This window comes from Mytilus californianus, unplaced genomic scaffold, assembly GCF_021869535.1.
Source record: "Mytilus californianus isolate M0D057914Y unplaced genomic scaffold, xbMytCali1.0.p SCAF_3, whole genome shotgun sequence".
In the NCBI taxonomy this organism is placed as follows: Eukaryota; Metazoa; Mollusca; class Bivalvia; order Mytilida; family Mytilidae; genus Mytilus; species Mytilus californianus.
Window position 1 is genome coordinate 76491548 of NW_026262679.1, and position 274246 is coordinate 76765793.

At 31.6% G+C, this 274246-nt stretch overlaps 2 protein-coding genes and 4 long non-coding RNA genes across 56 annotated transcripts; 3 read left to right on the forward strand and 3 right to left on the reverse strand.

Moving 5' to 3' along the window:
- Positions 1-1831: 1831 nt before the first annotated feature.
- On the reverse strand, positions 1832-2857 carry LOC127733278 (uncharacterized). Its single transcript, XR_007997061.1, has 2 exons — positions 2233-2857; positions 1832-1911 (listed from the first exon to the last, which is right to left on the reverse strand). It is a non-coding gene; the product is annotated as an uncharacterized LOC127733278 (long non-coding RNA).
- Positions 2858-25577: 22720 nt separating this feature from the next.
- Positions 25578-219047, forward strand: LOC127733268 (uncharacterized). Of its 50 annotated transcripts, none has more exons than XR_007996957.1 (32): positions 25578-25770; positions 32821-33025; positions 33727-33931; positions 40954-41105; positions 41882-41948; positions 42501-42865; positions 43583-43666; positions 44195-44567; positions 45227-45310; positions 46271-46357; positions 46883-47255; positions 47925-48011; positions 48537-48910; positions 49580-49666; positions 50192-50581; positions 51848-52229; positions 121342-121425; positions 122386-122469; positions 122992-123092; positions 128490-128758; positions 201523-201674; positions 202450-202516; positions 203070-203434; positions 204152-204235; positions 204618-204990; positions 205665-205748; positions 206718-206801; positions 207329-207701; positions 208378-208461; positions 209704-209787; positions 213028-213397; positions 218731-219047. It is a non-coding gene; the product is annotated as an uncharacterized LOC127733268 (long non-coding RNA). The 50 variants fall into 50 exon arrangements; XR_007996953.1 differs by lacking the exon at positions 25578-25770 and adding an exon at positions 26451-26677; XR_007996951.1 differs by lacking the exon at positions 25578-25770 and adding an exon at positions 27358-27584.
- LOC127733281 (uncharacterized) lies at positions 118648-123363 on the reverse strand. 2 transcript variants are annotated; one of them, XR_007997065.1, is made up of 2 exons: positions 123225-123363; positions 118648-118871 (listed from the first exon to the last, which is right to left on the reverse strand). It is a non-coding gene; the product is annotated as an uncharacterized LOC127733281 (long non-coding RNA). The 2 variants fall into 2 exon arrangements; XR_007997064.1 differs by lacking the exon at positions 118648-118871 and adding an exon at positions 120300-120523.
- On the forward strand, positions 154264-161321 carry LOC127733264 (uncharacterized). The gene is made up of 3 exons (XM_052242611.1): positions 154264-155478; positions 157000-157203; positions 161124-161321. The coding sequence occupies exons 1-3, from the start codon at positions 155227-155229 to the stop codon at positions 161319-161321; spliced, it is 654 nt and encodes a 217-aa protein (XP_052098571.1). The 5' UTR covers positions 154264-155226.
- On the reverse strand, positions 158284-160336 carry LOC127733274 (uncharacterized). The gene is made up of 3 exons (XR_007997057.1): positions 160306-160336; positions 158978-160138; positions 158284-158812 (listed from the first exon to the last, which is right to left on the reverse strand). It is a non-coding gene; the product is annotated as an uncharacterized LOC127733274 (long non-coding RNA).
- Positions 161345-162972, forward strand: LOC127733267 (uncharacterized). Its single transcript, XM_052242616.1, has 3 exons — positions 161345-161609; positions 162022-162116; positions 162819-162972. Exons 1-3 carry the CDS (start codon positions 161345-161347, stop codon positions 162957-162959), a joined length of 501 nt encoding a protein of 166 aa, XP_052098576.1. The 3' UTR covers positions 162960-162972.
- Positions 219048-274246: the final 55199 nt, after the last annotated feature.

A 274246-nucleotide genomic window follows, 5' to 3' on the forward strand; every position in this document is an offset into this window, starting at 1 on the left:
TGTTGCAAATATAAACCTTCTAGACTATAAACTAAAACCAGTTACACAGAAACTTTTTAATTATTTTAAAGTCACGTTTATGTGAATTACATGTAACAATATTGCCACCTTTAAATTTTCTCTTATCTTGTTCACCCGTTTTATCAGGTTCGCGTCCGTTAGGTGTCAGTTTTATGCGGTACTTTTCCGTTGGATGTACGTTCAACATCCGTTCTGTCCAGTATGTTTCAGTTTCTCGTACGTTACATATCCTGCATGTGTCTATTAGCCATTAGTTACTCGTCCACTTTATATGGTCAGTACACCAACGGACTCCCAATGGATACACATTTTGTCAACGGAAAACCTTTTTTTCATCCGTTCGGAGTCCCTTCGAGCTATCCGTTAAGGTGTGACCACAGCTTAACATTCAGTTTGGCTTTGTCTGATTGTAGTACATTTGTACATGTAAAATTGACGTGGGATTCATTCATATAATAAAATATTCGCCAAAGCTCTTAATTAATTAGGCAACCATAAGGCCTTCAAAAATCAGAAAACCCCATACTTTATCTATAGTCGGCTTTAACAGAGCCCAACACGTTTTTATTGTGATACAGTTTATATTGATAAGATTAATACAATAAAATGCTCCGCAGGGCGCAGCTTGATACGACCGCAGAGGTCGAACCCTGAACAGTTTGGGCAAGTATGGACACAACATTCAAGCTTGATACAGCTTTGCATTTGGATTGTGATTAAATATTTGACACAGCATAGGTTTCTGACACAGAATGAATGTGGTCTAAGAACTTAAAAATTTTAAATTGGACATTCACCTATTATGGTCCAATATCCAAAATCTAAATACATGGTTAGATTCAGCATATCAAAGAACCCCAAGAATTCAATTTTTGATGAAATCAAACAAAGTTTAATTTTGGACCCTTTTGACCTCAATGTGGACAAAGTTGATAACGGGGCCCAAAAATCAAAAATCTAAATACATGGTTAGATTCAGCATATCAAAGAACCCCATATATTCAATTTTTGTTGAAATCAAACAAAGTTTAATTTTGGACCCCGACTTGGACAAACTTGAAAACTGGGCCCATAATAAAAAATCTAAATACATGTTTAGATTCAGAATATCAAAGAACCCTAAGAATTCAATTTTTGTTAAAATCAAACTAAGTTTAATTTTGGACCCTTTGGACCTTAATGTAGACCAATTTGAAAACGGAACCAAAAATTAAGAATCTAAATACACGGTTAGATTCAGCATATCAAAGAACCCCAATAATTCAATTTTTGATGAAATCAAACAAAGTTTAATTTTGGACCCTTTGGACCTCAATGTGGACAAATTTAAAAACGGGACCCAAAATCCAAAAACTTAATACACGGTTTGATTCAGCATATTAAAGAACCCCAAGAAGTAAAGAATAAAACCCCATTGAAATTGGTCAAGAAATAAGCAATTTATACGAAGTATCTTCTTTTGCACAATACTGTGCAATTAAATATTTCTTGCTATTGCACAATACTGTACAATTGACAATTTCTTGCTATTGCGCAATATTGTGCTATTGGATATTTCTTGCTATTGCGCAATACTGTGCAATTGAAGATTTCTTGCTATTGCGCAATACTGTGCAATTGAAGATTTCTTGCTATTGTGCAATACTGTGCAATTGAAAATTTCTTGCTATTGCACAATACTTATTATATAATAATTTACACATCCTGTTTGGTGTGTATCTCCTACCATATCATTATTATTTGCTTTTAAATATAATCAGAAATAACCAACTTAAAATGGAAAATTTAAAAAGAAAAAAAAGGAAACCCCCCCCCCCCCCAATTTTTTGAACCCCCTTATGATTCATCACCCCCAAACTCAATCACAGCCTTCCCTTTGTGGTATGGTACCTTGCAGTACAATTTCAGAGAGATCCATACACTTGAACACAAGTTATTGTCTTGAAACTAGAAAAATGTGTTTTTTTGCCCCTTTTTGGCCCCAAATTCCTTAACGTTTAGGGCGATTACCCCCAAACTCAAACCCAGCTTTCCCTTTGCGATATGAAACCTTGTAGTACAATTTCAGAAAGATCCATACACTTACACACAAGTTATTGTCCTGAAACTAGAAAAATGCTTGTTTTTTGCCCCTTTTTGGCCCCTAATTCCTAACACATTGAGGCAATTACCCCCATCATCAATCCCAGCCTTCCCTTTGTGGTATGGTACCTTGCAGTACAATTTCAGAGAGATCCATACACTTGAACACAAGTTATTGTCTGGAAACTAGAAAAATGCTTATTTTTGGCCCCTTTTTGGCCCCCAATTCCTAAATGATTTGGCAATTACCCCCAAACTCAATTCCAGCTTTCCCTTTGTGATATGGAACCTTGTAGTACAATTTCAGAAAGATCCATACACTTACACACAAGTTATTGTCATGAAACTAGAAAAATGCTTGTTTTTTTGCCCCTCTTTTGGCCCCTAATTCCTAAAATTTTGAGGCAATTACCCCCAAAATCAATCCCAGCATTCCTTTTGTGATATGGAACCTTGTGGTAAAATATCAGAGAGATCCATACACTAACACACAAGTTATGTCTGGAAGTTACAAAAATGCTTATTTTTGGCCCCTTTTTGGCCCCTAATTCCTTTACTGTTGGTACCATAACCCCCAAAATCAATCCCAACCTTCCTTTTGTGGTATTGAACCTTGTGGTAAAATTTCATAGAGCTCCATTCACTTAAACTAAAGTTAGAGTGCGAAAACCAATGTGTCTTCGGACGACGCCGACGACGACGCCGATGTCATACCAATATACGACCACAAAAATTTTTTTGCGGTCGTATAAAAACCTTTCAAGACATCATAATTATTTGCATTTGTTCTGTTGATTGGTAGTGATATAAAGACACAAATGAGATCAAATCTATATAGTTCAGCTCAACTGTTTTATGGTAAATCAGTTGTAGTAGGTTGTTTGAAGCTAGCAGCATATGCAACTTTGTACATCTTTTTCAGGTCTGCAATCAATATAAAAATCAGAATGTTTGGTATGATTACCAATGAGACAACTATCTACTGAAATTCAAATGACAAATACAGCCTTCAAAAGAGGAAAACCCTTGTTGGCTGTCAACAGTCCCTACTGGAAAAGTAAACAACAATTCAAATGAGAAAATCAATGGCCTGATTTATAATTAATTTAAACAACAGGTTGGGATCCCCCCTCCAATGAGGAATATCCCTTAATTTGCTGTTCGAAAAATGAAAAAAAGAAAATGTAGCTTTTTTAACTAAGAGAGGTGCGCGGTGTAGAGGACGGGGGATTCATTAAATTCGAAACAACTTTTTTAAAGGATGGATCAACTTATTTTCAATATTGACAAGGCCAAAATTAAAATTAAGTTTGTTTCCCCACGCCCCGACCGACTCAGAAAATAGCCGCCGACTCAAAAAAAATTTTTGAGTTCTGAGTTGAAATTTTATTTTTAAATATCTCGGGTATCTTTTACTGAGTTTATTATTAAATAGTCCATTCATATTTTTCAAAAATATATTCCTTTAGGATAAGGGGGACTGGCCAAATTCTTTGCAGTTTTTAAATTTTTCTAATAATTTAAAACTGAAAAATCATGTTAATATAAAGAAAATTAAGGGGGTAGACATTCTAACACTTACATTAAAGTTGCTACAAATGATTATATGTGCCAGACATACACATGATCGATTTGTTTTGCTCTGTTGGGTATTAAAAAAAAATTATCAAGATATAAAAAAAAAACAAAAAAAAACACCTACCTACCTACCCACCAGGCACCTACAACAATGTGGGTAGGGGTGTGGGGAAACATACATTTTTTTAATTGTGGCCCAATAAATAATTCAGATTGAAGTCCAGCTGGGAACAGTATCTCTGTAATATATAGATTCCAAATTGTGGACAAAACCAACATCAAATGTTGATAATGTTCTATGATAGGATATCAAATTAAAAGACAGTCAGTAAATTCAATGCAGAGACGAATTAATTGTCGAAGGTGATAAAATCAAATGTGTCTTTCCTGCGTACATGTCATGTGTAAAATGGGATATACCATTTACAGGGCTGTACTGTCCTTCATATTTAGGCCAATTTCACACAGCAAAATATAAGGAACATGTTTACATTATATAATGTTTCTTTATTAAGGAAGTTTATCAATAAATGAAGTTGTTTTTCGCACAAAAAACTCTTAGTACATGTAACATACCTTAAAAGTACATGTATGTTACTCAATGAGACTCGGAATACTGTATATGTACGTTTTTACGCGAGTACTTATTTTCGCGATTTTGTTGTTGTTGATGAATTCGCGTGTATTTAATTTCGCGATATTTCCAAAAATATCAGAACATAAATTACAAACTTAAAATTTATAAAATTTTCATTAATTAGGTCTCCATTTATTTAACAATATGAAACAAAATAAACAAAGATTATTCAATCATAAAGTCAGTCCTGTGTTTTGATAGATGTCCAATAACCTGATTAAATCGTTAATTACTTAATATAGCTGTCAAATTTAGCTTGGGATATTATTTTCCACCTATTGTCCTTTTATTCTAAATTAAATTTCTGTAAAAATAACTGGTGTTGTTTTAACAGTTTCACGGTTCAAAGGGGTTATCTGAAACCAACAAGGTGAACATGCATATACAGTTGTAAATTCCAGCGATATTTATTCAATGGTTTTTATATGGAAGAAATCTGCATTCGAGTTCGCGTGTATTTATTTTCGCCAAAAATATACCTACCGCGAAATTCGTGAAAATAAATACACCGCGAAAATTAGTACATATACAGTATAAACAACCCCTAAAATATATGGTCAGATCATGTTTACTTATGTCATATGTTTTTCGTACTATGCATGCTTTTTCAATGGAAATCGTGACGCCATAATGCATTCTTAATATAACAAAAACTCATAAGACGAGGATAATGTATATAAAATCCTCTTTAGCCATTTTTATAAAGCCTTTAAAGGTGAAAGACATATAGAATTCACGAAATTTACACAGATTCTGTTGATTTTATCAGTTGAATGGTCAGAAATGAGATTAAATATACATACATTGTCATTAAAGTTGTCATTTGTACCGAAGACGTTGAAGGAAGAAGATCAGGGAAGCAGGAGAGGGAAGAGTTAAAAGCAGGATTAGTTAAATAGTGAAGTGTTTGAAACCTGCGGACAGGATATAGAAAGGCTGAAACAGTTGGTTCGGTACAAATATCCAAACAGGGCTGGTGCTTATGTTTTACGTTACACATCTCTCACTATTGCATTAAGTGTTTGCTGTTAACCCTTTCCTCCATAATGACGCCTCTGTATAGTACCTCAGTTGAAACACTTTGACTACGAAATGTCTGTATCAGACTTAATAAAATTTGTATCCAATATAAAAAGGATATTCATAAAAACATCTGACTTGAATTTCATTGATGAAATATTTGTTTTCGCAATGCATTAATACTTTAAACGTGCTGATTTTTTTTATAAATAGCCGTCGCCATTTTTTCGAAGTTCTTGTTGACAACCAAGTTTCAGAACACTGACATTGTCACGTTAACTACATTTATTGTTGGTTATTAATACCAACTGGTTATAAAATACCTAATAATCAATGTTTACGATACAGTTTGCGTTAAAAATTATTTTCCGTAAGAAAAACTTTATTTTGAAACTCCGAGTGTTCACTGCCGCTTTTCTCGCTTTGGAGTCGTACATTATTGCAACAAAAGCATTTTTTTTTTTAAAACTTACGTTGAAATATCAGAAATTTAATGAACAACGCGGAGATATGCAGTCGAGTCCATACAATTCTTTTCTGACCCATTGAGTGAACAAATATAGCAACTTGTAAAATGTAAACATGTGTTTGGGGAATCCCATTATACGACTTCCGGCGAGTCATTAAGTGGGCGGGAACATACAAATTTTAATGACCACAAAAAAATCTTTCAACGTACAATCTTTCAATGTTTTTGCTTATAGAAAGTGACATTTAAGTTTCAATCATAATTATTTTAAGTTCTTCAATTAAATTAACGAGAATAGCGAATTATGCAACAATATTCAGCATCCGTAAGTTGTGATTCTAAGCCCCGCCCACCAATAGAATTTACCGTTTTTACAGTGATGTTTACACAAACAAAAGATGATGAATATTTTTTCCGCGATGTTTATTTCAACAATTATGAAGGCATATGGTTCCGTGAACCACTTTGTTTTAGTAGTAACAATTTGACTAACAAATTAGAGCCTTAACTTTGCGGTTCACTTCCCATTTATAAAATATGTCAGACTAAAAGAACAGACATACGTGCATTTTTCTCTTCACGATTTTCGCCGTATTTCGGGTTTCAGAGAATCAAAATTCGAGATAGAAGTAAAAATGTAGTTAATCATTTGATTAAAAGCTACCTTAAATTTAAGCAACCAACTGATCAGCACATCTTATTATTAATGTTTAGTAGAGGAACAACAGGAATATCAAATAATATTAGTATCCTAAACTTTGATGAAAGAACATGTCATGTTCATACATTGTATGTTGCAAATTTTTTTCAAGTTGATTTTTGAGGAACTTGTTTTCTACTTCCACTGGCTGTTAATGACTAATACTTTGTTAGTCTGGGAGAAAAAAAAAACCTATTAATAGTTATAATTAATTGGCTTTAAACTAGCTTTCAGTAACTGTGTACTCTTAGATCAATACTCACTCACTCACTTGTTTTGTTTTTTTTAATTTTTTTTATATGTACTTCTTGCCAATCTAATGAGGCAAGTCAGCCATTAAAGAGCATGTGTTTGGATGGATGCTTAGCACTCCTATCTACATCGATTCAAGCCATTCAAAGCAGACTTTTACATTTTATTCCTATTTTGATGCCCCTGCCGTAGCGGTGGGGGCATTAAGTTTTACCCTTGTCCGTCTGTACGTACGTACGTACATCCCAAAATTGGTTTCCGTTCTCTAACTTGAGTTTGCCTCAACCAAATGTTATGAAACTTATACACAATGCTTATTACCACAAAACACAGATCAAGTTTGAATTTGGGTAGTGTCACTTTAACCATTATTAAGTTATGCTATACACAATATTCATTACCACAAAACTAAGATCAAGTACAAATTTTTTGTTTCCGTTTTCTAACTTTATGTTGCCTCAACCAAATGTTATGAAACTGATACACAATGCTTATTACTACATGATACAGATTAAGTACGAAATTTGGTGGCGACACTTTTACCATTCTAGTGTTGTGTCCCTTTATTATCATAAAAATTGCTGAATTTTTTAGTTTGTCTCAACTAAATGTTATAAAACTTATACACAACCGTTCTAGAGTTATGCGTGTTTACAAATAGAAAAATTGCTGAATTTTAGTTTCTGTTCTCCACTTAAGTTAGCCTCAACCAAATTTATGAGACTTACACACAATGCTTATTACCACAAAACTCAGATCAAGTTCAAATTTGGGTAGCGTCACTTTTACCGTTCTTCAGTTATGTCCCTTTATAACTATATGATATGCAAGCGGGGGCATCATCTGTGTCCACATGTGGACACTATCCACAGTTATTGTCTATTTGAATCACTGCCCAAGTTTGTGTTGCACAGTCTTAAGTTTTCTATATAGTGTTTTGTATACTGTTGTCTTTTTTCTTTTTCGTTGTTTACCATTGTGTTGTCAGTTTATTTCAACTTATGCGTTTGAATGTCCCTTTTTGCCTCTCTTTGGGGAGTAATGTGCACTCATAATCATAATTAACACAACCACATTATGTATGTCAGAGCTCCAGATAAGCTGCGTATTTGCGTGATCACGCAATACAAATAATTAAAAAACCAATGCAATTGCCCATTGCAGGGTTCAATAACCCAATTAATTCAAAGGAAAACCCAATTATATGCCAAAACCATGAGTTCTTAACGCTTTTATTCGCTATCGTTTGCGTTATTTACCCTTATCTGATTACAGTCGTCGCGTAATTCTATTTTTATAAAATTTATAATTGGAAATGTCCTTTCGTTCTTAAAATAGAGCCCTGCATCAAGTAGCTGTAATGGGTCCCTGTTGGAATTTTCCGTTGCTCAAAAGGTACACGTGTTTATGAAAACATTTCGATCTTCTCAGCGTTTATCCAATTAGCGTGTGACATGCTGTCATATTTTTTCGAATTGCTCGTGATTTATCATAACATACAATGAATTAAAACGAAAGTAAATGTCCGATAAAAATATTGAATAGAAGCATGTTTTCGGCTTCTTTTTGATAGCTGAGGGAAAGTTATGATGATAACAAAACTCAGCTAGTGATTTTAGGAAGCGTCCATTGAACGCACGGGCGTGTTTGCGTACCTTAACGAGAACATTGCTATAGAACGATAAACACGGGGTTTCGTCAAAAACTGACGAAATCAGTTGGAAAAAGTGAAAGGCCAAATCAATTATGACATGATATGTAGTTGGAAAGCATCGGTAACCAAAATTTCTGATAAGGGACAACTTAACCCAGATTTATGTAAATTGAATTAAACAAAAACAGTTTATTATATATTATTTTTTTCATTTTAGTTGATGAATGAATACACATATCCGTTTTTTACGTCAAATTATGCAGCTTGACGCTTTCTTTGTTTTGGTCCAATTGTTCTGGATGCTTAAGATAGTTGTCTTATTGGCAAGTGCAGTATAACATTGTCATTTATTTGCTTGATGTTGCAGAATTATTTGTAAATTTAAGTTGAATGTGGTCTCCATCATTAAACCACCCTATAAATCTCAAAGCTTTGGGGTATATCTTAAATCTGGGAACTACTTTTTATTTTTAAAGGACTGGCAAAACTTTCTTACAGCACCTAAATTTCACATATATTACATAAAAATCTAAACACTTATCCACACCTACCCCAACTATAAACTGTAGGGTGATCATATGGGATCTAGAAAGGCAATAAGTTACTGTCCAACTAGTGACACCAGCTGCAGTTTACATAAGTTTTGAGAAAATACAAAACTGACAGAACGTTTAAAACGGGACACAAATTAAACGTACAATTGCTCGTCAGTGAATAAACCAAATAAAACAGCTAAGCACATATACAAAGAAAGAAACACATTTAAGATGGAAACACATCTGGGGTTGATATAATGTGATTATAACATGCCTAAATATTCAATATTGTGTTGATGAAAAAACCCAATACATTAAGGAGCTTGGTGGTAAAAAACCCAATTTGATATTTGCTTGAGGGGTGAATTGGAATTGATAATGCAATTAAAAAACTTTATCACCCAATTACATAAAAAAATGGTGGGTAAAAACCCCAATTTGTGAATTCTTATCTGGAGCTCTGGTATGTTTCTGTCCAAAGTCAGAAGCCTATTATTCCGTGGTTGTTGTTGGTTGCTGTCTATCATCTTTTTGTTTACCCTTTTAGCATAAATCAGGCCATTGGTTTTCTAGTGTGGATTGCTTCACATTTTGTCATAACATGCATAACACATAAACTATGAATGGTCATTGTCTTACATCCACATCATTTGGACTGTTGAAAAGTTGTCACATTGGCAATCTTACCACATTTCCTTATTTCATTATTGTATGCAAAACAGTCTACAGAAAGATCTTTAGAAGACTAGCATTGAGAAGAGGTAAACAAATAAGGATTTATAAGGACCTCCTTCTGAATATGCATGAAATATTTGCCACTGCACGTGAAACAAACAACCAATCAATGTAATGGCTATCTATTGTAGATTTTGAAAGATATGCATATATGTATGATTCGTGTTTTACAAATGAATGGAACCTTTCCTTCATCTTTTTTCTTTCAAATCTTCTGTGTATCTAGAAGAAGGAATGATGCAAAGAAAATACCTAACCCTGGGGAAGAGGTTAGCTGAATTCTTTCAAGTTAATGTATTGTTATTTCTGGAGGGGAAGGGGTTTGCCTTTATAGGAAAAAACCTAAATTGAAATAATGTTTTTATTTTTTATAAATTCAAATTGTGATGAAACGCACAGCAGGATATCAACATAGGAAAAAGTTTAATACCCTTCTAGATTTCAGGATTGATGTTACATTTTCAAGGGGACTTTACAAAGAGAAACAGGCATATGCATAATCAGCATGCTGTTAACAATGACAGTGTCAGTGTTCCATTGAACACAACTAAAACCAGATGCAAAATGGTGTACAAAAATGTAATAAAAAGAAACTATACCACATGCTATTATTTTCATATTGCCTTTTCAAACTGTGATATTTATCACTACTAGTATACAAAAAGGTCTTTGTTAAACAACTTCGCAAACATCATAGATTTTCTTTTAGAAACAAGATATCTGATAACTTATAATGCATTTTCTAATTTGTTGGCCTAAGCACCTACTTTTTAGTCTGATTCTTGGGCCTTATTTGGATGCTAGGAGCACACATATGTTAAATCTTTTTCAAGAGCATTGTTGTGATAAAAAGTTTCCATTTGTTATCATCCAAAATATCTAACTGTCAACTGATCATTTTTTACTTATTATAGAGGATTTCAGTTGGTTGCTATGAACAGAAACTGTTGCTAGGGAAAAATAATGTACAATATTATTTTCCATAATATATTCCAATATATGAGTCATCTTGATTAACCTGTAAAAACCTTATTTTTAAATATTTTCACCAATTTTTTTTTTAAATTCAAATTTTAATCACAATTTTCTTTGGTTGCTACGGAAATACTTCTGTTGCTATGAGGAAAAAAATAGACAAATTTTAAAGAAAATAAAGTTTCCATTCAGATTATTTATGTACATTCAATTCGCTCATTGTTTTCTTAGAAACAAATTGATATTACAAGATTTAACCCAAAATTTAACCATTTTAATTTTATATTTGGATAAATCTGTTACCATGGCAACAATATTAAAAATTTTTTTTTTAGTAAATTTTGAAGATCTGACTTAAATGTATAACTGACAAAAAATTTCAAATGTCTAACTGGTCTATTAGAGGTACAGTCAATATTTCATTAAAGTAAGCATATTTTCAGCATTTTAATGAAAAATCCTATGCAAATCAAGTATGTAAAAAAAAAATTTCCATGGAGGAAAGGGTTAAACCATACCTTTGTGCTAAGCTGTTGTTCCGACAGTAATATAGACATTTATTTAAATAAAGTTTCATACCACTTCAAATAGTTTCCAAACATTTGTTTTAATAGGTTCCATACATTAAGGTTTCAGCCCAGTTTCATACATTTAGGTTTCAGCCTATTTCCAAACATTTGGTTTGAACGAATATCAGACTGAAAGGGTTTTAAACAGTTTTGATTTACCAGGTTCGGGTTAAGTTGATAGGTGTTGAAATTCAACTAATACAGTATTTAATTGACTTTAGAAATTTTGCATTGCTCTTCAAATCCCAGGAAACTGGTACGCATCATAAACATATTAAAACGCCCTGTCCGGTTGCACGTTACACTTGTCTCATGGGTTTATGTTCTATTAAGAATGCAGTGACGTGATATTTTCCACTGAAAAAGCATGCATAGCATAGCATGTAGTATGAATTCATATGACAAGAGACAGATTAAGGCCTTTCCCCAACGACCTGTCCAGTTCCACATTACACTCCTCTCTGGGGTTTAAGTACTATCAAGAATGCAGTGACGTGATATTTTCTACTGAATCAAAGAGCTGATTGCTCTGAGGTGGAAGAAGATGCATAAAAGGTAACTTGAGTTACCATAAGAGCAGCCCCACCAAACCAGTCTGCTTTGTCCCATTAATGCTTTTGACGTATTTTTTTCTTCAAAAATAGTTAGAATCATAACTCAACCAAAACTCACTATACTTAACATAAAAATCTGCAAATCCTGTTGATTCAAATTAATTTTTCTATATTAACTAGATTCCATACATTCGTCTCGGAAAGGTCAACTTGATGCAATGCAAATTCGCCAAGCAATTATAACATTAATTGATTTGGTTTCACTTAAAAGTTTTCTGTCAAAGGTAGATAGTTGACCTTTATAGCTTGCTGTTCAGTGTGAGCCAAGGCTCCGTGTTGAAGACCGTACTTTGACCTATAATGGTTTACTTTTATAAATTTTGACTTGGATGGAGAGTTGTCTCATTGGCACTCATACCACATCTTCTTAAATCTACTTATAAAAAACTGGCTACCAAGATTTTAGTCAAGTTTGCTTAAACTAGGGTTTTCATTATAAACAGATATTGAAAAATTCTAAATATATCCAATGCAGATATGTGTCATGCCAAGAATTGGGTTTTGGGCACTTATCAGCATTTCAACTGGTTCCGTACTCAAGCCTCAATAATGGGTGTACCTAAATGACGAATAACGGTAAAGAGCTGGACTATTTAGTTGTTACGATCCCGTTTTTGGTCACTTATAAAACTTTGAATCGTAAGGGAATAAAGACAATCATTGGGGACATTTTGACAATGGCCGACGTTGCATCTTTTGATGTGCAACACACCAGCAGATTCATGTGTGCGCTTGACTCTTTATTATTGCCATAAAATACTAAAATATTCTAACTTTTGTATTAAAAAACACATGTTGTCTAAAACTGGAATATGATTGATTGCATTAAAGATCTAAACGTAGACGGAACAACCCAATCCGTGTATTTTTTCAAGCATCCGTACTCTCCACAAAGATACTTGACTTTAACACAAGATGGATTGTATGAATATATGCAATTCTGTTTATCAATATTTTTAAACTTTCGTACGCACAAATTGTCAATTAAATTTCCCATTTGTGCACATGAGCAGATATGTAACCAACATGGTTTAGATTAACCCGAATAATCCAGGTGTTTTATTCCGATAATTCCAATCATTAATCTACTAAAGACAATTATTACAACAATCAGAGAATTATTATCATGACCTATTAATACTCCAAGACAACCCATCAACTTTTAATTATTTTTTTTCATGTGTTTTCATGAATTTCGAGAATTTATACCATATAAATATCTGAATAAGTTCATTAAAATTGAATACCCTTAATATTAATATTTTTTAATAAATGAAAGGATGTATAAAACGTCATTAATAAAAGTAAGTAGAAGGAACTTAAGGCGAAAGTACTCTATGGGCGAAAGTACTTAGGAAGAACAAACCAAGGGCGAACATTTAAAAAGGGCGAACCGACCCGATACCAAATTCAAGCATGCATACTACAATAATCTACATTAAAAACATCCGGTTACAAGTAAACAAATAACGTTCATGTAAGATGAGATGAAATCTAATAATTTACATAAATAAAAGGGTATATATTTTTACATTAAAATATGAGAAACTATAACACTTACGATAGTGATTGTTTTTCAAGCCTAACTTATTAATTAAATGATGCAGATGCTTAATCATGTGTAAAAATCGGTGTTACGAAATGGCACGGAAGTTGTAATGAAATTGTAATACACAGAAAGGGATACGGCATACAACCTGGTAACGGTTCAATGATTTTACAGCCGGCAGTAAAGGCTTTCAGAAGACGAAGTCTTCTTCCACCAAAAAGCATGCATAGCCTAATTGCCGCCATAGCATAGCAAAGCATGTAGTACGAATTCATATCACCAGAGACAGATGAAGGCCTTTCCCTCCCCCCCTTTTCCCGTTCATGAATGTAACATATACATATATCTTTAATAAAATATATGACCAGAGACAGATGAAGGCCTTTCCCTTCCTCCCGTTCATAAATGTAACATATACATATATCCAAAATAAAAATAGGGCGAACGGACTATCAGGGCGAATGAACCTAGGGCGAGCATGTAATCTGGGCGAACGGACCTATGGGAGCATGTTATCCCGGCGAACAAACCCCCCCCCCTTTTCTGGGAATTTTTTTGTTGTAATATGCTGTTCATCTTATTCGGTTCTGACTAGACTAGCAGGGTCGGATACAGCTATTTTTAAAAAGAGGAACCTTACCCAGGATAAAGGGTCAGTTCCAACTAAATATCCTCATTCAAATGCATTGATAGTCAATAAAAAAGGGGGGTTTCAATCTCCGGAATCCCCTGTCCCCTGGATCCGCCACTGACTAGAGTCTTAATGTGTACAAACCTGACGTCAAATTATGTACTATAGAAGAAATAAATAATATCACATTACATCCAAATGTCAGTTACTGTTACTTCACATTACTTCAATCTTCAATCTTTGTCGTGATGACAGGGTAATCTCTCTTGTAAATTATCCTCTATTGTAAAATTTTAATCACTAATGTAGTTTCTCTTTTGTACTTATTACAATAATCCCCAAATTCAATTATATTACGATGTCAATGGAAGAAGTTCCCGCGCAAATGTCATGTGTTAAACGGAATACACTAAAAAAGAATTTTAGGTGTATGTTAGCATTCGCATTCCGATCAATTTACACAGTTCAATAAAATATATATATTAACTATATTTATATTGGATTTGAATTTAGATACTTTATCAGAGAAATGATTTGTTTCTCGCAGACAACGCCAAATAATATACATTAACTCGTCATTGAATCTGAACACCCTAAAACAAAATGGTATATGCAATCGACCAAACAGATTTTCCTAATATCGATAAAGGTGAAATACGTTGAATAAGAATTGTGCATACTGAAATAAGATCAGAGATAAAGCCCTATGTAAAGTGAAAACCAAATAAAAAACATATATAAAATCATTGTTTATGAAATTTTCTTGCATAATAACATTAAAAACGATTACATGTATCCTGTCAACCCCTGAAAAAATTAATACTGTCTCCTTGACTACTTCCGCGCGCCATGGTATGGTAAAATGATATATTGCTCTTTGGTCGGGTGTTTGTCTCTTTGACACATGCCTCATTTCCATTTTCAATTTTAATGTTATGTCAATATTTTACCTGTTCAACATAAAAAAAATCCCTGTGTCCATACCCCATTTAATTGTTACTAACTATCTATTTGATTTTTTTTCATTGTTGAAGACCGTACGGTTGCCTATAATTCCTTACAACCACTTCATTTGAACTTTGGTGGATAGTCGTCTCAATGGCAATCATACCACATCTCCTTTTTAACTGGATAAGCAGGAGGATTTTATCCGGGTTGAATATTAATTTTCCTCCTTTGCTACTCATTTTTTCACGCGATTTTTTTCCATTTTTGTAGACAATTGTTTTCCTCATTTTGTGTTGCAGAATTTTTATTTTCAACTCTTCCCAGGCCAAGTTATTTTTTTTAATCCCTCCCAAACACGAAACGAAGTTGTAGTCCCCTTTCTTCTAAATTAAAATCTCATGAAGGCAAGACATGCATATCCCTGTCATGTCTGTTTCAACAGATTCAGCAATATTACTTTCAATACCGTAGAAAAAAGAAAGGATCATACTAGTATAAGTGATCTATAAAGGTTATGAAAATTCTTAAAGATGTCCTTTATAGATTGTTTATATTGTATAAATTTTGATAAGTTATAACTTCCAATCAACAAATTAAGAAAATATGGTTTTAATAAAATATGTTAAAAGTGATACAACGCTATTTAAGATTTCATTATTTTCATATATTTGAAGTTTAAATGTTTATTTTTAAGGTAGTTCTATAAAACCAAATCTATAGGTCTTACTAGTATTGAATTGAATCATATCATTTGACACAATATAAAAGTTAAATTTAGAAATCCATGTATTCAACATTTTATTCGTGAAAAGTACTACAAAAAGAGAACTCGGGCAAAATCAATCCCCCCACACTACCTCTCCATCAACTCATTTTAATTCAAGCCAAACAGCATTAACGACGATCTTAAGTTATTTTTCTACCAATTTGAAAAAAAAATCTGTAATAGAATAGAAAGTAATTGGGGTTTCCATCAATAACACAAAATCAGTAAAAAATGTATATACACAGCAAAACACACAAAAAGCAATGGAAATGTGCTTTCATTGCTCATGTTGCTGTACTTCATCTCAAAGCCACAGCGAAACCTTCAACACGGAAAAATAATTCTCACCTCACAGCAATTTTAAGGCGGCCCTTAGCAACTGCAAATTGACGATCACGACACAACTGTGAATTGAAGAACAAAGCCATGGTCTTATATCAAGAAAAGAAATCTTTAAAAGAAATCAAACATTTACTGTCATGATTTACCCAAACAATCACATTAAACAATACAAACATCAAGACCACCACGGGGCACATCGATATATATGTTAGACAACTTGGGGGGAAATAATGAACGTGTATGGCAAATGATTCGTAAAGACTTTGTAAGATGTAACACCAACTCGAACCCGGTCAAAAATATTTAAAATAAAATTTTTCCTACCGACAATATAAAATTTCATTTCAAACTATGTAGAATATAAAGCTGCACTCGCACCAGCCGTGAAGTGGAACGGGATTAATGTAAGTTGTATAATAACTTGACTCCCAATCCACTATAAATAAATATGTTTAAACTAATATATATATTGGTAATTTGAAGTATCAATTGAAAGGCGAAGGACTGTCGATCCTTGTAGAACACCTTTTGACTGATAATTTAAAAAAAAATATGAATGAAATAAAAAAAAGGAGGACATTTATTGCGTATTGCCTGTTTCTCAAGGAAGAAGTGAATATATTATAGCACAAATACGAGAAGTTATCTCAAGAATAAATACTACATAATTTAAAAAAAACAACTAAAAACATACACCTCAAGGCGCTAGGATGAAATTTGAAAAAAAGCAGGACAGGAGGTTTTAGTAAAAAAAAAGACAGGATGAGACAAAAAACAAAAGACAGGAAATAAAAAAATCAAGATAAACTAATAAAAAATAGGCAGGACCGAGTAGAGTGAAAAATAAAAAAGCAGGACAGAGATAACAACTTTTAAATGCAGGACAAATTTTTCCATCCTATCCCCCATATAAATCAAATGGTAGCTCCCTTAAATAAAAAAAAGTTATTTTTCGATAACTTATATAAACTAGAAAATTAGTTCGAAACGCAATGTATTAATTATTTCCCCCTAAAACGCAATGGAAACACAGTATTTTGTTCACTTTCATATAAATAATGAATTGTTTATATTTTATTTATTCAATAAATTTTAAAATCAAAATAATAAAATTGAGAATGGAAATGGGGAATATGTCAAAGAGACAACAACCCGACCAAAGAGCAGACAACAGCCGAAGGCCACCAATGGGTCTTCAATGCAACGAGAAAATCCCGCACCCGGAGGTGGTCCTCAGCTGGCCCCTAAATAAAATTGTGTGCTAGTTCAGTGAAAATGGACGTCACACTAAATTCCAAAACATATAAATGAACTAAAATTAAAAAACATACTAGACTAACAAAGGCCGGAGGCTCCCGACTTGGGACAGGCGCAAAAATGCGGCGGGGTTAAACATGTTTTGTGAGATCTCAACCCTCCCCCTATACCTCTAGTCAATGTAAAATAAAGAAACACATAGCAATACGCACAGTAAAACTCAGTTTAAAAGAAGTCCGAGTCCGATGTCAGAATAGGTAACAAAAGAAACTAAGCAAAATGACAATGATACATAAATGAACAAAGGACTACTAGCAGTTACTGACATGCCAGCTCCAGACCTCAATTAAACCAGAGACATATTGTATTATATGTCTCTGATTAAACTCATTAAAAGATTATGTCTTCATCATACGAAAATCAAGTACAATCCCTCCCGTTAGGGGTTTAGTATCATACCATCATAAAATATATGAGAAGAACATAACCCGTGTCATGCCAACAACTGGTTTTAGAATAAATGTGTTTATTTCCGATGCAAAGACCCTATGAGTGAATCAATATTAAAACCAAAATATGCAATCCTTAATGACTTGACAACAGTATCGTAACTATATCCTTTCCGAATAAGTCTGTTTAAAGGTTTGGTTAGCTTTTGAGGTGAATGCCGACATTTTTGTGCTTTGTAAAGAATATTACCATAAAATATTGGATGTGAAATACCTGAACGTATAAGATGTCTGCATGTTGATTTATATTTACGAATGATGTCCTTGTACCGATGATAAAATTTAGTAAATGTTTTGACTAGTTTGTGATATCGAAAACCCTGGTGTAATAATTTTTCAGTAACACAGAGATTTCTTTCGTTGAAATCAAATACGTTGTTACATACACGAGCGAATCGAACAAGTTGAGATACAATGTATTTAAGGGGAAAAAACATAAAAGATCATTGGTAGGTGTTGTATTTTCGAGATATTTTGTAACGGTTTATTTCTTCCTGTGTGATATTTTATCCTGGGGATAATTTGTCACAGAATTTTTTTCTGTGAAATTACTTCCGGTTTTGTTTCATATGTTTCGTGATATTTGTCTTTTAAAAGAATGATATTTACTTTAATATTTCAGGATATTATTTTCAATTATAATCTGCGAAATTATTTCCCATTATTATACATTTATTTGGTTTTTTATTTACTAATTTGGCTTATATTCAAATACACTATTATATTAGTACATAGTATTTGCAAAGATTAAGTTTTTTTTATTAACTATTCAATATTTTAACTTCCCAGATAGAATTTCACGGCAATGGAAAATAAATAACAACAACTTCTGTAACATTTTTTCCCCCAGATGATATTTCATCCGGATAGAATTTTGCTTTACAAAACAAGTTGCCGTACAATAAACAAACACTGTTTTGGTCATATTCTTTTGAAAACATCTTTTTAATAGCGAATTTCAGTAAATATGAAGTCATATTATCATAATCTAATTATGTGTCTGTAAATAAACAGCTGCGCCATGAGCGCATGATACGCCCGTCGTCTTGTGTGTGAATTTTTATGCAATAAGCATAAATAGTTTCTGACATACGGCGTGACATGCGAAACCCCCCCTTTTTTTTACAAAAAAACTCAATATCTCTAAAATAAAATTTTGAATCAAAACCAAAAAGTATACAGATCTTTAGATTAATATAACTAAGAAGTGTGTAAAATTTTAAGCAATAATCATAAATCGTTTTTGAGATACGGCGCGACATGTGAAAACCCCCCCTTTAAAAAAAAAAAATCAATATCTCAAAAATAAAATTTTGAATCAAAACCAAAAAGTATACAGATCTTTAGATTAATATAACTAAGAAGTGTGTAAAATTTTAAGCAATAATCATAAATCGTTTTTGAGATACGGCGCGACATGTGAAAAACCCCTCCCCCTTTTTTTTACAAAATACTCAATAACTCAAAAATAAAATTTTGAATCATCACCAAAAAGTATACAGATCTTAAGGTTAATATAACTAAGAAGTATGTAAAGTTTTAAGCAATAATCATAAACTGTTTTTGAGATACGGCGCGACATGTGAAAAACCCCTCCCCCTTTTTTAACAAAATACTCAATATCTCTAAAATAAAATTTTGAATCATCACCAAAAAGTATACAGATCTTAAGATTAATATAACTAAGAAGTGTGTAAAGTTTTAAGCAATAATCATAAATTGTTTTTGAGATACGGCGCGACATGTGAAAAAAAACACACATGTTTTAGTTACTAAGTCCCGTTGCTCAAAAAAGTTTTAATCTTATTTTCACCAAAAAGTATCATGACAGATCGTTTGACTATCATAAGAAACAACTATGTTAAGTTTCATGAAATTTGGATAAGTCATTCTCAAGTTACGGTGCGACATGTTTACGCCGGACAGACAGACGGACAGACAGACGGACGGACGCCGGACATTTGTATACCATAATACGTCCCGTCAAAAATTTGACGGGCGTATAAAAAATGAAAAACAGTTGAGTATCGTGCAAACGGGGTGACGAAGGGCGATTGACCTCGAAATTTTCTGGTACTAAGTGCACCGTTTTGGAGTATTACACAACATTTTGTATTTGTTTGCTACTTGTTGGTATAAAAAATTAAAACTTTATATATCAGAAGCAATACCCTCATCAAACTGCTAGAAATGGTCTTTATTAAAGGAATTCTAGACTTGTTTATTTATTTTTTTCCTTTCTCTCCGCTTCGTTAGTACAAAAAAATGTACCCAATTTCCGGTGGCGATGATACACAGTGACATATATATATATATAACATATATATATACACAAGTCTAAATTGAAAACAACCTTCAAACCTATGATTGCGTTGGATAAAAACCGCAATTTTTATACGTGTGCATGCAAAACAAATTTCTTGTTAGAGGGGTCTAAATACAGCACAAAACAACATTTTCCAAAAGACCAAAAAAGTGAAAAAGTATATTTTAACAAAACGCATTTGACTAACAGGTCGAACAACAAATGTTCTTAAACCCTGCTGACTGCCATTGACGATTGCCAAATAAACGGATCACCGATGTAATAAATGGATCTTAGTTATAAATTCAATACTAAACAGAAAACAATAAACTTGCGGAAAAGATGGTATACCGCAAACAAAAGGTGCAAAGGTTTTTGTACACCATATCCGGATTTCGACAATTAATGTCTCTTCAGTGATGTTAGGAATCGAAACGGTATTTGGAAAGCCATACAATTTACCTCAATTTAGGATAGACTCTTGAATTTTGAGGAGTCAAAATAGGATGAACGGATCATATAAACCCGAAGGCAAATATAATACAAGCTCAAACGAAAAAATATAAACAAGTCTAAATTGAAAACAACGTTCAAACCTATGATTGCGTTGGATAAAAACCGCAATTTTATACGTGTGCATGCAAAACAAATTTCTTGTTAGAGGGGTCTAAATACAGCACAAAACAACATTTTCCAAAAGACCAAAAAAGTGAAAAAGTATATTTTAACAAAACGCATTTGACTAACAGGTCGAACAACAAATGTTCTTAAACCCTGCTGACTGCCATTGGCGATTGCCAAATAAACGGATCACCGATGTAATAAAGGGCCGAAAATTGTAATATTAGTGTTCGAAATATATCTTGTTACATCCGTTTTTGTATCATATTTACCTTTTTTTATATTTACCGTATGAAGAACTGCATTAGGCTATCAGAGCCGGCTGATAGATACTTGCCTCGAATTTTGTACCATCAAACATGTATCAATTTACAGTAGGGTACATGTTTGATAGTAGAAAAAGCGGGCAAGTGTATGTGGTCAACGCTTCATTAAGATTACAAAATAACACACATTTTCAATATCACTTCAATAAGGCCCAAAGAGTGGAACCTAGTCACTATCTGTGAATGCTAGTTCGACCATTCTTGTGCCACTTAGATCCCATGGTTTGACTACTTTCTTGAAATTGAATAATTATCTTATTTTTCTAATCTTATAAATGCATAACACCCGAATCAATAACGATACAAATTTAATACTCTCGAGCCACCTTTGCTATGTTTGATTGTGCGGCCGTCTTTTTTTTCGCAAGCCAGGAGTACTCCCACAATACCCCATGAAAATTCATAGTATCAAGGAATCAAATTGTCAGTCTGCCAATTGCACGGTCTTCAAGTGTCCTGTCCATTTAGCATTCGAATGAAATGATCACATAACCTGCTCTCCATTACATAGCTGAAATAAAGCCCACTTCGCGTTAAACCAAACAAATCCTGAATCCATCTGAAATACATTTTTGTTTTCGAACAGCAGCCAAGTTTGTTGCAAAACATTTGAAAATACCTCAAATCTTCATTTTATTGTAAGAGAAATGCATACAAATTGTGGGTGTTTAGATACTCCTGCGTGAGCTGTGAATGCTTCTTTAATAATATTGACCTGGCAAGTTGAAGAAATGAATTCAAATTATTTAAATTTTGATTTACTTTGATAATGTGGAAAATCAAAGTGATCTAAAATCACTAATGGAAAGATTGGAAGAATTGTGTGTATAATTTCAATCATATTTTATAATTCCATAACAGTAGTGGTGGACAACAAAAACTTGCTATGATTTTATTAAAGAAATCCCTATTTAGTATTCGTTAGTTTCAATTAAACATACTGTTAATGTATCAATACACTTAAGTAAAAAGACAAAACTAAGCCAGTAATTAAAAGTAATGACTATTGTTTTTGATTGATTGATTGATTGTTGGTTGCTTAACGTCCAGTGGCAAATATTTCATGCATATTCAGGACGAGAACAAATTAACAATAAATACAATAGGTAGGTTCTGTAATAGACGCGTCCGGGATTAAGGTCTAAATTTCTTTCCAGTTCACTTGTGCTAATGTACACAGACATGAACACAATTGAGAACTATATGTCAGAGTGTATAGATTTAGTAGTTAATCTGTCCACTTTCTGTTTGGAGGCCGGTGTCTGAAGAAAAATCCATTACCATTTTCGCGGGAAATAAATAATTGCAGAACCAAATGTCGGTTTACTGGCGATGTTAATTACATGCAGACAGAGAGTTCAATACCTAACATAGTTGAAATAAAAGTACAGAAGCTACACAACAACATTAATTACTATTCGAAGTCTGCATTACTTAATTCTTGATATGAAAATGCAAGGATGTGTTCTACCCCTGCATGCCTAGCTTTCTCCATTTTCTTTTCTTTTCGTCTTCTTCTTGTTTGTTTTTTTGCCATAATCTGCCTCGTCAGTAGTTACGGCCCTGCGAATTCGGCAACATTTAATATTTTGCGACAAACAAATGGAAGTTTTTAACGACCTTGACTGGCTATACAGCTGGCGACAAAACACCTCTGATCATAGATTTAACGGTTCATCGGTTCATTAGACCACACTGCCATTACAATCTCTGTTTTAATTGGTTACTATGTTTTGGCGGTTTTTTCTATTGTTCTAATTTTTCAACTCATACCATGATGGAATTCATTTGGAAGGTCAGTTTTATTCTTTCTTTATTAATAAAATGGTCTAGTAATAATTCATAAGTGTTACTTATACACAGAATCAACGTTTATTTTAGCAGAGACATGTAGACATATATATATATATATATGTCTCATATTTTAGTAACTATCGAAAAGGAGAGTTAATCCATTATAAAATGACAATCAGAAGAAAAGAAGATTTTACGGTCATATTTCATAACTCCGTAATCTTATTTAGATTTGTTATACTATGATATTTAGTCTGGTTTATATATGACTTGTGTTTACCAATTGATTGACTGAACGTTTCGGATCGAGTAGACCGATTAGACCTACAGTATAACATGAGACTTCGTAGGTTCTAACTTCATATCGTTTGCATTCAGCGTTTTTTTATCGGTTATTTTGTGTAAATCGATTGGAAATAACACGGCATAGAAATAAATAGAAATAAGAATAGTTCTATAAATGATCAAATGGGTTAAATTTGAATTTTTATCATAAACAGATATTTTTTTTTGTAAACTGATGAATTGAGCCCTTTTCAACTGATTTTTATAGCTTGTTCCTATGTTGTACTGTACAACACTATCCCAGGTTAGAGGGAGGGTTGGCACCTTCAAACTAGCTTAACCCTGCCATATTCTGTTTGTGTCTGTCCTACGTCAGGAGCCTATAATTCAGTAGCAGTTGGTTTTTGCTGTATATCATTTTGTTTTTTCTTTCATGGTTTTGTACTTAAAATCGGGCTGTTTTCTCATTTGAATTGTTTTGCATTGCATTTGTCATTTTGGGGCCTTTCATATCTGACTATCTGGGAACAAACCCTCTATATGGTGTTTATACCTGTATAGAGGAATAACCCTTCTAAAGAAGGATAATTATCCCTCTATAGAGGAATATAATTGTTTGTATAAAAAAAAAGATGTGGTATGATTGCCAATGAGACAACTCGCCACAAGAGTCCAAATGACACAGAAATTAACAACTATAGGTCACTGTTAGGCCTTCAACAATGAGCATAGCCCATACTGCATAGTCAGCTATAAAAGGCCCCGAAATTGACAAATGTAAAACAATTCAAACAAGAATGGATTTAGTGTAAAGACGCCATAAACAGTCGGAGGAAAACATGACCTTGTGCAATGCCAAGATACAGGATTATTATTATTATTATTAGATGGATTAAAAGCAAAACATGGCAAATGTGCATTTTCTACTTATTGTGGCAGTAACCTGCAACATTTGATGATCAGGTAAATTCCACTCAGTTATGCCTCAATGAACAGATTTTTACATATATGTAAGAGAATGATAATCCCTTTCTTCATGATTAAGTACAAGTGTTATTGAGTACTTATCATGAAGTAAGGGATAATCATTCTCTTGTCAGTGTAAATTAAATGTTTATAATTGATGCATAACTTCATTTTCAGCATTTCATTTATGGGTTAGTTTTAGTGATGTAAGGACTGTCTTATAATTTGGGAGATATTTTTAAAATGCATTATAGACATTAGGTGACACAACAGTAAAAAGAAAAGGTATGAATTGTATATGTTTCGAATGTAAATCATGAAATATTTTAGTGAGGAATTATCCTTTTTTTATTTACAGTTTAAATCAATAAATACATTTGAGTTACAACTAATTTTATTTCACAGCCAATATTTTGGTCCAGCTTTATAAATCAAAAAACTATTTCATTATGTCAGGGAAATGATCTAATAAAATGCATTTAAAAGTTTAAATATATTCAAAACCTAAATCAATTTCCTGGTTTTTTTTATTTCTTTTATCAGAATATTGGAAATAACTATTCTTCCCAACCTCCGGTTCAGAAAGATAAAAATTTAGGTTATTTTTTATTTTAAAACGTTTTTCTTTTTTTTGCATTGCTTTGATATTGTTTTTAGTAATTTGAAGTTTATTAATATTTTCATAATGCCATTAAACATACAAATTTTACAAGATGATGATGTAGGTATTTTGTCGTTACAATTGTACTTAAACTGTTAATAGTTGTAAGGTAATAAAATCAGTTTTCCCTGGAGAAACAGCTTGAAAATTTATTACAAATTAGTCCAAAATTTCTTTTCAAATTTATACTCTAATGAAAAAAGTATACTTGTACTCCAATTTAGGATTTGAATTAAAACAAGCATCACATTAATTTCTGAATTAATTATAACAGCAAATAGTCTCTTAACATTGACAATTTGGAAACCCTTTCTCTAATAGTCTCACCTGTACGAAAGTAAAGTTTCCAATTGTCAATTTGGATATCTACATATTTAGTCGATTTTTTTTTTAAAGTAATTTGGAAAATATGACTTGATTTAGATTGTTTGAAATTCATTTGAATTTTAATCATTTCTGTTCAAAATGTATACATCAGATTGTTTTGGTTAGCCATCAACTTCTGATAATTTGACAGGCACATTAATTTCGGAAATAATGATTATATCATTAAACCGTCTTCATTACTGATTGAAATATAGATTTAAAATGAAAATAAGTTAATGATATACAGTCAAAAAGAGCAATTGACCAATGATGATGGCTGCCATTAATGCCAGTTTTTCTTTATAGATATTTTGAAAGAAAAACAAATTAAAGTAGCAAATTTTTTAAGTTTTATATTTGGTTCAATATTTTTGAACTTATTTTGTTTTTGTTTCAGATACCAGCCCCAGGATATTTACGTTAGGACAGGTAACATATGCATCGGAAAGTAAGTATATTTTTTTTTATTTATTAATAGTTGTCTAATAGATATTAAAATAATTTGAATATGTATTACAGATAGACGGGAGCCAACAGAGAAGAAGAAGACAGTACAGTCCTAGACATGGAGATGATTAAATTGTAGATGCCAAGATGATGATGTAGGTATTTTGTTGTTACAATTGTACTTAAACTGTTAATAGTTGTAAGGTAATAAAATCAGTTTTCCCTGGAGAAACAGCTTGAAAATTTATTACAAATTAGTCCAAAATTTCTTTTCAAATTTATACTCTAATGAAAAAAGTAAACTTGTACTCCAATTTAGGATTTGAATTAAAACATGCATCACATTAATTTCTGAATTAATTATAACAGCAAATAGTCTCTTAACATTGACAATTTGGAAACCCTTTCTCTAATAGTCTACCTGTACGAATGTAAAGATTCCGATTGTCAATTTGGATATCTACATATTTAGTCGATTTTTTTTTTAAAGTAATTTGGAAAATATGACTTGGTTTAGATTGTTTGAAATTCAGTTGAATTTTAATCATTTCTGTTCAAAATGTATACATCAGATTGTTTTGGTTAGCCACCAACTTCTGATAATTTGACACGCACATTAATTTCGGAAATAATGATTATATCATTAAACCGTCTTCATTACTGATTGAAATATAGATTTAAAATGAAAATAAGTTAATGATATACAGTCAAAAAGAGCAATTGACCAATGATGATGGCTGCCATTAATGCCAGTTTTTCTTTATAGATATTTTGAAAGAAAAACAAATTAAAGTAGCAAATTTTTTAAGTTTTATATTTGGTTCAATATTTTTGAACTTATTTTGTTTTTGTTTCAGATACCAGCCCCAGGATATTTACGTCAGGACAGGTAACATATGCATCGGAAAGTAAGTATATTTTTTTTTATTTATTAATAGTTGTCTAATAGATATTAAAATAATTTGAATATGTATTACAGATAGACGGGAGCCAACAGAGAAGAAGAAGACAGTACAGTCCTAGACATGGAGATGATTAAATTGTAGATGCCAAGATGATGATGTAGGTATTTTGTTGTTACAATTGTACTTAAACTGTTAATAGTTGTACGGTAATAAAATCAGTTTTCCCTGGAGAAACAGCTTGAAAATTTATTACAAATTAGTCCAAAATTTCTTTTCAAATTTATACTCTAATGAAAAAAGTATACTTGTACTCCAATTTAGGATTTGAATTAAAACATGCATCACATCAATTTCTGAATTAATTATAACAGCAAATAGTCTCTTAACATTGACAATTTGGAAACCCTTTCTCTAATAGTCTCACCTGTACGAAAGTAAAGTTTCCGATTGTCAATTTGGATATCTACATATTTAGTCGATTTTTTTTTAAAGTAATTTGGAAAATATGACTTGATTTAGATTGTTTGAAATTCAGTTGAATTTTAATCATTTCTGTTCAAAATGTATACATCAGATTGTTTTGGTTAGCCACCAACTTCTGATAATTTGACACGCACATTAATTTCGGAAATAATGATTATATCATTAAACCGTCTTCATTACTGATTGAAATATAGATTTAAAATGAAAATAAGTTAATGATATACAGTCAAAAAGAGCAATTGACCAATGATGATGGCTGCCATTAATGCCAGTTTTTCTTTATAGATATTTTGAAAGAAAAACAAATTAAAGTAGCAAATTTTTTAAGTTTTATATTTGGTTCAATATTTTTGAACTTATTTTGTTTTTGTTTCAGATACCAGCCCCAGGATATTTACGTCAGGACAGGTAACATATGCATCGGAAAGTAAGTATATTTTTTTTTATTTATTAATAGTTGTCTAATAGATATTAAAATAATTTGAATATGTATTACAGATAGACGGGAGCCAACAGAGAAGAAGAAGACAGTACAGTCCTAGACATGGAGATGATTAAATTGTAGATGCCAAGATGATGATGTAGGTATTTTGTTGTTACAATTGTACTTAAACTGTTAATAGTTGTACGGTAATAAAATCAGTTTTCCCTGGAGAAACAGCTTGAAAATTTATTACAAATTAGTCCAAAATTTCTTTTCAAATTTATACTCTAATGAAAAAAGTATACTTGTACTCCAATTTAGGATTTGAATTAAAACATGCATCACATCAATTTCTGAATTAATTATAACAGCAAATAGTCTCTTAACATTGACAATTTGGAAACCCTTTCTCTAATAGTCTCACCTGTACGAAAGTAAAGTTTCCGATTGTCAATTTGGATATCTACATATTTAGTCGATTTTTTTTTAAAGTAATTTGGAAAATATGACTTGATTTAGATTGTTTGAAATTCAGTTGAATTTTAATCATTTCTGTTCAAAATGTATACATCAGATTGTTTTGGTTAGCCACCAACTTCTGATAATTTGACACGCACATTAATTTCGGAAATAATGATTATATCATTAAACCGTCTTCATTACTGATTGAAATATAGATTTAAAATGAAAATAAGTTAATGATATACAGTCAAAAAGAGCAATTGACCAATGATGATGGCTGCCATTAATGCCAGTTTTTCTTTATAGATATTTTGAAAGAAAAACAAATTAAAGTAGCAAATTTTTTAAGTTTTATATTTGGTTCAATATTTTTGAACTTATTTTGTTTTTGTTTCAGATACCAGCCCCAGGATATTTACGTCAGGACAGGTAACATATGCATCGGAAAGTAAGTATATTTTTTTTTATTTATTAATAGTTGTCTAATAGATATTAAAATAATTTGAATATGTATTACAGATAGACGGGAGCCAACAGAGAAGAAGAAGACAGTACAGTCCTAGACATGGAGATGATTAAATTGTAGATGCCAAGATGATGATGTAGGTATTTTGTTGTTACAATTGTACTTAAACTGTTAATAGTTGTACGGTAATAAAATCAGTTTTCCCTGGAGAAACAGCTTGAAAATTTATTACAAATTAGTCCAAAATTTCTTTTCAAATTTATACTCTAATGAAAAAAGTATACTTGTACTCCAATTTAGGATTTGAATTAAAACATGCATCACATCAATTTCTGAATTAATTATAACAGCAAATAGTCTCTTAACATTGACAATTTGGAAACCCTTTCTCTAATAGTCTCACCTGTACGAAAGTAAAGTTTCCGATTGTCAATTTGGATATCTACATATTTAGTCGATTTTTTTTTAAAGTAATTTGGAAAATATGACTTGATTTAGATTGTTTGAAATTCAGTTGAATTTTAATCATTTCTGTTCAAAATGTATACATCAGATTGTTTTGGTTAGCCACCAACTTCTGATAATTTGACACGCACATTAATTTCGGAAATAATGATTATATCATTAAACCGTCTTCATTACTGATTGAAATATAGATTTAAAATGAAAATAAGTTAATGATATACAGTCAAAAAGAGCAATTGACCAATGATGATGGCTGCCATTAATGCCAGTTTTTCTTTATAGATATTTTGAAAGAAAAACAAATTAAAGTAGCAAATTTTTTAAGTTTTATATTTGGTTCAATATTTTTGAACTTATTTTGTTTTTGTTTCAGATACCAGCCCCAGGATATTTACGTCAGGACAGGTAACATATGCATCGGAAAGTAAGTATATTTTTTTTTATTTATTAATAGTTGTCTAATAGATATTAAAATAATTTGAATATGTATTACAGATAGACGGGAGCCAACAGAGAAGAAGAAGACAGTACAGTCCTAGACATGGAGATGATTAAATTGTAGATGCCAAGATGATGATGTAGGTATTTTGTTGTTACAATTGTACTTAAACTGTTAATAGTTGTACGGTAATAAAATCAGTTTTCCCTGGAGAAACAGCTTGAAAATTTATTACAAATTAGTCCAAAATTTCTTTTCAAATTTATACTCTAATGAAAAAAGTATACTTGTACTCCAATTTAGGATTTGAATTAAAACATGCATCACATCAATTTCTGAATTAATTATAACAGCAAATAGTCTCTTAACATTGACAATTTGGAAACCCTTTCTCTAATAGTCTCACCTGTACGAAAGTAAAGTTTCCGATTGTCAATTTGGATATCTACATATTTAGTCGATTTTTTTTTAAAGTAATTAGGAAAATATGACTTGATTTAGATTGTTTGAAATTCAGTTGAATTTTAATCATTTCTGTTCAAAATGTATACATCAGATTGTTTTGGTTAGCCACCAACTTCTGATAATTTGACACGCACATTAATTTCGGAAATAATGATTATATCATTAAACTGTCTTCATTACTGATTGAAATATAGATTTAAAATGAAAATAAGTTAATGATATACAGTCAAAAAGAGCAATTGTCCAATGATGATGGCTGCCATTAATGCCAGTTTTTCTTTATAGATATTTTGAAAGAAAAACAAATTAAAGTAGCAAATTTTTTAAGTTTTATATTTGGTTCAATATTTTTGAACTTATTTTGTTTTTGTTTCAGATACCAGCCCCAGGATATTTACGTCAGGACAGGTAACATATGCATCGGAAAGTAAGTATATTTTTTTTTATTTATTAATAGTTGTCTAATAGATATTAAAATAATTTGAATATGTATTACAGATAGACGGGAGCCAACAGAGAAGAAGAAGACAGTACAGTCCTAGACATGGAGATGATTAAATTGTAGATGCCAAGATGATGATGTAGGTATTTTGTTGTTACAATTGTACTTAAACTGTTAATAGTTGTAAGGTAATAAAATCAGTTTTCCCTGGAGAAACAGCTTGAAAATTTATTACAAATTAGTCCAAAATTTCTTTTCAAATTTATACTCTAATGAAAAAAGTATACTTGTACTCCAATTTAGGATTTGAATTAAAACATGCATCACATTAATTTCTGAATTAATTATAACAGCAAATAGTCTCTTAACATTGACAATTTGGAAACCCTTTCTCTAATAGTCTCACCTGTACGAAAGTAAAGTTTCCGATTGTCAATTTGGATATCTACATATTTAGTCGATTTTTTTTTAAAGTAATTTGGAAAATATGACTTGATTTAGATTGTTTGAAATTCAGTTGAATTTTAATCATTTCTGTTCAAAATGTATACATCAGATTGTTTTGGTTAGCCACCAACTTCTGATAATTTGACACGCACATTAATTTCGGAAATAATGATTATATCATTAAACCGTCTTCATTACTGATTGAAATATAGATTTAAAATGAAAATAAGTTAATGATATACAGTCAAAAAGAGCAATTGACCAATGATGATGCCTGCCATTAATGCCAGTTTTTCTTTATAGTTATTTTGAAAGAAAAACAAATTAAAGTAACAAATTTTTTAAGTTTTATATTTGGTTCAATATTTTTGAACTTATTTTGTTTTTGTTTCAGATACCAGCCCCAGGATATTTACGTCAGGACAGGTAACATATGCATCGGAAAGTAAGTATATTTTTTTTTATTTATTAATAGTTGTCTAATAGATATTAAAATAATTTGAATATGTATTACAGATAGACGGGAGCCAACAGAGAAGAAGAAGACAGTACAGTCCTAGACATGGAGATGATTAAATTGTAGATGCCAAGATGATGATGTAGGTATTTTGTTGTTACAATTGTACTTAAACTGTTAATAGTTGTAAGGTAATAAAATCAGTTTTCCCTGGAGAAATAGCTTGAAAATTTATTACAAATTAGTCCAAAATTTCTTTTCAAATTTATACTCTAATGAAAAAAGTATACTTTTACTCCAATTTAGGATTTGAATTAAAACATGCATCACATTAATTTCTGAATTAATTATAACAGCAAATAGTCTCTTAACATTGACAATTTGGAAACCCTTTCTCTAATAGTCTACCTGTACGAAAGTAAAGTTTCCGATTGTCAATTTGGATATCTACATATTTAGTCGATTTTTTTTTAAAGTAATTTGGAAAATATGACTTGATTTAGATTGTTTGAAATTCAGTTGAATTTTAATCATTTCTGTTCAAAATGTATACATCAGATTGTTTTGGTTAGCCACCAACTTCTGATAATTTGACACGCACATTAATTTCGGAAATAATGATTATATCATTAAACCGTCTTTATTACTGATTGAAATATAGATTTAAAATGAAAATAAGTTAATGATATACAGTCAAAAAGAGCAATTGACCAATGATGATGGCTGCCATTAATGCCAGTTTTTATTTATAGATATTTTGAAAGAAAAACAAATTAAAGTAGCAAATTTTTTAAGTTTTATATTTGGTTCAATATTTTTGAACTTATTTTGTTTTTGTTTCAGATACCAGCCCCAGGATATTTACGTCAGGACAGGTAACATATGCATCGGAAAGTAAGTATATTTTTTTTTATTTATTAATAGTTGTCTAATAGATATTAAAATAATTTGAATATGTATTACAGATAGACGGGAGCCAACAGAGAAGAAGAAGACAGTACAGTCCTAGACATGGAGATGATTAAATTGTAGATGCCAAGATGATGATGTAGGTATTTTGTTGTTACAATTGTACTTAAACTGTTAATAGTTGTAAGGTAATAAAATCAGTTTTCCCTGGAGAAACAGCTTGAAAATTTATTACAAATTAGTCCAAAATTTCTTTTCAAATTTATACTCTAATGAAAAAAGTATACTTGTACTCCAATTTAGGATTTGAATTAAAACATGCATCACATTAATTTCTGAATTAATTATAACAGCAAATAGTCTCTTAACATTGACAATTTGGAAACCCTTTCTCTAATAGTCTCACCTGTACGAAAGTAAAGTTTCCGATTGTCAATTTGGATATCTACATATTTAGTCGATTTTTTTTTAAAGTAATTTGGAAAATATGACTTGATTTAGATTGTTTGAAATTCAGTTGAATTTTAATCATTTCTGTTCAAAATGTATACATCAGATTGTTTTGGTTAGCCACCAACTTCTGATAATTTGACACGCACATTAATTTCGGAAATAATGATTATATCATTAAACCGTCTTCATTACTGATTGAAATATAGATTTAAAATGAAAATAAGTTAATGATATACATTCAAAAAGAGCAATTGACCAATGATGATGGCTGCCATTAATGCCAGTTTTTCTTTTTAGATATTTTGAAAGAAAAACAAATTAAAGTAGCGATTTTTTTAAGTTTTATATTTGGTTCAATATTTTTGAACTTATTTTGTTTTTGTTTCAGATACCAGCCCCAGGATATTTACGTCAGGACAGGTAACATATGCATCGGAAAGTAAGTATATTTTTTTTTATTTATTAATAGTTGTCTAATAGATATTAAAATAATTTGAATATGTATTACAGATAGATGGGAGCCAACAGAGAAGAAGAAGACAGTACAGTCATAGACATGGAGATGATTAAATTGTAGATGCCAAGATGATGATGTAGGTATTTTGTTGTTACAATTGTACTTAAACTGTTAATAGTTGTAAGGTAATAAAATCAGTTTTCCCTGGAGAAATAGCTTGAAAATTTATTACAAATTAGTCCAAAATTTCTTTTCAAATTTATACTCTAATGAAAAAAGTATACTTTTACTCCAATTTAGGATTTGAATTAAAACATGCATCACATTAATTTCTGAATTAATTATAACAGCAAATAGTCTCTTAACATTGACAATTTGGAAACCCTTTCTCTAATAGTCTACCTGTACGAAAGTAAAGTTTCCGATTGTCAATTTGGATATCTACATATTTAGTCGATTTTTTTTTAAAGTAATTTGGAAAATATGACTTGATTTAGATTGTTTGAAATTCAGTTGAATTTTAATCATTTCTGTTCAAAATGTATACATCAGATTGTTTTGGTTAGCCACCAACTTCTGATAATTTGACACGCACATTAATTTCGGAAATAATGATTATATCATTAAACCGTCTTTATTACTGATTGAAATATAGATTTAAAATGAAAATAAGTTAATGATATACAGTCAAAAAGAGCAATTGACCAATGATGATGGCTGCCATTAATGCCAGTTTTTATTTATAGATATTTTGAAAGAAAAACAAATTAAAGTAGCAAATTTTTTAAGTTTTATATTTGGTTCAATATTTTTGAACTTATTTTGTTTTTGTTTCAGATACCAGCCCCAGGATATTTACGTCAGGACAGGTAACATATGCATCGGAAAGTAAGTATATTTTTTTTTATTTATTAATAGTTGTCTAATAGATATTAAAATAATTTGAATATGTATTACAGATAGACGGGAGCCAACAGAGAAGAAGAAGACAGTACAGTCCTAGACATGGAGATGATTAAATTGTAGATGCCAAGATGATGATGTAGGTATTTTGTTGTTACAATTGTACTTAAACTGTTAATAGTTGTAAGGTAATAAAATCAGTTTTCCCTGGAGAAACAGCTTGAAAATTTATTACAAATTAGTCCAAAATTTCTTTTCAAATTTATACTCTAATGAAAAAAGTATACTTGTACTCCAATTTAGGATTTGAATTAAAACATGCATCACATTAATTTCTGAATTAATTATAACAGCAAATAGTCTCTTAACATTGACAATTTGGAAACCCTTTCTCTAATAGTCTCACCTGTACGAAAGTAAAGTTTCCGATTGTCAATTTGGATATCTACATATTTAGTCGATTTTTTTTTAAAGTAATTTGGAAAATATGACTTGATTTAGATTGTTTGAAATTCAGTTGAATTTTAATCATTTCTGTTCAAAATGTATACATCAGATTGTTTTGGTTAGCCACCAACTTCTGATAATTTGACACGCACATTAATTTCGGAAATAATGATTATATCATTAAACCGTCTTCATTACTGATTGAAATATAGATTTAAAATGAAAATAAGTTAATGATATACAGTCAAAAAGAGCAATTGACCAATGATGATGCCTGCCGTTAATGCCAGTTTTTCTTTATAGATATTTTGAAAGAAAAACAAATTAAAGTAACAAATTTTTTAAGTTTTATATTTGGTTCAATATTTTTGAACTTATTTTGTTTTTGTTTCAGATACCAGCCCCAGGATATTTACGTCAGGACAGGTAACATATGCATCGGAAAGTAAGTATATTTTTTTTTATTTATTAATAGTTGTCTAATAGATATTAAAATAATTTGAATATGTATTACAGATAGACGGGAGCCAACAGAGAAGAAGAAGACAGTACAGTCCTAGACATGGAGATGATTAAATTGTAGATGCCAAGATGATGATGTAGGTATTTTGTTGTTACAATTGTACTTAAACTGTTAATAGTTGTAAGGTAATAAAATCAGTTTTCCCTGGAGAAATAGCTTGAAAATTTATTACAAATTAGTCCAAAATTTCTTTTCAAATTTATACTCTAATGAAAAAAGTATACTTTTACTCCAATTTAGGATTTGAATTAAAACATGCATCACATTAATTTCTGAATTAATTATAACAGCAAATAGTCTCTTAACATTGACAATTTGGAAACCCTTTCTCTAATAGTCTACCTGTACGAAAGTAAAGTTTCCGATTGTCAATTTGGATATCTACATATTTAGTCGATTTTTTTTTAAAGTAATTTGGAAAATATGACTTGATTTAGATTGTTTGAAATTCAGTTGAATTTTAATCATTTCTGTTCAAAATGTATACATCAGATTGTTTTGGTTAGCCACCAACTTCTGATAATTTGACACGCACATTAATTTCGGAAATAATGATTATATCATTAAACCGTCTTTATTACTGATTGAAATATAGATTTAAAATGAAAATAAGTTAATGATATACAGTCAAAAAGAGCAATTGACCAATGATGATGGCTGCCATTAATGCCAGTTTTTATTTATAGATATTTTGAAAGAAAAACAAATTAAAGTAGCAAATTTTTTAAGTTTTATATTTGGTTCAATATTTTTGAACTTATTTTGTTTTTGTTTCAGATACCAGCCCCAGGATATTTACGTCAGGACAGGTAACATATGCATCGGAAAGTAAGTATATTTTTTTTTATTTATTAATAGTTGTCTAATAGATATTAAAATAATTTGAATATGTATTACAGATAGACGGGAGCCAACAGAGAAGAAGAAGACAGTACAGTCCTAGACATGGAGATGATTAAATTGTAGATGCCAAGATGATGATGTAGGTATTTTGTTGTTACAATTGTACTTAAACTGTTAATAGTTGTAAGGTAATAAAATCAGTTTTCCCTGGAGAAACAGCTTGAAAATTTATTACAAATTAGTCCAAAATTTCTTTTCAAATTTATACTCTAATGAAAAAAGTATACTTGTACTCCAATTTAGGATTTGAATTAAAACATGCATCACATTAATTTCTGAATTAATTATAACAGCAAATAGTCTCTTAACATTGACAATTTGGAAACCCTTTCTCTAATAGTCTCACCTGTACGAAAGTAAAGTTTCCGATTGTCAATTTGGATATCTACATATTTAGTCGATTTTTTTTTAAAGTAATTTGGAAAATATGACTTGATTTAGATTGTTTGAAATTCAGTTGAATTTTAATCATTTCTGTTCAAAATGTATACATCAGATTGTTTTGGTTAGCCACCAACTTCTGATAATTTGACACGCACATTAATTTCGGAAATAATGATTATATCATTAAACCGTCTTCATTACTGATTGAAATATAGATTTAAAATGAAAATAAGTTAATGATATACAGTCAAAAAGAGCAATTGACCAATGATGATGCCTGCCGTTAATGCCAGTTTTTCTTTATAGATATTTTGAAAGAAAAACAAATTAAAGTAACAAATTTTTTAAGTTTTATATTTGGTTCAATATTTTTGAACTTATTTTGTTTTTGTTTCAGATACCAGCCCCAGGATATTTACGTCAGGACAGGTAACATATGCATCGGAAAGTAAGTATATTTTTTTTTATTTATTAATAGTTGTCTAATAGATATTAAAATAATTTGAATATGTATTACAGATAGACGGGAGCCAACAGAGAAGAAGAAGACAGTACAGTCCTAGACATGGAGATGATTAAATTGTAGATGCCAAGATGATGATGTAGGTATTTTGTTGTTACAATTGTACTTAAACTGTTAATAGTTGTAAGGTAATAAAATCAGTTTTCCCTGGAGAAACAGCTTAAAAATTTATTACAAATTAGTCCAAAATTTCTTTTCAAATTTATACTCTAATGAAAAAAGTATACTTGTACTCCAATTTAGGATTTGAATTAAAACATGCATCACATTAATTTCTGAATTAATTATAACAGCAAATAGTCTCTTAACATTGACAATTTGGAAACCCTTTCTCTAATAGTCTCACCTGTACGAAAGTAAAGTTTCTGATTGTCAATTTGGATATCTACATATTTAGTGGATTTTTTTTTAAAGTAATTTGGAAAATATGACTTGATTTAGATTGTTTGAAATTCAGTTGAATTTTAATCATTTCTGTTCAAAATGTATACATCAGATTGTTTTGGTTAGCCACCAACTTCTGATAATTTGACACGCACATTAATTTGGGAAATAATGATTATATCATTAAACCGTCTTCATTACTGATTGAAATATAGATTTAAAATGAAAATAAGTTAATGATATACAGTCAAAAAGAGCAATTGACCAATGATGATGCCTGCCATTAATGCCAGTTTTTCTTTATAGATATTTTGAAAGAAAAACAAATTAAAGTAGCAAATTTTTTAAGTTTTATATTTGGTTCAATATTTTTGAACTTATTTTGTTTTTGTTTCAGATACCAGCCCCAGGATATTTACGTCAGGACAGGTAACATATGCATCGGAAAGTAAGTATATTTTTTTTTATTTATTAATAGTTGTCTAATAGATATTAAAATAATTTGAATATGTATTACAGATAGACGGGAGCCAACAGAGAAGAAGAAGACAGTACAGTCCTAGACATGGAGATGATTAAATTGTAGATGCCAAGATGATGATGTAGGTATTTTGTTGTTACAATTGTACTTAAACTGTTAATAGTTGTACGGTAATAAAATCAGTTTTCCCTGGAGAAACAGCTTGAAAATTTATTACAAATTAGTCCAAAATTTCTTTTCAAATTTATACTCTAATGAAAAAAGTATACTTGTACTCCAATTTAGGATTTGAATTAAAACATGCATCACATCAATTTCTGAATTAATTATAACAGCAAATAGTCTCTTAACATTGACAATTTGGAAACCCTTTCTCTAATAGTCTCACCTGTACGAAAGTAAAGTTTCCGATTGTCAATTTGGATATCTACATATTTAGTCGATTTTTTTTTAAAGTAATTAGGAAAATATGACTTGATTTAGATTGTTTGAAATTCAGTTGAATTTTAATCATTTCTGTTCAAAATGTATACATCAGATTGTTTTGGTTAGCCACCAACTTCTGATAATTTGACACGCACATTAATTTCGGAAATAATGATTATATCATTAAACCGTCTTCATTACTGATTGAAATATAGATTTAAAATGAAAATAAGTTAATGATATACAGTCAAAAAGAGCAATTGACCAATGATGATGGCTGCCATTAATGCCAGTTTTTCTTTATAGATATTTTGAAAGAAAAACAAATTAAAGTAGCAAATTTTTTAAGTTTTATATTTGGTTCAATATTTTTGAACTTATTTTGTTTTTGTTTCAGATACCAGCCCCAGGATATTTACGTCAGGACAGGTAACATATGCATCGGAAAGTAAGTATATTTTTTTTTATTTATTAATAGTTGTCTAATAGATATTAAAATAATTTGAATATGTATTACAGATAGACGGGAGCCAACAGAGAAGAAGAAGACAGTACAGTCCTAGACATGGAGATGATTAAATTGTAGATGCCAAGATGATGATGTAGGTATTTTGTTGTTACAATTGTACTTAAACTGTTAATAGTTGTAAGGTAATAAAATCAGTTTTCCCTGGAGAAACAGCTTGAAAATTTATTACACATTAGTCCAAAATTTCTTTTCAAATTTATACTCTAATGAAAAAAGTATACTTGTACTCCAATTTAGGATTTGAATTAAAACATGCATCACATTAATTTCTGAATTAATTATAACAGCAAATAGTCTCTTAACATTGACAATTTGGAAACCCTTTCTCTAATAGTCTCACCTGTACGAAAGTAAAGTTTCCGATTGTCAATTTGGATATCTACATATTTAGTCGATTTTTTTTTAAAGTAATTTGGAAAATATGACTTGATTTAGATTGTTTGAAATTCAGTTGAATTTTAATCATTTCTGTTCAAAATGTTTACATCAGATTGTTTTGGTTAGCCACCAACTTCTGATAATTTGACACGCACATTAATTTCGGAAATAATGATTATATCATTAAACCGTCTTCATTACTGATTGAAATATAGATTTAAAATGAAAATAAGTTAATGATATACATTCAAAAAGAGCAATTGACCAATGATGATGGCTGCCATTAATGCCAGTTTTTCTTTTTAGATATTTTGAAAGAAAAACAAATTAAAGTAGCAATTTTTTTAAGTTTTATATTTGGTTCAATATTTTTGAACTTATTTTGTTTTTGTTTCAGATACCAGCCCCAGGATATTTACGTCAGGACAGGTAACATATGCATCGGAAAGTAAGTATATATTTTTTTTTTTATTAATAGTTGTCTAATAGATATTAAAATAATTTGAATATGTATTACAGATAGACGGGAGCCAACAGAGAAGAAGAAGACAGTACAGTCCTAGACATGGAGATGATTAAATTGTAGATGCCAAGATGATGATGTAGGTATTTTGTTGTTACAATTGTACTTAAACTGTTAATAGTTGTACGGTAATAAAATCAGTTTTCCCTGGAGAAACAGCTTGAAAATTTATTACAAATTAGTCCAAAATTTCTTTTCAAATTTATACTCTAATGAAAAAAGTATACTTGTACTCCAATTTAGGATTTGAATTAAAACATGCATCACATTAATTTCTGAATTAATTATAACAGCAAATAGTCTCTTAACATTGACAATTTGGAAACCTTTTCTCTAATAGTCTCACCTGTACGAAAGTAAAGTTTCCGATTGTCAATTTGGATATCTACATATTTAGTCGATTTTTTTTTAAAGTAATTTGGAAAATATGACTTGATATAGATTGTTTGAAATTCAGTTGAATTTTAATCATTTCTGTTCAAAATGTATACATCAGATTGTTTTGGTTAGCCACCAACTTCTGATAATTTGACACGCACATTAATTTCGGAAATAATGATTATATCATTAAACCGTCTTCATTACTGATTGAAATATAGATTTAAAATGAAAATAAGTTAATGATATACAGTCAAAAAGAGCAATTGACCAATGATGATGGCTGCCATTAATGCCAGTTTTTCTTTATAGATATTTTGAAAGAAAAACAAATTAAAGTAGCAAATTTTTTAAGTTTTATATTTGGTTAAATATTTTTGAACTTATTTTGTTTTTGTTTCAGATACCAGCCCCAGGATATTTACGTCAGGACAGGTAACATATGCATCGGAAAGTAAGTATATTTTTTTTTATTTATTAATAGTTGTCTAATAGATATTAAAATAATTTGAATATGTATAACAGATAGACGGGAGCCAACAGAGAAGAAGAAGACAGTACAGTCCTAGACATAGAGATGATTAAATTGTAGATGCCAAAATGATGATGTAGGTATTTTGTCGTTACAATTGTACTTAAACTGTTAATAGTTGTATGGTAATAAAATCAGTTTTCCCTGGAGAAACAGCTTGAAAATTTATTACAAATTAGTCCAAAATTTCTTTTCAAATTTATACTCTAATGAAAAAAGTATACTTGTACTCCAATTAAGGATTTGAATTAAAACATGCATCACATTAATTTCTGAATTAATTATAACAGCAAATAGTCTCTTAACATTGACAATTTGGACACCCTTTCTCTAATAGTCTCACCTGTATGAAAGTAAAGTTTCCGATTGTCAATTTGGATATCTACATATTTAGTCGATTTTTTTTAAAGTAATTTGGAAAATATGACTTGATTTAGATTGTTTGAAATTCAGTTGAATTTCAGTCATTTCTGTTCAAAATGTATACATCAGATTGTGTTGGTTAGCCACCAACTTCTGATAATTTGACACGCACATTAATTTCGGAAATAATGATTATATCATTAAACCGTCTTCATTACTGATTGAAATATAGATTTAAAGTGAAACAAGTTAATGAAATATAGTCAAAAAGTACAATTGATCAATGATGATAGCTGCCAAAAATAAAAGTAAAAACTAAAGAAGCAAATTTTTCAAAAGTTTTATATTTGGTTTAATATTTTTGAACTTATTTTGTTTTTGTAACAGATTCCAGGAGCAGGTAATTTACATCATACCAGGCTGTCCCGTGGACGTGTTTATATTACAGACGGATGAAGCCCAGAGGAACATTACAGACGGATGGAGCCCAGAGGAACATACAGTCCTAGACCTGAAGTTGCCAGATAATGATGATGAAGGTATTTAGTTTTTACAATTGTAAAATCGATGCTGAATTCTCATCTAGGGGAATAAAACGTTTATATTTATGAACTTGTGCTTTTTTTTTATACAGAATGAACATAATATCATTTTTTATTTTTCTAAGAATAAAATACAAGAAATATTTTTTTCTATATATTTCAATTTTGTTTTGATGCAGGCATCATCCACAATGTCTTTGGCCACACTCATTGCTGTATATAAAATCAGAGTAGGGAAATTATCAATTTTTATTTAACTTGGAAATCACAGTCCTTCATTGCAACCGATGTAATATATGGACTTTTTTTCGCAGTTTTCAACTAAGATAATTTTAAGGTTAAAATATTTCAGTTATCAATTACTTTGTCAAATCTTCATAGAATTTTATGAAAATACGACAACAAACATTTATTTTCCACATTCAAAGTACCAAGAAAGTTATTTTATCAGTTTGATATTTGGTTTCCAGTAACATGAATAAAATAATATATCATTTGAAAAGTAAATTCTGAGACAGATTTCACCTTCAGGGGGAGGCTAGTACAACAAACAGCAAGAATGTGTCATTCAATGGGAGATAGCTCATAGATTATTGAGAAAAAAATTTATGTTGAAACAAAATCAAAACATGTTTTGTTTTTCCAGCTTTTTTAGATATTAAACTGGTATTGATGCTATGCTAAATATTAAGTCAGAAAACTATTTTTTTTTAGCTGACAATTTAACACTTTCGTAAAATATATAATTTGTGTCAATTTTAATTCCTTTTTAGGTTATTACAGCAACTGTTTTCATGGATGGGGAGTAAAACTGGGTGGTCTAATACTTTTCATAAATTAGTAGGTATATAATTCCTCTGTTGAAAACAAATTTTATTTTCATCTTAAAATAAAAATTGATAGGAATATAATGTGCATTAGGCTTGAAAGTTTTAAGAGATTGGTCAGAATTTCTTTTTGTCTACTTTGCACCACAGGGGATATATGGTTATGGTCTTTGTCCAAGTGTCGTAAACACACTAATACTAATGGATGGTTGCTCTTTTTTTTTTTTTAACTTTTTGTCAGATATTCAGAATCCTCTGGTTTTATCCATGAAGTGCCATTACAATTTTGCCCACTAACCCCTACTTATCTTTTCATAATTTTATAACATATAGTTTAAAAAGCCATGTTTGAAAATCTTATAAAATCCTTGTTATTTTTTGATAGTTCTAATTTGCTATAGAATAAATAAATGGAGAATGTGTCCATGAGACAATAATTCCTTATCCAGATAATCAACATGAAACATAAAAATATATAAAACAAAAACTCTATTTGATCTACAAATCATTGAGTCTTATCATTAGTCTTCTTTAATGTTATAAATAAATAAATCGTTTTTTCCAGACAAAATAACAACACGACTGGTGGATTCAATTCTAGGAACCAGTGAAGGAATTAAAAGTGAAGACTTGCGACGGAAAATCCAGGAAACAGGTCTTTTACTGAACAGTATGAGAGAGCCAAGATGATTGTTGGATTTAAACTACTTGGAAAATACCACAAAATGAAGACAAAAAATGCACTGCATCAACAAACAAATCAACTACTGGAATGTCAGGGCATCAGTACCTAGTTCTGATTCTAAAAACAATTGTTCAAAATAAATGGAGAATGTGATAAAGGTGATGACCCTGCTTGCATATAACATTATAAAGGGACAAACAGTAAAATTGATGCCATTTAAATTCAAAGCTGAACAGTGTTTTGTGGTAACTAGCATTGTGTATCAGTTTTAAAACATTTGGTTGAGGTAAAGTTAAAAATGGTAACCATTTTTGGGATGTACAAACAGGTGGACAACACTTAATGCCCCCTCAGCTTCGGTGCTGGCATAAAAAATGAACTATATGTTAACAACAATCAGAAACAAAAATTCTTTTTAAATCACATACTATTGCCTTCATTTTGATTCTAATTTTCAAATCATACCTCGATTAAAATATGACCAATTGCCATGTCAATTGCTGTTAGAATAACAAGGCAAAATAAAAAAATATATATGTTATGGTTCCAGTTACCAGACCCATCCTAGAACTTTTTTTAATTCTGTAAAATAAATTTTGAACAATCCCATTTTATGGAATGTGAATTTCAATAATTAAATTCAAAGACTTCTGTCATATGAATTTCCAATAAAATTATCCACTAAGGCTTAAAATGCAACAAATTCTTAACAGAATGCAACAAAATTAACTAAAAAACATAACATGTCTGTGTATTTTAAAACTGAAAAATATAGAAAATGGAAAACTTGCTGTAGGGGCGTGTACAATACCAGAATCGGACTCTGTGAACACATTTTTTTTCCCTGGATTTTGATAATCCCAAAAAACAATGCCAACCTACGGACCGTATCTTTTTTTGAGAATGTAACTGGAACCACGCATATATTTTTATTTTGCCTAAGTTTTTTTTTTATTATGCAGATGAAGATTTGGATCATTTTGGCTTGAAAGATTGTCAGGAACATGAAAAAACTGAATCCATTATGAACATATGTACACAAACAGGTAGATATATATCTGTATATAGTATTTAAACAAAACATGCTTCAACAGTGTGCAAAATTACTGTTCCATTAATGTATTATGTATTTTAAGGAAAGATGGGGGTACTTTTAACCACAATCTGAAAGCACTAAATTTTACTAATTCTAAATGTTAACTAGTATGTATGATTTTTGCAAGAAAGTGCATGCAAGCCCAATTACATCCTAGTTGAGTGCCTATGCGTGCCCTGTATTAAAGTACATGTACACAAATATATGCACAGCTGAATGTAAATTGGGTTTAAATGAAGCATTGCTCCAAAAAATTTGTTTGTTAAATTGGTCTGGAGTTTCCAGGCTACTTTCTGAGAATGCACTAGCTAAACTAGCCTTTTGGTCATAAAATACCCTAATATAATTGATTCCCTATGCAGATAATCAACATTAAACAATAAAATATAAAAAAAAAACTCTCTGTTTGATCTACAAATCATTGAGTCTGATCATTAGTCTTCTTTAATGTTATAAATCAATAAATCGTTTTTTCCAGACAAAATAACAACAACACTGGTTGATACAATTCTAGGAACTGGTGAAGAAGTTAAGTTTTACAAAATACAGAAGACTTGCAACGGAAAATCCAGGAAACAGGTCATTTACTGAACAGTATGAGAGAGCCAAGATGATTGTTGGATTTAAACTGCTTGAAAAATACAACCAAATGAAGACAAAAAATGCATCAACAAACAAATCAACTAATGGAACGTTTGGGCATCAGTACCTAGTTCTGACTCGTAAAGCAATTGTTCAAAACAAATGGAGAATGTGAAACAGATGATGACCCTGCTTGCATATATTAACATTATAAAGGGACAAACAGTTAATTGATGCAATTTAAATTCAAAGCTGAACAGTGTTTTGTGGTAATTAGCATTTTATATAAGTTTCAAAACATTTTGTCGAGGCAACTTAAAGTTAAAAACGATAACCACTTTTGGGACGTACATACATACAGATGGACAACACTTCATGCCCCCTCAGCTTCGGTGCTGGCATAAAAAATGAACTATATGATTGCCTGCATTTTGACACTAATTTTCAAAACCTACCTCAATTAAAATATGACCAATTGCCATGATTACAGTTAGAGTTAAGGCAAAATAAAAATATATGTGTGGTTCCAGTTAGAACTTTTTTTTGAATTCTGTAAAATAGATTTTGAACGATCCCATTTTATTGAATGTGAATTTCAACAATTGAATTCACAAGCTTCTGTCATATGAATTTCCCATAAAAGTATCTACTAACGCTAAAAATGCAACAAATTCATAACAGAATGCAACAAAATTAACTAAAAATGTAACATGTCTGTTAATTTTACAACTAAACATATAAAAAATAGCAAACTTGTGGTAGGGGCGTGTATAATACCAGAATCAGACTCAGTGAAAGAACGATATTTTTTCCGGATTTTGACAATCCAAAAAAACAAATGCAGATATACTGACCCTGTCTTTTTTCGAGAATTTACTGGAATCACACATACATTTTTATTTGGCTGATGTTTTTTTTTAATATGCAGATGAAAATATGAATCCTTTTGGCTTGAAAGGTTGTCAGGAACATGAAGAAACTGAATCCATTATAAACATATGTACATAAACAGGTAGATATATATTTGTATATAGTATTCAAACAAAACATGCTTCAACAGTGTGCAAAATTACTGTTCCAGTAATGTGTTATGTATTTAAAGGAAAGATGGGGGTACTTTTAACCACAGTCTGAAAGCACTAATTTCTACTAATTCTAAATGTTTATGTATGATTTTTCAAGAGATTGCAAGAAAGTACATGCAAACAGTAAAATTGATGCCGTTTAAATTCAAAGCTGAACAGTGTTTTGTGGTAATTAGCATTGTGTATAAGTTTTAAAACATTTGGTTGAGGCAAAGTTAAAAATAGTTACCACTTTTGGGATGTACATACAGATGGACAACACTTAATGCCCCCTCAGCTTCGGTGCTGGCATAAAAAATGAACAATATGTTAACAACAATCAGAAACAAAAATTCTTTTTAAATCACATACTATTGCCTTCATTTTGATTCTAATTTTCAAAACCTACCTCGATTAAAATATGACCAATTGCCATGTCGATTGCTGTTAGAATAACAAGGCAAAATAAAAAAATATATATGTGTGGTTCCAGTTACCAGACCCACCCTAGAACTTTTTTTTTTAATTCTGTAAAATAAATTTTTAACAATCCCATTTTATGGAATGTGAATTTCAATAATTAAATTCACAGACTTCTGTCATATGAATTTCCAATAAAATTATCCACTAAGGCTTAAAATGCAACAAATTCTAAACAGAATGCAATAAAATTAACTAAAAAACGTAACATGTCTGTTTATTTTAAAACCGAAAAATATAGAAAATGGAAAACTTGCTGTAGGGGCGTGTACAATACCAGAATCGGACTCTGTGAACACATGAATTTTTTTCTGGATTTTGATAATCCCAAAAAAACAATGCCAACCTATGGACCGTATCTTTTTTTGAGAATGTAACTGGAACCACGCATATATTTTTATTTGGCCTAAGTTTTTTTTATTATGCAGATGAAGATTTGGATCCTTTTGGCTTGAAAGATCATTGTCAGGAACATGAAGAAACTGAATCCATTATGAACATATGTACACAAATAGGTAGATATATATCTGTATATAGTATTTAAACAAAACATGCTTCAACAGTGTGCAAAATTACTGTTCCATTAATGTATTATGTATTTCAAGGAAAGATGGGGGTACTTTTAACCACAATCTGAAAGCACTAAATTTTACTAATTCTAAATGTTAACTAGTATGTATGATTTTTGCAAGAAAGTGCATGCAAGCCCAATTACATCCTAGTTGAGTGCCTATGCGTGCCCTGTATTAAAGTACATGTACACAAATATATGCACAGCTGAATGTAAATTGGGTTTAAATGAAGCATTGCTCCAAAAAATTTGTTTGTTAAATTGGTCTGGAGTTTCCAGGCTACTTTCTGAGAATGCACTAGCTAAACTAGCCTTTTGGTCATAATATCCCAATATAATTGATTCCCTATGCAGATAATCAACATTAAACAATAAAATATAAAAAAAAACACTCTGTTTGATCTACAAATCATTGAGTCTGATCATTAGTCTTCTTTAATGTTATAAATCAATAAATCGTTTTTTCCAGACAAAATAGCAACAACACTGGTTGATACAATTCTAGGTACTGGTGAAGAAGTTAAGTTTTACAAAATACAGAAGACTTGCAACGGAAAATCCCGGAATGAGGTCTTTTACTGAACAGTATGAGAGAGTCAAGATGATTGTTGGATTTAAACTGCTTGAAAAGTACAACCAAATGAAGACAAAAAATGCATCAACAAACAAATCAACTAATGGAACGTTGGGGCATCAGTACCTAGTTCTGATTCTAAAAGCAATTGTTCAAAATAAATGGAGAATGTGACACAGATGATGACCCTGCTTGCATATATTAACATTATAAAGGGACAAACAGTAAATTGATGCAGTTTAAATTCAAAGCTGAACAGTGTTTTGTGGTAATTAGCATTTTATGTAAGTTTCAAAACATTTTGTCGAGGCAACTTAAAGTTAAAAACGATAACCACTTTTGGGACGTACATACAGATGGACAACACTTCATGCCCCCTCAGCTTCGGTGCTGGCATAAAAAATGAACTATATGATTGCCTGCATTTTGATACTAATTTTCAAAACCTACCTCGATTAAAATATGACCAATTGCCATAATTACTGTTAGAGTGGCAGAATAAAAATATATGTGTGGTTCCAGTTACCAGACCTACCCTAGAACTTTTTTTTGAATTCTGTAAAATAGATTTTGAACGATCCCATTTTATTGAATGTGAATTTCAACAATTGAATTCACAGGCTTCTGTCATATGAATTTCCAATAAAATTATTCACTAAGGCTTAAAATGCAACAAATTCTAAACAGAATGCAATAAAATTAACTAAAAAACGTAACATGTCTGTTTATTTTAAAACCGAAAAATATAGAAAATGGAAAACTTGCTGTAGGGGCGTGTACAATACCAGAATCGGACTCTGTGAACACATGAATTTTTTTCTGGATTTTGATAATCCCAAAAAAACAATGCCAACCTATGGACCGTATCTTTTTTTGAGAATGTAACTGGAACCACGCATATATTTTTATTTGGCCTAAGTTTTTTTTTATTATGCAGATGAAGATTTGGATCCTTTTGGCTTGAAAGATCATTGTCAGGAACATGAAGAAACTGAATCCATTATGAACATATGTACTGAAATAGGTAGATATATATCTGTATATAGTATTTAAACAAAACATGCTTCAACAGTGTGCAAAATTACTGTTCCATTAATGTATTATGTATTTCAAGGAAAGATGGGGGTACTTTTAACCACAATCTGAAAGCACTAAATTTTACTAATTCTAAATGTTAACTAGTATGTATGATTTTTGCAAGAAAGTGCATGCAAGCCCAATTACATCCTAGTTGAGTGCCTATGCGTGCCCTGTATTAAAGTACATGTACACAAATATATGCACAGCTGAATGTAAATTGGGTTTAAATGAAGCATTGCTCCAAAAAATTTGTTTGTTAAATTGGTCTGGAGTTTCCAGGCTACTTTCTGAGAATGCACTAGCTAAACTAGCCTTTTGGTCATAATATCCCAATATAATTGATTCCCTATGCAGATAATCAACATTAAACAATAAAATATAAAAAAAAACTCTCTGTTTGATCTACAAGTCATTGAGTCTGATCATTAGTCTTCTTTAATGTTATAAATCAATAAATCGTTTTTTCCAGACAAAATAGCAACAACACTGGTTGATACAATTCTAGGTACTGGTGAAGAAGTTAAGTTTTACAAAATACAGAAGACTTGCAACGGAAAATCCCGGAATGAGGTCTTTTACTGAACAGTATGAGAGAGTCAAGATGATTGTTGGATTTAAACTGCTTGAAAAGTACAACCAAAATGAAGACAAAAAATGCATCAACAAACAAATCAACTAATGGAACGTTGGGGCATCAGTACCTAGTTCTGATTCTAAAAGCAATTGTTCAAAATAAATGGAGAATGTGACACAGATGATGACCCTGCTTGCATATATTAACATTATAAAGGGACAAACAGTAAATTGATGCAGTTTAAATTCAAAGCTGAACAGTGTTTTGTGGTAATTAGCATTTTATGTAAGTTTCAAAACATTTTGTCGAGGCAACTTAAAGTTAAAAACGATAACCACTTTTGGGACGTACATACAGATGGACAACACTTCATGCCCCCTCAGCTTCGGTGCTGGCATAAAAAATGAACTATATGATTGCCTGCATTTTGATACTAATTTTCAAAACCTACCTCGATTAAAATATGACCAATTGCCATAATTACTGTTAGAGTGGCAGAATAAAAATATATGTGTGGTTCCAGTTACCAGACCTACCCTAGAACTTTTTTTTGAATTCTGTAAAATAGATTTTGAACGATCCCATTTTATTGAATGTGAATTTCAACAATTGAATTCACAGGCTTCTGTCATATGAATTTCCAATAAAATTATCCACTAAGGCTTAAAATGCAACAAATTCTAAACAGAATGCAATAAAATTAACTAAAAAACGTAACATGTCTGTTTATTTTAAAACCGAAAAATATAGAAAATGGAAAACTTGCTGTAGGGGCGTGTACAATACCAGAATCGGACTCTGTGAACACATGAATTTTTTTCTGGATTTTGATAATCCCAAAAAAACAATGCCAACCTATGGACCGTATCTTTTTTTGAGAATGTAACTGGAACCACGCATATATTTTTATTTGGCCTAAGTTTTTTTTTATTATGCAGATGAAGATTTGGATCCTTTTGGCTTGAAAGATCATTGTCAGGAACATGAAGAAACTGAATCCATTATGAACATATGTACTGAAATAGGTAGATATATATCTGTATATAGTATTTAAACAAAACATGCTTCAACAGTGTGCAAAATTACTGTTCCATTAATGTATTATGTATTTCAAGGAAAGATGGGGGTACTTTTAACCACAATCTGAAAGCACTAAATTTTACTAATTCTAAATGTTAACTAGTATGTATGATTTTTGCAAGAAAGTGCATGCAAGCCCAATTACATCCTAGTTGAGTGCCTATGCGTGCCCTGTATTAAAGTACATGTACACAAATATATGCACAGCTGAATGTAAATTGGGTTTAAATGAAGCATTGCTCCAAAAAATTTGTTTGTTAAATTGGTCTGGAGTTTCCAGGCTACTTTCTGAGAATGCACTAGCTAAACTAGCCTTTTGGTCATAATATCCCAATATAATTGATTCCCTATGCAGATAATCAACATTAAACAATAAAATATAAAAAAAAACTCTCTGTTTGATCTACAAGTCATTGAGTCTGATCATTAGTCTTCTTTAATGTTATAAATCAATAAATCGTTTTTTCCAGACAAAATAGCAACAACACTGGTTGATACAATTCTAGGTACTGGTGAAGAAGTTAAGTTTTACAAAATACAGAAGACTTGCAACGGAAAATCCCGGAATGAGGTCTTTTACTGAACAGTATGAGAGAGTCAAGATGATTGTTGGATTTAAACTGCTTGAAAAGTACAACCAAAATGAAGACAAAAAATGCATCAACAAACAAATCAACTAATGGAACGTTGGGGCATCAGTACCTAGTTCTGATTCTAAAAGCAATTGTTCAAAATAAATGGAGAATGTGACACAGATGATGACCCTGCTTGCATATATTAACATTATAAAGGGACAAACAGTAAATTGATGCAGTTTAAATTCAAAGCTGAACAGTGTTTTGTGGTAATTAGCATTTTATGTAAGTTTCAAAACATTTTGTCGAGGCAACTTAAAGTTAAAAACGATAACCACTTTTGGGACGTACATACAGATGGACAACACTTCATGCCCCCTCAGCTTCGGTGCTGGCATAAAAAATGAACTATATGATTGCCTGCATTTTGATACTAATTTTCAAAACCTACCTCGATTAAAATATGACCAATTGCCATAATTACTGTTAGAGTGGCAGAATAAAAATATATGTGTGGTTCCAGTTACCAGACCTACCCTAGAACTTTTTTTTGAATTCTGTAAAATAGATTTTGAACGATCCCATTTTATTGAATGTGAATTTCAACAATTGAATTCACAGGCTTCTGTCATATGAATTTCCCATAAAAGTATCTACTAATGCTAAAAATGCAACAAATTCATAACAGAATGCAACTAAATTAACTAAAAATGTAACATGTCTGTTTATTTTACAACTAAACATATAGAAAATGGCAAACTTGTGGTAGGGGCGTGTATAATACCAGAATCAGACTCAGTGAAAGAACGATATTTTTTCCGGATTTTGACAATCAAAAAAAAAAAATGCAGATATACTGACCCTGTCTTTTTTCGAGAATATGTAACTGGAATTAACATACATTTTTATTTGGCTGATGTTTTTTTTTAATATGCAGACGAAAATATGAATCCTTTTGGCTTGAAAGGTTGTCAGGAACATGAAGAAACTGAATCCATTATAAACATATGTACATAAACAGGTAGATATATATTTGTATATAGTATTCAAACAAAACATGCTTCAACAGTGTGCAAAATTATTGTTCCAATAATGTGTTGTGTATTTAAAGGAAAGATTGGGGCACTTTTAACCACGGTCTGAAAGCACTAATTTCTACTAATTCTAAATGTTTATGTATGATTTTTCAAGAGATTGCAAGAAAGTACATGCAAGTCCAATTACATCCTAGTCTAGTGCCTATGTGTGCCCTGTATTAAAGTACATGCAGTCACAAATATATGCACAGCTGAATGTGAATTGGGTTTAAATGAAGCATTCTCCAAAACATTTTTTTGTTAAATTGGTCTGGAGTCTCCAGGCTACTATCTGAGAATGCACTAGCTAAACTAGCTTTTTTTGTCATAATATCCCAATATAAATGATTCCCTATGCAGATAATCAACATTAAACAATAAAATATTAAAAAAAAAACCCTCTGTTTGATCTACAAATCATTAGTCTTATCAGAGTCTTCTTTAATGTTATAAATCAATAAATCGTTTTTTCCAGACAAAATAACTACACTGGTTGATACAATTCTAGGAACAGGTGGAGAAGTTAAAAGTTTTACAAAATACAGAAGACTTGCAATGGAAAATCCAGGAAACAGGTCTTTTACTGAACAGTATGAGAGAGCCAAGATGATTGTTGGATTTAAAATGCTTGGAAAATACAACCAAATGAAAACAAAAATGCACTGCATCAACAAACAAATCAACTATTGGAACATTGGGGCATCAGTACATAGTTCTGATTCTAAAAACAATTGTTCAAAATAAATGGAGAATGTGTCCATGGGACACAGATGATGCCCTTGCTTGCATATAACATTATAAAGGGACAAACAGTAAAATTGACGCCATTTCAATTCAAAGCTGAACAGTGTTTTGTGGTAATTAGCATTGTGTATAAGTTTCAAAACATTTGGTTGAGGCAAAGTTAAAAATGGTAACCACTTTTGGGATGTACATATAGATGGACAACACTTAATGCCCCCTGAGCTTCGGTGCTGGCATAAAAAATTAACTATATGTTAACAACAATCAGAAACAAAAATTATAAAAAGTAGAAGTAGAAGTAGAAGTCTTGGATGAAATTAATATTAAATTCACAAGAGTTTTAAAAAAATGACAGATTTATCTTATTTTGATGAAAACCTCATATCCCCTTGTTAGTCTATTGACATGCAATCAGAACTCTTTTGTAAGGGAAAATTTAAAAGTTCCAACATTTGAGACCAAAGTGGTGGTATTGGGATTGGCATGCTAATAATAATTAGGGATGTGTTATTGGTGCAACCACTTACAGTTTAAAATACATTGCAGGTTTCAGGGGCAAAAGGAAAAAGTATTTTGCTAAGTCAGAATAATGCATGTGTATTTTAAGGGAATTTTTTAATAAATTGAGATCTACATGCAATATAACTATCTTACTGAGGATGTTGTTGAACTATTCACCTTACACATTATGTTGATCCTATTATGGATAAATAGTTCCAACTGGATGTCAAGCAGCCAATTAAACAATCATTACCATATAATAAAAACAACTATATCAAATTAAAAGATAATTAATATTTTTCTAGGGCATTCAGTTTTGTAATAGATACACATATTTTAATTGTATTCAACACATTTCATTTAAATTTACCTCACTAACATAATTCCTCTTGCTTAACTGCATCTGCTATGCTTCCTTAATATATACACATGCATGAATTTAATTTTCAATGAAAATTCACGCAGAGCGGCAGTCAAAGCTTATTTGACGAAAATAATCAAAATTACACTAAACCAAAGCGAACCAGAGAGTTGTGTATGGTACAGACTGTACTACAGGCACAAATACATCAAATTATATGAATAAGAGCATGTTTATCTTCCTTTTTCTTTGAAGTAACCAGTTTTACATGTACATAAAATTCTAAATCACACAAACAAAAAAAATATTATACCGCTCGCTCCACTTGTAGAGCACCCACCTCAACAAAACTCATTTTCAAGAAATAAATACAATCAAAAAAATTTCGCTCGCTCTCCCCATATTTTTTGGAGCTTTTGTCCGAAGAACTAAAAATCAAATTGGTGTGGCCTAAAGATTTGGATCTTTTTGGCTTGAAAGATTGTCAGGAACATGAAGAAACTGAATCCATTATAAACATATGTACACAAACAGGTAGATATATATCTGTATGCATACCTGCCAACTGTCACTTTTTGTGGGGGATTTCCCGCATGACAGTTCCCAAATGGAAATTTTGAAAGAGCAATTTTGTCGACAATTTAAAACAAAACAATCAATTTTACCATGGTTATAGGATAGTAAAAGTATGAAGAAGCAAAAAAAACAACATTAAAATACATTTGAAGGACCCATTGAAGGTTTTGTTGGACTATTAAGACCCATCTCACACAGAAAACCCCCATGGGCATTTTGAAATGTTGGCAGGTATGCTGTATGTAGTATTTAAACAAAACATGCCTCAACAGTGTGCAAAATTACTGTTCCATTAATGTATTATGTATTTTAAGGAAAGATGGTGGTACTTTCAACCACAATCTGAAAGCACTAAATTCTACTAATTCTAAATGTTTACTGTGGATTCATTTATTTTCGTGGGTAACAATTTTCATGGATTAAGGAAAACTTGCATGTTCGTGGATATTTAATTTTGTTGTTTTTTGTCGCAAAGCGAGACATAGCGATCCTACATTCCGTCAGCAGCGGCGTCCACAAATATTCACTCTTTGGTTAAGGTTTTTCAAATTTTAATAACTTTCTTAAACTATCCTACATTTCAACCAAACTAGGACAGAAGCTTTTTTATGATCATCAGATAGTATCCAGAAGTAAATTTTGTAAAAAAAAAATCCTGTTTATCCGTATTTTACTTATAAATGGACTTAGTTTTTCTGCCAGTTAACATTACATTCACTCTGGTTAAAGCTTTTTTGAAATTTTAATAACTTTCTTAAACTATCCTAGATTTGTACCAAACTTGGACAGAAGCTTGTTTATGATCAAAAGCTAGTATCTAGAAGGAAATTTTGTAAAAATTTTATTTCCTGTTTTTCCGTATATTACTTATAAATGGACTTAGTTTTATTCCAGTTAACCTTACGTACAGTCTGCAGTTAAAGTTTTTAAAACATTTATTAGATTCATAAATCTTCTTGGATTTTTACCAAACTTGAACAGAACTTCTTACAATCAAAAGATAGTATCTAGAGGAAAATTTTTAATAATTTTTTCCCCATTTTTGTTGAGCCTGCGACTAACAGCAAAAGTAGGCGAGACACTGGGTTCCGCGGAGCCCTTACGAATTTGCCATTCTTCGAACATTTCATTTCGTGGTAAACCTTTAACCAAGAAAGGTTAACCACGAAATCCACAAAAATTGCTATCCAACTATTAATAATGAATCCACAGTATGTATGATTTTTCAAGAGATTGCAAGAAAGTGCATGCAAGCCCAATTACATTCAAGTTGTGTGCCCATGTGTGCCCTGTATTAAAGTACATGTACACAAATATATGCACAGCTGAATGTGAATTGGGTTTAAATGAAGCATTGCTCCAAAAACTTTTTTGTTAAATTGGTCTGGAGTTTCCAGGCTACTATCTGAGAATGCACTAGCTAAACTAGCCTTTTGGTCATAATATCCCAATATAATTTAAATGATTCCCTATGTAGATAATCAACTTTAAACGTTAAAATAAAATATATAAAAAAAAACCTCTGATCTACAAATCATTGATGAGTCTTATCATTAGTCTTCTTTAATGTTATAAATCAATAAATCTTTTTTTCCAGACAAAATAACATCAACACTGGTTGATACAATTCTAGGAACCGGCGAAGAAGTTAAAAGTTTTACAAAATACAGAAGACTTGCAACAGAAAATCCAGGAAACAGGTCTTTTACTGAACAGTATGAGAGAGCCAAGATGATTGTTGGATTTAAACTGCTTGGAAAATACAACCAAATGAAGACAAAAAATGCATCAACAAACAAAACAACTAATGGAACTTGGGGCATCAGTACCTAGTTCTGATTCTAAAAACATTGTTCAAAATCTTCTACAAGGTTTAGAAGACTGTACATACATGTATATATTTATATTTATATTTATATAAGAAAGGGAAAAAAAAATAAAAAAATAATGCATGTGCTTGAAACTTGTGTACATACATGTAATGAATAGAAAAAAGGAAAGAAAATGAAAATGAAAACAAAATGAAAGAAAAAAAAAATGAAAAGAAAGAAAAAAATAGAAAAGAAAGAAAAAGACAGAAAAAAAGAAAAGAAAATAGATTTAAACAAAATGAAAAAAAAAGAGAAAAAAAAAGAAAGGAAAAGAAAAAAAAAAGAAAGAAAAAAATATTTGAGGAGGGAGGTGGGTAATGCAGCCAAGTAATACTGTATTCGCCAATTTTCATGCACCATAACACCCACAATTGTGATAGTACTCTTAGATTTGCCTAAAAAATTTGTGATTCAATAATATAACCTCATCATTCAGAAAATCTATTTTAAAAATTATCTTTACAATCATCATCTAGAGCAGACCAATATTTACATCTTTTATCATTTTCATTGATATAAGATACCCCATTTTTAATTTCTAAATAAAACCAAGGTGCTTATTATTATGAATACAGTACAACTTGCCAGTCACAAGCCTGGAATAAAGAGCCACATTAAAATATCAAGAATTAAGTTAGTTTAAACAGGACTGTTCACAACTTGTTTTGCCATTATATGCTTGTCACTCATAGTTTTTTCATTTCTTTTCAATTAGGTCAATATATTCTATAGCATGTTTAGTTACATGTACCTACCCTTTTTCATAGTTTCGATATACAAACCCTTAATTAATTGCCTTCACAGTGTTTCCCATATACAAATGTACTCCAGGTAAACAAAATATTCTGGAACAAATTGTACATTCTAGTTGTACAGTATGTGTCATACTAGTAAAAAAGAGGGGATACAAATTTTAAACTTTTAACATATATTTAAATCATGAATTTATTGTGGCTTTTAATGCAGAGTGAACCACCATATAGTTTTAATTTAAGATTTATTGTGGCTTTTAATGCAGAGTGAACCATCATATAGATTTTATGATATTGTAGAACCAACTTGTAAAATTCAGAACTACACCGATTAATACATACGTAAAATTATGTATTGTACTAGGAATACACAAATCATATGATAACTCAATATAATTTATATGTAGTTTTTATTCTAGTCAAGACCATGCTCATTACAATAAAAATTGTTTACAAATATCTTTAGTTCAGAGATAGTTTCTTTTCAGAGTCACAGTGTCTAATATTTTTTGTTCAACATACATGATCACATACAAAAGTCATGGAAATAACGTCAGAAATCTAAGAAATGTTTGAATAAATCAATGTTGTCTGCATGAAAATATAAATATCAACATATTACGTTTCGTTTTCATCAGAGAGTCCTTGAAGATAATCTGCTGATCCTCACTATAGATTACATGTACATGTATTTTCTATTGAAAAACAATAAAATAGTCAGTCCTTTGAATATGGTGGAGGGCAAAACCTTCTCACCACCACTTATTGAGAACTCTGCTGGACTATATTTCCTTAATACGCCTGTGTAAAATAAACTAAAGGGGTGCATTGAAAAATGTCACGCATTTGATAAAAGAAAAAAGGTGCCAATGTTAAATGTATGAAAAATCTACAGAATCATTTCTTGCCAAATTTAAATGGCTTACATCTTGAAAATCAGGACATTTTTTTCGCCATCGAGCATGTTCGCCATTGAATGACCTCCCGATTGAATTCTTCTAAATTACATGCCAGGTCAGTCTCATATGTCTGTTTGTCTCATACAATGTTGCGATTTGTTTGTTGGTTATATTTCCTACAACACGAGAAAGCAGATATTGCACAAAGAAGCGATTTTCTGAAGAGATCATTTTTTTGCTTGAATTACAAACTATCTGATAAGGACCAAATTAACGGCAAATCTATCCTTGTTTTAATAAATGCCTCCCCCTTCAGAGATGCAAATTATGACACCCTGAGCGACACATTACATTTCAATAGAAAATTTACTTTAAAACCAATAAATTTTGACTAAGAAGCTGGCATTTGGTTAAATTCTATGATAGGAATTAGTTTCTTTATAAATCATATGGGAAAAAATTGCCAAAAGTAGTTTTATATCCTGAATCATGCATATGAAGTCTCAAAATCTGCAACACAGAAAACTAGTGGTACCGGCATTGTCATCATAATACTCAAAATAGTATCTATATACAGAAGAATACAGCACTGGCATATAGGGAGCTAGGTGTCTGGGAATTATTGGAATCTGGAATAGTTCTGAATTCTGCAAAATTGATAAGGAATGTATGATGAAAACTAACCCTATTAAGGACGGTTGGCCATGCATACATGGCTGAGTGGGCTTAGTTAGTTCATATTGAAATATCAGTGATAGTAAAATGAACCTTATGTATAACTTACAACAAAATTATTTTTATTTACCTGTGTACGTTATTTTATTTGGTGGCATTTTGTCCAAGGTTACCGTTGTCTTTCTGATATTGTTTTACATCTAACCCCCTTGATATGTCTTTTGATTGAGTTAAGCCATTGCAATTGACATTTTATAGTGTGTTTCTATGTTGTGATGTTACACTATTGTTTCAGGTATGGTGAAGGTTGGCGCCTAATAAAACATTTAAACCCGCTGCATTTGTTTGCACCTGTCCTAAGTCAGGAACCTGATGTTCAGTGGTTGTCGTTGTTGATGTGGTTCATAAGTGTTTCTAGTTTCTCAGTTTTTATATGATTAGAACATTGGTTTTCCTGTTTGAATGGTTTTACACTAGTCATTTTTGGGGCCCTTTATAGTTGTTCAGTGTGAGCCAAGGCTACATGTTGAAGGCCATACTTTGACCTATAATGGTTTACTTTTACAATTGTGACTTGGATGGAGAGTTGTCTCATTGGCACTCATACCACATCTTATATCTACTTATGGTTAGTTTTCATCATACATTTCTTATCAATTTTCCAGAATTCAAATTTATTTCAGATTCCAATAATTCCTTGTTTGCAGTTTAAAATGTATGACAATGAATCACATTAATCAGAGACATATATACTGTCTCTGCTTTAATAAGAATAATAAAAGAGTTAATCTTAAATTGTAAATATTTGTGAATATTTATATAATACAATCTGGAATCCATCGAGCATAACAGGCTGTCAGCAAAGTAAGATTATGTTTGTGTTGTGTTATATTTGTAGTTAATGCACAAAATCATCTTTTGTCTTTCTCATTCCCTAGTAAGGTCCTACACTAGAGTTTAGCTGGCATTGACAAAAGGACTCAGGTTCCTAAAAGTGGGTTTTTACCTGGTCAGCCACGAATCATTGGAATGTAGTTATTTAGTTTTTCAAAATGAAATACAAAAGGTTAAGATGAGATTATTTTTATAGTATGAGTTATTGAATTGATATTGTATAGTGTATTATATATACTGTATAGTGTATATAAATAATATAAAGGTGTAATACCACCATTGATTTTCCCATATTAGTCTTTCAAAAAATTGTGCAGAATTTATCTGTTTCAAATAAAGAATTACTTGGGCATGAGTAAAGTTTTATCCTTTCCAATACTATAAAAAATATTTCACATAACATTTCATGGCATACAAAAAAATAACCAACACTGGAAGTTAATTAATTAAATTTTCACTTTTTTAACCTGTGTACAAGCTTTAGTAACCATGTAACCTCAAGTTTCCAAAATATTCTATAGAAACCCCAAATAAAAAAATAATGGTGCTTTGAAATACCCAAGATATATGTTTATGACCCAGAAATGTTTTACTGCAATGAAATGTAGGATCAATTACCTACAACTGTCAAATTCAAGGGAATATTTTTTTTCAACCTATTTTCACATGCAACCGGATGTGACGTACTATGATTTGGTGGTACTACACCTAAAGAAGACTTTTTTGTTAAATAAACTGAATGTGACTTTTTTCTTTTGTAATACTGGTTATTTCAAGCATTCCTGTCAAGTTCTGTCATAATCAGTTCAATAGTTTGAGAAAAATCTAGTATAATGTAAGACGACATCTACAGCTTTCTTCGAAAAATCCAAACCAAGCCGCATCATGATAGAATATAGTGTGGACCATTAAATGATCAAATATTTATCTCATCTGCCTACAAACAGTTGAAAATGATAAAAAAGATGACTTTAGGATGATAAATATTACTAATGGACCTCTTTGTCTTCCTTATAAGGTCTCTTTTGGTCGATTCATACCTCTCATTTCCTCAAAATTTCTACTTTTTAGGCCAATAAATAAAAATTTTGGTAACTTTCACTCATTTATGATAGAAATGTTATAATAAATGATTAATTGAAGTATTCAAGCTGAATGAACTATCCGTATAAAAGTTTACTGTCTCCAAGGAGGTTTCAATAAGTCCTTACATAAAACTTAAATTTACACCGCGTTCCAGAGAGGGACATAAAAAGCTCCTCTTTTGGTGAATAATTTGTTGTTACTGCTTTAAAAATAATTTCATTTACTTAAAACTATATATTTATAAAAGTATTTCTTAGGAAAAATTTTCTAGTATAGCAGAATACAAGAAATAAGGAGAAAAAGCTCCCCAAAACTCTAAGTATGGCTTGTTCTGTCAACTAATATTCATGGTAAAGTCCTATTTCAAGGAAATTTTCTTATAAAATGTGTTTTGGAGAATCAATCCACTCAAGTTTCCAAAATATTCTATAGAAACCCCAAATAAAAAAATAATGGTGCTTTGAAATACCCAAGATATATGTTTATGACCCAGAAATGTTTAAGGGAATATTTTTTTCAACCTATTTTTGTATGCAACCGGATGTGACTTGCTATGATTTGGTGGTATTACACCTAAAGATATACACTATACACTATACAATATCAATTCAATTTCTTTATATTATTTTTTTGTCTTATTAACCTGGCAGTTCACAAAGTGCAGTACTCAAGCTAGTCAACAAACAAGAATGTGTCCATGATACATGGATGCTCCACTCATTTTCTATGTTCAGTGGACCGTCACATGAAATTGGGGTCAAAACTCTTATTTGGCATTTATAATTAGAAAGTTCATACCATAGGGAATATGTGTACTAAATTTCAAGTTGATTGGACTTCAACTTCATCAAAAACTACCTTGACCAAAAACTTTAACCTGAAGCGGGACGGACGGACGAACGAACAAACGAAGGGATGCATAGACTGAAAAACGTAATGCCCCTCTACTATCGTAGGTGGGGCATAAAAATAAGTTTGTGCTGTGTTTTTCATCAAGTAGTTAGGTTTTTTGTAAGACACTTTATATTAACATAGGACATATATCCTAAATTTTATCCTGTGACAAAATTCCCGAAACTTGAAACCCGATTAAATATATTGCTTAGTTTGTATCCGAATTTATTTTTGTTTATGTGCGAGAGGTTTCCTACGTCAGTTTTCTAATTTTTTACCTCGCATGTCCCAAAGGTTCAAGTGAGCTTTTCTCCTCACTTGGCATTTGTCACCGTCCATTATCTTTTACACAAATATTCACCTCTGAAACTTCTAGGCCAAATTTGATTAATCACTATGGTGTCTAGTTTACAAAATGTGTCCGATGACCCCAACTGCCAACCAACATGGGCAACATGGGTTTAATACAGAACATAAGGATAAAGGAGAATTTGTCTATTATCTTGAAAACCACTATAGATAGAGAAAATGACAGCAATTTTTTTCCATTATGCCTATTAGCCTGAAAACTATAATAGATAGAAAATTTATAAACCAAAAATGATTAGCAAGACCAGATCCTTAAATAAGTTTACATGGTTTAACCTGTTTCTCAGGTACTATAAGCAAGAGGGTCACTATATTTGGTGTAAAGTGTACATGTCTGTCTGGCAGATTTCATCTGACCTTGACCTCGTCATGAATCTATGAAAAGACCACATCAAAAGATCAATGTAACAATAAAAACGTAATTCCCCCTTCGTATTCTGAACTTTGGTGATTATAAGCATTGTGTATAAGTTTCATAACATTTGGTTGAGAAAACTAAAGTTTAATAAGAGAACTGAAACGAAAAATTCAGCAATTTTTATGTTATAAAGGGGCATAACTCAAGAATGGTAAAAATGATGCCACCATTCAGTATGCATTGTCTTGGTGGACCAAATTCTTGATGATTTTTATCATTGGTTATTTTCAGGTCCAGGTCAGTACTGTGACATTGGCTAAATGAAATTTACTAGCACACGTTCATGAATTTGATATGGTTTATCAAATGCCTGCATGTTGTTATGAATGATCACATGAAATTGTAACAAATTGCCAATGGAAGCAGTCACATGTCAAACTGTACATTATAATAGAATCGTCAAACAAAAATAAAAACTCTTGAGCAGACCAGTGTCCAAAGCCCGCCCACCCCCCCCTTTTTTGGAATTTGAATTTTTGCCGGTTTTTCCAACCCATAAAAAAAATTAAAGGCAAAAAGTAGACAAATTATAAAACTCATATTTCATAAGATACAAATTAATTTTGACAAAAAGCCGGTTTTCATGCAAAAATTGTGGTTATTGTTTTTTCTTCAAAGAAAAAAAAATAAAAAATAGCAGAAATTGAAAATGCTGGTTTAAAGACAGGAAGACTGTGGAATCTAACCTCCAAAAATTCTGACAACCAATAAACATTGTTCTTACAAATGAATTGCATAAGAATTACCGTATAAGAATTGAAGTTATAAAAAAAAACTCCATAAAAATACAATAATGAGAGAAGGTTCTCAGGTACTTAGGAAGGGAAAGCCGGTCATGCTCCACTTGTACTAACCTTTGTAGTGTTCTAAAAAAAAGCAGTGTTAGTAAAATTTCTACTCTGTTTAAGACAACAATATGTCTCGGGTCATTTTTGGGCAGAAAAAAAAACTATGTATTGAGCTAGAACACTACTATTTTAGCATTTGTCAATATTTGCCTAGGTTATGATAATATGTTGTGTTTTTTTTTTGAAGGTACAAATGCCATTTATTAAGAAGAAATCTTCTGTGCCATGCTGTTAATTACACTTATATTACAAAGACAAATTAGATGGAGGATATAATGAAACAGCAGAAACAGAATATTTTCCAAAAGCAAATGTAATAGCTGATGATATTTCAGATGATGAATTTTTCTTTGCTTGTCCTGAGTGAAATTGCATAAAGGTTTACACAAAAACCTCACGTCTTAGAAAAATATCATATATGCATAGGCAAGGGTGTATATGCCAACAAAGAAAATAGTAACTACATATTGAAACTTCTCTAGGCTGGGACATGTGTCATGAGCACAAAGGTTTCTCTACAATTAGTTTTGACAACAAATTTGAATATTGCAGAATGATGGTCTTTTACAGTTTCTATTAGCCATTGAAACGTTGTTGTATTAGTCAATTTAGTGTTTTACTTTCCTGTATAAATTCCCTTGATACATGTATTTTGAATAAATATAAAATGAAAATGATTGAAACATGTTATTTTATGTACATAAGAATCTGACAGTTAAAGTCTAAATGAAGTTAAAAATTGCTAAGGGGTCATTTTGAACTTGCTGTGAGCTTTTTGTACATGTTGAAAGCATCACTGTGACTTTTAGAGGAAGAACAGCAATAATAGCTCTGTTAATTTGCTGGGATTTTATCAAGTAAATATCATGAATATATACAACATATCCCTCCTTTTTAATTGAGATATATATATTAATTGGTGATTTGATAAATTTTCTGTACATGTCTTATTCCATTGGAAAGATTCATACACATATCCACAGTAGTGACTCAACCATATCCCCTATGTGTTCTTCTTTTAATAAATTAATTAACAGGCCAGTAGGGCTAGCTTGACCTGTAATTATTGGCTGTGCTGAATCCATTTGATCCTTTTATAAAGAGACTTATTATACCCATGCTATTGATAGCTGGGGGATATATAATATTCATAATGTTGGTCGGTCTGTCCGTCCATCTGTTTGTAATATATCTTCAATCCTTAAGTCCTCTCAAAGAACAGAATAGATATAAATCCAACTAACTAATGATATGTCTTGTGAGGGTTGTGAAGTTGTGCACCATATGTTTTTTTCCCATTGAGGGTATATGGGGGAAACTTTGGATAATCAATATTGGTGTAGTGTAACTACCTGCAGTCCGCAACTCCTCCGCAACCACTAAAGGGTTTAATGTGAAAGTTGTATGAGATACTAATTAAATATTTTAGTTTTATTAAACTAGTAAGTCATATATATATATATATATTCTAAATAAGGGAGCTACCATTTGATTTTTATGGGGGGGGGGGGGGGGGGGGGGCCTAGGCTGAAAAAATTTTGTGCTGCATTTTTTTTTTGTTGTAATCTGTGCTGCATTTTTATTTTTCACTCTATTTGGTCCTGACTTTTTTTTTAGCAAGTGTCTCATCCTGCCTTTTTTTTTTTACTCAAAACTCCTGTCCTGCCTATTTTTTTCAAATTTGATCCTAGCCCCCCCGCCCCCATACAAACATTAAAATCAAATGGTAGCTGCCTAAGAGAAGTATCATTAATATATATAACACCTGCTAAACCACAATTCCTTCCAAACTAATAAATTTACATTGAGTACTAAGATCATTTGCAGAAAATTGGATTTTTTATATTTTGTAGATATATGATTAGGGTTTAAGAAAAAACAAATGGCATTAAAATATTTTTGCCAATTTAGAAAATATAGACTTTTAAAAATTAGCAAATTTCACCATTTTAACCGTTTCATAAAACTTTGGATATTTGGCGGGTGCCACATGTGGAGCAGGATCTGCTTACCCTTCCGGAGCACCTGAGATCACCCCCAGTTTTTGGTGGGGTTCTTGTTGCTTAGTCTTTAGTTTTCTATGTTGTGTCATCTGTACTATTATTTGTCTGATTGTCTTTTTATTTTTGGCCATGACGTCAGTTTGTTTTCGATCTATGAGTTTGACTGTCCCTCTGGTATCTTTCGTCCCTCTTTTGGACCAGAATTGAGCAAATATAGGGAAAAACATTAACCTCAGGTATTAACATATTTGGCAGTTAAAATACAGTTTTACAACATATTTAATTATTACCAATAAAACAGTTACATGCTGCTAAACACTGGTAATTTCAGCTTAAAACTGCTGATATTGGCTAATTTTCATCTTTTTTTGGACCATAAATGGCTATTTATAGATGGAGCTCCATATAGAGAGTAACATAATAACATTGAATATTTTTTTTAAATATTTTGCACAGAAAGTAGTTGCTATGAAGGTATCATGTATGCAAAATTTCAGGTGAATATGACAACATTGCATTTGGAACCTTTTGCATTGTTTTCTGGCAGATTAGCTCTTAAATACACTCATTAAGTAGAAACAAGATAAAAAAAAGATAAGTAATTTTTTTCCTAAAAATACATGGTTCAATGTTTTCTGCAAAGACGTACTATGGACAGGTTGGGAACAAACCCTCTATATGGTGTTCATACCTGTATAGAGGAATAACCCTTCTCAAGATGGATACAATTATCCCTATATAGAGGGATATATTTGTTTATATTAAAAAGAAGATGTAGTATGATTGCCAATGGACAACTATTGGTCACTGTAGAGCCTTCAACAATGAGCACAGCCCATACCGCATATTCAGCTATAAAAGGTCCCAAAATGACAAATGTAAAACAATTTAAACAAGAAAACTAATGGCCTAATTTATGTACAAAATAATGAACAAAAAACAAATATGTAACACATAAACAAACAACAACCACTGAATTACAGGCTCCTGACCTGGGACAGACACATACATTCAGAATGTGGTGGGGTAAAACATGTCAGCAGGATCCCAACCCTCCCCCTAACCTGGGACAGTGGTGTAACAGTACAACATAAGAAAGAACTATAAAAATCAGTTGAAAGAGGCTTAACTCATCAGATGGATAAAAAAAAGCTTGATCCACAGATACTTTATTAGCACAGTAAATGTATTTGGTGTATTTTTCATACTTTAAGTTGTTTTTGTTTTATCGCTTCCAATTACAACATATAACTGGGTATCAGTTTACACTAAATTTTCTTTGACATTTTTAGGCCGTCCATTTCAAACGGGTTATTTTCAGGGTTTTTTTTCAGTGTTTTTAATTTTGTTTTAAATAACAAGTACAAAAAGCAATATACTAGCCATTTTTTTTTTTTGACGTCCTGCGCAGATGGAAAATAAATTAGATCTAATACGCACAAAAATTGAACATTTACACACAGCAGATTTGTTGATTGAATTTTTGGTGTTTAATGCCACATTTAGTCCAATTGGCAATGATACCGCATTTTCCAAAGAGACACCAATATTGTGCGCATCATCTTTATGTTATCTACAAAATATTATCAAAATTATAAACACTACTGTATAGTCACGGTGTAAGGTAGCAATACACAGTTAGAAGTTTAGTTCCGCATATTGGCCATGGTGAATTTTTTAAATATGAAAGTTTTTGTACAATAAAATTTATTTTAAACAAGAAATGATTGTAACAGGATGCTGTTACGAAGTCTCCCAAACGAAGCTCCCATAATTCGTAATTCCCAGGGTCGCCTGACATTGGGCAAAGTCCAGTGAAAATTGGTTTGGTCCAGTAAAGTTATATGCATTAGTGATGCCTGGGGACTAACCCTGTATATCATTCAATTCATCTTGGCATGACAAACCAGAATATATATGGTTTAGGGGTGGGGATCTCGACCATTTACAAGATACAAGAACATTGGGGGTGGGGGGAACCCCTGGGGACTGACCCTATCCGTCATTCAAATGTTCGAGACATGACGAATAGGAATATATATTGTTTAGGGGTTGGGATCTCGACCATTTACAAGATATTAGAACTTTCTCAAATGGCAGGGGGTCAGGATGACCCCTGGGGACTAACCCTGTATATCATTCAAACCATCTTCGCATGACAAACCAGAATATATATGGTTTAGGGGTGGGGACCTTGACCATTTACAAGATATTAGAACATTCTTAAATGGTAGGGGGTGGGGGTGACCCCTGGGGACTAACCCTGTATTTCATTTGATGTGCTTTATCATGACAAACCAGAATATATATGGTTTAGGGGTGGGGATCTCGACCATTTACACGATATTAGAACTTTCTCGAATGGCAAGGGGTCAGGATGACCCCTGGGGACTAACCCTGTATATCATTCAAACCATCTTCGCATGACAAACCAGAATATATAGGGTTTAGGGGTGGGGATCTCGACCATTTACAAGATACTAGAACATTGGGGGTGGGGGAAACCCCTAGGGACTGACACTATACGTCATTCAAATGTTCGAGACATGTCGAACAGGAATATATATGGTTTAGGGGTGGGGATCTCGACCATTTACAAGATATTAGAACACTGGGGGTGGGGGAACCCCTGGGGACTGACCGCATACGTCATTCAAATGTTTGAGACATGACGAATAGGAATATATATGGTTTAGGGGTGGGGATCTCGACCATTTACAAGATATTAGAACTTTCTCAAATGGCAGGGGGTCGGGATGACCCCTGGGGACTAACCCTGTATATCATTTAAACCATCCTCGCATGACAAACCAGAATATATATGGTTTAGGGGTAGAGATCTCGACCATTTACAAGATATTAGAACTTTCTTAAATGGCAGGGGGTGGGGGTGACCCCTGGGGACTAACCCTGTATTTCACTTGATGTGCTTTATCATGACAAACCAGAATATATATGGTTTAGGGGTGGGGATCTCGACCATTTACAAGATATTAGAACTTTTTTAAATGGCATGGGGTGGGGGTGACCCCTGGGGACAAACCCTGTATTTCATTTGATGTGCTTTATCATGACAAACCAGAATATATATGGTTTAGGGGTGGGGATTCCGACCATTTACAAGATATTAGAACTTTCTCAAATGGCAGGGGGTCGGGATGACCCCTGGGGACTAACCCTGTATATCATTCAAACCATCTTAGCATGACAAACCAAAATATATATGGTTTAGGGGTTAGGAACTTGACCACTTACAAGGTATTAGAACTTTCTTAAATGGCAGGGGGTGGGGGTGACCCCTGGGGACTAACCCTGTATTTCATTTAATGGGCTTTATCATTTAGAACATTTTCAATTAAAAAGATTGTGTCTATCACAAACGATTTTCAATTTATAATCATTTGAAAATTTTAAAAAATAAAATCCCATAGGGTTCTATAGTAAAACCCTCCTTTCTTTTTGCCCCTCAAAGTAGCCCTTTATAAACCCCATTGCACAAACAAAACCCTGATTGCACCACTAGACATGTTAGTCTAACATATTGTGAAACCCCAAGTTAATCTGACAAGCGGTTTTGGAGAACGGGTGCGGACAAGTTCAAGTTTAAAAGCGGCGGAAGAAGAAGAAGAAGAAGAAGAAGAAGAATAATAATAATAATAATAATAATAATAATAAGAACTGAGCAAAAACAATAAGTCTTCCCAAACTTCGTTTGGAAGACTTAATTAAAGCTTTCCAAGTGGGTTTATATGAACATCAATATTGTTTTTGAATGTTTTATAGGCCATTTTTCTGTTTGACACTCCGCATTTTCACATCTGTACCGCCCATAGATCCAGAAATTATTGTAGTGTTTTTCAACCTCAAACTTTTCAATTCAATCTATGGAAAAATGAGCAGAAATGCATATGATTTTCTTTTTTGGGCCTCTTGATAGATAAATGTCTATGGTTTCAGGAAAGGTATCACTTCAATGGATTGAAATTCTCCTTTGAACCAAATTTTGGGGACTTTTGGGACATTTTTACCCCCCTTTATGCAATATTTTGTATCAAATAAATGCAGATTGTTTCCATGGTTACACCAAATTCACCATTATAACTATTGGAAATCAAATCTATGGAAGATGCTGATTCCATATATATGCACATGCATAACACAAACATAAAGCCTTATTTGTTAGAAAGCAAGGGAAAGAGGGTGGTTAAAAATTATGAGTGTCAATTTTAAGTTTTTCTACTAACTGTGTATTACTACCTAAAGTTCAAATAATTATGACGTCTTGCAAGGCTATTTTATTTTTTGGCTGTGACGCCGTCAAACCAAAATTAACTTGCCTTGCAAGGCGTTATAATTATTTGGACTACCAGGTATCCAGTTTCATAATTTATTGTTTCTTCGAATGATAATGAAAGTTATTTCGTTTACATCAAAAATTGCGTTGTCTAGTGACACACTTTGCAGCCAAACATATCCAAATTTTAATCTGATCCACAATTATCAACTTTCTCAACAAAAGTTTCCTTTTTATACAAAATATAAAACCATGAATATGGGAAAGGGGCGTGGGGGGTGGGGGCTAGGGTTCAATTTGAAACAAAAGGTAGGACAGGACTTGGCAAAAAAAAAGGCAGGATGACAATTTAAAAATTAATTTATGTAAAATAATTCAGAATAAACTAATAAAAATAAAGGGATAATGGAATAGAGTGAAAAATAAAAAAGGCATGACACAGATTACAACTAAAAAAATGCTAGACCAAATTTTTCATCCTAGCCCCCCCCCCCCCCCCCCCCCACCCCCTAAAAATCAAATGGTAGCTTCCTTACTCTGGTTGACATTGTTTTGGATATTCACCGACACAATGGGCCATAACTGTTTTGTTATACCGAACAAACAATTAAGTTTAAAATATTGATTTACGGGAGAGACTCAGAAAAAAGATTCTCAAAACAATAACGTTAGAACATTATTTTGTGTCTAAGAATTTCTGGTACAACAAAGGTAGACTCTTCCTTTAAAATATTGATGGCCCTGAAAAGGACCGGTGACAAGAGATATCCTCTGAACCATATGATTTTCCAAGTCTTGTTTTTAATCTTGTTTTCCTTGTCATTCAATGGGCTTCTTATCTGCTGGCCGTTTGCCATTTTGTTTACAGGCGTCAATGACGTCATTTTTTATGGGAGATAACTCGTGCAAAAACCAAAGGGCCGAAAATATTATTCACCGAAGAATAATAGGGTTGTTCAATCAGGGTTTGAAATTAGCAGGGGCCCACTTGCCAACGGCCCCTAAAATGTGGTGTGGGCTACTTAAATTTCTGCTTTTCTTGTATAGGACTATATATGTGGACTACAAAATTTAAGCTGTGGGCTACCATGCCAAAATTTTAACTTCAATCCCTGTCAATGGAGGCTTCAACATGTCGGGTTATTCACCGCTCCTGCAATTTTTTTGAAAAGTAAACTATAACACGTAATTCTGTATTAGCAAATCCAATATTTACTATATATATAAAAAAAAAACCATAACTCAGAAATGTAAAATGTAAAATTTATAAAATTCTAAAGGGAGCTTACATCAATAGATGTAAATAATTCACCAAAGTTCCATAAGAACTGCTGAAAGCATTTTTGAGTTTTTTGTGAAAAACTGGAAGATCCCTCTTTTTTTATGAATAAAACATTAATTCGGAAACGTAAAATCTAAAATTTATAACAATCAAAAGGGAGCTCATGTCAATAGATATAAACAATTCACCACAATTTCTTGCATGTTGGTGAAAGCATTCTTGAGTTATTGTCAGAAAACTGGAAAATCCCCCTTTTTTTGATGAATAAAACACCATAACTTGGAACGTAAAATCTAAATTTTAAAAAAAATGAAAGGGAGCTCACGTCAATAGATATAAACAATTCACCAAAGTTTTGTGCAAATTGGTTAAAGGGTTTTTGAGTTAATGTCCGACATGTTGACGACAGACAGACGGACGGACGGACAACGGTATACCATAATACGTCCCGTAAACGGGCGTATAAAAACTACTGGCAGCAAGATGGTTAACAATCTTATCCACAATTATCAACAAAAGTTTCCTTTTTATACAAAATATAAGACCACGAATATTGTATCGATATCAGATCTATTCACCTTTTTTTCTGAAAATCGACATGTATAAACCGTTGGTTTTTCCGTTTGAATAGTTTTACACTAGTATTTTTTTAGGGCCCTTATAACACAGGGGTTTGTTACAATAGTAAACCCGGCAAATTGTAACAAACCCCTGTGCTTATAGCTTGCTGTTCGGTGTGAGCCAATGCTCCGTGTTGAAGGCCGTACCTTGACCTATATGTTGACCTATAATGGTTTACTTTTATAAATTGTAACTTGGATGGAGAGTTGTCTCATCGGCACCCATACCACATCTTCCTATATCTATGTAACGCTTACTTTGATTCAGGAAACGCTTACGTCGGGTTAGCAATTTTGGATATGTACCGACTCGATGTATCAAATTAAAACGTTCTCTCTCTATATATAGAATTAAAACTATGTAAATAGATGATGGCCCTGAAAAGGAACGTTTGAACCATATGATTTTCCAAGCCTTGTTCAATTTTGTTTTATTTACCTTGTCACTTGGTGGGCTTCTTACCTGTTACCTGTTATCCATTATACCATCAAAACAAATTCTCGTTTTCAAGTCAAAAAATCATTATGTTGCTTCCATTTAGAATGAAAAGCACAAGCATTTGTATATTATAACTAGTAGGTTAGCATGGTATCTTATTGAAAAAGATATGTCGTTGCTACATGCAAAATTGTTTTCATTATCCAAAATTAAAATTTGTTTGATTCTTTTTGAGAAAGTTTGAAGTGCATCACTTGGAAGAAAGGAAGAAAACACAGAAACAAGACCAGAATGAATTCAAAGACAAAAGTCAGATCAGTTCTTGTTTTGAATTGACGTTGTAAATAACAAAAGACACGAAAAATAATGAAAACGACAATTATAATAATGTTCTTTGCTGAATAGGCCAACGAGAAGAATCAATGGAAAGATGGACTACATAGTGCCAACAAACAATGCTGCATCACAGGAAAGACAACATATTACCAATAAACAATGCTGCATCACAGGAAAGACAACATATTACCAACAAACAATGCTGCATCACAGGAAGGACAACATATTACCAACAAATAATGCTGCATCACAGGAAAGACAACATATTACCAACAAACAAAGCTGCATCACAGGAAAGACAACATATTACCAACAAACAATGCTGCATCACAGGAAACACAATATATCACCAACAAACAATGCTGCATCACAGGAAAGACAACATAAATTTATCAAATAAACAGAATCATTTATTAACTCATGAAAAAACAATCTTTTACATTTATTTTTATGCAATTTCTAATATTGAATCAAGATTAATAACAGTATGTTATTATAACAGTACAAAACTTCAAGTATGAAGTCTTTAATAATATGATAAGTAGTATAAGGTGCAAGATATATATTCTTGTTGCAGCTCTTCTATAAAAGCATGCAAAGCAAACCTTTGATCAACTTGCTTGCTATGTTTGCTTGGATGTTTGCAAACAATAGGTAGGCGGAGTTTCAGTCTGTTTTGTATATACTGGGATTTGATTAGACAATACAAATTGACATGCAATGAAGTTAATGTTTATTGTCCAATCAAATTCCAGTATATAGTAAACAGACTGAAACAGACTACCTACCTTTTGTTTACAAACATCCAAACAAACATAGCAAGCAAGTTGATCAAAGGTTTACATTGCATGCTTTTATAGAAGAGCTGTAAGGATGGAACACTCTAGGGCATATGATATGGCTCTAACACCTAAATTTTAGAAAGTTACAATCTTGTTAGTTTGAAAATCTATTTAAATTTAACGGATTTTTAAACAGACTTTTCACAAATCTGTTGATACATAACATTTAATTTTGAAATTAAATTGCAACTAACTGTCAAAAAGTCATTTTACTTTGTTATTTATCAAAAACTATCAATAATCCTTTAAAAAACTTATTTTTAAGACATGAACTTGACTCAAGTTTTAGCATTTAGTTTTGCCATCTTGGTAAATTGAATAAAGATCAAATGAAATATTAATATGCAATGTTTGAAAAATCAGAAATAAGTAATAGTTAAGTTTAGTAAATTGACTTCCAATAGACTCCTTCAACACTTTATACTGTAGTTTAGTGGCTTGCATTTCTAATATTTCATCAACTATTTTATATTTTAGTTTACTACCAAACAGAATTCATTTGAAACATACATGTTACTGTATATTAACAATGATAATTTGAATCCCATGGGATTTTATTTTGTCCCATGGGATTTCATTTGTCCCATGGGATTTTATGTCCCATGGGATTTCTTTGGTCCCATGGGACTGAAAAATATCACATGGGTTTTATTCAAAATCCCATCGGATAATGCAGATTCCCATGGGATTATGCTTAAACCCATGGGATTATAAAATCCCAGTTTTATTTAAATTCATATTGCAAAAGAACTTTGTAGTCTAGAGCTTTAAAACTTGGTATTTAGTAAATCCCATGTCGTTCCGCACATTTTGGTTATTTACATGACACTGCAGGTCCAAGAAAGTGCGGCGCCGGATTTGCAAATGAGTGTTTTGCAAATTTAAAGTGTTCAGTGTTACAAGTTCACCCTTGGGTGTCTGGAATATTAAGACAAGTTGCTTTCTTTAAAAAAGGAAATGCATTAGTGAACCTAAATGCCTGTTTGGTACAATTATAAGATTAGATAAATTGTTATATCAGATGCATGGTTTTACCTAATTTTTTATACAAGATGTAGAAAAACTGATATGGATTCTTAATGAAATTTCTGTTCAATATTGGGCATATTTTTTGTTAGAGAAATCATTTCTCCCATCCCTCTCTCTTTCAATAGATTATAACATTACAACATGCTAAATAGGAGGCAACCACTGTATATTCCATTCTGAGATGCTGTTTTGAAAACTATAGATAGCTTCCTGACTAAAGTTCACATGTAAATCACAAAAACAGTCTTTGTTTTAAGAAGTTTAAAGAAATGAATCATGATTATTTATTTTTGTAGCAAGTTTGAAAATAGTTCAAAATCCTAAACTATATTCTTAATTGTTAATTTCGTACTAAAACCGTTCTGGAAAACCAATTACACTGATTTGTATGGTTTGGTCATTGACTATCAAATTCAAGATATGCTTGATCTCAATTTACTTATATCCAAGGCAACAAACTTCAATCAGACTTTTAGAGTAGAAACAATTTGAAACATCAACTTTATACTTAAATTAGTTTGTTCAAACAAATTTCACTTTTTCATTTCGTAACTTGTCCTTTAGTAAATTAGCTAAAATGAAATGAAGTAGTTGATTTGTTGTTTTTATACGACAGACAGAGGAAAGAAGGAATAACAGTGCCAATTCAGTATTGCTCATGTCCAGTACGCAATTTAAAAATCCTGTTTTTGCAATCGCATGTCCGTTGAATACGGGTATTGATTCTAAGAAAAATAATTTGTAGAGCTATTTTCCTAATTGTTAATGAATACAAACGTTTTTGTATCGACTAATTTGTAAAGATATCGTCATATTGTTTTGCCAAAAACTCTCTAGGCCTCTTAGTTGTTATGGATGAGGATCGATAAATACCCAGTTTAGGGGAGGGTTGAGCGCACACAAACATGTTTAACCCCGCCACATTCTTTTTGTGCCTGTCCCAAGTCAGGAGCCTGCAGTTCAGTTGTTGTCGTTGGTTCATGTCTGTCATATATTTTTTGGTAAATTGTTTTGTTATAAGTTAGGCCGTTAGTTTTCTCAATTGAATTGTTTCATATTTTTCATATCGGGGCCTTTTATAGCCGACTATACGGTATGGGTTTTTCTCATTGTTGAAGGCCGTACGGTTGCCTATAATTGCTTACATCCACTTCTTTTTAACTTTGGTGGCCGATGATAGTTGTCTCCTTTGCAATTATACCACATCTCCTTATTTTTATATAATAATATCTTTATTGTCATATAAACATATATATCCTCTAAATTCGCTTTTAAATACAGATTTCCCCAACTCCTTGAAAACAAATTGACGGAATTCCCAGAAACTTGCACTGATACTAACTTTTTCAGGTTGGACATGAAGTTGTGCACCTGCACCTGCTACTTTTACTTTTAGTCTTATATTTTGTGTATGTGTTGGGTGGGGGAGTCAAATACCACAAAGAATATCACTCAGTGTGTCTGAAAATCGTTCATATTAATAGAATTATTTTAAGGACTCAAACGCAGTCATTAATGGACTGTTTCGATAATTAATGTATTTAACACACCTCAAAGATGCCTTGAAAATTTTGTTGCAATTTCCAGGATTAATTTGCATTTTTTTTTATAAGATTACGTATTTTTTTTATATATATAAAAAGAGAAAGATGTGTTATGATTGCCAATGAGACAGTTCTCCACCAGAGACCAAATGACGAAGAACTGAAGTAAACAACTATATGTCACAGTACGGCCTTCATAAATGAGCAAAATCCATACCCTATAGTTAGCTATATAAGGCCGCGAAATGACAAATGTAAAGTAAGGTCGTTAAAAACTTCCATTTGTTGTGATGTAAAGTAATTCATACGAGAAAACTAACTGCCTAATGTCATCGAATTGTCGTTTGTTATTGCTTTTGTTTCTTGATAAAAATATAGAGCCTTTTAAATTACTATAAATAAAAGTTCATTATAGTATCTCTGACTGTATCTGTCATCACCCAATCTCTATAAAATACATTTGTTTTGTTTTTTGTTTTTTGGTTTTTTTTTGTTATCTCTGACCCAAGATACAAGATACAAAATATTTGGTGCCCAAAATTTGAGCTATACAATCAAATGAATTACAAAATAAAGCACAGTAAATGATTAGAGTGGTTACAGTATATTTAAACAAAAACATGCATACACATTTAAACAAAGTAAACATTCTTTATGTACCTGTCCCAAGTAAGAAGCCTGTAGATCAGTGGTTGTCGTTGGTTCATGTCTGTCATATTTGTATTTCGTAAATTGTTTTGTTATACATTTGGCCGTTAGTTTTCTCAATTGAATTGTTGCATATTTAATGTCGGGGCCTTTTATAGCTGACCATACGGTATGGGTTTTTCTCATTGTTGAAGGCCGTACGGTTGTCTATAATTGTTTACATCCACTTCATTTGAACTTTGGTGGATATTTGTCTCAATGGTAATCATACCACATCTCCTTATTTTTATAACATAATGAAAAACAATATCATAGAAACAAAACACTAAGTCATTGGTTTGGAGAAATAACGTTTCTGAATCAATTGATAGACATATGCCTTTGGGAGACAACTCCTGGTCGACTTTTTAATTTTCCTACTTTTCAGACTACATTGATATTTTCTAGATGTTTAATTCTTTCGTTCTTCAAAAAGGGAGTGCAATAATTAAGTTAAGATTGATGTAACAAACAAATCTTCAGATGAAAGAATCCAAACAAATTTCATTTCATCAGATAACGTTGAAAATTTTTTGAATTTAGAATTTAAATTAGATAGATGTTGAGATCTTGCATCTTTTAGAACAGGACATTTTAAAAGAAAATGTAGTTCATCTTCAACTACATTCTAACATAGCTTACACTTTTTGTCATCGGCTTTTATACCAATATACCTCCATCTTTCAATTTCAATGGCATGACAGCTAGTTCTAAATCTTGTAATTCTTTTTTTTTTCTTTTTTCTTTTAATTAATTGTTAAATATGGTTCAAACATGAAAATATTTAAAAAATTTCTTTAAGTTCTTAATTCATTGCCTGACTGTATATTGGTACTCTTCCCATAATTGCTTTCTTAACTGGCGACCCTGTATTATTATGTCACCACTACTGTTGCATATGCATGATATCAGACCTCACACCCAAACATTTAATCTTTCACAATCGTCATCATACCGCCAAAAATATTTTTATAACTTAAAAAGTTTCGTTGGGGCATCTTATATCTGCATTTTACACATCTCAACGATTCTAAGTTCAGTTTGTTTTTCTTAAATCTTTAATTTAATTTGTACTTTGATAACGACAAAGGAAAGCTTGTTCCGATATTTTACCAATTAAAGAAATGGACTTATAATAATAATTCCATTTTTGCTATTTTAAATGAAAAAGGAACACTGTTAGAAACTCCTTGCTTGTTTGCATCTATGCTGGTCCCCAAATTTTTTTCATCATATTTTATTCCGAAAATCATGAAATATGAATAACTAAATGATTGATGTTCAAGAATGTTTGATTAGGGCTTTCGCCAAAGAAGTCACCACCATCAACGCTCTATATCACTACAATGCGGATCTGTCCTCGGTTTCGAGGCTGCAAAGGCTTGGGTTGGAGAGGTCTTCCTGACTATAGCGGGGCATACCACATGGCACTCCCTCTCCATTGTAAGCTACATGGTATTGCCCTAAGTCAGTACACCATACCAGTACAGGAGACAACTTCAAACTTTCGAGGACTTTCAATCATTTGGTTATTCATACTAATAGCAAAACTAGGAACCCATGCGGTCGGTAGATAAAGGAGCCATTATCCGACCTGGGGCGAGTGCCAGTGGCGATAGACTCCTTTGATATGAATAATCATTGGTTGTTCTTTTCACGTAAATTATGTGATATATGCTTCGACAATATTGAGGTCTTTAATTCTTGCTTTAGTTTCCTCAAGATATGGTCATAATCTCAATTCAAATTTCAAATGGAGTTTGCAACCATAATAACCCATTTAAATACATCATGACACACATAATCATGGCTAAAATTAATATTCCTTAAAAGTAACTTCTAAAAATAAATTGACAGCTAATCATCTCAAGACAATACAACATTTCTTTATACATAAGGTAAAAGCAGTGTAAGGGAGGTAATCAAAACGTTGTGTTTGGATTACCTCCTTTACACTGCTTTTAAATTGTCTTAAGTAATTGTCCATTAACCAAGAAACCCTTGTTTTTCCCACTTTGTTGCCCCTAATTCCTAAACGGTTTGAACCATAACCCCCAAAGCAAATCCTAACCATCCCTTTGTGGTATGGAAACGTGTGGTATAATTTCAGAGAGATCCATACACCCTTCCACAAGTTATTGTCTGGAAACTAGAAAAATGCTTATTTGGGCCCCCAATTCCTAAACTGTTAGGACCATAATCCCCAAAATCAATCCCAACCTTCCTTTTGTGGTTAAAAACCTTGTGTTTAAATTTCATAGATTTCTTTTTAATTATACTAAAGTTATTGTCCGGAAACCAACTGTCTTCGGACGACACTGACGACGACGACGACGACTATGTGATATCAATATACGACCGTAAAATTTGCCTGACATACACTAGATATATAAAAGTTAAATGCATTTTGTGTTTCAGAAAGATAAAGATAAAAATGGATTTTGAAAGGCATTTTTGTTTCGTTCCTTCAGAAGATGTAAAAATAAACTAAGTTGAGATACAACCTCTCGGGTAACAACTGTATTGTATTGTACTGATTGTCCTTGAATGACATGGACAATTATGGTGTGCCATTTGGTTCAAAAGGTATTTTTATCGGTTAATTGCTATTTATATACCGGTTAACCGGTTTTTACCGGTCAATCGCTATTTTATCGGTAAACCACTATTTTATCGGTTAATCGTTATTTGAATATCGGTTAACCGCTATGTTTATCGGTCAATATAAAAAAGAAGATGTGGTATGATTGCCAATGAGACAACTCTCCACAAGAGACCAAATGACACAGAAATTAACAACTATAGGTCACCGTAAGGCCTTCAACAATGAGCAAAGCCCATTCCGCACAGTCAGCTATAAATGGCCCCGAAATGACAATGTAAAACAATTCAAACGAGAAAACTAACGGCCTAATTTATGTACAAAAAATGAACGAAAACAAATATGTAACACTTAAACAAACGACAACCACTGAATTACAGGCTCCTGACTTAGGACAGGCACATACATACAGAATGTGGTGGGATTAACATGTTAGCGGGATCCCAACCCTCCCCTTAACCTGGGACAGTGGTGTAACAGTACACGTTAGAACGAACTATAATAAAATGCTCCGCTGGGTCGCAGCTTGATACGACCGCAGAGGTCGAACCCTGAACAGTTGGGGCAAGTATGGACACAACATTCAAGCTTGATACAGCACTGAATTTGGATTGTAATTAAATATTTGACACAGCATAGGTTTCTGACACAGAATGAATGTGGTCTAAGAACTTAAAAATTTTTAATTTACCTATTCAAACCATATCATTATTATTTGCTTTTATATATAAATCAGAAATAACCAATTTAAAATGGAAAATTTTTAAGAAAAAAAAAAGGAAAAAAATCCCCCCCCCAAAAAAAAATTTTTTTGAACCCCCTTATGATTCATCACCCCCAAACTTAATCCCAGCCTTCCCTTTGTGGTATGGTACCTTGCGGTACAATTTCAGAGAGATTCATACACTTGAACACAAGTTATTGTCTGGAAACTAGAAAATGCTTGTTTTTAGGCCCCTTTTTGGCCCCAAATTCCTAAACATTTAGGGCAATTACCCCAAAACTCAAACCCAGCTTTCCCTTTGTGATATGGAACCTTGTAGTACAATTTCATAAAGATCCATACACCTACACACAAGTTATTGTCCTGAAACTAGAAAAATGCTTGTTTTTTGCCCCTTTTTGGCCCCTAATTCCTAAAATTTTGAGGCAATTACCCCCAAAATCAATCCCAGCCTTCCCTTTGTGGTATAGTACCTTGCAGTACAATCTCAGAGAGATCCATACACTTGAACACAAGTTATTGTCTGGAAACTAGAAAAATGCTTATTTTTGGCCCCTTTTTCCTAAACGTTTAGGGCAATTACCCCCAAACTCAATTCCAGCTTTCCCTTTGTGATATGGAACCTTGCAGTACAATTTCATAAAGATTCATACACTTACACACAAGTTATTATCATGAAACTAGAAAAATGCTTGTTTTTTGCCCCTTTTTTGGCCCCTAATTCCTAAAATTTTGAGGCAATTACCCCCAAAATCAATCCCAGCCTTCCCTTTGTGATATGAAACCTTGTGGTACAATGTCAGAGAGATCCATACACTAACACACAAGTTATGTCTGGAAGTTACAAAAATGCTTATTTTTGGCTCCTTTTTGGCCCCTTATTCCTCAACTATTGGTACCATAACCCCCAAAATCAATCCTAACCTTCCTTTTGTGGTATTGAACCTTATGGTAAAATTTCATAGAGATCCATTCACTTAAACTAAAGTTCGAGTGCGAAAACCAATGTGTCTTCGGACGACGACGACGCCGTACGACGACGACGACGACGACGACGACGCCAACGTCATACCAATATACGACCAAAAAAATTTTAATTTTTGCGGTCGAATAAAAATCAGTTGAAAGAGACTTAACTCATCAGATGGATAAAAATACAAATACTACAATTACAAGTGGACGTGGCACGGTACTTGTACATCCAAACAACAAAAAGACACTAAGTACAGATCTGAGAGTACTCGCAGTTACTGACATCTAGTTCAAAGCAACTAACAACTAATAAAAAAATCATGCATCTAAGACTAAATTATCAATCCGTACACATCCAACATCCAATGGATTTAGTGTAAAGACGTCATAAACAGTCAGAGAAAAAACATGACCTTGTGCAATGCCAAGATACAGGTATCGACAGAATGTAGATCCATGAATGTGTATATGTTTATAACAATAATATTTAGTTTGCTTTTAATTTACTGATAACAAAATCAATATCAGTACCAATAAAAACAATATTTAATGATCTAATTACAATCGCTATTTTGATATGTTAATCACTTCTTATTTATCGACTATGCGCAAAACAACTTGTTATTTGAAATGAGTAAGTTCGCCAATGAGACAACTATATACCCACCAGAGTTCAAATGAAGTAGATGTAAACAATGATAGGCAACTGTACGGCCTTCAACAATGAGAAAAACCCATACCTTATAGTCGGCTATTAAAGACCCCGACATGAAAAACGTGAAAAAATTCAAACGAGAAAACCAACGGCCTTATTTATAACAAAACAAAAACCAAAAACAAATATGATAGACACGAAAAAACAACAACCACTGAACTACAGGCTCCTGACTTGGGTCAGGCACATACAAAATGGATGTAGTTTTGGATTGCGTACTCCTTCCATATTTGATGATAGGCATCTGTACGGCCTTCAACAATGAGAAAAACCCATACCTTATAGTCGGCTATTAAAGACCCCGACATGAAAAACGTGAAACAATTCAAAGGAGAAAACCAACGGCCTTATTTATAACAAAACAAAAACCATAAAACAAATATGATAGACATGAAAAAACAACAACCACTGAACTACAGGCTCTTGACTTGGGTCAGGTACATATATAATGTGTGTGGGCAATCAACCCTCCACAACCTGGGACGGCACGACACAAGAACAAACTGCAAAATCAGTAGCAATTGGCTTTACTCAACAGATCGGTACGAGGCACAAAAACAACTAACATAAAAACAATAGAAACAAATCACCGATAAATAAAGAGTACTCGCAGTTACTGAAAGCTATTTCAAAGCCAATTACAAATAACTCAATCGTGTTCTCCCTGACTAAAGTGTCAATCAGTACACATCCAACGGATTTAGTGTAAAGAAACAGTCCGAGTTCAACGCATGACCTTGTGCAATGCCAAAATATAAGTAAACAGTATCGACAGGATGTAGGATAATGAGTTCTCATAGTTGTATATTTATAGCAATATATATTTAGTTACTAGGTTTTAATTTTTCAAAAACAAAATCAATGTTAGTACCAATAAAATCAATATTTAAGGATCCTACTACTATGTTAAATTGATAACATTTGAGAAAATATTAATGCAAAGTATCAATTAGTTAACATGGATAGTAGCTTAATTTCCGGGCTTTATAAACAACATCACCGTTAAACATAGGATGTGATTTTCCGTTTGTGATAAGAAGTCTACAGGCACAGCCAAACTTCCTAACCAAATCGTTGTATCTTTGAATGAATTTGGTGAAGTTTTTTTTTAATTATTAGTGGTAACGAAATCCCTAACTTAATAATTATCAATTATACATAACCTACGTTATTTGAAATCTAAAATGCGACAACAGCCGGCATATAGCGAACAATTTGTGGAAAATACACACCGTAAGAAGGGTCAAAAGGAACATCAACGTCCACAAAAGGAAAATTTACAATTTAGAACAAAAAATCGTCTCTTTTTTATAGAGTTTCCCGTGTGAAACTGAAAAATGCAAATCTAGAAAAAGACCATCATTGATGTCTGTATTAGATTTATTTTAAGCAAGTTCCTTTTGGTAAATTTCCGTCGAAAATGCGAAAAAAGTCTTGATTATTTGTAGGAAAAATATAACCAAGGTAACGGTAAGTGATTTTAAATTTATCAATTAAATATAATTTAGAAGTCTGCTATTAAATGTGTGCAATTGGTGTCTTAAGGAATACCTACAACCTATCGAAAAAACTTGATTGCCGAAGCGTACATAAATGTAATCCAGAACAAAATTTAAAGCATTAATCCCCTCATCACAGTTACAGTAAATATACCTAGAAAATTTACCTTTTTCATTACAGAAGAAGGATTTATATGAGTTTTCAAAGGCTCATTCAATTAAATGAGAGAACTACTGTTTAATAAAATTGTGTGGTAATGTAGTGTTCAGAGTAGAAAAATCATAAATGTCAATTGAATTGAACGGACCATCAGTATCCAAAACATACAAAGATTTTTTTTGACACACCAAAAATAGTTAATTCCATTTTTTTTCGTATGCTTTGTTACACAAAATTGATAATAGTTCATTAACAAAAGTAAGGGAACTATTTAACAGCACAGAAAGATTAGTCGTAGAACACTTGCTATAAGTATTTTTTTAATTTTAGTTCATTTATATGTTTTGGAGTTTAGTGTGACGTCCATTTTCACTAAACTAGCACACAATTTTATTTAGGGGCAAGCTGAGGACCACATTTGGGTGCGGGATTTTTTCGCTGCATTGAAGACCCATTGGTAGCCTTCGGCTGTTGTCTGCTCTTTGGTCGGGTTGTTGTCTCTTTGACATATTCCCCATTTCCATTCTCATTTTCACTTTTATATTGATGTTCCTGATGATGGCCAACCCGGGTAAAACGCTTCGGACACCCCGTATTGTGCTATTTTACAAACTAGTCTATACCAATTGGTCGTTGCCGCTGCTTATGAAATGTAAATCATGAGGTTGTCATACGACCAAGTAGTCAATAACATTAGTTATAACATTCATTTTTTTCGTCGATCAATATTGAAATGATTAAGAAAATAAAAATCAAATTTCCTTAGACAAAGTTAACCTTATACAAATACTAGTAAGTAGAGATGTGATATGATTGCCAATGCCTATTCATAGGAAACTGAAGAAATTTGATGTGATCAACAATAGATCATCGTACGGGCTTTAAAAAATATCGTGAAGTAAGCTATAAATGGTCCAGACATGACATAGTGGAAACAGTTCAACGGAGGAAACTTACAGCTTCATTCATGCTGGATCAATAAACGAAAAACAAATATGACAGGCAGCAACCAACGACAACCACTGAGTTAGAGGCCCCTGACTTGGGACATGCACGCACAATGTGGCGGGATTAATAAAATTGAGAATGGAAATGGGGAATGTGTCAAAGAGACAACAACCCGACCATAGAACAGACAACAGCAGAAGGTCACCAACAGGTCTTCAATGCAGCGAGAAATTCCCGCACCCGGAGGCGTCCTTCAGCTGGCCCCTAAACAAATATATATACTAGTTCAGTGATAATGAACGCCATACTAAACTCCAAATTGTACACAAGAAACTAAAATTAAAAATGATACAAGACTAACAAAGGCTAGAGGCTCCCGACTTGGGACAGGCGCAAAAAATGCGGCGGGGTTAAACATGTTTATACATGTTTGCGAGCGCTTAACCTTCTGCTTAACCTGGAATTATGGTTTAACAGCACAAGTACAAAATGTTAAAACTGTAAAAATCAATTGGACTCGTCTGATTGGTAAAAAGTACAAAACACAGACACAAAGATGTTTTGGCTATCCTTTTAATATCTTTTTTTTTGGGTATTTTGAATGATTTGTGTATATATATCCTTAACTTTCAAATATCTATTCTGAGCGTTGTTTGTGAAAATTGCATAAGGTGTTATGTTTAATAGTGAGACCTGGTAGCAATAGTATTAATAAGAGGAAGAAGTTTTGAAAATATATGCAAAAGGGGCGAACAATGGACGGAATAACATATTTGACACATATGCCAAATGATTTTCTTTTTTGTGACAGGTGATCTCAAACAAAATCTTTAAAGTCTCATTTCAACAACAATCCATAACACACAAATGTCCGCCACCCATACGACATTATTTAAAATACCATTAGACATTATCCTCAAACTGCTGCGCATTCGTTGTCGCCTTCCTATGTGTAGATTTCATTGTACCGAAGACCTGAGTAAAGGATTTTCCTATTAAAATATATGCCCAAGTATAAGCGATAAATTACATCCCTGTACTATTTCGTTATGTGCTATTTTTTAGTGAAATACGTTTAATGTTGCTGTAATCTAATCCAACGTCAAAATAAAACCTCATAAAATACTTTATCCTGCAATCAGCCAACTATTGTACAAATAACAGGTACACAAATAATATTTTTTGCTTTATTTGTACTTGTACAAATAAAGTCTCCTGTTGCCCCTCTTCCATGTTGAGCAAGCGGTAATGTGGATATTTCTTTTTGCGTACCAGTTCATTTTGGGGTCCTCTTCGCGGTCCGCGTTTAAACTATGTCGATTTCTTTGAAAAATTTGACACAATGATTTAGATTTCAACAACTAAAGTTTCAAGTGTTGGGTGTAAATTTCAGGATAAAAACAATATATGTACATTGTCGGAAAATATAAAATTTATTTGTACTCGCTGCGAAACAGGAGAAAAGCTCGGCGAGCCTCGCTTTTTGTCCTGTTTCTAAAGCTCATACAAATTTTATATTTTCCGACATATATTGTATATCCATTCTGACTGAACAGTATACATAAGAGCGGCATAGCTCGTGAAAATTTTATGAATTTGAGCGCACAATGTGTTATATAGTGCGCACAATATAGCTATATCAAGCGCACATGATATTAAATAGATCGCACAAAATAATTATTTGTGCGCACTATTTGTGCGTACCATATATTTTCATTGAGCGCAAAAAATAATAATTTATACGCAACATATAATCATATTGAACACACAAAATGTATATTGAGCGTACAATATATTTTTTTCTCAATACCGTACTTTGATATGATTGGTCTGCCAGGTGAAATTACATTTTAGTTCTTTAATCCAGCCTGTTGTATTTGTTTAATCTTCTCCCTTTCAAGACGGCGATTTTTTTTGAAGAATATAAACTCTACCTTTATTCAAGTAGCTGGAAATGATCAATTTGATAAATTAATTAATTCTGTCATTAGTAAGTGATATCCCGAGGGAGGAAGTTGTCCTGAAGTTACATCATGACCTTCCCTTTTCTTTGTGTTCATTCTTATGCAGCTGATTGAGTGACGGTCAACATTTTTCAGTTTTATTATACTTTTAAGAAAACCCTGAGTGTATTAGATAATATTGTTTTTATTTCATGATTTTTTTTTTCAAATATAAAAACTGACAAATGCATGTAGAAATAGATCTGTCTGTCTGTCTGTCCGTCCGAAAGACCTTGGATAGGAAAATTTTGTGAAAGTTTTCTTGGCTTCTATAAAGGGGAATGGTTTAATACATTTATTATTTGGTAATCAGCTTGACGATGTTGAGTTAAAGGAGCCTCGTTAAAGCGAGTAAGCAATTTGTACATCCACTGTGCAGCCACTTCCTGTTTGCCGATAATTTGAAATTTGACAACACTAATATATCATAGTCATACAAGGAACATTTTCATCAAACTTTCCATGGCTCCTATTGAAGGGAATGATTTTATATTTGGTCTACAACTTGATAGTGTTGCGTTGTAGCGAGTTAACAAATTTTACATCTGGCAACTTACTATTTGTGGATAGTAGGAAATTTTACAACACTCAGTGTACAAAGAACGTTTTCTTGTCTTCAATGAAAGGGAATGATCAGTTATATGCTTGAGTATACATGCAACGTCAATCAATTACATGCAGCGACGCAGGTCCAAACCCGGTACATATTGTCTTGATATTAATCAGAATTTCACCAGCTACTTTATGTGTTTCTAAGCTTATTTATTTTTGTTGTCTTACTTACCAGTCTGGGTTTTTTTGCGCCCTTGAAACTTTGTTATGAGTAAAATGATTTATTGTTAATTTGTGTATTAACATAATTTTGTGGGAAAAATTTGGTTGATTATATAGGGAATCACTGAAGCATGACTGGAGCATGGAGCGGCCCCCCCCTAAGGTCAGTCAGTGGGCCCCCCTTACAAAAAGTTCTGGATCCGCCACTGAATTGGGCAAAAAATGCATATTCAGAACAATACATATTAATAGGGTATGAATAAGACTTTCACTCCAAGTCGGACTTTAAAAGTGCTAGCTCACCCTCCCCAAACCTGGCATAAAACATCGATTATTGTATAAGGGAACTTTACGAATATTCATAATACTTTTTTTCTCGATAAAACAATATATACTTTTTAACTAAATAACTCTCTCCATTACTTTATACCACCACAACTTGTAACATGTATCGGTCATAAATCGGAAGGGGATGCTGATTCCTCCCTCTTTTTAAATTTCAATAACATTTGCAACAAGAAATGATTGTAACAGGATGCTGTTACGAAGTCTCCCAAACGAAGCTCCCATAATTCGTAATTCCGAGGGTCGCCTGACATTGGACAAAGTCCAGTGAAAATTGGTTTGGTCCAGTAAAGTTATATGCATTAGTGATGCCTGGGGACTAATCCTGTATATCATTCAAATCATCTTGGCATGACAAACCAGAATATATATGGTTTAGGGGTGGGGATCTCGACCATTTACAAGATACTAGAACATTAGGGGTGGGGGGAACCCCTAGGGACTGACCCTATACGTCATCCAAATGTTCAAGACATGACAAACAGGAATATATATGGTTTAGGGGTGGGGATCTCGACCATTTACAAGATATTAGAACATTGGGGGTGGGGGGAACCCCTGGGGACTGGCCGTATACATCATTCAAATGTTCGAGACATGATGAACAGGAATATATATGGTTTAGGGGTGGGGATCTCGACCATTTACAAGATATTACAACTTTCTCAAATGGCAGGGGGTCGGGATGACCCCTGGGGACTAACCCTGTATATCATTCAAACCATCTTGTTATGACAAACCAGAATATATATGTTTAGGGGTGGGAATCTTGACCACTTACAAGATATTAGAACTTTCTCAAATGGCAGGGGGTCAGGGTGACCCCTGGGGACTAACCCTGTATATCATTTGATGTGCTTTATCATGACAAACCAGAATATATATGGTTTAGGGGTGGGGATCTTGACCATTTACTAGATATTAGAACTTTCTTAAATGGCAGGGAGTGGGGGTGACCCCTGGGGACTAACCCTCTATATCATTCAAACCATCTTCGCATGACAAACCAGAATATATATGGTATAGGGGTGGGGATCTTGACCATTTACAAGATATTAGAACTTTCTTTAATGTCAGGGGGTGGGGGTGACCCCTGGGGACTAACCCTGTATTTCATTTGATGTGCTTTATCATGACAAACCAGAATATATATGGTTTAGGGGTGGGGATCTCGACCATTTACAAGATATTAGAACTTTCTCAAATGGCAGGGGGTCGGGATGACCCCTGGGGACTAACCCTGTATATCATTCAAACCATCTTAGCATGACAAACCAGAATATATATGGTTTAGGGGTGGGGATCTCGACCATTTACAAGATATTAGAACTTTCTTAAATGGCAGGGGGTGGGGGTGACCCCTGGGGACTAACCCTGTATTTCATTTAATGTGCTTTATCATTTAGAACATTTTCAATTAAAAAGATTGTATCTATCACAAACGGTTTTCAATTTATAATCATTTGAAAAATTTAAAAAATAAAATCCCATAGGGTTCTATGGTAAAACCCTCCTTTCTTTTTGCCCCTCAAAGTACCCCTTTATAAACCCCATTGCACAAACAAAACCCTGATTGCACCACTAGACATGTTAGTCTAACATATTGTGAAACCCTTAGTTAATCTGACAAGCGGTTTTGGAGAACGGGTGCGGACAAGTTCAAAGGAGTAGGGCCACGAAGGGTTAAAAACGGCCCTGTCTCAGAAATTGGCAAAATTACTGCAGAAGGATCACTAACTAGTGTAGTTCATAAAATGATAACCATTAGACTTGTAACTGTGTTTGTATAATTTTCCAGGGCGTCAGAAAAGACCAAGGTACAATGGTATTTTAGCCATTTTCGCGTAACGTTAAAATTGCTTTCATTAACGTTCTAGTAACTTTATAATCATTTTACCACAAGAATTTTTTTACAAAATATTTCTTAAATCTCGTACATTTACCTTGGTTTTTTAAACAATATTAACAGAAACTTACTAATATTAAAGTTTAAGCTGCACATAAGCACTTCAATTAAATTTTGTAAAAGCTATGAGATTTTTATCCAGTTTCATTTTTTTTTACACCATAGTTTAAAAATCTGAGATTTTATTCTATGCATACATGTAGCATTACACTGATTTTAGACGTAATTTCAACTAAATGTTTAATATGATTTCATTACTACTAATGGATGCTCAATAGTTTTTACATTTATTCCTTTTTACAAATTCTTATTTTCACTTGGACTCAAAAATGTTTTTAAACGATTAAATGTATCTCAAATATTGTGACACTTATCTTATTCAACTATATGTCGAATAATAATTTGATTCTTTTATGTTGACAATGCACATTTTCGTAGTATTTTTCAAAAGTAAATATCAAAATTCACTCTTTACAAAGAACCGGCAAAAAAAACCAAAACAAATGCACTACAGTGCCGGCGCAGGCAAAATATCCGTTGCTATCGAAATATGCTATTTTGCTTGTTTTAATTTATAAGATATTTTAATCAAAGACGACAAAATAGCATATTTTTTATTTTGCCGTAGTCGGCAAAATAGCCGGTGCCTAGTTTAAAAAACTCAAAAATTTGACAGGATACTCATTCTCAGTTGTCCATTGTGGACGATTTCATTTAGCGATTAAGCTATTATATTCAATTGAATCTATCCGACTTTTGCAAGTTTCTATCAATTACGTTTTAAAAGAACAAATACTTTTATTATTTTATGATTCGTGTTCTCGTTGAAGGGGCATTCGCTACGAGATATAGAAAAAAAAGTTTTCCGGTATTCCACATACAACTATATATCATTCTTATCTAAAAAAAAAAGTTCTAGTGTACTTTGTTATTATTTTTATTATCATTCGGTCAAATTAAAAAGATTCATGCCTCAAGTTATCATTGCAAAGGAGACATCTTTCAACCAGGTATCAAATGACGTGCATGGATTCATTTAAAAACTAATAGAAATCCCTGAATATCAGTGTTTTTATTTGGCGTTGATTGTACATGTAATGATATAAGCTGCGTCCATTCAAGTAATGTATTATCCATAACTATAATTGATGTACAAGATGAATTACTTTCGTCTATATTCTTGTTTTCTTTAAATTGAAATGAAATGTGAACTATTTCTCCTGGATATATTATACTAACCTGTAAAAATGTTTTAAGAGTTTTCAAAAAGTTTGATTAGTTGCAAAAAAGTACGATATAAACAAGTAGGTTTCAAAAAGATGAGCAAGAGGAATACTGAGATAAACGTCAATGACAGTAACCTTACAATGATAAAATTAATATTCTATTCTTCACCTACACTCTGCTCACGTCACTTTCGTCTATGGCATGTGGGATAAATGCTGCAACTTCAAGAGAAGCTCCAAATTATGTCTTGTATACCATAGACACCAGAGTACAGAGGCAATGTGCGCAAATTAACATGTTCTCGTCCGGAATATGCATCTAACTTGCCGCTGGACGTTAAACAGTCATTTATCATCATGAGACAAACAACTCATGTAGTAAATTAGTGTGTTTCTTTGATATTCAATATTCTTTTTTTTTCTCTTTTTCCCAAATGGTGAGATAATAGACGCGTAAATATCTGCTCAAAATATTTTTAAATCTTTTATCATTTATTTAATTATGTTTAAACCCATTATTGTACTGTAACTTTAGAGGAGATATGATTGATAGTTGTTTGACGAAAGACGTCCAATTTCGTCAAATTGCGCGTGTTGTCATTGAAAACAAGAGAAAAGTCTCCAAAAGGAGAGGGGGGGGGGGGAGGGGGGGTGCAATAAAGAATTACAAGACCAATAAAATTATACAACACCATGAACATATAGAGGCGACAAAAAGAAAAACAGTCATTACAAAATATAAAAACAGGTAACTACAGATTGAATACGAACCTTGGGCTACCACAAAAACCGAAAAAATCAGAAATAGAAAGATATCTCATAGATAATTTATTCATAGTAAGCAGCCATTTTTGTTAGCCGCTTGTAGTATAGTCTCACCCAAATTTAAAAAGAGACCACCAAAAAGGGACCAAATAAACAATTTCTCCTTGTATGCATTCTGACCAATTATGCACGCTATCCCGTGTGAATATCAGATATTTGTTTAAAATTACCCAAGCTATATCATTGTTTCGGATAGTTTTGTTTCATCTTTATTTCAGTTTTCATTAATTTGCAAACAAATATTTGATCTGGTTGAATGTCAGGGACAGTATACACCATGCCCTCTCATGATCTCTCATGGCGTCGTAATTTTGATTTTAATTAAGAAAAATATTGAAAAGCTTATTCAACCACTGCAATATGATATAAAAATTCTAACAAGGTTTCTTCTTATATCCTACGACTTTCAATGTATGCTATTGTTCATAGTTATGTAATTCATTTACACCATTCGTACTAATTATTTAAAATGTTAACTTGGCATGCCATACTTGATAGAAAATGCGGACGTGAAAGAAAGCACTTCATCAAAGCGTCAACATGAGATGACATTCCACGGAGGTTACATTTTGACGATTTCGTCTTTATAAAACAAAATACGTGTACCTAAAAGAAAATGTTTAATAAATAATTTAATTTTAATGTTGACACTCATCACGATCTGCTGGATGTAGAATTTTACGGAGAAAAACTACGACTCTAATTTAAAACTGTCATATTTTTGTTTGCAAAGCATTTACCGGGATAATTATTACAAAATAACGCGGAAATGAACTTTTAAATAATTTGCAAATTCACAATTTTTATTTACACCAATTTGTCTTGTTTTTTTTTTTTTTAACAAAAACAGTTATGAGGACGTATTCAACCACGCTAAATATTGTTACAAACTAAGTCAAAGTGTCAAACAATCAAAATAAGAGTAAAATTACTTTGGTCGAGGCCTGTGGCCAATGCGAAATTTAACCAGGAAGTGTGAAATTCTTTAAGAATTTGGACATTTTGAGCGTTCCGGTCTGATTCCGGATATTACCTCACATTAATGACGTCACAAAAATATGATTTTATAATATAATAACAAATAATGATATACGTAGATATGTTTTAGCTATAAAGGATCAACCTGGTAACAAGACATTTCGGCACCCAGACAAATCGGCACCCAAGTCTGAAGACATTTCGGCATCCATTTTGGACAGTTCGGGATCCGGACATTTCGGGACCAAGACAATTCGGCACCTCATTTTTTTAAATATATATATTAGGAAAAATAAAAGAATTGTTACCGTAATATTATAATCCGTTGATAAAATATGCAATAACAAAATTTGAAATCATCATTTAATTAAATCCTAAATGATTGTGTATGAATAGTAAAACATCATTTAATTAAATCATAATTGATTGTTAGATATGACGGTGTTTGAATAAACATCATTTAATTAAATCATAATTAATTGTAGTTATGCATTAATCAGTATTTTATGTATAAATCTGATAATTTCTCAATAGAGACAAATGAGAGATCAAAAGTGTTTAGCTTGTGTTTCAGCTTGTGTTCTCGTTTGATCCTTACATCTGTAAAGACAACACAATACCTGAAAACTATATTTTATTGTTTTAATATTAAAACCCATAAACATAAAAGCGCGTGCAAGCCATAATGAGTAAAAACCCAGAAACATATGTAACACTCCCAAACGTCTCACGTCTTTAAGCGCCAATACATGTATGTCCTAAATAAAATCAATAACGTTTACGGCAATTCTATGATGGGGAAACAGTTGATGAGGTAGTAATTTATTAGCATTAGTTTGTTCAATGCCGGTTGTTAATGATTATCATAATTGCAAATTTAATATGTAACATATGAATTAACTTTTGACTGAATTTGCTTATTGTCCAGTTGCAAGTATTTCATGCTCATTAAGAGCGAACATACATATAATTCTAGTGCAGTATAATTAATCGTTTACTTTGTAAATTATGTGTTGCTAATAAACTTCGATGATGCCTTTTATATTAATCCGAAGGCGGGCTTTCAGCAGAAATGACTTCCCTTTTTTTCAACAGTTCTGATATTTTAAAAGCTCTTCAAATCAAAAACTGGTTTTCCGGGTTTCTAATAAATTTTAGGTTTCGAGCATCACAAAAGACACACGAACAAGAGAAATAACATCCAGTGATAAATATTTCATGCATTATTTGAACGAAATCATGTTAACAATAAATACTGTATATAGGTTCTATTATCATACCGGGAATTTAGGATTGGGCCTAAATTTTTACGGTTATTCGGGATTAACACTAGTTGGGATTATAATCTAAAAAAAAATAAGAGCGTGTGAAGACCGATTTTTTTATGACTTCAGTTAGAAACTACTGCAATCTCCGTTATGTAATAGAGGCCGTTTTAAATAAAAGTTGCGGAAATTTAAAAAAAATGTTGCCTTCCAAAATACAACTGATGGCACCATGAAAGAGTGAATTGCTACATTCTCCCTACACGAGGTATCTGATTTAATATCTACAATTAACTGAGCATGGCTGCTTACATTTACATTGTTGAAGGCCGTACGGTTTATAATTGCTTACATCCACTTTATTTGAACTTTGGTGGATAGTTGTCTCATTGGCAATCATACCTCATCTCCTGATTTTTATAAGGATAAAAATGATAAGCATGTTAAGATTTATCTGCCACGGAATTTTTCAAACCAATTGGACAACCCTATTTGCAGTTATTGCATCTGGAATTATAAATTTTACGAAATATCTCTGTTTTTTTTTGTTGTTTTTTTTTTTATTATTATCTTAAATGCTGATAAAGAGAAATTTTGAACAGCAAAAATGGCCAGCAAGTTGAGATCTACAACTAAGTTAACTAAATTAACTGACCGAAATTGTAAATTTATCCCTTATAGGAGTTATTGGCTTGAAAGGCATTTTTTTTTTAATTGAATTTTCAAGTTTTTTTTAAGAAAGTATAATAGATGAAGGGAAACTTTAAGTGACAAAAATGTTCAACAAAATTAGATCTACGAATAAGTTGACAAGACAGCTATCCAAATGACTAAGCTGCAATACAGTCTTCACAAATAAAAAAAAACCAAAAAGAATAAGATACTTCTTCGAAGATACCATATACACTATTGACAATAATGTCATAAATAGTGCAGGAATTAAATTGGTAATTTGTAAAAACAGTCAAACATAATCGCTTTATTAACACTAAACTTGTAAATTGAGTTCATACCCACATACATATATCATTGCCAGGTAACTTTAATGTTTGGTTCACTATATTTTGATCAAGGATAAAATAATTGATTTTATCTTTATAAGGTGCCGATTTGTCTATGTTAGATGCCGATTTGTCTAGGTGCCGAAGTGTCTTTCTCGGGTGCCGATTTGTCCGGATGCCGATTTGTCTGGGTACCGAACTGTCTAGAATTCGATCCACCTTATTTCTCTTTTATTTTTTGTCACCTCACAGGGCCAATATCGGCACTTCGTGGCCATACTCCTTTAAAAGCGGCGGAAGAAGAAGAAGAAGAATAATAAGAAGAACTGAGCAAAACCAATAAGTCTTAATAATACAATTAAAAGGAAAATAACATTGTTCAAGTGATTTATCAAAAAATATTGAATTAAAGCATTGAGTTTTTGAATAACATCAACAGTTTCATTCGATTATATCGAAAATGTATCATAGATTTGATGTCCGGGAGAAATATGTAATTAAGATTGGCATCAATAAGTATAATGTATTCAAGCTGAAGCCCCACCTATCTATTGATTGCAGATGTCAATCCTAATTACATTGCTTGAGCAAACATTTATACAAAAGTCAAATAATGAAAGCAAGCCAACCAAACCTTTAAATTACAAGCAATTAGGAAAATAGCTCTAATCCATGCAATCCAATACATTTTGTCATATATTAAAAGTGCAAAAAAAAATATATAAATAGCGATTAACAGATAAAAAAGCGGTTAACCGATAAAAATAGCGGATACCGACATATAATTAGCGATTAACCAATAAAAATAGCGGTTAACCGACATATAAATAGCGGTTAACCGACATATAAATAGCGGTTAACCGATAAAAATACCGTTTGACCAAATGGTACACCATAGACAATAGATAGACAATAGATATCTACACAACTATAGGTGAGTTAAAGGGTGTAACAGAGTGGACAGTATCAAATGCAATTCAGGTGTTTGTTCATTTTTACATCAACAGCAGGAACGAAAAAAAAATGCCAATCAAAATCCAAAAAAGATTTTATCTTTCTGAAACACAAAATGCATTTAACTTTTATATATCTAGTGGATGCCAGGCCTTAAAACTTTTCCAACTACACACGTTAGTCTGTACTCAGAGTAGTTTTTGAGGTGTAAATATAGCCATTTTTGTCCATTTGTTATAATGAGCCTTAAAGACGTCTGAATTCAAGCTTAAATATGAAAATTCTATCATTTGCCACAAAACGTCACTTTTCAGATAGTTTTTGGATGTGACCGCATTTGTGTTCAGTCTCAACCTTTATATATATGTTACGTATCATCATCAAATACAACATAATATATTACATTTAAATCTTAAGATTGAACACAAGTGCGGTCACTTCCATTTTAGACACACAAAAAAACGTCCAAAATAAGCACAAATGCTAAAATTGTGAAGATTTCAGTAATTTTGAATGAATTAATTATGCTAGTACCTGATGCATGTGTATTGTTTGGTTAAAACAACCCTTATTTGTTAAACACAATTATTCTTCTTTCCAAAAATAATAGCTTAAAGTTTACATTTTACTTTTAGTCCTGTGCGTTACTATTTACAGGAAACTAATATACTTAGGAAGGCTCTCAAATAAGTATCATCAATATATTCATATGAATATATCCTTTAGATAAATCAATTATGTATTTGTAACCCATGTGTACATGATGTATTTCTAAGGTAGTCTCTCAAGTTCAATTATGTTTTCCATTACAAAACAAGCACAATTAAAGAAACAAAAAACTCACCCGAATCTAAGCTTTTTTTTTAGAATTGTGATAAGCAAGCATTGCACACTTCACCTTTGTGGCAGTCCATAGAACTTAATCAAATTGACTTTTTTTCTACCTGTGTTGTACATCAGTAAATCAATCTAAACACATGTACGTAACTGACCACGCAATGCACGCAATCAATTTCAACAAGCCTAAAAAAAATCATGCTATACACTCGCGCTGGTCTATTGAAGATAAGTAGTAAACTCCGAAACTGAATAATTTGACAGTATATGTTAAAAAAATTACAATATAACTTTTAGAGTCTCACAAACCGACAGTTACGGTCATATTATAAATCTGGGACTACTATAACACATGTGTTATAGTAGTCATAATAAGAATTAATTAAGAAATTAAAATGAACACGCAAAAAACAACAACACATGAAGCTCATATATTATAGAATAGAAACATTTTCTACAGCATTTTCTACGACGGTGTCACTAAAATTTGTCTTAATAATTAAACATTATATGCTAAAAACAAAAGAAAAAGTAAGAATAAATGAAAATACAATATTACTTTCAGAGTCTCACCATAGGTACTTGGGGAAAGGACAATTTTTTCCAAGTTTATTATCCACAGCGGTCTCTCTCAATGCTCTTCAACTTCGTACTTTATTTGGCTTTTTTAACTTTTTTTTATTCGAGCGTCACTGGTGAGTCTTTTGTCGTGACGAAACGCCTGATGATAAGCAATTTTTGAGTGAATAAAGTTAGCTTAATAGAGCTATGTCTTTGCCCCTAAATTTAAATAATAACTTCTTTTTGATTGCAACTTAATGTTTATATTTTTTTGAAACAGAAGAATTTACCTAATAAAAATTATCGTAGTTTCTCAGTAAACTTTAGATCAATGGTTAAAGAGACTTGAAACTTAAAGTCCTTTTTCATCTCCCAAAATTAACCTGCGAATGGTTGTTTTGTGTGCATGTCTGTTACTCTGTGTTCAAACATTGCTAAGTATACATTATTGATTTTGATTAAACTATAATATATGACATTGAAGATGCATGGATGACAAAGGGTAATTTTCACATCAATAAACTTAATATGATGTTTTTATTCTTTTGTCTAATTAAGATGGAGACTATTAATTTTTTAGGCAAATTCTTATTTATTTCATTGAAAAAATATATTACCTCACAGTATTCAAATATACTAATACCTTCTCTGATAAATGTAACCTATTAAAGTTATGGATTAATTACAGATAACTGTTGCACAGATTTTGCAAGAAAAACAGACACCACTTGGATTCTTTACTTATACAGATTTTCATTTTGGTCTTTTCTCAAAAATACATTATGTTATAATCCTTACTTAATCATCTTTCAAACAAGATTTACAGATCATTTGTTTAATGCAATGTAAATCAAAAGATATATATAGGTAAAGGAAAAACAATCTAACATCTGTATATGATTTTATTAAAGAAATCCCTATTTAGTATTTGTTAGTTTCAATTAAACATGAAGACAGAGACTGACCTATATAGATCAAATTATATCAGATACTAATGAGGTCAAAGTTTGTGTATTGAGTGGTCTGCCATGTTATGTATAAACTCAAGTTACGTCATTTTGTCCATTATGATTGGCATTCAGGAGGAGGAGTCTATATAGAATTCCAATTATTGTCACATCCTTTGTGTTTAATTGTACCTTGATCATGACAGTTGTCAATCATACTGTTAATGTATCAATACACTTAAGTAAAAAGACAAAACTAAGCCAGTAATTGAAAAAAGTAATGACTATTGTTTTTGAAGAAATACTCTAAATTAAGATGTAACAAAATTTCTTTCCAGTTCACTTGTGCAAATGTACACAGACATGAACACAATTGAGAACTATATGTCAGAGTGTATAGATTTATTAGCTAATCTGTCAACTTTCTGTTTGGAGGCCGGTGCCTGAAGAAAGAATTGGAACAAGTTCAAATCTTTCCAAAAATCCATTATCATTTTCGCGGGAAATAAATAATTGCAGAACCAAATTTCGGTTTACTGGCGATGTTAATTACATGCAGACAGAGAGTTCAATACCAAACATAGTTGAAATAAAAGTACAGAAGCTACACAACAACATTAATTACTATTCGAAGTCTGCATTACTTAATTCTTGATATGAAAATGCAAGGATGTATTCTACCTCTGCATGCCTAGCTTTCTCCATTTTCTTTTCTTTTCGTCTTCTTCTTGTTTATTTTTTTTTTGCCATAATCTGCCTCATCAGTAGTTACGGCCCTACGAATCCGGCAGCATTTAATAATTTGCGACAAAACACCTCTGATCGTAGATTTAACGGTTCATCGGTTCATTAGACCACACTGCCATTACAATCTCTGTTTTAATTGGTTACTATGTTTTGGCGGTTTTTCTATTGTTCTAATTTTTCAACTCATACCATGATGGAATTCATTTGGAAGGTAAGTTTTATTCTTTCTTTATTAATAAAATGGTCTAGTAATAATTCATAAGTGTTACTTATACACAGAATCAACGTTTATTTTAGCGGAGACATGTAGACACATATATATATGTCTCATATTTTAGTAACTATCGAAAAGGAGAGTTAATCCATTATAAAATGACAATCAGAAAAGAAGATTTTACGGTCATATTTCATAACTCAGTAATCTTATTTAGATTTGTTATACTATGATATTTAGTCTGGTTTATATATGACTTGTATTTACCAATTGATTGACTGAACGTTTCGGATCGAGTAGACCGATTAGACCTATAACATGAGACTTCGTAGGTTCTAACTTCATATCGTTTGCATTCAGCGTTTTTTTATCGGTTATTTTTGTTTACTATCAATGTTCGTGGTTCAGCATGGATAGTAAAAAAATATCCGATAAAAAACGTTGAATGCGAACGATATGAACCTACGAAGTCTTATATTATAATATAGGACTAGTAGACCGGTATGAATGCTATTTTGTGTTAATCGATTGGAAATAACACGGCATAGAAATAAATAGAAATAAGAATAGTTCTATAAATGATCAAATGGGTTAAATTTGAATTTTTATCATAAACAGATATTTTTTTTTTGTAAACTGATGAATTGAGCCCTTTTCAACTGATTTTTATAGCTTGTTCCTATGTTGTACTGTACAGCACTATCCCAGGTTAGAGGGAGGGTTGGCACCTTCAAACTAGCTTAACCCTGCCATATTCTGTTTGTGTCTGTCCTACGTCAGGAGCCTATAATTCAGTAGCAGTTGGTTTTTGCTGTATATCATTTTGTTTTTTCTTTCATGGTTTTTTACTTGGGCTGTTTTCTCATTTGAATTGTTTTGCATTGCATTTGTCATTTTGGGGCCTTTCATATCTGACTATGCGGTATGGGTTTTGCTCATTGTTGAAGGCCTTACAGCAACCTATAGTTGTTAACTTCTATGTCATTTGGTCTCTGGTGGAAAGGTTGGGAACAAACCCTCTATATGGTGTTTATACCTGTATAGAGGAATAACCCTTCTAAAGAAGGATAATTATCCCTCTATAGAGGGATATAATTGTTTGTATAAAAAAGAAGATGTGGTATGATTGCCAATGAGACAACTCTCCACAAGAGACCAAATGACACAGAAATTAATAACTATAGGTCACTGTTAGGCCTTCAACAATGAGCATAGCCCATACTGCATAGTCAGCTATAAAAGGCCCCGAAATTGACAAATGTAAAACAATTCAAACAAGAAACTAATGGCCTTATTTATATATACAAAATAATGAACGAAAAAAACAAATATGTAACACAGCAACAAACGATAACCACTGAATTACAGGCTCCAGTCTTGAGACAGGCACATACAGAATGTGGTGGGGGTAAACTAGTTTGAAGGAGCCAACCCTCTCCTAACCTGGGACAGTGGTGTAACAGTACAACATAAGAACAAACAATAAAAATCAGTTGAAAAAGGCTTAACTCATCAGATGGATACAAATAGAAAAACATCTAACAAAAACACAGAGTTGACGTGGACGGGTACTTATACATCCCAACAACAAAAAGACATTTAGTACAGATCTGAGAGTACTTGCAGTTACTGACAGCTAGTTCAAAGCCAATAACAACTAATAAAAAAAACAATGCATCTAAGACTAAATTATCAATCAGTTCACATCCAACATCTAATGGATTTAGTGTAAAGACGCCATAAACAGTCAGAGGAAAACATGACCATGTGCAATGCCAAGATACAGGATTATTATTATTATTATTAGATGGATTTAAAGCAAAACATGGCAAATGTGCATTTTCTACTTATTGTGGCAGTAACCTGCAACATTTGATGCACCAATTGTTGTACTTAATGTAATATGCACATGTCTAGCTTACTGCTAAACTGACTGAATATACAATCTATTGTCCATGTTAATTGAAAGCTGTGATGATCAGGTAAATTCCACTCAGTTATGCCTCAATGAACAGATTTCTAAATAAATGTAAGAGAATGATAATCCCTTTCTTCATGATTAAGTACAAGTGTTATCGAGTACTTATCATGAAGTAAGGGATAATCATTCTCTTGTCAGTGTAAATTAAATGTTTATAATTGATGCATAACTTCATTTTCAGCATTTCATTTATGGGTTAGTTTTAGTGATGTAAGGACTGTCTTATAATTTGGGAGATATTTTTAAAATGCATTATAGACATTAGGTGACACAACAGTAAAAAGAAAAGGTATGAATTGTATATGTTTCGAATGTAAATCATGAAATATATTAGTGAGGAATTATCCTTTTTTTATTTACAGTTTAAATCAATAAATACATTTGAGTTACAACTAATTTTATTTCACAGCCAATATTTTGGTCCAGCTTTATAAATCAAAAACTATTTCATTATGTCAGGGAAATGTTCTAATAAAATGCATTTAAAAGTTTAAATATATTCAAAACCTAAATCAATTTCCTGTTTTTTTAAATTTTTTTTATCATTTTATCAGAATATTGGAAATAACTTTTCTTCCCAACCTCCGGTTCAGAAAGATAAAAATTTAGGTTATTTTTTATTTTAAAACATTTTTCTTCTTTTTTTTGCATTGCTTTGATATTGTTTATTTTTTTTTAGTAATTTGAAGTTATTAATATTTTCATATTAACATTAAACATACAAGTTTTACAAGATGATGATGTAGGTATTTTGTCGTTACAATTGTACTTAAACTGTTAATAGTTGTAAGGTAATAAAATCAGTTTTCCCTGGAGAAACAGCTTGAAAATTTATTACAAATTAGTCCAAAATTTCTTTTCAGATTTATACTCTAATGAAAAAAGTATACTTGTACTCCAATTTAGGATTTGTATTAAAACATGCATCACATTAATTTCTGAATTAATTATAACAGCAAATAGTCTCTTAACATTGACAATTTGGAAACCCTTTCTCTAATAGTCTCACCTGTACGAAAGTAAAGTTTCCGATTGTCAATTTGGATATCTACATATTTTGTGGATTTTTTTTTAAAGTAATTTGGAAAATATGACTTGATTTAAATTGTTTGAAATTCAGTTGAATTTTAATCATTTCTGTTCAAAATGTATACATCAGATTGTTTTGGTTAGCCACCAACTTCTGATAATTTGACACGCACATAAATTTCGCAAATAATGATTATATCATTAAACCGTCTTCATTACTGATTGAAATATAGATTTAAAATGAAAATAAGTTAATGATATACAGTCAAAAAGAGCAATTGACCAATGATGATGGCTGCCATTAATGCCAGTTTTTCTTTATAGATATTTTGAAGGAAAAAAAAATTAAAGTAGCAAATTTTTTAAGTTTTATATTTGGTTCAATATTTTTGAACTTATTTTGTTTTTGTTTCAGATACCAGCCCCAGGATATTTACTTCAGGACAGGTAACATATGCATCGGAAAGTAAGTATACTTTTTTTTATTTATTAATAGTTGTCTAATAGATATTAAAATAATTTGAATATGTATTACAGATAGACGGGAGCCAACAGAGAAGAAGAAGACAGTACAGTCCTAGACATGGAGATGATTAAATTGTAGATGCCAAGATGATGATGTAGGTATTTTGTTGCTACAATTGTACTTAAACTGTTAATAGTTGTAAGGTAATAAAATCAGTTTTCCCTGGAGAAACAGCTTGAAAATTTATCACAAATTAGTCCAAAATTTCTTTTCAAATTTATACTCTAATGAAAAAAGTATACTTGTACTCCAATTTAGGATTTGAATTAAAACATGCATCACATTAATTTCTGAATTAATTATAACAGCAAATAGTCCTTTAACATTGACATTTTGGAAACCCTTTCTCTAATAGTCTCACCTGTACGAAAGTAAAGTTTCCGATTGTCAATTTGGATATCTACATATTTAGTCGATTTTTTTTAAAGTAATTTGGAAAATATGACTTGATTTAGATTGTTTGAAATTCAGTTGAATTTTAATCATTTCTGTTCAAAATGTATACATCAGATTGTTTTGATTAGCCACCAACTTCTGATAATTTGACACGCACATTAATTTCGGAAATAATGATTATATCATTAAACCGTTTTCATTACTGATTGAAATATAGATTTAAAATGATAATAAGTTAATGATATACAGTCAAAAAGAGCAATTGACCAATGATGATGGCTTCCATTAATGCCAGTTTTTCTTTATAGATATTTTGAAAGAAAAACAAATTAAAATAGCAAATTTTTTAAGTTTTATATTTGGTTCAATATTTTTGAACTTATTTTGTTTTTGTTTCAGATACCAGCCCCAGGATATTTACGTCAGGACAGGTAACATATGCATCGGAAAGTAAGTATATTTTTTTTTATTCATTAATAGTTGTCTAATAGATATTAAAATAATTTGAATATGTATTACAGATAGACGGGAGCCAACAGAGAAGAAGAAGACAGTACAGTCCTAGACATGGAGATGATTAAATTGTAGATGCCAAGATGATGATGTAGGTATTTTGTTGTTACAATTGTACTTAAACTGTTTATAGTTGTAAGGTAATAAAATCAGTTTTCCCTGGAGAAACAGCTTGAAAATTTATTACAAATTAGTCCAAAATTTCTTTTCAAATTTATACTCTAATGAAAAAAGTATACTTGTACTCCAATTTAGGATTTGAATTAAAACATGCATCACATTAATTTCTGAATTAATTATAACAGCAAATAGTCTCTTAACATTGACAATTTGGAAACCCTTTCTCTAATAGTCTCACCTGTACGAAAGTAAAGTTTCCGATTGTCAATTTGGATATCTACATATTTAGTCGATTTTTTTTAAAGTAATTTGGAAAATATGACTTGATTTAGATTGTTTGAAATTCAGTTGAATTTTAATCATTTCTGTTCAAAATGTATACATCAGATTGTTTTGATTAGCCACCAACTTCTGATAATTTGACACGCACATTAATTTCGGAAATAATGATTATATCATTAAACCGTTTTCATTACTGATTGAAATATAGATTTAAAATGAAAATAAGTTAATGATATACAGTCAAAAAGAGCAATTGACCAATGATGGCTGCCATTAATGCCAGTTTTTCTTTATAGATATTTTGAAAGAAAAACAAATTAAAGTAGCAAATTTTTTAAGTTTTATATTTGGTTCAATATTTTTGAACTTATTTTGTTTTTGTTTCAGATACCAGCCCCAGGATATTTACGTCAGGACAGGTAACATATGCATCGGAAAGTAAGTATATTTTTTTTTATTTATTAATAGTTGTCTAATAGATATTAAAATAATTTGAATATGTATTACAGATAGACGGGAGCCAACAGAGAAGAAGAAGACAGTACGGTCCTAGACATGGAGTGGATTAAATTGTAGATGCCAAGATGATGATGTAGGTATTTTGTTGTTACAATTGTACTTAAACTGTTAATAGTTGTAAGGTAATAAAATCAATTTTCCCTGGAGAAACAGCTTGAAAATTTATTACAAATTAGTCCAAAATTTCTTTTCAAATTTATACTCTAATGAAAAAAGTATACTTGTACTCCAATTTAGGATTTGAATTAAAACATGCATCACATTAATTTCTGAATTAATTATAACAGCAAATAGTCTCTTAACATTGACAATTTGGAAACCCTTTCTCTAATAGTCTCACCTGTACGAAAGTAAAGTTTCCGATTGTCAATTTGGATATCTACATATTTAGTCGATTTTTTTTTAAAGTAATTTGGAAAATATGACTTGATTTAGATTGTTTGAAATTCAGTTGAATTTTAATCATTTCTGTTCAAAATGTATACATCAGATTGTTTTGGTTAGCCACCAACTTCTGATAATTTGACACGCACATTAATTTCGGAAATAATGATTATATCATTAAACCGTCTTCATTACTGATTGAAATATAGATTTAAAATGAAAATAAGTTAATGATATACAGTCAAAAAGAGCAATTGACCAATGATCATGGATGCCATTAATGCCAGTTTTTCTTTATAGATATTTTGAAAGAAAAAAAAATTAAAGTAGCAAATTTTTTAAGTTTTATATTTGGCTCAATATTTTTGAACTTATTTTGTCTTTGTTTCAGATACCAGCCCCAGGATATTTACGTCAGGACAGGTAACATATGCATCGGAAAGTAAGTATATTTTTTTTTATTTATTAATAGTTGTCTAATAGATATTAAAATAATTTGAATATGTATTACAGATAGACGGGAGCCAACAGAGAAGAAGAAGACAGTACAGTCCTAGACATGGAGATGATTAAATTGTAGATGCCAAGATGATGATGTAGGTATTTTGTTGTTACAATTGTACTAAAACTGTTAATAGTTGTAAGGTAATAAAATCAAGTTTTCCCTGGAGAAACAGCTTGAAAATTTATTACAAATTAGTCCAAAATTTCTTTTCAAATTTATACTCTAATGAAAAAAGTATACTTGTACTCCAATTGAGGATTTGAATTAAAACATGCATCACATTAATTTCTGAATTAATTATAACAGCAAATAGTCTCTTAACATTGACAATTTGGAAACCCTTTCTCTAATAGTCTCACCTGTACGAAAGTAAAGTTTCCGATTGTCAATTTGGATATCTACATAATTAGTCGATTTTTTTTTAAAGTAATTTGGAAAATATGACTTGATTTAGATTGTTTGAAATTCAGTTGAATTTTAATCATTTCTGTTCAAAATGTATACATCAGATTGTTTTGGTTAGCCACCAACTTCTGATAATTTGACACGCACATTAATTTCGCAAATAATGATTATATCATTAAACCGTCTTCATTACTGATTGAAATATAGATTTAAAATGAAAATAAGTTAATGATATACAGTCAAAAAGAGCAATTGACCAATGATGATGGCTGCCATTAATGCCAGTTTTTCTTTATAGATATTTTGAAAGAAAAAAAAATTAAAGTAGCAAATTTTTTAAGTTTTATATTTGGTTCAATATTTTTGAACTTATTTTGTTTTTGTTTCAGATACCAGCCCCAGGATATTTACGTCAGGACAGGTAACATATGCATCGGAAAGTAAGTATATTTTTTTTTATTTATTAATAGTTGTCTAATAGATATTAAAATAATTTGAATATGTATTACAGATAGACGGGAGCCAACAGAGAAGAAGAAGACAGTACAGTCCTAGACATGGAGATGATTAAATTGTAGATGCCAAGATGATGATGTAGGTATTTTGTTGTTACAATTGTACTTAAACTGTTAATAGTTGTAAGGTAATAAAATCAGTTTTCCCTGGAGAAACAGCTTGAAAATTTATTACAAATTAGTCCAAAATTTCTTTTCAAATTTATACTCTAATGAAAAAAGTATACTTGTACTCCAATTTAGGATTTGAATTAAAACATGCATCACATTAATTTCTGAATTAATTATAACAGCAAATAGTCTCTTAACATTGACAATTTGGAAACCCTTTCTCTAATAGTCTCACCTGTACGAAAGTAAAGTTTCCAATTGTCAATTTGGATATCTACATATTTATTGAATTTTTTTTAAAGTAATTTGGAAATATGACTTGATTTAGATTGTTTGAAATTCAGTTGAATTTTAATCATTTCTGTTCAAAATGAATACATCAGATTGTTTTGGTTAGCCACCAACTTCTGATAATTTGACACGCACATTAATTTCGCAAATAATGATTATATCATTAAACCGTCTTCCTTACTGATTGAAATATAGATTTAAAATGAAAATAAGTTAATGATATACAGTCAAAAAGAGCAATTGACCAATGATGATGGCTGCCATTAATGCCAGTTTTTCTTTATAGATATTTTGAAAGAAAAACAAATTAAAGTAGCAAATTTTTTAAGTTTTATATTTGGTTCAATATTTTTGAACTTATTTTGTTTTTGTTTCAGATACCAGCCCCAGGATATTTACGTCAGGACAGGTAACATATGCATCGGAAAGTAAGTATATTTTTTTTAATTTATTAATAGTTGTCTAATAGATATTAAAATAATTTGAATATGTATTACAGATAGACGGGAGCCAACAGAGAAGAAGAAGACAGTACAGTCGTAGACATGGAGTGGATTAAATTGTAGATGCCAAGATGATGATGTAGGTATTTTGTTGTTACAATTGTACTTAAACTGTTAATAGTTGTAAGGTAATAAAATCAGTTTTCCCTGGAGAAACAGCTTGAAAATTTATTACAAATTAGTCCAAAATTTCTTTTCAAATTTATACTCTAATGAAAAAAGTATACTTGTACTCCAATTTAGGATTTGAATTAAAACATGCATCACATTAATTTCTGAATTAATTATAACAGCAAATAGTCTCTTAAGATTGACAATTTAGAAACCCTTTCTCTAATAGTCTCACCTGTACGAAAGTAAAGTTTCCGATTGTCAATTTGGATATCTACATATTTAGTCGATTTTTTTTAAAGTAATTTGGAAAATATGACTTGATTTAGATTGTTTGAAATTCAGTTGAATTTTAATCATTTCTGTTCAAAATGTATACATCAGATTGTTTTGATTAGCCACCAACTTCTGATAATTTGACACGCACATTAATTTTGGAAATAATGATTATATCATTAAACCGTCTTCATTACTGATTGAAATATAGATTTAAAATGAAAATAGGTTAATGATATACAGTCAAAAAGAGCAATTGACCAATGATGATGGCTGCCATTAATGCCAGTTTTTCTTTATAGATATTTTGAAAGAAAAACAAATTAAAGTAGCAAATTTTTTAAGTTTTATATTTGGTTCAATATTTTTGAACTTATTTTGTTTTTGTTTCAGATACCAGCCCCAGGATATTTACGTCAGGACAGGTAACATATGCATCGGAAAGTAAGTATATTTTTTTTTTATTTATTAATAGTTGTCTAATAGATATTAAAAAAATTTGAATATGTATTACAGATAGACGGGAGCCAACAGAGAAGAAGAAGACAGTACAGTCCGAGACACGGAGATGATTAAATTGTAGATGCCAAGATGATGATGTAGGTATTTTGTTGTTACAATTGTACTTAAACTGTTAATAGTTGTAAGGTAATAAAATCAGTTTTCCCTGGAGAAACAGCTTGAAAATTTATTACAAATTAGTCCAAAATTTCTTTTCAAATTTATACTCTAATGAAAAAAGTATACTTGTACTCCAATTTAGGATTTGAAGTAAAAAATGCATCACATTAATTTCTGAATTAATTATAACAGCAAATAGTCTCTTAACATTGACAATTTGGAAACCCTTTCTCTAATAGTCTCACCTGTACGAAAGTAAAGTTTCCGATTGTCAATTTGGATATCTACATATTTAGTCGATTTTTTTTTAAAGTAATTTGGAAAATATGACTTGATTTAGATTGTTTGAAATTCAGTTGAATTTTAATCATTTCTGTTCAAAATGTATACATCAGATTGTTTTGGTTAGCCACCAACTTCTGATAATTTGACACGCACATTAATTTCGCAAATAATGATTATATCATTAAACCGTCTTCATTACTGATTGAAATATAGATTTAAAATGAAAATAAGTTAATGATATACAGTCAAAAAGAGCAATTGACCAATGATGATGGCTGCCATTAATGCCAGTTTTTCTTTATAGATATTTTGAAAGAAAAACAAATTAAAGTAGCAAATTTTTTAAGTTTTATATTTGGTTCAATATTTTTGAACTTATTTTGTTTTTGTTTCAGATACCAGCCCCAGGATATTTACGTCAGGACAGGTAACATATGCATCGGAAAGTAAGTATATTTTTTTTTATTTATTAATAGTTGTCTAATAGATATTAAAATAATTTGAATATGTATTACAGATAGACGGGAGCCAACAGAGAAGAAGAAGACAGTACAGTCCTAGACATGGAGTGGATTAAATTGTAGATGCCAAGATGATGATGTAGGTATTTTGTTGTTACAATTGTACTTAAACTGTTAATAGTTGTAAGGTAATAAAATCAGTTTTCCCTGGAGAAACAGCTTGAAAATTTATTACAAATTAGTCCAAAATTTCTTTTCAAATTTATACTCTAATGAAAAAAGTATACTTGTACTCCAATTTAGGATTTGAATTAAAACATGCATCACATTAATTTCTGAATTAATTATAACAGCAAATAGTCTCTTAACATTGACAATTTGGAAACCCTTTCTCTAATAGTCTCACCTGTACGAAAGTAAAGTTTCCGATTGTCAATTTGGATATCTACATATTTAGTCAATTTTTTTTTAAAGTAATTTGGAAAATATGACTTGATTTAGATTGTTTGAAATTCAGTTGAATTTTAATCATTTCTGTTCAAAATGTATACATCAGATTGTTTTGGTTAGCCACCAACTTCTGATAATTTGACACGCACATTAATTTCGCAAATAATGATTATATCATTAAACCGTCTTCATTACTGATTGAAATATAGATTTAAAATGAAAATAAGTTAATGATATACAGTCAAAAAGAGCAATTGACCAATGATGATGGCTGCCATTAATGCCAGTTTTTCTTTATAGATATTTTGAAAGAAAAACAAATTAAAGTAGCAAATTTTTTAAGTTTTATATTTGGTTCAATATTTTTGAACTTATTTTGTTTTTGTTTCAGATACCAGCCCCAGGATATTTACGTCAGGACAGGTAACATATGCATCGGAAAGTAAGTATATTTTTTTTTTATTCATTAATAGTTGTCTAATAGATATTAAAATAATTTGAATATGTATTACAGATAGACGGGAGCCAACAGAGAAGAAGAAGACAGTACAGTCCTAGACATGGAGTGGATTAAATTGTAGATGCCAAGATGATGATGTAGGTATTTTGTTGTTACAATTGTACTTAAACTGTTAATAGTTGTAAGGTAATAAAATCAGTTTTCCCTGGAGAAACAGCTTGAAAATTTATTACAAATTAGTCCAAAATTTCTTTTCAAATTTATACTCTAATGAAAAAAGTATACTTGTACTCCAATTTAGGATTTGAATTAAAACATGCATCACATTAATTTCTGAATTAATTATAACAGCAAATAGTCTCTTAACATTGACAATTTGGAAACCCTTTCTCTAATAGTCTCACCTGTACGAAAGTAAAGTTTCCGATTGTCAATTTGGATATCTACATATTTAGTCGATTTTTTTTAAAGTAATTTGGAAAATATGACTTGATTTAGATTGTTTGAAATTCAGTTGAATTTTAATCATTTCTGTTCAAAATGTATACATCAGATTGTTTTGATTAGCCACCAACTTCTGATAATTTGACACGCACATTAATTTCGCAAATAATGATTATATCATTAAACCGTCTTCATTACTGATTGAAATATAGATTTAAAATGAAAATAATGTAATGATATACAGTCAAAAAGAGCAATTGACCAATGATGATGGCTGCCATTAATGCCAGTTTTTCTTTATAGATATTTTGAAAGAAAAACAAATTAAAGTAGCAAATTTTTTAAGTTTTATATTTGGTTCAATATTTTTGAACTTATTTTGTTTTTGTTTCAGATACCAGCCCCAGGATATTTACGTCAGGACAGGTAACATATGCATCGGAAAGTAAGTATATTTTTTTTTTATTCATTAATAGTTGTCTAATAGATATTAAAATAATTTGAATATGTATTACAGATAGACGGGAGCCAACAGAGAAGAAGAAGACAGTACAGTCCTAGACATGGAGTGGATTAAATTGTAGATGCCAAGATGATGATGTAGGTATTTTGTTGTTACAATTGTACTTAAACTGTTAATAGTTGTAAGGTAATAAAATCAGTTTTCCCTGGAGAAACAGCTTGAAAATTTATTACAAATTAGTCCAAAATTTCTTTTCAAATTTATACTCTAATGAAAAAAGTATACTTGTACTCCAATTTAGGATTTGAATTAAAACATGCATCACATTAATTTCTGAATTAATTATAACAGCAAATAGTCTCTTAACATTGACAATTTGGAAACCCTTTCTCTAATAGTCTCACCTGTACGAAAGTAAAGTTTCCGATTGTCAATTTGGATATCTACATATTTAGTCGATTTTTTTTAAAGTAATTTGGAAAATATGACTTGATTTAGATTGTTTGAAATTCAGTTGAATTTTAATCATTTCTGTTCAAAATGTATACATCAGATTGTTTTGATTAGCCACCAACTTCTGATAATTTGACACGCACATTAATTTCGCAAATAATGATTATATCATTAAACTGTCTTCATTACTGATTGAAATATAGATTTAAAATGAAAATAATGTAATGATATACAGTCAAAAAGAGCAATTGACCAATGATGATGGCTGCCATTAATGCCAGTTTTTCTTTATAGATATTTTGAAAGAAAAACAAATTAAAGTAGCAAATTTTTTAAGTTTTATATTTGGTTCAATATTTTTGAACTTATTTTGTTTTTGTTTCAGATACCAGCCCCAGGATATTTACGTCAGGACAGGTAACATATGCATCGGAAAGTAAGTATATTTTTTTTTATTTATTAATAGTTGTCTAATAGATATTAAAATAATTTGAATATGTATTACAGATAGATGGGAGCCAACAGAAAAGAAGAAGACAGTACAGTCCTAGACATGGAGATGATTAAATTGTAGATGCCAAGATGATGATGTAGGTATTTTGTTGTTACAATTGTACTTAAACTGTTAATAGTTGTAAGGTAATAAAATCAGTTTTCCCTGGAGAAACAGCTTGAAAATTTATTACAAATTAGTCCAAAATTTCTTTTCAAATTTATACTCTAATGAAAAAAGTATACTTGTACTCCAATTTAGGATTTGAATTAAAACATGCATCACATTAATTTCTGAATTAATTATAACAGCTAATAGTCTCTTAACGTTGACAATTTGGAAACCCTTTCTCTAATAGTCTCACCTGTACGAAAGTAAAGTTTCCAATTGTCAATTTGGATATCTACATATTTATTGAATTTTTTTTAAAGTAATTTGGAAATATGACTTGATTTAGATTGTTTGAAATTCAGTTGAATTTTAATCATTTCTGTTCAAAATGAATACATCAGATTGTTTTGGTTAGCCACCAACTTCTGATAATTTGACACGCACATTAATTTCGCAAATAATGATTATATCATTAAACCGTCTTCATTACTGATTGAAATATAGATTTAAAATGAAAATAAGTTAATGATATACAGTCAAAAAGAGCAATTGACCAATGATGATGGCTGCCATTAATGCCAGTTTTTCTTTACAGACATTTTGAAAGAAAAACAAATTAAAGTAGCAAATTTTTTAAGTTTTATATTTGGTTCAATATTTTTGAACTTATTTTGTTTTTGTTTCAGATACCAGCCCCAGGATATTTACGTCAGGACAGGTAACATATGCATCGGAAAGTAAGTATATTTTTTTTAATTTATTAATAGTTGTCTAATAGATATTAAAATAATTTGAATATGTATTACAGATAGACGGGAGCCAACAGAGAAGAAGAAGACAGTACAGTCCTAGACATGGAGTGGATTAAATTGTAGATGCCAAGATGATGATGTAGGTATTTTGTTGTTACAATTGTACTTAAACTGTTAATAGTTGTAAGGTAATAAAATCAGTTTTCCCTGGAGAAACAGCTTGAAAATTTATTACAAATTAGTCCAAAATTTCTTTTCAAATTTATACTCTAATGAAAAAAGTATACTTGTACTCCAATTTAGGATTTGAATTAAAACATGCATCACATTAATTTCTGAATTAATTATAACAGCAAATAGTCTCTTAAGATTGACAATTTAGAAACCCTTTCTCTAATAGTCTCACCTGTACGAAAGTAAAGTTTCCGATTGTCAATTTGGATATCTACATATTTAGTCGATTTTTTTTAAAGTAATTTGGAAAATATGACTTGATTTAGATTGTTTGAAATTCAGTTGAATTTTAATCATTTCTGTTCAAAATGTATACATCAGATTGTTTTGATTAGCCACCAACTTCTGATAATTTGACACGCACATTAATTTTGGAAATAATGATTATATCATTAAACCGTCTTCATTACTGATTGAAATATAGATTTAAAATGAAAATAAGTTAATGATATACAGTCAAAAAGAGCAATTGACCAATGATGATGGCTGCCATTAATGCCAGTTTTTCTTTATAGATATTTTGAAAGAAAAACAAATTAAAGTAGCAAATTTTTTAAGTTTTATATTTGGTTCAATATTTTTGAACTTATTTTGTTTTTGTTTCAGATACCAGCCCCAGGATATTTACGTCAGGACAGGTAACATATGCATCGGAAAGTAAGTATATTTTTTTTTTATTTATTGTTAGTTGTCTAATAGATATTAAAAAAATTTGAATATGTATTACAGATAGACGGGAGCCAACAGAGAAGAAGAAGACAGTACAGTCCGAGACACGGAGATGATTAAATTGTAGATGCCAAGATGATGATGTAGGTATTTTGTTGTTACAATTGTACTTAAACTGTTAATAGTTGTAAGGTAATAAAATCAGTTTTCCCTGGAGAAACAGCTTGAAAATTTATTACAAATTAGTCCAAAATTTCTTTTCAAATTTATACTCTAATGAAAAAAGTATACTTGTACTCCAATTTAGGATTTGAAGTAAAAAACGCATCACATTAATTTCTGAATTAATTATAACAGCAAATAGTCTCTTAACATTGACAATTTGGAAACCCTTTCTCTAATAGTCTCACCTGTACGAAAGTAAAGTTTCCGATTGTCAATTTGGATATCTACATATTTAGTCGATTTTTTTTTAAAGTAATTTGGAAAATATGACTTGATTTAGATTGTTTGAAATTCAGTTGAATTTTAATCATTTCTGTTCAAAATGTATACATCAGATTGTTTTGGTTAGCCACCAACTTCTGATAATTTGACACGCACATTAATTTCGGAAATAATGATTATATCATTAAACCGTCTTCATTACTGATTGAAATATAGATTTAAAATGAAAATAAGTTAATGATATACAGTCAAAAAGAGCAATTGACCAATGATGATGGCTGCCATTAATGCCAGTTTTTATTTATAGATATTTTGAAAGAAAAACAAATTAAAGTAGCAAATTTTTTAAGTTTTATATTTGGTTCAATATTTTTGAACTTATTTTGTTTTTGTTTCAGATACCAGCCCCAGGATATTTACGTCAGGACAGGTAACATATGCATCGGAAAGTAAGTATATTTTTTTTTATTTATTAATAGTTGTCTAATAGATATTAAAATAATTTGAATATGTATTACAGATAGACGGGAGCCAACAGAGAAGAAGAAGACAGTACAGTCCTAGACATGGAGATGATTAAATTGTAGATGCCAAGATGATGATGTAGGTATTTTGTTGTTACAATTGTACTTAAACTGTTAATAGTTGTAAGGTAATAAAATCAGTTTTCCCTGGAGAAACAGCTTGAAAATTTATTACAAATTAGTCCAAAATTTCTTTTCAAATTTATACTCTAATGAAAAAAGTATACTTGTACTCCAATTTAGGATTTGAATTAAAACATGCATCACATTAATTTCTGAATTAATTATAACAGCAAATAGTCTCTTAACATTGACAATTTGGAAACCCTTTCTCTAATAGTCTCACCTGTACGAAAGTAAAGTTTCCGATTGTCAATTTGGATATCTACATATTTAGTCGATTTTTTTTTAAAGTAATTTGGAAAATATGACTTGATTTAGATTGTTTGAAATTCAGTTGAATTTTAATCATTTCTGTTCAAAATGTATACATCAGATTGTTTTGGTTAGCCACCAACTTCTGATAATTTGACACGCACATTAATTTCGGAAATAATGATTATATCATTAAACCGTCTTCATTACTGATTGAAATATAGATTTAAAATGAAAATAAGTTAATGATATACATTCAAAAAGAGCAATTGACCAATGATGATGGCTGCCATTAATGCCAGTTTTTCTTTTTAGATATTTTGAAAGAAAAACAAATTAAAGTAGCGATTTTTTTAAGTTTTATATTTGGTTCAATATTTTTGAACTTATTTTGTTTTTGTTTCAGATACCAGCCCCAGGATATTTACGTCAGGACAGGTAACATATGCATCGGAAAGTAAGTATATTTTTTTTTATTTATTAATAGTTGTCTAATAGATATTAAAATAATTTGAATATGTATTACAGATAGATGGGAGCCAACAGAGAAGAAGAAGACAGTACAGTCCTAGACATGGAGATGATTAAATTGTAGATGCCAAGATGATGATGTAGGTATTTTGTTGTTACAATTGTACTTAAACTGTTAATAGTTGTAAGGTAATAAAATCAGTTTTCCCTGGAGAAATAGCTTGAAAATTTATTACAAATTAGTCCAAAATTTCTTTTCAAATTTATACTCTAATGAAAAAAGTATACTTTTACTCCAATTTAGGATTTGAATTAAAACATGCATCACATTAATTTCTGAATTAATTATAACAGCAAATAGTCTCTTAACATTGACAATTTGGAAACCCTTTCTCTAATAGTCTACCTGTACGAAAGTAAAGTTTCCGATTGTCAATTTGGATATCTACATATTTAGTCGATTTTTTTTTAAAGTAATTTGGAAAATATGACTTGATTTAGATTGTTTGAAATTCAGTTGAATTTTAATCATTTCTGTTCAAAATGTATACATCAGATTGTTTTGGTTAGCCACCAACTTCTGATAATTTGACACGCACATTAATTTCGGAAATAATGATTATATCATTAAACCGTCTTTATTACTGATTGAAATATAGATTTAAAATGAAAATAAGTTAATGATATACAGTCAAAAAGAGCAATTGACCAATGATGATGGCTGCCATTAATGCCAGTTTTTCTTTATAGATATTTTGAAAGAAAAACAAATTAAAGTAGCAAATTTTTTAAGTTTTATATTTGGTTCAATATTTTTGAACTTATTTTGTTTTTGTTTCAGATACCAGCCCCAGGATATTTACGTCAGGACAGGTAACATATGCATCGGAAAGTAAGTATATTTTTTTTTTATTCATTAATAGTTGTCTAATAGATATTAAAATAATTTGAATATGTATTACAGATAGACGGGAGCCAACAGAGAAGAAGAAGACAGTACAGTCCTAGACATGGAGTGGATTAAATTGTAGATGCCAAGATGATGATGTAGGTATTTTGTTGTTACAATTGTACTTAAACTGTTAATAGTTGTAAGGTAATAAAATCAGTTTTCCCTGGAGAAACAGCTTGAAAATTTATTACAAATTAGTCCAAAATTTCTTTTCAAATTTATACTCTAATGAAAAAAGTATACTTGTACTCCAATTTAGGATTTGAATTAAAACATGCATCACATTAATTTCTGAATTAATTATAACAGCAAATAGTCTCTTAACATTGACAATTTGGAAACCCTTTCTCTAATAGTCTCACCTGTACGAAAGTAAAGTTTCCGATTGTCAATTTGGATTTTCAAGTAATTTGGAAAATATGACTTGATTTAGATTGTTTGAAATTCAGTTGAATTTTAATCATTTCTGTTCAAAATGTATACATCAGATTGTTTTGGTTAGCCACCAACTTCTGATAATTTGACACGCACATTAATTTTGCAAATAATGATTATATCATTGTAAAGTCTTCATTACTGATTGAAATATAGATTTAAAATGAAAATAGTTAATGAAATATAGTCAAAAAGTACAATTGATCAATGATGATAGCTGCCAAAAATAAAAGTAAAAACTAAAGAAGCAAATTTTTCAAAAGTTTTATATTTGGTTTAATATTTTTGAACTTATTTTGTTTTTGTAACAGATTCCAGGAGCAGGTAATTTACATTGTGCCAGGCTGTCCCGTGGACGTGTTTATATTACAGACGGATGAAGCCCAGAGGAACATTACAGACGGATGGAGCCCAGAGGAACATACAGTCGTAGACCTGAAGTTGCCAGATAATGATGATGAAGGTATTTAGTTTTTACAATTGTAAAATCGATGCTGAATTCTCATCTAGGGGAATAAAACGTTTATATTTATGAACTTGTGCTTTTTTTTTATACAGAATGAACATAATATCATTTTTTATTTTTCTAAGAATAAAATACAAGAAATATTTTTTTCAATATATTTCAATTTTGTTTTGATGCAGGCATCATCCACAATGTCTTTGGCCACACTCATTGCTGCATATAAAATCAGAGTAGGGAAATTATCAATTTTTATTTAACTTGGAAATCACAGTCCTTCATTGCAACCGATGTAATATATGGACTTTTTTTTGCAGTTTTCAACTAAGATAATTGTAAGGTTAAAATATTTCAGTTATCAATTACTTTGTCAAATCTTCATAGAATTTTATGAAAATACGACAACAAACATTTATTTTCCACATTCAAAGTACCAAGAAAGTTATTTTATCAGTTTGATATTTGGTTTCCAGTAACATGAATAAAATAATATATCATTTGAAAAGTAAATTCTGAGACAGATTTCACCTTCAGGGGCAGGCTAGTACAACAAACAGCAAGAATGTGTCATTCAATGGGAGATAACTCATAGATTATTGAGAAAAAAATTTATGTTGAAACAAAATCAAAACATGTTTTGTTTTTCCAGCTTGTTTAGATATCAAACTGGTATTGATGCTATGCTAAATCTTAAGTCAGAAAACTATTTTTTTTTAGCTGACAATTTAACACTTTCGTAAAATATATAATTTGTGTCAATTTTAATTCCTTTTTAGGTTATTACAGCGACTGTTTTCATGGATGGGGAGTAAAACTGGGTGGTCTAATACTTTTCATAAATTAGTAGGTATATTATTCCTCTGTTGAAAACAAATTTTATTTTCATCTTAAAATAAAAATTGATAGGAATATAATGTGCATTAGGCTTGAAAGTTTTAAGAGATTGGTCAGAATTTTTTTTGTCTACTTTGCACCACAGGGGATATATGGTTATGGTCTTTGTCCAAGTGTTGTAAACACACTAATACTAATGGATTGTTGGTCTTTTTTTTTTTTAACTTTTTGTCAGATATTCAGAATCCTCTGGTTTTATCCATGAAGTGCCATTACAATTTTGCCCACTAACCCCTACTTTAATTTTATAACATATAGTTTAAAAAGCCATGTTTGAAAATCTTATAAAATCTTTGTTATTTTGTGATAGTTTTAATTTGCTATAGAATAAATAAATGGAGAATGTGTCCATGAGACAATAATTCCTTATCCAGATAATCAACATGAAACATAAAAATATATAAAACAAAAACTCTATTTGATCTACAAATCATTGAGTCTTATCATTAGTCTTCTTTAATGTTATAAATAAATAAATAAATCGTTTTTTCCAGACAAAATAACAACACGACTGGTGGATTCAATTCTAGGAACCAGTGAAGAAATTAAAAGTGAAGACTTGTGACGGAAAATCCAGGAAACAGGTCTTTTACTGAACAGTATGAGAGAGCCAAGATGATTGTTGGATTTAAACTGCTTGGAAAATACCACCAAATGAAGACAAAAAATGCACTGCATCAACAAACAAATCAACTACTGGAATGTCAGGGCATCAGTACCTAGTTCTGACTCTAAAAACATTTGTTCAAAATAAATGGAGAATGTGACACAGATGATGACCCTGCTTGCATATAACATTATAAAGTGACAAACAGTAAAATTGATGCCATTTAAATTCAAAGCTGAATAGTGTTTTGTGGTAACTAGCATTGTGTATCAGTTTTAAAACATTTGGTTGAGGCAAAGTTAAAAATGGTAACCACTTTTGGGATGTACAAACAAGTGGACAACACTTAATGCCCCATCAGCTTCGGTGCTGGCATAAAAAATGAACTATATGTTAACAACAATCAGAAACAAAAATTCTTTTTAAATCACATACTATTGCCTTCATTTTGATTCTAATTTTCAAAACCTACCTCGATTAAAATATGACCAATTGCCATGTCGATTGCTGTTAGAATAACAAGGCAAAATAAAAAAATATATATGTGTGGTTCCAGTTACCAGACCCACCCTAAAACTCTTTTTAATTCTGTAAAATAAATTTTGAACAATCCCATTTTATGGAATGTGAATTTCAATAATTAAATTCACAGACTTCTGTCATATGAATTTCCAATAAAATTATCCACTAAGGCTTAAAATGCAACAAATTCTTAACAGAATGCAACAAAATTAACTAAAAAACATAACATGTCTGTGTATTTTAAAACCGAAAAATATAAAAAATGGAAAACTTGCTGTAGGGGCGTGTACAATACCAGAATCGGACTCTGTGAACACATTTTTTTTTTCTGGATTTTCATAATCCCAAAAAACAATGCCAACCTACGGACCGTATCTTTTTTTGAGAACGTAACTGGAACCACGCATATATTTTTATTTGGCCTAAGTTTTTTCTTATTATGCAGATGAAGATTTGGATCCTTTTGGCTTGAAAGATTGTCAGGAACATGAAGAGACTGAATCCATTATAAACATATGTGCACAAACAGGAAGATATATATCTGTATATAATATTTAAACAAAACATGCTTCAACAGTGTGCAAAATTACTGTTCCATTAATGTATTATGTATTTTAAGGAAAGATGGGGGTACTTTTAACCACAACCTGAAAGCACTAAATTTTACTAATTCTAAATATTAAATAATATGTATGATTTTTGCAAGAAATAGCATGCAAGCCCAATTGCATCCTAGTTGAGTGCCTATGCGTGCCCTGTATTAAAGTACATGTACACAAATATATGCACAGCTGAATGTAAATTGGGTTTAAATGAAGCATTGCTCCAAAAAATTTGTATGTTAAATTGGTCTGGAGTTTCCAGGCTACTTTCTGAGAATGCACTTGCTAAACTAGCCTTTTGGTCATAAAATACCCTAATATAATTGATTCCCAATGCAGATAATCAACATTAAACAATAAAATATAAAAAAAAACTCTCTGTTTGATCTACAAATCATTGAGTCTGATCATTAGTCTTCTTTAATGTTATAAATCAATAAATCGTTTTTTCCAGACAAAATAACAACAACACTGGTTGATACAATTCTAGGAACTGGTGAAGAAGTTAAGTTTTACAAAATACAGAAGACTTGCAACGGAAAATCCCAGAATGAGGTCTTTTACTGAACAGTATGAGAGAGTCAAGATGATTGTTGGATTTAAACTGCTTGAAAAATACAACCAAATGAAGACAAAAAATGCATCAACAAACAAATCAACTAATGGAACTAAAGTACCTAGTTCTGACTCTAAAAGCAATTGTTCAAAATAAAAGGAGAATGTGACACAGATGATAACCCTGCTTGCATATATTAACATTATAAAGAGACAAACAGTTAATTGATGCAGTTTAAATTCAAAGCTGAACAGTGTTTTGTGGTAATTAGCATTTTATATAAGTTTCAAAACATTTTGTCGAGGCAACTTAAAGTTTAAAACGATAACCACTTTTGGGACATACATACATACAGATGGACAACACTTCATGCCCCCTCAGCTTCAGTGCTGGCATAAAAAATGAACTATATGATCGCCTGCATTTTGACACTAATTTTCAAAACCTACCTCAATTAAAATATGACCAATTGCCATGATTACCGTTAGAGTTAAGGCAAAATAAAAATATATGTGTGGTTCCAGTTACCAGACCTACCCTAGAACTTTTTTTTGAATTCTGTAAAATAGATTTTGAACGATCCCATTTTATTGAATGTGAATTTCAACAATTGAATTCACAAGCTTCTGTCATATGAATTTCCCATAAAAGTATCTACTAATGCTAAAAATGCAACAAATTCATAACAGAATGCAACAAAATTAACTAAAAATGTAACATGTCTGTTTATTTTACAACTAAACATATAGAAAATGGCAAACTTGATGTAGGGGCGTGTATAATACCAGAATCAGACTCAGTGAAAGAACGATATTTTTTCCGGATTTTGACAATCCAAAAAAAAAAATGCAGATATACTGACCCTGTCTTTTTTCGAGAATATGTAACTGGAATCACACATACATTTTTATTTGGCTGATGTTTTTTTTTAACATGCAGATGAAAATATGAATCCTTTTGGCTTGAAAGATTGTCAGGAACATGAAGAGACTGAATCCATTATAAACATATGTGCACAAACAGGAAGATATATATCTGTATATAATATTTAAACAAAACATGCTTCAACAGTGTGCAAAATTACTGTTCCATTAATGTATTATGTATTTTAAGGAAAGATGGGGGTACTTTTAACCACAACCTGAAAGCACTAAATTTTACTAATTCTAAATATTAAATAATATGTATGATTTTTGCAAGAAATAGCATGCAAGCCCAATTGCATCCTAGTTGAGTGCCTATGCGTGCCCTGTATTAAAGTACATGTACACAAATATATGCACAGCTGAATGTAAATTGGGTTTAAATGAAGCATTGCTCCAAAAAATTTGTATGTTAAATTGGTCTGGAGTTTCCAGGCTACTTTCTGAGAATGCACTTGCTAAACTAGCCTTTTGGTCATAAAATACCCTAATATAATTGATTCCCAATGCAGATAATCAACATTAAACAATAAAATATAAAAAAAAACTCTCTGTTTGATCTACAAATCATTGAGTCTGATCATTAGTCTTCTTTAATGTTATAAATCAATAAATCGTTTTTTCCAGACAAAATAACAACAACACTGGTTGATACAATTCTAGGAACTGGTGAAGAAGTTAAGTTTTACAAAATACAGAAGACTTGCAACGGAAAATCCCAGAATGAGGTCTTTTACTGAACAGTATGAGAGAGTCAAGATGATTGTTGGATTTAAACTGCTTGAAAAATACAACCAAATGAAGACAAAAAATGCATCAACAAACAAATCAACTAATGGAACTAAAGTACCTAGTTCTGACTCTAAAAGCAATTGTTCAAAATAAAAGGAGAATGTGACACAGATGATAACCCTGCTTGCATATATTAACATTATAAAGAGACAAACAGTTAATTGATGCAGTTTAAATTCAAAGCTGAACAGTGTTTTGTGGTAATTAGCATTTTATATAAGTTTCAAAACATTTTGTCGAGGCAACTTAAAGTTTAAAACGATAACCACTTTTGGGACATACATACATACAGATGGACAACACTTCATGCCCCCTCAGCTTCAGTGCTGGCATAAAAAATGAACTATATGATCGCCTGCATTTTGACACTAATTTTCAAAACCTACCTCAATTAAAATATGACCAATTGCCATGATTACCGTTAGAGTTAAGGCAAAATAAAAATATATGTGTGGTTCCAGTTACCAGACCTACCCTAGAACTTTTTTTTGAATTCTGTAAAATAGATTTTGAACGATCCCATTTTATTGAATGTGAATTTCAACAATTGAATTCACAAGCTTCTGTCATATGAATTTCCCATAAAAGTATCTACTAATGCTAAAAATGCAACAAATTCATAACAGAATGCAACAAAATTAACTAAAAATGTAACATGTCTGTTTATTTTACAACTAAACATATAGAAAATGGCAAACTTGATGTAGGGGCGTGTATAATACCAGAATCAGACTCAGTGAAAGAACGATATTTTTTCCGGATTTTGACAATCCAAAAAAAAAAATGCAGATATACTGACCCTGTCTTTTTTCGAGAATATGTAACTGGAATCACACATACATTTTTATTTGGCTGATGTTTTTTTTTAACATGCAGATGAAAATATGAATCCTTTTGGCTTGAAAGATTGTCAGGAACATGAAGAAACTGAATCCATTATAAACATATGTACATAAACAGGTAGATATATATTTGTATATAGTATTCAAACAAAACATGCTTCAACAGTGTGCAAAATTACTGTTCCAATAATGTGTTATGTATTTAAAGGAAAGTTGGGGGTACTTTTAACCACAGTCTGAAAGCACTAATTTCTACTAATTCTAAATGTTTATGTATGATTTTTCAAGAGATTGCAAGAAAGTACATGCAAACAGTAAAATTGATGCCATTTAAATTCAAAGCTGAACAGTGTTTTGTGGTAATTAGCATTGTGTATCAGTTTTAAAACATTTGGTTGAGGCAAAGTTAAAAATGGTTACCACTTTTGGAATGTACATACAGATGGACAACACTTAATGCCCCCTCAGCTTCGGTGCTGGCATAAAAAATGAACTATATGTTAACAACAATCAGAAACAAAAATTCTTTTTAAATCACATACTATTGCCTTCATTTTGATTCTAATTTTCAAAACCTACCTCGATTAAAATATGACCAATTACCATGTCGATTGCTGTTAGAATAACAAGGCAAAATAAAAAAATATATATGTGTGGTTCCAGTTACCAGACCCACCCTAGAACTTTTTTTTTTAATTCTGTAAAATAAATTTTGAATGATCCCATTTTATGGAATGTGAATTTCAATAATTAAATTCACAGACTTCTGTCATATGAATTTCCAATAAAATTATCCACTAAGGCTTAAAATGCAACAAATTCTTAACAGAATGCAACAAAATTAACTAAAAAACGTAACATGTCTGTTTATTTTAAAACAGAAAAATATAGAAAATGGAAAACTTGCTGTAGGAGCGTGTACAATACCAGAATCAGACTTTGTGAACACATGATTTTTTTTCTGGATTTTGATAATCCCAAAAAACAATGCCAACCTACGGACCATATCTTTTTTTGAGAATGTAACTGGAACCACGCATATATTTTTATTTGGCCTAAGTTTTTTTTTATTATGCAGATGAAGATTTGGATCCTTTTGGCTTGAAAGATTGTCAGGAACATGAAGAAACTGAATCCATTATAAACATATGTGCACAAACAGGTAGATATATATCTGTATATAATATTTAAACAAAACATGCTTCAACAGTGTGCAAAATTACTGTTCCATTAATGTATTATGTATTTTAAGGAAAGATGGGGGTACTTTTAACCACCATCTGAAAGCACTAAATTATACTAATTCTAAATGTTAACTAGTATGTATGATTTTTGCAAGAAAGTGCATGCAAGCCCAATTACATCCTAGTTGAGTGCCTATGCATGCCCTGTATTAAAGTACATGTACACAAATATATGCACAGCTGAATGTAAATTGGGTTTAAATGAAGCATTGCTCCAAAAAATTTGTATGTTAAATTGGTCTGGAGTTTCCAGGCTACTTTCTGAGAATGCACTAGCTAAACTAGCCTTTAGGTCATAATATCCCAATATAATTGATTCCAACTGCAGATAATCAACATTAAACAATAAAATATAAAAAAACCTCTGTTTGATCTACAAATCATTGAGTCTGATCATTAGTCTTCTTTAATGTTATAAATCAATAAATCGTTTTTTCCAGACAAAATAACAACAACACTGGTTGATACAATTCTAGGAACTGGTGAAGAAGTTAAGTTTTACAAAATACAGAAGACTTGCAACGGAAAATCCCAGAATGAGGTCTTTTACTGAACAGTATGAGAGAGAGTCAAGATGATTGTTGGATTTAAACTGCTTGAAAAATACAACCAAATGAAGACAAAAAATGCATCAACAAACAAATCAACTAATGGAACGTTGGGGCATCAGTACCTAGTTCTGATTCTAAAAGCAATTGTTCAAAATAAATGGAGAATGTGACACAGATGATGACCCTGCTTGCATATAACATTATAAAGGGACAAACAGTAAATTGATGCAGTTTAAATTCAAAGCTGAACAGTGTTTTGTGGTAATTAGCATTTTATATAAGTTTCAAAACATTTTGTCGAGGCAACTTAAAGTTAAAAACTATAACCACTTTTGGGACGTACATACAGATGGACAACACTTCATGCCCCCTCAGCTTCAGTGCTGGCATAAAAAATGAACTATATGATTGCCTGCATTTTGATACTAATTTTCAAAACCTACCTTGATTAAAATATGACCAATTGCCATGATTACCGTTAGAGTTAAGGCAAAATAAAAATATATGTGTGGTTCCAGTTACCAGACATACCCTAGAACTTTTTTTTTTAATTCTGTAAAATAGATTTTGAACGATCCCATTTTATTGAATGTGAATTTCAACAATTGAATTCACAGGCTTCTGTCATATGAATTTCCCATAAAAGTATCTACTACGGCTAAAAATGCAACAAATTCATAACAGAATGCAACAAAATTAACTAAAAATGTAACATGTCTGTTTATTTTACAACTAAACATATAGAAAATGGCAAACTTGTGGTAGGGGCGTGTATAATACCAGAATCAGACTAAGTGAAAGAACGATATTTTTTCCGGATTTTGACAATCCAAAAAAAAAAATGCAGATATACTGACCCTGTCTTTTTTCGAGAATATGTAACTGGAATCACACATACATTTTTATTTGGCTGATGTTTTTTTTTAACATGCAGATGAAAATATGAATCCTTTTGGCTTGAAAGGTTGTCAGGAACATGAAGAAACTGAATCCATTATAAACATATGTACATAAACAGGTAGATATATATTTGTATATAGTATTCAAACAAAACATGCTTCAACAGTGTGCAAAATTACTGTTCCAATAATGTGTTATGTATTTAAAGGAAAGTTGGGGGTACTTTTAACCACAGTCTGAAAGCACTAATTTCTACTAATTCTAAATGTTTATGTATGATTTTTCAAGAGATTGCAAGAAAGTACATGCAAACAGTAAAATTGATGCCATTTAAATTCAAAGCTGAACAGTGTTTTGTGGTAATTAGCATTGTGTATCAGTTTTAAAACATTTGGTTGAGGCAAAGTTAAAAATGGTTACCACTTTTGGAATGTACATACAGATGGACAACACTTAATGCCCCCTCAGCTTCGGTGCTGGCATAAAAAATGAACTATATGTTAACAACAATCAGAAACAAAAATTCTTTTTAAATCACATACTATTGCCTTCATTTTGATTCTAATTTTCAAAACCTACCTCGATTAAAATATGACCAATTACCATGTCGATTGCTGTTAGAATAACAAGGCAAAATAAAAAAATATATATGTGTGGTTCCAGTTACCAGACCCACCCTAGAACTTTTTTTTTTAATTCTGTAAAATAAATTTTGAATGATCCCATTTTATGGAATGTGAATTTCAATAATTAAATTCACAGACTTCTGTCATATGAATTTCCAATAAAATTATCCACTAAGGCTTAAAATGCAACAAATTCTTAACAGAATGCAACAAAATTAACTAAAAAACGTAACATGTCTGTTTATTTTAAAACAGAAAAATATAGAAAATGGAAAACTTGCTGTAGGAGCGTGTACAATACCAGAATCAGACTTTGTGAACACATGATTTTTTTTCTGGATTTTGATAATCCCAAAAAACAATGCCAACCTACGGACCATATCTTTTTTTGAGAATGTAACTGGAACCACGCATATATTTTTATTTGGCCTAAGTTTTTTTTTATTATGCAGATGAAGATTTGGATCCTTTTGGCTTGAAAGATTGTCAGGAACATGAAGAAACTGAATCCATTATAAACATATGTGCACAAACAGGTAGATATATATCTGTATATAATATTTAAACAAAACATGCTTCAACAGTGTGCAAAATTACTGTTCCATTAATGTATTATGTATTTTAAGGAAAGATGGGGGTACTTTTAACCACCATCTGAAAGCACTAAATTATACTAATTCTAAATGTTAACTAGTATGTATGATTTTTGCAAGAAAGTGCATGCAAGCCCAATTACATCCTAGTTGAGTGCCTATGCATGCCCTGTATTAAAGTACATGTACACAAATATATGCACAGCTGAATGTAAATTGGGTTTAAATGAAGCATTGCTCCAAAAAATTTGTATGTTAAATTGGTCTGGAGTTTCCAGGCTACTTTCTGAGAATGCACTAGCTAAACTAGCCTTTAGGTCATAATATCCCAATATAATTGATTCCAACTGCAGATAATCAACATTAAACAATAAAATATAAAAAAACCTCTGTTTGATCTACAAATCATTGAGTCTGATCATTAGTCTTCTTTAATGTTATAAATCAATAAATCGTTTTTTCCAGACAAAATAACAACAACACTGGTTGATACAATTCTAGGAACTGGTGAAGAAGTTAAGTTTTACAAAATACAGAAGACTTGCAACGGAAAATCCCAGAATGAGGTCTTTTACTGAACAGTATGAGAGAGAGTCAAGATGATTGTTGGATTTAAACTGCTTGAAAAATACAACCAAATGAAGACAAAAAATGCATCAACAAACAAATCAACTAATGGAACGTTGGGGCATCAGTACCTAGTTCTGATTCTAAAAGCAATTGTTCAAAATAAATGGAGAATGTGACACAGATGATGACCCTGCTTGCATATAACATTATAAAGGGACAAACAGTAAATTGATGCAGTTTAAATTCAAAGCTGAACAGTGTTTTGTGGTAATTAGCATTTTATATAAGTTTCAAAACATTTTGTCGAGGCAACTTAAAGTTAAAAACTATAACCACTTTTGGGACGTACATACAGATGGACAACACTTCATGCCCCCTCAGCTTCAGTGCTGGCATAAAAAATGAACTATATGATTGCCTGCATTTTGATACTAATTTTCAAAACCTACCTTGATTAAAATATGACCAATTGCCATGATTACCGTTAGAGTTAAGGCAAAATAAAAATATATGTGTGGTTCCAGTTACCAGACATACCCTAGAACTTTTTTTTTTAATTCTGTAAAATAGATTTTGAACGATCCCATTTTATTGAATGTGAATTTCAACAATTGAATTCACAGGCTTCTGTCATATGAATTTCCCATAAAAGTATCTACTACGGCTAAAAATGCAACAAATTCATAACAGAATGCAACAAAATTAACTAAAAATGTAACATGTCTGTTTATTTTACAACTAAACATATAGAAAATGGCAAACTTGTGGTAGGGGCGTGTATAATACCAGAATCAGACTAAGTGAAAGAACGATATTTTTTCCGGATTTTGACAATCCAAAAAAAAAAATGCAGATATACTGACCCTGTCTTTTTTCGAGAATATGTAACTGGAATCACACATACATTTTTATTTGGCTGATGTTTTTTTTTAACATGCAGATGAAAATATGAATCCTTTTGGCTTGAAAGGTTGTCAGGAACATGAAGAAACTGAATCCATTATAAACATATGTACATAAACAGGTAGATATATATTTGTATATAGTATTCAAACAAAACATGCTTCAACAGTGTGCAAAATTACTGTTCCAATAATGTGTTATGTATTTAAAGGAAAGTTGGGGGTACTTTTAACCACAGTCTGAAAGCACTAATTTCTACTAATTCTAAATGTTTATGTATGATTTTTCAAGAGATTGCAAGAAAGTACATGCAAACAGTTAAATTGATGCCATTTAAATTCAAAGCTGAACAGTGTTTTGTGGTAATTAGCATTGTGTATCAGTTTTAAAACATTTGGTTGAGGCAAAGTTAAAAATGGTTACCACTTTTGGGATGTACATACAGATGGACAACACTTAATGCCCCCTCAGCTTCGGTGCTGGCATAAAAAATGAACTATATGTTAACAACAATCAGAAACAAAAATTCTTTTTAAATCACATACTATTGCCTTCATTTTGATTCTAATTTTCAAAACCTACCTCAATTAAAATATGACCAATTGCCATGTCAATTGCTGTTAGAATAACAAGGCAAAATAAAAGAATATATATGTGTGGTTCCAGTTACCAGACCCACCCTAGAACTTTTTTTTTTAATTCTGTAAAATAAATTTTGAACGATCCCATTTTATGGAATGTGAATTTCAATAATTAAATTCACAGACTTCTGTCATATGAATTTCCAATAAAATTATCCACTAAGGCTTAAAATGCAACAAATTCTTAACAGAATGCAACAAAATTAACTAAAAAACATAACATGTCTGTTTATTTTAAAACCGAAAAATATAGAAAATGGAAAACTTGCTGTAGGGGCGTGTACAATACCAGAATCGGACTCTGTGAACACATGATTTTTTTTCTGGATTTTGATAATCCCAAAAAAACAATGCCAACCTATGGACCGTATCTTTTTTTGAGAATGTAACTGGAACCACGCATATATTTTTATTTGGCTTAAGTTTTTTTTTATTATGCAGATGAAGATTTGGATCCTTTTGGCTTGAAAGATCATTGTCAGGAACATGAAGAAACTGAATCCATTATGAACATATGTACACAAACAGGTAGATATATATCTGTATATAGTATTTAAACAAAACATGCTTCAACAGTGTGCAAAATTACTGTTCCATTAATGTATTATGTATTTTAAGGAAAGATGGGGGTACTTTTAACCACAATCTGAAAGCACTAAATTTTACTAATTCTAAATGTTAACTAGTATGTATGATTTTTGAAAGAAAGTGCATGCAAGCCCAATTACATCCTAGTTGAGTGCCTATGCATGCCCTGTATTAAAGTACATGTACACAAATATATGCACAGCTGAATGTAAATTGGGTTTAAATGAAGCATTGCTCCAAAAAATTTGTTTGTTAAATTGGTCTGGAGTTTCCAGGCTACATTCTGAGAATGCACTAGCTAAACTAGCCTTTTGGTCATAATATCCCAATATAATTGATTCCATATGCAGATAATCAACATTAAACAATAAAATATAAAAAAAACCTCTTTGTTTGATCTACAAATCATTGAGTCTGATCATTAGTCTTCTTTAATGTTATAAATCAATAAATCGTTTTTTCCAGACAAAATAACAACAACACTGGTTGATACAATTCTAGGAACTGGTGAAGAAGTTAAGTTTTACAAAATACAGAAGACTTGCAATGGAAAATCCCAGAATGAGGTCTTTTACTGAACAGTATGAGAGAGTCAAGATGATTGTTGGATTTAAACTGCTTGAAAAATACAACCAAATGAAGACAAAAAATGCATCAACAAACAAATCAACTAATGGAACGTTGGGGCATCAGTACCTAGTTCTGATTCTAAAAGCAATTGTTCAAAATAAATGGAGAATGTGACACAGATGATGACCCTGCTTGCATATAACATTATAAAGGGACAAACAGTAAATTGATGCAGTTTAAATTCAAAGCTGAACAGTGTTTTGTGGTAATTAGCATTTTATATAAGTTTCAAAACATTTTGTTGAGGCAACTTAAAGTTAAAAACGATAACCACTTTTGGGACGTACATACAGATGGACAACACTTCATGCCCCCTCAGCTTCAGTGCTGGCATAAAAAATGAACTATATGATTGCCTGCATTTTGATACTAATTTTCAAAACCTACCTCGATTAAAATATGACCAATTGCCATAATTACCGTTAGAGTGGCAAAATAAAAATATATGTGTGGTTCCAGTTACCAGACCTACCCTAGAACTTTTTTTTTAATTCTGTAAAATAGATTTTGAACGATCCCATTTTATTGAATGTGAATTTCAACAATTGAATTCACAGGCTTCTGTCATATGAATTTCCCATAAAAGTATCTAGTAATGCTAAAAATGCAACATGTCTGTTTATTTTACAACTAAACATATAGAAAATGACAAACTTGTGGTAGGGGCGTGTATAATACCAGAATCAGACTCAGTGAAAGAACAATATTTTTTCCGGATTTTGACAATTCCAAAAAAAAAAAATGCAGATATACTAACCCTGTCTTTTTTCGAGAATATGTAACTGGAATCACACATACATTTTTATTTGGCTGATGTTTTTTTTTTAATATGCAGATAAAAATATGAATCCTTTTGGCTTGAAAGGTTGTCAGGAACATGAAGAAACTGAATCCATTATAAACATATGTACATAAACAGGTAGATATATATTTGTATATAGTATTCAAATGAAACATGCTTCAACAGTGTGCAAAATTACTGTTCTAATAAAGTGTTATGTATTTAAAGGAAAGATGGGGGTACTTTTAACCACAGTCTGAAAGCACTAATTTCTACTAATTCTAAATGTTTATGTATGATTTTTCAAGAGATTGTAAGAAAGTACATGCAAGTCCAATTACATCCTAGTCTAGTGCCTATGTGTGCCCTGTATTAAAGTACATGCAGTCACAAATATATGCACAGCTGAATGTGAATTGGGTTTAAATGAAGCATTCTCCAAAACATTTTTTTGTTAAATTGGTCTGGAGTCTCCAGACTACTATCTGAGAATGCACTAGTTAAACTAGCCTTTTTTTGTCATAATATCCCAATATAAATGATTCCCTATGCATATAATCAACATTAAACAATAAAATATTAAAAAAAACCTCTGTTTGATCTACAAATCATTAGTCTTATCAGAGTCTTCTTTAATGTTATAAATCAATAAATTTTTCCAGACAAAATAACAACAACACTGGTTGATACAATTCTAGGAACAGGTGGAGAAGTTAAAAGTTTTACAAAATACAGAAGACTTGCAATGGAAAATCCAGGAAACAGGCCTTTTACTGAACAGTATGAGAGAGCCAAGATGGTTGTTGGATTTAAAATGCTTGGAAAATACAACCAAATGAAAACAAAAATGCACTGCATCAAGAAACATATCAACTATTGGAACATTGGGGCATCAGTACCTAGTTCTGATTCTAAAAACAATTGTTCAAAATAAATGGAGAATGTGTTCATGGGACAGAGATGATGCCCCTGCTTGCATATAACATTATAAAGGGACAAACAGTAAAATTGACGCCATTTCAATTCAAAGCTGAACAGTGTTTTGTGGTAATTAGCATTGTGTATAAGTTTCAAAACATTTGGTTGAAGCAAAGTTAAAAATGGTAACCACTTTTGGGATGTACATACAGATGGACAACACTTAATGCCCCCTCAGCTTGGGTGCTGGCATAAAAAATGAACTATATGTTAACAACAATCAGAAACAAAAATTCTTTTTAAATCACATACTATTGCCTTCATTTTGATTCTAATTTTCAAAACCTACCTCAATTAAAAAATGACCAATTGCCATGATTCCCATTAGAATAACAAGGCAAAATAAAAAAAATATATGTGTGGTTCCAGTAACCAGACCCAACCTAGAAATTTTCTTTTTAATTCTGTAAAATAAATTTTGAACGATCCCATTTTATGGAATGTGAATTTCAATAATTAATTTCACAGACTTCTGTCAAAAGAATTTCCAATAAAATTATCCACTAAGGCTAAAAATGCAACAAATTCTTAACAGAATGCAACAAAATTAACTAAAAAACATAACATGTCTGTTTATTTTAAAACCGAAAAATATAGAAAATGGCAAACTTGCGGTAGGGGCGTGTACAATACCAGAATCGGACTCAGTGAACACACAATTTTTTTTCTGGATTTTGACAATCCCAAAAAACAATGCCAACCTAGCGACCGTATCTTTTGAGAATGTAACTGGAACCACGCATATATTTTTATTTGGCCTAAGTTTTTTTTTATTATGCAGATAAGGCCACACCAATTTGATTAATAGTTCTTTGGATTTTCCCGTTCCTGTCTTGGAGAAATTGACTTTTCAATAAAAAAAAATAATTACCGCTTCCGCCAATTTTTGGGCCGCATGCCGCTCCAAAATTAGTTTATCCTTGATATTTTTTTTTCCTTTAAAACGTTTTTCTTGTGCATATATTGCTCCGATCGATTCAAAACACGTGTGGTAAATCGATTTGTAAATAAAAGGTCAAAAATCGGGATGCCAAAATGAAGTTGTGTCAGATCATTGCAAGTACAAGTAGTTATTAAACACAGCTATTTTAAACGCATTTCGTTTTACCAATGAAGACCTGTTATAGGAGACAAAAAATTAAAAAAATCTTTCGTTAGGTGACCACGATCACATCAGTACTTGTTAGAAGTTAGAACCATTGTCATCCCCGATCATTGTTTCAACAGACATAGTCCGAGATTACTCTGACGTCCAACAGCTGTTTTGCCAGACAAGATGAGCGCTGTTGTCCCACAGCTCCAGCTTGTCTGGCAAAACAGCCGTTGGACGTCAGAGTAATCTAGGATTACAACAGACATAGAAAGATATATCTGTCTAACGGGATGGTGAAAGTTGACACCAGTTCTGTCTAACGGGATGGTGAAAGTTGACACCAGTAATACTCTCATTCCACCAGATAAGCTATCCAGAAACATCAACACAAATGGATACCAAGTACCATCTTGTAGGACCGAAGTGCGGAAGGAATTTTTTTACCCAAGGACGATACGAGACTGGAATGCCCTACCACATACTGCCACCAATACAGGTAGTCTTGAATGCTTCAAGACTTACCTGCATGAGATGAACTAGATCAACGCCAAGATGTTTTTAAATTCACTGTATATATGATGTATAGCACAAATTCAAATCAAATCAATATTTATTTTTTGTCTAAATTTTAAATGCGCATCCAAAAAGTGGCAAAATAATCAACTTATTGATGGTGGCCGCGTATTGGTAGAAGTAGAAGTCTTGGATGAAATTAATATTAAATTCACACGAGTTTTTAAAAAATGACAGATTTATCTTATTTTGATGAAAACCTCATATCCCCTTGTTAGTCTATTGACATGCAATCAGGACTCTTTTGTAAGGGAAAATTTAAAAGTTCCAACATTTGAGACCAAAGTGGTGGTATTGGGATTGGCATGCTAATAATAATTAGGGATGTGTTATTGGTGCAACCACTTACAGTTTAAAATACATTGCAGGTTTCAGGGGCAAAAGGAAAAAGTATTTTGCTAAGTCAGAATAATGCATGTGTATTTTAAGGGAATTTTTTAATAAATTGAGATCTACATGCATAGCAATATAACTATCTTACTGAGGATGTTGTTGAACTATTCACCTTACACATTATGTTGATCCTATTATGGATAAATAGTTCCAACTGGATGTCATGCAGCCAATTAAACAATCATTACCATATAATAAAAACAACTATATCAAATTAAAAGATAATTAATATTTTTCTAGGGCATTCAGTTTTGTAATACATACACATATTTTAATTGTATTCGACACATTTCATTTAAATTTACCTCACTAACATAATTCCTCTTGCTAAACTGCATCTGCTATGCTTCCTTAATATATACACATGTATGAATTTAATTTTTAATGAAAATTCACGCAGAGCGGCAGTCAAAGCTTATTTGACGAAAACAATCAAAATTATACTAAACCAAAGCGAACCAGAGAGTTGTGTATGGTACAGACTGTACTACAGGCACAAATACATCAAATTATATGAATAAGAGCATGTTTATCTTCCTTTTTCTTTGAAGTAACCAGTTTTACATGTACATAAAATTCTAAATCGCACAATTTAAAAAAAATATTATACCGCTCGCTCCACTTGTAGAGCACCCGCCTCAACAAAACTCATTTTCAAGAAATAAATACAATCAAAAAAATTTCGCTCGCTCGCCCCATATTTTTTGGAGCTTTTGTCCGAAGAACTAAAAATCAAATTGGTGTGGCCTAAAGATTTGGATCTTTTTGGCTTGAAAGAGTGTCAGGAACATGAAAAAACTGAATTCATTATAAACATATGGGCATTTTGAAATGTTGGCAGGTATGCTGTATGTAGTATTTAAACAAAACATGCTTCAACAGTGTGCAAAATTACTGTTCCATTAATGTATTATGTATTTTAAGGAAAGATGGGGGTACTTTTAACCACAATCTGAAAGCACTAAATTCTACTAATTCTAAATGTTTACTGTGGATTCATTTATTTTCGTGGGTACCAATTTTCATGGATTAAGGAAAACTTGCATGATCATGGATATTTAATTTTGTTGTTTTTGTCGAGCCTGCAACTTTTGTCGCAGAGCAAGACATAGCGATCCTACATTCCGTCGGCAGCGGCACCCACAAATATTCACTCTTTGGTTAAAGTTTTTCAAATTTTAATAACTTTCTTAAACTATCCTGCATTTCAACCAAACTTGGACAGAAGCTTGTTTATGATCATAAGATAGTATCCAGAAGTAAATTTTGTAAAAAAAAAATCCTGTTTTTCCGTATTTTACTTATAAATGGACTTACTTTTTCTGCCAGTTAACATACATTCACTCTGTGGTTAAAGCTTTTCAAATTTTAATAACTTTCTTAAACTATCCTAGATTTGTACCAAACTTGGACAGAAGCTTGTTTATAATCATAAGATAGTATCCAGAAGTAAATTTTGTAAAAAAAAAATCCTGTTTATCCGTATTTTACTCATATATGGACTTAGTTTTTCTGCCAGTTAACATAACATTCACTCTGCTGTTAAAGTTTTTCAAATTTTAATAACTTTCTTAAACTATCCTGGATTTGTACCACACTTGGACAGAAGCTTGTTTATGATCAAAAGCTAGTATCAAGAAGGAAATTTTGTAAAAATTTTATTTCCTGTTTTTCCGTATATTACTTATAAATGGACTTAGTTTTATTCCAGTTAACATTACGTACAGTCTGCAGTTAAAGTTTTCAAAACATTTATTAGATTCATAAATCTTCTTGGATTTTTACCAAACTTGAACAGAACTTCTTACAATCAAAAGATAGTATCTAGAGGAAAATTTTGAATAATTTTTTCCCCATTTTTGTTGAGCCTGAGACTAACAGCAAAAGTAGGCGAGACACTGGGTTCCGCGGAGCCCTTATGAATTTGCCATTCTTTGAACATTTCATTTCGTGGTAAACCTATAACCACGAAAAGGTTAACCACGAAATCCACAAAAATTGTTATCCAACTATTAATAATGAATCCACAGTATGTATGATTTTTGTTGAGCCTTCGACTTTAGTCGAAAAAGCGAGACATAGCGATCCTACATTCCGTCGGCGTCGTTGTTGTCGTTGGCGTCCACAAATATTCATTCTGTGGTTAAAGTTTTTGAAATTTTAATAACTTTCTTAAACTATCCTGGATTTCTACCAAACTTGGACAGAAGCTTGTTTATGATCATAAGATAGTATCCAGAAGTAAATTTTGTAAAAATAAAATTCCTGTTTTTCCGTATTTTACTTGTAAATGGACTTAGTTTTTCTGCAAGGAAACAATACATTCACTCTGTGGTTAAAGTTTTTAAAATTTTAATAACTTTCTTAAATTAGCCTGGATTTGTACCAAACTTGGACAAAAGCTTGTTTATGATCATAAGATAGTATCAAGAAGTAAATTTGTTAAAAAAAAATGTTTATTTTTTCCGTATTTTACTTATAAATGGACTTAGTTTTTCTGCCAGGAAACAATACATTCACTCTGTGGTTAAAGTTTTTAAAATTTTAATAACTTTCTTAAACTATCCAGGATTTGTACCAAACTTGGACAAAAGCTTGTTTATGATCATAAGATAGTATCCAGAAGTAAATTTGTTAAAAAAAAAATGTTTATTTTTTCCGTATTTTACTTATAAATGGACTTAGTTTTTCTGCAAGGAAACAATATTTTCACTCTGGTTTTTAAAATTTTAATAACTTTCTAAAACTATCCTGGATTTGTACCAAATGTGGACAGAATCTTGTTTATGATCAAAAGCTAGTATCTAGAAGGAAATTTTGTTCAAATTTGTACCTGTTTATCCGTATTTTACTTATAAATGGACTTAGTTTTTCTTCCAGTTAACATTAAATACAGTCTGCAGTTAAAGTATTTAAAACATTTATTAGATTCATAAACTATCCTGGATTTATACCAAACTTTGACAGAAGCTTCTTACAATCAAAAGATAGTATCTAAAGGAATATTTTTATTGATTTTTTTCCCTCATTTTTGTTGAGCCTGCGATTAACAGCAAAAGTAGGCGAGACAATGGTTCCGCGGAACCCTTACAAATTTTTCAAGAGATTGCAAGAAAGTGCATGCAAGCCCAATTACATTCTAGTTGTGTGCCCATGTGTGCCCTGTATTAAAGTACATGTACACAAATATATGCACAGCTGAATGTGAATTGGGTTTAAATGAAGCATTGCTCCAAAAACTTTTTTGATAAATTGGTCTGGAGTTTCTAGGCTACTATCTGAGAATGCACTAGCTAAACTAGCCTTTTGGTCATAATATCCCAATATAATTTAAATGATTCCCTATGTAGATAATCAACTTTAAACAATAAAATATATAAAAAAAAACTTCTGTTTGATCTACAAATCATTGATGAGTCTTATCATTAGTCTTCTTTAATGTTATAAATCAATAAATCTTTTTTTCCAGACAAAATAACATCAACACTGGTTGATACAATTCTAGGAACCGGTGAAGAAGTTAAAAGTTTTACAAAATACAGAAGACTTGCAACGGAAAATCCAGGAAACAGGTCTTTTACTGAACAGTATGAGAGAGCCAAGATGATTGTTGGATTTAAACCGCTTGGAAAATACAACCAAATGAAGACAAAAAATGCATCAACAAACAAAACAACTAATGGAACGTTGGGGCATCAGTACCTAGTTTCTGATTCTAAAAACATTGTTCAAAATCTTCTACAAGGTTTAGAAGACTGTACATACATGTATATATTTATATTATATTTATATTTATATAAGAAAGGGGAAAAAAAATAAAAAAAATAATGCATGTGCTTGAAACTTGTGTACATACATGTAATGAATAGAAAAAAGGAAAGAAAAAGAAAATGAAAACAAAATGAAAGAAAAAAAAAAGAAAAGAAAGAAAAAAATAGAAAAGATAGAAAAAAAGACAGAAAAAAAAGAAAAGAAAATAGATTTAAACAAATGAAAAAAAAAGAGAAAAAAAAGAAAGGAAAAGAAAAAAAAAAGAAAGAAAAAAATATATGAGGAGGGAGGTGGGTAATGCAGCCAAGTAATACTGTATTCGCCAATTTTCATGCACCATAACACCCACAATCGTGATAGTACTCTTAGATTTGCCTAAAAAATTTGTGATTCAATAATATAACCTCATCATTCAGAAAATCTATTTTAAAAACTATCTTTACAATCATCATCTAGAGCAGACCAATATTTACATCTTTTATCATTTTCATTGATATAAGATACCCCATTTTTAATTTCTAAATAAAACCAAGGTGCTTATTATTATGAATACAGTACAACTTGCCAGTCACAAGCCTGGATGAAAGAGCCACATTAAAATATCAAGAATTAAGTTAGTTTAAACAGGACTGTTCACAACTTGTTTTGCCATTATATGCTTGTCACTCATAGTTTTTTCATTTCCTTTCAATTAGGTCAATATATTCTATGGCATGTTTAGTTACATGTACCTACCCTTTTTCATAGTCTCAATTTACAAACCCTTAATTAATGGCCTTCACAGTGTTTCCCATATACAAATGTACTCCAGGTAAACAAAATATTCTGGAACAAATTGTACATTCTAGTTGTACAGTATGTGTCATACTAGTAAAAAAGGGGGGATACAAATTTTAAACTTTTAACATATATTTAAATCATGGATTTATTGTGGCTTTTAATGCAGAGTGAACCATCATATAGTTTTAATTTTAGATTTATTGTGGCTTTTAATGCAGAGTGAACCATCATATAGTTTTAATGATATTGTAGAACCAACTTGTAAAATTCAGAATTACACCGATTAATATATACGTAAAATTATGTATTGTACTAGGAATACACAAATCATATGATAACTCAATATAATTTATATGTAGTTTTTATTCTAGTCAAGACCATGCTCATTACAATAAAAATTGTTTACAAATATCTTTAGTTCAGAGATAGTTTCTTTTCAGAGTCACAGTGTCTAATATTTTTTGTTCAACATACATGATCACATACAAAAGTCATCGGAATAACGTCAGAAATCTAAGAAATGTTTGAATAAATCAATGTTGTCTGCATGAAAATATAGATATCAACATATTACGTTTGGTTTTCATCAGAGAGTCCTTGAAGATAATCTGCTGATCCTCACTATAGATTACATGTACATGTATGTTCTATTGAAAAACAACAAAATAGTCAGTCCTTTGAATATGGTGGAGGGCAAAACCTTCTTACCACCACTTATTGAGAACTCTGCTGGACTACATTTCCTTAATACACCTGTGTAAAATAAACTAAAGGGGTGCATTGAAAAATGTCACGCATTTGATAAAAGAAAAAAGGTGCCAATGTCAAATGTATGAAAAATCTACAGAATCATTTCTTGCCAAATTTAAATGGCTTACATCTTGAAAATCAGGACATTTTTTCCTCCATCGAGCATGTTCGCCATTGAGCGACCTCCCGATTGAATTCTTCTAAATTACATGCCAGGTCAGTCTCGTATGTCTCAAACAATGTTGCAATTTGTTTGTTGGTTATATTTCCTACAACACGAGAAAGCAGATACTGCGCAAAGAAGCGATTTTCTGAAGATATCATTTTTTTCTGCTTGAATTACAAACTATCAGATAAGGACCGAATTAAAGGCAAATCTATCCTTGTTTTAATAAATGCCTCCCCCTTCAGAGATGCAAAATATGACACCCTGAGCGACACATTACATTTTAATGGAAAATTTACTTTAAAACCAATAAATTTTGACTAAGAAGCTGGCATTTGGTTAAATTCTATGATAGGAATTAGTTTCTTTATAAATCATACGGGAAAAAATTGCCAAAAGTAGTTTTATATCCTGAATCATGCATATGAAGTCTCAAAATCTGCAACACAGAAAACTAGCGGTACCAGCATTGTCATCATAATACTCAAAATAGTATCTATATACAAAAGAATACAGCACTGGGCTTACCGCATCAAGCATAGCGCAGCTAAGGTTGGCATCTGATCGTGAGGTGTTATACACCAGCGGCAGCATGTTCGCCATCGAGCAACCTCCCGAATGAATTCTTCTAAATTACATGCCAGGTCAGTCTCGTATGTCTCAAGCAATGTTGCGATTTGTTCATTGGTTATATTTCCTACAACACGAGAAAGCAGATACTGCGCAAAGAAGCGATTTTCTGAAGATATCAAACGCGACTCCAGTTTCATTATCATGTGGTCTATGAACACAAAATATAATGAAACTTTCCAATACTGTTTTGGCGTGTTTGCAGGGTGATTTGCTCTGGTAGTTTGTCGACCACATGGCCTCGGCATATTTATTCATATTTTGTTTTGCCCTTTTTTCAGCATGCTGATGTGCACGCAACTGCATAATGGCATATAGGGAGCTAGGTGTCTGGGAATTATTGGAATCTGGAATAGTTCTGAATTCTGCAAAATTGATAAGGAATGTATGATGAAAACTAAACCTATTAAGGACAGTTGGCCATGCATACAAGGCTGAGTGGGCTTAGTTAGTTTATATTGAAATATCAGTGATAGTAAAAGGAACCTTATGTATAACTTACAACAAAATTATTTTTATTTACCTGTGTACGTTATTTTATTTGGTGGCATTTTGTCCAAGGTTACTGTTGTCTTTCTGATATTGTTTTACATCTAACCCCCTTGATATGTCTTTTGATTGAGTTAAGCCATTGCAATTGACATTTTATAGTGTGTTTCTATGTTGTGATGTTACACTATTGTTTCAGGTATGGTGAAGATTGGCGCCTATTAAAACGTTTAAACCCGCTGCATTTGTTTGCACCTGTCCTAAGTCAGGAACCTGATGTTCAGTGGTTGTTGTTGTTGATGAGGTTCATAAGTGTTTCTAGTTTCTCAGTTTTTATATGATTAGAACATTGGTTTTCCTGTTTGAATGGTTTTACGCTAGTCATTTTTGGGGCCCTTTATAGCTTGCTGTTCAGTGTGAGCCAAGGCTACATGTTGAAGGCCGTACTTTGACCTATAATGGTTTACTTTTACAATTGTGACTTGGATGGAGAGTTGTCTCATTGGCACTCATACCACATCTTATATCTACTTATGGTTAGTTTTCATCATACATTTCTTATCAATTTTCCAGAATTCAAATTTATTTCAGATTCCAATAATTCCTTGTTTGCAGTTTAAAATGTATGACAATGAATCACATTAATCAGAGACATATATACATGTATATATGTCTCTGCTTTAATAAGAATAATAAAAGAGTTAATCTTTAATTGTAATTCCCAGTTAATTAGTGTTTTCCTTTTTCAATTTCATAAAATAAGGCAGAGAAATTGAAAAGTGTCTATTTCATTTTCAGATAACAATTCCTGTGCCTGCATAAAATAATTGTGTGATCAATTCTGTAACAGTTATCAAGATTCAAGGTGTAGGTCAAGCACCTGACCCTGGAGACCTTTTTTTTCTGATCGATTATATCGGGGTTTTTTTTATCTCTAGTTGTTCCTGGCCGGCCATGACCGTCTATGAAGGGGTGTTGTTAGTCAAAGTTGGTTTGGTTGTATTTAGGATAATAAATATACATAGGAATTGTATGATTTTGAATTATGTATGCATTGCAATAATAGTATTTGTGAATATTTATATAATACAATCTGGCATACATCGAGCATAACAGGCTGTCAGCAAAGTAAGATTATGTTTGTGTTGTGTTATATTTGTAGTTAATGCACAAAATCAATTTTTGTCTTTCTCATTCCCTAGTAAGGTCCTACCCTAGAGTTTAGCTGGCATTGACAAAAGGACTCAGGTTCCTAAAAGTGGGTTTTTACCTGGTCAGCCACGAATCATTGGAATGTAGTTATTTAGTTTTTCAAAATGAAATACATAAGGTTAAGATGAGATTATTTTTATAGTATGAGTTATTGAATTGATATTGTATAGTGTATTATATATACTGTATAGTGTATATAAATAATATAAAGGTGTAATACCACCATTGATTTTCCCATATTAGTCTTCGTTAAATTTGCACTTTTCAAAAAATTGTGCAGAATTTATCTGTTTCAAATAAAGAAATACTTGGCATGAGTAAAGTTTTATCCTTTCCAGTACTATAAAAAATATTTCACATAACATTTCATGGCATATAAAAAAATAACCAACACTGGAAGTTAATTAATTAAATTTTCACTTTTTTAACCTGTGTACAAGCTTTAGTAACCATGTAACCTCAAGTTTCCAAAATATTCTATAGAAACCCCAAATAAAAAAATAATGGTGCTTTGAAATACCAAAGATATATGTTTATGACCCAGAAATGTTTTACTGCAATGAAATGTAGGATCAATTACCTACAACTGTCAAATTCAAGGGAATATTTTTTTCGACCTATTTTCATATGCAACCGGATGTGACGTACTATGATTTGGTGGTACTACACCTAAAGAAGACTTTTTTGTTAAATAAACTGAATGTGACTTTTTTCTTTTGTAATACTGGTTATTTCAAGCATTCCTGTCAAGTTCTGTCATAATCAGTTCAATAGTTTGAGAAAAATCTAGTATAATGTAAGACGACATCTACAGCTTTCTTTGAAAAATCCAAACCAAGCTGCATCATGATGGAATATAGTGTGGACCAATAAATGATCAAATATTTATCTCATCTGCCTACAAACAGTTGAACATGATACAAAAGATGACTTTAGGATGATAAATATTACTAATGGACCTCTTTGTCTTCCTTATAAGGTCTCTTTTGGTCGATTCATACCTCTCATTTCCTCAAAATTTCTACTTTTTAGGCCAATAAATAAAAATTTTGGTAACTTTCACTCATTTATGATAGAAATGTTATAATAAATGATTAATTGAAGTATTCAAGCTGAATGAACTATCCGTATAAAAGTTTACTGTCTCCAAGGAGGTTTCAATAAGTCCTTACATAAAACTTAAATTTACACCGCGTTCCAGAGAGGGACATAAAAAGCTCCTCTTTTGGTGAATAATTTGTTGTTACTGCTTTAAAAATAATTTCATTTACTTAAAACTATATATTTATAAAAGTATTTCTTAGGAAAAATTTTCTAGTATAGCAGAATACAAGAAATAAGGAGAAAAAGCTCCCCAAAACTCTAAGTATGGCTTGTTCTGTCAATTAATATTCATGGTAAAGTCCTATTTCAAGGAAATTTTCTTATAAAATGTGTTTTGGAGAATCAATCCACTCAAGTTTCCAAAATATTCTATAGAAACCCCAAATAAAAAAATAATGGTGCTTTGAAATACCCAAGGTATATGTTAATGACCCAGAAATGTTTAAGGGAATATTTTTTTTCAACCTATTTTTGTATGCAACCGGATGTGACTTGCTATGATTTGGTGGTATTACACCTAAAGATATACACTATACACTATACAATATCAATTCAATATCTTTATATTATTTTTTTGTCTTATTAACCTGGCAGCTCACAAAATGCAGTACTCAAACTAGTCAACAAACAAGAATGTGTTCATAATACATGGATGCTCCACTCATTTTCTATGTTCAGTGGACCGTCATGTGAAATTGGGGTCAAAACTCTTATTTGGCATTTACAATTAGAAAGATCATACCATAGGGAATATGTGTACTAAATTTCAAGTTGATTGGACTTCAACTTCATCAAAAACTACATTGACCAAAAACTTTAACCTGAAGCGGGACGGACGAACGAACGAACAAACGAAGGGACGCATAGACTGAAAAACGTAATGCCCCTCTACTATCGTAGGCGGGGCATAAAAATAAGTTTGTGCTGTGTTTTTCATCAAGTAGTTAGGTTTTTTGTAAGACACTTTATATTTACATAGGACATATATATCCTAAATTTTATCCTGTGACAAAATTCCCGAAACTTGAAACCCGATTAAATATATTGCTTAGTTTGTATCCGAATTTATTTTTGTTTATGTGCGAGAGGTTTCCTACGTCAGTTTTCTAATTTTTTACCTCGCATGTCCCAAAGGTTCAAGTGAGCTTTTCTCCTCACTTGGCATTTGTCACCGTCCATTATCTTTTACACAAATATTCACCTCTGAAACTTCTAGGCCAAATTTGATTAATCACTATGGTGTCTAGTTTACAAAATGTGTCCGATGACCCCAACTGCCAACCAAAAAGGGCAACATGGGTTTAATATAGAACATAAGGATAAAGGAGAATTTGTCTATTATCTTGAAAACCACTATAGATAGAGAAAATGACACCAATTTTTTTCCGTTATGCCTATTAGCCTGAAAACTATAATAGATATAAATTTATATACCAAAAATGATCAGCAAGACCAGATCCTTAAATAAGTTTACATGGTTTTATCTGTTTCTCAGGTACTATAAGCAAGAGGGTCACTATATTTGGTGTAAAGTGTACATGTCTGTCTGGCGGATTTCATCTGACCGTGACCTCGTCATGAATCTATGAAAAGACCACATCAAAAGATCAATGTAATAATAAAAACTTAATTCCCCCCTTCGTATTCTGAACTTTGGTGATTATAAGCATTGTGTATAAGTTTCATAACATTTGGTTGAGAAAACTAAAGTTTGATAAGAGAACTGAAACGAAAAATTCAGCAATTTTTATGTTATAAAGGGACATAACTCAAGACTGGTAAAAATGATGCCACCATTCAGTATGCATTGTCTTGGTGGACCAAATTCTTTATTATTTTTATCTTTGGTTATTTTCAGGTCCAGGTCAGTACTGTGACATTGGCTAAATGAAATTTACTAGCACACGTTCATGAATTTGATATGGTTTATCAAATACCTGCATGTTGTAATGAATGATCACATGAAATTGTAACAAATTGCCAATGGAAGCAGTCACATGTCAAACTGTACATTATAAAAGAATTGTCAAACAAAAATAAAAAAGTCTTGAGCAGACCAATGATACATGTGTCCAAAGCCCCCCACCCCCCCCCCCCCCCCCCTTTTTGGGAATTTTTGCCGGTTTTTCCAACCCATAAAAAAATTAAAGGCAAAAAGTAGACAAATTAAAAAAACTCATATTTCATAAGATACAAATTAATTTTGACAAAAAGCTGTTTTTCAGGCAAAAATTGTGGTTATTTTTTTTCTTCAAAGAAAAAAAGAAAAAATAGCAGAAATTGAAAATGCTGGTTTAAAGACAGGAAGACTGTGGAATCTAACCTCCAAAAATTTTGACAACCAATAAACATTGTTGTTACAAATGAATTGCATAAGAATTATAAGAATTGAAGTTATCAATAAAAAAACTCCATAAAAATACAATAATGAGAGAAGGTTCTCAGGTACTTAGGAAGGGAAAGCCTGTCAGGCTCCACTAGTACTAACCTTTGTAGTGTTCTAAAATAAAAAGCAAAGTTAGTAAAATTTCTAGTCTGTTTAAGACAACAACATGTCTCAGGTCATTTTTGAGAAGAAAAAAAACTTTGAGCTAGAACACTATTATTTTAGCATTTCTCAATACTTGCCTAGGTTATGATAATATGTTGCGGTTTTTTTTTTTGAAGGTACAAATGCCATTTATTAAGAAGAAATCTTTCGTGCCATGCTCTGTTAATTACACTTATATTACAAAGACAAACTACATGGAGGATATAATGAAACAGCAGAAACAGAATATTTTCCAAAAGCAAATGTAATAGCTGATGATATTTCAGATGATGAATCATTCTTTGCTTGTCCTGAGTGAAATTGCATAAAGGTTTACACAAAAACCTCACGTCTTAGAAAAATATCATATATGCATAGTCAAGGGTGTATATGCCACAAAGAAAATAGTAACTACATAGTGAAACTTCTCTAGGCTGAGACATGTGTCATGAGCACAAAGGTTTCTCTACAATCAGTTTTGACAACAAATTTGAATATTGCAGAATGATGGTCTTTTACAGTTTCTATTAGCCATTGAAACGTTTTAATAGTAGGGCTATGGAATTTTTACATGATATATACATAGAATGCAGTGCTACAGAAAAAAGACCAATTTTTAATCAAACCTTCAATTTTTAATCAAACCTTTAATAATTTAAACTATTGAGGAACTAGAGGTCCAGCAAAGTCGTCATTAGATATATATATTAATTGGTGATTTGATAAATTTTCTGTACATGTCTTATTCCATTGGAAAGATTCATACACATATCCACAGTAGTGACTCAACCATATCCCCTATGCGTTCTTCTTTTAATAAATTATTTAACAGGCCAGTAGGGCTAGCTTGACCTGTAATTATTGGCTGTGCTGAATCCATTTGATCCTTTTATAAAGAGACTTATTATACCCATGCTATTGATAGCTGGGGGATATATAATATTCATAATGTTGGTCGGTCTGTCCGTCCATCTGTTTGTAATATATCTACAATCCTTAAGTCCTCTCAAAGAACAGAATAGATATAAATCCAACTAACTAATGATATGTCTTGTGAGGGTTGTGAAATTGTGCACCATATGTTTTTTTCCCATTGAGGGTATATGGGGGAAACTTTGGATAATCAGTATTGGTGTAGTGTAACTACCTGCAGTCCGCAACAGCCTTCAACAATGAGCAAAGCCCATACTGCATATTCAGCTATAAAAGGCCCCTAAATGACTAATTTAAAACAATTTAAACAAGAAAACTAATGGCCTAATTTATGTACAAAATAATGAACGAAAAACAAATATGTAACACATAAACAAACAACAACCACTGAATTACAGGCTCCTGACTTGGGACAGACACATACATTCAGAATGTGGCGGGGTAAAACATGTTAGCAGGATCCCAACCCTCCCCCTAACCTGGGACAGTGGTGTAACAGCACAACATAAGAAAGAACTATAAAAATCAGTTGAAAGAGGCTTTACTCATCAGATGGATAAAAAAAAAGCTTGATCCACAGACACTTTATTAGCAAAGTAAATGCATTTGGTGCACTTTTTATACTTTAAGTTGTTTTTGTTTTATCGCTTTCAATTACAACATATAACTGGGTATCGGTTTACACTAAATTTTCTTTGACATTTTTAGGCCGTCCATTTCAAACGGGGTTATTTTCGTTAATTTTGTTTTAAATAACAAGTACAAAAAGCAATATTCCAGCCATTTTTTTTTTTTACGTCCTGCGCGGATGGAAAAAAAAATTAGATCTAATACGCACAAAAATTGAACATTTACACACAGCAGATTTGTTGATTGAATTTTTGGTGTTTAATGCCACATTCAGTCCTATTGGCAATGTTACCGCATTTTCCAAAGAGACACCAATATTGTGCGCATCATCTTTATGTTATCTACAAAATATTATCAAATAGTCACGGTGTAAGGTAGCAATACACAGTTAGTTTAGTTCCGCATTTTGGCCATGGTGAATTTTTTAAATATGAAAGTTTTTGTACAATAAAATTTATTTTTAGATGGTTGAAGAATAATATAGCTTTCCAAGTGGGTTTATATGAACATCCATATTGTTTTTGCATGTTTTATAGGCCATTTTTCTGTTTGACACTCCGTATTTTCACATCCGTACCGCCCATAGATCCAGAAATTATTGTAGTGTTTTTCAACCTCAAACTTTTCAATTCAATCTGTGGAAAAATGAGCAGAAATGCATATGATTTTCTTTTTGGACCTCTTGATAGATAAATGTCTATGGTTTCAGGAAAAGTATCACTTTAATGGATTGAAATTCTCCTTTGAACCAAATTTTGGGGACTTTTGGGACATTTTTACCCCCCTTTATGCAATATTTTGTATCAAATAAATGCAGATTGTTTCCATGGTTACACCAAATTCACCATTATAACTATTGGAAATCAAATCTATGGAAGATGCTGATTCCATATATATGCACATGCATAACACAAACATAAAGCCTTATTTGTTAGAAAGCAAGGGAAAGAGGGTGGTTAAAAATTATGAGTGTCAATTTTAAGTTTTTCTACTAACTGTGTATTGCTACCTAAAGTTCAAATAATTATGACGTCTTGCAAGGATATTTTATTTTATGGCTGTGACGCCGTCAAAGCAAAAAATAAAATTGCCTTGCAAGGCGTTATAATTATTTGGACTACCGGTATCCAGTTTCATAATTTATTGTTTCTTCGAATGATAATGAAAGTTATTTCGTTTACACCAAAAATTGCATTGTCTAGTGACAAACTTTGCAGCCAAACATATCCAAATTTTAACAATCTGATCCACAATTATCAACAAAAGTTTCCTTTTTATACAAAATATAAGACCATGAATATGGGAAAGGGGGGGGGGGGGGGGGGGGGGGGCTAGGATGCAATTTGAAACAAAAGGTAGGACAGGACTTGGCAAAAAAAGGCAGGATGACAATTTAAAAATTAATTTTTATGTAAAATAAGTCAGGATAAACTAATAAAAATAAAGGGAGGATGGAATAGAGTGAAAAATAAAAAGGCATGACACAGATTACAACTAAAAAAAATGCAAGACCAAATTTTTCATCCTAGCCCCCCCCCTAAAAATCAAATGGTAGCTTCCTTACTCGGGTTGACATTTTTTTGGATATTCACCAACACAATGGGCCATAACTGTTTTGTTATACCGAACAAACAATTTAGTTTAAAATATTGATTTACGGGAGAGACTCAGAAAAAAGATTCTCAAAACAATAACGTTAGAACATTATTTTGTGTCTAAGAATTTCTGGTACAACAAAGGTAGACTCTTCCTTTAAAATATTGATGGCCCTGAAAAGGACCGTTTACAAGAGATATCCTCTGAACCATATGATTTTCCAAATCTTGTTTTTAATCTTGTTTTCCTTGTCACTCAATGGGCTTCTTATCTGCTGGCCGTTTGCCATTTTGTTTACAGGGGTCAATGACGTCATTTTTTATGGGAGATAACTCGTGCAAAAACCAAGGGGCCAAAAATATTATTCACCGAGGAATAATAGGGTTGTTCAATCAGGGTTTGAAATTAGCAGGGGCCCACTCGCCAATGGCCCCTAAAATGTGGTGTGGGCTACTCAAATTTCTGCTTTTCTTGTATTGGACTATATATGTGGACTACAAAATTTAAGCTGTGGGCTACCATGCCAAAATTTTAACTTCATTCCCCGTCAATTGAAAGTCTACAAACTTGTTGGGTTATTCACCCCTCCCGCAAATTTTTGGAAAAGTAAACTATAACACGTAATTCTGTATTAGCCAATCCAATATTTACTATATATATAAAACCCCATAACTCAGAAATGTAAAATGTAAAATTTATAAAATTCTAAAGGGAGCTTACATCAATAGATATAAACAATTCACCAAAGTTCCATAAGAACTGCTGAAAGCATTTTTGAGTTTTTTGCGAAAAACTGGAAGATCCCCCTTTTTTATGAATAAAACATTAACTCGGAAACGTAAAATCTAAAATTTATAAAAATCAAAAGGGAGCGCATGTCAATAGATATAAACAATTCACCACAATTTCTTGCAAGTTGGTGAAAGCATTCTTGAGTTATTGTCCGAAAACTGGAAAATCCCCCTTTTTTTAATGAATAAAACACCATAACTCAGAAATTTTTGGAAAAGTAAACCATAACACGTAATTCTGTATTAGCCAATCAAATATTTACTATATATATAAAACCCCATAACTCAGAAATGTAAAATGTAAAATTTATAAAATTCTAAAGGGAGCTCACATCAATAGATATGAACAATTCACCAAAGTTTTATGCAAATTGGTTAAAACGCTTTCGAGTTAATGTCCGACATGTTGTTTGAACCATGATTTTTCAAGCCTTGTTTAATTTTGTTTCATTTACCTTGTCACTTGGTGGGCTTCTTACCTGCTGGCCGTTCCCATTTTGTTTACAGGCGTAAATGACGTCATTTTTTTTGGGAGATAACTAGTGCAAAAACCAAGGGGCTGAAAAGGTTTTTCACAGGGGAATAATTAATAGGGTTGTTCAATGGCGGCTTCAATATGTCGGAGTGATTCACCACTCCTGCCATTTTTGGGAAAAAACATCGAAATTAAACTATGACACTTTATTCCGTAATAGCCAATCAAATATTTTCTATATAATTTGAGGTATTAACACAATTCATTTGGGTTTTGTTAATCGATGTCCTTCTTTATGTATGCTTTGATATAGCTAGTCAGTACCCAAAATTTGAAAAAAATGTATCATAATTCAGTGTTTTAGATTTTCTTTTGGTGTTTATGATAAGGTGTTCTCGTTAGAGATTTATAAGCTAAAAACTTGAAGTACACATTGGGCTATTATGATGTGAGTCAGATGTGGATACTAAAAAATTCAAAAAATCTTTTAGAGTACATACAATTTAAGACTCTCATCTTTCAACAGTATAAAAACATTTGACTTTTCTACGCTTTACACAAGTATTCCCCATTCCAAACTAAAAGACAAATCGAAAGAGTTGGTATTGCTTTGTTTCATAAAAAAAGAATGTCCAATGTAGATACAAGTATCTTGTCTTAGGGAGGATAGATAAATCTTACTTTGTAAAAAATCACTCTAATTCATACAAAAAGTTCTCTGAAACTGACATTATCAAGATGCTTGATTTCTTGATTGACAACATATTTGTTACGTTTGGAGGACGTGTTTTCAACAAACTATCGGCATTCCCATGGGAACCAACTGTGCCCCTCTTCTTGCCGACTTGTTCCTTTATTCTTATGAGGCTGACTTCATACAGGAACTTCTTAGGAAGAAAGAAAAGAAGTTAACAGTATCCTTTAACTTTACTTTCCGCTATATAGATGATGTTCTCTCACTAAATATTTCAAAATTTGGTGAATATGTTGAACGCATCCCATCGAACTAGAGATAAAGGATACAACAGATACACTGAGTTAAATCTGTCTCATATCTTGACTTACATCTAGAAATTGACAATGAGGGTCGGTTGAAAACAAAACTTTACGACAAAAGAGATGATTTCAGCTTCCCAATTGTGAACTTTCCATTTCTATGTAACAACATTCCCGCAGCGCCTGCATACAGAGTATATATCTCCAAATTGATACGAAATTCCCGGGCTTGTATTTCCTATCATGATTTCCTTGATAGAGGGTTGCAGCTCACAAGGAAGCTATTAAACCAAGAGTTCCAAATGGTGAAGTTGAAATCATCCCTTTGTAAATTTTACGGACACCATCACGAGTTGGTTGACCGATATGGAATAACAGTTTCACAGATGATAGCAGATATGTTCCTAATGTCGTTATTACAATCCTGTTCCCTTTTCACGAATGTGACCTACCGAATTAGACTATTTACCGGGTTTATACTAACAAGGGCAACACGACGGGTGCCACATGTGTAGCATTCTTATCCTTCCGGAGCACCTGAGATCACCCCTAGTTTTTGGTGGGGTTCGTGTTGCTTAGTCTTTAGTTTTCTATGTTGTGTTTTGTGTACTATTGTTTGTCTGTTTGTTTTTTTCCTTCAACAATGAACAAAACTCAAACTGCACAGTAAGCTATAAAAGGTTCAGAAATGACAATTGTAAAACATTTCAAACAAGAAAACTAATGGCCTGATTAATGTAAAAACAATAAGAGAGAAAAAAAACATGATAAATAGCAACAAAAGACAAACATGCTCCATGAATGGTTTCTATAAAGTGATAAAAATGTGCCAAGTAATCACCCTCATATATAGTTGTGACACTAATGGAAGGATTTTTCTTATCCATTATACCATCAAAACAAGTTATCGTTTTCAAGTCAAAAAATCATTATGTTAAATTTCTTCCATTTAGAATGAAAAGCATAAGCATTTATATATTATAACTAGTAGGTTAGCATGGTATGTTATTGAAAATGATATGTCGTTGCTACATGCAAAATTGTTTTCATTATCCAAAATTAAAATTTTATTTGGTTCTTTTTGAGAAAGTTTGAAGTGCATCACTTGGAAGAAAGGAAGAAAACACAGAAACAAGAGCAGAATGAATTCAAAGACAAAAGTCAGATCAGTTCTTGTTTTGAATTGATGTTGTAAATACCAAAAAAAAACGAAAAAATAATGAAAACGACAATTATAATAATGTTCTTTGCTGAATAGCCCAACGAGAAGAATCAATGAAAAGATGGACTACATATTACCAACAAACAATGCTGCATCACAGGAAAGACAACATATTACCAATAAACAATGCTGCATCACAGGAAAGACAACATATTACCAACAAACAATGCTGCATAACAGGAAAGACAACATATTACCAACAAACAAACATAGCAAGCAAGTTGATCAAAGATTTACATTGCATGCTTTTATAGAAGAGCTGTAAGGATGGAACACTCTAGGGCATATGAAATGGCTCTAACACCTAAATTTTAGAAAGTTACAACCTTGTTAGTTTGAAAAACTATTTAAATTTAACGGATTTTTAAACGGACTTTTCACAAATCTGTTGATACATAACATTTAATTTTGAAATTAAATTGCAACTAACTGTCAAAAAGTCATTTTACTTTGTTATTTATCAAAAACTATCAATAATCCTTTAAAACTTATTTTTAAGACATGAACTTGACTCAAGTTTTAGCATATAGTTTTGCCATCTTGGTAAATTGAAAAAAGATCAAATGTAGCTATTGACAGAAATATTTGGAAGGAGATATTAATATGCAATGTTTTAAAAATCAGAAATAAGTAATAGTTAAGTTTAGTAAATTGACTTCCAATAGACTCCTTCAACACTTTATACTGTAGTTTAGTGGCTTGCATTTCTGATATTTCATCAACTATTTTATATTTTAGTTTACTACCAAACAGAATTCATTTTAAACATACATGTTACTGTATATTTACTATGATAATTTGAATCCCATGGGATTTTATTTTGTCCCATGGGACTGAAAAATATCACATGGGTTTTATTCAAAATCCCATCGGATAATGCAGATTCCAATGGGATTATGCTTAAACCCATGGGATTATAAAATCCCAGTTTTATTTAAATTCATATTGCAAAAAAACTTTATAGTCTAGAGCTTTCAAACTTGGTATTTAGTAAATCCCATGTCGTTCCGCACATTTTGGTTATGTACATGACACTGCAGGTCCAAGAAAGTGCGGCGCCAGATTTGCAAATGAGTGTTTTGCAAATTTAAAGTGTTCAGTGTTTCAAGTTCACCCTTGGGTGTCTGGAATATTAAGACAAGTTGCTTTCTTTAAAAAAAGAAATGCAATAGTGAACCTAAATGCCTGTTTGGTACAATTATAAGATTAGATAAATTGTTATATCAGATGCATGGTTTTACCTATTTTTTTATATAAGATGTAGAAAAACTGACATGGATTCTTAATGAAACTTCTGTTCAATATTGGGCATAATTTTTGTTAGAGAAATCATTTCTCCCATCCCTCTCTCTTTCAATAGATTATAACATTACAACATGCTAAATAGGAGGCAACCACTGTATATTCCATTCTGAGATGCTGTTTTGAAAACTATAGATAGCTTCCTGACTAAAGTTCACATGCAAATCACAAAACAGTCTGTTTTTTTTAAATACCAGTTCCCTGTAACCATCAAAATCATGTGGCCACGCATATTCTTCAATTTTCTTTATATTGCACATATATGATGATATTTACGCCAAATAAAAAAAAACATAACTAATTAATCGAAAAAAATGACAGTTGCCATGGTAATTGACTACAACAGTTTCCTTCCGTTTTTGCCATGCAAAAAGGCAGAAAATGGCATTTTTGTGGACTAATTTTGAATATATTGTGTTTCTTTGAATATTTTCATCTTATGTTCTATCAATAGACTTTGTCTGATACTTCAATAAATTCAAAATGAAAGATTGTTACATCTTCATAGTTTTTGAATAAAAATACACCAAAAAGACTAAATTTGGTGGGGGGGGGGGGGGGGGGGGGGGGGGGGGGGGGCAGGAGAATTTTGAAAATAAATAACTCAGCCTTGATAATAACAAAAATGAATGGTTTGGTCTGTGGTAGTTTGAAAATAAATAACCTGACTGACTTATAATGTATTGAAAATAAATAACTTGCCAGGTCTTTTAAGCCATTTTATAAATGCTATTCTAAAGTATGAGATGGCACCAGATTCTTCCAAAATACATTGTTTTTTCAAATTTTTTCGGGGAAACTTCCCAAATCTTTTAATTATACAATGTATAAATATCATGAATATTAATGTACTTGAAATGTCTGAAAATGGGTTTCATTTAACTTGAGTTATATTGTCTCAAGAACATTTACCCCACTTTTATTACAGGGACGTAACTACATTGAGGCAAATGCCTCATGTTGGAATTTTAAAAACAAAAGCTTGTCTTCATATCAGATTGTTTTCACGGCGAGTGTCTGTTCACCCTCTGACGTAGCCCCGTTTTTCAGGATCAATGCCAATAAATGCCAATTACTAATAATTATATCAAAATTTTAGGAAATATTCGTTTTGATTGATTGATTGCTTTCATGCCATTTTTAATATAAAGCACTACCAAAATCACAATGTTTCATTAATATAATTTGTTTTTTTATGTTCTTCAACAATGAAATAGAAACCACATTAATCTTGTATTATTCCTAGTTTTTATACGCCCGTTTACGGGACATATTATGGTATACCGTTGACCGTCCGTCCGTCGTCAACATGTCGGACATTAATTTAAAAACGCTTTAACCAATATGCATGAAACTTTGGTGAATTGTTTATATCTATTGACGTGTGCTCCCTTTTGTTTTTTTTATAAATTTCAGATTTACCGTTTCTGAGTTTTTGGGTTTTATTCATTAAACTAGAGGCTCTCAAGAGCCTGTGTCTCTCACCTGTATTTACTGATGCTTTGGAAATCATGTAAAATAAGGTTAAAACCATAATTAATAGTATTAGATATAAGATATTATAATGATATCTAAGATAATAACAAAAAACTGCAAAATTTTTGAAAAATTACTAACTCAGGGGCAGCAACCCAACAACGGGTCGGATTCGTCTGAAAATTTCAGGGCAGATAAATCTAAATCTGATGAACATTTTTGCCGCCTGTCAGATTTGCTCTAAATGCTTTGGTTTCAGAGATATAAGCCAAAATCTACATTTTACCCCTATGTTCTTTTTTTAGCCATGGCAGCCATCTTGGTTGGTTGGCGGCGTCTTCGGACACATTTTTTAAACTAGATACCCTAATGATGATTGTGGCCAAGTTTGGTTAAATTTGGCCCAGTGGTTTCAGAGGAGAAGATTTTTGTAAAAAGCTAACGACGACGGACAACGACGACGGACGCCGGACGCCAAGTGATGAGAAAAGCTCACTTGGCCCTTCGGGCCAGGTGAGCTAAAAAGGGGGGATTTTCCAGTTTTCGAACAATAACTCAAAAAAAATTTCACCAATTTGCAAGAAACTTTTGTGAATTGTTCATATCTTTTGACGTGAGCTCCCTTTCGTTTTTTATAAATTGCTGATTTACCGTTTCCGAGTTTTGGGGTTTTATGCATTAAAAAAGGGGGGATTTTCCAGTTTTCAAACAATAACTCAAAAACAATTTCACCAATTTGCAAGAAACTTTGTTGAATTGTTTATTTCTATCGACATGAGGTCCCTTTTGATTTTTATAAATTTCAAACTATACGTTTTCGGTTTATGGGGTTTTATTCATTACAAAAAGGGGAATTTTCCAGTTTTCGGACAATAACTCAAAAATGCTTTCAGCATTTTTTATGAAACTTTGGTAAATTGTTTATATCTACTTTTGTAAGCTCCATTTTGATTTTTATGTTTCCGAGTTATAAGATTTTATTTTTCCAAGTTATAAGATTTTATTTTTCCATGTTATAAGATTTTATTTGTTTATAGTCTGACAACAGATTCACTAAGTATTACGCTACAGCACAGTGTATTGCACAACAGCAAGAAATCCTTCATATAACTAATTTCAAGTTCTTTGACTACATTTATTCAGAAACCTATAATATATCAAATATTTAATTACAATCCAAATTCAGACTTGTATCAAGCTTGAATATTGTGTCCATTTTTGCCCCAACTGTTCAGGGTTGGACCTCTGTGGGCGTATCCAGCTGCGCTCAACGAAGCAGCTTATTACAATTGCTTGTAATTCATATGACAAAATTCTTTTTATGAAAATAAGAAGATGTGGTCTGATTGCCAATAAGACAACTCTTGAATACAGAATAAGTGATGTTAAAGTTTACAAGCAACTATAGGACTGGTATATTTGTGTAACTGTATGGCTTTCAACAATGAAAACAAACCTCTTGTACTGATATACATGTTATGTGTACATTTCTATCAACTGTAACACTAACAATCAATAAACAACTCCTCAAGGTGGTTACATTTTTTTAAAGATTCACTACACAGTAACCAGTGACATACTTCCTCTGATTCAATATATTATGCACCCATGTAACTCATCTACAGCAGGAATTTTCAAGTTCTTAACCATGATACATTCTTTATTTTACCAGAACCATATCCTCTTTGCTTTGAAATTATGAGAAATTATTTATTATTGCCAAGTTGGTTAGAACCCCTGCAGGGTCAAACCAAACATTTTAGAATTGGTATTTGCTGCTTCTCTGCTAAACATGTGGCATTAAGGAGTAAGAACAAAGGCTGGTCAGCTCATAGTCAGAATAATGTGTCTGGGTAAGGTGACAAGGTTTACTGCGGACTGTTACCTTGTGAACTAGCACGTTAAAAATCCGGCTCCGCATGTGGGATACTACAAAGCAGGGTTCTTATTCTTAATTCATTAACATGATAAGCATACATTTTTTAATGACTGCTTAAATAACATGTTCAAAATTCTGAATAATAATATAGAATTGTTTATTTCAGGCACAAGTACAATGTATAAGATTCTCAAAGAGTGTGCCGCTTCTGTTAGACATAGTGTGGAAGGGTTGGACTATTATGTGGCTGAAGGTGGAAGAGCTTTTAGAGATATGGAAGAAATTTTGGAAGGATTTGATTGTGAAGATGAGGATATCAAAAAGATGAAGGCTGATTTTCTTGAAGTTAAAAGATACTTAAAGTCAGATTATAAGGTATTTTATACTTATATAATACATTTCACCTTTGACAAAATTTTCATATGACCTTAATCTTTGAGCCCAGGTAAAAATAATGGACTTGAGGAAATTTTGAACATTTTTGTTTCTGCAACTTTTTTTATGCCCCACAATTGACATAGACTTTTGATATATGTGTCATTAATGTTTCACGTTCAAGTTGACCTTAAGGAGATAACTGTATTGTATTTTAAGCTCAGACGTCGTCAATTGGTGATTCTAATGCAATTTTTATGTAACAATTTTTTCATTGGCTAAAAGTTACCGTCAAATAAACTCATCATAGATACCAGGATTGAAATTTTATAAATGCGCCAGACCCACGTTTCATCTACAAAAGACTCATCAGTGACGCTCCAATCAAAAAATGTTAAAAAGGCCAAATAAAGTACAAAGTTGAAGAGCATTGAGGACCAAAAATTCCTAAAAGTTTTGCCAAATACAGCTAAGGTAATCTATTCCTGAGGTAGAAAAGCCTTAGTATTTCAAAAATTCAAATTTTTGTAAACAGTTAATTTATAATTATGAACATATCAATGATAACGCAAGTCAACACAGAAGTGCTGACTACTGGGCTGGTGAAATCCACAGTTGACCAGTTGTAACTAAGGAGGGACCTGCCATTTTGAATTGGTTTGATCAAGAAATATTCGATTACTACAATATTATCGGAAATTAAAAAGCACCTACTTCAAAATCGCCTGTTTGATGTGATTTTATCCAAATTTGAATCGTAGAGGTAACGTAATAACCTTCAGTTTGTAAGTTTTCATTTGTATGACGTCACGTTTAGCCATAATGTCTTTGCCCCAAAATCATGTATGAAGTTTCGCAGAATTTTATTTGATTTAAATTTATACATTTTTTCTAGCTCTAACGTATTATTTCTTTTTGTAATGCATTAGAGTAGGAATAACAGTACTGTAGTTGAAGAGTTTCCACTGTCAATTTGGATTTGACGGTTGCAAATTTCTGTTTTACTGTCTCCGCTACGCCTCGCCAGTAAAACTGCATTTGTGACCGTCAAATCAGCAATTGACGGTGGCAGCTCTTCAACTACAGTACTGTTATTCCTTAATTTGATGGTGGTAAATTTAGTTTACTGGCAACTCCTTATTGTAGCCAGTAAACCAGTATTTGCGACCATCAAATCACCAATTGATGCCGTTTGAGCTTAAAATACAATATTGTTATCTCCATTCCAATGAAACGGATACAAAACAATGTTAAAGAATACATTTAAAATCTGCCATACGTCGTTTGCGCTTGATTGATGCCATGAATATGAGTGGCATTATCCACTTTAAAATGAACATTACAAATGATGTTGCATTAGAATTGAAATTAGACTTTGACATCAAAGTTCAAATATTGATTGTTTCTGCTCTTTGGTTGGGTTGTTGTCTCTTTGACATATTTCCCATTTCCATTCTCAATATTACTCCTTTTATATCTAATCTGTTCATGAGTGATCTTCATAACTTTGATTTTCTTCAGGTACATGTAAGAGACATGGCTCAAATTGCAGACCATTGCAGATCATATGCACTGAGTGATACAGACAGTAATTTCAGGAATGACTGTAAACATGAACATACACTTTGTTGTACTCAATGTATTTCATTAGAATCTCTTATGGATGATGTTCTAGTTAAAGTCAACAACAAAGAATGGGATCACACAGATTCAGTTATGTTTAAGGTAAAAAAAAATTCTAGACCTTTCAGTTCAGACTAAAATCAGATACATGATCAATATCAATATATAATTAAGATAGCTGTAGAATATTATGCAAATCTAAGTTGATTTGAAAAATGAATCGACATTGTTAAAGGTGACCATCTGAATTTTATAGTCAGAACTGACAACTTTAGCCTTTTTTCACATATTAATTAAATGCTCAACTTTGACAGCAAGAAACCAAACTATCAAATAATGTGCCATTTTGTAGGATCAATGTTTAATTGTGATACCTGTAGAGTTTTATCAGAATCAAAGTTGATTTGAAAAGGTTATATTATTTTTTAAGGGCTACTTCTAGTATATGAATTTAGTTCAAACTTAAAATTGTAGCCTTTTTTACCTATTAATTAAATCCTAAAATTTGACAGCAATAAACCAAACTAAGTAAAACCTAGACTGAAGTCGAGTACAGTGTCCTCTCAAGTTATAGTTTTGTTTTCAATAAACCTTTTCTTTGATATTCCTGACACAAAGTGTAAGATCAAAATTTATAACTATTCTTACATTTTTATACTCGCGTTTACGGAACTTATTATGGATTACCTCTGTCCGTCCGTCTGTCAACATGTCGGACAATAACTCAAAAACGCTTCAACCAATTCGCAAGAAATTTTGGTGAATTGTCTATATCTATTGACGTGAGCTCCCTTTCGTTTTTTATAAATTTAAGATTTTAAGTTTCCGAGTTTTGGTTTTTTTTTATTAAAAGGGGGATTTTCCAGTTTTCGAACAATAACTCAAAAAACACCTTCACCAATTTGCAAGAAACTTTGGTGAATTGTTTATATATATTGCCATGAGCTCCTTTTCGATTTTTATAAATTTTAGATTTTACGTTTCTGAGTTATGGGGTTTTATTCATTAAAAAAAGGGGGGTTTCCAGTTTTTGGACAATAACTCAAAAATGCTTTCAGCAGTTTTCATGAAACTTTGGTGAATTGTTTATATCTACTGACGTAAGCTCCCTTTTGATTTTTATAAAGTTTAGATTTTAAGATTTGGAGTTATGTGATTGTATTCATAAACTAGAGACTCTCAAGAGCCTGTGTCGCTCACCTGACTCTACTTTGGTTTTAGAAATCATGTAAAGATAGATAAAAATCATAACAGATACCCAAATAATGATTGAGGCCAAATTCTGATTAATATTGGTCCCGTTATTTAATAAAATATCCTGGTGGCCATCTTGAACAGTAAATCGGCAACAAAGTAGCAACACTTGGTCAGCACTTCATAAGGAACATTCATGCCATGTTTGGTTTCATTCCATTCAGTGGTACTCTAAAAGAAGACATTTGTATGTATTTCCCATAGGGTCCTATGTTAAACTAAGTCCCCTCCCCCCCTAGCGGCCATCTTGGATGATGGATCGACTGCAAAGTAACAACACTTGATCAGCAACTCATAAGGAACATTCATGCCATGTTTGGTTCAATTCCATTCAGTGGTTCTCTAAAAGAAGACAATTGTATGTATTTCCCATAGGGTCCTATGTTAAACTAAGTCCCCCGCTGTCGGCCATCTTGGATGATGGATCCGCTGCAAAATAACAACACTTGGTCAGCATCTCATAAGGAAGATTCGTGCCATGTTTGGTTTCATTCCATTCAGTGGTTCTCTAAAAGAAGACATTTGTATGTATTTCCCATAGGTCCTTTGTTAAACTAAGTCCCCTGCTGTCGGCCATCTTGGATGATGGACCGACTGCAAAGTAACAACACTTGGTCAGCACCTCATAAGGAACATTCATGCCATGTTTGGTCTCATTCCATTCAGTGGTTCTCTAAAAGAAGACATTTGTATGTATTTCCCATAGGGTCCTATGTTAAACTAAGTCCCCCGCTGGCGGCCATCTTGGATGATGGATTGGCTACAAAGTAACAACACTTGGTCAGCACCTCATAAGGAACATTCATGCCATGTTTGGTTTCATTCCATTCAGTGGTTCTCTAAAAGAAGACATTTGTATGTATTTCCCATAGGGTCCTATGTTAAACTAAGTCCCCCGCTGGCGGCCATCTTGGATGATGGACCGACTGCAAAGTAACAACACTTGGTCAGCATCTCATAAGGAACATTCATGTCATGTTTGGTTCCATTCCATTTATTGGTTCTCTAAAAGAAGACATTTTTATGTATTTCCCAAAGGGTCCTATGTAAAACTAAGTCCCCCGCTGGCGGCCATCTTGGATGATGGATCGGCTACAAAGTAACAACACTTGGTCAGCATCTCATAAGGAAGATTCGTGCCATGTTTGGTTTCATTCCATTCAGTGGTTCTCTAAAAGAAGACATTTGTATGTATTTCCCATAGGTCCTTTGTTAAACTAAGTCCCCTGCTGTCGGCCATCTTGGATGATGGACCGACTGCAAAGTAACAACACTTGGTCAGCACCTCATAAGGAACATTCATGCCATGTTTGGTCTCATTCCATTCAGTGGTTCTCTAAAGGAAGACATTTGTATGTATTTCCCATAGGGTCCTATGTTAAACTAAGTCCCCCGCTGGCGGCCATCTTGGATGATGGATTGGCTACAAAGTAACAACACTTGGTCAGCACCTCATAAGGAACATTCATGCCATGTTTGGTTTCATTCCATTCAGTGGTTCTCTAAAAGAAGACATTTGTATGTATTTCCCATAGGGTCCTATGTTAAACTAAGTCCCCCGCTGGCGGCCATCTTGGATGATGGACCGACTGCAAAGTAACAACACTTGGTCAGCATCTCATAAGGAACATTCATGTCATGTTTGGTTCCATTCCATTCAGTGGTTCTCTAAAAGAAGACATTTTTATGTATTTCCCATAGGGTCCTATGTTAAACTAAGTCCCCCGCTGGCGGCCATCTTGGATGATGGATCAGCTACAAAGTAACAACACTTGGTCAGCACCTCATAATAAAACATTCATGCCATGTTTGGTTTCATTCCATTCAGTGGTACTCTAAAAGAAGACATTTGTATGTATTTCCCATAGGGTCCTATGTTAAACTAAGTTCCCTGATGGCGGCCATCTTGGATGATGGATCGGCTCCAAAGTAACAACACATGGTCAGCACCTCATAAGGAACATTCATGCCATGTTTGGTTTTATTTCATTTAGTGGTTCTCTAAAAGAAGTCATTTGTATGCATTTCCCATAGGGTCCTATGTTAAACTAAGTCCCCCGCTGGCGGCCATCTTGGATGATGGATCGGCTACAAAGTAACAACACTTGGTCAGCACCTCATAAGGAACATTCATGCCATGTTTGGTTTCATTCCATTCAGTGGTTTTCTAGAAGAAGTTCAAAATGTAAAAAGTTAATGCCGACGACGGACGACGCCGGACGACGCCGAACGACGGACGACGGACGCCAAGTGATGAGAAAAGCTCACTTGGCCCTTCGGGCCAGGTGAGCTAAAAAGGGGGGATTTTTCAGTTTCCGTCAATGCTTTGAGCAGTTATGAAACTTTTGTTGTGTAATTAATTTTTTATAAGATCTGGTATCATAATCTGCATTTCCTCACCAACAGAGATTATTTATGACATGTATCTGATTAAGAAAGGATTAGTGTGCCTCCTAGTGAGATTCCAGTTGTAACTTCAAAGTGTCAAATGCCGGGGGAATTAACCACAAGATATAACAAGTGGTCTGTGTATGTTAATTAAATGTATCCAGAAAGTCAGCATCTTTATTATCACATTAATTATTAAGTGTAAGCTGGAATGGCTGTTTGTATAAACAGTACTTATATTACATATAAGTACAATACAAAAGCGACGGGCGTATCATGCGCTCATGGCGCAGCTGTTTATTCAGATAGTGAGAGTATCAGTTACATCTAGTTACAGCTTTATTTGTGAAATATAATCATCTTTATTTTCATTGACACAGGTAGAAAAAGCAGTTGATGATATTAAAGAATGGAAAGGACATATATTACACTCAAGAAATCAGAAAGAGGCAAGGAGGAATACTCTTGAAATCATCAAAGAAAAAAAAGATGTTATGATAACGACAGACTGGGCCATGAAGTTCTTGCCCCGCAAATTCAGAGAAGGCAAACAGATTGGTTGGCAAAACGAGGCATAAACTGGCATATTAGTGTTTCACTGATGAAAGGATCATCTGACACGTACCAGTCTATCACTCATGTACATTTGTTCTCTTCAACTGTTGCTCAGGATTCATCGGTGACATCTTCCATCATTTCTGATGTTGTCCAAGATTTAATTCAAATGAACCATGGTCTTTCAAATGTACATTTGTTTTCTGATAATGCAGGCTGCTACAAAAGTACCACTACCATAGCTGCCTTACACCAAACCTTGAAAGGGACAATTAAAACCTACAACTTTTGTGAAGCACAAGATGGAAAAGGTATTATTCTTTTTGCTTTTAGCATTATTAAGCTGTGAAAATTGAAAATGAGTGAAATTGTTATGACAGACTCAATAATCCTTGATGTAATGGAAATTGGCCGGAATTAATCACCATGACTGCAAAAGTATTACAAACAATCTTGATAAAAAAGAACAGACAGCTGCCAACATGATGATTAGACAATGTTTTGTATGTATAAAAATGGGGAGATCTAGTACAATTGTCAATGAGACAACTTTCTAATTAAGATCTCTGTATGGCCATCAAGAATGAGCAAAAGTCCATACCATAAAGTAAGCTAATACATGCATCAAAATAATGACAATATTCACCAATACGAATGTTTTACTTTAACTAATCAATGTCAGTCCTGAAATTGCTCATTATGTTTTTACTTTTGTTTCTGCAGGACCTTGTGATCGTAGAGCATCACATTTAAAATCAATCATTAAGAGATATGTGAATGAAGGAAATGATGTAGTAACAGCAGAACAGATGAAAAAGGTTTGTATTACAGAGTTGTGGTCAAATATTATATTGCAACATTGATAGAAGTTTAACAATTCTAATAAAATTCTTCCAAAATTTCTTAAAATGATTATTGTTAAATTTAATCTATCCTCACAGAAAAGGCATAGGTGTCATTCAGTTTTAACTTTTTCATTACCTAAATTTGTACATCAGCAAATTGATTCACATTCAATAATTTGAGCATTATAAAGCCATTGAGAAATTATTTGATACTTGTAAATTTTGTTACAGACCTTTTGGCACAAGCAGATTTTTAATTTGAAGTATTTTTAATGTTTGTTATTCCTGAGTGATGGTTCTTGGTAATGTAGAAATAAGAAATTTGAGGTTTCTTTTTAATTTTTGGAATAGGTTTCAACACAATCATTAATAAATTGATATTTAACATTTCAAATTATAATCTGAATTTGTTGCATTTGCCCGTCCTAAATCAGGTTTGAATGTTATTTAGACTTGAAAGTGCTTTCACCAATTTATATCTCCAATTTTGATATCTTGGTTGGGCAAGTTTAAATTTGACTTTTTGAAGAAATCCACTTATTGTAGTTACTTTGGTATAAGTCATAAAATCTTTGAGAGTCTAAAATATATGGATTATCCTATTTTTCGAAAAAGGGCACTATATTTTAGTAATTTAAATCAATATGGTTGATATATGTATTTGTTTGATTTCAGGCTATTGATTTGAAAAAGAACTTCAACTGTAGAGTTAAAGTGGTTACTCCTGTAATTGACCTGGATCCTATTCAAAACAGCATTAAATCAATACCAGGAATATCACAGTTGCATAATTTCAAATTTGAAGATTGTGCTTGAGAGTGTGGAAAGCATACGGCAGATTCCATATAAGAAATTGAAATGTCTGTCAAAATGAATAAATAAATAAAAATAATAATTACTGTTATTTTAAAGATAATCTGTGAATGTTTTGAGGAATAATGATGTTAGAAGAAATTATAAAAATAATTTTTGGATATGATTGTTTCCGTTTAAAGTAGAAATGATTAAAACAAGTTGAAAAAATGCAAAAATTTTGACAGAATTAACTCCCATTTTTTTACACAATGTTTATGTGTTGCAATGCTTTATGTTGACACTTGTATACTGGTATTTACTAGTGTAGTCTGGTTATTCAAACATCCCTGTTCCCAAATTTGTAACTTTTTTTAGTCAAAAACATCTGTGATATATATTTTTTTCACTTTCAAATATCTTGCTTTATAGCTCAGTGTCTGTCAATAAATCTTATGTCAGGAACATCGCTGTAAAAACTTTCAAAATCATTGTAGGTTCCAATATATGCCAGTTAAAACTGTAAGTCATGCTGTGCAAAAGAAAAAACACATGTTGATTCTTTCATTTAACTTTACTCAAGCAATAGTTTTAACTTATATGTTTCCTACATAAGATCTGTCAAACTTGTTTTCTTATGTCTGAAACATTTGAATGTGCTAACAGTTAAAGTTCTTTGACCTGTAGTGAAATCTTGTTAAATGTTAGGCTGCAGTATTTTCCAGGAGTTTTAAAAATGAATTTCAACTAGGATTTGATTTCCAATGTCAGTCAAAAAAAACAAATATATATTGTCTGTCAAAATATCTTATGTATGAAAAATCTTATGTCAGAACCAAGTCTGTCAAAATCTTATGTCAGAAACTCAATTTGTCTGTCAAATCTTATGTCAGAAATAATAAAGTCTGTCAAATCTTATGTCAGAAAAAATAAAGTCTGTCAAATCTTATGTCAGAAATAATAAAGTCTGTCAAATCTTATGTCAGAAAAAATAAAGTCTGTCAAATCTTATGTCAGAAACAATAAAGTCTGTCAAATCTTATGTCAGAAACAATAAAGTCTGTCAAATCTTATGTCAGAAACATAATATTTAAGGCTTCGTTTATTTAAAAAGGATGATGCTCATAATTTTTTTTTTTTGTCAAATTGTCTTTATCTTTATTAGTAAAGCATGTATTCAAAAACAGAAGTTCATTGCTTATGATTTTTGCCTAACGTGCTTATGGGAGTTGTTTCACTTTCTTATATGGAATCTGCCATATGGAATAGGAACAGGTAAAATACATTAAATGATAATCCAAAATAAATCGTATTAGAGGATGGGAGCCACTCACATAAATGTTTTTTTTATATAGTTATGGGTGGAAAGGGTTTTAAAGGAAGTGCCTCAAATCCTCTTAAATGCATAAATTCTGAAACAGCCTTCAAGAAAAACAGTTTCTCCATCTCCCCAATCCCACATTGAGGAAATTGAAAACAACCCTTATATAGGAATCATCAATAATTACATAAATTTAATAATGTTTGGTTAGAATTCATTTAGTTTTTGTAGGTCAAAAAAAGTAAAGAAAAGTATGGAAAAAGAGCCTTTATGATAGGGAACATCAAACAAAATCTGATGTTCTTATTCATCTTTTTGAAATGTTTCACTTTTTATCTAGCTAAAAAATTTAAAGTATTTGTAGCTGAAACATATTTGTGACATTATTGTGTGTCCTCACTTGTTTTTATAATGTCAAATTCATGATAAAATTATCGTAAAAGATGAATTAAATTGTGGTTTTGAATATAGAAAATTATATGACCATATGAATGTACTTTTGTTTAACCTTTATTTCAGGGAAATTAATTCCATGGACAGATATCTGTCAAGATATGCATGTTTCCCAGTTGAAAACAGTTCAAAATTGGTTGGAAAAATCTTGCAATGTTTTTTCATCAGATAGGATAATGTGTGTACATAAAAATTGTAACAAAGTATATAAATGGAAAAAAAATAGATTTGGTAACATTATTCTTGTTTTGAAAAAAATTGTCTATGTTTTTGGTCATGCCTTTTACATGTATATAATCTAATATGTTGATTCACTGTAACATTCAACAAGAGCAGTGTATCCACAACTAATATATGCTTGAGTGAATTTTGTCGAAACCTGTGATCCAATATAAATATATATACGAGTTGTACATCAGTGAGATAGCAACATAAACAACAGAAAGGACATTTACTTTTTAATGTATCTGAGAAATACAAATGAATTATATGGCTAAACAATTTTTTTTTATATACTAGATAGTATTCTATTTCAACATAAATTGTACATGCTGATCTTATCTTTCTTTAAATTGTTTAACATTTTGTCATATCAGTCAGTGCTTTACTATACAGTATGTTTTTTTTCATTGTTTAAGGCTATATGGTGGCCCTATAGATGCTTTCATCATCATACTTTGGTCACTAAAAAAAGTTTTGTCTCATTCGAAATCAAATCACGTCTCCTGATTTTTATATTGAATGAATTTTGTTAAATAATTTACTTAATGCATTTTTCCAAGATAAAACCTGCATAAATTACTCATATCATACATTGTATAACACAGATTGTCTCAGCTTGGACTACTTTTGCCTACGTTATTATGAAGCTTTTAAAATTTTCTCTGCAATCAACTTCTCTAAAATTTGGCATGTACATTCTATATTTATATTGTCTCATATGTTGAACATTTCATAATTACATTTCAGATGATATGACAGAAGAAGAAGAAGTGGAAGAGTGTGAGCCACCAGCAAAGAAAGCAAAATCTGAAGAAAATATTTACAGTTGTCCTAAAGAGGGTTGTGACAGGTCTTTCAAAAATAATAGCAGTCTGGAACAACATATTTTATTAGGAAATTGAAACTATCAATTAGAAAAGCAGTCATTGATAGACCGATTAAAATCAGAGTACAGTGTTAAATTGGATAAACTGTTTCCAAAAAGTGTTAATATTTCATGTTCAACTACATCTGCAAAGGCAAACACAGCAAAAATTGGTTGGGCTCTAAAACTGAAGAAAAAGAAAACAAATTTTACTGTTGAGCAAAAACAGTTCATGCAAGAACAGTTTGATTTAGGCAAACACACTGGCAGAAAGGTTGATCCTTTTGAAGCAGCTTAGTTAATGATGGTGGAAATAAAAAATGGAGAGAGGAGATTTAAGAAATCTGAATATCTAACTGGCTCCCAGATTTCTGGTTTTTTCTCTAGGCTGTCTCAAAAGGATAGAAAAATGTGTAAAGAGGACATTACAGTTTCTCAAAATGATGAAGACAAATCTAACTTGAAATTGTGTGTAATTAAAAAAATGGAGTCCTTGTAAATGCATGTTATTAACTATTAAGGTAGCTCAGGTGTCTTCCTCCATCTTGGATTTTGATGATCTTTAATGAAATGTGCAAATTTCGGGAGTAGTATGTAACTCATGTGTAAAACTGTTTATGTTAATATAGAAAATTATATGTTTTATCATATTTACGTCTGTATTTTACAACAATGAGATTATTTTTGTTTTATTCATTTTTTGTGAAATTTTGCCATTTAAGGGTAGATAACTCAGATATAAGGGGAGATAACTTGATAAATTAACTTTTATAATAGAATATGTTGTGAATTTACCTATTTTATTATGAAGCAAGAAAATGAGTACCGTGACCCCATTATTTATTTTCCTTATCTGAAAGCATGTTATTAGAGCTATATTCTCATATTTTATCTTAAAATTCTATGGTGTAGTTTTCTTTTTATCACCCAAATTTGGGTTTTCCATTCATTATCTATACAAAATCTGACAATTTTGCTCAACCCGTAGCGTGATAAAAAGCATGGGGACCCATCCTTTTTATTATATTTTTGATAAAAGCATGATATTAACTACATTTTGAAAAATTATAATAAAAATTCTATGGATTTGAATTAAGACCCACCAGCTACCTTAATGAAATGGTTTACTTCAACAAAGAAAACTGGTTAAATACCCTTGGTGTTCAGATGCAAAACTCTAAAATGGCCTCAAAAGAAGTCCTTACTTTTAATGTTTTGCACATGATTGAATATTATAGTTATTATATACAGGGGAAAACATGTTTATAAGGCAATATTTATATTCCTTAGGTTATCTTCATGCAAGTTTTTTACAGTGCTATTTTACAAAACTTCTAATTAAATGCCTTTTGATTAAGAATTACTAAGTATATGTATGGGCATTTCATGCTTTCCTTGGCCCACTTGAAAAAGTCAAAATCAGAATCATATGAAAAATGTATAAGACAGATGAGTTTTTGGTTACACATTTGGGATAAATGTAAAGGTCATATCAAAAGTTTGGTCACTTTGACCCACATTTTACACATAAATAACCTAGGAAATATGTTGTCAAAGATTTTAAAGTAAATACAAGTCAGAAAATTTTAAATATAGCTAACTGGTACATTGTTAGCTCTATGTGCAAATAAAATTATCATATACTCTTCAAACTTGTTTGGTTGTTTTCACTACCGTATCAAAATCTTATATGAGTTTGATAATAATGATAAGGAGAGTCCATTTATCAAGATGGGGACTTGTTAAATACCTGGTATATATGATATGGGGGTTGGTGTTTTCGAGTTTGCCTATCGTACTTGAAATGTTCTAGAGTTGATCCATGGTCTAAGGATGGTGGCTTGAATAGTGCAAAATATTAAAAAAAAATTTTGATCATGTTAACAGAACAACTTTTCGTTTGATATTTTCAGAGGGTGTTGAGGGCATACCCCTCAACCCAACCACCCCCTACAGAATCTGCCAATAATGATGATAATTGATTTAGCAAACCACATAATGATGAAAACCAGTTGAAGTATATCTACTAGATAAGGTTATCACTTGAACCAATCAAATGTCCTTTAGTTATGTAATTTTGTAAAAGGGTAGTCTATAAGGAATTTATCATTATCTAAGTTCTGATTACACATACCTTATGATATTGGTAGCCTTGAACAACCATAAAACAATAATTTGACCTTATGTGATTGTTAAAGAATCCTTTGCAATCAAATGAAAGAAAAATATCCGATGACATGTAAAATCTCTTCTATCATTGCAGCAAAAGCTGCCAAAATAACATTTGTTAGGGAACACTTTACTATGGGAACATATTTTTTTTAATTATTTTTCACTGATTTCATTATTTGTGCAAACATACAGAAATATCATATGAACATCATTTACTCCAACATTGTCCATTAGAACAAACCTAAAAAAAAAAACTTGATTTTTTTTTCATTTTTGTTTCTATGGCTACCAATTTCTACTAAATTTTGTTTATTTTATGTTTTTTTCACAGAAAAAGTTCTGCACTAAAAAATAAGCGTATTGATAAGTAAGATGGCAAAAAAACACTTACCTAAATTTCTTTGTTCTTTTTTTTTAATCTTATTTTGTCATTTTTGAAAAATATAAATTTTGGAGTTTTTTTAGTTTTTCCAAATTTTTGATTGGTTTTATTACGAAAAAGGTCAAGTTTCCCCAAATTATTTTTTTATTTTACTTCATCACCATGCTTAAGGCAACTAAGATCAAAAGCAATTTTCAATCCAACCTATGTGCAAATTTTTTAATGATCATCTGAAAAAACAACAATTTTCAGTATTTCATGGGATCGACAAAACTTGAAAAATTGGATATAAAAATGAGACTGAATAATATAACAGAACAGAAACAACCTCCTTGCTTTTTTCTTTTACTTAAATATAAGATTGATAGAATGTTTTAACATACAGTGAATACAAATATTGTTTTTAATTTTTTTAAGAGAGTTCTGGCAAAACTAGCTTTTTTTTAAAGATTAAAAGTGCCTTTTTCCCTCAAAAAAATAGAATGTGGCGTTACCATGGCAACCATTATACCAGCAAAGTAAATAACAATTTTTTCCCTTATATTTGATGACCCTTATCAAATTTAATCAATATGGAGCAAATCCACAACTATGCGTGCCATGCCTCTTTTTTAAAACTTTGATGATTACAGAGAATTGGTATTTAAAATGTGGTCTTTCTAATTGGTCTTCCCAAATTATACTGTTGACCCCATTTCATGGTTCACTGATAATGATGATTCTAGCAAGACATCAGTGTAATGTAGACATATTTTCTTGTTTGTTTTTTTTGTGGTATTATGTATTCGATATATATATGAATTGTGTCTGAGAAGCTAGCTTTATATGTTTTGGAGTTTAGTGTGACGTCCATTTTCACTAAACCAGTACACAATTTTATTTAGGGTCCAGCTGAGGACCACCTCCGGGTGCGAGATTATCTCGCTGCGTTGAAGACCCATTGGTGGCCTTCGGCTGTTATCTGCTCTTTGGTCGGGTTGTTGTCTCTTTGACATATTCCCCATTTCCATTCTCAATTTTATTCCTTTGTTTTTATTGAAAAAAAAACGTCTTAAAAACGCATATGCTGGCTAAAATGAAATATATTTTCAAATGATATTGAAAAAACTGTGTTGCCTTTTAAATAATATGTATCTGAAACACTTATACAGTTTCTACAATAAACAAAGTACATGTCTATGGTCCAAATTGGTATCACAATTACTGTTGAATACATGTGTTGCCACGGACAGCTAATTTTGTCATTTTAATCCTAATAATATCTACATATGTTCAAAAATCACCAGCACCCTAGCAGGACCCACCAACACATTGACAGAACGCACCAGCATAGTGTCAGGGCGTGAAAAAAATGTAAAACGTGCAAATTCAAAAGACTGACACAGATTTTCACAAAACTGTTATGGCGAGTAAATTCCGATGTATAACAAACGGACTTTTAGACAATTTACTTTAATTTTCTCTGGGCCATATGATCCGATAATGAGCATTTTTGTGTTTACCTGCGCAGTTTAGACGACTTATGTTTTGGCTTGTTTTTAAACAAATAAGAGAACAAATCAAAAACATTCTACCAGTTCAATTCCATCTATACTAGAACAGTAATTCAATAAAAAGTGAAAAAAATATTACTTAGGCATAAATCGATTTAAGGCTTGCCATAATTAGATATAAGAAGATGTGGTATGAGTGCCAATGAGACAACTCTCCATCCAAGTCAAAATTTATAAAAATAAACCATTATAGGTCAAAGTACGGTCTTCAACACGGAGCCTTGGCTCACACCGAACAGCAAGCTATAAAGGGCCCCAAAAATTACTAATGTAAAACCATTCAAACGGGAAAACCAACGGTCTAATCTTTATAAAAAACGAGAAACAAACGTATTTATGAGGATAAGAATGCCATTTACAGTCAGGCGTCAAACGGTCATTTTCGTCTACCGTTAGCGTCAAATTGGTTAAAATTTTACCGTGATTCGTCAAAATATCCTTATCGAGATTCGTCAGCGGTCTCAAATAATTATCGTACAACTACCGTTATTTTTGAAAAAAAAATAACGTGATTCGTCAAAATCAGTAGAAATTACACTTAATTGCATTCATGTTTCGATACCAGATCTTTCACGATCCAATCGCAATGCTTGACCACCGTTAGTAATTCTTTCACGATCATTTTTCTTGATATAACGAATGACACCCGTGATAATGTCGCGGGTTATTTGAGTACATGAATGGCATTATTGAAGTCATTTTGACATCATTACATGAGGGTAGGAATGGGGTACCCCACATGACGAATTTCTGTGAAATACCGACGTATAGCGGGTTATTTTCGCGGGTGTAAAATTTCGCGATTTCCATTGCATAAGGTATACAAAATATTTTTGCCGTTATTATTTTGGCGGATTCAAAACTTTTATCAATACCTTTGCACACTTTTAATTTGGCGGAATTTATTTTGGCGATTTTGTTCTATCCACGAAAATAAGCGAAAATTTTCACCCCGCGAAAATAACCCGCCATACGGTATTTGTTAAAATAACGTTAACGATAAACATTTTACTCCATTTGACGGAAACGGTAGCTACAAAATGAGATTTGACTATAAAGACGAAAAAAAATAATGCTCATTTGACACTAACGGTAGCGAAAAACGGGCGTTTGAAGCTTGACGATAAAGGGCATTCATACCCTCTTATACATCTCTTACAAACAACTATCCACCAAAGTTCAAATGAAGTGGATGTAAGAAATTATAGGCAACCGTACGGCTCAAACTCCCCGGCAGTTCCAGCTCCGATCCGCATACTACTCTACACTAAATTGATGGAGTAAAGGAAAATAGTTCCGGAACGGAAACAATCACTGTACGGAGTTTGCGTATGGCCTTCAACAATGAGAAAACCCATACTGTATAGTCGGCTATAAAAGGCCCCGACATGAAACTATGAAATAATTTAACTGAGAAAACAGCCTTACTCATAAACAAAACAATTTACGAAAAAAAAATATGACAGACATGAACAACGACAACCACTGAACTACAGGCTCCTGACCTGGGACAGGCACACAAAGAATGGGGCGCGGTTAAACATGTTTGTGAGCGCTCAACCCTCCTTTAATCTGAGACAGTCAGTGGTGTTACAGCATAACATAAGAAAAAAATTCGTAAGGGTTCCGCGGAACCCAGTGTCTCGCCTACTTTTGCTGTTAATCGCACGCTCAACAAAAATGAAATGAGGAAAAAATTTAATAAAAATATTCCTCTCGATACAATTTTTTTATTGTAAGAAGCTTCTGTCCAAGTTTGGTAAAAATCCAGGATAGTTTATGAATCTAATAAATGTTTTAAAAAATTTATCTGCACACTGTATCTAATGTTAACTGGAAGAAAAACTAAGTCCATTTATAAGTAAAATATTGATAAACAAGTACAAAATTTTAACAAAAATTTCCTTCTAGATACTAGCTTTTGATCATAAACAAACTTCTGTCCATGTTTGGTACAAATCCAGGATAGTTTAAGAAAGTTATTAAAATTTTAAAAACTTTAACCACAGAGTGGATGTAATGTTTCCTGGCAGAAAAACTAATTCCATTTATAAGTAAAATACGGAAAAACAGGAATTTTTTTTTTACAAAATTTACTTCTGGATACTATCTTATGATCATAAACAAGCTTCTGTCCAAGTTTGGTAGAAATCCAGGATAGTTTAAGAAAGTTATTAAAATTTCAAAAACTTTAACCACAGAGTGAATATTTGTGGACGCCGCCGCCGACGACGACGCCGACGGAATGTAGGATCGCTATGTCTCGCTTTTTCGACAAAAGTCGAAGGCTCGTCAAAAACTATAAAAATCAGTTGAAAAGGGCTTCTACACTCATCAAATCGATACAAAGCAGAAAAACATCTAACAAAACAGACCGGACTTGGAATGGTATTTACACATCGGCCTAATGTCACCGCATAAAATATTTCTTTGTTTATTAGCGGTTCTAATATTTTAGTTTATAACTGTGTTATTTCTTTGACTATATACTATTGTTCAATGGCATATTTATACTATTTGTAACTTTCATTGTATATATATATATTTGTTCAAATATACTTTTTCACTTTTTTGGTCTTTTGGAAAATGTTGTTTGTGCTGTATTTAGACCCCTCTACCAAGAAATTTGTTTTACTCGGCATGCACACGTATACAAATTGCGGTTTTTATCCAACGCAATCATAGGTTTGAACGTTGTTTTCAATTTAGACAAGTTTATATTTTTTCGTTTGGGCTTGTATTATATTTTCCTTCGGGTTTATATGATCCGTTCATCCTATTTCGACTCTTTAAAATTCAAGAGTCTATCATAAATTGAGATAAATTAATAGGCATTCCAAATACCGTTTCGATCCCTAACCGATGATCACTGAAGAGACATTAGTTGTCGAAATCCGGATATGGTGTACAAATTTTTGCACCTCATGTTTGTGGAATACCATCTTTTCTGCAAGTTTATTGTTTTCTGTTTGGTATTAAATTAATATAAAGATCCTTTTTGTTATATCTGGTGATCAATTTATTAGGCAATCGCCAACGGCAGTCAGCAGGGTTTAAGAGCATCCGTTGTTCGACCTGTTAGTCAAATGCGTTTTGTTAAAATATACTTTTTCACTTTTTTGGTCTTGTTTGAAAATGTTGTTTGTGCAGTATTTAGACCCCTCTACCAAGAAATGTGTTTTACATGCACACGTATAAAAATTGCGGTTTTTATCCAACGCAATCATAGGTTTGAACGTTGTTTTCAATTTAGACAAGTTTATATATATATATACACTGTGTATCATTGCCACCGGAAATTGGGTACTAACGAAGCGGAGAGAAAGGAAAAAATAAAAAACAAGTCTAGAATTTCTTTAGTTTATACCATTTCTAGCGGTTTGATGAGGGAACCGCTTCTGAAACGATAGACTGATATATAAAGTTTTAATTTTTATACCAACAAGTAGCCAACAAATACAAGATTTTGTGTTATACTCCAAAACGGTGCACTTAGTACCAGAAAATTTCGAGGCCAATCGCCTTCCGTCCCACCGTTGGCAAAATACTCAACTGATTTTCATTATTTTTCCTGACAAATCTTTTGATTATGATTGTATGACTTCATATTTTCTGAAATTCGCTCTCAAAAAGACGTTTTCTTAAGAATATCAATAAAAATGAATCCAGCCTAGGGTACGGCAACTTGCTATTGTTTACATTTTTACAGTACGGCAACTTGTTTTCCAACTGTATGACAACTTGCTAGTTTTATTACATGTTTATGCCGTCCTTTTCAAGACTTATAACATTATTTCCTGAAAAATACGGCATTTGCATATAATAAAACTAGCAAGTTTCAATAATTTAATTATAAATCAAATATAAATATAATTCGCCTAACGGCATTGTTGATCATGGTACATGTATCATACACAATATTTTGCAACGCGGTCCTATTAAACCATTAGCATCATGAAAAATACATATTTTTCTAGATGTATACAAGTGTTCTAGTTGCTCTTTGGTCGGGTTTTTGTCTCTTTGACACATGCCCTATTTCCATTTTCAATTTTAATGTTATGTCAATATTTTACCTGTTCAACATAAAAAAATCCCTGTGTCCATAAATAAACCCCATTTAATTGTTACTAACTATCTATTTGATTTATAGATTACATCACATCTCTTAAATATCAGAGTTTACTCTGATATGCGATGCAATGTTATGTGGTCAATTGCCCTTAATAGCCGATAATACGGTATATGTTTTTTTTTCATTGTTGAAGACCGTACGGTTGCCTATAATTCCTTACAACCACTTCATTTGAACTTTGGTGGATAGTCGTCTCAATGGCAATCATACCACATCTCCTACTTTTTAACTGGATAATCAGGAGGATTGTATCCGGATTGAATATTAATTTTCCTCCTTTGCTACTCATTATTTTTTCACGCGATTTTTTTCCATTTTTGTAAACAATTGTTTTCTGCATTTTGTGTTGCAGAATTTTTATTTTCAACTCTTCCCAGGCCAAGTTATTTGTTTTAATCCCTCCCAAACACGAAACGAAGTTGTATTCCCCTTTCTTCTAAAATCTCATGAAGGCAAGACATATCCCTGTCATGTCTGTTTCAACAGATTCAGCAATATTACTTTCAATACCGTAGAAAAAAGAAAGGATCATACTAGTATAAGTGATCTATAAAGGTTATGAAAATTCTTAGAGATGTCCTTTATAGATTGTTTATATTGTATAAATTTTGAAAAGTTATAACATCCAATCAACAAATTAAGAAAATATGGTTTTAATAAAATATGTTAAAAGTGATACAACGCTATTTAAGATTTCATTATTTTCATATATTTGAAGTTTAAATGTATATTTTTAAGGTAGTTCTATAAAACCAAATATATAGGTCTTACTAGTATTGAATTGTATCATGTCATTTGACACAATATAAAAGTTAAATTTAGAAATACATGTATTCAACATTTTATTCGTGAAAAGTACTACAAAAAGAGAACTCGGGCGAAATCAATCCCCCCACACTACCTCTCCATCAACTCATTTTAATTCAAGCCAAACAGCATTAACGACGATCTTTTATTTTTCTACCAATTTGAAAAAAAAATCTGTAATAGAATAGAAAGTAATTGGGGTTTCCACCAATAACACAAAATCAGTACAAAATGTTTACACACAGCAAAACACACAAAAAGCAATGGAAATTTGCTTTCATTGCTCATGTTGCTGTACTTCATCTCAAAGCCACAGACCTTCAACACGGAAAAATAATTCTCACCTCACAGCAATTTTAAGGCGGCCCTCAGCAACTGCAAATTGACGATCACGACACAACTGTGAACTGAAGAACAAAGCCATGGTCTTATATCAAGAAAAGAAATCTTTAAAAGAAATCAAACATTTACTGTCATGATTTACCCAAACAATCACATTAAACAATACAAACATCAAGACCACCACGGGGCACATCGATATATATGTTAGACAACTTGGGGGGAAATAATGTACGTGTATGGCAAATGATTCGTAAAGACTTTGTAAGATGTAACACCAACTCGAACCCGGTCAAAAATATTTAAAATAAAATTTTTCCTACCGACAATATAAAATTTCATTTCAAACTATGTAGAATATAAAGCTGCACTCGCACCAGCCGTGAAGTGGAACGGGATTAATGTAAGTTGTATAATAACTTGACTCCCAATCCACTATAAATAAATATGTTTAAACTAATATATATATTGGTAATTTGAAGTATCAATTGAAAGGCGAAGGACTGTCGATCCTTGTAGAACACCTTTTGACTGATAATTTAAAAAAAAATATGAATGAAATAAAAAAAAGGAGGACATTTATTGCGTATTGCCTGTTTCTCAAGGAAGAAGTGAATATATTATAGCACAAATACGAAAAGTTATCTCAAGAATAAATACTACATAATTTAAAAAAAAACAACTTAAAACATACACCTCAAGGCGCTAGGATGAAATTTGAAAAAAAGCAGGACAGGAGGTTTTAGTAAAAAAAAAGACAGGATGAGACAAAAAACAAAAGACAGGATGACAGTTTCGGTAAATAAAAAAATCAAGATAAACTAATAAAAAATAGGCAGGACCGAGTAGAGTGAAAAATAAAAAAGCAGGACAGAGATAACAACTTTTAAATGCAGGACAAATTTTTCCATCCTATCCCCCATATAAATCAAATAGTAGTTCCCTTAAATAAAAAAAAGTTATTTTTCGATAACTTATAGAAACTAGAAAATAAGTTCGAAACGCAATGTATTAATTATTTCCCCCTAAAACGCAATGGAAACACAGTATTTTGTTCACTTTCCTTCTAAATAATGAATTGTTTATATTTTATTTATTCAATAAATTTTAAAATCAAAATAATAAAATTGAGAATGGAAATGGGGAATATGTCAAAGAGACAACAACCCGACCAAAGAGCAGACAACAGCCGAAGGCCACCAATGGGTCTTCAATGCAGCGAGAAAATCCCGCACCCGGAGGTGGTCCTCAGCTGGCCCCTAAATAAAATTGTGTGCTAGTTCAGTGAAAATGGACGTCACACTAAATTCCAAAACATATAAATGAACTAAAATTAAAAAACATACTAGACTAACAAAGGCCGGAGGCTCCCGACTTGGGACAGGCGCAAAAATGCGGCGGGGTTAAACATGTTTTGTGAGATCTCAACCCTCCCCCTATACCTCTAGTCAATGTAAAATAAAGAAACACATAGCAATATGCACAGTAAAACTCAGTTTAAAAGAGGTCCGAGTCCGATGTCAGAATAGGTAACAAAAGAAACTAAGCAAAATGACAATGATACATAAATGAACAAAGGACTACTAGCAGTTACTGACATGCCAGCTCCAGACCTCAATTAAACCAGAGACATATTGTATTATATGTCTCTGATTAAACTCATTAAAAGATTATGTCTTCATCATACGAAAATCAAGTACAATCCCTCCCGTTAGGGGTTTAGTATCATACCATCATAAAATATATGAGAAGAACATAACCCGTGTCATGCCAACAACTGGTTTTAGAATAAATGTGTTTATTTCCGATGCAAAGACCCTATGAGTGAATCAATATTAAAACCAAAATATGCAATCCTTAATGACTTGACAACAGTATCGTAACTATATCCTTTCCGAATAAGTCTGTTTAAAGGTTTGGTTAGCTTTTGAGGTGAATGCCGACATTTTTGTGCTTTGTAAAGAATATTACCATAAAATATTGGATGTGAAATACCTGAACGTATAAGATGTCTGCATGTTGATTCTATATTTACGAGATATTTTGTAACGATTTATTTCTTCCTCTGTGATATTTTATCCTGGGGATAATTTGTCACAGAATTTTTTTCTGTGAAATTACTTCCGGTTTTGTTTCATATGTTTCGTGATATTTGTCTTTTAAAAGAATGATATTTACTTTAATATTTCAGGATATTATTTTCAATTATAATCTGCGAAATTATTTCCCATTATAATACATTTATTTGGTTTTTTATTTACTAATTTGGCTTATATTCAAATACACTATTATATTAGTACATAGTATTTGCAAAGATTAAGTTTTTTTTATTAACTATTCAATATTTTAACTTCCCAGATAGAATTTCACGGCAATGGAAAATAAATAACAACAACTTCTGTAACATTTTTTCCCCCAGATGATATTTCATCCGGATAGAATTTTGCTTTACAAAACAAGTTGCCGTACAATAAACAAACACTGTTTTGGTCATATTCTTTTGAAAACATCTTTTTAATAGCGAATTTCAGTAAATATGAAGTCATATTGTCATAATCTAATTATGTGTCTGTAAATAAACAGCTGCGCCATGAGCGCATGATACGCCCGTCGTCTTGTGTGTGAATTTTTATGCAATAAGCATAAATAGTTTCTGACATACGGCGTGACATGCGAAACCCCCCCCCCTTTTTTTTACAAAAAACTCAATATCTCTAAAATAAAATTTTGAATCAAAACCAAAAAGTATACAGATCTTTAGATTAATATAACTAAGAAGTGTGTAAAATTTTAAGCAATAATCATAAATCGTTTTTGAGATACGGCGCGACTTGTGAAAACCCCACCTTTAAAAAAAAAAAAAATCAATATCTCAAAAATAAAATTTTGAATCAAAACCAAAAAGTATACAGATCTTTAGATTAATATAACTAAGAAGTGTGTAAAATTTTAAGCGCAATAATCATAAATCGTTTTTGAGATACGGCGCAACATGTGAAACCACCCCCCCCCCCCCTTTTTTTTTTACAAAATACTCAATAACTCAAAAATAAAATTTTGAATCATCACCAAAAAGTATACAGATCTTAAGGTTAATATAACTAAGAAGTATGTAAAGTTTTAAGCAATAATCATAAACTGTTTTTGAGATACGGCGCGACATGTGAAAAACCCCTCCCCTTTTTTAACAAAATACTCAATATCTCTAAAATAAAATTTTGAATCATCACCAAAAAGTATACAGATCTTAAGATTAATATAACTAAGAAGTGTGTAAAGTTTTAAGCAATAATCATAAATTGTTTTTGAGATACGGCGCGACATGTGAAAAAAAAACACACACCTGTTTTAGTTACTAAGTCCCGTAACTCAAAAAAGTTTTAATCTTATTTTCACCAAAAAGTATCATGACAGATCGTTTGACCATCATAAGAAACAACTATGTTAAGTTTCATGAAATTTGGATAAGTCATTCTCAAGTTACGGTGCGACATGTTTACGCCGGACAGACAGACGGACAGACAGACGGACGGACGCCGGACATTTGTATACCATAATACGTCCCGTCAAAAATTTGACGGGCGTATAAAAAATGAAAAACAGTTGAGTATCGTGCAAACGGGGCGACGAAGGGCGATTGACCTCGAAATTTTCTGGTACTAAGTGCACCGTTTTGGAGTATTACACAACATTTTGTATTTGTTTGCTACTTGTTGGTATAAAAAATTAAAACTTTATATATCAGAAGCAATACCCTCATCAAACTGCTAGAAATGGTCTTTATTAAAGGAATTCTAGACTTGTTTATTTATTTTTTTCCTTTCTCTCCGCTTCGTTAGTATCCAATTTCCGGTGGCGATGATACACAGTGATATATATATATATATATATATATATATACACAAGTCTAAATTGAAAACAACGTTCAAACCTATGATTGCGTTGGATAAAAACCGCAATTTTTATACGTGTGCATGCAAAACAAATTTCTTGTTAGAGGGGTCTAAATACAGCACAAAACAACATTTTCCAAAAGACCAAAAAAGTGAAAAAGTATATTTTAACAAAACGCATTTGACTAACAGGTCGAACAACAAATGTTCTTAAACCCTGCTGACTGCCATTGGCGATTGCCAAATAAACGGATCACCGATGTAATAAAGGGCCGAAAATTGTAATATAAGTGTTCGAAATATATCTTGTTACATCCGTTTTTGTATCATATTTACCTTTTTTTATATTTACCGTATGAAGAACTGCATTAGGCTATCAGAGCCGGCTGATAGATACTTGCCTCGAATTTTGTACCATCAAACATGTATCAATTTACAGTAGGGTACATGTTTGATAGTAGAAAAAGCGGGCAAGTGTATGTGGTCAACGCTTCATTAAGATTACAAAATAACACACATTTTCAATATCACTTCAATAAGGCCCAAAGAGTGGAACCTAGTCACTATCTGTGAATGCTAGTTCGACCATTCTTGTGCCACTTAGATCCCATGGTTTGACTACTTTCTTGAAATTGAATAATTATCTTATTTTTCTAATCTTATAAATACATAACACCCGAATCAATAACGATACAAATTTAATACTCTCGAGCCACCTTTGCTATGTTTGATTGTGCGGCCGTCTTTTTTTTCGCAAGCCAGGAGTACTCCCACAATACCCCATGAAAATTCATAGTATCAAGGAATCAAATTGTCAGTCTGCCAATTTAGTCTTTTCAGTAGTTACGGCCCTGCGAATTCGGCAGCATTTAATATTTTGCGACAAACAAATGGAAGTTTTTAACGACCTTGACTGGCTATACAGCTGGCGACAAAACACCTCTGATCATAGATTTAACGGTTCATCGGTTCATTAGACCACACTGCCATTACAATCTCTGTTTTAATTGGTTACTATGTTTTGGCGGTTTTTTCTATTGTTCTAATTTTTCAACTCATACCATGATGGAATTCATTTGGAAGGTCAGTTTTATTCTTTCTTTATTAATAAAATGGTCTAGTAATAATTCATAAGTGTTACTTATACACAGAATCAACGTTTATTTTAGCAGAGACATGTAGACACATATATATATATATATATATGTCTCATATTTTAGTAACTATCGAAAAGGAGAGTTAATCCATTATAAAATGACAATCAGAAGAAAAGAAGATTTTACGGTCATATTTCATAACTCAGTAATCTTATTTAGATTTGTTATACTATGATATTTAGTCTGGTTTATATATGACTTGTGTTTACTAATTGATTGAATGAACGTTTCGGATCGAGTAGACCGATTAGACCTATAACATGAGACTTCGTAGGTTCTAACTTCATATCGTTTGCATTCAGCGTTTTTTTATCGGTTATTTTTGTTTACTATCAATGTTCGTGGTTCAGCATGGATAGTAAAAAAATATCCGATAAAAAACGTTGAATGCGAACGATATGAACCTACGAAGTCTTATATTATAATATAGGACTAGTAGACCGGTATGAATGCTATTTTGTGTAAATCGATTGGAAATAACACGGCATAGAAATAAATAGAAATAAGAATAGTTCTATAAATGATCACATGGGTTAAATTTGAATTTTTATCATAAACAGATAATTTTTTTTGTAAACTGATGAATTGAGCCCTTTTCAACTGATTTTTATAGCTTGTTCCTATGTTGTACTGTACAACACTATCCCAGGTTAGAGGGAGGGTTGGCACCTTCAAACTAGCTTAACCCTGCCATATTCTGTTTGTGTCTGTCCTACGTCAGGAGCCTATAATTCAGTAGCAGTTGGTTTTTGCTGTATATCATTTTGTTTTTTCTTTCATGGTTTTGTACTTAAGTTCGGGCTGTTTTCTCATTTGAATTGTTTTGCATTGCATTTGTCATTTTGGGGCCTTTCCTATCTGACTATCTGGGAACAAACCCTCTATATGGTGTTTATACCTGTACAGAGGAATAACCCTTCTAAAGAAGGATAATTATCCCTCTATAGAGGAATATAATTGTTTGTATAAAAAAGAAGATGTGGTATGATTGCCAATGAGACAACTCGCCAAAAGAGTCCAAATGACACAGAAATTAACAACTATAGGTCACTGTTAGGCCTTCAACAATGAGCATAGCCCATACTGCATAGTCAGCTATAAAAGGCCCCGAAATTGACAAATGTAAAACAATTCAAACAAGAAACTAATGACCTTATTTATATATACAAAATAATGAACGAAAAAAACAAATATGTAACACAGCAACAAACGAAAACCACTGAATTACAGGCTCCATATTTGAGACAGGCACATACAGAATGTGGCGGGGGTAAACTAGTTTGAAGGAGCCAACCCTCTCCTAACCTGGGACAGTGGTGTAACAGTACAACATAAGAACAAACAATAAAAATCAGTTGAAAAAGGCTGAACTCATCAGATGGATACAAATGGAAAAACATCTAACAAAAACACAGAGTTGACGTGGACGGGTACTTATACATCCCAACAACAAAAAGACATTAAGTACAGATCTGAGAGTACTTGCAGTTACTGACAGCTAGTTCAAAGCCAATAACAACTAATAAAAAAAACAATGCATCTAAGACTAAATTATCAATCAGTTCACATCCAACATCTAATGGATTTAGTGTAAAGACGCCATAAACAGTCAGAGGAAAACATGACCTTGTGCAATGCCAAGATACAGGATTATTATTATTATTATTAGATGGATTAAAAGCAAAACATGGCAAATGTGCATTTTCTACTTATTGTGGCAGTAACCTGCAACATTTGATGATCAGGTAAATTCCACTCAGTTATGCCTCAATGAACAGATTTTTACATATATGTAAGAGAATGTTAATCCCTTTCTTCATGATTAAGTACAAGTGTTATTGAGTACTTATCATGAAGTAAGGGATAATCATTCTCTTGTCAGTGTAAATTAAATGTTTATAATTGATGCATAACTTCATTTTCAGCATTTCATTTATGGGTTAGTTTTAGTGATGTAAGGACTGTCTTATAATTTGGGAGATATTTTTAAAATGCATTATAGACATTAGGTGACACAACAGTAAAAAGAAAAGGTATGAATTGTATATGTTTCGAATGTAAATCATGAAATATTTAAGTGAGGAATTATCCTTTTTTTATTTATAGTTTAAATCAATAAATACATTTGAGTTACAACTAATTTTATTTCACAGCCAATATTTTGGTCCAGCTTTATAAATCAAAAAACTATTTCATTATGTCAGGGAAATGATCTAATAAAATGCATTTAAAAGTTTAAATATATTCAAAACCTAAATCAATTTCCTGGTTTTTTTTATTTCTTTTATCAGAATATTGGAAATAACTCTTCTTCCCAACCTCCGGTTCAGAAAGATAAAAATTTAGGTTATTTTTTATTTTAAAACGTTTTTCTTCTTTTTTTTGCATTGCTTTGATATTGTTTTTAGTAATTTGAAGTTTATTAATATTTTCATAATGACATTAAACATACAAATTTTACAAGATGATGATGTAAGTATTTTGTCGTTACAATTGTACTTAAACTGTTAATAGTTGTAAGGTAATAAAATCAGTTTTCCCTGGAGAAACAGCTTGAAAATTTATTACAAATTAGTCCAAAATTTCTTTTCAAATTTATACTCTAATGAAAAAAGTATACTTGTACTCCAATTTAGGATTTGAATTAAAACATGCATCACATTAATTTCTGAATTAATTATAACAGCAAATAGTCTCTTAACATTGACAATTTGGAAACCCTTTCTCTAATAGTCTCACCTGTACGAAAGTAAAGTTTCCGATTGTCAATTTGGATATCTACATATTTAGTCGATTTTTTTTTAAAGTAATTTGGAAAATATGACTTGATTTAGATTGTTTGAAATTCAGTTGAATTTTAATCATTTCTGTTCAAAATGTATACATCAGATTGTTTTGGTTAGCCACCAACTTCTAATAATTTGACACGCACATTAATTTCGGAAATAATGATTATATCATTAAACCGTCTTCATTACTGATTGAAATATAGATTTAAAATGAAAATAAGTTAATGATATACAGTCAAAAAGAGCAATTGACCAATGATGATGGCTGCCATTAATGCCAGTTTTTCTTTATAGATATTTTGAAAGAAACAAATTAAAGTAGCAAATTTTTTAAGTTTTATATTTGGTTCAATATTTTTGAACTTATTTTGTTTTTGTTTCAGATACCAGCCCCAGGATATTTACGTCAGGACAGGTAACATATGCATCGGAAAGTAAGTATATTTTTTTTTATTTATTAATAGTTGTCTAATAGATATTAAAATAATTTGAATATGTATTACAGATAGACGGGAGCCAACAGAGAAGAAGAAGACAGTACAGTCCTAGACATGGAGATGATTAAATTGTAGATGCCAAGATGATGATGTAGGTATTTTGTAGTTACAATTGTACTTAAACTGTTAATAGTTGTAAGGTAATAAAATCAGTTTTCCCTGGAGAAACAGCTTGAAAATTTATTACAAATTAGTCCAAAATTTCTTTTCAAATTTATACTCTAATGAAAAAAGTATACTTGTACTCCAATTTAGGATTTGAATTAAAACATGCATCACATTAATTTCTGAATTAATTATAACAGCAAATAGTCTCTTAACATTGACAATTTGGAAACCCTTTCTCTAATAGTCTCACCTGTACGAAAGTAAAGTTTCCGATTGTCAATTTGGATATCTACATATTTAGTCGATTTTTTTTTAAAGTAATTTGGAAAATATGACTTGATTTAGATTGTTTGAAATTCAGTTGAATTTTAATCATTTCTGTTCAAAATGTATACATCAGATTGTTTTGGTTAGCCACCAACTTCTAATAATTTGACACGCACATTAATTTCGGAAATAATGATTATATCATTAAACCGTCTTCATTACTGATTGAAATATAGATTTAAAATGAAAATAAGTTAATGATATACAGTCAAAAAGAGCAATTGACCAATGATGATGGCTGCCATTAATGCCAGTTTTTCTTTATAGATATTTTGAAAGAAAAACAAATTTAAGTAGCAAATTTTTTAAGTTTTATATTTGGTTCAATATTTTTGAACTTATTTTGTTTTTGTTTCAGATACCAGCCCCAGGATATTTACGTCAGGACAGGTAACATATGCATCGGAAAGTAAGTATATTTTTTTTAATTTATTAATAGTTGTCTAATAGATATTAAAATAATTTGAATATGTATTACAGATAGACGGGAGCCAACAGAGAAGAAGAAGACAGTACAGTCCTAGACATGGAGATGATTAAATTGTAGATGCCAAGATGATGATGTAGGTATTTTGTTGTTACAATTGTACTTAAACTGTTAATAGTTGTAAGGTAATAAAATCAGTTTTCCCTGGAGAAACAGCTTGAAAATTTATTACAAATTAGTCCAAAATTTCTTTTCAAATTTATACTCTAATGAAAAAAGTATACTTGTACTCCAATTTAGGATTTGAATTAAAACATGCATCACATTAATTTCTGAATTAATTATAACAGCAAATAGTCTCTTAACATTGACAATTTGGAAACCCTTTCTCTAATAGTCTCACCTGTACGAAAGTAAAGTTTCCGATTGTCAATTTGGATATCTACATATTCAGTCAATTTATTTTTAAAGTAATTTGGAAAATATGACTTGATTTAGATTGTTTGAAATTCAGTTGAATTTTAATCATTTCTGTTCAAAATGTATACATCAGATTGTGTTGGTTAGCCACCAACTTCTGATAATTTGACACGCACATTAATTTCGGAAATAATGATTATATCATTAAACCGTCTTCATTACTGATTGAAATATAGATTTAAAATGAAAATAAGTTAATGATATACAGTCAAAAAGAGCAATTGACCAATGATGATGGCTGCCATTAATGCCAGTTTTTCTTTATAGATATTTTGAAAGAAAAACAAATTAAAGTAGCAAATTTTTTAAGTTTTATATTTGGTTCAATATTTTTGAACTTATTTTGTTTTTGTTTCAGAAACCAGCCCCAGGATATTTACGTCAGGACAGGTAACATATGCATCGGAAAGTAAGTATATTTTTTTTTATTTATTAATAGTTGTCTAATAGATATTAAAATAATTTGAATATGTATTACAGATAGATGGGAGCCAACAGAGAAGAAGAAGACAGTACAGTCCTAGACATGGAGATGATTAAATTGTAGATGCCAAGATGATGATGTAGGTATTTTGTTGTTACAATTGTACTTAAACTGTTAATAGTTGAAAGGTAATAAAATCAGTTTTCCCTGGAGAAACAGCTTGAAAATTTATTACAAATTAGTCCAAAATTTCTTTTCAAATTTATACTCTAATGAAAAAAGTATACTTGTACTCCAATTTAGGATTTGAATTAAAACATGCATCACATTAATTTCTGAATTAATTATAACAGCAAATAGTCTCTTAACATTGACAGTTTGGAAACCCTTTCTCTAATAGTCTCACCTGTACGAAAGTAAAGTTTCCGATTGTCAATTTGGATATCTACATATTTAGTCGATTTTTTTTTTATAGTAATTTGGAAAATATGACTTGATTTAGATTGTTTGAAATTCAGTTGAATTTTAATCATTTCTGTTCAAAATGTATACATCAGATTGTTTTGGTTAGCCACCAACTTCTGATAATTTGACACGCACATTAATTTCGGAAATAATGATTATATCATTAAACCGTCTTCATTACTGATTGAAATATAGATTTAAAATGAAAATAAGTTAATGATATACAGTCAAAAAGAGCAATTGACCAATGATGATGGCTGCCATTAATGCCAGTTTTTCTTTATAGATATTTTGAAAGAAAAACAAATTAAAGTAGCAAATTTTTTAAGTTTTATATTTGGTTCAATATTTTTGAACTTATTTTGTTTTTGTTTCAGATACCAGCCCCAGGATATTTACGTCAGGACAGGTAACATATGCATCGGAAAGTAAGTATATTTTTTTTATTTATTAATAGTTGTCTAATAGATATTAAAATAATTTGAATATGTATTACAGATAGACGGGAGCCAACAGAGAAGAAGAAGACAGTACAGTCCTAGACATGGAGATGATTAAATTGTAGATGCCAAGATGATGATGTAGGTATTTTGTTGTTACAATTGTACTTAAACTGTTAATAGTTGTAAGGTAATAAAATCAGTTTTCCCTGGAGAAACAGCTTGAAAATTTATTACAAATTAGTCCAAAATTTCTTTTCAAATTTATAGTCTAATGAAAAAAGTATACTTGTACTCCAATTTAGGATTTGAATTAAAACATGCATCACATTAATTTCTGAATTAATTATAACAGCAAATAGTCTCTTAACATTGACAATTTGGAAACCCTTTCTCTAATAGTCTCACCTGTACTAAAGTAAAGTTTCCGATTGTCAATTTGGATATCTACATATTTAGTCGATTTTTTTTTTAAAGTAATTTGGAAAATATGACTTGATTTAGATTGTTTGAAATTCAGTTGAATTTTAATCATTTCTGTTCAAAATGTATACATCAGATTGTTTTGGTTAGCCACCAACTTCTGATAATTTGACACGCACATTAATTTCGGAAATAATGATTATATCATTAAACCGTCTTCATTACTGATTGAAATATAGATTTAAAATGAAAATAAGTTAATGATATACAGTCAAAAAGAGCAATTGACCAATGATGATGGCTGCCATTAATGCCAGTTTTTCTTTATAGATATTTTGAAAGAAAAACAAATTAAAGTAGCAAATTTTTTAAGTTTTATATTTGGTTCAATATTTTTGAACTTATTTTGTTTTTGTTTCAGATACCAGCCCCAGGATATTTACGTCAGGACAGGTAACATATGCATCGGAAAGTAAGTATATTTTTTTTTATTTATTAATAGTTGTCTAATAGATATTAAAATAATTTGAATATGTATTACAGATAGACAGGAGCCAACAGAGAAGAAGAAGACAGTACAGTCCTAGACATGGAGATGATTAAATTGTAGATGCCAAGATGATGATGTAGGTATTTTGTTGTTACAATTGTACTTAAACTGTTAATAGTTGTAAGGTAATAAAATCAGTTTTCCCTGGAGAAACAGCTTGAAAATTTATTACAAATTAGTCCAAAATTTCTTTTCAAATTTATAGTCTAATGAAAAAAGTATACTTGTACTCCAATTTAGGATTTGAATTAAAACATGCATCACATTAATTTCTGAATTAATTATAACAGCAAATAGTCTCTTAACATTGACAATTTGGAAACCCTTTCTCTAATAGTCTCACCTGTACTAAAGTAAAGTTTCCGATTGTCAATTTGGATATCTACATATTTAGTCGATTTTTTTTTTAAAGTAATTTGGAAAATATGACTTGATTTAGATTGTTTGAAATTCAGTTGAATTTTAATCATTTCTGTTCAAAATGTATACATCAGATTGTTTTGGTTAGCCACCAACTTCTGATAATTTGACACGCACATTAATTTCGGAAATAATGATTATATCATTAAACCGTCTTCATTACTGATTGAAATATAGATTTAAAATGAAAATAAGTTAATGATATACAGTCAAAAAGAGCAATTGACCAATGATGATGGCTGCCATTAATGCCAGTTTTTCTTTATAGATATTTTGAAAGAAAAACAAATTAAAGTAGCAAATTTTTTAAGTTTTATATTTGGTTCAATATTTTTGAACTTATTTTGTTTTTGTTTCAGATACCAGCCCCAGGATATTTACGTCAGGACAGGTAACATATGCATCGGAAAGTAAGTATATTTTTTTTTATTTATTAATAGTTGTCTAATAGATATTAAAATAATTTGAATATGTATTACAGATAGACGGGAGCCAACAGAGAAGAAGAAGACAGTACAGTCCTAGACATGGAGATGATTAAATTGTAGATGCCAAGATGATGATGTAGGTATTTTGTTGTTACAATTGTACTTAAACTGTTAATAGTTGTAAGGTAATAAAATCAGTTTTCCCTGGAGAAACAGCTTGAAAATTTATTACAAATTAGTCCAAAATTTCTTTTCAAATTTATAGTCTAATGAAAAAAGTATACTTGTACTCCAATTTAGGATTTGAATTAAAACATGCATCACATTAATTTCTGAATTAATTATAACAGCAAATAGTCTCTTAACATTGACAATTTGGAAACCCTTTCTCTAATAGTCTCACCTGTACGAAAGTAAAGTTTCCGATTGTCAATTTGGATATCTACATATTTAGTCGATTTTTTTTTAAAGTAATTTGGAAAATATGACTTGATTTAGATTGTTTGAAATTCAGTTGAATTTTAATCATTTCTGTTCAAAATGTATACATCAGATTGTGTTGGTTAGCCACCAACTTCTGATAATTTGACACGCACATTAATTCCTGAAATAATGATTATATCATTAAACCGTCTTCATTACTGATTGAAATATAGATTTAAAATGAAAATAAGTTAATGTTATACAGTCAAAAAGAGCAACTGACCAATGATGATGGCTGCCATTAATGCCAGTTTTTCTTTATAGATATTTTGAAAGAAAAACAAATTAAAGTAGCAAATTTTTTAAGTTTTATATTTGGTTCAATATTTTTGAACTTATTTTGTTTTTGTTTCAGATACCAGCCCCAGGATATTTACGTCAGGACAGGTAACATATGCATCGGAAAGTAAGTATATTTTTTTTTATTTATTAATAGTTGTCTAATAGATATTAAAATAATTTGAATATGTATTACAGATAGACGGGAGCCAACAGAGAAGAAGAAGACAGTACAGTCCTAGACATGGAGATGATTAAATTGTAGATGCCAAGATGATGATGTAGGTATTTTGTTGTTACAATTGTACTTAAACTGTTAATAATTGTAAGGTAATAAAATCAGTTTTCCCTGGAGAAACAGCTTGAAAATTTATTACAAATTAGTCCAAAATTTCTTTTCAAATTTATACTCTAACGTAAAAAAGTATACTTGTACTCCAATTTAGGATTTGAATTAAAACATGCATCACATTAATTTCTGAATTAATTATAACAGCAAATAGTCTCTTAACATTGACAATTTGGAAACCCTTTCTCTAATAGTCTCACCTGTACATAAGTAAAGTTTCCGATTGTCAATTTGGATATCTACATATTTAGTCGATTTTTTTTTTAAAGTAATTTGGAAAATATGACTTGATTTAGATTGTTTGAAGTTCAGTTGATATTTAATCATTTCTGTTCAAAATGTATACATCAGATTGTTTTGGTTAGCCACCAACTTCTGATAATTTGACACGCACATTAATTTCGGAAATAATGATTATATCATTAAACCGTCTTCATTACTGATTGAAATATAGATTTAAAATGAAAATAAGTTAATGATATACAGTCAAAAAGAGCAATTGACCAATGATGATGGCTGCCATTAATGCCAGTTTTTCTTTATAGATATTTTGAAAGAAAAACAAATTAAAGTAGCAAATTTTTTAAGTTTTATATTTGGTTCAATATTTTTGAACTTATTTTGTTTTTGTTTCAGATACCAGCCCCAGGATATTTACGTCAGGACAGGTAACATATGCATCGGAAAGTAAGTATATTTTTTTTTATTTATTAATAGTTGTCTAATAGATATTAAAATAATTTGAATATGTATTACAGATAGACGGGAGCCAACAGAGAAGAAGAAGACAGTACAGTTCTAGACATGGAGATGATTAAATTGTAGATGCCAAGATGATGATGTAGGTATTTTGTTGTTACAATTGTACTTAAACTGTTAATAGTTGTAAGGTAATAAAATCAGTTTTCCCTGGAGAAACAGCTTGAAAATTTATTACAAATTAGTCCAAAATTTCTTTTCAAATTTATAGTCTAATGAAAAAAGTATACTTGTACTCCAATTTAGGATTTGAATTAAAACATGCATCACATTAATTTCTGAATTAATTATAACAGCAAATAGTCTCTTAACATTGACAATTTGGAAACCCTTTCTCTAATAGTCTCACCTGTACGAAAGTAAAGTTTCGGATTGTCAATTTGGATATCTACATATTTAGTCGATTTTTTTTTAAAGTAATTTGGAAAATATGACTTGATTTAGATTGTTTGAAATTCAGTTGAATTTTAATCATTTCTGTTCAAAATGTATACATCAGATTGTGTTGGTTAGCCACCAACTTCTGATAATTTGACACGCACATTAATTTCGGAAATAATGATTATATCATTAAACCGTCTTCATTACTGATTGAAATATAGATTTAAAATGAAAATAAGTTAATGATATACAGTCAAAAAGAGCAATTGACCAATGATGATGGCTGCCATTAATGCCAGTTTTTCTTTATAGATATTTTGAAAGAAAAACAAATTAAAGTAGCAAATATTTTAAGTTTTATATTTGGTTCAATATTTTTGAACTTATTTTGTTTTTGTTTCAGATACCAGCCCCAGGATATTTACGTCAGGACAGGTAACATATGCATCGGAAAGTAAGTATATTTTTTTTTATTTATTAATAGTTGTCTAATAGATATACAAATAATTTGAATATGTATTACAGATAGACGGGAGCCAACAGAGAAGAAGAAGACAGTACAGTCCTAGACATGGAGATGATTAAATTGTAGATGCCAAGATGATGATGTAGGTATTTTGTTGTTACAATTGTACTTAAACTGTTAATAGTTGTAAGGTAATAAAATCAGTTTTCCCTGGAGAAACAGCTTGAAAATTTATTACAAATTAGTCCAAAATTTCTTTTCAAATTTATACTCTAATGAAAAAAGTATACTTGTACTCCAATTTAGGATTTGAATTAAAACATGCATCACATTAATTTCTGAATTAATTATAACAGCAAATAGTCTCTTAACATTGACAATTTGGAAACCCTTTCTCTAATAGTCTCACCTGTACGAAAGTAAAGTTTCCGATTGTCAATTTGGATATCTACATATTTAGTCGATTTTTTTTTAAAGTAATTTGGAAAATATGACTTGATTTAGATTGTTTGAAATTCAGTTGAATTTTAATCATTTCTGTTCAAAATGTATACATCAGATTGTGTTGGTTAGCCACCAACTTCTGATAATTTGACACGCACATTAATTTCGCAAATAATGATTATATCATTAAACCGTCTTCATTACTGATTGAAATATAGATTTAAAATGAAAATAAGTTAATGATATACAGTCAAAAAGAGCAATTGACCAATGATGATGGCTGCCATTAATGCCAGTTTTTTTTTATAGATATTTTGAAAGAAAAACAAATTAAAGTAGCAAATTTTTTAAGTTTTATATTTGGTTCAATATTTTTGAACTTATTTTGTTTTTGTTTCAGATACCAGCCCCAGGATATTTACGTCAGGACAGGTAACATATGCATCGGAAAGTAAGTACATTTTTTTTTATTTATTAATAGTTGTCTAATAGATATTAAAATAATTTGAATATGTATTACAGATAGACGGGAGCCAACAGAGAAGAAGAAGACAGTACAGTCCTAGACATGGAGATGATTAAATTGTAGATGCCAAGATGATGATGTAGGTATTTTGTTGTTACAATTGTACTTAAACTGTTAATAGTTGTAAGGTAATAAAATCAGTTTTCCCTGGAGAAACAGCTTGAAAATTTATTACAAATTAGTCCAAAATTTCTTTTCAAATTTATACTCTAATGAAAAAAGTATACTTGTACTCCAATTTAGGATTTGAATTAAAACATGCATCACATTAATTTCTGAATTAATTATAACAGCAAATAGTCTCTTAACATTGACAATTTGGAAACCCTTTCTCTAATAGTCTCAACTGTACGAAAGTTAAGTTTCGGATTGTCAATTTGGATATCTACATATTTAGTCGATTTTTTTTTAAAGTAATTTGGAAAATATGACTTGATTTAGATTGTTTGAAATTCAGTTGAATTTTAATCATTTCTGTTCAAAATGTATACATCAGATTGTTTTGGTTAGCCACCAACTTCTGATAATTTGACACACACATTAATTTCGGAAATAATGATTATATCATTAAACCGTCTTCATTACTGATTGAAATATAGATTTAAAATGAAAATAAGTTAATGATATACAGTCAAAAAGAGCAATTGACCAATGATGATGGCTGCCATTAATGCCAGTTTTTCTTTATAGATATTTTGAAAGAAAAACAAATTAAAGTAGCAAATATTTTAAGTTTTATATTTGGATCAATATTTTTGAACTTATTTTGTTTTTGTTTCAGATACCAGCCCCAGGATATTTACGTCAGGACAGGTAACATATGCATCGGAAAGTAAGTATATTTTTTTTTATTTATTAATAGTTGTCTAATAGATATTAAAATAATTTGAATATGTATTACAGATAGACGGGAGCCAACAGAGAAGAAGAAGACAGTACAGTCCTAGACATGGAGATGATTAAATTGTAGATGCCAAGATGATGATGTAGGTATTTTGTTGTTACAATTGTACTTAAACTGTTAATAGTTGTAAGGTAATAAAATCAGTTTTCCCTGGAGAAACAGCTTGAAAATTTATTACAAATTAGTCCAAAATTTCTTTTCAAATTTATACTCTAATGAAAAAAGTATACTTGTACTCCAATTTAGGATTTGAATTAAAACATGCATCACATTAATTTCTGAATTAATTATAACAGCAAATAGTCTCTTAACATTGACAATTTGGAAACCCTTTCTCTAATAGTCTCACCTGTACGAAAGTAAAGTTTCGGATTGTCAATTTGGATATCTACATATTTAGTCGATTTTTTTTTAAAGTAATTTGGAAAATATGACTTGATTTAGATTGTTTGAAATTCAGTTGAATTTTAATCATTTCTGTTCAAAATGTATACATCAGATTGTGTTGGTTAGCCACCAACTTCTGATAATTTGACACGCACATTAATTTCGGAAATAATGATTATATCATTAAACTGTCTTCATTACTGATTGAAATATAGATTTAAAATGAAAATAAGTTAATGATATACAGTCAAAAAGAGCAATTGACCAATGATGATGGCTGCCATTAATGCCAGTTTTTTTTTATAGATATTTTGAAAGAAAAACAAATTAAAGTAGCAAATTTTTTAAGTTTTATATTTGGTTCAATATTTTTGAACTTATTTTGTTTTTGTTTCAGATACCAGCCCCAGGATATTTACGTCAGGACAGGTAACATATGCATCGGAAAGTAAGTATATTTTTTTTTATTTATTAATAGTTGTCTAATAGATATTAAAATAATTTGAATATGTATTACAGATAGACGGGAGCCAACAGAGAAGAAGAAGACAGTACAGTCCTAGACATGGAGATGATTAAATTGTAGATGCCAAGATGATGATGTAGGTATTTTGTTGTTACAATTGTACTTAAACTGTTAATAGTTGTAAGGTAATAAAATCAGTTTTCCCTGGAGAAACAGCTTGAAAATTTATTACAAATTAGTCCAAAATTTCTTTTCAAATTTATACTCTAATGAAAAAAGTATACTTGTACTCCAATTTAGGATTTGAATTAAAACATGCATCATATTAATTTCTGAATTAATTATAACAGCAAATAGTCTCTTAACATTGACAATTTGGAAACCCTTTCTCTAATAGTCTCACCTGTACGAAAGTTAAGTTTCCGATTGTCAATTTGGATATCTACATATTTAGTCGATTTTTTTTTAAAGTAATTTGGAAAATATGACTTGATTTAGATTGTTTGAAATTCAGTTGAATTTTAATCATTTCTGTTCAAAATGTATACATCAGATTGTTTTGGTTAGCCACCAACTTCTGATAATTTGACACACACACTAATTTCGGAAATAATGATTATATCATTAAACCGTCTTCATTACTGATTGAAATATAGATTTAAAATGAAAATAAGTTAATGATATACAGTCAAAAAGAGCAATTGACCAATGATGATGGCTGCCATTAATGCCAGTTTTTCTTTATAGATATTTTGAAAGAAAAACAAATTAAAGTAGCAAATATTTTAAGTTTTATATTTGGATCAATATTTTTGAACTTATTTTGTTTTTGTTTCAGATACCAGCCCCAGGATATTTACGTCAGGACAGGTAACATATGCATCGGAAAGTAAGTATATTTTTTTTTATTTATTAATAGTTGTCTAATAGATATTAAAATAATTTGAATATGTATTACAGATAGACGGGAGCCAACAGAGAAGAAGAAAACAGTACAGTCCTAGACATGGAGATGATTAAATTGTAGATGCCAAGATGATGATGTAGGTATTTTGTTGTTACAATTGTACTTAAACTGTTAATAGTTGTAAGGTAATAAAATCAGTTTTCCCTGGAGAAACAGCTTGAAAATTTATTACAAATTAGTCCAAAATTTCTTTTCAAATTTATACTCTAATGAAAAAAGTATACTTGTACTCCAATTTAGGATTTGAATTAAAACATGCATCACATTAATTTCTGAATTAATTATAACAGCAAATAGTCTCTTAACATTGACAATTTGGAAACCCTTTCTCTAATAGTCTCACCTGTACGAAAGTAAAGTTTCCGATTGTCAATTTGGATATCTACATATTTAGTCGATTTTTTTTTAAAGTAATTTGGAAAATATGACTTGATTTAGATTGTTTGAAATTCAGTTGAATTTTAATCATTTCTGTTCAAAATGTATACATCAGATTGTTTTGGTTAGCCACCAACTTCTGATAATTTGACACGCACATTAATTTCGCAAATAATGATTATATCATTAAACCGTCTTCATTACTGATTGAAATATAGATTTAAAATGAAAATAAGTTAATGATATACAGTCAAAAAGAGCAATTGACCAATGATGATGGCTGCCATTAATGCCAGTTTTTCTTTATAGATATTTTGAAAGAAAAACAAATTAAAGTAGCAAATTTTTTAAGTTTTATATTTGGTTCAATATTTTTGAACTTATTTTGTTTTTGTTTCAGATACCAGCCCCAGGATATTTACGTCAGGACAGGTAACATATGCATCGGAAAGTAAGTATATTTTTTTTTATTTATTAATAGTTGTCTAATAGATATTAAAATAATTTGAATATGTATTACAGATAGACGGGAGCCAACAGAGAAGAAGAAGACAGTACAGTCCTAGACATGGAGATGATTAAATTGTAGATGCCAAGATGATGATGTAGGTATTTTGTTGTTACAATTGTACTTAAACTGTTAATAGTTGTAAGGTAATAAAATCAGTTTTCCCTGGAGAAACAGCTTGAAAATTTATTACAAATTAGTCCAAAATTTCTTTTCAAATTTATACTCTAATGAAAAAAGTATACTTGTACTCCAATTTAGGATTTGAATTAAAACATGCATCACATTAATTTCTGAATTAATTATAACAGCAAATAGTCTCTTAACATTGACAATTTGGAAACCCTTTCTCTAATAGTCTCACCTGTACGAAAGTAAAGTTTCGGATTGTCAATTTGGATATCTACATATTTAGTCGATTTTTTTTTAAAGTAATTTGGAAAATATGACTTGATTTAGATTGTTTGAAATTCAGTTGAATTTTAATCATTTCTGTTCAAAATGTATACATCAGATTGTGTTGGTTAGCCACCAACTTCTGATAATTTGACACGCACATTAATTTCGGAAATAATGATTATATCATTAAACTGTCTTCATTACTGATTGAAATATAGATTTAAAATGAAAATAAGTTAATGATATACAGTCAAAAAGAGCAATTGACCAATGATGATGGCTGCCATTAATGCCAGTTTTTTTTTATAGATATTTTGAAAGAAAAACAAATTAAAGTAGCAAATTTTTTAAGTTTTATATTTGGTTCAATATTTTTGAACTTATTTTGTTTTTGTTTCAGATACCAGCCCCAGGATATTTACGTCAGGACAGGTAACATATGCATCGCAAAGTAAGTATATTTTTTTTTATTTATTAATAGTTGTCTAATAGATATTAAAATAATTTGAATATGTATTACAGATAGACGGGAGCCAACAGAGAAGAAGAAGACAGTACAGTCCTAGACATGGAGATGATTAAATTGTAGATGCCAAGATGATGATGTAGGTATTTTGTTGTTACAATTGTACTTAAACTGTTAATAGTTGTAAGGTAATAAAATCAGTTTTCCCTGGAGAAACAGCTTGAAAATTTATTACAAATTAGTCCAAAATTTCTTTTCAAATTTATACTCTAATGAAAAAAGTATACTTGTACTCCAATTTAGGATTTGAATTAAAACATGCATCATATTAATTTCTGAATTAATTATAACAGCAAATAGTCTCTTAACATTGACAATTTGGAAACCCTTTCTCTAATAGTCTCACCTGTACGAAAGTTAAGTTTCCGATTGTCAATTTGGATATCTACATATTTAGTCGATTTTTTTTTAAAGTAATTTGGAAAATATGACTTGATTTAGATTGTTTGAAATTCAGTTGAATTTTAATCATTTCTGTTCAAAATGTATACATCAGATTGTTTTGGTTAGCCACCAACTTCTGATAATTTGACACGCACATTAATTTCGCAAATAATGATTATATCATTAAACCGTCTTCATTACTGATTGAAATATAGATTTAAAATGAAAATAAGTTAATGATATACAGTCAAAAAGAGCAATTGACCAATGATGATGGCTGCCATTAATGCCAGTTTTTCTTTATAGATATTTTGAAAGAAAAACAAATTAAAGTAGCAAATTTTTTAAGTTTTATATTTGGTTCAATATTTTTGAACTTATTTTGTTTTTGTTTCAGATACCAGCCCCAGGATATTTACGTCAGGACAGGTAACATATGCATCGGAAAGTAAGTATATTTTTTTTTATTTATTAATAGTTGTCTAATAGATATTAAAATAATTTGAATATGTATTACAGATAGACGGGAGCCAACAGAGAAGAAGAAGACAGTACAGTCCTAGACATGGAGATGATTAAATTGTAGATGCCAAGATGATGATGTAGGTATTTTGTTGTTACAATTGTACTTAAACTGTTAATAGTTGTAAGGTAATAAAATCAGTTTTCCCTGGAGAAACAGCTTGAAAATTTATTACAAATTAGTCCAAAATTTCTTTTCAAATTTATACTCTAATGAAAAAAGTATACTTGTACTCCAATTTAGGATTTGAATTAAAACATGCATCACATTAATTTCTGAATTAATTATAACAGCAAATAGTCTCTTAACATTGACAATTTGGAAACCCTTTCTCTAATAGTCTCACCTGTACGAAAGTAAAGTTTCGGATTGTCAATTTGGATATCTACATATTTAGTCGATTTTTTTTTAAAGTAATTTGGAAAATATGACTTGATTTAGATTGTTTGAAATTCAGTTGAATTTTAATCATTTCTGTTCAAAATGTATACATCAGATTGTGTTGGTTAGCCACCAACTTCTGATAATTTGACACGCACATTAATTTCGGAAATAATGATTATATCATTAAACTGTCTTCATTACTGATTGAAATATAGATTTAAAATGAAAATAAGTTAATGATATACAGTCAAAAAGAGCAATTGACCAATGATGATGGCTGCCATTAATGCCAGTTTTTTTTTATAGATATTTTGAAAGAAAAACAAATTAAAGTAGCAAATTTTTTAAGTTTTATATTTGGTTCAATATTTTTGAACTTATTTTGTTTTTGTTTCAGATACCAGCCCCAGGATATTTACGTCAGGACAGGTAACATATGCATCGGAAAGTAAGTATATTTTTTTTTATTTATTAATAGTTGTCTAATAGATATTAAAATAATTTGAATATGTATTACAGATAGACGGGAGCCAACAGAGAAGAAGAAGACAGTACAGTCCTAGACATGGAGATGATTAAATTGTAGATGCCAAGATGATGATGTAGGTATTTTGTTGTTACAATTGTACTTAAACTGTTAATAGTTGTAAGGTAATAAAATCAGTTTTCCCTGGAGAAACAGCTTGAAAATTTATTACAAATTAGTCCAAAATTTCTTTTCAAATTTATACTCTAATGAAAAAAGTATACTTGTACTCCAATTTAGGATTTGAATTAAAACATGCATCATATTAATTTCTGAATTAATTATAACAGCAAATAGTCTCTTAACATTGACAATTTGGAAACCCTTTCTCTAATAGTCTCACCTGTACGAAAGTTAAGTTTCCGATTGTCAATTTGGATATCTACATATTTAGTCGATTTTTTTTTAAAGTAATTTGGAAAATATGACTTGATTTAGATTGTTTGAAATTCAGTTGAATTTTAATCATTTCTGTTCAAAATGTATACATCAGATTGTTTTGGTTAGCCACCAACTTCTGATAATTTGACACACACACTAATTTCGGAAATAATGATTATATCATTAAACCGTCTTCATTACTGATTGAAATATAGATTTAAAATGAAAATAAGTTAATGATATACAGTCAAAAAGAGCAATTGACCAATGATGATGGCTGCCATTAATGCCAGTTTTTCTTTATAGATATTTTGAAAGAAAAACAAATTAAAGTAGCAAATATTTTAAGTTTTATATTTGGATCAATATTTTTGAACTTATTTTGTTTTTGTTTCAGATACCAGCCCCAGGATATTTACGTCAGGACAGGTAACATATGCATCGGAAAGTAAGTATATTTTTTTTTATTTATTAATAGTTGTCTAATAGATATTAAAATAATTTGAATATGTATTACAGATAGACGGGAGCCAACAGAGAAGAAGAAAACAGTACAGTCCTAGACATGGAGATGATTAAATTGTAGATGCCAAGATGATGATGTAGGTATTTTGTTGTTACAATTGTACTTAAACTGTTAATAGTTGTAAGGTAATAAAATCAGTTTTCCCTGGAGAAACAGCTTGAAAATTTATTACAAATTAGTCCAAAATTTCTTTTCAAATTTATACTCTAATGAAAAAAGTATACTTGTACTCCAATTTAGGATTTGAATTAAAACATGCATCACATTAATTTCTGAATTAATTATAACAGCAAATAGTCTCTTAACATTGACAATTTGGAAACCCTTTCTCTAATAGTCTCACCTGTACGAAAGTAAAGTTTCCGATTGTCAATTTGGATATCTACATATTTAGTCGATTTTTTTTTAAAGTAATTTGGAAAATATGACTTGATTTAGATTGTTTGAAATTCAGTTGAATTTTAATCATTTCTGTTCAAAATGTATACATCAGATTGTTTTGGTTAGCCACCAACTTCTGATAATTTGACACGCACATTAATTTCGCAAATAATGATTATATCATTAAACCGTCTTCATTACTGATTGAAATATAGATTTAAAATGAAAATAAGTTAATGATATACAGTCAAAAAGAGCAATTGACCAATGATGATGGCTGCCATTAATGCCAGTTTTTCTTTATAGATATTTTGAAAGAAAAACAAATTAAAGTAGCAAATTTTTTAAGTTTTATATTTGGTTCAATATTTTTGAACTTATTTTGTTTTTGTTTCAGATACCAGCCCCAGGATATTTACGTCAGGACAGGTAACATATGCATCGGAAAGTAAGTATATTTTTTTTTATTTATTAATAGTTGTCTAATAGATATTAAAATAATTTGAATATGTATTACAGATAGACGGGAGCCAACAGAGAAGAAGAAGACAGTACAGTCCTAGACATGGAGATGATTAAATTGTAGATGCCAAGATGATGATGTAGGTATTTTGTTGTTACAATTGTACTTAAACTGTTAATAGTTGTAAGGTAATAAAATCAGTTTTCCCTGGAGAAACAGCTTGAAAATTTATTACAAATTAGTCCAAAATTTCTTTTCAAATTTATACTCTAATGAAAAAAGTATACTTGTACTCCAATTTAGGATTTGAATTAAAACATGCATCACATTAATTTCTGAATTAATTATAACAGCAAATAGTCTCTTAACATTGACAATTTGGAAACCCTATCTCTAATAGTCTCACCTGTACGAAAGTAAAGTTTCCGATTGTCAATTTGGATATCTACATATTTAGTCGATTTTTTTTTAAAGTAATTTGGAAAATATGACTTGATTTAGATTGTTTGAAATTCAGTTGAATTTTAATCATTTCTGTTCAAAATGTATACATCAGATTGTTTTGGTTAGCCACCAACTTCTGATAATTTGACACGCACATTAATTTCGGAAATAATGATTATATCATTAAACCGTCTTCATTACTGATTGAAATATAGATTTAAAATGAAAATAAGTTAATGATATACAGTCAAAAAGAGCAATTGACCAATGATGATGGCTGCCATTAATGCCAGTTTTTCTTTATAGATATTTTGAAAGAAAAACAAATTAAAGTAGCAAATTTTTTAAGTTTTATATTTGGTTCAATATTTTTGAACTTATTTTGTTTTTGTTTCAGATACCAGCCCCAGGATATTTACGTCAGGACAGGTAACATATGCATCGGAAAGTAAGTATATTTTTTTTTATTTATTAATAGTTGTCTAATAGATATTAAAATAATTTGAATATGTATTACAGATAGACGGGAGCCAACAGAGAAGAAGAAGACAGTACAGTCCTAGACATGGAGATGATTAAATTGTAGATGCCAAAATGATGATGTAGGTATTTTGTCGTTACAATTGTACTTAAACTGTTAATAGTTGTAAGGTAATAAAATCAGTTTTCCCTGGAGAAACAGCTTGAAAATTTATTACAAATTAGTCCAAAATTTCTTTTTAAATTTATACTCTAATGAAAAAAGTATACTTGTACTCCAATTTAGGATTTGAATTAAAACATGCATCACATTAATTTCTGAATTAATTATAACAGCAAATAGTCTCTTAACATTGACAATTTGGAAACCCTTTCTCTAATAGTCTCACCTGTATGAAAGTAAAGTTTCCGATTGTCAATTTGGATATCTACATATTTAGTCGATTTTTTTTAAAGTAATTTGGAAAATATGACTTGATTTAGATTGTTTGAAATTCAGTTGAATTTCAGTCATTTCTGTTCAAAATGTATACATCAGATTGTTTTGGTTAGCCACCAACTTCTGATAATTTGACACGCACATTAATTTCGCAAATAATGATTATATCATTAAACCGTCTTCATTACTGATTGAAATATAGATTTAAAATGAAACAAGTTAATGAAATATAGTCAAAAAGTACAATTGATCAATGATGATAGCTGCCAAAAATAAATGTAAAAACTAAAGAAGCAAATTTTTCAAAAGTTTTATATTTGGTTTAATATTTTTGAACTTATTTTGTTTTTGTAACAGATTCCAGGAGCAGGTAATTTACATCATACCAGGCTGTCCCGTGGACGTGTTTATATTACAGACCGATGAAGCCCAGAGGAACATTACAGACAGATGGAGCCCAGAGGAACATACAGTCCTAGACCTGAAGTTGCCAGATAATGATGATGAAGGTATTTAGTTTTTACAATTGTAAAATCGATGCTGAATTCTCATCTAGGGGAATAAAACGTTTATATTTATGAACTTGTGCTTTTTTTTATACAGAATGAACATAATATCATTTTTTATTTTTCTAAGAATAAAATACAAGAAATATTTTTTTCTATATATTTCAATTTTGTTTTGATGCAGGCATCATCCACAATGTCTTTGGCCACACTCATTGCTGTTTAAAAAATCAGAGTAGGGAAATTATCAATTTTTATTTAACTTGGAAATCACAGTCCTTCATTGCAACCGATGTAATATGTGGACTTTTTTTCGCAGTTTTCAACTAAGATAATTTTAAGGTTAAAATATTTCAGTTATCAATTACTTTGTCAAATCTTCATAGAATTTTATGAAAATACGACAACAAACATTTATTTTCCACATTCAAAGTACCAAGAAAGTTATTTTATCAGTTTGATATTTGGTTTCCAGTAACATGAATAAAATAATATATCATTTGAAAAGTAAATTCTGAGACAGATTTCACCTTCAGGGGGAGGCTAGTACAACAAACAGCAAGAATGTGTCATTCAATGGGAGATAACTCATAGATTATTGAGAAAAAAATTTATGTTGAAACAAAATCAAAACATGTTTTGTTTTTCCAGCTTTTTTAGATATTAAACTGGTATTGATGCTATGCTAAATATTAAGTCAGAAAACTATTTTTTTTTAGCTGACAATTTAACACTTTCGTAAAATATATATTTTGTGTCAATTTTAATTCCTTTTTAGGTTATTACAGCAACTGTTTTCATGGATGGGGAGTAAAACTGGGTGGTCTAATACTTTTCATAAATTAGTAGGTATATAATTCCTCTGTTGAAAACAAATTTTATTTTCATCTTAAAATAAAAATTGATAGGAATATAATGTGCATTAGGCTTGAAAGTTTTAAGAGATTGGTCAGAATTTCTTTTTGTCTACTTTGCACCACAGGGGATATATGGTTATGGTCTTTGTCCAAGTGTCGTAAACACACTAATACTAATGGATGGTTGCTCTTCTTTTTTTTTTTAACTTTTTGTCAGATATTCAGAATCCTCTGGTTTTATCCATGAAGTGCCATTACAATTTTGCCCACTAACCCCTACTTATCTTTTCATAATTTTATAACATATAGTTTAAAAAGCCATGTTTGAAAATCTTATAAAATCCTTGTTATTTTTTGATAGTTCTAATTTGCTATAGAATAAATAAATGGAGAATGTGTCCATGAGACAATAATTCCTTATCCAGATAATCAACATGAAACATAAAAATATATAAAACAAAAACTCTATTTGATCTACAAATCATTGAGTCTTATCATTAGTGTTCTTTAATGTTATAAATAAATAAATCGTTTTTTCCAGACAAAATAACAACACGACTGGTGGATTCAATTCTAGGAACCAGTGAAGAAATTAAAAGTGAAGACTTGCGACGGAAAATCCAGGAAACAGGTCTTTTACTGAACAGTATGAGAGAGTCAAGATGATTGTTGGATTTAAACTGCTTGGAAAATACCACCAAATGAAGACAAAAAATGCACTGCATCAACAAACAAATCAACTACTGGAATGTCAGGGCATCAGTACCTAGTTCTGATTCTAAAAACAATTGTTCAAAATAAATGGAGAATGTGACACAGATGATGACCCTGCTTGCATATAACATTATAAAGGGACAAACAGTAAAATTGATGCCATTTAAATTCAAAGCTGAACAGTGTTTTGTGGTAACTAGCATTGTGTATCAGTTTTAAAACATTTGGTTGAGGCAAAGTTAAAAATGGTAACCACTTTTGGGATGTACAAACAGGTGGACAACACTTAATGCCCCCTCAGCTTCGGTGCTGGCATAAAAAATGAACTATATGTTAACAACAATCAGAAACAAAAATTCTTTTTAAATCACATACTATTGCCTTCCTTTTGATTCTAATATTCAAAACCTACCTCGATTAAAATATGACCAATTGCCATGTCGGTTGCTGTTAGAATAACAAGGCAAAATAAAAAAATATATATGTGTGGTTCCAGTTACCAGACCCACCCTAGAACTTTTTTTAATTCTATAAAATAAATTTTGAACAATCCTATTTTATGGAATGTGAATTTCAATAATTAAATTCACAGACTTCTGTCATATGAATTTCCAATAAAATTATCCACTAAGGCTTAAAATGCAACAAATTCTTAACAGAATGCAACAAAATTAACTAAAAAACATAACATGTCTGTGTATTTTAAAAACCGAAAAATATAGAAAATGGAAAACTTGCTGTAGGGGCGTGTACAATACCAGAATCGGACTCTGTGAACACATATTTTTTTTTCTGGATTTTGATAATCCCAAAAAACAATGCCAACCTACGGACCGTATCTTTTTTTGAGAATGTAACTGGAATTACGCATATATTTTTATTTGGCCTAAGTTTTTTTTTATTATGCAGATGAAGATTTGGATCCTTTTGGCTTGATAAATTGTCAGGAACATGAAGAAACTGAATCCATTATGAACATATGTACACAAACAGGTAGATATATATCTGTATATAGTATTTAAACAAAACATGCTTCAACAGTGTGCAAAATTACTGTTCCATTAATGTATTATGTATTTTAAGGAAAGATGGGGTACTTTTAACCACAATCTGAAAGCACTAAATTTTACTAATTCTAAATGTTAACTAGTATGTATGATTTAAATTGGTCTTGAGTTTCCAGGCTACTTTCTGAGAATGCACTAGCTAAACTAGCCTTTTGGTCATAAAATACCCTAATATAATTGATTCCCTATGCAGATAATCAACATTAAACAATAAAATATAAAAAAAACCTCTCTGTTTGATCTACAAATCATTGAGTCTGATCATTAGTCTTCTTTAATGTTATAAATCAATAAATCGTTTTTTCCAGACAAAATAACAACAACACTGGTTGATACAATTCTAGGAACTGGTGAAGAAGTTAAGTTTTACAAAATACAGAAGACTTGCAACGGAAAATCCCTGAATGAGGTCTTTTACTGAACAGTATGAGAGAGTCAAGATGAATGTTGGATTTAAACTGCTTGAAAAATACAACCAAATGAAGACAAAAAATGCATCAACAAACAAATCAACTAATGGAACGTTGGGGCATCAGTACCTAGTTCTGACTCTAAAAGCAATTGTTCAAAATAAATGGAGAATGTGACACAGATGATGACCCTGCTTGCATATATTAACATTATAAAGGGACAAACAGTTAATTGATGCAGTTTAAATTCAAAGCTGAACAGTGTTTTGTGGTAATTAGCATTTTATATAAGTTTCAAAACATTTTGTCGAGGCAACTTAAAATTAAAAACGATAACCACTTTTGGGACGTACATACATACAGATGGACAACACTTCATGCCCCCTCAGCTTCGGTGCTGGCATAAAAAATGAACTATATGATTGCCTGCATTTTGACACTAATTTTCAAAACCTACCTCAATAAAAATATGACCAATTGCCATGATTACCGTTAGAGTTAAGGCAAAATAAAAATATATGTGTGGTTCCAGTTACCAGACCTACCCTAGAACTTTTTTGAATTCTGTAAAATAGATTTTGAACGATCCCATTTTATTGAATGTGAATTTCAACAATTGAATTCACAAGCTTCTGTCATATGAATTTCCCATAAAAGTATCTACTATTGCTAAAAATGCAACAAATTCATAACAGAATGCAACAAAATTAACTAAAAATGTAACATGTCTGTTTATTTTACAACTAAACATATAAAAAATGGCAAACTTGTGGTAGGGGCGTGTATAATACCAGAATCAGACTCAGTGAAAGAACGATATTTTTTCCGGATTTTGACAATCCAAAAAAAAAAAAATGCAGATCTACTGACCCTGTCTTTTTTGGAGAATGTAACTGGAACCACACATACATTTTTATTTGGCTGATGTTTTTTTTTAATATGCAGATGAAAATATGAATACTTTTGGCTTGAAAGATTGTCAGGAACATGAAGAAACTGAATCCATTATAAACATATCTACATAAACAGGTAAATATATATTTGTATATAGTATTCCAACAAAACATGCTTCAACAGTGTGCAAAATTACTGTTCCAATAATGTGTTATGTATTTAAAGGAAAGATGGGGGGTACTTTTAACCACAGTCTGAAAGCACCAATTTCTACTAATTCTAAATGTTTATGTATGATTTTTCAAGAGATTGCAAGAAAGTACATGCAAACAGTAAAATTGATGCCATTTAAATTCAAAGCTGAACAGTGTTTTGTGGTAATTAGCATTGTGTATCAGTTTTAAAACATTTGGTTGAGGCAAAGTTAAAAATGGTAACCACTTTTGGGATGTACATACAGATGGACAACACTTAATGCCCCCTCAGCTTTGGTGCTGGCATAAAAAATGAACTATATGTTAACAACAATCAGAAACAAAAATTCTTTTTAAATCCCATACTATTGCCTTTCATTTTGATTCTAATTTTCAAAACCTACCTCGATTAAAATATGACCAATTGCCATGATTGCTGTTAGAATAACAAGGCAAAATAAAAAAATATATATGTGTGGTTCCAGTTACCAGACCCACCCTAGAACCTTTTTTTTAATTCTGTAAAATAAATTTTGAACGATCCCATGTTATGGAATGTGAATTTCAATAATTAAATTCACAGACTTCTGTCATATGAATAATAGCAGAATTTCCAATAAAATTATCAACTAAGGCTTAAAATGCAACAAATTCTTAACAGAATGCAACAAAGTTAACTAAAAAACGTAACATGTCTGATTATTTTTAAACTGAAAAATATAGAAAATGGCAAACTTGCTGTAGGGGCGTGTACAATACCAGAATCGGACTCTGTGAACACATGATTTTTTTTCTGGATTTTGATAATCCCAAAAAACAATGCCAACCTACGGACCATATCTTTTTTTGAGAATGTAACTGGAACCACGCATATATATTTTTATTTGGCCTAAGTTTTTTTTTTATGCAGATGAAGATTTGGATCCTTTTGGCTTGAAAGATTGTCAGGAACATGAAGAAACTGAATCCATTATAAACATATGTGCACAAACAGGTAGATATATATCTGTATATAATATTTAAACAAAACATGCTTCAACAGTGTGCAAAATTACTGTTCCATTAATGTATTATGTATTTTAAGGAAAGATGGGGGTACTTTTAACCACAATCTGAAAGCACTAAATTTTACTAATTCTATATGTTAACTAGTATGTATGATTTTTGCAAGAAAATGCATGCAAGCCTAATTACATCCTAGTTGAGTGCCTATGCGTGCCCTGTATTAAAGTACATGTACACAAATATATGCACAGCTGAATGTAAATTGGGTTAAAATGAAGCATTGCTCCAAAAAATTTGTTTGTTAAATTGGTCTGGAGTTTCCAGGCTACTTTCTGAGAATGCACTAGCTAAACTAGCCTTTTGGTCATAAAATACCCTAATATAATTGATTCCCTATGCAGATAATCAACATTAAACAATAAAATATAAAAAAAAACCCTCTGTTTGATCTACAAATCATTGAGTCTGATCATTAGTCTTCTTTAATGTTATAAATCAATAAATCGTTTTTTCCAGACAAAATAACAACAACACTGGTTGATACAATTCTAGGAACTCGTGAAGAAGTTAAGTTTTACAAAATACAGAAGACTTGCAACGGAAAATCCCGGAATGAGGTCTTTTACTGAACAGTATGACAGAGTCAAGATGATTGTTGGATTTAAACTGCTTGAAAAATACAACCAAATGAAGACAAAAAATGCATCAACAAACAAATCAACTAATGGAACGTTGGGGCATCAGTACCTAGTTCTGACTCTAAAAGCAATTGTTCAAAATAAATGGAGAATGTGACACAGATGATGACCCTGCTTGCATATATTAACATTATAAAGGGACAAACAGTTAATTGATGCAGTTTAAATTCAAAGCTGAACAGTGTTTTGTGGTAATTAGCATTTTATATAAGTTTCAAAACATTTTGTCGAGGCAACTTAAAATTAAAAACGATAACCACTTTTGGGACGTACATACATACAGATGGACAACACTTCATGCCCCCTCAGCTTCGGTGCTGGCATAAAAAATGAACTATATGATTGCCTGCATTTTGACACTAATTTTCAAAACCTACCTCAATAAAAATATGACCAATTGCCATGATTACCGTTAGAGTTAAGGCAAAATAAAAATATATGTGTGGTTCCAGTTACCAGACCTACCCTAGAACTTTTTTTTGAATTCTGTAAAATAGATTTTGAACGATCCCATTTTATTGAATGTGAATTTCAACAATTGAATTCACAAGCTTCTGTCATATGAATTTCCCATAAAAGTATCTACTATTGCTAAAAATGCAACAAATTCATAACAGAATGCAACAAAATTAACTAAAAATGTAACATGTCTGTTTATTTTACAACTAAACATATAAAAAATGGCAATCTTGTTGTAGGGGCGTGTATAATACCAGAATCAGACTCAGTGAAAGAACGATATTTTTTCCGGATTTTGACAATCCAAAAAAAAAAAAATGCAGATCTACTGACCCTGTCTTTTTTGGAGAATGTAACTGGAACCACACATACATTTTTATTTGGCTGATGTTTTTTTTTAATATGCAGATGAAAATATGAATACTTTTGGCTTGAAAGATTGTCAGGAACATGAAGAAACTGAATCCATTATAAACATATCTACATAAACAGGTAAATATATATTTGTATATAGTATTCCAACAAAACATGCTTCAACAGTGTGCAAAATTACTGTTCCAATAATGTGTTATGTATTTAAAGGAAAGATGGGGGGTACTTTTAACCACAGTCTGAAAGCACCAATTTCTACTAATTCTAAATGTTTATGTATGATTTTTCAAGAGATTGCAAGAAAGTACATGCAAACAGTAAAATTGATGCCATTTAAATTCAAAGCTGAACAGTGTTTTGTGGTAATTAGAATTGTGTATCAGTTTTAAAACATTTGGTTGAGGCAAAGTTAAAAATGGTAACCACTTTTGGGATGTACATACAGATGGACAACACTTAATGCCCCCTCAGCTTTGGTGCTGGCATAAAAAATGAACTATGAACAAGGAATTATTTGAATCTGGAATAATTTTGAATTCTGGAAAATTGATGAGAAATATATGATGAAAACTAACCCAACTAAATAGGGTTAGCCATGCGCGCATGGCTAAGGTGGGTTAGTTAGTTCATACTGAAATGATAGTGAAAGTAAAAATAACCTTAGCCATGCACGCATGGCTAACCCTATTTAGTTGGGTTAGTTTTCATCATACATTTCTAATCAATTTTCCAGAATTCAAAATTATTCCAGATTCAAATAATTCCTTGTTTATATGTTAATAACAATCAGAAACAAAAATTCTTTTTAAATCCCATACTATTGCCTTTCATTTTGATTCTAATTTTCAAAACCTACCTCGATTAAAATATGACCAATTGCCATGATTGCTGTTAGAATAACAAGGCAAAATAAAAAAATATAAATGTGTGGTTCCAGTTACCAGACCCACCCTAGAACCTTTTTTTTAATTCTGTAAAATAAATTTTGAACGATCCCATTTTATGGAATGTGAATTTCAATAATTAAATTCACAGACTTCTGTCATATGAATAATAGCAGAATTTCCAATAAAATTATCAACTAAGGCTTAAAATGCAACAAATTCTTAACAGAATGCAACAAAGTTAACTAAAAAACGTAACATGTCTGATTATTTTTAAACTGAAAAATATAGAAAATGGCAAACTTGCTGTAGGGGCGTGTACAATACCAGAATCGGACTCTGTGAACACATGATTTTTTTTCTGGATTTTGATAATCCCAAAAAACAATGCCAACCTACGGACCATATCTTTTTTTGAGAATGTAACTGGAACCACGCATATATATTTTTATTTGGCCTAAGTTTTTTTTTTATGCAGATGAAGATTTGGATCCTTTTGGCTTGAAAGATTGTCAGGAACATGAAGAAACTGAATCCATTATAAACATATGTGCACAAACAGGTAGATATATATCTGTATATAATATTTAAACAAAACATGCTTCAACAGTGTGCAAAATTACTGTTCCATTAATGTATTATGTATTTTAAGGAAAGATGGGGGTACTTTTAACCACAATCTGAAAGCACTAAATTTTACTAATTCTATATGTTAACTAGTATGTATGATTTTTGCAAGAAAATGCATGCAAGCCTAATTACATCCTAGTTGAGTGCCTATGCGTGCACTGTATTAAAGTACATGTACACAAATATATGCACAGCTGAATGTAAATTGGGTTAAAATGAAGCATTGCTCCAAAAAATTTGTTTGTTAAATTGGTCTGGAGTTTCCAGGCTACTTTCTGAGAATGCACTAGCTAAACTAGCCTTTTGGTCATAAAATACCCTAATATAATTGATTCCCTATGCAGATAATCAACATTAAACAATAAAATATAAAAAAAAACCCTCTGTTTGATCTACAAATCATTGAGTCTGATCATTAGTCTTCTTTAATGTTATAAATCAATAAATCGTTTTTTCCAGACAAAATAACAACAACACTGGTTGATACAATTCTAGGAACTCGTGAAGAAGTTAAGTTTTACAAAATACAGAAGACTTGCAACGGAAAACCCCGGAATGAGGTCTTTTACTGAACAGTATGACAGAGTCAAGATGATTGTTGGATTTAAACTGCTTGAAAAATACAACCAAATGAAGACAAAAAATGCATCAACAAACAAATCAACTAATGGAACGTTGGGGCATCAGTACCTAGTTCTGACTCTAAAAGCAATTGTTCAAAATAAATGGAGAATGTGACACAGATGATGACCCTGCTTGCATATATTAACATTATAAAGGGACAAACAGTTAATTGATGCAGTTTAAATTCAAAGCTGAACAGTGTTTTGTGGTAATTAGCATTTTATATAAGTTTCAAAACATTTTGTCGAGGCAACTTAAAATTAAAAACGATAACCACTTTTGGGACGTACATACATACAGATGGACAACACTTCATGCCCCCTCAGCTTCGGTGCTGGCATAAAAAATGAACTATATGATTGCCTGCATTTTGACACTTATTTTCAAAACCTACCTCAATAAAAATATGACCAATTGCCATGATTACCGTTAGAGTTAAGGAAAAATAAAAATATATGTGTGGTTCCAGTTACCAGACCTACCCTAGAACTTTTTTTTGAATTCTGTAAAATAGATTTTGAACGATCCCATTTTATTGAATGTGAATTTCAACAATTGAATTCACAAGCTTCTGTCATATGAATTTCCCATAAAAGTATCTACTATTGCTAAAAATGCAACAAATTCATAACAGAATGCAACAAAATTAACTAAAAATGTAACATGTCTGTTTATTTTACAACTAAACATATAAAAAATGGCAATCTTGTGGTAGGGGCGTGTATAATACCAGAATCAGACTCAGTGAAAGAACGATATTTTTTCCGGATTTTGACAATCCAAAAAAAAAAAAATGCAGATCTACTGACCCTGTCTTTTTTGGAGAATGTAACTGGAACCACACATACATTTTTATTTGGCTGATGTTTTTTTTTAATATGCAGATGAAAATATGAATACTTTTGGCTTGAAAGATTGTCAGGAACATGAAGAAACTGAATCCATTATAAACATATCTACATAAACAGGTAAATATATATTTGTATATAGTATTCCAACAAAACATGCTTCAACAGTGTGCAAAATTACTGTTCCAATAATGTGTTATGTATTTAAAGGAAAGATGGGGGGTACTTTTAACCACAGTCTGAAAGCACCAATTTCTACTAATTCTAAATGTTTATGTATGATTTTTCAAGAGATTGCAAGAAAGTACATGCAAACAGTAAAATTGATGCCATTTAAATTCAAAGCTGAACAGTGTTTTGTGGTAATTAGCATTGTGTATCAGTTTTAAAACATTTGGTTGAGGCAAAGTTAAAAATGGTAACCACTTTTGGGATGTACATACAGATGGACAACACTTAATGCCCCCTCAGCTTTGGTGCTGGCATAAAAAATGAACTATATGTTAACAACAATCAGAAACAAAAATTCTTTTTAAATCCCATACTATTGCCTTTCATTTTGATTCTAATTTTCAAAACCTACCTCGATTAAAATATGACCAATTGCCATGATTGCTGTTAGAATAACAAGGCAAAATAAAAAAATATATATGTGTGGTTCCAGTTACCAGACCCACCCTAGAACCTTTTTTTTAATTCTGTAAAATAAATTTTGAACGATCCCATGTTATGGAATGTGAATTTCAATAATTAAATTCACAGACTTCTGTCATATGAATAATAGCAGAATTTCCAATAAAATTATCAACTAAGGCTTAAAATGCAACAAATTCTTAACAGAATGCAACAAAGTTAACTAAAAAACGTAACATGTCTGATTATTTTTAAACTGAAAAATATAGAAAATGGCAAACTTGCTGTAGGGGCGTGTACAATACCAGAATCGGACTCTGTGAACACATGATTTTTTTTCTGGATTTTGATAATCCCAAAAAACAATGCCAACCTACGGACCATATCTTTTTTTGAGAATGTAACTGGAACCACGCATATATATTTTTATTTGGCCTAAGTTTTTTTTTTATGCAGATGAAGATTTGGATCCTTTTGGCTTGAAAGATTGTCAGGAACATGAAGAAACTGAATCCATTATAAACATATGTGCACAAACAGGTAGATATATATCTGTATATAATATTTAAACAAAACATGCTTCAACAGTGTGCAAAATTACTGTTCCATTAATGTATTATGTATTTTAAGGAAAGATGGGGGTACTTTTAACCACAATCTGAAAGCACTAAATTTTACTAATTCTATATGTTAACTAGTATGTATGATTTTTGCAAGAAAATGCATGCAAGCCTAATTACATCCTAGTTGAGTGCCTATGCGTGCCCTGTATTAAAATACATGTACACAAATATATGCACAGCTGAATGTAAATTGGGTTAAAATGAAGCATTGCTCCAAAAAATTTGTTTGTTAAATTGGTCTGGAGTTTCCAGGCTACTTTCTGAGAATGCACTAGCTAAACTAGCCTTTTGGTCATAAAATACCCTAATATAATTGATTCCCTATGCAGATAATCAACATTAAACAATAAAATATAAAAAAAACCTCTCTGTTTGATCTACAAATCATTGAGTCTGATCATTAGTCTTCTTTAATGTTTTAAATCAATAAATCGTTTTTTCCAGACAAAATAACAACAACACTGGTTGATACAATTCTAGGAACTGGTGAAGAAGTTAAGTTTTACAAAATACAGAAGACTTGCAACGGAAAATCCCGGAATGAGGTCTTTTACTGAACAGTATGAGAGAGTCAAGATGATTGTTGGATTTAAACTGCTTGAAAAATACAACCAAATGAAGACAAAAAATGCATCAACAAACAAATCAACTAATGGAACGTTGGGGCATCAGTACCTAGTTCTGATTCTAAAAGCAATTGTTCAAAATAAATGGAGAATGTGACACAGATGATGACCCTGCTTGCATATAACATTATAAAGGGACAAACAGTAAATTGATGCAGTTTAAATTCAAAGCTGAACAGTGTTTTGTGGTAATTAGCATTTTATATAAGTTTCAAAACATTTTGTCGAGGCAACTTAAAGTTAAAAACGATAACCACTTTTGGGATGTACATACAGATGGACAACACTTAATGCCCCCTCAGCTTCGGTGCTGGCATAAAAAATGAAGTATATGTTAACAACAATCAGAAACAAAAATTCTTTTTAAATCACATACTATTGCCTTCATTTTGATTCTAATTTTCAAAACCTACCTCGATTAAAATATGACCAATTGCCATCATTCCCATTAGAATAACAAGGCAAAATAAAAAAATATATGTGTGGTTCCAGTAACCAGACCCACCCTAGAAATTTTCTTTTTAATTCTGTAAAATAAATTTTGAACGATCCCCTTTTATGGAATGTCAATTTCAATAATTAATTTCACAGACTTCTGTCATAAGAATTTCCAATAAAATTATCCACTAAGGCTAAAAATGCAACAAATTCTTAACAGAATGCAACAAAATTAACTAAAAAACGTAACATGTCTGTTTATTTTAAAACCGAAAAATATAGAAAACGGCAAACTTGCGGTAGGGGCGTGTACAATACCAGAGTCGGACTCAGTGACACACAATTATTTTTCTGGATTTCGACAATCCCAAAAAACAATGCCAACCTAGCGACCGTATCTTTTGAGAATGTAACTGGAACCACGCATATATTTTTATTTGGCCTAAGTTTTTTTTTATTATGCAGATAAGGCCACACCAATTTGATTAATAGTTCTTTGGATTTTCCCGCTCCTGTTTTGGAGAAATTGACTTTTCAATAAAAAAAATAATTACCGCTTCCGCCAATTTTTGGGCAGCATGCCGCTCCAAAATTAGTTTATCCTTGATATTTTTTTTTCTTTAAAAGACGTTTTCTTGTGCATATATTGCTCCGATCGATTCAAACGCACGTGTGGTAAATCAATTTGTAAATAAAAGGTAAAAAATCGGGATGCCAAAATGAAGTTGTCAGATCATTCCCAAGTACAAGTAGTTATTAAACACAGTTATTTTAAACGCATTTCGTTTTACCTATGAAGACCTCTTATAGGAGACAAAAATAAAAAAAATCTTTCGTTAGGTGACCACGATCACATCAGTACTTGTTAGAAGTTAGAACCATTGTCATCCCCGATCATTGTTTCAACAGACATAGTCCGAGATTCCTCTGACGTCCAACGGCTGTTTTGCCAGACAAGATGGAGCGCTGTTAGCCCACGGCTCCAGCTTGTCTGGCAAAACAGCCGTTGGACGTCAGAGTAATCTAGGATTACAACAGACATAGAAAGATATATCTGTCTAACGGGATGGTGAAAGTTGACACCAGTTCTGTCTAACGGGATGGTGAAAGTTGACACCAGTAATACTCTCATTCCACCAGATAAGCTATCCAGAAACATCAACACAAATGGATACCAAGTACCATCTTGTAGGACCGAAGTGCGGAAGGAATCTTTTTACCCAAGGACGATACGAGACTGGAATGCCCTACCACATACTGCCACCAATACAGGTAGTCTTGAATGCTTCAAGACTTACCTGCATGAGATGAACTAGATCAACGCCAAGATGTTTTTAAATTCACTGTATATATGATGTATAGCACAAATTCAAATCAAATAAATATTTATTTTTTGTCTAAATTTTAAATGCGCATCCAAAAAGTGGCAAAATAATCAACTTATTGATGGTGGCCACGTATTGGTAGAAGTAGAAGTCTTGGATGAAATTAATATTAAATTCACACGAGTTTTAAAAAAATAACAGATTTATCTTATTTTGATGAAAACCTCATATCCCCTTGTTAGTCTATTGACATGCAATCAGAACTCTTTTGTAAGGGAAAATTTAAAAGTTCCAACGTTTGAGACCAAAGTGGTGGTATTGGGATTGGCATGCTAATAATAATTAGGGATGTGTTATTGGTGCAACCACTTACAGTTTAAAATACATTGCAGGTTTCAGGGGCAAAAGGAAAAAAATATTTTGCTAAGTCAGAATAATGCATGTGTATTTTAAGGGAATTTTTTAATAAATTGAGATCAACATGCATAGCAATATAACTATCTTACTGAGGATGTTGTTGAACTATTCACCTTACACATTATGTTGATCCTATTATGGATAAATAGTTCCAACTGGATGTCAAGCAGCCAATTAAACAATCATTACCATATAATAAAAACAACTATATCAAATTAAAAGATAATTAATATTTTTCTAGGGCATTCAGTTTTGTAATACATACACATATTTTAATTGTATTCAACACATTTCATTTAAATTCACCTCACTAACATAATTCCTCTTGCTAAACTGCATCTGCTATGCTTCCTTAATATATACACATGTATGAATTTAATTTTTAATGAAAATTCACGCAGAGCGGCAGTCAAAGCTTATTTGACTAAAAATAATCAAAATTATTCTAAACCAAAGCGAACCAGAGAGTTGTGTATGGTACAGACTGTACTACAGGCACAAATACATCAAGTTATATGAATAAAAGCATGTTTATCTTCCTTTTTCTTTGAAGTAACCAGTTTTACATGTACATAAAATTCTAAATCACACAATTTAAAAAAAATATTATACCGCTCGCTCCACTTGTAGAGCACCCGCCTCAACAAAACTCATTTTCAAGAAATAAATACAATCAAAAAAATTTCGCTCGCTCGCCCCATATTTTTTGGAGCTTTTGTCCGAAGAACTAAAAATCAAATTGGTGTGGCCTAAAGATTTGGATCTTTTTGGCTTGAAAGATTGTCAGGAACCTGAAGAAACTGAATTCATCATAAACATATGTACACAAACAGGTAGATATATATCTGTATGCATACCTGCCAACTGTCACTATTTGTGGGGGATTTCCCCCATGACAGTTCCCAAATGGAAATTTTGAAAGAGCAATTTTGTCGACAATTTAAAACAAAACAATCAATTTTACCATGGTTATAGGATAGTAAAAGAATGAAGAAGCAAAAAAAAACAACATTAAAATACATTTGAAGGACCCATTGAAGGTTTTGTTGGACTATTAAGACCCATCTCACACAGAAAACCCCCATGGGCATTATGAAATGTTGGCAGGTATGCTGTATGTAGTATTTAAACAAAACATGCTTCAACAGTGTGCAAAATTACTGTTCCATTAATGTATTATGTATTTTAAGGAAAGATGGGGGTACTTTTAACCACAATCTGAAAGCACTAAATTCTACTAATTCTAAATGTTTACTGTGGATTCATTTATTTTCGTGGGTACCAATTTTCATGGATTAAGGAAAACTTGCATGTTCGTGGATATTTAATTTTGTTGTTTTTGTCGAGCCTGCGACTTTTGTCGCAAAGGGAGACATAGCGATCCTACATTCAGTCGGCAGCGGCGTCCACAAATATTCACTCTTTGGTTAAAGTTTTTCAAATTTTAATAACTTTCTTAAACTATCCTGCATTTCAACCAAACTTGGACAGAAGCTTGTTTATGATCATAAGATAGTATCCAGAAGTAAATTTTGTAAAAAAAACATCCTGTTTATCTGTATTTTACTTATAAATGGACTTAGTTTTTCTGCCAGTTAACATAACATTCACTCTGTGGTTAAAGCTTTTCAAATTTTAATAACTATTAAACTATCCTTGATTTGTACCAAACTTGGACAGAAGCTTGTTTATAATCATAAGATAGTATAAGAAGTAAATTTTGTAAAAAAAAATCCTGTTTATCCGTATTTTACTTATATATGGACTTAGTTTTTCTGCCAGTTAACATAACATTCACTCTGCTGTTAAAGATTTTCAAATTTTAATAACTTTCTTAAACTATCCTGGATTTGTACCACACTTGGACAGAAGCTTGTTTATGATCAAAAGCTAGTATCTAGAAGGAAATTTTGTTAAAATTTGTACCTGTTTATCCGTATTTTACTTATAAATGGACTTAGTTTTTCTTCCAGTTAATATTAAATACAGTCTGCAGTTAAAGTTTTTAAAACATTTATTAGATTCATAAACTATCCTGGATTTATTACAAACTTTGACAGAACTTCTTACAATCAAAAGATAGTATCTAGAGGAAAATTTTTAATAATTTTTTCCCCATTTTTGTTGAGCCTGCGACTAACAGCAAAAGTAGGCGAGACACTGGGTTCCGCAGAGCCCTTACGAATTTGCCATTCTTTGAACATTTCATTTCAAGGTAAACCTATAACCACGAAAAGGTTAACCACGAAATCCACAAAAATTGTTATCCAACTATTAATAATGAATCCACAGTATGTTTGATTTTTGTCGAGCCTATGACTTTAGTCAAAAAAGCGAGACATAGTGATCCTACATTCCGTCGGCGTCGTTGGCGGCGTCCACAAATATTCACTCTGTGGTTAAAGTTTTTGAAATTTTAATAACTTTCTTAAACTATCCTGGATTTGTACCAAACTTGGACAGAAGCTTGTTTATGATCATAAGATAGTATCCAGAAGTAAATTTGTTAAAAAAAAATTTTTATTTTTTCCGTATTTTACTTATAAATGGACTTAGTTTTTCTGCCAGGAAACAATATTTTCACTCTGGTTTTTAAAATTTTAATAACTTTCTAAAACTATCCTGGATTTGTACCAAATGTGGACAGAAGCTTGTTTATGATCAAAAGCTAGTATCTAGAAGGAATATTTGTTCAAATTTGTACCTGTTTATCCGTATTTTACTTATAAATGGACTTAGTTTTTCTTCCAGTTAACATTAAATACAGTCTGCAGTTAAAGTATTTAAAACATTTATTAGATTCATAAACTATCCTGGATTTATACCAAACTTTGACAGAAGCTTCTTACAATCAAAAGATAGTATCTAAAGGAATATTTTTATTGATTTTTTTCGCTCATTTTTGTTGAGGCTGCGATTAACAGCAAAAGTAGGCGAGACACTGGGTTCCGCGGAACCCTTACGAATTTTTCAAGAGATTGCAAGAAAGTGCATGCAAGCCCAATTACATTCTAATTGACTGCCCATGTGTGCCCTGTATTAAAGTACATGTACACAAATATATGCACAGCTGAATGTGAATTGGGTTTAAATGAAGCATTGCTCCAAAAACTTTTTTGTTAAATTGGTCTGGAGTTTCCAGGCTACTATCTGAGAATGCACTAGCTAAACTAGCCTTTTGGTCATAATATCCCAATATAATTTAAATGATTCCCTATGTAGATAATCAACTTTAAACAATAAAATATATAAAAAAAAAAATCTGTTTGATCTACAACTCATTAATGAGTCTTATCATTAGTCTTCTTTAATGTTTTAAATCAATAAATCTTTTTTTTCAGACAAAATAACATCAACACTGGTTGATACAATTCTAGGAACCGGCGAAGAAGTTAAAAGTTTTACAAAATACAGAAGACTTGCAACGGAAAATCCAGGAAACAGGTCTTTTACTGAACAGTATGAGAGAGCCAAGATGATTGTTGGATTTAAACCGCTTGGAAAATACAACCAAATGAAGACAAAAAATGCATCAACAAACAAAACAACTAATGGAACGTTGGGGCATCAGTACCTAGTTCTGATTCTAAAAACATTGTTCAAAATCTTCTACAAGGTTTAGAAGACTGTACATACATGTATATATTTATATTTATATTTATATAAGAAAGGGAAAAAAAAATTAAAAAAAATAATGCATGTGCTTGAAACTTGTGTACATACATGTAATGAATAGAAAAAAGGAAAGAAAACAAAATGAAAACAAAATGAAAGAAAAAAAAAGAAAAGAAAGAAAAGAAAATAGAAAAGAAAGAAAAAAAGACAGAAAAATAGAAAAGAAAGAAAAAAAGACAGAAAAAAAGAAAAGAAAATAGAAATAAACAAAATGAAAAAAAAGAGAAAAAAAGAAAGGAAAAGAAAAAAAAAAGAAAGAAAAAAATATATGAGGAGGGAGGTGGGTAATGCAGCCAAGTAATACTGTATTCGCCAATTTTCATGCACCATAACACCCACAATCGTGATAGTACTCTTAGATTTGCCTAAAAAATTTGTGATTCAATAATATAACCTCATCATTCAGAAAATCTATTTTAAAAATTATCTTTACAATCATCATCTAGAGCAGACCAATATTTACATCTTTTATCATTTTTATTGATACATGTATATGATACCCCATTTTTAATTTCTAAATAAAACCAAGGTGCTTATTATTATGAATACAGTACAACTTGCCAGTCACAAGCCTGGAATAAAGAGCCACATTAAAATATCAAGAATTAAGTTAGTCTAAACAGGACTGTTCACAACTTGTTTTGCTATTATATGCTTGTCACTCATAGTTTTTTCATTTCCTTTCAATTAGGTCTATATATTCTATAGCATGTTTAGTTACATGTACCTACCCTTTTTCATAGTCTCGATATACAAACCCTTAATTAATTGCCTTCACAGTGTTTCCCATATACAAATGTACTCCAGGTAAACAAAATATTCTGGAACAAATTGTACATTCTAGTTGTACAGTATGTGTCATACTAGTAAAAAAAGGGGGGATACAAATTTTAAACTTTTAACATATATTTAAATCACGGATTTATTGTGGCTTTTAATGCAGAGTGAACCATCATATAGTTTTAATTTTAGATTTATTGTGGCTTTTAATGCAGAGTGAACCATCATATAGTTTTAATGATATTGTAGAACCAACTTGTAAAATTCAGAATTACACCGATTAATACATACGTAAAATTATGTATTGTACTAGGAATACACAAATCATATGATAACTCAATATAATTTATATGTAGTTTTTATTCTAGTGAAGACCATGCTCATTACAATAAAAATTGTTTACAAATATCTTTAGTTCAGAGATAGTTTCTTTTCATAGTCACAGTGTCTAATATTTTTTGTTCAACATACATGATCACATACAAAAGTCATGGGAATAACGTCAGAAATCTAAGAAATGTTTGAATAAATCAATGTTGTCTGCATGAAAATATAAATATCAACATATTACGTTTGGTTTTCATCAGAGAGTCCTTGAAGATAATCTGCTGATCCTCACTATAGAAAAACAACAAAATAGTCAGTCCTTTGAATATGGTGGAGGGCAAAACCTTCTTACCACCACTTATTGAGAACTCTGCTGGACTACATTTCCTTAATATGCCTGTGTAAAATAAACTAAAGGGGTCCATTGAAAAATGTCACGCATTTGATAAAAGAAAAAAGGTGCCAATGTTAAATGTATGAAAAATCTACAGAATCATTTCTTGCCAAATTTAAATGGCTTACATCTTGAAAATCAGGACATTTTTTTCGCCATTGAGCATGTTCGCCATTGAATGACCTCCCGATTGAATTCTTCTAAATTACATGCCAGGTCAGTCTCATATGTCTCAAACAATGTTGCGATTTCTTTGTTGGTTATATTTCCTACAACACGAGAAGCAGATACTGTGCAAAGAAGCGATTTTCTGAAGATATCATTTTTTTCTGCTTGAATTACAAACTATCGGATAAGGACCGAATTAACGAAAAATCTATCCTTGTTTTAATAAGTGCCTCCCCTTCAGAGATGCAAAATATGACACCCTGAGCGACACATTACATTTCAATGTAAAATTTACTTTAAAACCAATAAATTTTGACTAAGAAGCTGGCATTTGGTTAAATTCTATGATAGGAATTAGTTTCTTTATAAATCATACGGGAAAAAATTGCCAAAAGTAGTTTTATATCCTGAATCATGCATATGAAGTCTCAAAATCTGCAACACAGAAAACTAGCGGTACCGGCATTGTCATCATAATACTCAAAATAGTATCTATATACAGAAGAATACAGCACTAGGCTTACCGCATCGCGCGTAGCGCAGCGAAGGTTGGCATCTGATCACAAGGTGTTATACACCAGTGGCAGCATGTTCGCCATCGGGCAACCTCCCGAATGAATTCTTCTAAATTACATGCCAGGTCAGTCTTGTATGTCTCAAACAATGTTGCGATTTGTTCATTGGTTATATTTCCTACAACACGAGAAAGCAGATACTGCGCAAAGAAGCGATTTTCTGAAGATATCAGACTCCAGTTTCATTATCATGTGGTCTATGAACGCAAAATATAATGAAACTTTCCAATACTGTTTTGGCGTGTTTGCAGGGTGATTGGCTCTGGTAGTCTGTAGACCACATGGCCTCGTCATATTTATTCATATTTTGTTTTGCCCTTTTTTCAGCATGCCGATATGCACGCAACTGCATGTTGGCATATAGGGAGCTAGGTGTCTGGATATTATTGGAATCTGGAATAGTTCTGAATTCTGCAAAATTGATAAGGAATGTATGATGAAAACTAACCCTATTAAGGACGGTTGGCTGAGTGGGCTTAGTTAGTTCATATTGAAATATCAGTGATAGTAAAATGAACCTTATGTATAACTTACAACAAAATTATTTTTATTTACCTGTGTACGTTATTTTATTTGGTGGCATTTTGTCCAAGGTTACCGTTGTCTTTCTGATATTGTTTTACATCTAACCCCCTTGATATGTCTTTTGATTGAGTTAAGCCATTGCAATTGACATTTTATAGTGTGTTTCTATGTTGTGATGTTATACTATTGTCTCAGGTATGGTGAAGGTTGGCGCCTATTAAAACGTTTAAACCCGCTGCATTTGTTTGCACCTGTCCTAAGTCAGGAACCTGATGTTCAGTGGTTGTCGTTGTTGATGTGGTTCATAAGTGTTTCTAGTTTCTCAGTTTTTATATGATTAGAACATTGGTTTTCCTGTTTGAATGGTTTTACACTAGTCATTTTTGGGGCTCTTTATAGCTTGCTGTTCAGTGTGAGCCAAGGCTACATGTTGAAGGCCGTACTTTGACCTATAACGGTTTACTTTTACAATTGTGACTTGGATGGAGAGTTGTCTCATTGGCACTCATACCACATCTTATATCTACTTATGGTTAGTTTTCATCATACATTTCTTATCAATTTTCCAGAATTCAAATTTATTTCAGATTCCAATAATTCCTTGTTTGCAGTTTAAAATGTATGACAATGAATCACATTAATCAGAGACATATATACATGTATATATGTCTCTGCTTTAATAAGAATAATAAAAGAGTTAATCTTTAATTGTAATTCCCAGTTAATTAGTGTTTTCCTTTTTCAATTTCATAAAATAAGGCAGAGAAATTGAAAAGTGTCTATTTCATTTTCAGATAACAATTCCTGTGCCTGCATAAAATAATTGTGTGATTAATTCTGTAACTGTAATCAAGATTCAAGGTGTAGGTCAAGCACCTGACCCTGGAGACCTTTTTTTTCTGATCGATTATATCAGGGTTTTTTTTATCTCTAGTTGTTCCTGGCCGGCCATGACCGTCTATGAAGGGGTGTATTTAGTCAAAGTTGGTTTGGTTGTATTTAGGATAATAAATATACATAGGAATTGTATGATTTTGAATTATGTATGCATTGCAATAATAGTATTTGTGAATATTTATATAATACAATCTGGCATACATCGAGCATAACAGGCTGTCAGCAAAGTAAGATTATGTTTGTGTTGTGTTATATTTGTAGTTAATGCACAAAATCAATTTTTGTCTTTCTCATTCCCTAGTAAGGTCCTACCCTAGAGTTTAGCTGGCATTGACAAAAGGACTCAGGTTCCTAAAAGTGGGTTTTTACCTGGTCAGCCACGAATCATTGGAATGTAGTTATTTAGTTTTTCAAAATGAAATACATAAGGTTAAGATGAGATTATTTTTATAGTATGAGTTATTGAATTGATATTGTATAGTGTATTATATATACTGTATAGTGTATATAAATAATATAAAGGTGTAATACCACCATTGATTTTCCCATATTAGTCTTCGTTAAATTTGCACTTTTCAAAAAATTGTGCAGAATTTATCTGTTTCAAATAAAGAAATACTTGGCATGAGTAAAGTTTTATCCTTTCCAGTACTATAAAAAATATTTCACATAACATTTCATGGCATATAAAAAAATAACCAACACTGGAAGTTAATTAATTAAATTTTCACTTTTTTAACCTGTGTACAAGCTTTAGTAACCATGTAACCTCAAGTTTCCAAAATATTCTATAGAAACCCCAAATTAAAAAATAATGGTGCTTTGAAATACCAAAGATATATGTTTATGACCCAGAAATGTTTTACTGCAATGAAATGTAGGATCAATTACCTACAACTGTCAAATTCAAGGGAATATTTTTTTCGACCTATTTTCATATGCAACCGGATGTGACGTACTATGATTTGGTGGTACTACACCTAAAGAAGACTTTTTTGTTAAATAAACTGAATGTGACTTTTTTCTTTTGTAATACTGGTTATTTCAAGCATTCCTGTCAAGTTCTGTCATAATCAGTTCAATAGTTTGAGAAAAATCTAGTATAATGTAAGACGACATCTACAGCTTTCTTTGAAAAATCCAAACCAAGCTGCATCATGATGGAATATAGTGTGGACCAATAAATGATCAAATATTTATCTCATCTGCCTACAAACAGTTGAACATGATACAAAAGATGACTTTAGGATGATAAATATTACTAATGGACCTCTTTGTCTTCCTTATAAGGTCTCTTTTGGTCGATTCATACCTCTCATTTCCTCAAAATTTCTACTTTTTAGGCCAATAAATAAAAATTTTGGTAACTTTCACTCATTTATGATAGAAATGTTATAATAAATGATTAATTGAAGTATTCAAGCTGAATGATCTATCCGTATAAAAGTTTACTGTCTCCAAGGAGGTTTCAATAAGTCCTTACAAAAAATTTAAATTTACACCGCGTTCCAGAGAGGGACATAAAAAGCTCCTCTTTTGGTGAATAATTTGTTGTTACTGCTTTAAAAATAATTTCATTTACTTAAAACTATATATTTATAAAAGTATTTCTTAGGAAAAATTTTCTAGTATAGCAGAATACAAGAAATAAGGAGAAAAAGCTCCCCAAAACTCTAAGTATGGCTTGTTCTGTCAACTAATATTCATGGTAAAGTCCTATTTCAAGGAAATTTTCTTATAAAATGTGTTTTGGAGAATCAATCCACTCAAGTTTCCAAAATATTCTATAGAAACCCCAAATAAAAAAATAATGGTGCTTTGAAATACCCAAGGTATATGTTTATGACCCAGAAATGTTTAAGGGAATATTTTTTTTCAACCTATTTTTGTATGCAACCGGATGTGACTTGCTATGATTTGGTGGTATTACACCTAAAGATATACACTATACACTATACAATATCAATTCAATATCTTTATATTATTTTTTTGTCTTATTAACCTGGCAGCTCACAAAATGCAGTACTCAAACTAGTCAACAAACAAGAATGTGTCCATAATACATGGATGCTCCACTCATTTTCTATGTTCAGTGGACCGTCACGTGAAATTGGGGTCAAAACTCTTATTTGGCATTTACAATTAGAAAGATCATACCATAGGGAATATGTGTACTAAATTTCAAGTTGATTGGACTTCAACTTCATCAAAAACTACATTGACCAAAAACTTTAACCTGAAGCGGGACGGACGAACGAACGAACAAACGAAGGGACGCATAGACTGAAAAACATAATGCCCCTCTACTATCGTAGGTGGGGCATAAAAATAAGTTTGTGCTGTGTTTTTCATCAAGTAGTTAGGTTTTTGTAAGACACTTTATATTTACATAGGACATATATATCCTAAATTTTATCCTGTGACAAAATTCCCGAAACTTGAAACCCGATTAAATATATTGCTTAGTTTGTATCCGAATTTATTTTTGTTTATGTGCGAGAGGTTTCCTACGTCAGTTTTCTAATTTTTTACCTCGCATGTCCCAGAGGTTCAAGTGAGCTTTTCTCCTCACTTGGCATTTGTCACCGTCCATTATCTTTTACACAAATATTCACCTCTGAAACTTCTAGGCCAAATTTGATTAATCACTATGGTGTCTAGTTTACAAAATGTGTCCGATGACCAACAAGGGCAACATGGGTTTAATATAGAACATAAGGATAAAGGAGAATTTGTCTATTATCTTGAAAACCACTATCGATAGAGAAAATGACACCAATTTTTTTCCGTTATGCCTATTAGCCTGAAAACTATAATAGATAGAAAATTTATATACTAAAAATGATTAGCAAGACAGGTTCCTTAAATAAGTTTACATGGTTTTATCTGTTTCTCAGGAACTATAAGCATGAGGGTCACTATATTTGGTGTAAAGTGTACATGTCTGTCTGGCAGATTTCATCTGACCTTGACCTCATCATGAATCTATGAAAAGACCACATCAAAAGATCAATGTAATAATAATAAAATGCTCCGCTGGGGTACAGCTTGATACAACCGCAGAGGTCGAACCCTGAACAGTTGGGGCAAGTATGGACACAACATTCAAGCTTGATACAGCACTGAATTTGGAGGTCGAACCCTGAACAGTTGGGGCAAGTATGGACACAACATTCAAGCTTGATACAGCACTGAATTTGGATTGTAATTAAATATTTGACACAGCATAGGTTTCTGACACAGAATGAATGTGGTCTAAGAACTTAAAATTTTTAACTTACCTATTCAAACCATATCATTATTATTTGCTTTTATATATAAATCAGAAATAAACAATTTAAAATGGAAAATTTTAAAGAAAAAAAAGGAAACCCCCCCCCCCCCAAATTTTTTGAACCCCCTTATGATTCATCACCCCCAAACTCAATCCAAGCCTTCCCTTTTTGGTATGGTACCTTGCAGTACAATTTCAGAGAGATCCATACACTTGAACACAAGTTATTGTCTGGAAACTAGAAAAATGCTTGTTTTTTGGCCCCTTTTTGACCCCAAATTCCTAAACGTTTAGGGCAATTACCCCCAAACTCAAACCCAGCTTTCCCTTTGTGATATGGAACCTTGCAGTACAATTTCAGAGAGATCCATACACTACACACAAGTTATTGTCCTGAAACTAGAAAAATGCTTATTTTTTTGCCCTTTTATGGCCCCTAATTCCTAAAATTTTGAAGGAATTACCATCAAAATCAATCCCAGCCTTCCCTTTGTGGTATGGTACCCTGCAGTACAATTTCAGAGAGATCCATACACTTGAACACAAGTTATTGTCTGGAAACGAGAAAAATGCTTATTTTTGGCCCCTTATTCCTAAACGTTTTGGGCAATTACCCCCAAACTCAATTCCAGCTTTTCCTTTGTGATATGGAACCTTGTAGTACAATTTCAGAAAGATCCATACACTTACACACAAGTTATTGTCCTGAAACTAGAAAAAATGCTTGTTTTTTGCCCCTTTTTGGCCCCTAATTCCTAAAATTTGGAGGCAATTACCCCCAAAATCAATCCCAGCATTCCCTTTGTGATATGGAACCTTGTGGTACAATGTCAGAGAGATCCATACACTAACACACAAGTTATGTCTGGAAGTTACAAAAATGCTTATTTTTGGCCCCTTTTTGGCCCCTAATTCCTTTACTGTTGGTACCATAACCCCCAAAATCAATCTCCACCTTCCTTTTGTAGTATTGAACCTTATGGTAAAATTTCATAGAGATCCATTCACTTAAACTAAAGTTAGAGTGCGAAAACCAATGTGTCTTCGGATGACGACGACAACGCTGACGCCGCCAACGTCATACCAATATAAGACCTCAAAATTTTTTTGCGGTCGTATTAAAACTTAATTCCCCCCTTTGTATTCTGAACTTTGGTGATTATAAGCATTGTGTATAAGTTTCATAACATTTGGTTGAGAAAACTAAAGTTTAATAAGAGAACGGAAACGAAAAATTCAGCAATTTTTATGTTTATAAAGGGGCATAACTCAAAAATGGTAAAAATGATGCCACCATTCAGTATGCATTGTCTTGGTGGACCAAATTCTTGATGATTTTTATCTTTGGTTATTTTCAGGTCCAGGTCAGTACTGTGACATTGGCTAAATGAAATTTACTAGCACACGTTCATGAATTTGATATGGTTTATCAAATACCTGCATGTTGTAATGAATGATCACATGAAATTGTAACAAATTGCCAATGGAAGCAGTCACATGTCAAACTGTACATTATAATAGAATTATCAAACAAAAATAAAAAAGTCTTGAGCAGACCAATGATACATGTGTCCAAAGCCCCCCCCCCCCCCCCTTTTTTGGAATAAAAATTAAAGGCAAAAAGTAGACAAATTAAAAAAACTCATATTTCATAAGATACAAATTAATTTTGACAAAAAGACGTTTTTCAGGCAAAATTTGTGGTTATTTTTTTTCTTCAAAGAAAAAAATAAAAAATAGCAGAAATTGAAAATGCTGGTTTAAAGACAGGAAGACTGTGGAATCTAACCTCCAAAAATTTTGACAACCAATAAACATTATTGTTACAAATGAATTGCATAAGAATTATAAGAATTGAAGTTATCAATAAAAAACTCCATAAAAATACAATAATGAGAGAAGGTTCTCAGGTACTTAGGAAGGAAAAGCCTGTCAGGCTCCACTAGTACTAACCTTTGTAGTGTTCTAAAATAAAAAGCAAAGTTAGTAAAATTTCTAGTCTGTTTAAGACAACAACATGTCTCGGGTCATTTTTGAGAAGAAAAAAAACTTTGAGCTAGAACACTATTATTTTAGCATTTCTCAATACTTGCCTAAGTTATGATAATATGTTGCGTTTTTTTTTGAAGGTACAAATGCCATTTATTAAGAAGAAATCTTTCGTGCCATGCTGTTAATTACACTTATATTACAAAGACAAATTAGATGGAGGATATAATGAAACAGCAGAAACAGAATATTTTCCAAAAGCAAATGTAATAGCTGATGATATTTTTAGATGATGAATCTTCCTTTGCTTGTCCTGAGTGAAATTGCATAAAGGTTTATACAAAAACCTCATGTCTTAGAAAAATATCATATATGCATAGGCAAGGGTGTATATGCCAACAAAGAAAATAGTAACTACATAGTGAAACTTCTCTAGGCTGAGACATGTGTCATGAGCACAAAGGTTTCTCTACAATCAGTTTTGACAACAAATTTGAATATTGCAGAATGATGGTCTTTTACAGTTTCTATTAGCCATTGAAACGTTTTAATAGTAGGGCTATGGAATTTTTACATGATATATACATAGAATGCAGTGCAACAGAAAAAAGACAAATTTTTAATCAAACCTTTAATAATCTAAACTATTGAGGAACTAGAGGTCCAGCAAAGTCGTCATTAGTTAAAATTGAGAATTTGAATATAGTTGATGACAAAGATTTGCAAAGCAAAATGTCAAGTGATGACATACTGGTACATGCTGTTTCTACAGACTTAGCAACATATATTACATACAGATAGCATAGACATTTAAACTTAATATTGATTCTTGTTGCAAAAACAGTACAATGTAACAACAAAATAAAATGCTCCGCAGGGCGCAGCTTTAATTGACCGCAGAGGTCGAACCCTGAACAGTTGGGGCAAGTATGGATACAACATTCAAGCTTGATACAGCTTTGAATTTGGATTGTGATTAAATATTTGACACAGCATAGGTTTCTGACACAGAATGAATGTGGTCTAAGAACTTAATAATTTTTAATTGGACATTCACCTATTATGGTCCAATATCCAAAATCTAAATACATGGTTAGATTCAGCATATCAAAGAACCCCATATATTCAATTTTTGATGAAATCAAACAAAGTTTAATTTTGGACCCCAATTTGGACCAACTTGAAAACTGGGCCCATAATCAAAAATCTAAATACATGTTTAGATTCAGCATATCAAAGAACCCTAAGAATTCAATTTTTGTTAAAATCAAACTAAGTTTAATTTTGGACCCTTTGGACCTTAATGTAGACCAATTTGAAAACGGAACCAAAAATTAAGAATCTAAATACACGGTTAGATTCGGCATATCAAAGAACCCCAATAATTCAATTTTTGATGAAATCAAACAAAGTTTAATTTTGGACCCTTTGGACCTCAATGTGCACACCAATTTAAAAACGGGGCCCAAAATCCAAAAACTTAATACACAGTTAGATTCAGCATATTAAAGAACCCCAAGAATTCAAGAATAAAACCCCATTGAAATTGGTCAAGAAATAAGCAACTTATAGGAAGTATCTTCTTTTGCACAATACTGTGCAATTGAATATTTCTTGCTATTGCGCAATACTGTACAATTGACAATTTCTTGCTATTGCGCAATATTGTGCTATTGGATATTTCTTGCTATTGCACAATACTGTGCAATTGAAGATTTCTTGCTATTGCACAATACTGTGCAATTGAAGATTTCTTGCTATTGTGCAATACTGTGCAATTGAAAATTTCTTGCTATTGCACAATACTTATTATATAAAAACTTACACATCCTGTTTGGTGTGTATCTCCTACCATATCATTATTATTTGCTTTTAAATATAAATCAGAAATAACCAACTTAAAATGGAAAATTTTAAAAGAAAAAAAAAAGGAAAAAAAGAAAAAAAAGGAAAAAAAAAAAATCCCCCCCCCCAAATATTTTGAACCCCCTTATGATTCATCACCCCCAAACTCAATCCCAGCCTTCCCTTTGTGGTATGGTACCTTGCAGTACAATTTCAGAGAGATCCATACTCTTGAACACAAGTTATTGTTTGGAAACGAGAAAAATGTGTTTTTTTGGCCCCTTTTTGGCCCCAAATTCCAAAACGTTTAAGGCAATTACCCCCAAACTCAAACCAAGCTTTCCCTTTGTGATATGGAACCTTGTAGTACAATTTCAGAAAGATCCATACACTTACACACAAGTTATTGTCCTGAAACTAGAAAAATGCTTGTTTTTTGCCCCTTTTTTGCCCCTAATTCCTAAAATTTTGAGGCAATTACCCCCAAAATCAATCCCAGCATTCCTTTTGTGATATGGAACCTTGTGGTACAATGTCAGAGAGATCCATACACTAACACACAAGTTATGTCTGGAAGTTACAAAAATGCTTATTTTTGGCCCCTTTTGGCCCCTAATTCCTTTACTGTTGGTACCATAACCCCCAAAATCAATCCCAACCTTCCTTTTGTGGTATTGAACCTTGTGGTAAAATTTCATAGAGATCCATTCACTTAAACTAAAGTTAGAGTGCGAAAACCAATGTGTCTTTGGACGACGCAGGACGACGACGACAACGACAACGACGACTTGATTGAAACATGTTATTTTATGTACATAAGAATCTGACAGTTTAAGTCTAAATGAACTTAAAAATTGCTAAGGGGTCATTTTGAACTTGCTGTGAGCTTTTTGTACATGTTGAAAGCATCACTGTGACTTTTAGAGGAAGAACAGCAATAATAGCTCTGTTAATTTGCTGGGATTTTATCAAGTAAATATCATGAATATATACAACATATCCCTCCTTTTTAATTTAGATATATATATTAATTGGTGATTTGATAAACTTTCTGTACATGTCTTATTCCATTGGAAAGATTCATACGCATATCCACAGTAGTGACCCAACCATATCCCCTAAGCGTTCTTCTTTTAATAAATTATTTAACAGGCCAGTAGGGCTAGCTTGACCTGTAATTATTGGCTTTGCAGAATCCACTTGATCCTTTTATAAAGAGACTTATTATACCCATGCTATTGATAGCTGGGGGATATATAATATTCATAATGTCGGTCGGTCTGTCTGTCCGTCTGTTTGTAATATATCTACAATCCTTATGTCCTCTCAAAGAACAGAATATATAAATCCAACTAATTAATGATATGTCTTGTGAGGGTTGTGAAATTGTGCACCATATGTTTTTTTCCCATTGAGGGTATATGGGGGAAACTTTGGATAATCAGTATTGGTGTAGTGTAACTACCTGCAGTCCGCAACTCCTCCGCAACCACTAAAGGGTTTAATGTGAAAGTTGTATGAGATACTAATCAAATATTTTAGTTTTATTAAACTAGTAAGTCATATATTTATTTTCTAAATAAGGGAGCTACCATTTGATTTTTAGGGGGGGGGGGGGGGGGGGGGGGCTAGGCTGAAAAATTTTGTCCTGCATTTTTTTTTAGTTGTAATCTCTGTCCTGTCTTTTTATTTTTCACTCTATTCGGTCCTGACTTTTTTTACCTAAATTGTCATCCTGACTTTTTTTTTTTAGCAAGTGTCTCATCCTGCCTTTTTTTTTACTCAAAACTCCTGTCCTGCCTTTTTTTCAAATTTGATCCTTGCCCCCCATAAAAACATTAAAATCAAACGGTAGCTCCCTAAGAGAAGTATCATTACTATAGATAACACCTGCTACACCACAATTCCTTCCAAACTAATAAATTTACATTGAGAACTAAGATCATTTGCAGAAATTGGAATTTTTGTATTTTGTAGATATATATGATTAGGGTTTAAGAAAAAACAAATGGCATTAAAATATTTTTGCCACTTTAGAAAATATAGACTTTTAAAAATTAGCAAATTTCACCATTTTAACCGTTTCATAAAACCTCGGATATTTGGACCAGAATTGAGCAAATATAGGGAAAAAAATTAACCTCAGGTATTAACATACTTGGCAGTTAAAATACAGTATTACAACATATCTAATTATTACCAATAAAACAGTTACATGCTGCTAACCACTGGTAATTTCAGCTTAAAACTGCTGAAATTGGCTAATTTTCATCTTTTTTTGGACCATAAATGGCTATTTATAGATGGAGCTCCATATAGAGAGTAACATAATAACATTGAATACATTTTAAAAATATTTTGCACAGAAAGTAGTTGCTATGAAGGTATCGTGTATGCCAAATTTCAGGTCAATATGACAACATTGCATTTGGAACCTTTTGCATTGTTTTCTGGCAGATTGGCTCTTAAATACACTCATTATGTAGAAACAAGATAAAAAAAGATAAGTAATTTTTTTCCTAAAAATACATGGTTCAATGTTTTCTGCAAAGACATATTATGGACAGGTTGGGAACAAATCTCTATATGGTGTTCATACCTGTATAGAGGAATAACCCTTCTCAAGAGGGATACAATTATCCCTATATAGAGGGATATATTTTTTTATATTAAAAAGAAGATGTAGTATGATTGCCAATGAGACAACTATTGGTTACCGTAGAGCCTTCAACAATGAGCAAAGCCCATACCGCATATTCAGCTATAAAAGGCCCCTAAATGACAAATGTAAAACAATTTAAACAAGAAAACTAATGGCCTAATTTATGTACAAAATAATGAACGAAAAACAAATATGTAACACATAAACAAACAACAACCACTGAATTACAGGCTCCTGAATTGGGACAGACACATACATTCAGAATGTGGTGGGGTTAAACATGTTAGCGGGATCCCAACCCTCCCCTTAACCTGGGACAGTGGTGTAACAGTACAACATAAGAAAGAACTATAAAAATCAGTTGAAAGAGGCTTAACTCATCAGATGGATAAAAAAAAAGCTTGATCCACAGACACTTTATTAGCAAAGTAAATGCATTTGGTGTATTTTTCATACTTTAAGTTGTTTTTGTTTTATCGCTTCCAATTACAACATATAACTGGGTATCGGTTTACACTAAATTTTCTTTGACATTTTTAGGCCGTCCATTTCAAACGGGTTATTTTCGGGGTTTTTTTTCAGTGTTTTTAATTTTGTTTTAATAACAAGTACAAAAAGCAATATTCCAGCCATTTTTTTTTTTGACGTCCTGCGCAGATGGAAAAAAACAAGAGGCTCTCAAGAGCCTGAATCGCTCACCTGTTATTTTTTTTGCTTAAATCTTTCATCAATGATTATTTTTGCTTTTTACCCATATGTTCCATTTTAGCCATAGTGTCTATGTTTCTTGACGTACAAGGAAATGAAATACAAAATTTATACTAGATTCATTTGAGAAGATTTTTAAAGTTAAAAAACATAAAACAACTTGTGTAAAATTGTCCTTAAAGGGCAATAACTCCTTAAGGGGTCAATTGACAATTTTGGTCATTTAACTTTTTTGTAGATCTTACTTTGCTGAACATTTTTGCTGTTTACAGTTTATCTTTATCTTCAATAATATTCAAGATAATAACCAAAAACTGCAAAATGTCCTTAAAACAACCAATTTAGTGGCAGCAACCCAACAATGGGTTGTTCGGTGTGTCTGAAAATTTCAGGGCTGATAGATCTTGACCTTTTGAACATTTTAACCCCATGTCAGATTTGCTCTAAATGCTTTAGTTTCTGAGATATAAGCCAAACACTGCATTTCACCCCTATGTTCTATTTTTAGTCATGGCGGCCATGTTTGTTGATGGATCAAAATTTCAGATACAATTCATAAACAAGATTCCTAAAGGAACATTCATTCAAAGTTAAGAAGTATTAGGCACAATAGTTTCAGAAGAGAAGATTTTTAAATGTTAGCAAACTTGATGAACACATTGCGTAAAATTGTCTTTAAAGGGCAATAACTCCTTAAGGGGTCAATTGACAAATTTGGTCATTTAACTATTCTGTAGATCTTACTTTGCTGAACATTATTGCTATTTACAGTTTATATCTATCTATAATAATATTCAAGATAATAACAAAAAACTGCAAAATTTCCTTAAAACTACCAATTTAGTGGCAGCAACCCAACAATGGGTTGTTCGATTTGTCTGAAAATTTCAGGGCATATAAATCTTGACCAATTGAACAAATTTACCCCTGTCAGATTTGCTCTAAAAGCTTTAGTTTTTGAGATATAAGCAAAAAATTGCATTTGACCCCTATGTTCTATTTTGAGCAATGGCGGCCATGTTTGTCAATGGATTAAAACTTCGGATATAATTTATAAACTATATACCCTAAGGAACATTTAGATGAAGTTTGAAGGTATTTGGCCCAGTAGTTTCAGAGGAGAAGATTTTTAAATGTTAGCAAACTTGATGAACAAATTGTGTAAAATTGTCTTTAAAGGGCAATAACTCCTTAAGGGGTCAATTGACAATTTTGGTTATATAAACTTTTTTGTAGATCTTATTTTGCTGAACATTATTGCTGTTTACAGTTTATATCTATCTATAATAATATTCAAGATAATAACAAAAAACTGCAAAATTTCCTTAAAACTACCAATTTAGCGGCAGCAACCCAACAATGAGTTGTTCGATTCGTCTGAAAATTTCAGGGCTGATAGATCTTGACCAATTGAACAATTTTATCCCATGTCAGATTTGCTCTAAAAGCTTTAGTTTTTGAGATATAAGCAAAAAATTGCATTTGACCCCTATGTTCTATTTTTAGCCATGGCGGCCATGTTTGTCGATGGATCAAAACTTCGGATACAATTTATAAACTAGATAGCCTAAGGAACATTTATTTAAAGTTTGAAGGTATTTGGCCCAGTAGTTTCAGAGGAGAAGATTTTTGAAATAGTTTACGACAACAGACGACGACAACAGACGACGGACGCCAAGTGATGGCATAAGCTCACATGGGGCCCTTTGGGCCCCGGTGAGCTAAAAATTAGATCTAATACGCACAAAAATTGAACATTTACACACAGCAGAATTGTTGATTGAATTTTTGGTGTTTAATGCCACATTTAGTCCTATTGGCAATGTTACCGCATTTTCCAAAGAGACACCAATATTGTGCGCATCATCTTTATGTTATCTACAAAATATTATCAAAATTATAAACACTACCGTATAGTCACTGTGTAAGGTAGCAATACACAGTTAGAAGTTTAGTTCCGCATTTTGGCCATGGTGAATTTTTTAAATATGAAAGTTTTTGTACAATAAAATTTCTTTTAAATTAAAGCTTTCCAAGTGGGTTTATATGAACATCAATATTGTTTTTGCATGTTTTATAGGCCATTTTTCTGTTTGACACTCCATATTTTTCACATCCGTACCGCCCATAGATCCAGAAATTATTGTAGTGTTTTTCAACCTCAAACTTTTCAATTCAATCTGTGGAAAAATGAGCAGAAATGCATATGATTTTCTATTTAGGCCTCTTGATAGATAAATGTCTATGGTTTCAGGAAAGGTATCACTTCAATGGATTGAAATTCTCCTTTGAACCAAATTTTGGGGACTTTTGGGACATTTTTACCCCCCTTTATGCAATATTTTGTATCAAATAAATGCAGATTGTTTCCATGGTTACACCAAATTCACCATTATAACTATTGGAAATCAAATCTATGGAAGATGCTGATTCCATATATATGCACATGCATAACACACACATAAAGCCTTATTTGTTAGAAAGCAAGGGAAGGAGGGTGGTTAAAAATTATGAGTGTCAATTTTAAGTTTTTCTACTAACTGTGTATTGCTACCTAAAGTTCAAATAATTATGACGTCTTGCAAGGCTATTTTATTTTTTGGCTGTGACGCCGTCAAAGCAAAAAATAAAATTGCCTTGCAAGGCGTTATAATTATTTGGACTACCAGGTATCCAGTTTCATAATTTATTGTTTCTTTGAATGATCATGAAAGTTATTTCGTTTACACCAAAAATTGCGTTGTCTAGTGACAAACTTTGCAGCCAAACATATCCAAATTTTAACAATCTGATCCACAATTATCAACTTTCTCAACAAAAGTTTCCTTTTTATACAAAATATAAGACCATGAATATGGGAAGGGGGGCTAGGATGCAATTTGAAACAAAAGGTAGGTAGGACAGGACTTGGCAAAAAAAAGGCAGGATGACAATTTAAAAATTAATTTATGTAAAATAAGTCAGGATAAACTAATAAAAATAAAGGGAGGATCGACTAGAGTGAAAAATAAAAAGGCATGACACAGATTACAATTAAAAAAAATGCAAGACCAAATTTTTCATCCTATTTTATTATTTTGTGTCTTAGAATTTCTGGTACAACAAAGGTAGACTCTTCCTTTAAAATATTGATGGCCCTGAAAAGGACTGTTTACAAGAGATATCCTCTGAACCATATGATTTTCCAAGTCTTGTTTTTAATCTTGTTTTCCTCGTCACTCAATGGGCTTCTTATCTGTTGGCCGTTTGCCATTTTGTTTACAGGCGTCAATGACGTCATTTTTTATGGGAGATAACTCGTGCAAAAACCAAGGGGTCGAAAATATTATTCACCGAGGAATAATAGGGTTGTTCAATCAGGGTTTGAAATTAGCAGGGGCCCACTCGCCAATGGCCCCTAAAATGTGGTGTGGGCTACTTAAATTTCTGCTTTTCTTGTATAGGACTATATATGTGGACTACAAAATTTAAGCTGTGGGCTACCATGCCAAAATTTTAACTTCAATCCCTGTCAATGGAGGCTTCAACATGTCGGGTTATTCACTGCTCCTGCAAATTTTTTGAAAAGTAAACTATAACACGTAATTCTGTATTAGCCAATCAAATATTTACTATATATAAAAAAAACCATAACTCAGAAATGTAAAATGTAAAATTTATCAAATTCTAAAGGGAGCTTACATCAATAGATATAAACAATTCACCAAAGTTCCATAAGAACTGCTGAAAGCATTTTTGATTTTTTTGCGAAAAACTGGAAGATCTCCCTTTTTTTATGAATAAAACATGAACTCGGAACCGTAAAATCTAAAATTTATAAAAATCAAAAGGGAGCTCATGTCAATAGATATAAACAATTCACCCCAATTTCTTGCAAGTTAGTGAAAGCATTCTTGAGTTATTGTCCGAAAACTGGAAAATCCCCCTTTTTTTGATGAATAAAACACCATAACTCGGAACGTAAAATCTAAATTAAAAAAAATACGAAAGGGAGCTCACGTCAATAGATATAAACAATTCACCAAAGTTTTATGCAAATTGGTTAAAGCGTTTTTGGGTTAATGTCCGACATGTTGACGACGGACAGACGGACAACAGTAAACCATAATACGTCCCGTAAACGGGCGTATAAAAACTACTGGCAGCAAGAGGGTTAACAATCTTATCCACAATTATCAACAAAAGTTTCCTTTTTATACAAAATATAAGACCACGAATATTGTATCGATATCAGATCTATTCACATTTTTTCTGAAAATCCACATGTAATCGTTGGTTTTTCCGTTTGAATGGTTTTACACTAGTAATTTTTGGGGGCCCTTATAGCACAGGGGTTTGTTACAATAGTAAACCCGGCAAATCGTAACAAACCCCTGTGCTTATAGCTTTCTGTTCGGTGTGAGCCAATGCTCCGTGTTGAAGGCCGTACCTTGACCTATATGTTGACCTATAATGGTTTACTTTTATAAATTGTAACTTGGATGGTGAGTTGTCTCATTGGCACTCATACCACATCTTCCTATATCTATGTAACGCTTACTTTGATTCAGGAAACACTTACTCGGGTTAGCAATTTTTGATATGTACCGACTCGATGTATCAAATTAAAACGTTCTCTCTATATATATAGAATTAACAGTCGGAAAGCTGACCCCGGTTTGACCCCATTTCTTAAAGCAACAATGGACGTCATGTGATTACCATATATGGGCATTTTTTTACCAAAAAAAGTGAAGCCCGTTTTTTGGAATTTGTAGTTTTTTGCATGAATTAAAACTAATTTGCTTTTAAGTGAACATTCTTGAGTATATAAGAAATATATTGATCCACTCAATTATGGATTAAACTATTTTTTTCTCTCAAAATGTGTCTTCAAAGTCTAGGTGTTGACCAAAAAAATCGGTCACTGGAAATTAAAATCGTAATTTTCTTTCTTAACTTCTCGGGAAGCTATGCTGAATTTAAATTATGTTACGTAACATAACTTTGACTATGATATGTCAAATTTGTGCCACTTAATAGAGGTTTCTCAACATCTTACGAACGGACGAAAATCGCCTTAACTTGACGTAACTTGCCGTAACGAGAAAAGAGGGAGCACTCATTTATTGAATGATTTTGGACTATCGGATGTGCACTTCCTTTCATTAAGATATGCATGCAGGGTTCTTTTAAACCATTTTGAGTTGTGGACATATTATTATATTGAATGCGAGTTCTCTCTAATGTGTACTTAATGACTTGGTGTCCTTTTTTGTTGAGATTGGAAGGGCAATAAATATGTTTGAAATTTATCTAGGCTCAATTCAAAGGTAAAAAGTCCTGCGCATAAAAGAGGTAAATTTAATCTAGGAGTGAACGACTCTAGAAAAAAATCGGTTTTTAATTTGAAAAAAAAAATCCATGGGCCCGAGATAACTTTGTTGCCTCAAAGCTATAAAATCCAAATGGTCAGTTCTTCACCTTACATAATTATTATTGAACTATTTTTACCTAAATTGGCAAGAAAATGAATAAAGGCAAATACTGAAATAGATGTTTGAGAAAAAAAAGTTCACTCGAAAAGATATTCTGTAATGTATTGTTGATTTTTGTTTTATTTTCAAGGCCTTTCTTATCCCTTTTGTCTATGTTTTTATTATCGTACACTTATTTAGTATATTAGTATAATTTAAATTGTTTCAATGTACATTGTGTTGATATAAATGAAGAAATTAAGCTGTTTTAAACCACATCTTATCTCTTTATGCGTTTTTATTCAATATGTATATATATTTATCGAAGTTGTTTTACACTTATACATGTATTAACATTAATCAGAATGTATGAAAAAGGGGTTATGGTTAACGAGTTTTTTGTGTTAGACCTTTCTTGCCACCTTTGATTTGTTTATGAAGTGACCAAATTTCATTTCTCTGTGACTTTCAAAATTCAATCTTTATTATTTGTCAACAATTATTAAGGATAGGAAAAGATTAGTCTACTTTGTTTGAACTATAAGAACTAACTAAGGCCATATGCACTGCTGATATATTAGTCTGTGTGGCCTATAAATCTACGCAAAACATCTCTATAATACAGTGATCTGCTGGTCTCACGCAGATATAGAGTTGTGGTTTTAAAAGTCCAGCGCGCTGGGGTGTAAAGTCTAGCGCTGTATATCTAAAGTCGAGCGCTAGAGATGTTAAAGTCATATGAAACGAGTGACTGGTGAAAAATAATGTTTATCCAATTCTTGAACCAATGCATGTATATATCATAAACTTAGTCTTCTGTACACGATTTTATCATTTTTTACGCAAACATATCGTCAATTTTTTTTTCTCTCTGTCTGTTATGATGTGAAAATATGACAGCTACTTAATTGTCGTGTTTTGAAGCCGTAGTTTACCGATTGTCACCTTATAGTAAACAATCAACAAAGAAGCATGGATACTGAGCACGTGTCTAACATGTACAATCAGATAATAGTTCATTAAATGACAGATCCATGCGTATTGCGATCACCGGAATTTTACGAGGAGGGTCACGATAAGGTCACTTGCATACGGAAAATATGTCGGCGAATTGCTTCCTGGAAGCAAGCAATTAAAAAAAAAATAAACTTCTTCTAAATGTGGACAATTTTTAAAAATTTCTTCAGAAAAACGTATATGTACACAAGTTTTATAATGAAACTATCCATTTGTTATAAAAACATATATGCATATTTTTTTTTTAATTTGAGGTTTCATATGACTTTAAGTCCAGAGTTGGAGATTTAAATATAAAGGTTGTGTCATCTCAACCACTTTTAAATCCTTTATCAAATGTTAATATTGTCGTGAAATGCATGGAATACTCGCCACTGAACGTTTTATAAAAAAACCACCCAACAATCATTCAGTCAAATGCAAACCAAATGCGCAGATTTTTTTTTTAACATCTATCAAAAACATTGTTCTTTTTAAATGGATAAGGGAGATAAATCGAACGTATATTCGACATGTAAATAAACGAAACTCAACGTAAGGTTACGCAACATTTAACAACACAAAACCAATTGGAACACTAATGTTTAACCACAACAATGAATTACAAGGTTGCAAAATGAATATTAAATTGTTTACTGTTGTCTTTAAACACGCTGCATTATCGGAAGAAAAATTTACTGCATAAAATAACAGCTCCCAAACGATACGTTCGTCGAGTTTCGTCCGTTCGTTAGATGTTGAGAAACCTCTAATACGCAAATGTGCCACTTCGATGTGTCGATATTTCTGACGAAGCGGGCCAATAGTAATTTACGAGTTACGTCCCTTTGTTTGACACTCTCATGATCAAACTATTATTATATTAAGCATCATATGCTGTTATTTACATGAGGATATTATTAAAATAATTTTATTGAATATATTTTGATACTAAAGACATGTGCAAAAAAATTAGCGAAACACATTTTATCACTTTTCAGAACTCAGTCTCAGTGAAATACTCAAATAGGCCCTATGTCAGTATGTGCCATAATATTATTATTCCAAGAGTTAATTTAATATTTATATTTTGGTAAGTCTTTATACTGCTGTAACCAAATTATTTCAACACAGAAATAAATTTCTACTTTAATCATACAAGGGGTAGCCAAAGTATTCATGAATAATGGATCAAGACAGGATTAAAATGATCAAATACAGGAACTCCTTTTCATTACTGATACCTGATCCTACCTTTTTCATTTAAACTTAAACGAGACCATAATGAAAGTATTCTGTATGTAAATTCTTCATTATTTGAAATAAAAGGAAATTAGTTTGCAATTCTTGTATGAACAAACTAAATATAACAATAAATTTTGTCTCACTGATTCCATGCAGATTCTAATGAATGGACTCAAATTATAAAAAAAAACACTAAACCAATAAATAAATGGTTCTAATCATGAACTTGAAAATAGATGAGAACAAAAAAGACTGGGTCTAATATTTTTCTTCTTCTATTTTTTTTTTTTAACAATTATGCATTTTTATATTTATATAAAAGTATTTCAGAGCAGATTCTGAGTGCTAAGTCAACAATATTATGTTTTAGATCACAAGTCATAAGTCAGTATGAACATGCTTTGAATAAGAGTGATTAAAATGCTAGTCTGAAAGAGATTGTTTTAAGTTCATATTTAGGACAAGACTTTTTCATTTACCTTTGGCAGTTTTGGCTTTTGCAGGATTACTTCATCACAAATTTTTTTATAATATTATAAACGATGAATGAGTTTTGGTTTAGGTTGTGTAAAGACAGTATACGATTTCCTTACCTTGTTTTAGTTAAGTCAAACAATTCACTGACTTATAGAGAATAATTAATCCAGTCAAATATTCACAGCTCGCCATTGCTTTTTCAAACAAACACACTAAATGTGTGTACATTGTGTAAAAATGCAAGTTGACATCGATGTGTAAGATAAAAAAACTACAATGTCAAAAAATGTCTTTCGTTTGGAATTTAGTTCGAACGGGGTTTCCTAAGGGGTGATAGAACGTTAGACTTGATTTTTGTTTTAACTTTGAGATACTTATTATTAATTTTTTATATAGTTTGTATATTCTTTGTTTATCTGGGGAAAAAAAGAAGAAAAAATAACAGACAATTTCGCATAATTCTTAAACGACGATCAAAGGCATTACGTTATTTTTAAAAGACGGACAATTTATAACATGTTTAAGTATTATTTTCTTTGATAATAAGAACCATGCTTGAAAAATCGAAAGAAATCTATTTCTGACCCTAATGGCAAGTAAGAAACAGAAAAAAGAAAAAATTCCAAATTGGCGCCAAATTATTTTTTCCGCGAAATTAACGCAATTTCAGAACGGCGGGTTTTAATATCAGTCCCATTGTTGTCTTAAGAAAGTAGCAACAACGGTCGTTTCTAAGGGCTTGCTTTCCGACTGTAAAACTATGTAAATAGATGATGGCCCTGAAAAGGAACGTTTGAGCCATATGATTTTCCAAGCCTTGTTTAATTTTGTTTTATTTACCTTGTCACTTGGTGGGCTTCTTATCTGCTGGCCGTTGCCATTTTGTTTACAGGCGTAAATGACGTCATTTTTTATGGGAGATAACTAGTGCAAAAACCAAGGGGCTGAAAAGGTTTTTCACCTGGGAATAATTAATAGGGTTGTTCAATGTCGGGGTTATTCACCACTCCTGCCATTTTTGGGAAAAAACATCGAAATTAAACTATGACACGTTATTCCGTAATAGCCAATCAAATATTTACTATATAATGTGAGGTGGCAGAGTGCCATATACATGTGATATATGAGGGTTTCAGATTTTATCTATAAATGGCCTAGTAGAAGCAGTAGCTGAATACTGCTCAAAAAATAAATTTGAGTGGGAAAATATGAGTGGTTGCCATAGTAACGCACACTCTATTTGTTGGTAGTGGTAAAATCTTTCAAAAATCAGCTAAATCACTACAATTCAGAGCCTGATTCTGAATAGAATCAAACTTTTTTCATAAATTTTCATATTTAACATTGATACAACTTGGTTTAAGCTTCATTTAAGTTAAGATTGCATGTCAACCAAATTTGTAATTTTTTTGAAAAAATTTACCAAAAAGTGCATATTTTCAACTTTTCTGAATTATAGATTTTTGTGAAATTATCAAATTTTCTCGTGTGTTTTTCAGAAAAGTGCAAATGTGTCCAGCATAGTTAGCACTGTAGTTATTAAGTTTGAATACTACTTTAGCAAATTAAATAGAAAAATGCGTGGGACTCTCTTTAATTTTATCACCATAGCAACCGATTTTTTCCTTGGAGACGGAGTTATTATATGCAGAATGTTGCAGTTTAAGAACTTTAATGTCCTTAATTGTTTCATAACCGATAAGAAAATACATAAAAGCAAACACTGACTCTAAATTACCATCGTCAAGTGTTGCTGACTTCAATAGTTACCATGGAAACACATATAATGCATAGCAACATCCATTATAAAATGAATGAATGGAAATTTATGTAAAAAAATACATATATAGAGGGTGTTCATTTTCAAATTGGAATATGACTGCATGCTTTGCTTCACTCACAGTCTTGTCTGTTCTTTTCAGAAGGTTCAACAAATGTAATATCATGTTACATTGGGGTTGGAGGGTTTTGGAAAAAAAGGGGGAGGGGTTAGGTTTATTTTTTTAAAATTTTCATACATGTAGATCCTTGAAACGATAATTGCTGCAACGTTTGGTTGGATTTTGTTCCGAGTTCATCATCCGATAATTAATTGATGAGTGGTTGCCATGGTAATGGACACTCTATTTTTTGGTAGTTAAGCGTAGTAAAACCTTTGAAAAATCAGCTAAATCACTACAATTCAGAGCCTGATTATGAATAGAATCAAACTTTTTTCATAAATTTTCATATATAACATTACTATAACTTGGTTTAAGCTTCACTTAAGTTAAGATTGCAGTTCAACCCAACTTTTAGATTTTTTGTTAGAATATACTAAAAAACACATATTTTCAATTTTTTTGAATCATGGAGTTTTGTGAAATTATCAAATTTTCTCGTGTGTTTTTCCGAAAAGTGCAAATATGTAAAGCTTAGCTAGCATTGTAGTAACTAAGTTTGAATACTACTTGACCGAAATAAATAGAATATTGCGTAGGACCCTCTTGAATTTTATCACCGTGGCAACGTATTTTTCCCCTGGAAACGAGAGTTATTATTTGTTGAATTCTGCAGTATAGGGACTTCAGTGTTCTCAATTGTTTCCAAACTTTTAAGAAAATACATAGAAGCATACATATACTTTTACTTTAAACTACAATCGTGAAGTATTGTTAACAACAGTTGCCATGGTAACAAATATCACCCATAACAACATCCAATCAAAAGATATATAATATAATTTTATGTAAAAATTACATATAATTATGTAAATAATGTTAAATTTTCTAATGGTAATATAACTGCATGCTATGCTTTGTTTCACTCACAGTCCTGTCTTCGCTCCTTGAGAAGGTTCAACAAATTGAATATATACACTGTGGCATTTTGGGGGAGGGGGTGGAGGGTGGGTAGTTTTTGTTAGAATCTTTCATAGATCCTTATAAGGAAAATTGAGAGGTTTAGTTACCTATAAAACCAAGTTTAATCTACCATTTTCTACATAAGAAAATGCCAGTACCAAGTCAGAATTAATATATGACAGTTTTTATCCATTCGTTTGATGTGTTTGAGCATTTGATTTTGCCATTTGCTTAGGGACTGATATTTTGTGTACAGTGTAAATCTCAAATAAGTGCTTCAAAGTCAAACCAGATAATATTAACTATTTTACTTATTTCTGCCAAAAAAGTAATGCATTTTTGAATATTCAAATAAATGAAATCTGATTTGGATTAGTGTTTGTGCTCAATGGAATTTATTACGACTTGTTGAAGTTATTCCTATTAAGTGACTATTTTGGGATCGAATTTAAAGAAGATCATATTCAAGTGTGACTGTGTCAAAACAAGGGGAGGGAGAGTTTAAGATTTGAAAGTGAAACCTTTTTTTCTGATTATTTAACTTTCTAAATTTAGGTACATCTCTCCTCGGTTCATCTTTCTCTAAGCATATTATTGAGGGAAAGAAAGCAATTAATCTATACTCAATAACGACTTCAGTTATGATTTTTCATACACCTATTTGAAAGTACACCAAAATGGAACTAAAACTGTAGGAGATGGAGGTTATACGTCAATAACACAGCAATCAAACGACAAAAACATCTAATGACATCTAGCGGGCAACATACAGTTTTTAACAATACTAGTACTATGGGTGTCTACACAATATGTCAAATTCTTAATCATTACTAATTTATATAAAGACTTAATTGAGAATAAATCTAACAGAAATGATAAAAAAAATCTACCATTAAATTGCAATTCTTCAAGTAATGTAACAATTCAGGAAGAAGTCTAAACATAAAAAAGTTAATAATTTAAACACTTATCAACCTTTTATTACTACACAAAGGCGTATTCTCCCCTTTTTTCCCTACAATAAACTTTCTTTGGAGCCGTGGATTGCAGTATTTCCAAAACATACATGTAAATTGGTGGCGTTTATTATGTGTAAATACAGTTATTGGCCAATCGAATCGGTATATATCATTTACTCTACACGGTCGGGATGACCCTTTAACCCGAACTCCTATAAAGATACAGAGTGATTGACAGAATGGGGCAGTAATTGACATGATAGGATAAAAGGTGAAAAAAATTGCTTTTGCTGGGTAAGTTTAAAAAATAATGTAGAATATAAAAAGTCGAACATATTATATGGTATGTATTAGAGGGAAAAAAGGGCTCCAGAAAGGTTCTCCTATGAACACATGGTCACTTTTAGAAATTTCTTCAGTTAACCAGGCCATTTTAGGCAAACTTTACAGTCCTCAACTGATCTGGTTCTCGGTTTTAATCATTTTTAAAGTATCAAACAAAGCAAAGTAAAGTAAAACGGGCATAACTCGGGAACAGTTAAAGTGACGCCACCAAAATTCAAAATTGGATCTCTGTTTTGTTGTAATAAGCATTGTGTATATGTTTCATAACATTTGGTTGAGGCAAACTAAAGTTAGAAAATGGAAACCAGTTTTGGGACGGACTAATTTTACATGTTTACTATCTAAAAGGAGAGGAGGGGGATTTCAGAAGGATTAAATTTGTGCTTCAACTAAACCCCATCCCCCCTGCACAAAAGATCTAATGTTACCGGAATCATGAAATTATGAGATATATGTAGTACGGTGCATAGTAAGGAATGATTCATAATTAATACAATTATTTTGTACAATAATTTTGTTCTGATATAATTTTGCCGAAAATAGCATAATTATTTTACTGGGATTAGCACAATGCCAACTTAGCAGATGTACCTATTCGTCTATCTCGGAGATCCAAAATTTCAATTGCGGAAAAGTAGTACAACACAGGAGTTATTAATGATATGTTTATAGCTATATATTAAGAGGATTCCATTATATTGGACTTCTGACAGCAACGATCTCCAATTGACTATTCATTTTTTTAAGTCCCCACCGACTTAAAATGTGTTCAATAGGTCTGTCCGTCTATCCGTCCGTCCATCACACTTCAGTTTCAGTTTAGAAATGCTTTGACCAAATGATTCTATTTTTTGGTTTGTAAGCTTATTATTATGTTACAGGTCAAGTTTGAATTTTGCTGGTGGGATAACATCTCAGACTTGTGTGTGCCTTAAGAAATTACGAATTTTCTTACAATCGGTAAGGGACAATATTTATCTTGCCTTACCATAAGCCAGGTTGGGCTATTGCAATCCCATGAAGTTCGTCATCTGTTTACTTTCATAAATTGATTATCAGATGATGAACTCTGAACAAAATCCGACCAAACGCAATTATCTTTTCAAGGATCTACATGTATGAAACATTTAAAAAATAAACCTTCCCCCTCTTTTTTTCCCGACCCTCCAACCCCTATGTTACATTATATATTACATTTGTTGAACCTTCTGAAAATAAAACAAACAAGACTGTGAGTGAAGCAAAGCATGCAGTCATATTCCAATTCGAAAATAAACACCCTCTATATATGTATTTTTTTTACATAATTTTCAATTTATACAGCTTTTGAATGGATGTTGCAATGGATAATATTTGTTTCCATGGTAACTATTGAAGTCGGCAACACTTGACGATGGTTATTTTAAGTAATGGTATGCTTTTATGTATTTTTTAAATCTCTTTTTCATAAGTATATAAGTTGGGAGGCCAATGAAATTTTGCACAGTTGTCATAAATGTTGTGCCTTTTATTTTGAACCATACATTAGGGCAAAAAACTTAGTTATCTAAAAAAACATTCAGGAGTTTAATATCTTAATGAAATAACAAATTGTATCATTGTAGAGCAATTTATTATTATGGATGATCTTCTTTGCTTCTTATTAAAGAAAGTAATGCACAGTTATAAATGGTTAATGTATATATGTTACAACAATAAAATTTGACCATCATCCAGTTTGTTTGTCCATGACACTTTCTAAAAGTATGAATATAAAAATTCATTAAAGATGGCTTCTTATAACTTGAATTAGCAGAACTTTGTAAAAAAATGAATTATAAATTTTCTTTTAAGATGGCTTCTTATAACTTGAATAAGCAGAACTTTGTAAAAAATGAATTATAAATTTTCTTTTAAGGTTAAGGTTAATTTGTAATTAACCCATATTCATGGAAAATGATAGTATGAGGAGTTTGGCATCTGTGTGCTATGGACATATTTTCTTGCTGTATAAATAGTTACACCCTACCCCCAGCTGGGTCGAGGGGCCTATCTGAATAATTATTTACAATTTAAAACACTTATTTAACACTTTCAGTGAAAAAAATGTTTAATTTGAATAAACTTTTAAAGTACTTTTAAAAGTAGTAACTTTTGGAAATAAGAATATTAAAAATTGTGACTTTTTTCTGAAAATGATGGAATTATTTTTGCATAACAACCCCCCCCCCCCCAAAAAAAAGGTTTTTGACACATAAACATTTGTATTTTGATATTTTATTTTTGTTCCAATAATAAATACCAATTTCAAGTTAAGTCTATATAATAGGATAACTTGAGTTTCAACATACTGAAATTTTAAGTTTAGGCTTTTTTTTAAAAATGCCATGGCAACCAAAAGTGCTTATAGATCCCAAAAATTTGAATCATTTTTTTAAATTATTATGTTTTGATAAATAATTTACAGTACATGATTTGAAATATTAAACTTGGTAAATAAAGAAATTAAATCATTTATACATGGTAAACTTCACAATTTGTAAAAAGTAGAAATTTGAGGATTTTGTTCAAAGTTCAACCTAAATTTACCCAAAATGTACAACTGAGGTCACAATATTGTTTTTACAATCTGATTGTATGTGTATCACATTGTCTTGAAAATGAATTGTTTTAATTTTGTTGGCAAAATACATGCCTGAAAAATAATGAATAAAGTTGGCTGATTTTTCTAAAAAAACACCTTGTTTTTTATGAAATTTTGTCTTGGCAGTTACCATGGCAACCATTTATAATTTTGAAAAAAATGTGCAATTTTTTTTTTTACATGACTCCCACTTATGAGGACCATTTTCATGCATATTGAAAGGGGTCATAAATCACACTCTGCCTGGATTTTACAAGGAGCTGTACTTAACACAATTCATTTGGGTTTTGTTAATCGATGTCCTTCTTTATGTATGCTTTGATATAGCTAGTCAGTACCCAAAATTTGAAAAAAATATATCAAAATTCAGTGTTTTAGATTTTCTTTTGGTGTTTATGATAAGGTGTTCTCGTTAGAGATTTATAAGCTAAAAACTTGAAGTACACATTGGCCTATTATGATGTGAGTCAGATGTGGATACTAAAAAATTCCAAAGATCTTTTAGAGTACATACAATTTAAGACTCATCTTTCAACAGTATAAAAAATGATTTGACTTTTCTACGCTTTACACAAGTATTCCCCATTCCAAACTAAAAGACAAATCGAAAGAGTTGGTATTGCTTTGTTTCATAAAAAAAGAATGTCCAACGTAGATACAAGTATCTTGTCGTAGGGAGGATAGATAAATCTTACTTTGTAAAAAATCACTCTAATTCATACAAAAAATTCTCTGAAACTGACATTATCAAGATGCTTGATTTCTTGATTGACAACATATTTGTTACGTTTGGAGGACGTGTTTTCAACAAACTATCGGCATTCCCATGGGAACCAACTGTGTCCTCTTCTTGCCGACTTGTTCCTTTATTCTTATGAGGCTGACTTCATACAGGAACTTCTTAGGAAGAAAGAAAAGAAGTTAACAGTATCCTTTAACTTTACTTTCCGCTATATAGATGATGTTCTCTCACTAAATAATTCAAAATTTGGTGACTATGTTGAACGCATCCCATCAAACTAGAGATGAAGGATACAACAGATACAGTTAAGTCTGTCTCATATCTTGACTTACATCTAGAAATTGACAATGAGGGTCGGTTGAATACAAAACTTTACGACAAAAGAGATGATTTCAGCTTCCCAATTGTGAACTTTCCATTTCTATGTAGCAACATTCCCGCAGCGCCTGCATACAGAGTATATATCTCCAAATTGATACGAAATTCCTGGGCTTGTATTTCATGTCATGATTTCCTTGATAGAGGGTTGCAGCTCACAAGGAAGCTATTAAACCAAGAGTTCCAAATTGTGAAGTTGAAATCATCCCTTCGTAAATTTTACGGACGCCATCACGAGTTGGTTGACCGATATGGAATAACCGTTTCAGACATGATAGCGGATATGTTCCTAATGTCGTAATTACAATCCCGTTCCCTTTTCACGAATGTGACCTACCGAATTAGACTATTTACCGGGTTTATACTAACATGGGCAACACGACGGGTGCCACATGTGTAGCAGGATCTGCTTACCCTACCGGAGCACCTGAGATCACCCCTAGTTTTTGGTGGCGTTCGTGTTGCTTAGTCTTTAGTTTTCTATGTTGTGTTTTGTGTACTATTGTTTGTCTGTTTGTTTTTTCCTTCAACAATGAACAAAACTCAAACTGCATAGTAAGCTATAAAAGGTTCAGAAATGACAATTGTAAAACATTTCAAACAAGAAAACTAATGGCCTGATTTATGTAAAAACAATAAGAGAGAAAAAAAAACATGAAAAACAGCAACAAAAGACGATGGTTTCTATAAAGTGATAAAAATGTGCCAAGTTATCATCCTCATATATAGTTCTGACACTAATGGAAGGATTTTTCTAATCCATTATACCATCAAAACAAATTCTCGTTTTCAAGTCAAAAAATCATTATGTTGCTTCCATTTAGAATGAAAAGCACAAGCATTTGTATATTATAACTAGTAGGTTAGCATGGTATCTTATTGAAAATGATATGTCGTTGCTACATGCAAATTTTTTTTCATTATCCAAAATTAAAATTTGTTTGGTTCTTTTTGAGAAAATTTGAAGTGCATCACTTGGAAGAACGGAAGAAAACACAGAAACAGGACCAGAATGAATTCAAAGACAAAAGTCAGATCAGTTCTTGTTTTGAATTGACGTTGTAAATAACAAAAGACACGAAAAATAATGAAAACGACAATTATAATAATGTTCTTTGCTGAATTGCCCAACGAGAAGAATCAATGAAAAGATGGACTACATATTGCCAACAAACAATGCTGTATCACAGGAAAGACAACATATTACCAACAAACAAAGCTGCATCACAGGAAAGACAACATATTACCAACAAACAATGCTGCATCACAGGAAAAACAATATATCACCAACAAACAATGCTGCATCACAGGAAAGACAACATAAATTTATTAAATAAACAGAATCATTTATTAACTCATGAAAAAACAATCTTTACATTTATTTTTATGCAATTTCTAATATTGAATCAAGATTAATAACAGTATGTTATTATAACAGTACAAAACTTCAAGTATGAAGTCTTTAATAATATGATAAGTAGTATAAGGTGCAAGATATATATTCTTGTTACAGCTCTTCTATAAAAGCATGCAAAGCAAATCTTTGATCAACTTGCTTGCTATGTTTGCTTGGATGTTTGCAAACAATAGGTAGGCGGAGTTTCAGTCTGTTTTGTATATACTGGGATTTGATTAGACAATACAAATTGGCATGCAATGAAGTTAATGTTTATTGTCCAATCAAATGCCAGTATATGGTAAACAGACTGAAACAGACTACCTACCTTTTGTTTACAAACATCCAAACAAACATAGCAAGCAAGTTGACCAAAGGTTTATATTGCATGCTTTTATAGAAGAGCTGTAAGGATGGAATACTCTAGGGCATATGATATGGCTCAAACACCTAAATTTTAGAAAGTAGTTTGTAGTTTGAAAATCTATTTAAATTTAACGGATTTTTAAACGGACTTTTCACAAATCTGTTGATACATAACATTTAATTTTGAAATTAAATTGCAACTAACTGTCAGAAAGTCATTTCACTTTGTTATTTATCAAAAACTATCAATAATCCTTTAAAAACTTATTTTTAAGACATGAACTTGACTCAAGTTTTAGTATATAGTTTTGCCATCTTGGTAAATTGAAAAGAGATCAAATGTAGCTATTGACAGAAATATTTGGAAGGAGATATTAATATGCAATGTTTTAAAAATCAGAAATAAGTAATAGTTAAGTTTAGTAAATTGACTTCCAATAGACTCCTTCAACACTTTATACTGTAGTTTAGTGGCTTGCATTTCTGATATTTCATCAACTATTTTATATTTTAGTTTACTACCAAACAGAATTCATTTGAAACATACATGTTACTGTATATTTACTATGATAATTTGAATCCCATGGGATTTTATTTTGTCCCATGGGATTTCATTGGTCCCATGGGACTGAAAAATATCACATGGGTTTTATTCAAAATCCCATCGGATAATGCAGATTCCAATGGGATTATGCTAAAACCCATGGGATTATAAAATCCCAGTTTTATTTAAATTCATATTGCAAAAGAACTTTATAGTCTAAGGCTTTAAAACTTGGTATTTAGTAAATCCCATGTCGTTCCGCACATATTGGTTATTTACATGACACTGCAGGTCCAAGAAAGTGCGGCGCCGGATTTGCAAATGAGTGTTTTGCAAATTAAAAGTGTTCAGTGTTACAAGTTCACCCTTGGGTGTCTGGAATATTAAGACAAGTTGCTTTCTTTAAAAAAAGAAATGCAATAGTGAACCTAAATGCCTGTTTGGTACAATTATGAGATTAGATAAATTGTTATATCAGATGCATGGTTTTACCTAATTTTTTATATAAGATGTAGAAAAACTGATATGGATTCTTAATGAAACTTCTGTTCAATATTGGGCATAATTTTTGTTAGAGAAATCATTTCTCCCATCCCTCTCTCTTTCAATAGATTATAACATGACAACATGCTAAATAGGAGGCAACCACTGTATATTCCATTCTGAGATGCTGTTTTGAAAACTATAGATAGCTTCCTGACTAAAGTTCACATGTAAATCACAAAACAGTCTTTGTTTTTAAGAAGTTTAAAGAAATGAGTCATGATTATTTGTTTTTGTAGCAAGTTTGAAAATCCTAAACTATATTCTTAATTGTTAATTTCGTACTAAAACCGTTCTGGAAAACCAGTTACACTGATTTGTATGGTTTGGTCATTGACTATCAAATTCAAGAGATGCTTGATCTCAATTTACTTATATCCAAAGCAACTTCAATCAGACTTTTAGAGTAGAAACAATTTGAAACATCAACTTTATACTTAAATTAGTTTGTTCAAACAAATTTCACTTTTTCATTTCATAACTTGTCCTTTTGTAAATTAGCTAAAATGAAATGAAGTAGTTGATTTGTTGTTTTTATACGATTGTGTGACAGACAGAGGAAAGAAGGAATAACAGTGCCAATTCAGTATTGCTCATGTCTAGTACGCAATTTAAAAATCCTGTTTTTGCAATCGCATGTCCGTTGAATACGGGTATTGATTCTAAGAAAAATAATTTGTAGAGCTATTTTCCTAATTGTTAATGAATACAAACGTTTTTGTATCGACTAATTTGTAAAGATATCGTCATATTGTTTTGCCAAAAACCCTCTAGGCCTCTTAGTTGTTATGGATGAGAATCGATAAATACCCAGTTTAGGGGAGGGTTGAGCGCACACAAACATGTTTAACCCCGCCACATTCTTTTTGTGCCTGTCCCAAGTCAGAAGCCTCCAGTTCAGTTGTTGTCGTTGGTTCATGTCTGTCATATAATTTTTTGTAAATTGTTTTGTTATAAGTTAGGCCGTTAGTTTTCTCAATTGAATTGTTTCATATTTTTCATATCGGGGCCTTTTATAGCCGACTATACGGTATGGTTTTTTCTCATTGTTGAAGGCCGTACGGTTGCCTATAATTGCTTACATCCACTTCTTTTTAACTTTGGTGGATAGTTGTCTCCTTTGATAATTTATGTATTTAACACACCTCAAAGATGCCTTGAAAATTTTGTTGCAATTTCCAGGATTAATTTGCATTTTTTATAAGATTAAGTATGTTTTTATATATATAAAAAGAGAAAGATGTGTTATGATTGCCAATGAGACAGTTCTCCACCAGAGACCAAATGACGAAGAACTGAAGTAAACAACTATATGTCACAGTACGGCCTTCATAAATGAGCAAAATCCATACCCTATAGTAAGCTATATAAGGCCGCGAAATGACAAATGTAAAGTAATTCATACGAGAAAACTAACTGCCTAATGTCATCGAATTGTCGTTTGTTATTGCTTTTGTTTCTTGATAAAAATATAGAGCCTTTTAAATTACTATAAATAAAAGTTCATTATAGTATCTCTGACTGTATCTGTCATCACCCAGTCTCTATAAAATACATTTGTTTTGTTTTTTTGTTTCTTGTTTTTTTTTTGTTATCTCTGAACCAAGATACAAGATACAAAATATTTGGTGCCCAAAATTTGAGCTATACAATCAAATGAATTGCAAAATAAAGCACAGTAAATGATTAGAGTGGTTATAGTACATTTATAAAAAAAAAAAAAATACACATTTAAACAAAGTAAACATTCTTTATGTGCCTGTCCCAAGTAAGAAGCCTGTAGATCAGTGGTTGTCGTTGGTTCATGTCCGTCATATTTGTATTTCGTAAATTGTTTTGTTATAAATTAGGCCGTTATTTTTCTGAATTGAATTGTTGCATATTTAATGTCGGGTCCTTTTATAGCTGACCATACGGTATGGGTTTTTCTCATTGTTGAAGGCCGTACGGTTGTCTATAATTGTTTACATCCACTTCATTTGAACTTTGGTGGATATTTGTCTCAATGGCAATCATACCACATCTCCTTATTTTTATAACATAATTAAAAACAATGTCATAAACAAAACACTAAGTCATTGGTTTGGAGAAATAACGTTTCTTAATCAATTTATAGACCTATGCCTATGGGAGACAACTCCTGGTCGACTTTTTAATTTTCCTACTTTTCAGACTACATTGATATTTTCTAGATGTTTAATTCTTTCGTTCTTCAAAAATGGAGTGCAATAATTAAGTTAAGATTGATGTAACAAACAAATCTTCAGCTGAAAGAATCCAAACAAATTTCATTTCATCAGATAACGTTGAAATTTTTTTGAATTTAGAATTCAAATTAGACAGATGTTGAAATCTTGCATCTTTTAGAACAGGACATTTTAAAAGAAGATGTAGTTCATCTTCAACTACATTCTAACATAGCTTACACTTTTTGTCATCGGTTTTTATACCAATACACCTCCATCTAACAATTTCAATGGCATGACAGCTAGTTCTAAATCTTGTAATTCTTTTTTTTTTCTTTTTTTTTTTAATTAATTGTTAAATATGGTTCAAACATTAAAATATTTAAAAAATTTCTGTAAGTTCTTAATTCATTGCCTGACTGTATATTGGTATTCTTCCCAGAATTGCTTTCTTAACTAGCGACCCTGTATTATTATGTCACCACTACTGTTGCATATGCATGATATCAGACCTCACACCCAAACATTTAATCTTTCACAATCGTCATCATACCGCTAAAAATATTTTTATAACTTAAAAAGTTTAGTTGGGGCATCTTATATCTGCATTTTACACATCTCAACGATTCTAAGTTCAGTTTGTTTTTCTTAAATCTGTTTTCTATTTAATTTAATTTGTACTTTGATAACGACAAATGAAAGCTTGTTCCGATATTTTAGCAATTAAAGAAATGGACTTATAATAATAATTCCATTTTTGCTATTTTAAATGAAAAAGGAACACTGTTAGAAACTCCTTGCTTGTTTGCATCTATGCTGGTCCCCAAATTTTTTTCATCATATTTTATTCCGAAAATCATGAAATATGAATAACTAAATGATTGATGTTCAAGAATGTTTGATTAGGGCTTTCGCCAAAGAAGTCACCACCATCAACGCTCTATATCACTACAATGCGGATCTGTCCTCGGTTTCGAGGCTGCAAAGGCTTGGGTTGGAGAGGTCTTCCTGACTATAGCGGGGCATACCACATGGCACTCCCTCTCCATTGTAAGCTACATGGTATTGCCCTAAGTCAGTACACCATACCAGTACAGGAGACAACTTCAAACTTTCGAGGACTTTCAATCATTTGGTTATTCATATTAATATCAAAACTAGGAACCCATACGGTCGGTAGATAAAGGAGCCATTTTTCCGACCAGGGGCGAGTGCCAGTGGCGATAGACTCCTTTGATATGAATAATCATTGAATTCAAATTTCAAATAGAGTTTGCAACCATAATTACCCATTTAAATACATCATGACACACATAATCATGGCTAAAATTAATATTCCTTAAAAGTAACTTCTAAAAATAAATTGACAGCTAATCATCTCAAGACAATACAACATTTCTTTATACATAAGGTAAAAGCAGTGTAAGGGAGGTAATCAAAACGTTGTGTTTGGATTACCTCCTTTACACTGCTTTTAAATTGTCTTAAGTGATTGTCCATTGACCAGGAAACCCTTGTTTTCCCCCTTTGTTGCCCCTAATTCCTAAACGGTTTGAGCCATAACCCCCAAAGCAAATCCTAACCATCCCTTTGTGGTATGGAAACGTGTGGTATAATTTCAGAGAGATCCATACACCGTTCCACAAGTTATTGTCTGGAAACTAGAAAAATGCTTATTTGGGCCCCTAATTCCTAAACTGTTCGGACCATAATCCCCAAAATCAATCCCAACCTTCCTTTTGTGGTTAAAAACCTTGTGTTTAAATTTCATAGATTTCTTTTTAATTATACTAAAGTTATTGTCCGGAAACCAACTGTCTTCGGACGATACTGACGACGACGACGACGACGACGACTATGTGATATCAATATACGACCGTAAAATTTGCCTGACATACACTAGATATATAAAAGTTAAATTGCATTTTGTGTTTCAGAAAGATAAAGATAAAAATGGATTTTGAAAGGCATTTTTTTTTCGTTCCTTCAGAAGATGTAAAAATAAACTAAGTTGAGATACAACCTCTGAGGTAACAACTGTATTGTATTGTACTGTTTGTCCTTCAATGACATGGACAATTATGGTGTACCATTTGGTTCAAAAGGTATTTTTATCGGTTAATTGCTATTTATATACCGGTTAACCGCTGTTTTTACCGGTCAATCGCTATTTTATCGGTAAACCACTATTTTTATCGGTTAATCGCTATTTGAATATCAGTTAACCGCTATGTTTATCGGTCAATATAAAAAGAAGATGTGGTATGATTGCCAATGAGACAACTCTCCACAAGAGACCAAATGACACAGAAATTAACAACTATAGGTCACCGTACGGCCTTCAACAATGAGCAAAGCCCATTCCGCACAGTCAGCTATAAATGGCCCCGAAATGACAATGTAAAACAATTCAAACGAGAAAACTAACGGCCTAATTTATGTACAAAATATGAACGAAAACAAATATGTAACACATAAACAAACGACAACCACTGAATTACAGGCTCCTGACTTAGGACAGGCACATACATACAGAATGTGGCGGGATTAACATGTTAGCGGGATCCCAACCCTCCCCCTAACCTGGGACAGTGGTGTAACAGTACAACATTAGAACGAACTATAAAAATCAGTTGAAAGAGACTTAACTCATCAGATGGATAAAAATACAAATACTACAATTACAAGTGGACGTGGCCGGGTACTTGTACATCCAAACAACAAAAAGACACTAAGTACAGATCTGAGAGTACTAGCAGTTACTGACATCTAGTTCAAAGCCACTAACAACTAATAAAAAAAATCATGCATTTAAGACTAAATTATTAATCCGTACACATCCAACATCCAATGGATTTAGTGTAAAGACGTCATAAACAGTCAGAGAAAAAACATGACCTTGTGCAAAGCCAAGATACAGGTATCGACAGATTGTAGATCCATGAATGTGTATATGTTTATAACAATAATATTTGGTTTGCTTTTAATTTACTGATAACAAAATCAATATCAGTACCAATAAAAACAATATTTAATGATCTAATTACAATCGCTATTTTGATATGTTAATCACTTCTTATTTATCGACTATGCGCAAAACAACTTGTTATTTGAAATGAGTAAGTTCGCCAATGAGACAACTATATACCCACCAGAGTTCAAATGAAGTAGATGTAAACAATGATAGGCAACTGTACGGCCTTCAACAATGAGAAAAACCCATACCTTATAGTCGGCTATTAAAGACCCCGACATGAAAAACGTGAAAAAATTCAAACGAGAAAACCAACGGCCTTATTTATAACAAAACAAAAACCAAAAACAAATATGATAGACATGAAAAAACAACAACCACTGAACTACAGGCTCCTGACTTGGGTCAGGCACATACAAAATGGATGTAGTTTTGGATTGCGTACTCCTTCAATATTTCTATTTTTGGTCGATCATTCCCAACCAAGTTATAGAATTGTTTGACTAACGACCACATGTTTTAACAATTTATTTACATGCTATGTCGTCTTAGTGTTTTGATTTTTTTTTTGGTGGTGGTGGGGGGGGGGGGGGGGGGGGGTATGAATATAAGGGAGATGTGGAGTGTACGTCGATAAGAAACCAAATAAACTCAATTTCGGTATTTGGTCTAAATGTTTATGTTTTTATGGTTTTTCAACATATGTTGAAGGCCTCGCATTGACTTTATTATGAGAAACATGGATTAAACCGGCTTTCAGACAGACATGTAGCTTATCCATTAAGACAGTGTCTCTACATTCAACAAGAAGCAGCCACATGAACATTTATAATAAGATATTCTCAGTGGCGGATGTAATAACATACATTGTTTTTATTTACGTCGACAAATATTGAAATGATTAAAAAAATAAAGTTCCAATTTCCTCAGACAAAGTAAACCTTATACACATAAGGAGAGGTGTGGTATGATTGCCAATGAGACAACTATTCATCTGAAACCAAAGAAATTTGGTGTGATCAACAATATGTGTCACCAACATCATTGTCTTTGACATATGCATTTTGAGTGAAAGACAGACGCTCCACATCTAGTTTTTAACATAATATAAATCTACATAGTTGGGCTTCAGTCATGTAAATACTGCCTAGCTGTAAAGTTTCAACCAATAAAATATCAAAATCACCTATTTTTTTAACAAGGTCGAAATCAGTTCTATCCAGTTTGGTTAAAATTTGCTTATAGGTTTCAAACAGGATATAAATGTGAAAAAAAACAACAAAAAATTGTGTTTTAAAGGGCAATATCGATGATTATGGATAATGTCAATGACATGTTTGTCACTTCAATTCTGGCAGATTTGTTGGAGTTATATCCAGTCTTTTTATATTTTTATTAACTGAAACCCACAGTTTTCACCTATTTCCTATTTCTTAAATAAAAAATAAGGAGATGTGGTATGATCGCCAATGAGACAACTATATACCCACCAGAGTTCAAATGAAGTAGATGTAAACAATGATAGGCAACTGTACGGCCTTCAACAATGAGAAAAACCCATACCTTATAGTCGGCTATTAAAGACCCCGACATGAAAAACGTGAAACAATTCAAACGAGAAAACCAACGGCCTTATTTATAACAAAACAAAAACCATAAACCAAATATGATAGACATGAAAAAACAACAACCACTGAACTACAGGCTCTTGACTTGGGTCAGGTACATATAAAATGTGTGTGGGCAATCAACCCTCCACAACCTAAGACGGCACGACACAAGAACAAACTGCAAAATCAGTAGCAATTGCCTTTACTCAACAGATCGGTACGAGGCACAAAAACAACTAACATAAAAACAATAGAAACAAATCACCGATAAATAAAGAGTACTCGCAGTTACTGAAAGCTAGTTCAAAGCCAATTACAAATAACTCAATCGTGTTCTCCCTGACTTAAGTGTCAATCAGTACACATCTAACGGGTTTAGTGTAAAGAAACAGTCCGAGTTCAACGCATGCCCTTGTGCAATGCCTGCCAAAATATAAGTAAACAGTATCGACAGGATGTAGGATAATGAGTTCTCTTATTGTATATTTATAGCAATATATATTTAGTTACTAGGTTTTAATTTTTCAAAAACAAAATCAATGTTAGTACCAATAAAATCAATATTTAAGGATCCTACTACTATGTTAAATTGATAACCTTTGAGAAAATATTAATGCAAAGTATCAATTTGTTAACATGGATAGTAGCTTAATTTCCGGGCTTTATAAACAACATCGCCGTTAAACTTAGGATGTGATATCCCGTTTGTGATAAGAAGTCTACAGGCACAGCCAAACTTCCTAACCAAATCGTTGTATCTATGAAAGAATTTGGTGAAGGTTTTTAATTAATTAGTGGTAACGAAATCCCTAACTTAATAATTATCAATCATACATAAACTACGTTAATTGAAATCTAAAATGCGACAACAGACGCCGGCATATAGCGAACAAGTTGTGGAAAATACACACCGTAATAAGGGTCATAAGGAACATCAACGTCCACAACAGGAAAATTAACAATTTAGAACAAAAAATCGTCTCTTTTTTATAGAGTTTCCCGTGTGAAACTGAAATATGCAAATCTAGAAAAAGACCATCATTGCTGTCTGTATTAGATTTATTTTAAGCAAGTTCCTTTTGGTAAATTTCCGTCGAAAATGCAAATGCGAAAATTCTTGATTATTTAAAGCAAAAATATAATCAAGGTAACGGTAAGAGATTTTAACCAGTCTGCTATTAAATAGGTGCAATTGGTGTCCGAAGGAATACCTACAACCTATCGAAAAAAAATTGATTGCAGAAGCGTACATAAATGTCAAGAAGAAAATTTAAAGCATTAATCCCCTCATCACAGTTACAGTAAATATATCTAGGAAATTTACCTTTTTCATTACTGAAGAAGGATTTATATGAGTTTTCAAAGGCCCATTCAATTAAATTTGAGAACTACTGTTTAATAAAATTGTGTGGTAATGTAGTGTTCAGAGTCATAAATGTCAACTAAATTGAACGGACCATCAGTATCCAAAACATACTAAGATTTTTTGACACTCCAAATATAGTTCATTCCATTATTTTCGTATGCTTTGTAACACAAAATTAATAACAGTTCATTAACAGAAGTAAGGGAACTAGTTAACAGTACAGAAAGATTAGTCGTAGAACACTTGCTATAAGTATATACTTTTATATTGATGTTCCTGATGATGGCCAACCCGGGTAAAATGCTTCGGACACCCCGTATTGACAAAGTGCTATTTTACAAACTATACCACTTGGTCGTTGCCGCTGCTTATGAAATGTTGATCACAAGGTTGTCTAAGACCAAGTAGTCAATAACATTGTTATAACATTCATTTCTTTTCGTCGATCAATATTGAAATGATTAAGAAAATAAAGTTCCTATTGCCTTAGACCAAGTAAACCTTATACAAATACTAGTAAGGAGAGATGTGGTATGATTGCCTATGAGACAACTATTCATAGGAAACTAAAGAAATTTGATGTGATCAACAATAGATCATCGTACGGGCTTAAAAATATAAATGGTCCCGACATGACATAGTGGAAACAGTTCAACGGAGGAAACTTACAGCTTCATTTATGCTGAATCAATAAACGAAAAACAAATATGACAGGCAGCAACCAACCACAACCACTGAGTTAGAGGCGCCTGACTTGGGACATGCACGCAGAAAGTGGCGGGATTAAACATGTTTGCGAGCGCTTAACCTTCTGCTTAACATGGAATTATGGTTTAACAGTACAAGTACAAAATGTAAAAACTGTAAAAATCAGTTTGACTCGTCCGATTGGTAAAAAGTACAAACCACAGCCACAAAAAGATGCTTTTGGCTATCTTTTTAATATCTTTTTTTTGTTGGTATTTTGGATGATTCATAAAAACACCATTTGCATAAGTTTTCAATTTATCTATTACATAATTAAGCAGAATAATTCGATATCAAGTCGACGACATGGGCGTCTAATCAGTTGGATCTAAAAAAAAAAGCATAACCTCCGATTTAAAAAACAATAATACCACGGACGAAAAACATATCAATCTATTTGTTCCTAAATTTTCGTTTCTGCCCTTCCATTATGTGACTCAAGAAATAATTCCAAAAAATGGGTAACAATTGCATCGAATAGAGAAAATCGAGTGCACTTTTTATGTTAGGGCGTGTTTGAGTTGAATATTTTGTCTTGAAAACGTAAAAAGCAAAAGTATTTGATATATCATCTCGCTTCAGATTCTATCATTTTTATATATCAAGGCTACAGGTTGACTTTATAACTTCGAAAATCCACAGTACTAAAAAAATGAAATATATGGGTCAAGTGAAATACCTTTCTAATGAATCACAAAAACAGAGTAGGTGTGTTTGAACAGCAAATTTTTACTAAAAGTACTTGACAACAGACTTTTAAGTTGGATCTTAAAAATGCATATCTTCGAAAAAACTTCATTTTTCGTGTGTGCTATCTAGGGTTTATAGTCTTCGACCACTGACAATTTTTAGTCTGCCCTTCCATGAAATATTGAAGTAGAATTTTTTTAAATGTTTATGAATTTTCGAAAATTCCACCTGACAACCGATCAGACAATAGTTTTAAGTTGACTGAATGCAGACAAGTACATTAACTGATACTCATAAGCTAGTAGATACATTTGTCTTTTAAAATACAACTGGCTATAAGGATCGTAATGGTGCTATGTGGATAAATTTATCGGTTTTCAAGAGCTAAATTGGCAGCGCGTCATCCGTACAATGGCTTCCATTAAAAATGAACTGGCGTAATGGGGAGATAATTTTGACGAAGTAGAATCCTGACTGTCAAAGTCTCATTTCAACAACAATCCATATCACACAGATATCCGCCACCCATACGACATTATTTAAAATACCATTATAGACATTATCTTGAAACTGCTGCGCATTCGTTGTCTACTTCCTATGTGTTGATTTCATTGTACCGAAGACTGTTGAGTAAGGGGACGACCATTTGATATTCTGGGGGGGGGCAGGAGGATTTGTTTTGGATCGGTTATTTATTTTTGTAAACTAAGAGGACAGATTATCTATTTTCTGCACTATTGAAGCAATATTTTTCATTTTCATTAAAGCAAGGGACTGATTATTTATTTTCACAACTATATTTATAATATTTGAAAACATACAATTTTTAAATTATTTGTTTATTATAAATAAGTCATGTATAGTCAAGACATTATGTACCATTTAATCAGAATTAATTATTATCCTCTGCAGAAATGAATCTTCTATATTTCCCAATGCATATACATGTATTGCATACATACACAGTATTAAAGTTTGGTTGTAACTAAGGCTCTTTTAAAAGTATTGGCAAACATGTTTCGCCGAGCGGAGCGAGGCAAAATTTTTTTTGAAGGGTTTTTGAACCGCTGAAGGCCCAAGAAGCTATAGAACAAATGATGCAAAATCATGCCTTCTGGGTGTTCCCCAGACCCTTTCTTAAACTGAAAATGCAAGTTCTGTTTTAATAATTTTATGACAATATTTTGGTCTCAAAGCAAAATCACGTTATAGATTCAGTGTAAGACTTAAGTTTCTAGGGACAACATCAAAAGACAAATATGCACGATAAAGCAAAAATGTAATTCACATAGTTAAGTCTGTGGCTGCTGTGTTTTTTTAAACTCATGATCAAGTTAATAATAAAATTACTAAATTACAAAATGAATGCAACACTAACAGAATACAGAAGGGCAATCAATGAACAAAAGACAAATAAATAAGAAACATTGATCCCGAAAAATCAGGGGCTACGTCTGAGGGAGAACAGAACTTGCTTCTTGCAAGGCACTCACAGTGAACACAATTTGATATGAAGACAAGCGTTTGGTTTTGAAATTTCCTACATGAGGCATTTGTCTCAATGTAGTTACGGCCCTGATTTAATAAAAGTGAGGTAAGTGTTCCTGAGACAATTAACCTCAAGTTAAATGAAACCAATTTTCTGACATTTCAAGTATATTTAAATAATATTTATACTTTTATTATTAGAAGATATGGGAAGTGTTTCCCGATTTTTTTTTTTTGGAAAAAAGACGAATTTATGAAGAATCTGGTGCCATCTCATACTTTCGATTAGACCTGCTGAGTTATTTATTTTCAATACATTGCAAGTCAGGTAATTTATTTTCAAACTACCACAGAACAAACCATTTATTTTTATGATTATCAAGGCTGAGTTATTTATTTTCAAAATCCTCCTGGCCCCCCCCCAGAATATCAAATGGTCGTCCCCTAAAGGATTTTCCTATTAAAATCTATGTCCAAGTATAAGCGATAAATTACATCCCTGTTCTATTTCTTTATGTGCTATTTTTGAGTGAAATATGTTTAATGTTGCTGTAATCTAACCCAACGTCAAAATAAAACCTCATAAAATACTTCATTCTGACTGAATAGTATACATAAGAGCGGCATACCTCGTGAAAATTCTATGAATTTGAGCGCACAATGTATTATATAGTGCGCACGATATAGCTATATCAAGCACACAATATGATATTAAATAGATCGCACAAAATAATTATTTGTGCGTACAATATATTTGCATTGAGCGCAAAAAATAATAATTTATGCGCACCATATAATTATATTGAGCACACAAAATGTATATTGAGCGTACAATATATTTTTTTCTCTATGCCGTACTTTGATTGGTATATAGAGAATATCATATGGCTTTTTCAATATCACATCCGTGTCAACCCGAGACACCAATTTATTACATTGGTAGCAATGAATTACATTTATTTCCAAGTCAAATAAAAACCGATAATTTCACATGTGAAATAAACGTGGTTATTTCACTCTCTGACGTCATACAACAAAAGGCGTTGTCAAGACGTCGATAACGTCGGATCAAAACAAATTGTGAATGCGTAGAAAAAAGATATAGTTCCTTACATTTTCTACATTAATTTCATTAAAAAAAGCCATTTGCCAATGTAATAAAAAGAATAACTAATCAAAGAATTCAAATATCGAAAAATATTCAACTCGTGACCGAACAACACTGATAATTAACTCATGCGCTACGCGCATTTGTGAATTAATGTGTTGTTCGGTCACTCGTTGAATATTTTTCGATATTTGAATTCTTCGATTAGTTATTCTATAAATAATCCCAAGAGCTCTGCTCGAGGGATTATATTGGTTGAGGGTTGATACGGTGTGTGATATTGAAAAAGCCATATCATGTACACTTTATTATATACATGTACCTCACGTAGATGTTTTTATGTGACATGACGTCATACATATAAGGGAATTTGAAATGACGTCATACAGTTAGAGGTTTGACATGACGTCATACAGGTTACTCACTCATTAGGGGTTTGATAAAGCCTTTGCAACAGTGACTGCAATCGATGACGTGACGTCATACAGATTAAAAGTGTGATAAAGCCTTTGCAACCGTGCTGATATCGATATCATCACAGGTTGCTGATACAGCACGCTTGCCAATGACTGTATTACACATACAATTTATCTGTATTTACTACTAAGTATATAATAAGTATAGATTATTACATGGCATTTTTATATCAGACCCTTTATCGGCCCTAGGTCATGATATCAGCCCAAGAGCCGCAGGCTCGAGGGCTGATATCATGAACGAGGGCCGATAAAGGGTCTGATATGATAAATGACATGTAATTATCTTTTTATCATATACTTCAACAGAAGAAATACAGACAAGAACTATTAATTAAAATTTTGTCTTTCCATTAATTTTAGGATAATAATTTACAGACAACCAAATACAAATTTCTTAACTTTAATTGTTTTTATTGATATTACAAGCATTTTATTTATCTTGTCACAACAATTATCATGTTCTTAGTTTGAAATTTGCTCCTCAACCATTTTGTGAAAAGTCTTAAATCACTTGCGGTTTTCCGAAGTTGCATGTGATAAACGTCACGGAAATTAACGGAAAGGCATGTGATAACATTCCGGAAGCAGTCAATAAAGGTTCCTTTATCAGCCCGCTGAGGAAATTCTTAGGAATCTGATCAATAAACCTAGTAATCCTTTCATAGGCTTTTAATATTTTTAAATGTTATTGAACTGTAAAATTTTAGTAATATTTTATACAAGTATATGATAAGTATAGATTATTACATGGCATTTTTTGTTGGTCTTGATATTAATTAGAATTTCACCAGCTACTTTATGTGTTTCTAAGCTTATTTATTTTTGTTGTCTAACTTACCAGTCTGGGTTTTTTTGCGCCATTGAAACTTTGTTTATGAGTAAAATGATTTTTTGTTAATTTGTGTATTAACATAATTTATTTGAAGTAAGAAGTGTACGTACTGTTTCATTTAGTAAAGTTGATTAATGAGTGTATATTATAATACGTATACAGTATGTTCAGTAGTTGTCGTTTGTTGATGTGGTTCATAAGTGTTTCTCGTTCCTCGTTTTTTTTTTATAGATTAGACCGTTGTTTTTCCCGTTTGAATGGTTTTACACTAGTAACTTTTGGGGCCCTTTATAGCTTGCTGTTCGGTGTGAGGCAGAGCCAAGGCTCCATGTTGAAGACCGTACTTTGGCCTATATTGGTTTACTTTTATAAATTTTGACTTGGATGGAGAGTTGTCTCATTGGCACTCATACCACATCTTCTTATATCTACAAACCAAAATTGAGTGCTTATATGATGTATAGTATTTTAAAGAGAAATAAAAAAAAAACATATGGCGATGTGGTATATTATTGCTAATGATACAACTATTTACTCGGAGACCAAATGACATGGATGCTTGATGATTGATGTCTTTTTTTAACGTCCAATCGCATAGGCGGATCCGGGGGGGGGGGGGGGGGGGACTGGGGAACCCGCCCCCTAGTTTGTGGGAAAAATTTGATTGATTATATAGGGAATCTCTGAAGCATGACTGGAGCATTGACCCCCCCCCCTTTAAGATCAGTCAGTGGGCCCCCCTTACAAAAAGTTCTGGATCCGCCACTGAATCGGGCAAAAAATGCATATTCAGAACAATACATATTAATAGTGTATGAATAAGACTTTCACACCAAGTCGGACTTTAAAAAGTGCTAGCTCACCCTCCCCAAACCTGGCATAAAACATCGATTATTGTATAAGGGAATCTTTACGAATATTCATAATACGTTTTTTTTCTCGATAAAACAATATATACTTTTTAACTAAATAACTTTCTCCATTACTTTATACCACCACAACTTGTAACATGTATCGGTCATAAATCGAAAGGGGATGCTGAATCCCCCCTTTTTTAAATTTCAATAACATTTGCAATAATACAATTAAAAGGAAAATAACATTGTTCAAGTGATTTATTAAAAAATATTGAATTAAAGCATTGAGTTTTTGAATAACATCAACAGTTTCATTCGATTATATCGAAAATGTATCATAGATTTGATGTCCGGGAGAAATATGTAATTAAGATTGGCATCAATAAGTATAATGTATTCAAGCTGAAGCCCCGCCTATCTATTGATTGCAGATGTCAATCTTAATTACATTGCTTGAGCAAAAATTTATACAAGTCAAATAATGCAAGCAAGCCAACCAAACCTTTAAATTAAAAGCATTAGGAAAATAGCTCTAATCCATGCAATCCAATACATTTTGTCATATTGAAAGTGCAAAATAAAATATATAAATAGCGATTAACAGATAAAAAAGCGGTTAACCGATAAAAATAGCGGATACCGACATATAATTAGCGATTAACCGATAAAAATAGCGGTTAACCGATACTGAAAAATACCGTTTGACCAAATGGTACACCATAGACAATAGACAGACAATAGATATCTACACAACTATAGGTGAGTTAAAGGGTGTAACAGAGTGGACAGTATCAAATGCAATTCAGGTGTTTGTTCATTTTTACATCAACAGCAGGAACGAAAAAAAAAATGCCAATCAAAATCCAAAAATGATTTTATCTTTCTGAAACACAAAATGCATTTAACTTTTATATATCTAGTGGATGCCAGTCCTTAAAACTTTTCCAACTACACACGTTAGTCTGTACTCAGAGTAGTTTTTGAGGTGTAAATACAGCCAGTTTTGTCCATTTGTTATAATGAGCCTTAAAGACGTCTGAATTCAAGCTTTAATATGAAAATTCTATCATTTGCCACAAAACGTCACTTTTCAGATAGTTTTTGGATGTGGCCGCATTTGTGTTCAGTCTCAACCTTTATATATATGTTACGTATCATCATCAAATACAACATAATATATTACATTTAAATCTTCAGATTGAACACAAGTGCGGTCACTTCCATTTTAGACAAAAAAAAGGTCCAAAATAAGCACAAATGCTACAATTGTGAAGATTTCAATAATTTTGAATGAATTAATTATGCTAGTACCTGATGCATGTGTATTGTTTGTTTAAAAACAGCCCATATTTGTTAAACACAATTATTCTTCTTTCCAAAAAAAATAGCTAAAAGTTTACATTTTTAACAAATTTTTAAAATGCTATAATTTAGGGCCAAAAAGGGGCCTTACCTTCTCCTTTGTGAACATTGTAAAGTCACAGACGATGTTAAACACTTTCTTTTAGTCTACTCAAAATATGATGCGCAAAGAAAACAGGAAAGCAAGGAGTCATAGATCTTTCATTGAAACACCTTCTTTCCGGATACTCACATACTTTTAGTTGTGCGTTACTATTTACAGGAAACTAATATACTTAGGAAGGCTCTCAAATAAGTATCATCAATATATTCATATGAATATATCCTTTAGATAAATTAATTATGTATTTGTAACCCATATGTACATGATGTATTTCTAAGGTAGTCTCTCAAGTTCAATTATTTTTCCATTACAAAAAACAAGCACAATTAAAGAAACATAAAAACTCACCCGAATCTAAGCTTTTTTTAGAATTGTGATAAGCAAGCATTGCACACTTCACCTTTGTGGCAGTCCATAGAACTTCATCAAATAGACATTTTTTCTACCTGTGTTGTACATCATTAAATCAATCTGAACACATGTACGTAACTGATCACGCAATGCACGCAATCAATTTCAACAAGCCTAAAAAAATCATGCTATACACTCGCGCTGGTCTATTGAAGATTAGTAGTAAACTCCGAAACTGAATAATTTAACAGTATATGTTAAAAAAAATACAATATAACTTTTAGAGTCTCACAAACCGACATTTACGGTCATATTATAAATCTGGGACTACTATATTATGAATTAATTAAGAAATTAAAATAAACACGCAAAAAACAACAACACATGAAGCTCATATATTATAGAATAGAAACATTTTCTACAGCCTTTTCTACAACGGTGTCACTTAAATTTGTCTTAATAATTAAACATTATATGCTAAAAACAAAAGAAAAAGTAAGAATAAATGAAAATACAATATCACTTTCAGAGTCTCACCATAGGTACTTGGGGAAAGGACAATTTTTTCGAAGTTTATTATCCACAGCGGTCACTCTCAATGCTCTTCAACTTCGTACTTTATTTGGCCTTTTTAACTTTTTTTTTTATTCGAGCGTCACTGGTGAGTCTTTTGTCGACGAAACGCGCGTCTGGCGCAAATACAAAATTTCAATCCTGGTATCTATGATGAGTTTATATATCAGTGACCGATGAATAATACAGAAAAACGCGAAAATAATTGAAATTAATAGAAAACGAAAAATAACGGATTTTTTTTTGGGAAAAAAGGGGGAGGGCCAAAAAAAAATTGTCCTGTCCCCAAGTACCTATGGTTTCTACATACTTTTATCTTAGATAATGAAGATAATTTGCTCCTTCCAGTTTACAAAATGGTACTTTCGGTTCATATAACATGTTGATTCAGGCTGATTCTGAAAGGTTTGGTTTCCTTTACTTTTACATGAAATTAGTGCAAAAACTACAACTGCCGGTTTACACAAGGTCACTTTCAGATGACTCTTTACAAAGTCGTATGTCGTCCATCCTAATGCAATAGACATTATAGCTTTATTATGTATCAATATAAAGTTATAGCAAGATCAAAATATAAGCTAGTAAGTCAAATTAAACTTTGATCTTGACCTAAATTCCATGGTCAAATGTCAAGGATCTCATATCAATTGTCCGGTTAAAAACGGTGAGTTTAAAAACTCAATAAATGTTCAATGTCATATACCGAATATCTTATCAACATACAGCGAAACAAAAGCAGCATTTCAGAAACAAGTGTCGAAAAAAAACTAAATAATCAGAACCTGGGACTAGTATGCTATAATAGTTCCAGTCAGAACAAAATGTCTTTCCATGAAAAGATGGAAAGACATAATAAGCAAAACCATCTACGGTTTAATATTGACTGAAGGAGTTACAACTTAAGTTTTTGATCAAAGTAATAAAATGTAAATAATTATTTGGAATAAAGCTTTTTACCCGTATCGAAGGCTAAAGAAAATCACCGATAGTCATATGTGAAGGCAAGTAATTTGTTTTATGTGCATGATAATACAAATACAAATACAAATATTTTATTGGCACAAACACAATTACAATAATTTAAATGACAAATGCCCATATTTCAGTACATTATTACAATGAATTCAGCATAATGAAATAATATGTTATAATTAAGAAGATAAAATCTCATTTCTATAATCCAGACATTTACGTATATAAGAACATCATTTCGGGGCTATTTATAGCTGACTGTGCGGTATGGGCTTTGCTCATTGTTGAAGGCCGTACGGTGACCTATAGTTGTTAATTTCTGTGTCACTTGGTCTCTTGTGGAGAGTTGTCTCATTGGCAATCATACCACATCTTCTTTTTTATAGTCACTTTCAGGACTTTTAAAAAATTGCTATTAATGCAACATTTCATATTTACCTGATTCTCACTATAACTTGTAGGAAGTATATTTAATATAATAGTTTTAAAGTTTATTCTGTAGTTAGAATATTTTTCAAAATTCAGTAAAAAGTGATTTTCACCTTCTACGTGTCCTTATCCGATTTACATACATTGCAAACTCGTTCATTGGTGGGTAAACCTAAATGTCGCCCTTTTTCTATAGCAAGATTGTGTGCACTTAATCTTATTTTTACACAGAGATGACCTTTCTAATTTGTTCCTTAGAACATCAACATCAGGACTCAGGGGCGCATCCAGCCATTTAAAAAGGGGGGGGGGGGGGGTCCCAACCCAGGATAAAGTGGGGGGGGGGGGGGGGGGTTCCAACTATATGTCCCCATTCAAATGCATTGATCGTCCAAAAAAAAGAGGGGGTTCCAACCCCCGGAACCCCCCTCTGGATCCGCCAGTGGAACTACGCTAATTTGAATTATGAAATATTTAATAAAATTTTAGTTTGGATGAATCAAGGATTTGTATATTACTATACAAATTCTTGGATGAATTGTAAATTTTTGATGATTGATCCTTCGTGCACTGATCAATCACTCGTTGTTTAATACTTGGTAGATACAGAGATGTTTAATAGAACATTTTCTCCCAGCTAGGTTCGAAAATTCTAGATTGTTTAAAATATAATAAAGTTGCTTTGTCAAGGGGTTATTTTTTCAGTTGCAAGACAAATTTTTGGATACAAGTGTGTTTTCAGACCTTAAAATATGTTCAAAAAATTTAATACACGAAAATGATAAATAATGCACATCTTCGGAGGGCACTGGATAGTAATCCTTGGCCAAGGATTTGTATAGTGAGATATTGTTCGTATGTCACACTTTTGAATTCCAGATAATAATTAGAGACTGACTGTGTTTTGAAATTGATAGCCTGGGATCCTGGCTCACTGCTCGACAGTATCGACGAAGTATTAGATTGGGTCAGGATGCCAGGCTTTGTGTGTCATTGTGTGTTAGTTTACGTTTTTTGATTGAGTTAAGCCTTCCATATTTTATAGTGTGTCTTTCTATGTTGTGATGTTATACTAGTCTATTGTTTCAGAAAAGGGAGAAGGTTTGGTACCATTAAAACGTTTAATCCCGCTGCAAATGTTTGCACCTGTCCTAAGTCAGGAATCTGATGTACAGTAGTTGTCGTCTGTTTATGTAGTTCATACGTGTTTCTCGTTTCTCGTTTTTATATAGATTAGACCGTTGGTTTTTTCCCGTTTGAATACACCTTATCGCTATTTGTCCGCCATTACTGGATATCACACAGGTTCCCGTAAAATTTTGACGTCATAAAACAAAATATCTGACGACACAATGGAAAAGTGATTGTTGTTGACGTCAAAAGTTCAAGCGGCCGGGTCAGCCGGGAAAAGCGATAAGGTGTATGGTTTTACACTAGTAAATTTTGGGGCCCTTTATAGCTTGCTGTTCGGTGTGAGCCAATGCTCCGTGTTGAAGGCCGTACATTGACCTATAATGGTTTACTTTTATAAATTTTTACTTTGATGGAGAGTTGTCTCATTGGCACTCATACCACATCTCCCTATATGAGGGTAGTAATGCCCTTTACCGTCAGGCGTCAAACGGTCATTTTCGTCTACCGTTAGCGTAAAATTGGTTAAAATTTTACCGTGATTCGTCAAAATATCCTTATCGTGATTCGTCAGAGGTCTCAAATAATTATCGTTACCGTCATTTTTGGAAAACATTTAATTAACGTGATTCGTCAAAATCAGTCAATTTTTTAATCGTCTAAAAGAGAGTGTACATTTTATCGTCAGGCACCAAAAATTACCGTTAACGTCATTTAGCAAGAATTTTTACCGTTATTCGTCAAGAAGGTACCCCCATTACGACCCTCCTATCTATGAAATTGACAAACACGAGTAGCCTCCCCTCTCTTCATTTGGACTTCCTGTCAAACGAGAAAGAATAACAAAGTTTGAAAGATTTAAAATATCATTTTAATGATCAGTTTGTCCCATTGACCACTCGTTTTCAAGACGATTCAATTAGAAAAGTTATTGTAAGTTGCGCCGGTTTCATTCCAAACGACAAAATTGTCGAAAGACCCATAAAACAATCATTATTTTTAAATTTTATACGGGACAAAAGACGTACCCAGGTATACATGTAGAATGATTCACTTCAGAAATATTTATCAAATTCATGTATTAAGATGACATTTATAATTGTGTAACATGCCAGGAAAATATTTTCAGAGATATCTTAGCCCAATGTATGTGAACTTGCCGGAAAGTAAACATCAGTTTGTTGATAGTTTTCTGTAACTTAGACTTAGTGTAACTGAAGAAGAGAAGAAGAACTTTAGTTAGGAAATATTCACCATGTCACTGTGTCTCGATACATGATTTTGACTGTCAATTCACCTTATCCCACCATTGCTGGACATCAATCTGAACATCATAGATGTTCTGTAAAATTTAAATATCTCAAGAGAAAATATCTGACTCCACCAAAGGTAAAGTGATTGTTATACAATGTATGACAATTGTTCAAGTGTCATATTTAAATTCCCGGGTCAAGTGTGACAGATTCTCAAAGATTCAGAATCTGCAACACTTGACCCTAAATTTGGGGTCACTTGAACTATTGATGTCATCCAACAATCACTTCAGCATGTTCAGTAGAGTTGCATAGGCATTTCCTGATAAGACCTAAAAGTTGGCTTAATTGGCTTAATTGTTGGAAGAAGACTTCAAGTCTTCTGAAAGCCTTTACTGCCGGCTGTAAAATCATTGAACCGTTACGAGGACGTATGCCGTATCCCTTTCTGTGCTTTACAATTTCATAACAACTTCCGTGCCATATCTTGACACTGATGTTTACACAGTACATGATCTAAGCATCTGCATCATTTAATTTATTAATTAGGCTTGAAAAACGATCACTATCGTTATGTTATAATTTATCATGTTTTAATGTATTAATATCAACCCCTTTATTTATGTAAATTATTAGATTTCATCTCATCTTACATGAACCTTATTTGTTTACTTGATGTTCTTAAAGTAGAGTTTGTAGTACTACAAATATGCATGCGTGAATTTGGTATCGGGTCGGTTCGCCCTGATTGCATGTTCGCCCTTGGTCCGTTCGCCCTGAGTTCGTCCCCATAGAGTATGTTCACCCTGGGTTCCTTCTCCTTACTTTTATCGTGTTATATTTTTATGTTAAGTATAGTGAGTTTTGGTTGAGTTATGAGTATTATTATTTTTGGAAGAAAAAAATGTGTTGAAAGCAATAATGGGACAAAGCAGGCTGGGTTGGTGGGGGCTGCTTTTATTGTAATTCAAGTTACCTTTTATGCATCTTCTTCCACCTCAGAGCAATCAGCTCTTTGAATATAGTATAGGGAATAATAACATGAATAAGTCCTAAAGAAATCCATATTCATACATGCAGTTGCACAATGCACACCTAGTTGATACATGTACCATGTACACAGGGACTAAACTTAACTGTTTTCCTCCAGGGGCCAGCTGGGCCCCTAAAATATTTTTTTCAGGGGCCCAGTTGAAATTTGAGGAGCCCAACCAATTTTTATACAAATAAAATAACACTGGAATGTACTTTTCATATACTAATAAAGCCTTATTAGGTAATCCTACTTGTAGCTTTTGAGTCTGGTAAAGATTTTGTGTGATAAATTTATAATATTTGAATTATTGCCACCAGAAATATATCATAAGATTTGACAATACTGATTCTAGTACATTTCCTACCAAAATTGCCTCCCTTCAATTTCAACTTCCTGTTGACCTGTTGACCTTTTGACAATATTTATTTACGAGATTTTGCATTTCGTTCTTTTCATTGAAGAATTTGTATAAAGCGATTCGTGGACAAGTTAATGTCTAATACGGGCTTGTAATGACTCCCTGGACAACTGGAATGCATCCCTTTCTTGATGCATATTGAACAGTTTAGAAGAAAACT

What these genes read in the sequence shown, in the direction of transcription:
- LOC127733267 (XM_052242616.1), top strand. Translation starts at nt 161,345, where the DNA reads ATGAAAGGATCATCTGACACGTACCAGTCTATCACTCATGTACATTTG. An exon ending in TGAAGCACAAGATGGAAAAG is followed by an intron (nt 161,610 to 162,021) that starts GTATTATTCTTT and finishes TTGTTTCTGCAG; the next exon opens with GACCTTGTGATCGTAGAGCA. An exon ending in CAGCAGAACAGATGAAAAAG is followed by an intron (nt 162,117 to 162,818) that starts GTTTGTATTACA and finishes GTTTGATTTCAG; the next exon opens with GCTATTGATTTGAAAAAGAA.
- LOC127733264 (XM_052242611.1), top strand. Translation starts at nt 155,227, where the DNA reads ATGTTCAAAATTCTGAATAATAATATAGAATTGTTTATTTCAGGCACA. An exon ending in ACTTAAAGTCAGATTATAAG is followed by an intron (nt 155,479 to 156,999) that starts GTATTTTATACT and finishes GATTTTCTTCAG; the next exon opens with GTACATGTAAGAGACATGGC. An exon ending in CAGATTCAGTTATGTTTAAG is followed by an intron (nt 157,204 to 161,123) that starts GTAAAAAAAAAT and finishes TCATTGACACAG; the next exon opens with GTAGAAAAAGCAGTTGATGA.